The sequence below is a fragment of the Dromiciops gliroides genome, chromosome 2, assembly GCF_019393635.1.
Source record: "Dromiciops gliroides isolate mDroGli1 chromosome 2, mDroGli1.pri, whole genome shotgun sequence".
NCBI lineage: Eukaryota > Metazoa > Chordata > Mammalia > Microbiotheria > Microbiotheriidae > Dromiciops > Dromiciops gliroides.
The window spans coordinates 424,470,768-424,699,857 of NC_057862.1; the positions used below are offsets into that span (position 1 = coordinate 424,470,768).

Consider the following 229,090-nt stretch of genomic DNA (forward strand, 5'->3'; position numbering starts at 1 on the left):
AAACAGCAAGGCCAGGACTTGAGCTCTCCTGACTTCAAATACAGCATTCTTTTTAGTATATCATAGTGCCGTTGCAACAATGTGGGGGGACACCATTTTAACTCTGGATCTGTTTTAGGTGGCCTTTCCATTCTTTTTACATTGTTATCTGGCCAGTTTTTCTAGCAAGATACTACACTACACCTGGGCTTCACCTTACATCATGCTTCTAAATATTATTTTCCACAAAATATCCCTCTATCTGAGTAGTCATTCCCCCAGCCCTTCCTTGGCTCTAGGGCAGTCATAGATTTTAAGTAAGAATTTGTTAATATTTACTTCCATCAAAGTCTTCCTTTAAGGAAGGGATCTTGAGTCTCAAAGAATTCCATCCAGGTAACTACAGAGCACAAACTCTGGCATGTCCTGCCAAGTTGGGAATGCTCTTAGGACAATCCTGGTGACAAGACAGTCATTGGAGTCCCACTGAAGTTAAGTTATGGGGCAGCTAGGTGGCAAAGTGGATAAAGCACCGGCCCTGGATTCAGGATGACCTGAGTTCAAATCTGGCCTCAGACATTTGACACTTACTAGCTGTGTGACCTTAGGCAAGTCACTTAACCCCCATTGCGCCCCCCCCCACCACACACACAAAAGAAAAGAAAAAAAAAGAAAATTATGAGAGGCTCAGCACTGAAAGGCCAGGCATCAGGGTTTCAGTAACTAATTAGCTCTGGTAACCAATGAAGCTAAAGCACAGAATGGTTTTGATCTTTGTCTGTTGGGGAGTACCCCTATCAATGAAGTCAAAAATCCTAAAAGAAATGAAGTGTTGTTATGATGGAGGGTACCAGGAAATCTCTTGAAAAAAAGAGAGACAAACTTAGGAAATAATAATAGCTAACATTTACATAGTGCACTATGCTAAGCACTTTACAATTATTATCTTATTTCATCCTTGCAACAACCCTAGGGGGTGATTAGTATTACCATTTTACATTTGAGGAAACTAGGCAAGTGACTTGCCCAGGATCACATAGAATAAGTATCTGAAGTGGGATTTGAATTCAGGTCCTTTTGACTTCAGGGCTAAATAGATATTAGAAACATGAGAGCTTCAAGTCTAATCAGGACCCTGTTCCTTAACTGACCATAGATACTCACAGATCTCAAACTTCTTGTCTAGCGAACTCTTTTCTTAATGATGTCCTAATAATAAAATGCTTTAAAACACAGAGATTAACATACCAGAATCTGATATGCACATTGTCTCTGCCTTATTGCCCCTGTATCTTTTCCTGCTTAGGTCCTGACTTCAACTGAATGTTTTCTATTCTATCACTTTTTTTTTTTTAGTGAGGCAATTGGAGTTAAGTGACTTGCCCAGGGTCACACAGCTAGTAAGTGTTCAGTGTCTGAGGCCGGATTTGAACTCAGGTACTCCTGACTCCAGGGCCGGTGCTTTATCCACTGCTCCACCTAGCCGCCCCTCTATCACCTTTTAATATGTGCTAGTCATCTCCTCCCTCTATACCTCCCCCCCCAACCCCCCACAAGTCACGTGGTGATGGACCAACAAATGGTCATCCATCAGAGAGAAGTAGATTTTGTGAGTTTACAGACTTCTCTGTGGTTCAATAATAATCATATTGAAATAATATTTACACCTTTTTAGATCACTAAATCACACTTATTAATAACTACCTTCTTTTTTCAAGGTATTGTACTCAGGTGATTGGACTACCATCCTGAATCATTCTCACAATTTCTTTGTGAATGAGCCTAATATTAAAAGGTGTGATTATTAGATAAGAAGTACAAAAAGTGAGGGGTTAATACATGACAGCCCATGTTTCTAAGCTTTTATTCTCTCAAATTAAAATGTCTACAGCATATTGGGTGGATACTTTGGGGGGGGTGCAGTGAGGCTTAAATGACTTCCCCAGGGTCACACAGTAAGTGTCAAGTGTCTGAGGCCAGATTTGAACTCAGGTCCTTCTGAATCCAGGGCTGGTGCTTTATCCACTGCATCACCTAGCTGCCCCCATCATTGGTTCCCTTTTGAAGAAGAAAGACATGAAAGAATTATAGGAGATGAGAAATATGTGATTCTTGAAGGCCAGACCAAATGTAGGACAACCTCTTTCAGGTCCTTCATACACTGGATTTGTGACTCTGAACAAATAAATCATTTAGCCTCTCAGCCTTGGGTTTCCTCATCTGTAAAATGGGGATAATAATAGCGCCTACTTCAAAGAGCTGTATGGATTTAAAGGGATAAGTGCTATATAAAACTAGCCATCCATGGAGGCCTAAGCAGAGAAGTTGCCTGTCAAGTGAAGTATTTTTGGGACACAGCAGCACATGATTGTTATATGGGGGGGAGGAGTACTTATACTGGGATTAAAGATTGAAGTTAGAGCATCTGTTATAGTGCCCACACTGATAACAATCATGAATCTTGGAAACATGGGAGAAGGATGGGCATGGTGCTCATTGTAGTTAACTCTGTAGTTTCAGACCAGTTGGTAGAAAACAGGTGAATGGTGGGGGATAGGAAGTGAGATGTGATTTGCTGAATTCACTTGGTATCATGACTTTTCTTATGCCTGAGTGGATGGGCATACCTAGGAAATGGGGTAATATTTTAAAACTCTCTGCAAAGAGAGAGACTTCCACTTTTCCCATGCTAAGGACTCCTGTGATACTTGCCCAGCTCAGGTCTTCAAAGTCCAATGCTATGTCACAGGTTCAGGCTAAGTTCATTTCTACAAGGAGCTTTCCTATTTGCCCGTCCAATTAGCATAAGCTGGGGACAAGGGCAGTCAAAGGTCAAGGGAAGTTCAAAACAGCATAACCTCTGTGTGCTCCTTTTACCAAACAACCCTGAATCCCACAGTGCTTTCTCCAAGCATTTCTGAACTACCATGTTTACTATACAGTTGTAAAACTCGGGAAGAACAAGGATGGGCTTGATCCAAGGGAAGTCGGAAATATAGCCATTAAGAATAGAACTCATTGTTGCTTAAAACAGGAGAAATAATTGATTTATGTTATGGTGCCCAATTAGGCTGTAAACTGGGGGGCACTAAAAGCCACCCTGGGGCTTCAGGACAACTTCTTGCTTGGGCTTCTGTTCAGCCAACGGGAAGCTCTCCAATAAAGGTCATCAGCTCTGGAAGCTAAATTATTAATTCCTTTCATGCCACCCAGGGATTGTAAACAGCACATAATACAAGACAACAATTGATACTGTTCACGTCCTGGCCAGAAGAAAGGTCAAAGGCTAAATAGTCGGACTAGCAACAGCTGTTCTTAAGAGTCAATCCAACTTTTGTCCTTTTCATCTTTTGGAGGGAAGCACTTACAAAATTTTTTGGCCACAGGTTTATTTTCAAGCAATTTTAGGAAGAACTGAAATGTTGACTTACCAGATAACTAGAGCCATTTGAGGGGAGCTTGGGTGGGTGATTCCCTGTAGGATATGCAGTAGATGAAATCCATGCTTGGGTAGGGGTTGGACTTAGGTCTGCCCTTCCAAATCTGCTGCTTCCTCCTATAGCACGGCCCCTCTACCCCCAGAGCAAAAACTCCAGTTTGAGGAGTTTTACTGCATTTTTTGCTGCATTGTTGACTGCATCTTATCTCACCAGGTTCTTAAGATGAAAACGTGTTATAATTAAGTGGTAAACATGAACCCAGGATGCTGGGGCTTAGATCCACTCCTGGAACTTACCAGCTATTTGATCACAGGAAAGCCAAATCATCTCCTTAAGTCTTCATTCTCTTCACTGTGAAATGGGGGAAGTAATGCTTGTGTTACCTTCTTTGAAGATTTCTTGTAAGGAAAGTGCTTTGTAAGCATTAAAGTACCACAGAAGTATGACTTAATAACTTCTCTGTCCATTCATTGAAAAGGGGCCAAAAAGTAAGGCTCTGGGAGACATAGGCTATGGAGAGTAAGTTGAAGAAACAACTGCAGTGTGGGAAAGGGTATGAGCGTTGTCTTCAGGTATTTGGAAGGCAAAAAAAGACGACTCCAGAGGGCAGCCAGTTAATAAACATTTATTAAGCACCTACTGTGTGCCAGGCACTGTGCTAAGCACTAGAGATACAAAGAAAGGTAAAAGCTAATCTCTGCCCTGGGAGAGTAACAATGTAACAGAGGAAGATGACACAGAAAAAGAAGCTGAAGGGGGGAGGGGGGAGGAAGGGAGAGAAAAAGAGGTGGGGATGATGACAGGCCACTGAAGTGCTGCAGCCTGGTGGGGAATGAGATGGCTGCCCTGGGCCCCTTCCTTAAATGGAGGCTCTGGGAGGAGCCTTCTGATGGCCACCCTCTACCCTCTCCAATCAGAAGGAAGGAGGGGCCCCAGGGCAGGGAGTGTGGAGGAGGTGTGAATTTCAGAGTTGATGTGATCTTGCAGGAAGATGAGATGACCAACCAGCAGGTTATTTGTAATAGTCCAGGTGTGAAGTGATGAGGCCTGTACCAGTGGTGGTAGTTTTAGAAGACAGAAGGGAACATATAGGAGAGGTGTTGGGAAGATAGAATCAACATGACTTTGAAATGGATTGGATATGGGGGGCAAGAATTAATAAGGAGTCAGGGATGACACCTGGGTGTGAACCTGGGTGCCAGAGATGATGTCGGTATCCTCAAAGCTAATAGGGAAATTAGGAAGATGGGAGGGTTTGGGGAAAAGATAATAAGCTCAGTTTGGGGCATGTTTAGTTTGAGATGCCTATGGGGAACATGCAGGGGGATATTGGAGAGGAGAATATGGAAGTCGGGAAAGAGGGTAGGGCTGGGTAAGTAGATTGGATAATGATATTCATAGAGATGATAATTCATATAGAAAGGTCTGATTTTAAGGCTAACCTAACTTCCAACAAGAAGATAGATTTGCTCTTCTTTGTTCATTTGATGTTGAACTGAATCTGTAAAGCTTTATCACTCTTTATGACTGCCCTCAGGCCTTTCTTGCCTCTGTGAGAGCTGCATCCCCAGGACCCTTCTCAGATGCCTCATTGTGGTATGGGCCTGACAAAGACTGAAGCTGAGACAGATACTCCTAACTGGGAAACACTTTGAATATGGGCCCAGTAATGGACTGTGCAGGCTATAAGGAGTCCAGCCCTGCTGAATTTAGAGAGGCTAGTCACTAGAGGGTTACTCACAAAGGATTCATTTTATTTTTGGCCTTAGATACTCCCAGAGATGCTCTTTTAAGGTAGAGAAGGGGTTGCACGAAGATAGGCCCACAATCTCCAGCTAATTAAGGAGTACTGACAATAATTACACCACAGATCTTTTGAAGTTTTGACCAAAAAATGACAAAGATCATTCTGAATTAAGATAGATATAGATATAGATATAGATATAGATATAGATATAGATATAGATATAGATATAGATATAGATAGATGGATACATACACATATATGTATATGTATGTATACACATATATCTTCAACATTGAATTCATGGGGGTATTTGAAAATTTTGGTCACTAGGTTAGTGAAGAATGTTTTATCCACTGACATTATTTCTTTAATTAGTCTTCAGAAATCGTTTCAGGTGAGTACTTTTGGTGAATAGTTAGGGTAGGAAAAAAACAACACTAGAATTAGACAATTTGGTTAGCATTTCAAGTCTGTTACTGGCTGTAGTGCTTATTATGTTACAGGAACTGTGCTAAGCACTTTACAATTATTATCTCATTTGAACTTCACAACAACCCCAGGAGGCAAGTGAATGTTATTATCCCCATTTTACAGATGGGAAAACTGAGGTCAAGTGACTTGCCCGAGGTCACACAGCTAGTGGGATCTGAGGCCTGTTTTGAAGTCAGGTCTTCCTGACTCCAGACACAGCGTTCTGTCCACTGTGTCACTGGTTGCATACCTGTAAAATGTGGTAGTTGTACTGTTTATAGTACTGGTAGCATGCTTTACGTAATCTCTAGCACCCTCCTCTTGTAGCCTAAATGATCAAGTCTGAACTTAAGTTTAGTCTTACTCTTTTTTTTTTTCCTGCAAATAAAATGTTTTATTTTCACTGCAGTTAGATTAAGTTAGCCTAAATTGCTGAATGACAAAAAGAAAAATCATTCCATTCCAGATGTTAGCAGGTGTAAGTTACCACTTGAAATGAATTGACCTGATGGTCAGAACTGAGATGCTTTCGGCCACTTTTGGTAACCATCTGGTTGACTTGGAGGGTGGATGTCCCCTTCCCCCACAGAACAGCAGGTAAACTACAATGACCATCTGCTGACCCCTGTCTTTAACCTCAGAGAAGGTCAAGGAAACTGATCTTATAGTTAATCAAAATAAATATTCAAAATCAAATTGTATACTTCCTCTTTGGGCAACATAATAGAGGTTTTTTTGTGCGTGTGGTTTTTTTTGTTTGTTTTTGGTGAGGCAATTGGGTTTAAGTGACTTGCTCAGGGTCACACAGCTAGTAAGTGTCAAGTGTCTGAGGCAGGATTTGAACTCAGGTCCTCCTGACTCCAGGGCCAGTGCTCTATCCATTGCACCAACTAGCTGCCCTACGTATAGAGTTTTATAAAGAAATTTTGAGAAAAACAACAATTTAGACCATCTTCAGAGTTGATTGTACAACATTATTTTGAAAAGTTATTCCATCTTTGGAGGTTAAGGTAGACTTAAGTAAAAAGTATAAAAATGAAAAAAAAAATTTAAAGTACCAGGAACTAGAAAGACGTGAATGTCTTTTTTTAAAAATAAAGAAATTAAATGACTTAAGTACTCCCTTGGTGGAACACCTTATTCATCTTGAAAATCTTACAGCTTTTTTTTTGGCAGGGCAATGAGGGTTAAGTGACTTGCCCAGGGTCACACAGCTAGTAAGTATTAAGTGTCTGAGGCCGAATTTGAACTCAGGTCCTCCTGAATCCAGGGCCAGTGCTCTATCCACTGTGCCACCTAGCTGCCTCCTGATAGCTTATTTAATTATTAGATAGCAGTGTGACAGGAATGGATAAATAAAATTAAGACTAGCTGCAAGGGGGCAGCTAGGTGGCACAGTGGATAAAGTACCAGCCCTGGATTCAGGAAGACCTGACTTCAAATCCAGCCTCAGAGAGTTGAGACTTACTAGTTGTGTGACGCCGGGTAAGTCACTTAACCCTCATTGCCTGGCTGCCCCCTGACTATGGTATATATACAGCCATAAGACCACAAGACGGAAACCAGAAGGGACCTTAGAACATAGATTGGGCTGGAAGAGGCCTTTATAATATATAGAACATTAACAATTAAAAGAACTAAAGTGATCATTTAATTCACCCCTCTCTGAGATTTCCTTATTTATGAGGACTGATTTATCTAAGGCCATACAGTTAGTGGCAGAATGGGGACTTAAAACCCTGTCCCCTCAGATTCAATAATACTTGTTGAGTGCTTAGCACAGTGCCTGGCACATATAAGCCACTACCAATGCTCCTTCCCTTCCTCTTCCCTTTCCCCCTCAGTTTAGTCCAGCTGAAATAGTGAGGTTCTTATGGCTCTGTGGAATAAATCCTACATCAGCTGTGATTCCAAGGAAACTTTTCATCTCCTTAAACTGTGTAGGGCCTAGTTCCATAGTGAGGTGCATCAGAGTCTCATACTTGGGTCTACAAAGAAAGATTCTGCTTTAGGTTGATGGTGGTGGTTGTGATCGTCAAAGCTTGCTTTATAATTGCTATTGTGCCATTTATTAGCTATTTGAGGTTGGGTGAGTCACTTCCACGTCTGAGGGAGTTGGAGTGACCCCTAAAGTTTCTCCCAGCTTTTTTTACTACTTGTGTGACCTTGTCTTAACTTTCTCCATATCTTAGTTTCCTCTTCATGAGGGAATTGGCAAAGATTCTGGCCGTTGGGGTAAGGATTCACTATTGGGCAAAAACTGGAAAGCAGTCTGGAAGAAATTAGGTATTGATCAATATCCCACACCATATTAACAAGATAAGCTCCAATGCACATATAACTTAGACATAAAAGGTGGCATCATAAACAAATTAGAGAAGCAAAGAAGGAAATTCCTGCTGGATCTTGGGAGAAGGGAAGAAGTGAGGACCAAACAAGGGATAGAGAGACTCACAGAAGATAAAATAGACAATTTTGATTACATAAAATTTAAAAGATTTTTGAACCAACAAAACCAATGCAGCTAAAATTTGAAAAAAAACAATTAACCGGGGGAAAGAAATTTTTGGCACAAGATTCTCTGATAAAGGTCTCATTTCTATATATATATGTATAGAATTTATTTTTTTAAATGATCCCCCGCCCAATTACATTGTAAAACAATTTTTTTTTAACATTTGGGTTTTGTTTTGTCTTTTTCAAGTTTTGAGTTCCAAATTCTATTCTTCCCTCTCCCACCCCCAGCATGGTAAGTGATCCAATATAGGTTATACATACGCAATCATGTATAACATTTCCATACTAGTCATTTTGTACAAGAAGACTTGAACGAAAAAGAATGAAAAAAAAAGAGAGAGAAAAATAGCACTCTTCAGTTTGTATTCAAACAATATTAGTTAAAAGAAATGATTTTTAAGAATAAGAACCATAGCTCGATATGTAAATTGGTCCAAGATCTGAACAGGCAGTTTTCAAAGGAAGAAGTCCATGCTATCAATAACTATATGAAAAAATGCACCAAATCACTAGCAATTAGAGAAATGCAAATCAAATCAACCTTGAGCTTTCTCACATTCAGCAGATTGGCAAAGATGACAAAGAAGAAAAACGACAACTGTTGGAGGGGCTACAGGAAAAGAGGCCCAAGAACTATGAAGTTGGTTCAACCATTCTGAGAATCGGTTTGAAACTTGTGCCCTACTCACTAAACTGAGCATATGCTTTACCAGAAATACCACTAGAAGACCTATGTCTAAAAGAGACTCAAGAAAGAAGAAAAGATCCAATAGGGATAACAGTTGTTTATAAGCATATCTTTTACAGTTGCAAAGAAATGGAAACTACAGGGATGTCCATTAATCAGGCAACCAGCATTTATTAAGCACTTTATTATGTGCTGGAAAGGCCAAGAAAAGGTGATGGAAACAACTTTGTACAAACAAGTTATATGCAGGATAAATTGGCAATAGCCTCAGAGTGTAAGAAGCCTGGGAAAGGCTTCTTACAGGACATAAGAAATTTAGCTAAGACTTTCAGGAAGCCAGGGAAACTGGGAGGCAGAAATAAGGGTAGAGATCGTTCCTGGCATAGAGAACCACCAGTGAAAACTCTTGGAGTCAGGAGCTGGAATGTCTTGTTTGAGGAACTGAAAAGAGGCTACAGTCTCTGGATCCCAGATTCAGTGGTAAATGAATATAATAGAATGCTATCTAGCTGTGACCATGGACAAGTCATTCAACCTCTGTCTGCCTCAGTTTCTTCATCTGTAAGACAGGGATAATAATAGCACCTACCTCCCAGGGTGATTATGAGGATCAAATGAGCTAATTGTAGAGTGCTTACCTCAGTGCTTGGCATATAGTGAATTCTATATAATTGTTAGTTGTTGCTGTTATTAAATGCTGAGACAGTTTTGGGGGAAACCTGGGAAGACTTGTATGAAGTGAGCAGAACCAGAAGAATGATTTATACAGACGGCATTATAAAGACAAACAGCAAGACTTAAGAAACTGATTGATGCAATGATTAACCACAATTCTAAAGAACTGATAATGCAGGTATCCCCCAGACAGAGAGGTGATTGACTCAAGATACAAAATGAGACATAAATTTTTAGGCATGTCCAATTTGGGAATTCGTTTTGACTGCATATTTGTTAAATTCCTCCCCTCCCCCCAATCCCTTATGGGTGGGAGAGGGAGAGGGATATTGTAGTGAAAAAAGTAAAAAAGGTCATTGAGGCAGCTCTGCAACTTTGAAATCAATAAGTTGAATTTATTAGACATTTAAAAAGAAAAGCAAACTATATACATAAGATATCCACAGTTTCCTGTCTCAAAAAAGGTTACAGTCCATTGCCAAACCTGTCCGTAAAACCTTTCCAGATCTGTAGGACCAGCTAGAACTTGCACTTTGTTGATATAGCTTTTGAGAACCCAAGTCACGTGGAGGAATTAGAGGAGGACTTTGCTAGGGGCAAGGAAAAAGGTGGAAGCAAAGGAAGTAAAGTCTGCCTTCCTTTGCCTTCTGACCCTCCCATAACCCTGCTGGTGATTCCAGAGTATTTGTGTTAGAGGCCCCAGGTAGTCCCTTTGCTAAGAAGGATCTGCTTCCAAAGCTAGGGATCAGTACTCTAACTCCTAGTGATTCTGGCTTTTTGAAAGAAGCTCCCTTCTGAGAAGTATTTTTGGGAAGGGTGGGGCTTAGCCTTCCTGCTTGGATTCCTTCCCCTCCTTGACAGCACTGACCCATTTCAGAGTGTTGACACTGAAGCAGCTCTCTTTACCAACCAGAGTTGAGGACTGTTGATAATCTGTCAAAAAGATATATCCTAAGGCAGGCAGCCCCAATCCTTGCGTTAATTTAGAGATTCTTGGTATCTTGGGGGCAGCGACTGTTTCTGCCTTGAAATTCTTCTGTTTAGCATAGGGTCTGTGTATAGTAGAAACTTGGTAAACATTTGTTGGATTGCTGGGGGAGGAGGATAAGGCAAGGAAGTTTAGTAATGAGGATTAGATTTGGAGTCAGGCTTTGTATTTAAATCATCTGCAGAATTTGGAGTATAGATTTGGACTAGATATTGGATACCCTTTGGCAGTCTGGTAAAGCCTGTGGATTTTCTCAGAATAATGTTGCTTTTATGTTTGTTTTTGCAGGGCAATGGAGGTTAAGTGACTTGCCCAGGGTCACACAGCTAGTAAGTGTCAAGTGTCTGAGGCCGGATTTGAACTCAGATACTCCTGAACCCAGGGCCGATGCTTTATCCACTGCACCACCTAGCCGCCCCATAATGTTGCTTTAAAAAAAAAAATCATAATTGAAGGAGATACTAAATTTCAGTTAGAGGTTAGTGAAAATAAAGATGTAGCTTTTTTCCATCCAAGTTCAAGAACTCCGTGAAATCTATCCACAACCTTCTGAGTGTCTTTAGATTCCTGGTGGACTAGATCTGAGGTGTCAGTCACACTTCCTATACAACACATTTGGATTAAAGCCTAAACCAGATTAAAATGTAATTTGGGGGACAGCTAGGCAGCGAAGTGAATAAAGCACTGGCCCTGGATTCAGGAGGACCTGAGTTCAAATGTGGCCTCAGACACTTGACACTTACTAGCTGTGTGACCCATGGCAAGTCACTTAACCATCACTGCCCCGCAAAAAACAAAAACAAAAACAAACAAAAAAGTAGTTGGGAAGTATTTCACAAAATAAAGAAAAATACAATAAAACATAGATAATGTTAATATGTGGTTTTCTAAGTCAATATGGGGTCTACAGGGATCCTATGTGCACTTTAGAGGTCCCCATTTCTATTTTAGTTTGACATTATTAGAGTATATCAATTGAGAAGGTCTTTCCCATTATACCAAGTTATCTGGTGTTTTGGTATCTCTATTACCAACTTCATAGGCTTTCTGTGAAGAAAATGCTTTATCAATCTTAAAGTTTTATAAAATTCAAGCTGTTATTGTTAACCTTTCAAATTTAATTTTTAATTGGTTGCATGTTTTATTAACTTCATATGATATCTCCTGAGCATGTACTACAGATATTTTTTCCTTCTACCTACCCTGTGACCTCACAGAGACAAAAAAAGTGGCAGGCAAGTTGGTTAATGCTTTGAAGAAAACACTAAATTGAAGCCAGCCTCTTTAGTTGATGGTACAGTGGTACAACTTTCTTGATTCTGAAAGATGCAACAGGAAACTGTATGGTATTATGGTGAAAGAGGTCTCTGGAGGTGGAAGACCAAGCTTTCAATCCAGGATCCTGCTGCTTCTTAGCTGTGCGGTTTAGCTTCCTTTTCTGTAAAACAAGAGTTTTTGTAGTTCCAGATTCTAGGATCCTATGACCAACCTGCCTCTCAAATGTAGCTAGCCTTGTCTTTCACTTTATATTTTAAGTCTCCATCTTGTGGATTCGCCTGAGCAGTGCAGCCCTGGTCTTACATTCTTCTGGGTTAGATCCTCCTTAATCCACTAGGTGGCAACAAGTCCTAACTAGAGAGTTGGAGAAAGACTGTTGAACTCAACATATTTAAAGTACAGTCAGTCCCTCTGCAATGATGAAATGAAATTAAAGCAGAATCAAAGCAGAAAGGGACCTTAGAGGTCCTCTGGCTCAACCCCTCATTTTCTTGAACTTAAGTGATATCAGATGACTTGTTCAAGATCACATGGGTAGAAAAGTAGGAGAAAATGATGCAATTACAATATTTTTTGTCTTTGTATCCCCAGCACCTATCCAGTGCTTTAATGCTGTTGTCCTTGGTTAATAATTAAACAGTCAGACAGTCCACTGACTCTGTGAGATGTAGTGAAAATTTGCCAGTTCCATTCAGTCATTCTCCAACAGTTAATCCCAGCACTACCATTTAGTCTATGTATGATCGTATGGCAAGTCATTCTTTTTTGTATAAACAGTTCTGCTATGACTTGGCATTTGCACTGGACAAAATTCACACAATAAAAAATCCACAGAGCCTGTGGTGGAAATAGAACTAGGGAAACAACCTCAAAAACTTCTTCAGTGACAGGTTTGTTCTCCCCCCCTCCCCCCCAGGACAGTGAGGGTTAAGTGACTTGCCCAGGGTCATACAGCTAGTAAGTGTCAAGTATCTGAGGCCGGATTTGAACTCAGGTCCTCCTGAATCCAGGGCTGGTGCTTTTTCTACTGCATCACCAAGCTGCCCCCAACATGTTTTTTTTTTAAAAAAAAGATAGGAACTTGATGAAGAAAGGTAATCCAATTTTTAAAAATGTTAAATGGTTTAAAAATATATTAATACTACAGTTAAAAAAAATCACTGTGTTGGGGCCTGGGGCTGCTCCTTAGGCTGTTACTTAGTCTGCTTGTGTGTGGCTACAACTCCTACTAGAATGCTAAAATGTTTGTATGGAGGGCTCTTAGAACATAGCATGTTGTACAAAAAAAGAGGTTTCAGAGATCATCCAGTCTAACCCTATCATTTTGTAGATGGGAAAATTTGGAATCAGGGAGAAGTGATTTTTGTCCATAGATTCAGAGATGGCAAAATAATTAAGCCAAGGCTGCTGCTATTACTACTACTAGCTAATGCTTATATTTTGTTGCTGAGTTGTGTCCGACTCTTCTTGACCCCATTTAGTATTTCCTTTGCAAAGATACTAGAGTGGTTGCCATTTCCTTCTGGAGCTCATTTTACAGATGAGGAATTGAGGAAAAACATGGTTAGGTGACTTGCCCAGGGTCACTCAGCTAGTAAGTGTCCGAGGCCAGATTTAAACTCAGGAAGATGAGTCTTTCTGATTCCAAGATGCCACAATGCTTATATAGTGATTTCTAAGTTACAGCTACATGACTCAGTGGCTAGAGTGCTGGGCCTGGAGTTGTGTGACTCTGGGCAAGTCACTTGACCTCTGTTGCCTTAATCTACTGGAGAAGGAGATGGCAAAACAGTCCAGCATCTTTGCCTAGAAAACCCTAGAAAATTATGGTCCACATTGAATCCACGAAGAGTCTCACATGACTGAACAACAAAACTTCAAAACACTTTAAGCCTTGTCTCATTTGATCCTCACTACATCCCTGTGACTTAGACCTAGGTACTATAGGTGATATCCCTTCCCATCTTAGAAGTAGGGAAACTGAGACTCAAGAGAGGTTGTGTTTCATTAATTAATGGTTGCAAAGCTAGTAAGTAACAAGATACAGGGTTTGAACCCAAGTTCCTGCTGGTTCCGAGTCCAGAGCCACCCCTGGGAAGGGTGCACCTGTGGATTTTGGTAGAACTAGGATGGCAGGGGCTTTGGCGGAAGCCGGAGGTCTCAGGAGTAGGAGAGAAAAGGAGTTTGTGACTGTCTGGTAAGTTTCTTGTTAGAGGATGGGCACGAGAAAGTGTTTGAATCTTAACTCTGCTGCTTACTAGCACTTCCTTCTCTGATCTACAGTGATGTTAAAGGTTTCCTGCGAAGATCCAGAGAATCATTTTAAAGGGATTCCTCAGGCAGCTAGGTGGCTCAGTGGATAAAGCACCGGCCCTGGATTCAGGAGGACCTGAGTTCAAATCTGGCCTCAGACACTTGACACTTACTAGCTGTGTGACTGTGGGCAAGTCACTTAACCCTCATTGCCCTACGAAAAAAAATTGGGAAGGGAGCAGGGAGATCATCTAGCCTAACTCTTTTCCTGAGGATTGAGGCCTTTTTTGCAAAAAGATAGGGGGAGCTAGGTGGCACAGTGGATAAAACACTGGCCCTGGATTCAGGAGGACCTGAGTTCAAATATGGCCTCATTGTGTGTGTGTGTGTGTGTGTGTGTGTGTGTGTGTAGCTTTAGAATGTCTGTATGTTTTCCTGAGACAACATATGTATGGTATGCAACCTAAGTACATATATGAGTATATACAGAATAAATATAAAGAGAACAACTACAAAATAATAAATTAGAAGTTGTTTTGAAAGGGAGGGCACTAGCAGTTGGCAGGGATCAGGAAAGGTGGTGGTTCTTGCATTGTATCATGAAGGAAGAGAGGAATTCTGTAAGGCAGAGGGAGGAGGTAGTGCATACTAGTTACGAAGGGTTGCCAGTGTTAAGGCTCTGAGGCAGGATTGTACCATCTTGGGAGAGAAGGCCAGCTTGGTTGGATCTCAGAGTTTGGAGAGGAGTAAGGGTAGAGAGTGGGACTAGAAATGTACAGTGAGGCTAGAAATATTGGTTGAGGGTAGGTTGTAAATGACTTTAAAAACTAAACGGGGGGGTGGCTAGGTGGTGCAGTGGATAAAGCACCGGCCCTGGATTCAGGAGTACCTGAGTTCAAATCTGGCTTCAGACACTTGACACTTACTAGCTGTGTGACCCTGGGCAAGTCACGTAACTCCCATTGCCCTGCAAAAAAACAACAAAAAACTAAAAACTAAACAGAAGAGATTAAATTTTATCCTATAGGTAATTGAACCACTTGGGTTATTGAATGGGAAAATAATAGGATCAAACCTATACTTTAGGAAAATCAACTGGAATAGGAAGAGATATTTCCCTAATTTCTTAAACCATCTTAGAGTCCTTTGACCATGCAGGTTGATCTCCTCTGAATGTACTCCAGCTTCTTGATACCTAGCATTTAACTTGGGAATCATTCTTGTTACCATGTATATCATAGCAGCTCCAAAGTAAAGGACATGTTCTTTATTTTTTTCTATATTTCTTCATCCTACTCCATGTAGGAGCAGAGTCAAGACAGATTAGCACAGAGGGGCATCCACTCTCATTGATATCATGGGGAGGAAACCCAGAAAACTGAAGAAGTACCAGAAGTCCTTGGCAGGAGATACCTAGAAATTCAAGAACCACCTGAATGATGCCTTTCCTGAGTCTTCCCACCTGCTAGTGCCCTTCCCTTCAAATTTCCTTGTAAAATGTTTCACCTTGTCCATGAAAGCACCTCTGATTCTGCCTGGCCCCATGGAGAAGTGATCTTTCCATGACCATTCTCTAATACTATACTGTGTGCATATGTCTCATCAGATTTTGAGATGCACTGACGTTAACTTTTTCAGTTCACTTTGATCTTGCTTCCAAAGAGGTAGTGTGATAGACTGGAAGTAGCACTGGCTTGGGGTCCAGAGGATTTTGGTTCAAATTCCAGCCCTGCCCCTTGATATCTTGGTGAACTGGGAGAAATGACTTGCCATAGTCAGTCTCAGCTTCCATATCTATAAGTGAAAAGGCTGGACCTAGGTCAGGGTCATAGTTATAGAGTTAGAAGGGTCAGCAGTTGCCACACTACCTGACACATAGTAAGTACTTACTTATTAAATGTTTGTTGACTGACTAACTTAGAAGTCACCTAGTTCAGCCCTCTCATTTCATAAAGGAAGAAGCTGGGACCAGGGAATAAAAGGACATGTCCAATGTCATTCAGGTCACAAGTGTCAAAGCTAGGATTTGAACCCAGGCCTTCTGATTGCAGATCTAGTGTTCTCTCTGTTGTGCCAGCCTGCCTTCACAAGATGATCTCTAAGCTATTTAGTTATATCTAGATAACTTGTTATAAATCCGGTTCTCTCGGTCCTTAGTGGTCACTTGACATCCTCTTCTGCTTTAATTTAGCTCTAGAGTCTTTCTGGTCTCCCTTTGTCTGCTCTCATGTCTCTCTCCTTCTTTCTCTCCCTCCCAAACTCCCAGAGTAAGTGCCAACTGATAATGGCCAAGTTAGTGAAAGTCATCTTATTAGTAGCCTACTGCATATGAGTTTTGCAGTGGGAGTCTGTGTCTCTAATCTAAAGCTTAAGTATATAATAAATTATTCACGACCAGAGCCCTTGTTTTCCATTACCATGAAAGATTTAGTGGATGCATAATGGTCTTATGTAATCCTAAAAGCCATTATGACATTTTAATTTTGGCTAAGAAAAAAGTTGTGGTGCATATTTTCTTGGCCCTTCTACCTCCTCCATTGCTATAAACTTCTTATCTAGGGAATCAAATCCACAAAAACCATATTGAATGTGCCCTCTTAGGTTTGGGTGGAAATACTGGCTAACCATGCAGAATAACTTTTAACTGGTTCCACCAAAACGTTAGGGTAAAATAATATTCCAGAGGCCAATTAGTGCCATAGCAGCCCAGTACTGAGCAACCTTGAAGCATAGGAGACAATGTTACTGAGGCTCAGGCACGGGGTTAGATTTTTATTCACTATTCAGTGAATGTTTTGGGTCATTGACTGAAGGATTTCACATAGTATGTTGAGGTGTTTTTGGTTTTTCGTTTCTATGTTTGCCATTAATGTGTTTTGTTCAGTACTGCAGAAGATCTATGATTTTTGCCACTGTAAGAATTCCCTCTATGTAGATCACAACCCCTCTTAGTAGAGTTTGAGTTTCTGTGGCCATTGATGTTGATAGCCTCACTGATGAGCCTCTCTGTACTTAGCTAGGCTGGTCCTTTAATAGTAGACACCAGTCTGTCATCAGTGGTTCCCTTAGTGAAGCCTTTCGTATTTGGTGTAGGTCTTGTCAGAGCATGTTCCTTGCTTCAAGAACACAGGTTCTCCTCTGTGCTAGAGTGAAAAAACAAGGACTTCTCTGTGTGTGTAGGAGGAGGGTCATGGTGGGATGGGGAGGGCAACAGTGGAGGGGACCTTTGGTTATAATGTGCTAGTGATATTATGAAATCACATTGTTCAGGGTAATGTCCCATTGACCATGACTGGATTTAGGAAACTGTAAGAGATTTGAGAAACAAGAACTTGGAATTTAGTAAGCTCCTCCAAAGATAGATAATCCCATGTCTTGTTTAAGGTTTGGGGGAGATATCCCCTCCAGAAAGGCTTCCTTGTTTTGATTGATCCTTATTCCAGCTGACCATAGAACTTCAACCATGGCACTTAGTTTTCACCTCTCTTATGTAGTTATAACTTGTGTAATTGGTATAAATCATACAAATTTATGTTGTGTAATCTCAACTTGATCCTCACTGTTGCCAGGCAGTACTTTTCCACCTCTCTGATTGATTTATCATCCCTTCCACTCACCACAGCAGCGTTTCCAAACCTTTTTATCCCTCTTCAGACTTCCCATAGCTACTCTCTCTCCGCCCTCCTAGCTGAGAGTTGTATCTCATATTTCTGTGAAATGAGACAATTTTATTAGAACTCCCTCTTCATTCATCTCACATCATTCAGCTGCCTTCTTTCATGATCTTCTCCTTCATTCCTGTCTCACATGAAGAAGTAGCCCTTCTTGTCAAGGCAAACCCCTCTACATGCACAGATGATTCGATGCTATCTCATTGTCCCCTCTCTCACTAATCTTCAGTCTTTCCCTGTTTAGTTGCTGCTTCTTACTGCCTCTAAACACACCGATGTCAACCCCATCCTTTACAACCCCTCACTTGAACTCTCCAACCTACCATCCTATCATCCTTTACATCTCTGCTTTCTGCCCTCTTAATGAGGCCATTAGGCGATAGTCACCTCCAGCTTCTGTCTCCTCATTCTCTTAATTCTGCATTCTGACTCCAGCCTCTTCATTCAACCGAACCTGCTCTCTCAAAATTACCAGTGAGCTCTTAAATGTCAAATCCAATGGCCTTTTCTCAATTAATCATCCTTCTTGACCTCTCTGCAGCCTTTGGCACTATCAACCACACTCTAGGTGATACTCTTTTCTCTAAGTTTTAGTGACACTGCTTTATCCTGATTGTCCTGTCTGACCACTCCTTCTCATAAGGTCTTCTTTGCTGGATCTTCATCCAGATCACATCCATTAACTGTCAGTGTCTGTTCCCTCTGTATTTTATTACAGCTCCCATGGATCCAGTTATTTCTATGTAGATGATTTTCAGATCTATTTATCCAGCTTTAACTTCACATGATCTTTAGTCAGACATCTCCAAATGCCTTTGGCATCATTGGATGTCCTGTAGACACCTTTCATTCTACATGCCCCAAACTGAGCGCATTATCTTTCCCTACACCCTCTCTTCTTCCTAATTTCTCTGTTATTATATAGGATACCTATTATCCCCCTACTCACTCAAGGTCATAACCTAGATGTCATCGACTCCTTACTTTTTCACTCCCAATATCCATTTTTCTTATGAAGTCTTATTCATTTTACCTTTCTGACATCTCATATATTACACTTTTCTTCTTTGAAACCACCACAACCTTTGTGCAGGCCCCCCTCCTCTCACACTAGCCTGCTGTGGTTAGTCCCTTCGCCCTAATCTTCTCTCCAGATAGACTCCAGCTTGTCTTTTACTCAGCTGTCAAAATGACCTTCCTAAAACACAGAACTGACCATGTCACTCCTTTAAGCCTCTCAAAATCTACAGCAGGACCAAATAAGAAACCTTGTATTTGGCTTTTAAAGTCCTCTGTAATCCAGCTCCTTCCTGACTTCCTGGTTTTCAGATACACTCTTTCCCTCCAAGTAATCCAGAATCGAGTGATGCTAGCCTCCTTGCTTGTCTTTGGAAAGGACGCACCATCTAATGACTTCACGCATTTTCACTTGCTGTCCTCCATGTCTGGGATGCGCTTTCTCATCTCTGCTTCCTGGATTCCTTCAAGTCTCTGCTAGAATCCACCTTCTGTAAGAAGCCTCTCCCAGGTCCCCTTGATGCTGGCTGGTACTTTCTCTCTAAGATGATCTCCAACTTATCCTGTATATGTTGTTTCTGCAGAGTTGTTTACATGTTGCCTCCCCCTTGGAACAGGAGCCCCTGGAGGTCAAGGACTATATTTGGCTTTCTTGGTATCCTTCTTGTCAGCACCAAGCCTGGCCCCTAGGAGCTCCTTAATGAGTGTCTGTTCACCCTCTGACCATCTGTTTGGTACTATGATCATTCATGTTTGTGTTAATCAGTGTATTTCAGTAAGTAGTAATGGGAGAGACAATCAGGAAGGGCTTCCTGTAAGATGTCATCTGAGCATGTGAGCCTTGAAGGTATGCCAAGGACTCCAAAAGGTGGAGGTGAGGGAAGAAATTATTCCAGATGTGGAAAAACACTACAAAGACATGGAGGTGGTGAGGTGGAAGGTGGGATACCAAATTTGAGGAACAAGACATAGTCCATCTTGGCTAGAATTTAGATGCAGGGAAGTGGTGTTAAATTGGTCTAGAAAAAGGGTAGGCCAAATTCAGACTACACAGGATTTAAAAAATGCCAATATGGAGAATTTTTATTTTATTTGGGAGACAGTAGGGGGTTGCTGAAACCGATAGAGTAGGTTAGTGTGCAGCTCAGACTTGTGTTTTAGGAATATTCTTTTGGTAGCTCTATGTTGTGGGCCAGGAGAGTAATTTGGAGAGGGAACCTGGGAATATGTGCCCCTCCAAGATTGAAGGCAAATATGGTAGGTAGCTTTTTCATCTTTATATCTTCCCCAATGCTATGCACAGGGCTCTGTACAGAGTAAGTGCTTAAAAAGTGACTGTTGAGCTTAAAGCTGAAATTGAAGACATTAGTAAATAGCAATCAACTTGAGAACAACTTTAAAACATAAGTCAGGTACCAGTGCTTCCTCCTTTAGGTATTTGATCCGCAGTTTGCATTCATTGATCAGTGAGCTGATTGAGATTAAAACCCACCGACAGCAATGAATGTTTATTGCAGACATTATATTTTCCAGAATTAGGACTTTTATGGGGCATCTCCTCCTGAATGTTCTTGGCTTTTCTTCCCAAATGGAAATGCTGTCTGAGAATTGCTTCTGATCAATGCTAGCCTTCTTTCACTAGCATCTGTATGGTGGTTAATTTACTTAATAGAATAGGAATATATTAGGGTAGGATTCAATGCCATCATTTTTTAGACAATGAAACTGAAGCCCAGAGAACAGAAGGGAATTGCCCAAGTTCGTAGAATGTTGGAGCTTTGAGGACCTTAGTGATAATCTGTTCCAACTTCCTCATTTTGTAATGGAAGGAACTGAGGTCCAGGCAGGGGAATGACTTGTTCAAGGTTACCTGATGAGTTATTGGGAAAGCCATTCATTTCCTTCCATTCCTTTGTTTTTGCCGGCGTGACCTTTTCCTCATTCTATTTCTGTCCTCTTAACAATGATTAAGTGACTTTTCTAGGCCACTGGACTTGTAAGTAGTAATATATGGATTAAAATAAGCTGATACTTAAGTAGAATGTTTAAATGATTTAATCAAGGTTACAAAGGTAGTAAGTGGAATTTAAAAATCAATTAATTTGTCTCTCTGGTGCTTTCTTCATAATATTAATAACTAGCATTTATATAGCATTTAATGTTTTCAGTGTACTTTGCAAATATGTAATTTTATCCTCCTAACAATGAGAGGTAGTTGCTATTATCCCTATTTTATTGATGAGGAAACTGAGTTGGACAGAGGTAAAAAGTGATTTGCCCAAGGTTTAGGGTCATACAGGTTGTAAATTTTTGAGGATGTATTTGAACTCTGGTCTTCCTGGCTCTAGGTTCAGATTTCTATCTACTGTACCACTTAACTGCCCCTATAGTTACTTGGAAAGTTTACATTCTTCTATTCCTATTACTGAGTTTGCCTCTCATGTTGAAACACTGGTTCTTATATATAGAAATGAGTCAAGAACAGTTTTTATACTTCAAACTGAAGAAAATTCTTTGAAAAACTCCCAATAATGTCTTTTCAGGAACAGCTACGTAATCAGTAACTTTCTACAGTAGCAATTTTTACCATTGCCTATAAATCATACCCTGTTAACTTTATTGAGCAGTGAGTCTATGATAAACCTCAAGGTACAGTCAACGGTCGATGGTTTCTTTTAAATCTCAAAACTCACCGACAGCGTTGAATGTTCACTGAAGTTATCTGTAGGTTGCTCTCCATATGCCCTGTGTGTGTGTATTTTTTTTCCTTGCATCTCTTTTCCATTTGAAAGGCTGCTGATGGCTGTACATTCAGGAACTTACATCACAAGTATTTTAATTTAAAAATGGAACTGTATTAGAAAAGAGCTAATAAGTTGCAGGAATGTAAAACTCTAGTTAAACAGTCACACTTGAAGAGAAGACTTTGAAAGCTGCTTTGCATGTTGCAGATTGGTAACTATGAAAATGTCATTTTCATTTTTATCTTGGCAGTATTAAAATCTGTCTTCAATTAAGTAATCATTTGATAGCTCATTTCAAATATGAAGGTGATTCTGGGTTCTTGTAGGTTTATGCCATAAATACTGTAAACTCTGATTAGTTCTACCAAACTAGAAGTCTTTAAGGATGGGCCTGGAAATGGACTGGATATGTCCAGGAAACATCCTACTCAGAAGTTCATCACTGGAGGATTGATCCCTAAGGAATTAATTTTTCTTTGGGTTGTTGCAGCTCATGAATACTGTCTATTCGGGTGTAACCATGTTATAATGTTAGTTGGTAATAGGAGTGTTCATATTCATAGGATGTAAGACTAGAACAGATGATAGAGATCACTCTCTTATTTTAGAGATGAAGAAACTGAGGCTGAGGGGAAATGACTAGTTCACTTTATAAATAATAGATATGGGTTTCAGACTTGGATCTTTTGACTACAAATTCAGAGCTCTTTCCTATGCTCTTTCCTATTTGATGTGTTTGTCCATATCAAAGAAATCATAGATCTTTTGGCGGGGGGCAGTGCAATGAGGGTTCAGTGACTTGTCCAGGGTTACACAGCTAGTAAGTGTCAAGTGTCTGAGGCCAGATTTGAGCTCAAGTCCTCCTGAATCCAGGGCCAATGCTTTATCCACTGTGCCACCTACCTGCTCCCCATAGATCTTTTTAAGTATTTAAATATTCTTTTTGACCAGAAGTATTTGTGTATATTTTGCTAGAGCTCCTACCACACACTACGCTCATAAGTCACAACTTATTTTTTTTCTTTATGCTTAACAAGGGGGATAAGAGCTTCTCATAACCCACATAAAATTTTTCTTTTGAAGCTTTTTTATATCTCTGTCATTTCTCCATCTCTTCTCTCCCCTCCAATAGAACACGCTCTCATAATGTCAGTACAGTTAAGCCAAACAAATCAACATTTGGCCATGACTGAAATATGTCACCCATTCTTCACCTATTGTCTCTACTGTCTCTGCTGAGAGGCACCTTAACTCATTTAAAAAAAATTCTATCCTGTAGAGCTATGGTAACTCACAGAAGTATCGCCCTTTTAAAATGCATAATATTCTTTGGACAATAAACTTGGAAGCTTACAAGTAGTACTGTATTATTATCTTTCCCATTTTAGAAATGTAGCATCCTGTAGGGGAAAGGACATTAGATTTGGAGTCAGGAGGGACATGAGTTTTAATTTAATGTCTGCTCTTAAACTAGCTGGACAAATCATGTACTGTCATGAACTTCATTTTTTTTCCATCTATACAATGGGTATAAATAATACTTGTATCATCTATCTCTATGGGTTGTTATAAAGTAACTGTATGTCTTTAAGGCCTATATGAGCTACCAGTGCTACTCTGGATGATGTGCCTGAACTTTTTTTTTTTAGTGAGGCAATTGGGGTTAAGTGACTTGCCCAGGGTCACACAGCTAGTAAGTGTTAAGTGTCTGAGGCCGGATTTGAACTCAGGTACTCCTGACTCCAGGGCCGGTGCTCTATCCACTGCGCCATCTAGCTGCCCCATGTGCCTGAACTTTTGAGAAGGAAAGTGAGGTATCTATAGTTGTGTTTAGTAAGTGAAATAGCTAAGATTCACACTTAAGCTGGCTAACTCCCAATTCTAATATTTTCTCTTACATCAACCTGTCTCCCACTGGGCTAAATAGAGTACTTACTTCCTTAGCAGAATGCCTCTTCTACTTCAACTATGGGAGTGGTAGCCAGCCAGCAGATGACCTGAGTTCCTGAGACAAGAGGTAAAAGGTATTCAGTAATTTGTCTTAGAACGTATTCAGGGAATTACTTAAATTTGGTAGAGTTAACTAACACACCGAATAAGACAATCATGATCCAAAAAGTTTTTTTCCAGTTAAAAATGTATTTTTTTAAAAATTACTGATTTAATATGATGTCTATTTTTTTTTAATGTAAAGTCTTCCATTTAGGTTTTTAAAAAATCAACAGCACCCAGTACAAGATGGAGGGAAGGCATGACTGGCAGCAACTGGATAGTTCTACTGACCTGCAAACTCAGCATGGCTCCAGAGTGTGATATGACATCCAGAAGATAAAACACGATCTTAGAGTTCAGAATAAGAGTCTCTTTGCCCTGGTCAGACCCTGTCTGGAATATTGTGTTCAGCTCTGGGGAGTTGGTTTTAAAAAGGGTCATGAGACAAGCTGAAGTACATCCAAAGGGCCTTGAGATTACTCATCCTTGTCATTTGAGGAAGGGTTGAGGAAGTGAGGTGTTTAGCCTAGAAAAGAGGAGATTTGGGGGGGGGTGACAAGCTGTCTTCAGATATTGGAAGGATTTGCATGGAAGAGGGATTAGATTTATTCTGCTTGGCCTCAGAGGGCAGAATGAAGAGATTGCAGTGAAACAGTTCCACAGATTTAGGCCCAATAAAAGAAAACAAATCCTCAGCCTTCATAGGTATCTAGAAGTAGATTAGGCTGTCCTAAGAACTTAAATTGACCATCAGTGTCAGTCTTCAAGAGGGGTGAATAACTACTCTTCCAGGATGTTGTGGAGAGGATTTCTTACTGGTTTGTGTTTGATTGGATAAGTCTTTTGAGGTTCTTTCCTTCCTTTGAGATTTTGTGATTTTTATTTGGTGGTATCCTTAGTCTTTCCTTCAAGTTGGAAATTAGATGTTGCGGGAACCATTCAAGCCATACACATTTCAAACACAACCAAAAAAATGAGGTAAAGAAAAAACTCACCAAATATTTGGTTTGAATGTAAATTGTTTGTATTACATCATCAGATCAATTCTTTTTTCCTCTGTCAAAACAGTGAAGGAAGCTGGCTTTGCCTTGGACCCTCAGTGTTATGAGTGTAAATTACATATAGGGAAAAAAACCAAACTACTATTATTCTGAAGTTGAAGAACTTGTTAAATGGGAAAGGTGATAGAATTGTTACCTCAGCTAACAATTAATGGGTCTCACAAAAATTGGTTATTACTTGAAAAAACATTGGTACTCATTTTCATGGTATAGTATTACAAATTGAACAGTAGAGAGGACCAACTGATCAAGAGAGCTGAAACCACTGGAGTTTCAGCATTAACATGGATTGTTTTTGTTTTGCATCTCAGGCAGTTGGCCAAAAGGATTTCAGCATGTTATGATAGGGCTTGCTTTAAATTTTAATAGTTTCAAATTTCACTAACACATTTGGAACACCCCATATTAGTGGGTAGAGTGACAGAATGACATTGGTCAAGGGAATATTATGTAGGTATGCCTATGGTTTTTTCCCTATTCCCCCTGTGAAATTATAACAAAGACTTGGATTTGAAGTGGAAAGACCTACAGTTTGGATTTCAGTTTCAGCCATTTAATTGCTATGTCAGTCTGGGTAAATCATCTCACTTTTCTGAGTCTCAGTTCTGGCTTCATTTTGTTTCTAGCTTTTCACTTTCTTTTCTTTTCCTTTTTTGGAGCAGTGAGGTTAGTTAAGTGACTTGCCCAGGGTCACAGGGTAAGTGTCAAGTGTCTGAGGCTGGATTTGAACTCAGGTCCTCCTGAATCCAGAGCCGGTGCTTTATCCACTGCGCCACCTAGCTGCTCCTAGCTTTTCATTTTCAAATTCATTTTTATTGATCAAGCAGGTCTTATTATAATTAGGCAGAGAAATCTTAATTTCATTTGTAACATGTGTAAATCACAAAAAAACAATGGTTTTGTTGCATATTTCATCTCAAGCAAAGATACTGTACATTGAAAGCATATTATACGTGTGTGACGGCATCCTTGAGAGCTCCAGGGAAGTAAAAGACCATCGGAGTTTATTCTCCAAAATGTCATACTCATGTGGGAATATGTGATGTTACAGATGTGGAGCGTAATAACACTTTTCAAATGATTTTAAATGATTCTTAGGAGTCATAGCATCATTGGACTTAGAAGTGGAGGGAACTTAGACCCTAGAATCTTAGAGCTATAACAAACCTTAGAGATAAATCAGTTCAGTCCATTATTTTAAATAATTATTAAACTGAGGCTCAGAGGCGTAAAAGTAGCTTGCTCAAGGTCACATAACTAGCAAGAAAACTAGGATTTGAGCCCAGGTCCTTTGACACCAAATCCAGTATTTCTTTCCACTCCACACTACACATGACCTCTCCTAGATCTTGATCAAGGACAAAGGCATTCTTGGATGAGGTCAACTGAGGTAAAACTCAGCAAAATTAGTCTTGATTGGCTTTATTAATTTTTTCTAGTTTTGCACATATCCAAATATAACAAGCCATTGTGTTCCTCACTGTCCAAAATTTGTACTTTAAGGACTTAAATTGGGTCTCTATGGAACTTTGGACGTACAGATGGGTTATCTGAGTTGAGTTTTATATAGGTGGTGGAATAAAGAGTCCTGGTTTGGTTTGCTTTTGGATAATTGGTTAAATGAGGTTATATTAAAGTTCTGGTACATTATAACAGGATTTGATTGCAAATGGAGAGGCTGTACAGTATAAGGGAAAGGGAATCTTGGTTCTGCTAATTGGGCAAGTCATTTATCCTCTCTGAGCTTCAGTTGTTCAGTGGTGACAATAATACTTGGATTACAACATTTAATAATCTGTGAAATGTTATATAAATGTAAACTTGTAATTAATATTTTAATGGAATTATTAGCAAATAGGTCATATCATCAATGACACATTTTACAAGAAAGGGGGGGGGGGTCAGTCAAGTATTGAGAGTGAGGTGTGATAGGTGGCTAAGAGGAGTTGTTAATCAGTACCCATGAAGCATTTTCTTTTAAAGGCCAAGCAAAAAAACCAGTAAATTCTCCAGTGTACATGTGTTGGGAAGATCTTCAGTTGATAACTAGCTTTGAAAAACTTGAATAAGAATGGCATAGGATGAGAAGGCATGGGTGGGTTGTGTTCTTTACAGGTAGAAGCAGTAACCACAGCAGTAATATCACAGATACATTAATGTACTGTGAAATGGAGTTTTTTGGGGTGCCATTATTCTGGTTATTCCTATATGTTTCATCTCATTCAGATGGTTCCAGAATAGTTAAAGTTCACATTGCTTCATCTGAGTAATGGGAATGTTGTTGTTAGGAACACCTTAAACTTCTGATGTCTACCCTTTGCTCTTTGATACCTAGAGGAAACAAAGCAAAAATACAATAAAATGATCCATCAGCACTAATGGTATATAATGAAAAAGAGTTTATAACATTAAAATGCACTTGCTCACTCTTCTCTCTCTCTGTCTCTGTGTATGTGTGTCTCTCTCCCTCGTGTTCTCCCTCTCTCTCTCCCCCCTCCCCCTTTCTCTCTGATATCCCAACATTATAACTTGGTTTAAGGCTTACAAAACTATTTCTTTACAAGACCATTGTGTCCTTGGATAGGTGTAAATATTATCATCCCCATTGAAGAAATTAAGACTCAGAAAAGTAATTTGAGTATAGATCTTTCCTTGTTATATTAGATCATGTTGTGTTTCAGTTTTTGAGGGCACTCTATAATGAACCAGAGTCCTCCGTTATGTCTTAGAAGAAGTCACATACCCTGAAGACAAGCTCTAATCCCTGAGTCAATATAGTGGCTCAGTGTTAAATCAGTGCTCCTCATAGAGCATTAAACTATTGTCACATTAATTTTATTCAAAGTACTAGGAATAGTAACTTGTTACATGTATCTAGTTACATCTATCTTCTTAGTTGTAAAATCATAGAGATGGAGTGGTATGCACTGGATGTGGTATTTAGGAGATTTGGGTTCAATCCCAGCTGTCATCAGTTTGCTTTGTAAATCACTTCTTTCTGGATCTTAGTTTTCCCATCTGTAAAAGAGGGAGTTGGAGTAAATCTGAGGTGGCTTCCAGCTTTAAAATTCTAGATTTTCTAGTGACTTCCAGCTCTAAAATAGTATGCTATACTTGTCTCTACTTTATTTCACCTGATCTTATGAGGTTAGAAGAGTACAGAGTAATATCCTCATTTTAGAGATGAGGAAACAAGCCCAGAGACTGGCTGAGTGACAACACCAGGGATTGAACCCACATTTCATGACTTAGTAGTTTCTTTATTATACCCCATTGTATCTCCAGTTTTACCACAGGTCTCAGGTTTTATAGGATAAATACATTTAGCAGATAATCTTGCAATTTGTTTTCTACTTGCAGTCACTGATGAGGAAAATATGAACTTTAAATTTAAAGTTTTTTGTTGTATATCAGAGTATAGTCACAATGGGATTTACCTTATAGGGATGTATTAAATGCTTACTTTGCACCAATCTCAATGCTAGTTTAGCTCAATAATATAATTTCTATATAACACTCTTCCAAAACTGAAACAGACCCCCCCCAAAAAAAAAACCCAAACACCCAACAACAACAAACAAACACACTGGCTAGATCATTAACAATATGGGAGTGACCCAAGGACGCCATCATTAAGTGGGGGGGACATATAATCCAAAATATTTATAATAATAACACTTCATGATAGTTAAGAATAGGAAACAAATTAGATGCCCATCAGCTGAGTCATGGCAAAAGAAATTGTGCTACATGAATGTAATGGAATATTACTGTGCTGTAAGAAATGATGTATGTGATGAATACAGGGAAGGATGGAAAGATTTATGTGAACTGATGCAGAGTAAAGTAAGCAGAATGAAGAAGACAATATTCACAGTAACTAGTAATGGAAATGGAAAGAAAAATGACACCAAAAATTCAAACTTAAATGTAACAAGATCATAAAGATCAAACAGGACTTGAATGAAGAGATCTGAGAAAATGTACCCCCCAGCCTCCTAATTCATGAAAGTGGGAGGTTCATAAGAGTTATACATTGCACATGTACTCAAACTTTTTCAATGTATTGATTAGTTGTGCTGATGTTTTTTCCCTCTCTAAAAATACTGTGTCATATAGGATGGCTTCCAGAGGGGAGGGAGAGGGGACCGGTTACTTGGCATAACTTATAGTGATATAAGAAACAGAAAATATCAATAAAATCTTTTGGGGGGGGCAGTGAGGGTTAAGTGACTTGCTCAGGGTCACACAGCTAGTAAGTGTCTAGTGTCTGAGGCTGGATTTGAACTCGGGTCCTCCTGAATCCAGGCCCAGTGCTTTATCCGCTGTGCCACCTAGCTACCCCAAAAATCTTATTTTTAAAAAAAGAATTTGAGGGTGATGATAAAAGCAATCCAGTGTCTGCTCTAATAAGATCTAATTTGGATAGCCTGATTTGATTGTCCATTTCGGGGTTCCTCTAGTTGATGTGGAAAAAGACCTAAGGGTTTTAGTTGGAGTCAAGTATCAGCCCCGCAAAAGTTACTACTTAGGTTAGTAGTGCCCTTAAGGATCTAAACCACAGGAAGACAGCAGAGTCCTACACACTGGCCTCGTTAGATCACATCTAGAATATAGTGTTTAGGGCATCTTGTGTTGTGAGAACATGAACAAGCTGCAGAAGACCACAGAGAGGCATAACTAGGAGGGTTATTACCTTTAGGCCTTGACACATGAGAATCCATTTGAAGAAATTAGGGATAGTTTAGCTTGGAGAAGAGAAGATTTGGGGAGATGTTAGCTGTCTTTAAGCGTATGATGGGTTATCTTGTGAAAGAGAGATGAAATTTGTTCTGCTTGTTGTTGCATAGGGCAGAACTAGGAAGAGGGAGGGGGCGGGGAGGGGGTGTTAGGCTGAATGTAGGGGAAAATTTCCTAACAATTAGAGCTATTCAAGAGTAGAATGGATTGCTTTGGGAGGTCATGGATTTCTTTTCATTTGAGGCTTATAAGTAAAGGCTATGATCAATCACTTGCTGGAGATGTTGAGGGAACTTCAACAGGAGTGGATTTGACTAAAGGCTGGCTCTATTCCCTTCTGATTCTTGAGATTCTGGGATTTTGTGAACAGAAGCACCCAATTGAAATCATTTGACTATTTTGCACCCCCCCCCCCATAAGTTTACTGCCCTTTCATTTCGTCTTCTGTGCTCAAATATTCTATGTTCTATGTTTGTTTTATTCTTGGGCACTCAGATGATGAAGGCCTCTTTTCAGTTAATCCCTTTTTGAAACCAGCATCCCTCAGCTGATATGATTGCCATTTATAGTAATTATTTGGTTGGCTAGCACATTAGCGAGATTTGTAGTCAAACTTTGTCTAAGTTATTTTGAAAACAAACATTTCCAGTTTGTTTGAGTGCATGTAGACAGTAGACATCTGCTAGATAGTAGGACACATCTATCATGTGATCCAGAATGTAAGGGCTAGAAGGAACCTTAGAATACAGACTATTATTAATACAGACCCTTAGAGTTGGAAGATACCTTAAAAAAGCATTTAGTTCTATTCCTTCATTTCACAGATGAACAGTCACTCCCAGGTTGGTAATGGGCTTTGCCCAAGTCACAAAGAAAGTAGGTGAACAACTCAACACTAATACCAGGTCAATGTTCTATAGATACCTCATAGTTCAGGATACTCCTCATAGCCATAGCTCTTATTTAGGCTAGTGATTTAGATTTTGTAGTTATGCGTTGATAAAAGACACCATCAATCACTAACCCTGAATTTATTCAACTGCGGTTTCTAAAAGGAGTTACCAGATTAGAAGTTACACAGGGATATCTGAATGAATTTACCTTATTATTTGCTGTGAGATTTTTTTTGCTTATTTGGTAGGAGAGCGGACTATGACTAATGCTGGCTTGGCACTAAACCTGCCTCTTAGACTACTAAATCTGGCTTTAATTTGAACTGGGGGGGAAAAAAGTTTAATAGAAATACTTGTAAATAGGGTGAACTTTAACCAAATTTTTTGCTTTTACAGTATGAACAGAGAAAATGAGAGCACCCAATAAAGAGCCCTAAAGTTGATATTCTTAAATAAAAATTGCGTGCATAATTGTACCAAGAACTTAAGAAGCTTAGATATGTGAACTCACTAGTTGAGCATTTTTTGTTTTATTTAATGAATACCTTGGCATCATGTTACTCACTTTATTTATTTGTCTATTTATTTATTCATTCATTTATTCAGTGAGGCAATTGGGGTTAAGTGACTTGCCCAGGGTCACACAGCTAGTAAGTGTTAAGTGTCTGAGGCCAGATTTGAACTCAGGTACTCCTGACTCCAGGGCCGGTGCTCTATCCACTGCGCCACCTAGCTGCCCCCCTCACTTTATTTATTTTTAAAAATTAATAAAGCATTTTATTTTTTCCCCGTTGCATGTAAAGATAGTTCTCAACTTTTGTTTATACAAGTTTTCCAATTTCAGATTTTTCTCCCTCCCTCCCCCCTCCCCTAGACAGCAGGTAATCTGATGTAGGTTATATCTATATCTATATCTATATCTATATCTACATAATAACATTAATCCTATTTCTGCATTAGTCATGTTATAAGAGAATAATCAGAGCAATGATGAAAAACCTCAAAATAGAAAAAACAACAGCACCAAAAACATTCAGCACCTATACTCCACAGTTCTTTTTTTTTCTCTTGGATTTGGAGATCCTCTTCTATCATGAGTTCCCTGGAACTCTTCTGTACCATTGTGTTGGCGAGAAGAATATAGTCCATCACAGTAGATCAACACTCAATGTTGATGATACTGTGTACAATGTTCTTCTGGTTCTGCTCATCTCACTCATCATCAGCCCACGCAAGACCCTCCAGGTTTCTCTGAACTCCTCCTGCTCATAGTTTCTTACAGCACAATAGTATTCCATTGTATTCATATACCACAACTTGTCCAGCCATTCCCCAATTGATGGGCATCCCCTCAACTTCCAATTCCTTGCCACCACATAAAGAGCAGCTATAAATATTTTTGTACATGTGGGTCCCTTTCCCCTTTCCATGATTTCTTTGGGAAAAAGACCCAAAAGTGGTATCGCTGGGTCAAAGGGTATGGACAGCTTTATTGCCCTTTGGGCATAATTCCAAATTGCTCTCCAGAATGGTTGGATCAGCTCACAGCTCCACCAACAATGGATTAGTGTTCCAATTTTCCCACAGCTTCTCCAACATTTATTATTTTACTTTTTTGTCATTTTAGCCAATCTGATAGGTGTCAGGTGGTACTTCAGAGTTGTTTTAATTTGCATCTCTCTAATCATTAGAGATTTAGAGCATTTTTTCATATGGGAATAGATAGCTTTGGTTTCTTCATCAGAAAACTGCCTATTCATATCCTTTGACCATTTCTCAATTGGGGAATGACTTGGATTCTTATAAATTTGATTTAGTTCCCTATATATTTTAGAGATGAGGCCTTTATCAGAAGCACTGGCCTCAAAAATTGTTTCCCAGCTTTCTGCCTCCCTTCCAATTTTGGATGCATTGCTTCTGTTTGTACAAAAATTTTTTAATTTAATGTAATCAAAATCATCCATTTTGCATTTTATAATATACTCTATCTCTTGTTTGGTCATAAACTGTTTTCCTTTCCAAAGATCTGCTAGGTGGACTATTCCTTTCTCTCCTAATTTACCTATGGTATCACCTCTTATGTCTAAATCGTGTATCCATTTTAAACTTATTTTAGTATAAGGTATAAGATATTGGTCTATGCCTAATTTCTGCCATACTATCTTCCAGTTTTCCTAGCAGTTTTTGTCAAATACTGAGTTCCTATCCCAGAAGCTGGAGTCTTTGGGTTTATCAAACACTACATTACTAGTGTCATTTACTACTGCATTTCCTGAGCCTAGCCTATTCCATTGATCTACCACTCTATTTTTTAGCCAGTACCAGATAGTTTTGATGACTGCCGCTTTATATTAAAGCTCCAGGTTTGGTACCGCTAACCCACCTTCCTGTGAATTTTTTTTCATTATTTCCCTTGATATTCTTGATTTTTTGTTTTTCCAGATGAATTTTGTTATTATTTTTTCTAGCTCTATAAAATAATTTTTAGGTAGTCTGATTGGTATGGCACTGAATAAGTAAATTAATTTAGGCAGTATTGTCATTTTTACTATATTAGCTCTGCCTATCCATGAGCAATTGATATCTTTCCAATTATTTAGATCTGATTTGATTTGTGTGAAGAGTGTTTGGTAGTTGTGTTCATAGAGTTCCTGGGTTTGTCTTGGCAAGTAGACTCCCAAGTATTTTATATGATCTACTGTTACTTTAAATGGAATTTCTCTTTCTATCTCTTGCTGCTGGACTTTGTTGGTCATGTATAGAAATGCTGATGATTTATGTCAATTGCCTCACTTAAAAAAAAAAGTTAATTGCTGAGTACCTTATACTTACTAAACTTGATCATTGCTCTTGAGAAGTTTGCTTTTGCTTGTGTAAATTATAGCTTTGTGTTTAAAACAGTCATCATGGATGGCTAAGTGGAAATATTGATCCCAAACTATTTTTAGTTATTTATAATATTTTAAAAATCTTTATGAAAAATAGCTTTCCCCATCTCCATTACAAAATGCAAAAAGAAAAAAAAAGGACAAATTGGTACAATCTAGAATGTTTTACTATAGTGTTTGTGGAAAGATAATTGGAGTTGTGACTTTTATTTTGCCACTGACCAACTGTGATTCTGAACAAGTCACTTCTCTCTGGCTTAGTTTTACCTCATCATTGTCTTTAGCAATAGGATGTTTGCACTGTGTATGAAGGGGTGGTTTTTGTGGGGAGGGTAGAGGTGATCTATGTTTTGATCAATGTGAAAGAAGTCCACTGATACAGATGAGCAACTAACTTGTCAGCCACTTGTATCTTTCTCTACAGACTTATTTGACTGGGGCACTGAGGGAGCTAGTCTATGTCCACTGAGGTCACATATGCATATACATAAGGTGCTTTGTGATTGAAAAGCTGCACAACTAACTAAGCTATCTTAATGGTTTAAATATTCTGCATTCTGAGCCCTCAGTTATTATGTTCTTTGTTCTGAGGACCCTTTCAGCATCAACATGCTTTATTCTAATGTTTATGGCAATTTTTCTCCTTTCTCTCCTTTTTTTCTCCATCCCATGAAGGCAAACCCTTAGTAGCATCCACTTGGACTTGAAGTATTCAATGAATACTGACTATTGCCTTAAAAATACCTTTAATGGGAGATGTCCAGTGTCATGGAGTGATAGCCTCAAGGCTGTGACTTTTATTAGGTGAAGTCACATTTGAAATGCTTTCTAATCATGGGTGAATACCAGGGGATATAAGAGATTTGAGAAACATTGGACTGTCTTCTGGAGGGATTTATTTTAATTGCTAGTTCGACTGGGGAAATAATTATAATGCCTATTAGGAGCATCCAAATACCACTTCATCTTAGGCTTCCTGCCAAGTGTCTAGCCAGGAGTTGATGTCAATAGTTAAATGCTTAAAGGCATTTCTGACAAGGCTGAAAGAATTGAGAAAGGCCTTCAAGTGTTGACATACAGGAAAGGCACAAGGGATCAAAGATTGACACATGTTTTAAAACTTGAAAGAATAGAATTTGGACACTAATGGTTACTATTGTCAGGAAGGATAATGACAGTGACATAGGACAGTCAGCTGGTGGGTTAGTTTGCATGGAGCAAAAGGTACTAACAAGAAAAGATCAACCTTTCACAGCTGAATTTGGGTGTCAGCGATTAAGCCAATTTCCTCAACTTCTATTTTTCCCTCCAGTAGCACAGAATCATATGAATTTTAGACCCAGAAGGAACCTTGTAGGCCATTTCATTCAACCTCCTAATTTTTCAGATTAAGTTCAGAGAAAGGAAGTTATTTGCCTATGGTCAGTAGAGGAATGGCCTTCTGATTTCAAGTTAAATATTATAGAATATGGTACTTCTCCAGTATTAACGGGAGTCACATGACTTGTTTACTATTTGGATTGAATCACTTTTATATAATAACCACATATCATTAACTGTCAGTAACTTTGTTAAATTTTTAAAAATCTAATACTATATTGTTTTATATGTTTATGTGTTGGATCACATAGGATGATTTTGTACCTAAAACGTGAAAGATTTAAAAATTGTCTTGTCCATGAATAAATTCTAGGGGGGATCTTGTTAGCATAAAACTGGTTCCAACTCATACATTTAAACAACTTACATTTCTAAGGCACTTCAAGGTTTATACAAAGTACTGAGCCTGTAAAGTAGGTAATTAATTGCCTTCTAAAGTCCTTTTCAACTTTCCGATTCTACATGCTAACATTTTGTGTTCTAGCTCTTCAGTTATATAAAACCGTATGGTAGAGGTCCTGTATTATCATCAGATGTATACTCATACAAGATGGAGATTTTTTTTATTCCCATTTTGCAAAATATACCAAGGCCAGCAGGAAAGTAACTTGACCTTTGCCTTCAGACTATATATAGTACAGCACTGCCACAGGAATCCAGCTCTCTTGAAAAAGGCCAGGGCTTTTCCCACTGTATTGTTTATCTCTTTTGGCTAAGAAAGTTATATGAAAGGATTTGGATTTGGAACTTGGCCTTGAACTCAGGTCCCTGGATTTCAACATTTGTTAGCTTGTCATCTTAGGTAAATCACATCTCCTGGGAATTTCATTTCCCCCTTTGTGAAAAAAGGAAACAATAAGACAACAGAGTGGATCTGAGGCAGGCACTTTGTAAAAGGTAAAAGGAGAACTTAGCAGCGATATCATAGGCACATCATTTTTCCTCCCTCAGTTTCAGTGTCCACATCCGTAAAATGAGGAAAATAACCATCGACCTCACAGGGTTGTCGTGAGGGTCAGAGAAGAACCTATACGAAGCACTCTACAAACCTTAAACTTCTATAGAAGTCTGGCTGTTATTAAAATCCATTGCTTTTGATGCGACCTTGAGCAAATGATTTATCCTCTCTCATTCTGCTTCCTCATCTAAAAGTGGGGGAAATAGTTCTACTGTCCATCTCAAAATGGTCATGAGGAAAGTTCTTTGTAAACTTGGAGGACATTATTAAAATGTTTATTTTTACCTCCAGCATATTAGACACCGGCATCTTTTCTGTTTAAGGCCCATTCAGAAGTGATACAGCTGAATTGTAGATGCATTAAAGGGCTTTCCAAATACAGTGGCCTATATGTTGACAAGCAGCCAAAATCAACATAGTAGCAAGGTCTTAAATTAGCATTTTCTTTGGGAAAAAATGGTTTTGATATGTGGTTATTGACAAACTTGGTTACTTATACAGACTTACAAATTTTCTCCTGGACTTAGGCCAAATTGAATTCCAGTTTTTCATGTTTTTTATTTTGTTTTGTTTTGTCAGCAAGTTTCCTTTGTGGCTGTCCTAAACTAAGTTAGTTAAGTTAAATGTTCTATGTGGTTTAGAGACTAAGTGGTAGCTAAGGTCTTTGTCAAGCTCATAAAATGGCTCATCCACAATACTAACTAGCTTATAGAATTATAAAATTTAGAACTTTAGGGATGATCTAATTTCCACATTTTACAGATGGGGAAACTGAGGCCCATTGGCTTACTCAAGGTTTCATAGCTAATATGTAGCAGAGATAGAATTTGAACTTTCCTAACTCCAAACTCACTGTTCTTGCCTCTCTGCCTTGTAAATAGCCTGAATTCAAAATCCTGAGAGTAAAGGGAAAAGGAGGAGAAAATTTTTCTTCTTTTCTTTCTTTTTTTCTCTTTTTTTTCTTTTTTTCGGGGGGGGGGGGGGCTTCTTCCATCTTCCTTTTCTTATCCCTCTCCCACCTCCTTGTATCTTGCTCCTGGGCCTCCAAGAACAAGTATCCTTTTTTAAATTTTTATTTTTTAAAGAACAAGTATTCAGGGGCAGCTAGGTGGTGCAGTGGATAGAGCACCGGCCCTGGAGTCAGGAGTACCTGAGTTCAAATCCAGCCTCAGACACTTAACACTTACTAGCTGTGTGACCCTGGGCAAGTCACTTAACCCCAATTGTCTCACTTAAAAAAAAAAAAAGAACAAGTATTCTTACTGCTGTGTGGCAAACTATATTGAATTTTGCTTCTGAGTTAAATTTTAGTAACTTAGACATAAAGTACTAAAAATATTTGAAGGAAGATTGAACTTTGATCATGCTTCCTTGTAAGAGGTCTTATCTACTAAGATTTGTTGTCTAATTGATGTGTTAAGCTTTATTACTACTAGTGCACACGGATTTGGTCTTTGATGCCAAAGGTTTCTCATAGGAGAAAAATCCTCTTAATGACAGCAGGGTTAGTATAGAAAGAATACTGAAATGGGAATCAGAAGATCTGGGTTCTCATCCTATCTTTGCTACAGTTTACTATTTGTGTTACCCTGAAGACGGTAACTTTTCTGGGCCTTCATTTCCTCAAATATAAAAAAAATATATAAAAATGAGGGTGGACATTGGAGTTTGTTTCCAAAATAGAAATTGTTAAAAATCATTATAAAGTCAGAATGGAAAAGTCCCTTCAGAGAGTCTCTAGTCAAACCCTTGTCTTTCTCCTTAAAAAAAAAAAAAAAAGGGAAACTGAGGCCTAGAGAAGTTATGTATTCTAGAGATACACACATATTAAGATGCAAGGCTGAGATTTGAGCTCAGATTCTGTGACTCCAAATCGAGAGTTTTCTTCACTACACCATGAATTCACCTCCCACCCCCACCCCAGTTTTCCATGGGTTTTTTTTGGAGGAAAGACTTTGGGCAAATAAGCTTTTAAATCCCTGTACTTCTTGAACTGTTAATAGTAATCAATCCTTTTCTTTCTTAAAAACAAAAATTGGGCTGGGAGAAGGTGTTTTCTGGTGGTATGGAGGAGGACAGTTGCTTGTAGGTCACCTTCTAAAATCGAGAAAATCCCTCAGCAAACCACCCTGAGGACAAATGCCAACTCTGAACAGGGCTCTCAGCAGAGAGTAATGATGTGAGAATTTGTCAGAGTGCAGCTGCCAAGGCTCAGTGTTTAATTTCAACACCATCTGTCTGCCAGCATCTACAATTCAATGGGTTTTTTCTTCTTTAAGAAACAAATTACAACCACATATTCTTATTGTAGAGGGTTGGGGAGAGGAAAAGGAGAAAAAAATGGGAGTTATTGTCCAAGGAACTTATTGCCTCTTTAAAAGTGAATGCATGGTAACTGCCTTGCCTTTTTTAGCCTTTGTCATAATCAGTAATAGGAAGGGACCTCAGGGCACCTGTATCTGAACAAGAATGTTCCTATAACATCCCCGACTAGTGGCTATCCAGCTTCTGCTTAAAGACCTCCAGTGACTTGAAACTCACTACTTAAAGCATCCTATTCCACTTCTAGACTGCTTGAAAGTTGGGAGGTTTTTCTCTGCCACTCTGTTACTCTTTCCTTCATCTCTGCCACTCTCCCTTTTAAACTCTTCATTCTGCTCAATGGGTCCAAGTACACCTGCTTAGCTTGTCAGTGTCCCTCCAAAAATGTGGTTCCTAGAACTGGGAACAGCATTTCACACATGGTCTGAACAAGGCAGAGTAGGAACATAATCTCCTTTATTTTCAATATTAGTCCTGCAGCCTTAAGTTATTAACTCTCTTCATAGCAACATCCCACTGAACCAACAATGTCTTTTAAAGGAACAAATTCTGGTAGTAATAATAATAATTCACATGTTCCTATAGTGCTTTACCAGTTTTGTTTCCATTAAAATTTTCTAAGCACACTATTTCAACATTTTCCAAGTCTGTATCTTTGGATGTCAAATCTCCTCAATGTAAGGGGTAGCCAGTTTCCTTGCTTTACATCTCAGCCGATTTATTTTCCATATGAAGTCCATTTTTACTTTTTTTTTGTTTACTATTTACAATTTCACTTATCTTAACAGTTTTCTTGGTCTGTATGCCAGTATGGATACACTTAGATCCCCTGAGACTCCAGGAACCAAGATCCTGAACACCCTTCTCAAACTAGCCAGTGGGACCAGCAAAGTTTGATATTCTCTCTGATTTCTAGAAGTAATAATAATGACCCCTAATTTCTATGTCACTTTAAGTTTATAAAGTGTTTTTCCTAACAAAAGTTGTTTTAAGTAAGTTGTATACTTATTTTGCAGTTGAATAAACTGAAGCTGAGTTAGGTAAAGTGATATGGCTCAAGATCCTATAGCTAGTTAGGGTCTCATGTCTATAAATCCAGGATTCCTTCCATATGGCTATGCTGCATCCCAGAACTGTCCCAGAGAAGAAGAGGAAATGTGTATTTGGCTACTCTTCTCCATCATTTCCTTCCTAGGTTCAGAATCCATGAACACAAAATTTTCCTAGTGTAGCATCATACAGCAATTTGATATCTCTTTAATGTAGATAGGTAGACAAATAAATATACACACAAAAATAATCATATCATGATGGAGTAGAGAGAATGAGATACTGTTTAAGAAATGTGGATAGTTAATTATGCTTATTATTACTAACTTAGTCGAAACCTTCATTACCATTCACCTACACTATTATAATCGACTTCTAACAGGCTTTCCATCTTCTACTCTTGTCCCCTTCCAACTCATCCTTCCACTTGCTGCCAGACATATTCTCCTTAAACCTGGATTTGGCTATGTCATTCCTCTGCTCAAAACTCTCCAATGGCTCCCTATCTCTTTCTAAGTAAAGTAAAAATTCATCTGATACTCAAGGCCCTCCAGAATTTTGGATCTCTTGTCTTTCTAGCTTCATTTTCTGGGATTATAGAATTAGAGCTAGAAGGGGCCTTAGAGGTCATTTATTCCAATCTTCTTGTTTTATAGACGAAGAGGCTGAGGCCCCTAAGAGGACGTGACTCGTTTGAGGGCACACAGGTAGTAGCAAGTCTGGGATTCAAGCCCAGGTCCTGTTACTCTTGAGTTCAGTGCTTCCGCATTGTACCACACTGTCTCCCAAGTCTCTGCATCCTGGAAATGCCCTCTACTCTTCTATAATCTACCATGGCACTTTTGTTTATGTTGTTCCCTGTGCCTAAAATAGCTTCCTCCTCTTTGCCTGTTGAATTCCTTCCCCACCCTTTAAAGTCCATGAGAGTTGCTTATCTTCAAGAAACTACTCTGTCCTCCCTTGAGTAAAGACTAACACTTTCTACCTAGATATGGTTTACCATGTAATATTGTGTGCTCGTTATAACTTTGTATGTGTATTACTCCCCTTTACTAGACTCTTTAAGCTCATGAGCAGGAGATTTCACCTTAACCTTTGTATCTCCTCCAGTATGAACTTCAGGGCACGTAGCTAATGTTTGTTGAAGGAAATTGATTTGTCCTGTTATTTTTTCCCCTACGAATATTGCTGAAGGGCCAGGTCTCTGTTTCCCCTCCTGACTCCAAGGAATTTCAATATGTGATTATCCCTCTTCCCATGTTGCTGGGGTACTGTGCAGTGGCTAATGAGAGAGCTGCCCCTCTGTTCCCTAAGCTTCTATCTTAGGACCACTTTGCCACAAAAGGGGACATTTTTTCCTTGAATGGGTTGGAGACCTGTTAACTTTGGAGGGTTTTGAGGAGCAGCATCAATGCACCTATTAGATAATGTGAGACTATGCATATCTCATGACTGCCCTACAAATGATAGAACTGAATTCATTGGCAGAGTTTTTTCAGTGGCACTAGCCAAAGTGTTTTCCGGACAACTAGAGAAAAGCCAGTGATTATATTTTTTAACTAGTTGTCTTCTGGAGCTACCTGAAAGAGGATCAAATTCAGGCATAAGGGCAAACTTAGGTACCCTGGGCTCCGTTTTAGAAATGCATGAAACCTGTTAAATGCACATGTCCTACTTTCACAGCCAAATATGGCCCAAGATCAACTGAAGTCATGTTCTGATGCCTCAACTTGATGTGTAAGTGACCCTGTATTTGTAGGATCTTAGGATTTGGAGCTGAAGGGAACCTTAGAGAGCTCTATTCCCAACCCATTTCTTTTTAGGTCTTCGTAGGTTAAGTGACTTTTTCAAGGTCACAAAATAGAGCCAAAATTTGAACCCAGGTATTTTCTAAATCCATCGTTCTTTTCACTGCACCAGCCAATCTCAGAGGCTATGCCAACAGAGGCTCTACTTACTGACTGTTAAAAAGTTGGAAAGGCTTCAAGGATATGGGCTGCAAAACACTTGTCCAGGGAACAGCCCAGCTAAATGCAGAGAACCTCATCACAGCAAGGGCTGGCCTCCAAGCTACAAACTTTTTTGACCAAAATAACTCATGAAATAGTTTCAGTTTGAAGCATGGAAGGGTTGAGGGCCAATTGTGGGAGAACTTTGAAATAATCAATCTTGGGAGGTGTTGAAGTATGGTATAAAATACAGATATGTATTATTTTATTGGCTGTAATGAATACAAGGCTAGCCAAAGGGAGAGAATGAAAAATGGTTCCCATAGCTATTTTTGCCTTTCCAGTGCTTTGAGACATACATTTAATACATTAGAGCAAATGTACAGGAGGGTTTTCTGGAATTTAAATAGGACCTTTGGAGCAGACACCACATGCTCAGAACTAGATTTTGCTTATGATTTTTGGTTCAGTTCTCAACATACCTTGTGGAATGCTTACCTACTGTGGCTTGTGTTGTGGGAAGGACAAAGATACTGAAAATACAATTATACCTATTTGTCCTTAAGGAGGCTACTAGTGGGGAAGAATAGAGACTATGGCATTGGTTGGTTGGTTGGTTGGTTGGTTGGTTGGTTGGTAGGTAGGTAGGTAGGTAGGTAGGTAGGTAGGTAGGTAGGTAGATAGATAGATAGATAGATAGATAGATAGATAGCATGGTGTATTGTAAAGGTACTAAATTGAGTCAGAAGGTAGCATTATATAGTGGAAAGAGGGCTTGGAGTCAGGAAGACCTTAAGACACTTGATTAGCTTGTCTCTGGGCAAGTCACTTAACTTTTCAGGGTCTCAGTTTCCTTATCTATAAAACAAAAGGGATTGGAGTAGATGACCTCTGAGGACCCTTACAGCTTTAAATCTATTATTTTATAACTGAACTGCAGAGCCAAGTTTCGAGGCTTTATTAAGTAAGCCTCAGTTTTCTTATTCTTTAAATTGAGGGGGTTTGAGTAAATGACCTAAGGGTCTTTTCAACTCTTAACATCACATGGTCTTGATTCAAACAAACTTTTGGGCTAAAACTGGTAAGCTACTAAGTATAATATTTAAATTCTATAATTAGACAAAATACATGATTATTCAAAAAGACCTGGTCCTATATATCAATTTTTTGCATCATCCTCATATTATATTGGAAGCTGAGATAATACATGGATGTTTGTCTCATGGTCTAGAGATCTCACAACAAAGACCAGCTCTTACAACTGCAAAGGAAGTGACTTGCAGCAATTTTTCCTGACAGGATTTGTGTGTGTGTGTGTGTGTGTGTGTGTGTGTGTGTGTGTGTGTGTGTGTGTAAAACAAATAGTAATGCTATATTGGGAAATAATATAGAAAAATAGTGCATCTTAGAGCCCAGTGGGACCTTAGAGATCATATAGTCCATCCCTTTCAGTTTAAAAAAGCTATTAGCCCAGATTTGGCAAGTGACTTGCCCAAAGTCACACAGGTTAGTGGTAGAATTGTAACTAAAATGTATATTTCTAACCTGTCATTCTAATGCTTTTTACTACACTCTGTTACATGTGTAGAATAAATGCAGTATGCCAATGTTAAACATTGCTATCTTCTATATGCATCTGACCAACAGTTGTCAAGAACAGTCTTGTATGTAAATAGCAGATATAAAATGAAAATCCAACAGTAAAGGTTGAGAAAAAGATGCTGTAAATGCTTTGATAACACTGCCATGGACTTCATTTTCATTCCTATTCTCTAAGAGTGTAATATACCAAAGAAAGGGAGAAAAGGAATTCATTATTGGGCAAACATTTCTGATAGTCCTTTTTAGTTAAAAGATGTCCAGGGGAGGTGTTTAATATACCATTCATATACTTTAATACCTTAAAGGATCAGTGATATTATTGTGGTAATCAATTCCTCCAGAGACACAAATCACTCCTCCATGTCTTTAGCACATGATGCTGTTGGGCTGCTGTGGCAAAACAAACAGAACTCGATATCACCAGATAGCCATTCCTGGGGTAATGTGGTAACAGAATTTTATTAACTTCTCTGCACTTAGCTAGAACTTGGGGGACAGACAATATTATCATGGATTCCACCCCCCCCTGCCCTTTTTGGGGGGGTGGGGCAGAGCAGTGAGGGTTAAATGACTTGCCTAAGGTCACACAGCTAGTAAGCGTCAATTGTCTGAGGCCAGATTTGAACTCAGGTCCTCCTGACTCTAGGTCCAGTGCTCTCTATCCATTGCATTACTAGGGTGGGAGTCAAGGAAGGGAGTATCTTAATATATGCAAGAAAAGGTTGAAGGCAATACTGAGTGATTTAATGTGAGAATTGTTCTTGCACCAAGTGGGTGTGATATTTTGATGTCTTTTATTTCTGTGGGTATTGTGTAAAAAGACGACTGCCCTTTCAAGTTTTATCCTAATAGAGGCACTATTCATGTAAAAACTTAAGTATTTCACATAGAACACTTCAGGCAAGGCTTCCTCCAAAAACAAATATTTATACTCAGTCAGAAAAGGTTCCTTTTCTGATGTGGATTGCTAAATAAAAATGGAAGAAAAACAAATACCAAGATGATGATGTGTAGTTGATAGGCCAATTCAGTGAGTTTTTCTCTCAGCATATATATCTTGAACAAATAGTGCAGAGAGAGACAGTGACCTCAGCCCAGAATTCTTTATCTGAATCACTTTTGGGAAATTGCATGGCATTTAAATGATCTCAAGCTGCTTGTTACCAAAGCGCATTTTAACACCGGTATCATGGAAAGAGGTGTGGTGGGTTGCAGTTTATTACCGATGATGACTTGTATATGAGAAATACTATAGAAGACATTGAGGATGTGTATGACTCAAAAAAGAGATGGCTCTTTCATGTATCTAGAGAGAGCCTCACTGATGCCCTGGTATCTGTAAAATATGAAAAAGAACCAGAGGAATACCTCTAGGACATGGGGTAAATCTTCTATGAAGGATATTTTGAAGGATATGCATAAGAATTGCAGAGTTTGAGAGGGTCACACTTTGTAGTGGTGGAAGGGATGGGTATCCTAGGATGGACAGATTCTACTTCTCTTGTGGGCTAACAGATAAAGATTAGAAAAGAAGGGTTAAATCCAAACATGTTCTTTACAGAGTAACAGTCTCATAAGACTCAAAAGTTGGAGGGAACCTGCAAGAACATCTCCACTGCCCTTCCCAGTACACAAATCTCCTTAACATCCTGAGAAATTTTCTTTAGCTACAGTGATTACTTAGGTTATCCCAGGCTCCACTGCTTAATTCTGGAAGCAAATCCAAAGACTGGAGTCCTAAAGAAACAACCTAGAGACTCTGCTACTAGTAGTTTTGTGGCCTGGGACAAGTCACTTCCTGTCTTTGGGCCCCAGCTTACTCTTCTGTAATGATAATGAAGGTCCCTTCTAATTCTAATATGGACCACTCCAGAGTCAGCTAGGTACCACAGTGGACCAGCACTGTACCTGGAGTCAAGGAGTCCTGAATTTAAATCTAGCCCTAGACACTTAGTACCTGTGTGATCCTAGATAAATCATTGAACCTGTTATCCTCAGTTTCTTCAATTGTAAAATAGGGATAACAACAATCCCTTTTCTTCCTTTCCCTTCCCTGCTATTACACACTCTTTTTTTTTTTTAATAATGATTTGTGTGTGTTTAATATGTACCTTAAAAAACCTCATCAAGGACTCTTTTTTTTTTTTTTTTGGTGAGGCATTGGGGGTTAAATGACTTGCCCAGGGTCACACAGCTAGTAAGTGTCAAGTGTCTGAGGTTGGATTTGAACTCGGGTACTCCTGAATCCAGGGCCGGTGCTTTACCACTGCTCCATCTAGCTGCCTCTCTATTACACACTCTTAATGTTCTACTATCCAAGAATTCTTCTAGCTTTGTTTGATATTTTGTGTTCTTTCCATATTGTAACATCTCAGATTTTAAGGTACCTTCTAGTACTATTATTTTATATTTTAAGGTCCCTTCCACCCTTAAGATTTTGTTACTCAGGGCAGCTAGTTGGTGCAGTGGATAGAGCACCGGCCCTGGATTCAGGAGTACCTGAGTTCAAATTCGGCCTCAGACACGTAACACTTACTAGCCTTGTGACCCTGGGCAAGTCACTTAACCCCAATTGCCTCACCAAAAAAGAAAAAAGATTTTGTTACTCATGCTTTACTCTTTTCTACTGTAATTTGAGTAGTTGAATGCTTATTATTTTTTAACCACTGTGACTCAACAAAGTGAAAGCTTACAAGTCTTCAGACTTTAAATATCATGTTCTGGGGGCAGCTAGGTGGTGCAGTGGATAAAGCACCAGCCCTGGATTCAGGAGGACCTGAGTTCAAATATGGCCTCAGACACTAGCCGTGTGACCCTGGGCGAGTCACTTAATCCTCATTGTGTCCCCCCCCCCCCCAATCATAATCCTGATTAATGACTTTTAGTTCCTTTTCTGTTTTCCAAGCAGCAACTTCTCTTAATGTTTAAGTGGATAGTGTGTCTCTTCTGGAGTGTGTACATCTATTATAAAAACAAGGTCTGACTTTCTGGCACAGAAAGGTTAAATAACTTGCCCAGGATCACATGTCTAATTCATAGAGTGAGGACTTGACCAACTCTTAGTTAAATATGCTTTCCACTATAATATACTGTTCTCTTTATGGTAAATTTTACTATATATTAGGAAACCTTGGCATTCTGATTTTTCATCTGTGTTTAAAGAGCATATTCATTGGAAGAAACATCAGGCTTGATAAATAAATGATTGGTAGCTATTTTCAGAAGATGCTTTAATAATTTACACTAGCTATACTTGCTGAGTCCAGAAATCCTTTTTTGTTGTGTCTAAAAGGGTATATTTCAATTCAGAATTCCGAGTTATCAGAGGACCAAATTACATGCCTAGACTAAAGCATAGTTTCTTAAATCGTGGGTTGTGACCTCATATGGGGTCGAGTAACTGAATGTGGGGGTTGCAAAAAAATTGGTAACAGTAAAAGGTTATATATACCTATATACCTGGGGTCACACAAAAGTTTCTTAGGCAAAACAGGGTCTTGAGTAGAAAAATTTTAAGAAGTTCTGGGCTAGAGCACTAGCTTGCCTTCTATACTAACTAGCTGTGTGACCCTGGGCAAGTCACCTAACCCTATTTGCTTCAGTTTCCTCATCTGTAAAATGAGCTGGAAAAGGAAATGGCAAACCACTCCAGAATCTTTGTCAAGAATACCCCAGGGGGCAGCTAGTTGGTGCAGTGGATAGAGCACTGGCCCTGGAGTCCAGAGGACCTGAGTTCAAATTCGGCCTCAGACACTTAACACTTACTAGCAGTGTGACCCTGGGCAATTTACTTAACTCCAATTACCTCACAAAAAACAAAAAAAGAATACCTCAGGGGCAGCTAGGTGGGCAATGGATAGAGCACTGGCCATGGAGTCAGGAGGACCTGAGTTCAAATCCGGCCTCAGACACTTGACACTTACTAGCTGTGTGACCCTGGGTAAGTCACTTAACACCTATTGCCTCACAAAAAAATTTTAAAAAAGAATACTCCAAATGGGGTCATGAAGAGTCAGACACAACTGAACATATGAACAATTACATGCCTAATGGGTAAGATGAGTTAGATAAGCTGCTAAAACAAGTTAGAAGGAAGGGGAAAAGCTCAGTTGTATAATTATAGTCTCTGGTAGCCAAGAAAATTATGGTAGTTCTTAAGGTTTAAAGTCAGTCAGTCAACAAGCAGTGACTGTGTTAGGCACTATTTTAAGCACTTGGGATCTAAAAAAAGATAAAAATTGTCCCTGTCCTCAAAGATCTCATTGTAAAAGGAGGGAGATAATATGCATATACTTATTTATAAACCAGATATATAAGGATATTTTGGAGATAATCAATGAAGGGAAGACACTATCATTAAGGGGAATTGAGAAAGGCTTCTTGTAGATGAGATTTTAATGAAAGCTGTACTTTAGGAAAATCACTTTGACAGCTGGGGGAAGGATAGACTGAATTGGGGAGAGACATCAGGCAGGGGAGACCAAGAAGGAAGTGCCTGCAATGGTTCAAGAATGAGGCAGTGAGAGCTTGCCACCAGGGTAGTGGAAATGTCAAAGGACAGAAGGGGGAGTATATGAGAGCTATAGCGAAGAATCATGGGACTTGGCAATAAATTGGATATGAAGGGGTAAGAGAGACTAAGGAACTGAGTGACACCTAAGTTGTGAACCTGGATGACTGAGAAGATGTTGATGCCCTCCAGAGTAATAGAAAAGTTAGGAAGAGAGGAACCCTTGGGAGGAAATATAATGATTTCAGTTTTTGACATGTTGAATTTATTATGTCTATGGGATATCCAGTTCAAAATGTCCAAGATATGTTTGTGAATGTGAATCTAGGGGTTAGGAGAGAGATGGGGGCTGAATAAATAGATCTGAGATTAAACTCTATAGAGGCAATAATTGAATTCATGGGATTAAAGATCAAGAGAAATAGTATAGAGGGAGAAGAGGATAAGGCCAAGCCTCAGAAGTTTACAAAGCAGTTTCCTCATAATTCTTTAAAATAAATAGTATGAAGATAATATTCCCCTTTTACAGATCATCGTCTGATCTAGTAACTTATTTTACACACAAGGAAACTGAGGCCCAGAGAAGCAACTTGCTTAAGGTCATGGAGCTTGGTAGTAGTGGTAGAGCTAGGACCAAATTTAGGTGTTCTGACCCAGATCTCAGTTTCTCTTCTGCTATACCACATTGCCTTTCTGCAAACCTTACTTCTGTAATACGGTGAGGGTACTGAGATGGTTTGCCAGTAATCTGGGCTCTATCATTTTGAATTACTAATCCCATCAGAGTTTCTTGGTAGAATACAAGGTCATTGTGGAAATGTCTTTACTGTGCTGTACTGTGTTGTGTAACAGATTTGTAGAAAACCTGCGATGTTCTTTTTTGAAAAGGAGGAATCCATTTTGTCAGCTCAGATTTAAGTAGGATTTAAGAAAAAGCCTTGAAGACAGGACAGACTATGGTGGTCTGGTGAGTTATTCTGTGAGAAATAAAAGATGCTTTCTCCTAGTCAGTAACTTTTAAGTAGATGCTATTGTACATATTGTGACATGCTGGGATGAATCCCCTGGAGAGCAGCAGGGCATTTGCTCTTTTGGATTGTACCCAAAGAGGCAGCTAGATGAAAAGAACATTAGACTTAAAGCGAAAGGAACTAGGTTCAAATTCTGTCTCTGACATTATCTGTGGGACCTTGGGCAAGTCACTTCACCTCTCTAAACCTCATTTTTTTCATATGTAAAGCAAGGGGGTTGGAGTAAATTACCTCTAATTTCTTTTCCATTTCCAACCCTAAGTCTGTGGTCCTTTTAAGAAGTCTTGGCTTTGAAATCAGAACATTTGGGGGTTCAAATCTTGTCTTTGATGCCCACTACCTATAGGACCATGGAGAAGTTACATAATGTCTTTGGTTCTCAGTTTCCTCACTTCCCCATACAGTGTATACACACAAAGTTTTCTGGCCCTGCACTTCACATATTTGAAGACAGCTTAAGTTTCCTCTTTCTCCAGGTTAAACATTCTCGAGTCCTCTAACCAATCTTCATATATATCCAGCTCCTTCACTACCCTGGTTGCCTTCCTTTGGATGTGTCCTAACTTGTTAATATCCCTTTAAGAATGTGTCTACAACTGGGATAGAGCACCGGCCCTGGAGCCAGGAGTACCTGAGTTCAAATCCGGCCTCAGACACATAACACTTACTAGCTGTGTGACCCTGGGCAAGTCACTTAACCCCAATTGCCTCACTTAAAAAAAAAAAAAAAAGAATGTGTCTACAACTGGACACAATATTCCAGAAGTGGTCAAACTTCAGTTTCTTCTTCTGTTAAATTAGGGGATTGGACTAAAGGATTTTTAAGGCCCTTCCCAATTCTAACAGACTTTTATTCTGTAGTCATTCTGCATAGCAATGGACATATAGTTTTTTGTTTTTTTGTTTTTTTTTTGCGGGGCAATGGGGGTTAAGTGACTTGCCCAGGGTCACACAGCTAGTAAGTGTTAAGTGTCTGAGGTCGGATTTGAACTCAGGTACTCCTGAATCTAGGGCCAGTGCTTTACCACTGCGCCACCTAGCCGCCCCCTAGTTTATTTTTTAAATTAATTTTGTTGTATTTTCAGATATTCATTCTTTCCCTTCCCCTCACCATGAGAAAGCAAGAAAAAGCAAAATCCATTACAAACATGTATAGTCTAGAAAATATTCCCACGCTGGCTATGTTTTAAAAAACAAAGAAAGAAAGGCCTCAGTCATCATTTTGATTCACCTCTTTATCTGGAGGTGAGTAGCATGCTTCCTTGTCAGTCCTGTGGAATTGTGCTTGGTCATTGTGTTTATTATAGATATAATTTAGAGATTTTAGATAACATTTAAGCTTTTGACACTGATAAATATTTTAATGGATGATTTAGGTAGGAAGTTATCAACCAAAGAAAAATGCTCCCCCCACCCTTTTGTTATAATAATAAGGGACTGTGTAGGGACGCTAAACTGATAAAATTAAGCAAATTCTAGGTCACAAATTTAGGTTACAGTAACAAATGACCTAAGCAGAATTCTGGTTTTTGATATGACTTCCTGATCTGCTCTGAGTACCCTAGCCAGACATCATTCCTGATTGACCTTGATAATCAGGAAAGAGAAAGCAAATCCCACATCACCATTGAACTTTTACCCAAAAATAAAATTTAAATTTAAAACTCAATAACTTAATTTGTATTATAATTATTTTTGAGTATGTATCCTCTGTCCTACTAGACTATAAGATCCTTGAGGGCAGGGCCCAGGCTTTATTTATCCAGGCATTTAGATTAAGTGCAGTTCCTTGGACATTATAGTATACATAAACATTTGTCTTAAAAAGGCAGCTAGGTGGTGCAGTGGAGAGTATTGGGCCTGGAGTTAGGAAAACCCAAGTTCAAATTTGGACTCAGACATTTACTAGCTATGTGACCCTGGGCAAGTCACTTCACCCTGTTTGCCTCAGTTTCCTTATCTGTAAAATTAACCGAAGAAGGAAATGGCAAACCACTCCAATATCTTTGCCAGGAAAACCCCAAATGGGCGTCACAGAGAGTGGGACGTGACTGAAACAACTGAACAACAAAAACAAACATTTGTTGTGAAACATTGGTAAATGATAGAACACTAGATACAGTCAGAAAGCCTGGATTTTGCACGATCTCTGGACCTGAATTTCCTTATATGTAAAATGAAAGCAGTTGGACTAGATACTGTAGGTTTCTTCCTACTTTGTCAAGTTTATGATCCTGTATGAACTTGAATATAGAGCCCAGAGTTGCCTTGCTCTTGTCCTTCTTTCTTTTGCTCCTCACCAGTCTCTTATTCTTGTGCAAAGGACACAGGATTTGGAGTCTGGAGATACATTCTAAAGTCAGCATTACCACTTATGGACTAGCCTTAGGCAAGTCCTTTAACCTGGTTGGACTGTTCTCTCACTTGTAAAATGAGGAGGCTAGATCAATCTCTTAAGATCCCTTTCCCAATCCAAAATATACTAAAGTTTATACGATATGTCTTGATGATCCTTCCAACTGGAACATTTAGCCAACCTGATATTACTAAAAGCCAGTTTTAGGCCTTCTTCCCCTTAGTGGTACTGATCTTGTCACACATCTTAGTCTTTGTCATTAAAGAGCATGACTGTTTTTGTTGTTGTTGTCTAATTGTGTCAGTCATATCTCACTCTTCCTGATGCCATGTGGGGTTTTCTTGGCAGAGATACTGGAGTGGTTTGCCATTTCCTTTTCTCCAGCTCACTTTTACAGATGAGGAACTGAAGCAAACAGGGTTAAGTGACTTGCCCAGGGTCACACAGCTAGGAAGTGTCAGGCCATATTTGAACTCAGGAAGATGAGCCTTCTTGACTTCAGGTCTGGTACTATATCCACTTAGACACCTAGCTACCCATACTTAAAAACTAGTCATTTAGGGGGTCAGCTAGGTAGTGCAGTGGATAAAGCACCGTCCCTGGATTCAGGAGGACCTGAGTTCAAATCCAGCCTCAGACACTTGACACTTACTAGCTGTGTGACCCTGGGCAAATCACTTAACCCTCATTGGGCCCCCTCCCCCCCTCCAAAAAAACCCCAACTAGTTATTTACTTATGGTAGTGGGAAGGATCTCACCCCCCCCTTGTTAATTAATGTATTGAAGCAACAAATAAAGAGGCATGCTTATCCATGCCTATTCTCTTTGAATCATACCTCTGCTGAACATTCTGTTATTCTTAATCACTTCTTGGCATCTACTACTAAATAGAGCTTGGAGTTTGTATATGAAATGTTTGTTAACTTTAGATCTGAGTAATGGGCCATTGTGAAACCACTCCATATACAATTTAAAGGCACCTTATTTCTTTAATGGTAGGATGGCTCCACTGCAAATCTATTAAGATTCCATAAGTTAGTACATTTCTCTGCTCCAATTGATTTGAGCTGAAAATGGTCATATATACTTGATTTGTTCAGCTCCAGTAGAGTTTGTCAAAGCTGCCATTTCACATAGCAGATATTAATTCTGTGTAAGCTCTTGAAATAAATTGAGATTGCTCTTTCTTTTTTTTTTTTGGTGAGGCAATTGGGGTTAAGTGACTTGCCCAAGGTCACACAGCTAGTAAGTGTTAAGTGTCTGAGGCAGGACCTGAACCCAGGTCCTCCTGACTTCAGGGCCAGTGCTTTATCCACTGCGCCACCTAGCTGCCCCAAGATTGCTCTTTCAACACAGTAATTCATAACTTTGTTTACATATTAATGGCTTATGGCCATGCTCTTGACCCCATTAATTATATAAAAATTGGAGGATGGTCTATAGAAATTTGCATTACATTGATATTAGTGACTGAACAGTAAAATTGGCTAAGGCTGGAGCAGCAATGACATAGAAAGAATACTGAATTGGGTGTAGAGATATAGGTTTGAATTCTAGCTCTAACTTTCACCTTCCCCCAACTCCTTTCTTACTAGCTATAGGACTTTGGGCAAGTTACCTGTAAAATCAAAAAGTTGGACTTGATCTTCTTTTAGGACTCTCAACTGTAATGTTTTATATTCTACTTTCTTCCCCATCTGTACTACCTCACTTGGTAATCTCAATAGCTCTCATGGATTTAACTACTCGCTCTATGCTGATGATTCTCAAATCTACTTCTCTTGCTCTCTTCTTTACTGACCTCCAGTCTTACAGCTCTAATTGCCTTTCAGATATCTCCAGGTAAATGTCCAGTAGTCATCTTGGTTTCCTTACTATCTCTCTCACCCCTCATATCCAATCAGGTGGCAAGGCCTGTTGATTTTTACCTTTGTTACATCTCTCAACTCCACTCTCTTAGATCCTCTGCCACTACCTCTGATTAATGCCTTCATCATCCCATGTTTGCACTATTGTAATAGTCTGCTGATGGGTCTGCCTATCTCAAGTCTCTTCCTACTTCAGTCCATCCTCTATTCAGCCACTAAAGTGATTTTCCTAAAATACACATCTGATGACCATGTCACTCCCCTGCTCAATAAACTCCTGTGGTTCCCTGTCACCACTAGGATCAAATACAAAATCCTCTATCATTCAAAGCCCTTGACCCCTCCTTCTTTCCCGGTCTTCTTATACTTACACTTATACTCCTTGTCATGATGTACTCTTTCCTCTAGTGACACCAGCCTTCTGGCTGTTGCTTGAAGAAGATACTCCATATCTCCACCCTGTGCATTTTCTCTGCCTAGAATACCCTCCCTCCTTATCACTGTCTACTTGTTTCTGTGGCTTCCTTTAAGTCCCAACTAAAATCCTATCTTCTACAGGAAGCCTTTCCCAGTCCCACTTAATTCTAGTGCCTCTCTTACTTATTTCCTAATTATTCTGCACATACATATGTACATATTCTGTTTTTACATATTTATATGGTTGTCTTCCCCATTAGATTGAGAGCTCTTTGTGGGTAAACACTGTCTTTTGCTTCTTTTTGCATCCCATGGGGTTACTTAGCAGTTCCTCACTTAATAGATGTTTATTGCCTACTTCTAACATTCTATCTTTTAACCTTCTATTAAAAAACCCATGTAGTATATACACCAGCAGGAAGTGGTAGTAAACTTGCTTGAGTGGGTCTTTACAGATCTGTAAGATCTTTGTCCCATTCTGGATTTGAGAAGGAGACTGACTAATATCAGAGATAGAACTCCTCTATCTTGAGACTACTTTAAGCAACCCAGCAGTTGCTTTTAAAATGTGTTAAATTCCTTAAGGCTAGATTCATTTTCTTTGCACTCTCAATTAAACTTTTTATGCTTGCTAAACTTTAGTAATGTTAAATGTTTATTGCCGTTGCTACTTACTTACTCATTTTAGATTTTGAATAGGCCTTAGAAATCATTTTGTCAAATTTGCAAGTTTCATAAAGTTGAAACTAAATCCTATAGACTGAAGTGACCCACCTAAGGCCAGAGAGGGAATAAGCAACAGAACTGAAATTTGAATACAAGTCCCATCCAGGGCCTCTCTCAAATGCTCTGTTTTGCTATGCTACAACTGCTCACTTCTGCAAACGCAGAAAATGCTTTTCTTAAAAAATGCTGGTAAGGAAGGTACTACAAATAGCATTTTCAGTTGTACCAATGGAGAAACTATTGAAGGTCAAAGAAGTTGTGATTTATTCATGGCTATATAGCTTGGAAGTGTTAGACTTGGGAACTGAAGGGAAGTCTCCTCTTTCCAAGTTTAGCCTCCTTCCCAGTGGACTATATGCCATCTCATGAAACTAACAATGTTAATTTAGAAGTGTGCCCATCATTTTTGTATTTCAGCCTTGTATCCTGTAGGCGTCCCACAAATAAGAATGGCTGACTTTTGTGTAGCTCTTTACACATCTCATCTGATCATTCCACCTCTTCTTAGGCTTTAGTTAGTACAGATCTTCTTATTCCCACTTTACAGAGGAGAAAATTAAAAGTTCAGAGGTTTGAAGCGACTAAGATCATTAGCTATTTAAGTATCAAAGCCAAGATTTGATCCCAGATTTTCTGACTACAAATTCGATGCTTTGTCTTTTGTTCTGTACTATTTCAGCTGCTTGTTGAATTGGTTATTTATTTCTGCCAGATACTCTAGGTAATTACAAGCTGAACACCCAAACTGGAAAACAGTGTTCTGGTTACACATATTAGTGTAGAACAAAAATTAAGCTGAGAAAGGAAACTCCTGCTTATAAAATAAGGGCCCTAACAGAAATGCAATGGAAAGTTTTCCCTTACTTGAGTTCTTCCTGAAGTTTAAAATAATCTAGAAGATTATATAAGGATTGGTTTTAAAGATAGAATATTTTTAATATGTAGGTTCTTTTAAGTTACTGTAAGACATCACAAGATATGGTACTAAAATGATGTTGAGGGATGAACCTCCTTTTTCAAGAGAAATGCAGGGTCTGTTTTTCTATACTAATATATGTAATTAGGACCATTATTTCCAAATGTTGATATTCAAGTACTCAGTTACCCTAGAGTGTCTAGGAGAAATTTCTATGCCAAAATGAAGTCTTTAAGTGAATACTCTCCTCAGTTTAAATAGCTAGTTAGCTTATTTTAATCCCTAGCAGTATTAAAATAAGATTGACTCATATACTCAAAGAGATCTTAGGACGTAACGTTAAAAGAGAGTGTTATAGCTGTGTGACCCTGGGCAAGTCACTTAACCCCAATTGCCTCACTAAAAAAAAAAAAAAGAGAGTGTTAGAGTTGAAATGAACCTTATTCATTATATAGTCCAACTTCTTCACATATAGATGAGGTTACATAGATAAGAAAATGGCAGAGTTGGGATTCTACCCTAATTCTATACGACTTCAAATTCACTGCTCTACTGTACTGTGCTGCTTTTACTTATTTGTGTTCAAGATGGTTGTACTCTTTGGACAAGATGAACGTTGCTTGAGGGGTTGTTTTTCTGTTTGTTTATTTGGGGTTTTTGATAATTGCACATTTTATAGAAAGATTAAGTGAATTACAATCTTTCCCATAAAATAGGCATCAAATAGGGCAATATTTTACAACTAATGTTGGTGTTATATATGATTAATTTAAAGGATCTTTCAGGTATTATCTGGCATTTGCATAGTATCTTTCCTTAAAGAATTCACATTGTCAAGATTTTTTTAACCTGTCTATAACAAGGGGTCTCATTTCACTTTACAATTTAAAGAGTGCTGGGCAGCTAGATGGCGCAGTGGATAGAGCACCGGCCCTGGAGTCAGGAGTACCTGAGTTCAAATTCAGCCTCAGACACTTAACACTTACTAGCTGTGTGACCCTGGGCAAGTCACTTAACCCCAATTGCCTCACTAAAAAACAAAACAATTTAAAGAGTGCTTTCCTCACAACAGTCTTCTGAGATAGGTAATTTAATTAACATATTATTTCTGAAGAACTTTGGAATAGATTGTGAGACATGGGAGACGCCCATCATGGCATGCCTGTATCAAAGAAGGCAGTGGGCTCTATGAGCAAAGAAGAATTGCAGCAGCAAAAGAAAGAAAGGTGAGATGCGCAAATTTAGAGAGAGCTCTGCTCCCATTGTCCATACGGACTATTTGTGTCTGACCTGTGGGAGAGCCTTTGGGACCCATAGGGTCTGATCAGCCGGTCAGACATGCTGTATCTTGACCTGACATAATTAGGCCGTTTTGGTCATCTTTGAGTATGAAGGACAACAACCAAGTAGCATAAACCCATGTTACAGAGAAGGAAATTGAACCTTAAAGTAACAAATATTTATAGTGCTTAGTGTGATTTGTTTGATTTGTCTAAGATTACATGGTTAATAGCAGAACTATGGACCGGGGTGCACATCAACAATAAAACTTTTCATATCTGTAGACCCCTATTCTACCAGGAACAAAAGGTGGTTTTCAGACTTGTCTCTCGTTAGGTATATCTGTCATCAAGTAGGTAGAAACAGTTATGTTCATGTTTAAAGTATCCTATTGGTCTTCAGATTCTCTGAGATTTGACTTCCTCTATTATGTACTTGCCTCTGAGTATTTTTATTTCATATTAGGTAAATGTCTCAATGGTGGAGCCTTCAAACTAGTAAGCTTAACATCAATTTCTGGCAAAATTCTACAATGGGTTACTTAAAGAAATAGTTTATGAACATTTAGAAAGGGATGTGGTGCTCTTCAAGAACCAGCTTGAGTTCATCAAGAACAAGTCATGAGCAATTAACATAATTTGCCTTTTTTTTTTTGACAGTGTTATTTTGTTGATAAGGTAAAATATAAATGATCCAGGATACCTGAATTTTAGCAAAACATTTGACAGCTTACCCAGAACAGTGCTTATCACATAGTAGACAATAAATGACTGGTTTTTTCCTTCCTTTCTCCCTTCCTCCCTCCCTTCTTCCATCCTTGAAGTCTTTGGGGAATGATATGGAGAAATATGGTTAGGTAAATTTGGAGCTAGTTGAATGATTCGACCCAAAGTGATTGACTACTTTTTCTTTTCTTTTCTTTTCTTTTCTTTTTTCGGGGCAGTGAGGGTTAAGTGACTTGCCCAGAGTCGCACAGCTAGCAAGTATCAAGTGTCTGAACTGAGGTCAGATTTGAACTTGAGTCCTCCTGAATCCAAGGACAGTGCTTTATGCACTGTGTCACCTAGCTGCCCCTCTAAAGTGACTGACTGCTTTTAATGAATCTATGTCATTATGGAGGAAGAGCTCTAGTGGATCAGTTGAGGGCTCTTCCCTTGGCCCTGTGCTGTTCAATATTTTTTTTTTTTTAGTGAGGCAATTGGGGTTAAGTGACTTGCCCAGGGTCACACAGCTAGTGTTAAGTGTCTGAGGCTGGATTTGAACTCAGGTACTCCTCATTCCAGGGCCGGTGCTCTATCCACTGCGCCACCTAGCCACCCCTCAATATTTTTTTGATCAATTACCTAGATGAAGGCATCCTTCTTAAATTTGTGAAAAACATGCATTTGCGAGGGATTGGTAATAATATTAAATGACATAATTAAGATGAATGAATGAAAAGGATTCAAAAATATTTCAACAGGTTAAAAGGGGACTAAATATAATAAAATCAAATTTAATCGATAACTTCTAAGTCAGAATGAGGGAGGTATGTGGCTATAATACTTGTCATTAGAGTTGGAGGAGAGAAAGAGCCTGGGTTTTCAGTGATCTGTAGGCTCCATGAAAGTCAGTGATGTGACATAGCAGCCAGAAGAGCTTGGGTTTCATGTAAAGAAGCAGGGCTCCTGAGGTGGGTTGGTCTATGTCCTCTAGCTTAGCTAGACCCTTCTGGAATGTTGTGTCCAGTACTGGGGACTGCATTTTAGGAAAGATAGTCACAAACTGGATCACATCTGGAGAAGAGGGGGCAGTGTAATTTAAAACTATGTATACACTGGGAGCTTTTAGCATGGAGAAGAGAAGACTAGAATGATTATTGTCTTCAAATATTTGAAGAGCTTTCCTTGCCAAGCAAGAGTCAATGTTTACTGGCCTCAAAGTACAGTCCTAGGAGCAGTGTGTGGAAGTTACAGAAAGGCAAATTTCATTTCAGCTTAAGGAAGAATTTCCTAACAGAGCTGCCTTACCCTGAGAGGGTCCCATCATTGGAATCCAAGCAGATTCTGGATAACATTTGGGCAGGTTGTTGAGGAAATTCCTGCTTCTAATATGAATTGGCTTATATCACTCTTCCCTTCCCCCTGTGGGAATCTATAATTTTGTGTTGGTATTTTCATCAATTTTAGGTTTCTATTGCATTCTCGTTTACAAAGGTATGTAATATGGTGTAGTGGTTAGAACAATGGACTTGAAGTCAGACCCATCTGACAATCAGTTTTGTTTTGATTTGTTTTGTTTTGGCTTTGGCAGGGCAATGAGGGTTAAGTGATTTGCCTAGGGTCACATAGCTAGTAAGCATCAAGTGTCTGAGGCCGAATTTGAACTCAGGCCCTCCTGAATCCAGGGCTGGTGCTTTATCCATTGCTCCACCTAGCTGCCCCCTGACAGTCAGCTTTGACTGCTGTGTGTTCCTAGGAAATTCATTTCATCCATCATGGATTAAGAACTGGCAGAGATCATCTAGTCCAACTCTGTCCTTTTGCAGATGTCAACTGAGGACTAGAGATTAACTTGGTCAAGGTCATGAATCTTTGATTTAAAATCTGGCACTCACAGGATCAAAGATCTTAGATCTAGAAAGTACCTTAAAGGTCACCTTGTCTAACCATCTCATTTTACAGATAAAGAAACTGAGGCAATCAGAGATTGCTTTGAGTTTTATAAAACGTTTCCATAATGATGGCCTTTTTAGGTAGTAATTGGTATAAATAATTGTTCTCTCCATTTTTCAGAGGAAATTGAGAATGAGAGATATTTTTTGCTCACCTAACTAGGCAGTGTCAGAACAGGAATTCATTCTTTTTTTTTTTTTTTTTTTGCGGAGCATTGAGGGTTAAGTGACTCCAGGGTCACACAGCTAGTAAGTGTCAAGTGTCTGAAGTTGGATTTGAACTCAAGTCCTCCTGAATCCAAGGCCAGTGCTTTATCCACTGTGCCACCTAGCTGCCCCACAAGAATTCATTCTTTTTTTTTTTTTTTTTTTTTTTTTTTTTAGTGAGGCAACTGGGGTTAAGTGACTTGCCCAGGGTCACACAGCTAGAAAGTGTTAAGTGTCTGAGGCCGGATTTGAACTCAGGTACTCCTGACTCCAGGGCTGGTGCTCTATCCACTGCGCCACCTAGCTGCCCCAAGAATTCATTCTTTATACTATAGCACACAATTTCTCTGAGCCTTAGTTTCCTTCTTTCTGTAATGAGGATAATGATACTTGCCTTACCTGCCTCAGAGTTCACAAGATTATAGATTAAATTTTAGAGTTCTAAAGATCCTTACATGTGCTATAGAATGGGTGTTATTATTGACTTCTTTGGGCCTCAGTTTCCTTATTTGTAAAAATGGACCAATAAAATACATTGGAATGTTAAGATGGCATAAGATAATGGATATAAAGGTCTTTGTAGCCATGAAGTGCTAAAAAAAAATACAAGCTGCTACTGTGTCAGGGATGATGACATTTATAGTCCTGAGATGTTTTGGCAACTTATTATTGATCTAGAAATTATTTCCCCTTTCTTGTCTATATAGGCAGGGCACTTAGATGACAAGGAAACCATTCTAGATTATAGTTGGACTCTCATAACTGAAGCTCTTGTTTAATTATACACTTGGGGAAACTAAGTAATTGGCACTATGCACACCACTAACTTTAAAGATCATCCACTGAATCCTTCTCTGATCTCTGATCTCTGATTGTGACTCTGAGTTCTGGAAGCCACCACCAGTGGAACCAAATTCCAAAAGGTTCTTAAAAGCTGGAAAGCCCCAAGGATGGACTTTGTAATGGACAAGGTTTCAATCATCTTAGGACCAATCTAGCTATATGCAGAGATGCATATCACTAGAAGATTGGCCATTGGGTAATAGATGGTTTGGACTATATATAGCAAGTCCTAGCTCTCTACCATGTCAATGAGTCATTTGATTTCTTTAGACTTCAGTTTCCTTATCTATAAAAGGAATGGGTTGAAGTCAATATCCAGGGCCCTCTTGGCCCATTCTATGATCCTATGTTTTTTAAGGCATAGTAAGTTTGTAATCTATATTAGGAAAAGCAAAAACCATACCAATAAAATTATGAATTCTTGAAGTATTGAAAGTACATGAAACTGCTATGCCCTTTCTATTGGATGCCTGACTAAAGGTGGGAAAAACAAAAATGATTTCCTTTATCAAGGGATCCTGGCTTTCCCTTCCAAAATTAAAGAGCCCAGACTGAGAAGAGTGAATTGTCAGTGCTGGCTTCCTCTTAAACTTTTTACTGTTTATTGGGCCCCAGGGCTTTTCACTTTGCCTGGTGGTAAAGATTAGATCATTTGTTTCCCAAGCCCCTTTAACTACTTCTATACTTGAGAAGATTGGTGATTTCACCAGTGTGGGCACTCCCTTCGCCCACACAGATCCTACCCTCTCCACACCCTTGATCTTCAGAATTTGCCATGGCCAAAAAACTTAATCATTTAGCCTCTGGTGAAGAGCCTCCCAGAGCTGGTTTTCAGATTATTCTTTGTATGTGTATGTGCATGTGGGTGTTCATGTGGATGTGGATGTCTGTCTGCCTCTGTCTGTGTGTTTTTGGATCCTTGAAACACTTTGGAGCTTCTGGGTTACAACTTTCCAGAGCCTAGGTTCCCCTCCATGCCAAGAAGAGACATCAGTTTAATCTTTTAGTATTTGAAGGATCAAGGGAGCAGTTCTCAGCCAGATAAGTCTAATTCATTTCATAAGGGGACTATGGAATCATCTTTATCCTCAAGAAAATAAAACAATATGTCAAATGAGGCTCCCGGGGCCATAATTTTAGCTCTGTTTATGAAAAACCTAATAAAAATAAAAATTAAAAATTCAGAAATTTCCTCGTTAAGAAGATGGCATTTGAGGAAAAAGAACTTATTCAGATTTTTTAAATCAGAAGACATTTTTATTCTAAAATTAGTTGTTTTAAATTCTTGGATCTACATGTCTTGTAAGCATTTTTTCCCCCAGAGTCTTACCATATATATTAAATTTGGTCACTCTCTGAGTAATGATCTTTCCCCAAAATTTTACCTATTTTCAAATTCATATATACCATATTCATGAACAGCAGTATCATAGTGCAAAGAGCCCTGTCTTTGGAACTAAGAGAGTTAGGTTTGAATGTCAGATTTGTCACTTTTTACCTATGTAATCTTGGGCAAGTCACTTTCCCTTCTTGGCTCCTAGTTTTCTCATTCATAAAAAGAGAGATGGGATTAGATGAGATGGTCTCTTGTACCCTTCTATATGTTCCATGGTCTCTTTCAGCTCTAACTTAACACTACTGGCCTCATAGAGTTATGACAAATGGTTATAATGGTTTATAACTTAATGGTTATAAATATTTTGTAAACCTTATAATCAAATAGGAATAGAAGTTGTTGTCACTATTATACTATTTCATAGAAGGCATTCTCAATGCATATCTGGGATGGATCTAAAGGTTTCTAAGATCCCTTCCATCTCTAAAATTTGATTACCTTATTATGGCCCTGGCTGTACCAATCAATGTTCTAGGAAATCCCCTGCAGTGAAATGGGAGCATGCAGAATTGCTGACTTTATATACTTTCACAATAAGGCATTTGTGGCATTTAAGACCATTTTTGCAAAAATTGTGGAAGTCACTCTTCAAGATGACATAGTGATATCGTTTCTCCTTTTTTCTTTTTTTTTTGGTATCCCTGGTCCTACCCGGAGTGTCTCCAACCCTGTAATTTCCTGTTCACTGAAGCTCTCTATCTCTGGTACTAAGCTTTGTATCCCAGAGGCTGTGACTGTGTGCTAACAAATCTCCATTGTCCCGTGGGTGGAATAGTGGCTGGAGCTGAAGAATTGGTGTCTGGTTTCTATTCAAATCCAGGTAGTGAGATATATGAATGGACTTTTCCGAGTAGCCATGTGAACAACGTCTACTCGGCACGAAGGCTGAAGACCGCACTGGGGCAGATTGAGCTACTCAGTGGCCCACAGTTAGAAAGCCTTTGCCAGCAGTGGGTCGTGGAGACACTAGTAAGTGTAATTTGATTGAGGGCTTAATATTTCCATTTTGCTTCCCAAATAGAAGGTTGTATATTAAACCCACATCTCTCTTAAGTTTCTAAGCATTCAATGGTTTCTGCTGTTATCTTTGAAGTTGGACAAAGTAGAACCTTTCCAGGGCTCTAAGTCCAGTTATCTGATTGTTTTCTCAAAAGTTTTCTAAATCTTGTAGGTCGACAACATAAAAGTATTACTTGACTGGCTGCAAGCAGGCACGTCACAAGGACAGAGGATAGCTTTTCTCTTTAATCACCACCCTGAAGGGGGAGATGGGAGGGGGGACCCTCTCTTAATTCTGGTGCCCAGTACTTATATGGGCCTACTCGGGCCCCAACTCTCATTTAGGAAGGCAATTCAAACAACTTCAAGGGCACTTCACAACTCAGCAAAACAAGCCCTGACCAAAGAACCGACTTTAACCTTTGTGTACCTGGCAAAGCTGGGGGCCATGGAAGCAGGACTTTTCGTGGTCTTAACTTGCCTTGAACAAAGATAGATTATATTGTCCATAATCATCACCATGGGATAACTAATGTATCTTTCTCCCACGTACCAAAAAGTCCCCATTCCCCCGTGGCGCCCCCCCCCCCCAGCTGCCATATATACCCTTTTTATCTCCACCGGCTAGAACTGTTTACATTCCTGCTATATCACAGGTACTGCTGGAAAAGAAGGGGGTGTGTGGTGCCTTTTATGTTACTTTTTGTCTTAAACTCAGACAGCTTTGTAAGCAGGAGTGTGTGGATTACCAGAGTTAGACAAAAGCAGTCTCGCCTGGATAGGGTGGAGGGGAGGCTTGGGGCACTTCCTGTCACTCAACACATTCCAGCTCACTAAAAATTTCCACACCCTTTCCCCCACCCCTTACAACATCCCCCTTCAACACACTTTAAAAATTTATCCATTAAGGGATATTTGATTCCCCTCCCCCCTTCCCCATTTTCCCACTGGACACAGCAAAGACTGCCTTGAACACATACATTCCATCAGATTGCACAAAGCCTGGCTGGGGAAAATGGCTGGCAGTTTTTAGAATCTAGTCACGAACACACACATGAGCACCTCACACGTCCTTTCCCCACCCCCCACTCCCCCCTTGCACAGCAGCTGGCTGACCTGTCTCACCCACTGTTGGCCTATGGAGCGACCTGGACTGTCTGGTTTTGGCTCATGCCTTTGTCCATGTCTGGCTTAGTTCCTCCCTGTCTATATTTGCCTCCCTGAGCCCTCCAGGCATCGAGTGTTTGGTTACATAAAACTCCGGCATTTTCAAAGGAGGTCCCAAACTTTCAACTTTATGGGGAATCCTTTCCATACTTTGGTCTTTTGTGAATTTCTCTCATTTCCCAACATTTCCCCTTTCAAAAAGAAAGAAATCATTATCAAAAGGCCAAGAGGCGCTTGAGACAACCTTTGTGTCCCTCTCGCAATAACTGATTCATAACTCTCTCCAGCTGCCTTATTAGATGAGTCTAAAAAGCTTCTGTTCCAAGAACAAAGGAACACGTGCAGAAATGAGACTAAAAATCTACTGACAATTTCACTGCCCAAGCTACTCACAAGATCTTAGTAAAGCCTCACGCCCCCAGATTCTGTTTTTAAAATCTTTTCTGTTTCCCTCCCCAACAATTTGTGGAAAAAAAAATAAAAAATGAAAAAAATAAAGTGCTTACCTAGGCAAAGAATCGAAGTAGTCCCGAACTGTTATGTAAGACTTTTTTTTTTTAAAGAACAGTTGGATCTCTGTCAAAATAGGGAGGAAAAAAAAAGCAGCCACATACAACACACACAAAAAAGGGCAAACAAACTTCAAGCTGGCATAGAATGAGAACAACTTCTCTGAATCTCTTCTTAGTGACTGGGAACTCCTGGCCAGTCTGGGATGCTATGTAGAGAAAGATGGAGCTGTGAGTTTGTCCAGAAAGAAGAAGGGAAAAAAAACCCCAAAAAACAGGTAGTCAGACGTAGGCTAGACGAGGGTATTGAACTGCCCCAGAGAGCTTTGCAGCCCTGTCTGTCTGCTCCACTTGAATTGAACTACATATGACCTAGATGATGGACAGAAGCAAATTGAGTCATGTGCATGGCTGGGACACAGCCTATTTGCTGATCCCTGGCAGTACATGGAGTTTGTTTGCTGATTGGACCATACCCCTGATCATTGAAATATGAAGCCCTTACCATTCAGAGGCAGTAATTCAGGGCTGCCTGTTTGGGTGTCTGCTTGTTTCTCTTTCTAGGGAGAGACTTTCTAAGGTATTGTTTGATTTAATAGGACTGTGGCCACCCCGTACTGTGAGCTAGAACAACTCTGTACAGGTTTCACATGAAATGGAGCCTAGGTTCTACAACATAATTAATAAATACACCTCGGATTAGTAAAAGTTTACAAAGTGCTCCCCTCACAACAAACCAGAGAGGTGCAAAAGATAACACCCCCATTTTACCTATGAGTAAGTAGATTCTTTGAGGGGTAAGTGACTTGTCTAACATCCAATATCTCGGCGGGACTTGGATCCAGATGACCTCTCTGCAGATCTAGTATTCTTTCAACTGCTACTAGGCCCTGGAAATACAAAGACAAAACTTTTTAAAATGGGCCTTGCCTTCAAGGATTTTACATTCTAGTGACAGGACAGGATGTAACATGTAAAGGGCTGTTTGCACATATTTTTAAGGGAAAAACTATTGTTGCCTTTTATTTTATTTTTTTTTACTACAGTTGCCTCTTCTTAATCTTCTCTCCCAGGCCCCTCCAGCTAAACTCTCCTTTGTAACAAAAGCATTCAAGCAAAAGAAATGACATAGCAGCCTAACTATATACCACATTGCACATTTATAGTTTTTCCTTCTCTCTACAGAGATTTATTTCTTCATCAGTTGTATGAGGTAGAGATTTATTATCATAATTAATGAGTGCCATTTTCTTTTATATTATTATGGTTGAATGTTTAATTTTGGTTTTGTTTATTTCATTCTCCATTGAGGCAGCTGGTGGCACAGTTGAGAAGAGTGCTAGTCTGGAAGCCCTGAGTTCTAATTTCACCCAAGTCGCCTTATTAGCTGTAAAACTCTGGGCAACTCATTGAATTTCAGTTTCCTCAATTATAAAATAATAGTACCTACCTCCCACGGTTGTTGTGAGGATCAAATGAGATAATATTTTTGTAAAAACTGTGTAGCACACTGCCTGGCCTATCTCTCCCCTCCCTCTCTATAACTCATCCCATTATACATGAGAATTGGAGGAAGAAGAAAGCAATAATAGTTGGATGAGGAAAGCCTTCCTGTAGGACAGGAATTCCTTTGCCTTTTTTGTGTGTGTCAGGGACATCTTTGGCAGTCTGGTAAAGCCTCTGGACCCCTTATGGAATGTTTTTAAATGCATAAAATAAAATACTTAGGATTACAAAGGAAACCAATTTTATTGAATTTAAATACAGTTATCAAAATAGTTTTTTGTTTTGTTTTATTTTGTTTTTTTAATTTCATGGTTTCAAGGTTAAGATCTTCTTCTGCAGCATGTAGCACAGCAACTGAGCCTTGAATATATAAAGTGGGAGTGAGGAGGGGAAAGAAATCTATTTTGGGGCTAGGGACTAAGGACAGTTCTAGCAAGTTCCCAGAAGTGGGAGATGGAATGCCCCATTTATGAGGGGTTTTAAAATGCACAAGGCATAAAGGCCAGAAGAACTCGAATGTATTTGTTATGCTTTTGATGACCACAACAATAATAAATCTCATTTCTATAGGACTTTCCTCACAATACCTTAGATACTAGAGGATTTTAGCCCTTTTTATAGATAAGGAAACCAAGGCTCAGAGAGGTATAATGGCTTTTAAATTTTCACGACTTGAACATAGTAAGAAAAACACCTTTTGAACTTTGTCTAACTCCTATTTCTAGAGCATTTGGTAGTTTAGATTCCTAGAATCCTAGAACTTCCTAATTGGAAGATATCTGAGGCCATCTCCTGACTCTTTAACTGGAACAAGTGTTCCTGACAAGTGCTCAACTAACTTCTTCTTGGCCTGAAGCCAAAAAAAAAATCTCCTTTGCAACTTAGTTACTTATGTTGTTAAAGTGCTTCAAGATTTATACAGTATTTTCCCTACAACAACAGCCAGGTTGGGTAGGTTGTGAAAATACTGTCTATTGCTCCACCTGCCACAGGAAGCTCCCAGTTCTGGCCTCTGTGGACAAGTGAAATTAGGGTCATCTCTTTTCCAACATGATTGTCCTTTGAAAATTTTAATATTGGGGCAGCTAGATGGCACAGTGGATAGAGCACCTGCCCTGGAGTCAAGAGGATCTGAGTTCAAATGCGGCCTCGGACACTTAACACTCACTAGCTGTGTGACCCTGGGCAAGTCATTTAACCCTAATTGCCTCACCAAAAAAAAAAAGAAAGAAAAAAGAAAATTTTAATATCGTGATTCCATTTCTTAAGTCTTTTTCTAGATTAAGCATCCCTCCTTCTTTCAATCTAAGGAATTTAATAATAATAGCTAGCATTTATATAGCACTCTAAGGATTGTAAAGTGATTTATGAGTATTATCTCATTTAATCCTCAACAAGGAAGGGATCATCATTGTCATCATCTTATTTTATTGATGAGAAGGAGAGGTTCTGAATAGCCCAGGGCAATTGCAGCTACTAAGTGTCCGAGGCAAGATTTGAGCTCAAGACTTACAAACTACAAGTCTAGTCCACAAACTACAAGTCTAGTCTATCCAAGAATGCCCTTTGAAGTTGTTTTCCCAGAGTTTAACACCTGTTTTGCACATAGTGAGCGCTTAATAATTGCTTATTCATTCATTTAGCTGATAGTCTTTTGGCACCACTTCTGAAAGACTTCCCGTTTTCAAGGTCTGTCTTCAGCATAGAGTCTAGTTCATCAATACACTTATCTTTTTGAATGAGTGAAAAAACATTACTATGTACCTGGATACTTTGATATGGGCTGAGAATAGAAATTACAAAACAAACATTCCTTTCCTTCAAGGAGTTTAGACTCTAATATGGGAATGGTAGATGGGGAGGAGGGGTATTTCAGTCTGGGAAGGTGAATGTAGTCATAGGGCACTTGACTAATGTGTTCTTTTCAGGACTGGTGTGGTGATTTGGTTACTGTTCCCAGAACAAAAATGTGGAAAGCAATGGGGGAGAGAGCATGGATGCCCTGATAATGTGGCAGGGAGATGATTAGAGTACTGCACAATGTGTCTGGGCCTAGCTAGATATGGTGAATTTACATCAGTCCAGAGTGTAGGGGCCTAGGGCTTGAGTCTGAAGAAAGGTCAGAGACAAAGGATGGCGCAAGACCACATGATTAGAAGATGGTTGAAGTCTCAGTGGATTTTATCTCAGTCACCTTTTGTGGGGAAATGAGGGTTAAGTGACTTGCCCAGGGTCACACAGCTAGTAAGTGTCAAGTGTCTGAGGCCAGATTTGAACTCAGGTCCTCCTAAATTCAGGACTGGTGCTTTATCCACTACGCCACCTAGCTTCTCCTCTTCAGTCACCTTTTGAATGAAGTAATTTTACTGTGGTCAAAAACATCACTTGGAAGTTTATCTTTTAATAGCAAAAGCCTGTGTACTTAATATAGCTACTGCTGAAATGATTGGCTCTAGTTTTGACTTTAAACCTTTTAAAATGGGAGGACCTGTTAGCTGGTGTTGCCTTCAAGAATTCAAGGTCACCCATCATAAACAAATAAGAGTAGTAGGGGAGGGGGATGCCCTTCACAAAGTGGAGGAACTCAATTTAAAAAAAAAAGGATAGAGAGGATTACAGTTATAAAATGTGTAATTTTGATCATATAAAATTGAAAAGGCTTCTACACAAAGGAAATGGAAATGAATAAAATTAGAAGGGAAATAGTTACCTAGTTACCTGGGGGAGAAGGGGGGTATCTTTGCAGCAAGTTTGTTGGATAAAGCCCTAATATCCAAGAGATAAGGAACTAATTCAAATATATTTAAAAAACTATTTATTTCCCAATTGATAAATGATCATACTATAAACAGGCATTTCTCAAGGAAAGAAACCTATGCTATCAATAACCATATGAAAAAAGATTCATATTGATAATAAGAGAAATGCAAATTAGTACAGCCTTGTATCCATCAGATTGGCAAAAAGGTAAAATAACACATATTGGAGAGAATGTGGGAGGTCATCTACACTAATACACTGTTAGAGGAATGTGGGAAGTCACCTAGCCTTTCTGAAGAACAATTTAGGACTATACCCCCAAAGCCACTTACACTGTGCATACTCTTTGACCCAAGGAGACTACAACTAGATTCATACATCAAAAATGAGAAGAAAAAAGGAAACTACCTATATGTCAAAAAATATTTTAATAGCACCTTTGTTGCAGGAAAAAAAACTGGAAAATAATGTATTTCCCATCACTTGGAGAATGGCTGAACAAGTTGTGCCATATAAATATAATGGAGTATTATTGTGCCATATGAAATGACAAAAAGAATGGATTGAGAGAAACATGGGAAGATTTGTATGAACTGATGCAAATTGAAATGAAAAGAACCAGGAGAACAATATATACAGTGACTTCATCAGAAGAAAATTCTTTGAAAACTAAGCAACTTTGATCAATGTGGTGAATAAGCACAATTTCAGAAAATTGGTGATGAAGTAATAATCCATCTCCTAACGAGTGCTAGATGTAAGATTCATAATGTGATATGCATACATTTTTGGATATGGACCATATGTGGATTTGTTTTGTTTGACTATGTTTATTTTTCACAAGGAAGGCTTCCTTTCCCTTAATTTTAGGGGGGATTTTAGAGGGGAGTAATAAGGATGCCCAAAAAGTATAAGAAGAGTCAATGAAAATTTAAAAAACAATAACACATTGAAGAGAATAGGGGAGGTTCAGAGGGAAACCCAGATAAGCATGACAACTCTAAAAGAAATATATTGAATCTATTGAACACCAAACTGTTTATTATTTTTATTATTATTAGGTTTTTTTGGTGAGGCAATTGGGGTTAAGCGACTTGCCCAGGTTTACACAGCTAGTAAGTGTCAAGTGCCTGAGGCTGGATTTGAACTCAGGTCCTCCTGAATTCAGGGCCAGTGCTCTATCCACTGCGCCACTTAGCTGCCCCCTGATGGCTTATTTAATTTTTAGATACCAGTGTGACAGGAATGGATAAATAATATTAAGACTAGCTGCAAGGGGGCAGCTAGGTGGCATTAAAAAATGTTCTTTGCACATGGAAATGCTAATATTCATTGGTACTTGTCAAATACAAAATAACAAAAGATAAAAATTATTTTCAAAAAACTCAGGATTACTTCCAAACCATAGTGAGGTACTGTAGGAAGATCTTAATAGGAGGTACAACATATACCCTTATCCCCATTTTATAGATGAGGAATCTAAGCTCCAGAAAGTTAACATGATTTTTCCCAAGTTCATATAGCTGAGAAATGTCAGTGCCTGGACTAGAGTCCAGATTCTCGATCCATTCTTCCCCTCTCTGGATGGAGCACTGGGACTGGAGTCAAGAAAACTTGAGTTCATGTCCAATCTCAGACACTTACTAGCTGTGTAACAACCTGGGCAAAGCACTTAATTTCTGTTTGCCTCAGTTTCTTCAACTATAAAATGGGGATGATAATAGTACTTACCTCTCAAGGTATTCTCAAATGAGATAGTATTTGTAAAAAAAACAACAACAAAAAAAAAACCACTTAGCAACATTGCCTAGCACATAGTAGCGTCAATAATATAATCAATAAACATGTTTATTAAGTTCCTACTATGTGTACCAGGGATACAAAGAAAGGAACAAGAGGGTCCTTAGTTTCAAGGAGCTCACAATCTGATCAAACCCCACATAAGAAGTTGGAAAGGGTAAGAGGGGGAGGTTACCTGGTAAGAGGCATGATGAGGTCCTACAGCCAGCAAGGGAGATTATCTCAGGAGGTATGTTTCCCATTTGAATTCATCTTGTAGAATAATGAGTTTCTGGAAAAGATGAAGTCCAGGAAAGTAACGTGGTGGAAAATGATGAGGAGAATTCCTTGAGTGTCATCCTTAAATGGAAGAGGAGGATCAGGGAGGAGTTCCCAAGTGTCCACCTCCTACCTTCTCCAACCAGAGGAATGGAAGGGCTCCAGGGACAGGGTATGCTGGGGAGGTGTAAGTTTCTGGGTTGATTTCATTTTGTAGAATGATGAATATCTGGAGATAATGAAGTCCAGGAAAGTAATGAGAGTGCTACGTGAATAAGTGCTTAGTTTAGTCCCCTTCCCTTCATCGCCCAACTCAAACTGCTTTCTCCAAGGTTACCAGTGGTATATTAATTAATTAATTGCCAATTCTCAGTCCTTACCCTTCTTGACTTTTATGCAGCATTTGATGCCTATTAACCATCCTTTCCTAGATACCTTCTCCTTCCTGAATTTCATGACACTGCTTTCTTCTGGCTCTCCTAGCTGTCTGGATTACTTCCTTTGCTGGATCATTATCTTTGTCCCACCCTCTTTTCAGGGGTATACAACAGGGCTAATCAATCAGCTCTTCTAGATTCAACTATCACTTCAGTTCAGACAACTACTGGATCTCTATATACTGTCCCATATCACCATCCCTAACTGGATATCCCATCAGCATCTCAATTCAACAAACCCCAAACCAGAATTGATTTTCTTTTCCCCAAATACTCTCCTCTTCCAAATTTCCTGATTCATTTTGAGGGACCACTGAGTGTCCTTCCAGGCATTCAGGTTTGAAACTTCAGAGTTATCCTTTACTCTTCCTCTCTCTCACCCCTAGCATTCACTTTGTTGCCACTCGGCCTTAGAGCACCCTTCCAGCTCTCTATGATGTTTCTTCCTAATAGAATACAAGCTCTTTGAAGTGGGCAACTTTTTGTTTCTGTTTCAGTTTTTTTTAGTAAATCTAGCACCTACCATGTAGAAGATGCTTAATAAATGTTTGTTAAATTGAATTCAACCCTAGTGCAATGTTCTTTTCACTCTTCCATGCTTATAAGAATGGAAATTTATTCTCATTGCAAGTTCAGTCAGTAAATCAGCAAATCTGTTTCAAATTTAGCATTGTAGAAGACTGAATTCTTTGAATAGGAAGGAGATATCTCTAATATTAGAGATAGATATCTCTAATATTTCCCCTTTGGTTGGGTTTTTACCCTTATCTGATCTCTAGGCACGTAGAAAACTGCCAAGAGGTTGGTTGGAGAAGCCTGGTCCCCAATGAACTGTGACACAGCCTTTAATCATGCACAACAGTCAGGGTCTTTCTTATCAACCTGTCTGAGCATGTGGATCCTGGGATTTATTTCCAGTCTTCTTGGACTACTGGGAAACTAGGTCATTACCCAGCACTGTCACTTGTGACATTTTTGTTTAATGTTTGAAAGTGGCTTTCATTTCTTTAATGCAAGTTGACTTCATATTTTGAATTTAATCCAACCACGTGTAATAAGGCCTCAGCCCTGATATGTTATATTCCATACCTTGCTGTTAGGGGTTTTTCCTCTTAACAACTACCTCTCTTAGTCCCAGACTCGAGACAGCATGGTTTAATGAAAAGAGATTTGCATCTTGGCTCTGCTCTATCCCTAACTGTGTGATCATTCTTTGAAAGTCTTTGAATCTTTGTTTTCTCATTTGTAAAATGAGATGTAAATTGTAAAATTAGATGAGATTAATCATAGTAGCTTGAGCATGTAAATAGTTCTTTAAAGTTTGCAAAGATCTCATTGGATCCTCAAAGACCCCATCTAGTTGCAACATTCTATGTTTTCACAACTGTCTTGCTTTTGTACTGCCTAATTTCACTCCTTTACATTTACATTTCCTCCTTTACAATCCCTCCTCTGCAGCATCATCCCCTCCCCACCCTTTCAGAGCTAGAATCATAAGCCATAATCAAATCAACTCTGCCACTGTTCCTTCATTGTTGTTCAGTCTTTTTTCCAGTTCTTTCCAATTTGTCACAACCTCATTTGGGTTTGGTTTTTTGGTTTTGATTTTGTTTTATTTTGTTTTTTTGGCAAAGATACTGGAGTGGTTTGCTATTTCCTTCCTGGGCAAATAAGGTTAAGTGACTTGCACAGGGTCACACAGCTAAGCAAGTTTCTGAGGCCAGATTTGAACTCAGGAAACAAGTCTTCCTTACTCCAGACTTGGCTCCCTCTCCACTGAGCTACCTAGCTCCCCTTATTCCTGCATGAGATGTATCAGTTACTTTCCCTAGGGCCCTCTGTTCACCTCTCAGTAACATTCTGGACCACAGTGCCCTTCCTAGACACCTCTCTCCAGTGTTTGTTGTTTCCACCACCTTTCAGTAGGTAAGAACTGTCTTCTTTTATATTGGTAACCAACCCTTGCATTTAGCCCTGTGCTTGGCACACAGCACCTAAAAATGCCTTTTTGGTCACTTTCCTTCATTTCTGAAATTCTTTCTAGTTCTTATAGAATCATCAGATTTTAAATGACAGGGAAATTAAAATATCTATTCCAACCGCTCATTTTCCAGATGAGGAAACTGAGGCTCACACCAGAGAAGTTACTGTTCCAGTGACACAGCTCATGAGTAGCCAAGCCAGGATTCAAACCCTGCTCTTATATGTGCAAATCTTTAGTTCTTTCCATTATAATATGCTGCCACCTCAATGTATATGTCCTAAAATGTCTTTCAGATGTGACATCTGTGTTTCCAGGTTAATATTTTGACACAAACTACTTTGGTTAAATTGTTGTGGTTTTTAATAGAAGTACCAACTGGAAACAAAAGGAAATTATTTTGCTGCAACATAGAGGTAGGTAACTAATATTAATTAGCTTTTGGTAATGAAGAAGATATAAAGAGAGGTATGACATGGTCTCTGGCTCCAAAGAATTTACAGTCTAATAACTATTTTTCAGTATCTCAGAGATCTGTGATTTCATTGTCAGCTAAGTGACACAGTGGATAGAACTCTGGGCCTAGAGTCAGGAAGACCTGAGTTCAAATCTAGTCTCAGGTGTGACCCTGGGTATGTTCCTTAACCTCTGTTTGCCTTAGTTTCCTCAACTATAAAATGGGGATAATATTAACACCTACTTCCCAGGATTGTTATGAGATTCAAAGGAGATAATATTTGTAAAATGCTTAGCACAGTGCCTGGCACACCCTTCCTCTCTCCCTCCCTTCTTTGCTTCCTTCCTTCTCTCCCCTTTTCCTTCCCTCTTTCCTTTCTTTCTCCTTCCCTCCCCCTTCTTTCCTGCTTTTTTTGTTGTTGACAGAGTCATTACCTGGTAACTTGCCTTTTCACGACGAACCCCTCTTCACTTAAATAGGCCAATCCTTGGTCAACAAGACAGTATTTGGATGAACCTGTCCTTGAAGCCTTTCAAGCTTTAGTGGAATGGACAGAATTTGTCTGTTATAATCTTTGAGACCTTTGCCTGATTGAGTCAGTAAAGGGGAATTTTAGAAAAGCATACAAATCAATATAATATAAGAAATCTATAAGAGAAATGGAAAGGGTGTATTCATTCAAGGTCTTGTTAATCCTAGTATGTATACTGAGATGCTTTTCAGTTCTAACATTTATTCAACACCTACTATATGTAAGATGCTGTACTCCACATTGGGGATACAAAGATAAAAAAATGACACTAATGTAATTGTTGTTGTTCAGTTGTTTCAGTCGTGCCTGACCCTTCGTGACCATATAGGGCTTTTTCTTGGCAGAGATTTTGCAATGATTGTCCATTTTCCTCTCCAGTTTATTTTACAGATGAGGAAACTGAGGCAAACAGGCTTAAGAGACTTGCCCAAGGTCACACAGCTAGGAAGTGTCTGAGGCCAAATTTGAACTCAGGAAGATGAGTCTCCCTGATTGCAGGCCTGGCATTCTATACACTGCACCACTGCCCCTCACTAATGTAATAGCTGGCATTTAAATATTGCTTTAAGGTTATCAAAACACTTTACATATGTTAACTCATTGATCCTTACAACAACTCTATGAGAACATGCAGTTATTATCATCTCATTTTAAAGATGAGCAAACTGAGGTTAAGTGACTTGCCTAGGGACACGCAGCTCGTATCATATTCTGAGACAAGAACCACCTATAAGCACAACTTTATTTTAGACAAGATTGAATTGCTAGGGGTAAAGGAGAAACCATTTTAATCATGGAGGATCAGGAAAGGCTTCATAGAATAGGTAGCACCTAAGCTTAGTTCTTGAATGAATGGAAACATTTCAACAGGAAGAAATGAGGAAGGCATTAGTGAACATGTGGAAGATGGAGAGGGCAGAATGAGATCAGATGAGTGAGACCTCTTCTAGCTGGAGAGAGAGCTCTCTGGAGATTAAGAGAACAAAATGGACCACATCATTATCATTACCTAAACAAGACTATTTAAATTAAGGATAGTTGGTGGTCAGCAGAGACACAGCATGAAGCTCTTTCTAACTCTCTAGTGCTATAATTCTTTAACTTCCATATTGCTCCTTTGGCATCAGCTGAATATTTCTTGATTTCACGTTTTGTGTGAACAGGATTAATACTTAACACAGGATCTTTGTGGCCATAAGATGGGTTATGGGCTAGCATCATTTCCTTTTCCAGGTGATTGAACAGAAAATATGTTTCCTTTCATTCATATGTATTAGAGCTAGAAAGAATGTTAGTGTATAGAATGTTAGAAGTGAGCATCTGTGTTCCACATGAACTTACTACCCACCCCATGAAACAACCTGCTTTAAAATAACTCTAGTTGTTAGGAAGCTTATCTTTCTGCTGAACAAATATTCTGCCTCCACATAATTTCTAGCTGTTAGTTTTACTTCTGCCTTTTCAGAATAATAAAAACTCTAACTCATCTTTTTTTTTTTTTTTGGGTGAGGCAATTGGGGTTAAGTGACTTGCCCAGGGTCACACAGCTAGTTAAGTGTCAAGTGTCTGAGGCCGGATTTGAACTCAGGTCCTCCTGAATCCAAGGCCTGTGCTCTATCCACTGTGCCACCTAGCTGCCCCTAACTCATCTTTTAACATTACAGCTTTTTGAATACTTGATGGAATCATGTTACTTTTTTTTTTTTTTTTGGTGGGGCAGTGAGGGTTAAGTGACCTGTCCTGGGTCACACAGCTAGTAAGTGTCAAGTATCTGAGGCCGGATTTTAACTCAGGTCCTCCTGAATCCAGGGCTGGTGCCTTATCCACTGCATCACCTAGCTGCCCCTCATGTTACTCTTAATTTTTTAGACTATGCATTCCTCCCTCCCTCGACTGTTATGGGACTTTTGTGTCCAGTTCCTATCCTATTTGCACTTCCCAATATTTTCCAATTTATGTTCTTCTAAGACGTGGTACCTAGAACTGTACATAATATACCCAATTCCTACTATGACCATGATTGGATAAAAAGTTTGGATTGGGTTTGTTTGGTTTTGTACTGGATATTTCGTGGATAATAGTGTAATGATTGGAATGATGCCACCTGCTGGAGACTTACTGTAGAAAAGCTCTACCATGAGGTGAAGGTCTCTGAGGGCAAGACCATGCGTCTTTTCTTTGGCGTCAGGAAGTGACATTTGCTTGTGGGAGGAAGAAGGGGGAGCCTGGCGCTCTGACTCACTCTCTCTTTCGTGTGGACTCTGGCGGAGAGCGGAGCTAGGAATGCTCTCTCCCTTTAATAGATAGATGAATCTAGGCCTTTCCCAATAGACTATTATAGTGTGTATTTCTTGTGATACACACAAGGAGCAAGAGATGTGATGAGAGAGAGAAGACAATGATAGGAGATGGAGAATGTGTATTTCCTTCCCTGGGCAGACTCTAGGATATTCTCAATGGCCATCAATGCCATCTGGTGTGCTTGGCTTCCTTGTTATAGTTATCATTAGGGGCTTGAAAGCTTCAACCTACTGAAGAGACATTGAGGTTTTCTTATTTCTTCCTAGAATGACCAGACACCTATAAGTCAGGAAGCTTTTTTGTGGTGTGTATCTAAGGAGCTCTTTTAATATGGGCAAGTGACTTAAATTCTCTGGGCCTGGGGGCAGCTAGATGGCACAGTGGTTAAAGCACCGGCCCTGGATTCAGGAGTACCTGAGTTCAAATCCGGCCTCAGACACTTAACACTTAATAGCTGTGTGACCCTGGGCAAGTCACTTAACCCCCATTGCCCTGCAAAAAAAAAAATTCTTTGGGCCTTACTTTTCTTCTTTCTAAAACACAGAAGTTACACTGAGCAATCTGGCAGATCCTGTTTAGCTCTAGCAGATTATTTTTTAAGGGTCCTTAGAGTGCTAAATCTTATTCTATTCAGAGACATCTACAACATGCTATTAACAGGACTAACCTGGAATTTAGACCTGGGTTTGAATAATGACAATCACTGACTCACTATAGACCTATAGATTCATTATAGGAAAAATCACTTCACATTCCTGGGCCTTAGTTTCTTCATCTATAAAGTGAAATGGCTGGACAAGGTGACCTCTAAAGCCCTTTACAACTCCACATTTTATGTTCTGTAGTCCCTTCCACTAGAAATTACTACATTCCAATATTTCTTCAAACTCAGTCATTCTATGATTATGATTTGAGACAACTCAGTTAACATCAAGTTTGCTTTAAAGGGGGCAAAACCTTTACTTGGGCTTCCAAGATGAGAAATCCCAGTAAAAGGAGAACATTTCATAATATCTGACTGAACTTGGCATTGTTTTTTTCTCTGAGATGTTAATCTCAATTTTTTTGTTTTTGTTTTTAAATTTTACTTTTCTCAATTACATGTAAATAAACATTTTGAACTTTAAAAAAAAATTAGTTCCATATTCTTTTCTTTCCTCTGCCCTGCTTGAGAAGGCAAGCAAAATGATGCAGATTATACATGTTCAATCATGCAAAACATTTCCATTTTAGCCATGTTGCAAAAGAAAACCAGATTTTTAAAAAAGAATAATAAAGTTTTAAAAATATGCTTCGATCTGTATTTAAGCTCCCATTAGTTCTGGTTTTGGAGGTGGATAGCATACTAAGCTCAATTTCAAGAAGAGTTAGCCCATTGATCAGCGATCTCTGCTTTGTTTCACATACTGATGGGCATACAGTTCAGGAATCACTTCAGTTGTGATTAGCGCTCAGAAGAGAGTTATGGACACCACAATCCTTCATCCCTCTTCCATGGTCTGTAGAGCCCAATTGTAGAGGCCCCAGTTACAACACACTTCTCAAAATCCACAACTTGTAAATTCTATTTCTCATACAATTTGTTTTTTGAAAACACAATTACAAGCTTAATATTTTCAAAATGAAGACTCACTTAGAACTGTTATGTTTTGATTAAATAATTCTAGTAAACATTTGTTCACTGAAATATATGTTCATTGTTTTATAGGTAAAAATGTAGTCCCAGTCTTCTACCCATTGCAAATGCCCATTATGGGTTATTCTTCTTCATTCCTCAGTGAGTTCAGGGCCTGACATGGGGATTTCAGCTACATGTTGATATTCTCTTAAATACTCTAATCTCCTAATTTATCACTTTACTTATTTCCCATACCTACTCCCCTAAACTACCTCAGCTATACACAGAAGTGATCGTATCCCTGATCTTGTCATCTCCTACTATGATATGGTCATCACTTCTTAATACTATATCAAAGCCATGATCATGAACTCTGAATTTCCTTTATCAGATCATAATCTGCTGCCATTCCACTTTCCCTCTTCCTTGAAACTCCAGATCCTATTCTTCATCTTCACTGTATCTTCCAAACCCTCTACCTTTTACTTTTTTCCCCAGGCTATCATCCTTATGCTGGCTACACTCTTCCTAGTCTCTTTTTTTTTTTACCCCCATCTCGACCACCTGAAAAACCAGTTCAACTTTACAGTGTCATCTTCTCTCTTGATTTGCTTGCCCTTTTATCCTATGGAATATCTTGTCCTTCAATACCCTAGTCTTGGATTATTCCTACTATTCACTATTTCCACTCCTACTTGTATGCTGCTGATCAAAGCTAGAGGAAAGGGGCAGCTAGATGGCACAGTGGATAGAGCACCGGCCCTGGAGTCAGGAGGACCTGAGTTCAAATCCGGCCTCAGACAGTTAACACTAGCTGTGTGACCCTGGGCAAGTCACTTAACCCCAATTGCCTCACTAAACAAAACAAAACAAAACAAAAAAAAGCTAGAGGAAATCATGAAATTATGCTGACTGAGTATATATAACCTCAACTGGGTCCTCACTGCAGCAAGATAATCCTTTTATACCTCCTTAATCTATTCACTCTGCCACTCACCAAAGCAACTACAGCCTTTGATACTGTTAATCATTATCTTCTTGATACTCTTCTTTAGGTTTCCATGACACTGATCTCTCTCTTTCTCTCTCTTGGTTCTCCTACCTGTTTGCATGTTCCTCATTTTCCTTTGTTAGATCTTCATGTTGGTCACACTTACTCACCTTGGATGTCTCATAAAGCTCTGTCTTGGCCCCTCTTATCCCTCTATACTATTTCTCTTGGGAATCTCAATAGCTCCCATGGATTCAATTTTCATTTCTATTCAGATGACTCTCAGATCTATTTGTCCGGCACTAACTCATCTCATCCTCCAACTGCCTGTTAGACATCTAGAATTAGATGTTCCATAGACACCGTACACTCAGCATGTCCAAAACTAAACTTATTCATCTACCCCCCACCCCACCATTCCTAACTTCCCTAATTATTACTATAGAAAACTTCAATCCTCCATGTCACCCATGCTTACAACCTAGGTGTCATCTCTAACTTCTCTCTCTCTCATTCTCCCATATCAAATCTGTTGCCAAGACTTTTCAATTCTACCTTGATAACATCTCTCATATTCCTCCTTCTCTCCTTTGATACTGCCACACACCTGGTACAGGCTCTTATCATCTTATGTGTAGAATATTGCAATCGTGTGCTGGTTGGTCCCACTCCAATCCATCCTCTCCTCACCTGTCAAAGTAATCTTCCTTTGTCTGACTACATCACCCCCCCAACTCAGTAAACTCCAGGGGCTCCCTATCACCTCTGGTATTCATAGCCCTTTTAACTTGGCCCTTTCTTGCTTTTCTGTGTGCTCAGTGATCCTGTGACATTGGCTTCCTTGCTATACCTCAAACACAATACTCCATCTCCCAATTCTGAGCATTTTCCCTGATTATCCTCTGTGTCTGGAATTCTCTCCCTCCCCATCTCTGCCTCCTAACTCCCTTGGCTTCCTTCAAATTTCAGCTGAAGTCCCACCTCCTGAAAGAAGACTTTTCCAGCCCTCCTTAATCTTAGTCTGTCCCCTCTGAACCTAACCCCAGTCTGTCTTGTATATATTTTGTTTTTATGTAGTTGTTGGTTTGTCGTTTCTCACATGAAACTGAGCTCCTTGAGTGCAATACGAGACACTTTTTTTTGCCTTTCTTTGTAACTCCATTACTTAGCACATTGCCTGGTACATGATAGGCATTTAATAAATGCTGGTTAACGAATTAGAGAAGATTTAATATAAACATTCTCTTTGTTTTTTTAAATTATATTTGTTTTTCATTGTAATATCTCTTGTAATTCCCACTATATCCCTCTCAATCTTCCAATGAGAGCCATCTCTTACAACAGAGTTAAAAATAAAATGGAAGGGGGCAGCTAGGTGGCGCAGTGGATAGAGCACTGGCCCTGGAGTCAGGAGGACCTGAGTTCAAACCTGACCTCAGACACTTAATACTTACTAGCTGTGTGACCCTGGGCAAGTCACTTAACCTCAATTGCCTCACCAAAAAAATTTAAAAAAAGATGAGAGGGATCAGTTGAACAAATTAAGATATCAACTGAATCCAGTAGTATTAAGCATATATTCATATCCTTAGTTACCTAACTCTGCAAAAAAAGGGGGGATGCATTCTTCTATCTTTTCTTCTGGCCCATGCAGTCTTTCTATTTCAGTTGGGGGGGGGGCAATGAGGGTTAAGTGACTTACCCAGGGTCACACAGCTAGTGTCAAGTGTCTGAGGCTGGTTTTGAATTCAGATCCTCCTGAATCCAGGGCCAGTGTTTTATCCACTTCACCACCTAGCTGCCCCCTCTATTTCAATTTTTATTATTCTTTTTCTGGTTCAGCTTTATTTTGGATTAGTTCACATAAGTGTTCTAATATGTCTGCATTCTTCATTTTCTTAATTGTGCCCATTTCTTGTATTCTATCACTTTTTAGTTCTCCAGTTTATTTACCTCTGTTCCCCTCTAATATGTGTACTTCTTTGCTACTACCAAAAAAAAAATACTGCTATGAGTATTTTTGTGTATATAAGTCTTTTATTTCTGTCTTTGACCTCCATACCCTTTCACTCAGAGATCTCACTTCTAAGCATATCCCTTCATTTTTTAAAGAGTTAATGAGGGGGACAGCTGGGTGGCACAGTGGATAGAACACCAGCCCTGGAGTCAGGAGGACCTGAGTTCAAATCCAGCCTCAGACTGTGATGAAATAATGGGATTTAGCCGATACTCAAAGACCCACCTGGAGATTAATCTATACTGATTGAATCAAGTGAGAGTGATTGACTGCTGATTAAGCCTACTTCAAGTTAATTGGATTATAATCACACCTGGCTATCCCTTAAGAAGGTATTGTTCTCAAAAACTAGACTGTGAACTCAACTTGAGAACACCTTCAAAGACAATGGATTTGGATGACACCAACCAATCACCTTGAAGCAGTGTTTAAGGACCGCCTCTGTTCCAGATGTATAAAAAAGCTTCCACAAACAGCTTGCAAAAAAAAGGGGTTCCTGATTAAAGCAGACTCATGGAGGAGGACTTCAGGAAGAACCCAACCAGGCTGGAACTCTAGGCTAGACTGGAGCTGAAGCTTCTGATTTAAGGCGACCACAATTTAGATTTTAAACATCACAAGACACTTAACAATTACTAGCTGTGTGACCCCAGGCAAATCACTTAACTTCAATTGCCTCAAAAAAAAAAAGTTAATGAGGAAGAAAAGTGATATACATTATAGGGAAAATAGAGAAGAGGAAAGAAAAAGACCATAGGGTTTGAAGCAGGAAGGGTTTACTTTAGGTATTACATAATCATAGAGTGAGGCAGATGCCCAGATATTTTAAGACTTAAAATGTCACACAGATTCTCACAACTAGTATTTGAGGCAGTACTCAAAATTAAAATTTCTGATTTCAAGTTCAGTGTTCTTTCTGCCACAGCATATTATATACCCATATAAATGAAAATATCATAGGATACTAGAATCTAAGTTAGATTGGCACCTTGAGACACCAGAATGGTAAGTAGCCTAGATACCGTTCCTTTCAAGAATTACTTGAAGGAACTGAAGATGCCTGCCTACTTTGGATTTTAAAAAAAACAAAACAAACCACTTAGAGAGGCCTGGTGGGCTGTTTTGTAATATTTAAAGGGTTATCTTGTGGAAAAAGAATTAGACTTGTTTTGCTTGGCTCCAGAAAGTAGAACTTGAATCAGTAGAGGGAGTTGCAAAGTGGTAAATTTAGGTTTAACATCAGGAAAAACTAACAAAGAATTATTGCTATCTCAAAGAACGGATGGCTTTGGAGGTATTGAGGTTTCCTTTCCCTAAAAGTCTTCAAGTGAAGATTGAATGATCACATTGGGGGCAGCTAGGTGGTGCAGTGGATAAAGCACTGGCCCTGGATTCAGGAGGACCTGAGTTCAAATCTGGCCTTAGACACTTGACACTTACTAGCTGTGTGACCCTGGGCAAGTCACATAACCCTCACTGCCCTGCAAAAAAACAAACAAAAAAACAAAGATTGAATGATCACTAATAGGGGTGTTGTAAAGGGGTTTCCTGTATAGTACCAGTTAGACTAGAAGACAATTAGGGTCTCTTCCATTTCAAAGGTACCTCAATTCTGTGTCATTTATGATAGTTGAAATAAGACTTTGTCTCAGACTCCTAAAAATGCATCTCTTGCAACTGATCAAATTTGGCATAATGGAAATATCACTGCTTTTAGGAGTTATATCACCAACATTCCCCCCATATCCCTTTCCCTCTCCTCTCCAAGAGAGCCATCCCTTATAACAAAGAACTTGAAAAAATCAAAAGAAGAGAAAAAGATTTCAGTAAAAGCCAATCAGTACAAAGAAAAATGTACATGTGTAATATTCCACACCTGGGAGGAGTCCCACCCCATCCCCTACCCCCTCACTTATGCAAAGGACCAGGGAAGGTATCTTCTCTTATCTCTCCTTTGGAACCAAGCTTTTTCTTTGTAATTTGGGGGCAATAAATGTGGACTATGTAACTCACAGATTTGTTAATGACAAAAGCACTTTGTAAAACCTTTGCCACGGTAGTTTAACTTAACTAATGCCTAGGAATTTTGTATATCTATATTATATAAATACCCAGTAAGAGAGGATGTTTTCCACAGTGGTATGGCTACTTCAAATATAACGACAGTTGAACATGGTATCCTGCTGAGATCCCAGAATAGCAATGCCTTAAAAGGCAATAATGTAGAGATCACAAGGGTAAGAATTAGGACACAGCTGTGGAGTTTTGTAGGCTAAAACATAGACTCAATATGTCATAGAAAATTAAATCTCTTTCATGACTTCAGTGCACACAAGGCTGATTCCATACCTAGACTGGGCCATTTGGTTCCTTTTCCTGAACCCACACACATCCCTGTGAGTTTAGAAGAATGGGATATTCTGTGATGAGTTCAATTTATGGAATTTATCATCGCCTTTCTGAGTGGAATCCTCCGAAACTTAAACCATCCCTAAGCAAAAAGGAATACCAGCTGCTAGACCTGCTTTGGAAACAAAATGAGAGGATTAGATGAAGCAAATAGCTGATTTTCCTGGTCAGTAAAAATTAATCTTCTCATTTATGGGCTTTAATATTCGGTTTTCTAATACTCCATTTTCCTAATAGTCTGTAGTTTAAGTTCCCTTCATCTCCAAATTCTTTGTTCTAAGTTCCCTTCCAACCGTGTTATTCTGATTCTTGTAGTGCTAAAGACATGAAAGCTTTCAGCACCTTAGCTATAGTGTCCTCCGTTAACATAATCTCAATTGAATTGCATGGAGAAAATCGAATATAAATCTACCTTTGGATTATTCACATATAAAATTCAAATCAGAAAGAAAACCTCATCAAAGGCTCTGCTTCTAATAACCTCCTTGAACACATGCAGATTTCAACTTAGCAGTCCATTGAGCAGGTGGATAGATGCAGAAGAGAGGTAATTTCTATCCTGTTTAGAGTGATCTCATTGCTAGCCTACATTATTAGATCAACAGCAGTGGTCTGGTAAGACATAAATGTTTTCTGGGAACCTCCAACTGAATAACTTTGCTACTAGCTATTTCCCAGTTATGTTGGTGAATGCTTTGCCAGTTATCTACTGAGAAGCCCCAGTCTCATTTTCCCACAGATGCTAATCAATAGTCTTTACCCATCCCTAAAACTTTCCTTCCTCCTTACTACTCTTTCTGTTTACAGTGCTGACTTCCATGGGGTGTGCACACACTTCCATGGAATGTGTGCACACATAAACACAGATATACACACATAAGTGTGTGTGTGTGTGTGTGTGTGTGTGTGTGTACACACACACATACACATTGTATATAATGTACATACTTGTTTGCATTTTGTCTCCCTCATTGGAATGTGAGCTTTTTAAAGAAAGGGACCATAATCTTTTGTATTTTTTCATATCCCCTTCAATTGGCACAGTGCTTGGGTACACAGTAGGTTTAGTAAATGCTTATTGACTCACTGTATGCATATACCTTTTAATGAAGAGACTTGAAAGATATCATCCCTAAGCATTGTAGGAAGATAGGAAAGAGATGATAGAATTAATCATGTACATATGTAGACTCAGAAAATTTTCAAACTAAATGAAACTTTAAAACACCTAATGTTAGAAGTTCGACAGAATGTTGGGGCAGCTAGGTGGCACAGTGGATAGAGCACTGGCCCTGGATTCAGGAGGACCTGAGTTCAAATCCTGCCTCAGACACTAGCTGTGTGACCCTGGGCAAGTCACTTAACCCCAATTGCCTCACTCCCCCCCCCCAAAAAAAAAGCAAAAGAAAACAGAATGTTACATTTCAAAGAGATTTCTGTGGTACTTGATTTATGTTGAATTAAATATTATAAGAGAGAGCAGAAATGGGTCCTAGAACATGATGTTAAAACCAGAAAGGATCGTATATTACACATTTTAACAAAACCATTTCACAAATTAGTAAACTGAGCTTCAGGGGCAACTAGGTGGTATAGTAGATAGAGCACTGGTCCTGAAGTTGGGAGGACCTGAATTCAAATCTCACATCACACACTTATTAGCTGTGTGATCCTGGGCAAGTCACTGAACACCAATTGCCTTAAGCATCCAGGGCCATCTCTAATTATCCTGATATATATCTTGCCACTGGACCCAGATGACTCTGAAGGAGCCTGGTGACTGCACAGCTATCCTTCACTTAAATCTGATTCACTGCAAGTCATGACGTCACCCCAATGTTATGGTCCTCTTCGAGAATGAAGGAGAAACTGTATACAAAATACAAAAAAAAACCCCTGAGCTCAAAGAAGGTTACAACATGCTTAGAGTTACACAAGTACTAAGTGGTAAAGCCCAGGGCTCCTGGCTTCAAAGTTTCTTTCTACTGTGATCAATATATAGCTCTCTTGATAGCAATTTTCAGTTCTCTTCAATTGTCCAAAAACTTTTTTTTCCCTGTTATGCTTTTAGAATCATCACTAGGAATTCTTATGACTGGGGAAAAAATAGTTGGTTTTGGGGAGGGAAGGAAGAACAAAGAATATAGTTTGGCCACAGGTACAGTTGCACCACCAGGAGAGGGCAACCTGCATCCCAGAGAATCTGGGCCCTGTGAAGTAAGGCTAGGAGAGCTGAGCCAGCTGGCCTCTGAGATGAGCTGATTGCTTCCTGTGGGTGCTGGGCCAGAGGTGGTTCCATGTGGTATTGTGCTTCAATGGATGGACAAAAGGAGGTGAGATTTGGCCATGGTTACCTCTCCCCTGTCCTCTACTGTATTGGCAGCCCCCTGGGACCAAAAACTCCATCATGGGCATGTTAAAGAACTGACGCTTTGACTGTCTTGATTGCTCAGAATATAGTATTGAATTCAGTGACCTACTTTCCTGTTGGATTTCTTCATTGTGACAGAGCCCCAGCAGCTCAAGTCTTGGGTTTGCACAAAACATGATTTTCCTTTTCCCACCTTACTCACTTTGCATATACTTGAGCAAACGAATCAGGAAAATTAGAGGCACACAGATGTACACACAGGAATAGACATACTGCTGGTACTGGGACACTGCCAGGTAGAAGTGTTCTCTGCAAATGTCCAGTCACTGCAGTCCCACAAGTTCTACCAATTGAGGCTGTAGTTGCAGGTCAAGAGATGAGATTTTATCCTGAGATCTAGATGGAAAAGGACCCTCCATTAGTAGCTTAGCAATAGTTTAGCCTTCTACTCAGGGTGCAGATAGAGAATAACCCTTGACTTGAAGGGAGTTGGGGAATTTGTAGGGATGAATTGGTTCAGTTCTAACTGAATGGCATGAGGAAGCCACTTATACCTTCATCAACACAAATTAGAGCAGTAAGAAACCTTCAGGATAATCTAATCTAACACTTTCATTTTGCAGACCAGGAAACTGAGGTTCAGAAAAATGTAGTGACTTTTCCAGGGTCATAGCTAATACATGCCAGAAAATAAAACCTAAACCCAGGTCTTGTGGTTAGATATCCAGTGCCCTTTCTTTTTTTACCTCTATAGACATGGTACCTATTTTATTTATAATTTGTACTAAAATTCCCTTGACCTCTCATGAAATCTTTTGTGCACTAGAACTGACAATGTCTGATAGCAAGTTAAGCCAATAAGCATTATTAAGTGTATGCTCTATACTGGGCAAAGTGCTAAGCAGTGGGGTTCAAAGAAAGGTAAAACCAGTGCCTGCCCTCAAAAAGCTCTCATTCTAATGGAGAAGATATATTGCAATGGAGATTGTGAGCTATGTTGCAAGAGAAGCTGTTTTTATAGTGCTTTCCTCTCGTCAACCCAGGGTTTTAGGTAGAGCTGGTATTGGCTCCACTTTATAAATGAGGAGACAGAGACTCAGAGAGAGGAAGTGCTTTTCAGAAAGTTACCCAGCTGGTAAGAGCTGGATCTTTGATTTTAAGAGCCAAAGTTCTTTTTACTGCACAGCCTTTCATCAGAGCTTCCAGGAACCCTAGAGATGATTGAATAATAATAATAATAAATCATAACTGACATTTATATAGCACTTGGAAGGTGGAAAGGCCTTTTATACATACATTCTCATTTCATCTTTCCCACAACTCTAAGGAATTATGATGAATATCACCCCCATTTCACAGATCAGGAGACAGTGAAGAACAGAAATGAAGTGTGATTTGCCTGTTAGCACCAGGGCCAGCACTCAAAACCAGACTCCTGGGACCTTGTCCAGTACTTTGTACATTTTACCTTCTTCTTCTTTTTTTTTTTTTCAGGGAGGGTTAAGTGACTTGCCCAGGGTCACACAGCTAGTAAGTTTCAAATGTCTGAGGCTGGATTTGAACTGAGTTCCTGCTGAATCTAGGGCTGGTGCTTTATCTACTGTGCCACCTAACTGCCCCCTAGGCTACTGCCTTCTAACAGAACTAAGTGATTTCAAACATTTAGAAAAAAAAAAGTATCACAAAAATAATGCATTCTTCTTTTGTTTGTTGGCATTCTGTTGATGGGAAAGTATTATTTCTCATCAGATCTCTTTAATTTGAACAGGCCCTTTGCTTTTCTGCCTCCTGCACTTTTTCCCCACTGTTCCTCTCTCAGAAAGGTCAGCCTTCTCTTTCTTCATCTATTGACTTTCTCAATTGACATCTCAATTGCTACTTCCTCTGAGAATCTTTAGTTCCTCCCAAGTCAGTAAAAACCTTTTCCCCTTGGACTTAACATTTGTTGTTCAGTCATTTCAGCCATGTCCAACTGCTTGTGACTCCATTTGGGGTTTTCTTGGCAAAGATACTGGAGTGGTTTACCAATTCCTTCTCCAATTCATTTTACAGACGAGACAAACAGGGTTAAGTGACTTGCCCAGGGCCACACACCTAGTATCTGAGCCCAGATTTGAACTCAGAGAAAGGAGTCTTCCTGACTTGAGGTCCTGCATTCTGTCCACTGTGCCGAGGCATCTAGGTGACGCAGTGGATAGAACACTGGCCCTCAAGTCAGGAGTACCTGAGTTCAAATATGGCCTCAGATACTTTACACACTTACTGGCTGTGTGACCCTGGGCAAGTCCCTTAACCCCAGTTGTCTCACCAAAAAAAAAATGCAGATTATCTACTGTGCCACCTAGCTGCTCTTGGACTTAAAATAGTACTTTAATAATGCAATAGTAATATCTATCTGTCTGTCTATATCTATATCTAAAATAATATAATAGTAATAATAGTATGTTAATATCTTATAATATGGTGCTCTGGAAAGGATGCTGGATATGGAATCAGATCACCTTCGTTCAAATCTCAGCAGTAAGTCTCCTACTTAACAGGATATTTGGTTGAAGGCTAAAATAAATCCTGGGCTTCATTCCATTCAGTTAAATTTACCCAACATTAAGTGGCTATGATGTGAAAGACTCTGTTTTCAACAGAGTAGAGGAAGAAATATGAAGCAGGGCATATTTTCTGCCCTCAAGAGGTTGTAGTCTAATAGGAAGATGAGACAAATAGACAAACAACTTTAAAATGATCCAAATTCAATTAAATGAATATTTATTAAATATCTAATATACACAAGGCATTGTACTGGGTACTGTAGGTATAAGGAAAAAAACATTGGGGGTCTCTGCCCTCTACTGTAGGAGTGGTGGTGGTAGTAACAAGTAAATAAAAGGGGTTCGGGAAGGAGAGAATAACAATATAGGGATTGGATGGGGAGGGTAGAAGAATTTGGAAGAATCAATAAAGGTTTCTCATAGTTGACATCAGAGGTAAATCTCAAAAGGAGCTAAGAATTCTAAAACAAATGAGGGAAGAGAGTTCTGCTCTAGGCTGTTTGCATGTTGATGAAAGGTGGAATATTCAGCTCAGGTCTGTTTGGCTGGAGTAGAAAGTACTGGAAAATGTAATATGTAGAAGTCTGAAAAGGTAGGTTGGAGTCATACTGTAAATGGTTTTAAGAGCCATGTTGTGGATTTTTTATTTTATCCTAAAGGCAATAGGGAGCAGCTGAAGTTTATTGAGCAGGAAAGTCACTGTCAGACTTCTTTGTTTAGGAAGAGTACTTTAGTAGCTATTTAAAAGATGAATCTGATAGGTGAGAGATTAATTGGGAAGCTTTTTACTGTAGTCCTGGGGAGAGAAGATATGCGTCTAGACTACGGTAGTGGCTGCTTGAGTGGAGATAAGGAGAAAAAAATAAAAGATGTTATGAAAGTAGAATTAGTAAAACTTAGCACCCCTTTGGATATGGAGGATATAGAGAGGGAAAAGTTTCGGAAGGCTGGGGTTGCAAATGGTGAATTAAAGGATGGTAGGGTTCAACATCAATCGGAATTCTGGAGGAGAGGGATAGGATTAAGAGAGTTGTGTGTTTGGATTTACCAGTAGGATTAATTTCCAAGCAGTTTATAATATAAGACTGGATTTCAGAAAAGAGATTGAATTAGATTATATAGATTTGGGAGGCATCTGCACAGGGAACCCAGGAAGAGTGGATGAAAACTTCAGAGGATAGAATGTTAAGAAAGAAGATGACCCAGGACCAAGCCTCAGAACAACTTTATGCTCACCCAGTAAAGAGGCTGTGAGGAATTTTTAAACAAGTCTGAGGACAACCAGGAGAGAGCAGGGTCACAGTGGTAAAGGGAGGGGAGTGGGGCAGCTAGGTGGCACAGTGGATTAAGCACTAGCCCTGGATTCAGGGGTACCTGAGTTCAAATCTGGCCTCAGACACTTGACACTAGCTGTGTGATCCTGGGCAAGTAACTTAACCCCCATTGCCGCCCCCCCCCCCCAAAAAAAAAAGGGGGGAGGGGAGTGTTTCTTAGCACAGGCTAATAACCCCTATGCCTGGAATGTTCTCACTAACCTTCATCTCTTTAAATCCTTAGTGGGATACTTACTTAGGGCAGCCTTTCATGATTCCTTTAGTTATTAGGACTCTTTCCTTCTTCCTCATATGGTCATGTAGATCACAGGGTGTCAAAGTCGAGCTGCAAAACTCCTGAGTAAGGCAGGAACTGAACTGAAATGAAATTTGGAAATGTTTAACACAATAAATGAAAATGCAGCAAAACAGATAATATTAATTTATGGTTTTCTAAGTATGTGGCTTTCAGGGATCCATTTCTATTTGAGCTTGGCACCCTGATGTATATACAGGGCTGTGAGCACACCACCAGCAGCCTTTTGGGGAGAGGGGTTGGCATCCAGGACTGCTAGGACTAGCTAATCTCTTCTTTTCCAGGCTCCTAGAAGGGTATTAGGTTAGAATTATATCTGCCATCCCTCAAGTATCTATAGTCTAGGGGTAGGATTCTAAGGGGTTCAGAAAAAAGCTGCTTCCCTGATCACATTGTAGCCCTTAGCTTGCACCTGCCAGCTTAGCTTTTTCCCACCAAACACTGTAGATGTAAACCATTTATCCAAGCAAAATAGTAAACAGAAGTTGGAGAAGTTATACAGATTAAAATTGGCCAGAGAAACACAAAAGCAAAAGAGCTTTGTAGCTGGGAAAGAGACAAAACTTCTCTGTTCAAACCAAGAGAGAGAGAATAGTTCAGCACTGAGAGGGCCACTGTGAGCAGGGTCCAGAGAATTTTAGAGGACAGGGGACAGTAATAGGGTTTGGGAGGTAGACGATCATCATGTTACCTGTATGCAGCTCCAGGCCACCATTCAACACTTCCTGCCTTTCAGACACCTCCTACAGGGTTCTCTGAAATGTCTTTGCAACCAACTAAAGTCCTTCCCACATCTTACCATTCTTTCATGTAACCTAAGCAAAGAGTCTGTCTTTTTCCTACCTCACCTGCATAGGAGTGGGAGATACTTATATCTCTGCCCTTCCCTTGACAACAGTTTTACTTTGGTTTTGTATCCTTAGCACTTAGTACAGTGCCTTAGTGAAGGCTTATTAGATTAGATCTGAGGTGGTTTATAACATCAAAAGATGCAGAGAAGATATCTTCATGGAAAAGGCAGTTTCAGTTGATCAGTGGGGTTAGAAGGTTAAAAATGATTGGAAAGGGGCAGCTAGGTGGTGCAGTGGATAGAGCACTGGCCATGGAGTCAGGAGGACCTGAGTTCAAATCCATCCTCAGACATTTGACACTTATTAGCTGTATGACCCTGGGCAAGTCACTTAACCCCAATTGCCTCACCCCCCCCCCCAAATGATTGGAAAGTGAGGAAGTAGGTTAAACTCATTTAACTGATTTTTTCTGTAGAATGATGCCTTAAGGGGAGTAACCCCTGACCCAAGTGAAATGAGTTTTGGGGGGGGGTTGTTTGCTTGTTTGTTTTAAGATGGGGAGATTGGGGGTTAATTTTAGGCTGCTAGGAAGGTGCCAATGAGAGAATGAAAATAAGAATATGAAGGAAAGATCCAAGGGGAAAGCTTGCAGAGGAGACTAGAAGTAATGGGCCTTTGTGGCAGTCAGAAAATCTCTGGTTTGGAGCATCTCCTTGAGATCTCTTAAATTTGTCTCTGATGTATACCTGTTCCCTCCCTTTTTCTGACGTCCCTCTCACCCTTATTGGAACCCTACATGGAAATTTCCATGCCTGATGCTCCACAGCATGTTCTTACCTTTGATAGTGGTAAATCAGTCAAATATGCCTGAGACACCCTACCTTTAAAACCGATGTCCCTGATGTGTTTTGGTTTTTACCCTAGTATATGGGCTGCCTTAAATTTTCCTAGTATGTAGGTTGTGACAGTATGTATCCAGAGCCACGGTATCTCCTTGTGCCCTTAGAAGAAGCCTGGAAGCCTAGAAGATGGAACTTAGGCCAGACTGACAACTTGATGTAACCTAGATTGTCAAGTTCAGAGAGCATCATTGGCATCCCCTTCACCTTTCCCATTTCTCTTTTGGATATGTTTCAGAAATTATCATTTAGATAGGCTACATAACCTGCAGTACCTACTTCATGTACCACAGTGTGTGCCAGCCCAACTCCTAGGCCTGAACTCAAAGCCCACTTGCCCTTCTAGTTCCTCTCTTCTCCAGCAACTAAGATCCAGTTGTATCCTTGTCTCTCCAGTGACTAAGAATGAGATAAATTACTTGACTATGCATATTTTTTTCTTACCTTACTTCTACCTCATTCCTTCCCTATATATCCCAAGTTAGATATCAAGCAAACCTACCTTTGTATGAGTTACATTCCCATTGTAAATATTGTTTGCTTTTAGCATTATTGTCTTGTTTGCCTCTTCTATACCAAAACAGCTGCAGTTGACAAGAACTTCCATTATGTCCCAGGAGTTTGTCTCATTCTGGTTTGTGATGAATGGGAAGCCACTAAAGATTTTAAGTAGGAGGTGATGGCATTAGACCTATTCTTTTAGAAAAATATTTGAGCTACAAATAAAGTATAGATTGGAAAGAAAATAAAGGTAGAGAGAAAGGGTAGGTTATTAGAGTAGTCTAGGTGCTTGGCAAATCAGGCTGATTGCAAAAGAAGTGGAGAAGAGGGAACAGATGTGGAATATTGGAGTCAGGGAAAGGAAAGAGTTCTTTCTGACCCTTTTTGAACACTAGGGGTTATACATTTAGGTCTTGGCATTTGATCAGGATAAGGGAAAGTCCACAGGAAAGCAATGTGCTTCAAGATTGCCAACTCTGCTCTAGGTGTGAGTCTTAGGCTGCCAAAACAGAACAGCTTTCAATTTCTTATCTTAGAGCCAGAAACAAAGTACATCTAGTGCTTTGGAGAGATGAGTTTTTCAATTCCTTCTATCCTTCAATGGCTTTCTAATCATGTTTCATCATTTCTTTTTATAGACAAAACTTACAGGATTCCACTGTGGTCTTAGATGAAGGGTTTTTGTTGTTGTTTTTCTGTTTTTTAGCATTGCAGAAATGAAAACTAGAAATTGCCTTTCCTTCTAAAAATATTTGGAGATAATATTCATCTTGTTATTGTAAAAAGAAATAATGGCATAGATTCAGAACTCTTCAACAGCATGCCAGTGGAGGGGGTAGTGAAAAATATGATGGAAAAATTGTTTTGGCTTAAGAAGCCAAAGGCTTATAGGCTATTAAAAAGCCAGCATGTATGTGTGTGCACATATACATATATATACACACATAAATACTTAAAGGAAATTTAGAAGGTACTATATACAAAAATCCAGCAACAGTACCAAAAGTGAAATTTTATTTATATCTTGAGCAGAAGTAACTAGTCATTTTTACTCAGTTAAGGTCATAAGATTAATTTGTCAGAACAGAGGTCAAAATGAACTCTAAACTAATAGAAAAAATTAAGATATAACATCCAGTTACAACAGATTTAACCCAATAAATTTAAGAGAGAGAGAGAGAAAGAGAGATTAATAGAAATTTAACATATAAAGGTATCACTAAAACAAGGAGGCCAAAAGAGTCCAGAAACCACCATCAGCAGGAAAAAATTTTTCCCTTTGCCAGGCAGAGAAACATGATAGTGAAGGGCAACATTGGTTTAGATTATAAGCTATTTTCAAAATCTTCTGGAGGTGGGTGGTTAAAGATTATAAGCAGTATTGCCTCATAAAACATCAAAGAATAAAAAAGTATGCAGAAAACTTAATATGAGACCCATCTAAGCCAGATCATTTTAAGACCATTTAAAAATAAAACTGGAAGGACAACAGACAAAAATTTTTTTTTTCTCAGCATTTTCCTGACAAGCTATTTTCACTACACTGCTAGTGGAGTCACCATATTTGAACTCTAATAGCACACACAGACCCTGATGTGCCTCATGAGGAAGTAGAAATAGAACCAAATCAGATAAGAAAGGAAGAGCAGCTAGACTAAAAAAGAGGGCATGGAAGTTTATTCTAGAGATGACACAATATTTGAAAGTACTGACAGTATCAGTTCTCAAGCTATATGAAATGATTCCACTGAAGGTTCTACAGGTAGTCACACTGTAGGTTTGATTTGAACTTAGGTACTCTGACCCCTGAGTCCCAGACCCAGCACTCATTTCACTGTACTGTGATTCTCTATAGATGGCGAAGTCTTTGAGATATTCCTACTACATTTGGTGATTGTGTCAAGCTTCAGAACACTACAAAGCTTCCTTAATGAGATCCATTACCATTCAAGAGTTTGGTTAAGAATCCAAACTAGGAAAACCAAGTGGATGAAGAATGTCTATTGTCTAGATAATGAAATGTAGTTAGACAGAGAACCTGTTAAGTAGGCCATATTTTTTGGACAAATATTTTTGGACAGATACTGGCAAGTAGTACAGGTTGGAGCTATTGTAACTGCCATAATTTTTTATCTTCATCCTTCTAGTTGAATATTGACTTTGACTTTTGTCCAGAGAAATCTGTCATTAGACTATGAGGTCTTTCCAGTGAGTCTGGTCCTTCAAAATCAGTAGTCTCCAAAGCAAATAGTAGGATGAGAACAGGCTGGATTTAATTTGAGTTGTACATTCAGTGATTCTAAATGATGCTGTACATAACTACAAATATTAGAACACTGTGCTACAAAGAATAAAAACTGACAGTGAACAAAATGGCAATGGATAGACATGTTGTGTATAAATACACTGCCATCCCATTACCAATAATGACACGTACAAAAAGTCAAGTAAAAGAATATTCAGAAAATAAAGGGATAACAACCTGTGTGCTTCATTAACATCCAAATGGTGTATAAATATATGGGAGAAAGGTCTCCAGTGTTTTGGCTGAATCCTTTGTGGAAGTTCTATGGAAAGATATGGATGCAAATTACATAGAATGAGATCATATAGAGGGGTTATGTTCCACATCATGGGAAGGAGAATATTCATATCAAGGAGATCATGAAGCTTTTGAAATATTGTTAGCTATTGTTTCATTACTAATTGTTCTACATGTAATTTTAATTGATAAGTATTGAAATATGTTATTTGAAAAATACATGGGTTCAAGTTTTTATTACTCAGTGGTATCACCTTTGGTGATCTTTAAGTAATATTTTATACTACTTAAAAACCAAACCTGCTAATTTCTCAGTTTGGATGCTCGTTTCACCTGCACAAGATTCCTTCAGATAAAGTTCTTTGCCAGTTATTTTGACCAAAAAATTTCATAAACCCAAAAGCCAATCTTCTAGGAATGAGCCTTTTCTATACTTAATTAGAAGCTTTCCAGTTTGGTCAGACTTAATAGAGTTTGGGCTCTCCTGGCAGAACTATGAACAATATAATTAGGCTGTAACTATACATACTATACTATATCTATAGCATGTATACTGTATATACTGTATAATTATACTGTAACTATTATAAATTATATAATTATACTGTAACTGCACAGAGTTTCATCTGTGTGGGTCCTCTTTCCACCAATATAGAGCCCAGTTCCTCTATAACTTAGTCTTCATGAGTAGCTATAACCAAAAAAGCTGATTTGGTGGCCAACTATGTGCTAATAATAAAAGCAACTCAAATTTATCAATTACTTTAAGGTTTGCATAATGCCTTCCTCCCAACAACTCTGTAAGGTAGATAGTATACTTTCCATTTTATATATGACAAAACTAGGTTATGAGAAGTTAAGGGACTGTCTGTGATTTAACAGGATTTGAACTTGGATCTCCTGATTTCAGAGTTCCATACTCATTGAATACACTGTGCTGAACCTCTCTACGCTTAACTAGGCTGATATCCAGATGATAGATACAGAATCTGTTGCCAAACCCATCTTCAGAGATGTTCTTGCATGGGTTAGACTTCCCAGAGACTGTTTCTCAGAAGCCAGCACCTGACTTCACACCATGAAGTAGAAGAAGAATTTGGTGGATAAACTAAATACATCTCATAATGTAAAGCTTTAGTTCTGACAACGTGTGGAAGTTATAAAATGACCAGGCTTTTGCCAAAGAGAACACATCAGAGAATAACTGGAGCAAGACAAATGAATGATACAGGCCCATTGAAGACTGTTCTTTCCATTGGCAGCAGTGAAAAGGAGATGTGCTAATGTAATGTGACAGATCTGGAGCAACTCATCGCCACTGACCAATGATGAGGCTCAAACTAGGAGCTCCAATGTAACATCCTTTAATTACTTGTGAAGGAAACATTTTGTGTGTTTTTGAAAAGCAAATTGTCTTAAAGATAGTGCCCTTTAGGTTTGCAATTTCAGGATGGTAAATCTTCTAGATTTTGAGGGCAGCCTGGATTTGCCAATATGCTAGCTCTTGGTTTCCACACACAAAACGAAGGAGTTGAATTAGCAGCACTTTATAATGGAGGGAGCCTCAGATTAGAATCAGATCTGTATTCAAATCCTAGCTCAGCCATTTATTAGCTGTGTGACCTTGAGCAAGTGAGTTCACCCCTCTGGGCCTCAGTTTCCTTAATTTGTCTAATGCTTCTCATTTTACTGGGGTAAATAGGTAGCACAGTAGATAGGGCCTAGGGTTAGAAACACCTGAGTTCAAATCTGGTTTTAGACACTAGCTCTGTGATCCTGGGCAAATCACTTAACCCTGTTTGTCTCACCTTCCTCATCTATAAAATGAGCTGGAGAAAGAAATGGCAAACCACTCCAGTATCTTTGCCAAGAAAACTCCAAATGGGGCCATGAAGAGTCAGACACAACTGAAATGAATGAAAAACAATGACAACTCTCTTTATAGGTGATATGCCATCTCTTCCAGCACTAAAACGTAATGATGTAGAAGTGAATCTGGATTCTCAAAAGCTATAGCAATATAGTACAAAATCTCAGGTTTTACCAAGCTGTAAAGCTTTAAGGACTTGGTGAAGAACTGAAGTCTGTCTTGCAAGGGCAGCCTTTATAACTATGATGAGGCTCATCACCAAATCGTTGGCTTTGAATGGTCAATTTTTTGGTTACAGTAACTCATGAAGAATTATCTATAGAGGTAATTTTTTATTGATTTAAAAAATATATATCACCTGTATTTCTCCAGTGTATTCTTCTTTCCTTTTCCTCCTCCCAAAGAACCATCTCTTATACCAAAGTACAAAAAGGAAAAAAAAAATCAGCAAAACATTATTTGCAATGGTAATACCCATAACTGTCTGCTTCTGAAATGAAGGGAGAGAATTGTATTCTCAGATCTCTTCTTTGGGACCAACTTTATTCATTATAATTTCCACATTGTTTAATTTCCATTATTTTGTTGCCACTTTCTTCTCATTTTCATTCCATTATTGCTTTACTGCTTCTGGTTACTTAGCATGATTTCATATAAATCTTGCAATGTCTCTCTGTATTCATCAAACTCATCATGTAATGTAATATTACATTACATTCATATACCACAACTTATTTAAGCCATTCTCCAATCACTGAGCATCTATTTTGTTTCCTATTCTTTGTAATCATTGACCTGCTCTAGGTAGATAATGTAGTAGGACAAGCTATTCTGGTAGTTCAGATTAGAACAAAATGACACACTTATGAAACACTTAGCAGTTAGCAAAAGGAGTTAGTCATAGCATGGAATAATGGATACTCAACAAGGATACATCACATAGCACTTTGGGTAGATGGAGATGGAGGGAGTGTTAGAGTGTTGTCTCAACACAGAAATGTGTCTGGTCAGCAGGACAAGAAGGTGTGGTAACTCAAACAGTTTGGACATCCATTCACCAAGCCTGAAAGGTGCTGACTTCATGCTGAAAAGACTTTTTTATGCTATTAGGTGACCAGCAAGCTGGATGTTGCTTGAGCCTTAACCTCTGGGGCAGTCTAGTCTAGGAGGCAGCTTCTTTACCTTTTAGAGAAAGAAACTTAGCTTGCTTGATAATATATAAAAAGCACTTTGCAAACCTTAATGTTCTCTATACATATTGTATGTCAGTCAATATTACTAATGCTAAATAAAGGTTTACAAAATAATTTCTCTGCAGTAGGTTGGGAGTTGAGACAGTGAAAATCTACCTAAACTCATTAATGGTTAACAAACTTTTGCCCTCTCCATCCCTGTGATTCTGAACCTTCAGAGATCTTTATTCAAATCCTGTGGCTGTTCCCCCATTGCCCAGTCCCTTATTCCCATGTCCTTCTCTAAAGTTGCCAACCCTTTCTATTGTGCTCTATGGAACACCTTCTGCATAAGCAACAAACTGGCTTTCATCTTCAATCTTTACCTTTCCTACCCCTTCTATATTCTGACTCACTGAGACCTGGCTCTCTCCTGATGACACAGCCTCCCTGGCCTCCCTTTCCAGTACTGACTGCATTTTCATTCATTTGCTCTGACTCACTGGTGGAAGTGGGGGAATTGGCATATTTCTTGCTCCCCACAGTCACTTCCAGATTCTCCCTTTACCACCTTTACTCAATAACCTCTTTTTTTGATGTTTACTTATCACATATACTACCCAAACAGAATTATGATAGCTTTTGTCTATTTTCCTCCAGGACACTAACCCTTCTTCAATCATTTCATCATCTGGCTCATTGTCCCTCCTCCCCAATTCCTCCCCTTATGCTATTGAGTGTCCTTCAAACACCCTAACCTCACAGTCTCTCATTTTACTCGTTTCACATGACCTACTCCTCCACATCTCAGCTACACAGATATCATTATTCCCTTGATCTTCCCATCACTCACAGATGCACTGCTTCCATGTTCATGAACTCTAAAATTTTCTAATCTGATCATAATATATTTGTCATTCTATCTCTCCCTCTGTCTTACAAGGCTATCAACCTTGCACTAGCTACACATTCCTCTCTTCTCCATCTTGATCCCTTGGTGAACCAATTCGGCTCTATACTGTCCTCATCTCTTGAGTCTATTGCCCCCTTATATTATCACAGAACTTGCCCTGACAAGCCTCAACCTTGGATCCCCCTCACTGTCTGATGGCATGCTTACATTATATAACCTCAACTGGACCCTCACTGCAGCAAGGTGATCTTTTTTCCACCCTGACTGACTCACTATCCCACTTATCCTGCAGCTCTTCTAAACTTCTTCATCCCTCCTCAAACTCCCACAGTTTCAGCTGAAAACCTTGCCTCATATTTCACTGAAAAAAAAATTGAGGTTGTTTAACTTGTACTTCCTTTTCTACACTCCACCTCACATCACCCAGATGCCACTATCTGTTTCGTCACCCTTGTTTCACTTGATGAGGTGGCCCTTCTACATGCACAAGTGATCCCATTTTAGCCTGTTTTCTCCAGAAGAGTCTTCCTTCTATCATCCTTTCTCTCTCACTAAAACATGCCCCAATCTCCCCTCTTGTCAGAAAGTCCTCACTTACTTCAACCATCCCCTCTATCTATCATCCCATATGCCTCTTCCCTTTTGTGGCTAAACTTCTTGAGAAGGCCATCTAAAATTAGTGCTTCTACTTCCTTTCACTGTCTTCTTAACTCTTTGTAGTCTGATTTCTAGACCATTCAACTGAAACTGTTCTCTCCAAAGTTACTAATTATTTCTTTTCTTTTCTTTTTCTTTTTTTTTTTTAGTGAGGCAATTGGGGTTAAATGACTTGCCCAGGGTCACACAGCTAGTGTTAAGTGTCTGAGGCCAGATTTGAACTCAGGTACTCCTGACTCCAGGGCCGGTGCTCTATCCACTGCGCCACCTATCTGCCCCTATTAATTAATTCTTTTTTTTTTTTAAATATTTATTTATTTATTTATGCAAGGCAATGAGGGTTAAGTGACTTGCCCAGGGTCACACAGCTAGTAAGTGTTAAGTGTCTGAGGCCAGATTTGAACTCAAGTACTCCTGAATCCAGGGCCTTTGTTTTATCCACTGTGCCACCTAGCTGCCCCCCTAATTATTTCTTAATTGTCAAATCTAATGTCCTTTTCTCAGTCTTCATCCTTCTTGACCTCTCTGCAGCCTTTGGACACTGTTGATCATTCTCTCTTTTTTGATACTATCTTCTCTCTAGATTTCATAACATTGTATCCTCTCCTGTTTGTTCTCCTACTTATCTGAACTGTCTTCTATCTCCACTGGATCTTCATGCAGGTCATGTCTACTAACTGCGCGTATCTTATGAGACTCTGTCCTGAGTTGTCTTTTCTTCTTCCTCTACATTATTTCATTTTGTGATCTCATCAGCTTCCATAGATTTAATTATCATCTCTATGATGATTATGATATCTTATCCAGTCTCTCTAGGCTCACATTTCCAACTGCCTCTTAGACTTCTTGAATTGGATGGCCTATAGATATTTTAAATTCAACATGTCAAAAACTGAACTCAAAGTCTTTCTCCCCAAACCCTCCTCCTTAATATGTCCACTGCTGTTGAGGGTACACCAGTCCCTTAGGCTCAACACTTGGGTATCAACTCCTTATTTTCTCTCATTCTGCCATATACAATGTGTTACCAAGGCCTTTTGATTTGACCTTTATAACATCTCTAATATGCTGTCTTCTCTCCTTTGGTACTGCCATAGACCCTCATTATCCCATGCCTATACTATTGTAATGGCCTGCTGGTTGATATGCTTGCCACAAAGCCCTTTCTACTCCAGGTGATCTTCTATCCAACTGCCCAAGTGATCTTCCCAAAGTTGCAGGTCCGATCCTATCACCCCTCTACTCAATAAACTCAAGTGTCTTCCTGTCACCTCCAAGATCAAATATTTTATCCTCTGGTATTCAGAGCCTTTCATTATCTGTCCCACTGTCACCAGTTTTATCCCTTAGCATTGTTCTCCTGCCCCACCCCACCCCACCCCCAAAAAGTATTCTGCCATCAAACTGCACTGTCTTTCTTGCTATTCCTTCAAGTCCCAGTTAAAATCCCACCTTCTACAGGAAACGTTTCCCAATCCCCCTGAATTCTAGTATTTTCTCTCTGTTGATTATCTCCAATTTATCCTGTATAGAGTTTGTTTCTACATAGTTGTTTGTGAGCTTCTTGAGAGCAGGTATTATCTTTTTGTTTTTGTCCATTCATTTCAGTCCTTTCTGACTTTTCATGACTCCATTTGGGGTTTTCTTGGCAAAGATACTAGAGTGGTTTGCCATTTCCTTCTCCAGGTCATTTTACAAGTGAGGGAACTGAGGAAAACAGGGTTTAAATGACTTGCCTAGGATCGCAGAGCACTAGTAGGTGTCTGAGGTCAGATTTGAAATCTCGAAGATGTCTTCCTGACTCCAGGCCCAGCATTCTATCAACTGTGCCACCTAGCTGCCCTCGGATTATTTTTCACCACTTTTCTTTTCTTATCCCCAGTTTAGGATAGTTCCTGGAATGTAGAAAGTACTTACTTGATAAATGTTTACTGACTGTTACAGATTATTCCTCATTTACATTTGAGGAACTGAGGCTTAGAGTAATAGCTAGTATGTGTAAAAACAGTAACTGGCACATAGTACTTTAAGGTTTACAAAGCATTTTACATACATTCTTTTTTGATCCTCTTACCAAATATGTGGGTATACATACATATGTACATAAATGTCACTGCTACTCAGAATGAATGAACAATCACAAATTGGTAGAAAGCCCTCTCCAGTTTTTGTAACTTGCTGGTGTGTCATCTTTTGTCCATTCACCACATCTGTTTTCCTAAAGGAGCCAGACAACAATAAAAGTTAACTTAGGTTTTCAAATTGAGATCAAAAGCACTTTAATCAAGATTTTGATCTAATGAAAAATAATAAACAAAATGACAAGGAATCTCTGTCTGTGGAACATGGAAAAGACAAGGAAATGGTTTAAAATACCATTATTACATTTGTCCCCCTGTTATATTCTATACTAATTGAGTAAATGGTATTGTGGAATGTCAGGAGGAATCCTTGATTAGGAGTTATAACTTACTTTGGTAACGTCTTTGCAACACTAGAGGCCATTGTAGGGTTTTTAATTGGCCTAATTTCAATATTGTGGTTACTCAGGGAATAGGGAGGCCAGAGGAGAAGGGGATCAGGCAGTCAGTGGAGCAATCTGAACACCCACATTTATCAATTAAGTATGGGCTCTGTTCATGGTGCCCCCTAAAATACTTGTAGTAGTAATATCAAAGATCACAGATCACCATCATAGACATAATCATAATGAAAAAGTTTTAAATATCGTGAGAATTACCAAAATGTGACACAGAGACATGATGGGACCACATGCTCTTGGAAAAATGGTGCCAGTAGACTTGCTTGATGCAAGTTTCCCAGAAAACCTTCAATTTGTAAGAAATGAAATGTCTGCAAAGTGCAATAAAGTAAAGCTCAATAAAATGAGGTATGCCTGTAAATGAGGAGGTTGTGCTTGAGGATTTCTAAACCCCCATCCAGCTCTGACATTCTTTGTTTAACTTCATCTCCCCAAGTCTCTTTTCTCCTGCTCAAATTTTTTTTAAGTGGTGCTGTTGGGGGTGATGGGGGACTGTTACTAATCTTCTCCCTACAGACCCTTAGAAGTATTTTTTTTCCATTGCATTTTTTGTTTTTGTTTTTTTGCAGGGCAATGGGGGTTAAGTGACTTGCCCAGGGTCACACAGCTAGTAAGTGTCAAGTGTCTGAGATCGGATTTGAACTCAGGTCCTCCTGAATCCAGGGCCAATGCTCTATCCACTTCGCCACCTAGCTGCCCCCCCATTGCATTTTTTAAACAACAAAAATCTGTCCCCTCATACCCCTCTCCTGTGAGGAAAAAAAAAACAAAAACAAAAACAAAATTCCTGTTACAAACATAGATAGTAAAGCAAAACTAATTACTGCATTGGCCATGTTCAAACAAAAAAGTCTTAATTTCTAATTCCTTGCCCCTGCAAAGAGCTGCTATGAATATTTTTGTATATTCTTATATACAGTCTGTTTTACTCTAATTTCTCCTTTAATCTCTTTCCTCTTATTCTCATTTCCCTTTATTCTCTTTCCCCTATTTCCTCACTGAATGAAATCAATTTCTGTACCTTACTTTGTTTTTTTTTTTTTTTTTTTAGTGAGGCAATGGGGGTTAAGTGACTTGCCCAGGGTCACACAGCTAGTAAGTGTCAAGTGTCTGAGGCCGGATTTGAACTCAGGTACTCCTGACTCCAGGGCTGGTGCTCTATCCACTGCGCCACCTAGCTGCCCCCTGTACCTTACTTTGTAAATGTGCATATTCTCTACTTTTCACCAGTTCAAATGAAAGTAAGGTTAAAATGTTACCTGCTCTTCACACTCCTTTCCTCTTTGCATAAACTTTTACTTGTGCCCACTGATTGTGAGATAATTTTGCCCATTCTCTCTCTCCCTTTTGCCCCTCTAGTGTCTTTTTTATGCTCTCCTCCCTTTCCATTCTTCTTTTAAGATCATCTAAATATAACAAAACCACTCCCAGGCTTTCTGTCTAATTAGATTTACTCTACATCCCCTCATGATGATAGTGTTCTGAGGAAACACAATGTCATCTCCCCATATTAGAATGGAAGCAGTTTATCCTTGTTTAGTCCCTTGTGATTTTTTTTTCATGTTTACCTTTTTATGCTTCTTATGACTCCTATGTTTCTACAGGGTGGGCCAAAAGTCATGAAGGGATTTCAATATTTAATAATTCCCTTAATTTTTGTTTTTAACTTATAATACCATAGCATCATATACAAGTGTATATATAGGAAATGAATTCATATTATGTGTGAAAAAACAAATCTCATAAATGACAAAAAATAAAAATAGTTTTCAAAAAGTTATTAAAATATCAAGACTTTTGACTCACCCTGTACTTCAGAGTTTCTGATCTTTTCATCAGGGATGCTTGGAAGTATTCTATTTCACTAAAGGTTCATTTCCCACTCTTATTTCTCCCCTGCCCCTGGTAGCATTGTACTCAGTTTTGCTGGGGAAGTCATTCTTGACTCCAAGCCTCTATTTTGCCTTTTGGAATATTTTATTTCAAGATCTTCTTTCATTTATTACAGAAACCAGATCTTGTATGATTATGACTCTAGTTCCCTGGTCCTTGATCTCCTTTCTGGATGTTTGTATGATTTGGGGGGGGGGCAGGATGTGGAAGCTCTGAATTTTGGCTATAATGTTGCAAGGAGTTTTCATTTGGAAATTTTTTTACTCTTTCTATCTGTCCTTTGATTCTAAGAGATCTGAGTAATTTTCTTTTATGGCTTCTTGAAATAAAATGTCTAGACTTAAAAAAAATTGTCATGGCTTCCTGTAGTTTGGAAATTCTTAATTTTTTTCTCCTTGATCTGTTTTCTAGGCCAGTTGTTTTTGCTATGTGATACCTTACATTTTCAGTCTTTGGAATTTAAAAAATATATACTGTCATCTCATGTAGTAATTAGCTTCAAAGTGGTACATTCTAATTTTCAGGGAGTTTTTTTCTATGGTGGTATTGTTACTTAGACAAGGTTTTGTACCTCTTTTGCCAAGTTGTTAATTTTCTTTCTAATTCTTTCCTACCTCTCCTTCCCTCCCACCCTCACATTTTCCCCTCTAGCACCATAATTTCATTTAGAAAACTTTTTTAAACTTTTTTTTTTTAAAGAAATTCTGGTTGGACCTATGCCCAAGCTGTTTTTCTTTGAGGCTTAGCTTGTAGACGTTTTGAAGTCAATCTTTATTTCTGGTTTATATCTTAAGCACTATCTGTCGCTATGAAAGCTTTTTATGGTAGGGTTCCTTTTTTTGTTTATTTGCTCATTATTCCAGTACTTCCTGACTTTGGACTTTATATTAGGACCAGATTCAGTGTATTTAAGGAGGAAATTACTCCACTAGTCATATCTGCTTTCTTGGGGTACTGTCATGTTTTCCAAGTTCAGGCTGAGTATCGATCTGCAAGCTTCAGTGTTCCCAGAGTGGGCTTATCCTGGAAAAAAGTTTGATTACTACCCTTCCTTCACCCAGCTCCTAACCACAGTTTGGGTATGAGCAACAAGCCCATGGCATTGCCCTGTTTAGGGTTCCAGTAGACTCTGCTGGACTCAACCACTATCAGCCATCTGAAAAGCTGTGCTGGTTTAAAATGACAGAATGGCAGGCTTCCCCTGGGATTCTTGCCATGGTTATCTGCTATTCAGACTGGCAATAGGGCTGAAACTGTAACTAGATCCTCACCCCTAGGTACTCATTTATTCAGTCCACCCTGGTTTGTGACCCAGAAATGAGTAGTGAGACAGTGATACCTGTTCCTCCTACAACCAACCTAAGGTAGAAGTCCCCTGCTCCGTTGGTCTGGGATCTTTTCTTTCCTACAAGTTTTATTGCTTCTGCACATTTTGTCCTAGCTAAACCCTGTCCCTAGCGTCCACAGATCTTTCTGTCTCTCTATGCAAACCTGGGCTAAAAAAACTGCTGATTGTTTTTCTTGGAGTTTCTGATTAGGACTCAGTCTGATATGTTTCTTAGATCTATTTAGAGGTGTTGTGGGTATGAACTTGCCTGTACTTTCCCTGCTATTCTGACATCTTGACTGTGGTAGTATGTTCTTCCCAAAAATACCTTGTATCTATTTTTTCTAGACCTGTCTAGGTACATGTTAATGTCCTACACCTAGAGTTGTAAACTCCTTATGGATTAGAATAATTTCACTTTTGTCTTTGTATCCCTAGCATCTACCACAGTACTATGCACATAGTAGGTCTACCGATTGATAATTAACCAATTCGCAACTCCATCAATACGATGTTAGTGTAACTGCCTTATAACTTACTTTAGTGGAAAAGGTATAAATCAGTTTATCTGTTCTGTACTCTCCCTTATAAATCTTGCTAATCTTTCTATAATTTTCCTGTCACTTCCACTCTTTTAATCTCATTTTAACATAGATTGATAACATATAAAGTGTTATAAATCTCAGCTAGCCTTGCACTGCCACAGTTTGCTCTATGACCTTGGACAAGTCACTTCTCCTTCTGCACTTAGCTAACTCCTCTGAAAAATAAAGGGCTTGGAATAGATGATCTTTCAGATTACTTCCCTTCCAGCTTTTATCATTTTGTGTGATTTAGCCTCTCAGACCAGTTTATTTGTAGATTCATGTATATACCTCTAGGCTTCTGGTTTTCTGCCTACGAACAGAACCACAGTAAGAGTCCCTGAATCTTTAATGTAATGCATTTGTATTCCTTCTGCAACCAAGGGTTCTCAGGCAGCTCAGATCCTGTGAATTCCTTTTTTATCTTCTGCAGATATTACCTCATTTTTCTTTTTAGCTTTTCTTGCCCATCCCTTTTCTTGTCAGTTTGTAGAATGCTGCCCTCTACTGTTAAACATGGAAACTACTTAATAAATGGTCCCCCTGGAGTTTAGTGGAGGGGACTCTAGCTAGTGTGAGCTTCGACTTTTGTCCTGCTCCTGTAGTACTAAGTCACTTTGTGTTCTTAAGCAAATTGCTTCCCTCCTCTTTGGATTTTAGTGTCCTCCTGTGTAAACTGAGAGGGTAGGGTGATTTCCAAAGTCTCATCTAGCTCTAACAATCCATGATTTAAAGTCTGGTCCACTTTTTAAAAATTTTTTTTAAATTTATTCTTTTTTCAATCTGCCTTTAACATTGTATGTATACAATGAGGCAAGAAGCAGGAGGTTATTTTTTGGCTGGAATGTAAAAATCTTTGGGGATTTTTAATTCTATCAACTAATATATTGGCTGTTTATCTTGGCTTCATGTCATCTGCAAATTTGATTGTCATGTCATTTGTGCCTGTAGTGAAATCATTGGTAAATTGCATAGAAAACTGTCCCCCATCCCTTTTTAATCCAGAGATGATTGGAGAAGGATGGTGCTTGTTCTTGAAATAACACATAGTCTGCCTTTTCCTACATTTCAGATACCTTAGAGGCAATGTGGTATAATAGAAAAAGCATTGGATTTTGGAGTCAGAATAACTGGGTTCAGCTGTCAGCTTTTTTTTTTAACTTACTTACTATTTGATCAAGTCACAACCTTCTGAATGTCAAATTTCTTATCTATAAAATTTCACAAGTTTTTCCATGAGTTGCTACATCCTACTGTGTGCTACTCCCACCCCCCAATCAACTACTGGTGACATTCTCTGGTGGTGAGCCACTCATCAATTTTTTTTCCAATTATAATTAAATTTTTTTTAACTAAAAAAATTTCTCAATTTCCAAATTCTCTTCCTCCCTCTCTCCCCTCCCCCATCTATTGAGAAGACAAACAATATGACATCAGTTATACTTATGAGGTCATGCAAAACATTTCCATATTGGCCATGCTGTGCGGCCCCCCCCCCAACAAAAAACAAAAAAAAAAAGCAGAAAAGAAATAAAGTGAAAAAAGTGTGCTTCGGTCTATATTCAAAGTTCCTCAGCTCTCTCTAGAGGTGGATATCCTTATTAACTAGGCTCGTTAAATGAAAAACAGTTTGTAACAGGGCCTAAGCTCATCTTGATGTACAACCTGCTAGAGCCTAGGCTTCTCTGATATAGCTTGTGAGAGGCCATTGTCACTCCATACTGTGGTGAGACATTGAAAGATTTTAGTGGGAGAGCGAGGATATGCACAAGAGTGTAAAATTATACAGTGGCCTCCTCTAGGAAAGATGTCAGTCAGACTTGAAGCACGTCTGGAGAAGACAGGAAATTGTGCCAAACACGGGCTGGTTGATGAGGCTAGGGCTATTCAGCTTAGATAAGAAAAGACTTGGCAGAGTTTCGTGATAGCCGTCTTCTCTTATCTGAAGTGTTGTGATGTGGCAGAGGAGGAAATAGACCCTCTTGGCCCAGCAGGGAAAGTTTGTGACAATAGGATAAAAACAGATTTTTGCCTGACGAGTAAAACAAGATTAATAAAGAAGGGAATTTCCCATCATTAGGATGCTCAAGTCTAGGCTAGAGACTACTTACAGTTGTTGAGGGTATTCATGTTTTAGGCATAGTTTTGACTACATAAAATAAGTATTGTGGGCTTCATTGTTCAGGAATCACTTACAAGAGTAATCAATATCTTTTTTTTAAAAGATGTTACAGATTAACAGCAATCAACAAAACAGGCCCACAGATTCATAGAGTAGAATACTTGAATTCAACTGGTATTTTTTTATTAGTTTTAAATTAATTTTTTTTTCAATTAAAAATCTATTTCTCCCCCCCCACACACACTTTCCATTGAATTAAAAGAAAAGAAAATGGGGTGGCTAGGTGGCGCAGTGGATAAAGCACCAACCTTGGATTCAGGAGTACCTGAGTTCAAATCTGGCTTCAGACACTTGACACTTACTAGCTGTGTGACCCTGGGCAAGTCACTTAACCCCCACTGCCCTGCAAAAAAAAAAAAAAAAAAGATAAGCATGGTCACAAAAGAAAAGAAAACCCTTATAATAAAAAGGATAGTAAAGCAAAATGACTTCCCCCATTGGTTACATCCAAAAAACCAAAAAATAGATGGCTTATTATGCACCTTGAATCTATCACTTCTCTGTCAGGAGGTAGGTGGGGAAGTGGGTAGGTGGTATGTTTCATCATTGGTCCTCTGGAATCATGGCTGGTCATTTCATTGACCAGAATTCTTGAGCGTTTCAAAGTTGCTTCTCTGAGTAATGTTATTATATACATTGTTTTTCTGGTTCTGCTTACTTCTGTCTGCATCACTTCATACAGTTCTTCCCATTTTTTAAAAAAACCATTCCTTTCATTTTTTTTTCTTATAGCACAATTGTATTCTATAACATTCGTGAACCATAATTTGAAATTTCTTCAGTCATTCCCCAATTGATGGACACCACCTTAGTTTCCAGTTCTTTACCACTAAAAAAAAACACCCTAATATAAATATTTTTGTACATATGGGCCCCTTTCTTCCCCCTTTGATCTCTTTGGATATTGCTGGATAAAAGGGTATGGACATTTTAGTAACTTTGAGGGTATAATTTCAGATTGCTTTCCAGAATAGCTACACCATTTCACAGCTCCACTAATAGTGAATTAATGTTCCTGTTTTCCAGAAACCCTTCCAACATTAAACACCCCCCCCCTTTGGGGGGGGGCAGCTTTGCCAATCTGATGGCTCTCTGGTGTCACTTGAATTCCTTTAATTTGTATTTCTCTCATCATTATTGATTTGGCTCTTATTCTTATAAATTTAAATATGTTATGCATTTTAGAAGTGAAACTTATAAGAGAAACTTATAGCATATGTTTCCCCGCTTACCTTTTTCCCTTCTAGTTTTAGCTGCATTGGTTTTGTTTGGGCAAACCCTTTTTAGTTTCGTCTAGTCAAAATTGTCCATTTTATCCTTAAGAGCATACAATGTTTAACTTATATCTGATTGCTTAATAAAATAAAAGGTTAAAAAAAAAGAACATACAATGTTAAAGCATATACTGTTAGAGCTGAAAGAGAGCTCAACACATAAAAAGTTTAAACACAAAGCATAGAATAGTAAATCTTCACAAGAAAACAGTTCAGTAATTTCTCATTTTGCTATAGTGAAGTTTCCTTGTGACTATGATGGGCAAGTTAAGGGCTTATAATTAACCTGTAATACCTAAACTTGAAAACCAGGTTGCATTATTTGTATCTGTAAGAGGAATGACAAGCAGCCACAGATTTGCTTGGATATCAGCTGAAACTGCAAACAAATCAGGTTTGGATTCTTTCTAGAAGGGGCAGCTAGGTGGCACAGTGGCACTGGCCCTGGATTCAGGAGGTCCTGAGTGCAAATACGGCCTCAGACATTTGCTACTAGCTGTGTGACCTTGGACAAGTCACTTAGCCCCCATTGCCCTGCCCAAAAAAAGAAATGAAGGGGGGAATTTAGATAAATAATATAATAACAAGAGCCATTCCCCAGTAGGAGCATAATTCATAAGGGAGTGGAAGGGAATAAGCATTTATATTGTACCTGGCTTGGAGGTTACCCCCCACACACACACACACCCCTGTCCCTGGGTCCCACCTCCCCTCCGTGTGGGCCAGCCCCCTCCCTCTGTGGGCTTGGCCCCCTTCCTGCCTCTCTCCTTCCTCCCCTCTCCACATCTGTGGACAAATTCAGATTATGTAAAAATCACTTTATGTAGAGATATGTGGCAGGTCATAAAGGGAAAACTGTCTGTACTTTGCACTAGATGGCAAGACCAGGAAGTCATTTTAACCCCTTGTTCAACCCCCACATTTTATAGATGAGTTAACTGAGGCACAGAAAGGGCAAGCAACCTGCTCAAGTGACACGGGTTAGCAGAGATGAGATTTGAAACAAGATTCTGACTCTTTTTATCCTGAAAACAATATTTCTGAGTTTTTCAACTATCTTGAGTTTGGGCTGCTTCCCTTGCAATCTGTATATCAGTTAAGCCAGATAGACTCTATTTTATGATCTTGTAGGTATGTATGATGCAACTACAAAGCCACATTAACTTTTCTCTAAACATTGTATGCTGAATTTATTTATCAGTTGGTGATTAGATGGGTGTTATCTGGTGAAGTTTCAGGAACAACCTAGGGAAAGTTCTGGTTTCTCAGCATACTCTTCTAAGCTAACCATTACTCTTCTTCCATACTCTTCAACCCAACCAAACTTCTTTCTTTTCTTCCCTCCATGATATACTGTCGTGGCCTGCCTTACCCCCAAGCCCTTTTGCACCAGCTTTTCCCCTTCTTACCTCCATCTCTTGGATTCCCTCCAATCCCTTTAGGTGCCGCCCAAATTCTATCTCCTTCAAAAGACCTTTTCTGATTCCCCTGGTCCAGAGGTTTTGAACCTTCTTTTGTGTCATGGACACCTTTGGGGAAATGTAGAGAGCCTTTCTCAGAGCAATTTTTAAAAATGCATGAAGAAAATATATAGTATTATAAAGGAAACTAAGTAAATTGAAATACAATGATCAAAATACTTTTTAAAAATTAAAGGATCCCAGGAATCTCACATTTTCATCACTATTTTGTATGTCCTTCTCTGTGGGCATGATGACTAGGAAACTCCCTTTTGTATTTGCATCCCTAGAATTTAGCTTAGTTTCTGTAAGATAGTAGGTGATTAACAATATTGGATGGTTTTCATTTGAATGATTAAATAACCCATAGATGTTTAGACTAGTAGTATGACCATATTTAGTAGAAGGCAGCCAAGGGTATGGGAGAAAGAACTAAAGCCTAAAAGTCAGGAGTTCTAGCTTCTAGTTTTGTCCACACAAGGCCTCTGACTTGCTTTGTGACATTGTGCAAGTCATTTCCTTCTCTTAATTTTTGTTTTTCTTTCTAGCTCCAAAACCTTGACTTCCATTGTATACCCAGTGCTTGCAGGGCACAAAGCAAAGTTCTAACAGAGGCTTGTTTGCTTGCTTGACAGAAATCCGGTGATGTTGTAGCCCTGGATTTGATCCCTAATTGTGACACTTTGGGATGTGTGACCTTGGACATTTCATTTACCTTTTATGAGCCACTGTCTAATCTTCTGCAAAAGTGAAATGATAGTTGATTTTATCACCTTATTTATAGGGACTTAGACTAGAGGGTTTGAAGGAACCTTAGAAAAATGGCCTAGTCAGTGCTTCCTGAGCACAAGGCAACAAAGGCTTATTTAATAATATGATCAATTATCATTATTAAGCCATATTCCACAATAAGCTCAAAATGGATATGTGATCTAAATATAATAAATATAAATGGTCATACCATAAAACAATTAGAGTAGAAAAACATACCTTTTATAGCTATGGTTGGGGAGAGGACCCTTAAGGAATAGAGGAGCTTATTAAAGATAAAATAGAAAAATTTTACTTCAGTCAGCAAACATCTTTAAACATTTACAACATGTAATTGTGCCTAAGCACTAGGGATACAAATCATAGTTTCTGCCCTTTACCAAAAAATTAAAAGTTTTTGCATGAATAAAATTAACGAATAGAAACAGGAAAAATATTTGCTTCAAGTATCAATTAAAATCTGATATCTAGGATATATAGGGAATTTAGATAAATAATATAATAACAAGAGCCATTCCCCAGTAGGTACATGTTCAAAAGGATGTGAACATAATTCATAAGGGAGGGGAAGGGAATAAGCATTTATATTGTACCTACTATATACCAGGCACTGTGCTAAGTTCTTTTACGAATTTGCCTCATTTGAGCCTCACTACATCCCAGTGAGATAGGTACTATTTTTATCTCCATTTTAAAGTTGAGGAAACTGAGGCAAACAGAGGTTAAGTGACTTGCCCAGGGTCATATTGTAAGTGTCTAAAACTAGATTTGAATTCAGATCTTCCTGAACTCAGGCCCAGCACTCTAGCTGTTCCCCCCTCCAAAAAAATTTGCAAATTAAAAGTGCCCATATGCTCTCAAACACTAAAAGAAACTGACTAAAAGTTAAAAAAACAGAAGACAAAAAACTTCTGAGATTTCACCTCTCTCAACATTATATGTTTGAAACCAGAACTTTATAAGTGGCAAAATGACAGAAGGAATAGTTGATGTTAAGGGCTACTTTGGGAAGGGAGCACTTTAATTACACTGTCGGTAGAATTGTGAATTGTTTCCAACAGCTTGGTTTTATATTTGATATTATACAAGATCAGATTATATTAGATAAAGCATTTATTAAGCACCTGCTGTGTGCCAGGCACTATGCTAGGTGTTGAAAATATAGATGTGAGTAAAATGAAAGATGATCCCCACCCTCAAGGAGCTTACATTCTGTAGGGGAAAGACAACACACAAAAGGGAGCTGAAAAGGAAGAAAGAGGGGAGATAAAACTCTGTGGAAGGGTCCACGGGGCTGGGGGCATCTCCACTGTCAGGTGACAGCTGGAATGGAGATGGAATCTCTAGAAGTCAGGATGGGAGCCAGGTTAAAGTGAGTATGAATGGCTTGGGCACTTCCTCAAATGCCTCACAGAGCAGGAATATGCCACTCAAGGGAGAGAGATACAGGGATGTGGATGTTTCCTGAACTCGTTCTCTCTCACCACACATAGCCAATCTGTTTCCAAATCTTGTCATTTCTCTAGCCATGAAGCTCTCACATCAGGACCCTTTCTCTTTACTCACAATTACTACCTTAGTTTAGACCTTTATCACCTCTCAGCCAGATTATTGCAACTGCTTCCTAATTGGTCTCCCTGCTTTCAATTGCTCCCCACTCCAGTCCATCTGACACACTGTGCTTTCAAAGTGATTTTCCTCAAGTGCAGATCTGACTACGTCCCTCCCCAGCTTTGTCAGTTCTAGTGCCTCCCTGTTACCTCTAAGATCAGATACAAACTCCTCCTTATCTTTTAAAGCGCTTTACAACCGGGGCCCAACCTATCTTTCCAGCATTATTGTATGTTGGTCTCTCTCTTGCATTCTGAGATGCAGGCCAACTAGTCCTCTCCTCTTCCCTCCGCCCCCCCACCCCCTTACCCAGACACATTATATGTCCTATCTCCAACCCTTGGCACTGGCTATCCCCACCCCCTGGAATGCAATTTCTCTTCACCTCCCCCATCATAGAACCCTGTTCTTCCTTCAAAATAGAATAAATGCCACCTTCTCCATGAACTCTTTGCTGATGCCTTCCCTCTCAAACTACCAAATATATATTTAACTTTATATTGATGTTTATTCTTCAAATAAACTTCTTGAAAGTCGTGATTATTTCATTCTATTTTAGCACTTAGCACAGTGCCTGACACATAGTAGGCATTTTATACGTGCTTGTTGATGGATTAGGTCTGTCAAACAAGGGCACTTATTGTCTACTTCAAGTCTTCCTACCTCTGTACGGACTTTCAGGACACTCCTTTTAAATTCAGTCCTCTCAGACTCCATTTCATCCTTTAAAGCTCAGCTGAAGCACCAACTCATACAGGAAGTCTTTCCTGATTCTGTACCAGCAAGTTCTTCCTCCTCCAAAATAATTACCTTGAATTTCCTTTGTATTTATTTCATATGTATTTATAGGAAATAGAAATCTAGCTATAGGAGTATTTGTTTTCTCCCACAAAACATAAGCTCCTTGAGGTTAGAAATTGGTGGTTGTTGTTTTGTCTTTGTATCCCCAGTGCTTACATAAAATAAGTACTTAATAAATGTCTATTGTTTAATTGATCACATGGCTAGCATATTTGATGTGATGATGTGGTCATTCGGCTAAACTAATATGATGCAGTGGGGAAAGAATTTTAGTAGTGTTCAAAGGAACCTTAGATGAGAGAACTCCAGAAAATAAACCATAGTGGGGAAAAATAGACCATAGGATGTTGGAACTGGAAGAGCCTTCAGATATTATCTAATTCTACCTCATCATCATACAGAGGAGAAAAGCAAGGCTCAGTAAAGGGAAATTAATTGTTCGTGGTCCATTGGGGCTAACAAGTGGCAGATTCAGGACTTGAACTCCAGGCTCGAGTCCATTCTGTAGAGTGAATCAGCTTGACCTGCCTGGTACTGGTACCTCTTACTACCTCCTGCCATCCAATAGAAATACACCTGGGTTTCATGCCTAGGATCTGAAAGCAGCTGATATGATCATTTAATCAGTATGAATAAAGCTAACAAATATGCTACAACTGAAGGTCCAGCTAGCTAGTGTATTTGTATTACTGGGACCTTTAGGAGATTATTCCTAAAAGGCAGCTAGGTGGCGCAGTAGATAAAGGACTGGCCCTGGATTAAGGAGGAATTGAGTTCAAATCTGGCCTAAGACACTTGACATTTACTAGCTGTGTGACCCTGGGCAAGTTACTTAACCCACAAAAAAAAAAAAATCCTGGGGAGAAGGAGATCATTCCTAACTTTACCAAAAGGGATTTTAGGCCAATGGTGGGGAGAAGGGATCTGGAGAGAAGCTTTGCTCCAATCCGTATGTGACTTAAAAAAAATGTTTAAGATAGAATGTTTCATGAATTTATTTGCATATCATCCTTGCACAGGGGCTATGCTAATCTTGTCTGTGTGGTTCCAATTTAGTATATGGGACTGAAGCAAATACCCCAGATGACTTTTTAAAGAAATTGCTTCTGCTGTGTTATTTACTTTACCTTTTTTCCAAAATATCTCCTCTCTCCAGTAAGCCATAGTAACAAAGACTAAAAAGGAAAGAAGGGGAAAAGCAGTTCAGCATAACTAACCAGCATATCAACCAATAATTAACAGTATATACAGTGTTCTCTACATCTGTACTTCCACATTTCTGCAAAGAATGAAGGAAAATGAATTTTCTCATCTTTTACTGTGGCCAGGATTGGTCATTATAGTTATAAAGTATTTTTTTCTTTTAATTCAAATTGTTGTTATTGTGTACATTTGGTTTTTTTGGTTCAACTTACTTTGTATCAATTCATATAAAACTTTCTGAAAAACATGACTTCTCAGCGATCCCCCATCACTCAACCAGTCCTTACTCTATTCTCACTACTACTGATGGTCATATATTTATTTATTTATTTTGTGAGGCAATGAGGGTTGAGTGACTTGCCCAAGGTCACACAGCTAGTAAGTGTCAAGTGTCTGAGGCAGGATTTGAACTCAGGTCCTCCTGAATTCAGGACCAGTGTTTTATCCACTGTGCCATCTAGCTTCCCCTGATGGTCATATATTAAAAACCGTCAAGGGCAGGCAGCTAGGTACACAATGGATAGAGTTCTGGGCCTGGAGTCAGGAAGACTCATCTTTCTGAGTTCAAATCTTGTCTCAGACACTTTTACTAGCTGTGTGACCCTGGGCAAGTCACTTAACCCTGTTTGCCTCATCTGCAAAAGGAGCTGAAGAAGGAAATGGCAAACCACTCCAATTTCTTTGCCAATAAAACCCTAAACGAGATGACACAGAGTCAGACACGACTAAACAACAAAATGAATCCTGGATAGTACCTTGGAGATCAGGTAGTCCAAAGCCTCCCCTTTTAGAGATAAGGAAATTTAGGGCCCTATAGAGATAAAATAACTTACTTAAGATTACACAGTTATCCACAGTGGCCCAGGTTTTCCAAACTTATAATACTGGGCTGTTTTTGCTGGATCAGACTTGTCCTTCCATCCTCTAATATAATTATCTATTGGAGAAGATAGAGAAATCTTGAGAGTATCGATTGTAGTATTGAATAAGTTGATATAGTTCATAAAATGGTATGACTTGGTGCTGACTCATCTGCCAATGTTGTTAAATAGTTTTATTTAACTGTCCAAAGGATTGAGGAGAGCTGTCTGTAAGGATAGAGAAATCATCCACTTACAAGTCAGGTCAGTAGTAAATCGTACTACAATTCTCTTATGTTGTTCTCAAATTATTACTTGATTACAAGACACTTGGAGTTACTCTTGTTTTCTACTCATAATTTCTAAAATCCCTTTCAACTGTGACCTGATAGCCCTATCTCAGTGTTCCAAGATCCCTTCCAGTTCTGACATTCTGCATTTTCTCTTTAGCATTTTTATTTCAAAGCAAAAGCAAAATAACAAGATTCACAAGCCCCCCAACCATTTAAACCCACTTATTCCCACTGCTTGCTAACTGGCTATGTTCTGAGTTTGCTTTTCAATGTGATTTCTCTTGTGGAGTAGAATCCAGGATATGATACATTGAGAGTCCGACTGGCTCTCTCATCTTCTATAGATTTTGGCTTGGAATGCCAGTTTTTACCTGGAAAATTTGTTTTAGTCAAGAGTCTGGGTAGGTAGGAATCATCCTTAAACCAAAACAAGCTCTCCTTCCATATCTACCCCCAATCCAAATAATAATTATTTTTATTTATGCTGCACTTCTCAAGTTATATGGGGTTTTCACATTCATCTCCTTTGGTTGTCATAGCAGGCCTGAGAAGTAGGTGGTGGGCATATTATTATACCCATTTTATTGGTAAAGAAACTGAAGGGAATTAGTGTTGCTTTTGCTCACACAATAAGACACAAGTCTTCAGTCCAGGCCTTCTGATTCTCTTTCCTGTGTTGTTTCTGTCCTACCACCCTACCTGCAAATTCTGGTTCATAGGCTCGTAGAATTTTAGAGCAGGAAGGGACCCACTCCTCATTTTATCTCTTTTTTTCCTCAACCTTATCTAGAGTCAAACAAAATAAAGTTTCTCACCAGCATGCACCTCTCCTCCTACCCTGGTCCTCCCACTAGGCCTGACAATCACCTTGGGCTATTCTTAGAATTGCTGAAAACAGTAATTGCCTGCCCCTGGCAGGAAGACCAAGGTAACTGGACCTTCCTGGAAGTGTTGTTGCGATGTCTGGTCACTTACTGACATGGGTCAGGTCAGTAGCATTGCCCCCAAAGTGACAGCTGTGATTGATGAAGCAGAAGCACCTGCTGAGTTGGGGGCAGGGACTCTTATCTAGGAAGAGATTCCCCTTTTTAACAGAAAAGTTTTATGGAAAGTGGTTTGACCACTGTGGTTGGTGGTAGAAGGCAGAACATGTGTATAGGCAATGATGGCTAAGCTAGGAGCAGGGTAGAGACTGTAAACTCGTCCTTAGAATCATAAAGCATTTGAAGAAACCCTGAAGCAGAATGTTAGACCAGAAAAGGGCCTGAGACATCTGTTTTCTTGCAGGTCAGGAAACAGGCTCAGAAATGGGGAGTAACATGTCCAATGCCACAGCTAGGACTAGAATCTAGTCTGTTGTTCTTTCTACTATACTATTCTGCCTTTCCCTGCTTACCTCCCAAGTCTTCAGGTATGCAGCCCAGTCTGAAAAAAAAAGTTAGGGGGCGCAGCTAGGTGGCACAGTGGATAAAGCACCAGCCCTGGATTCAGGAGGACCTGAGTTCAAATTTGGCCTCAGACACTTGATACTTAACTAGCTGTGTGACCCTGGGCAAGTCACTTAACCCTCATTGCCCTAACCCCCCCCCCCAAAAAAAAAGTTAGGAAAGGCTGCTTTATGATATTCTCTACTTGGTAGAATAATATCCCTGTGCAATAAAGAGAACCCTGGTCTTGGAGTCACATAATCTGGATTTAACTCTTAGAAAAGCTTGGCTACTTTACTATATATGTGCCATGGTAAAGCCATTTCCTGTCTCTAGGCCTCTGAAGAAACATGACTCCCAGGATTAAAGTCAACTAAACCTATTTTCTTTTCCCCATCTCTAGATTGAATTTTCTAGCCTCACTATTTCTGTCTGTGGCCCTGTCATTCACTTGGGTCTTCCATGTTCTCAAGGTCTTCCCTCCTTCACTTTCTTGGTTTTTATTAAAGGATTTATTGATGCCTTTTGATTTTATATCACTAACATTTCTGGGTAGAGCTCTCCTCCTACCCACCTCTCCTTTAAACCCCTCTTTGTAACAGAAAAATAAACAAAACGAACCAGCACAATGATTTTGTCTAACAGTGTATGCAGCATTCCACACCCAAAGTCCCCCTACTCTACCAATAAGAGGACGTCTTTCATTTCCTTTTTTTTAATAAAATTTTTTTTGAAGGGCAATGGGGGTTATAAAAGACTTGCCCAGGGTCATACAGCTAGTAAGTGTCAAGTATATAAAGCTGGATTTGAATCCAGGGCTGGTGCTCTATCCACTGTACCACCTAGCTGCCCCTTTCATTTCTAATAGTTAATGTTACCAGCTCCTATTAACCTCACCTGTACCACATCTCTGGCCCCTGATCTTTTCTTTCTACTCTGTCACTTTCACACTACTTTCATACAGCCTGGAATTCCAGGTGATCCTCTTAACTTTATGGTACTTTCACTCTAATCTCCTCAGTGTACTGTATCCTAGCCAAACTTTACTCAAACACCTCCTTGCAATTTCTTGTCTGTATGCCTTTGCTAACCTGTTTCCCACCCCCTTGCAGGCTGGCCTTCTCCACTTTCCCTCTTCACTTGTTGATTTGTTAGCCCTCCTATAAAGCCCAAATCAAATGCCACCTCTTTCATGAAACCTTCTCTGAACCACTAGATCATTGTGATGCTTGAAGACTTCCAAGAATGAAAGTTTCCTTGGACCAAGCCAAAATTTCCCCCTCTGCAGTAGTTTTCAAATGGTAGTTTTACTTACGTTCTCTGGGTCAAACAGAATAAGTCCAATTCTTTCTTTTTTTTAAAGTGAGGCAATTGGGGTTAAGTGACTTGCCCAGGGTCACACAGCTAGTAAGTGTCAAGTGTCTGAGGTCGGATTTGAACTCAGGTCCTTCTGACTCCAGGGCTGGTGCTCTATCCACTGCGCCACCTAGCTGCCTCTTTCTGGCCCTTTTTTATAAAGGAGCTACTTTCCAGTAGCATCTTCCTCATTTTTGCCACCTCTAAATAATTAATCCAGCTTGGTTATTCCTTGTCTTTTGTCCTCTCCGTACAGTTTATTGTAGCAGTCTGAACTTTAACCCCTGTTTGAAAATCCCTACATTGCTTTGTAGAAATGGCTTTTGTCATATTCCAGGTCTGTATTTCTCTTTTAGTTGTGTCCTGATGACATAGGCAACTCATCTATAGAGAGGGATTAGGAAGCCCTGGTATGACCAGGCAAAGTAAGGAGGAGAGAACAGGCAAGCTTTATTGATTCATACTTGGACATGAAATGAATGGCCTTTTGCCCCACCCCACCCCCAAAGCCTGTGAAACAGTGATATATTGGGGGTTTGGCTAGGAGGAAGAATAATAATTTATGTAAAGCCCCACAAAAATGTAAACTACCATCATCTGATCCTCACAACCATCCTATCAGGGTAACTGGACATAGGCATTGTTGTCACATGGAAGTGTGAAGTTACTTGTCCAAGTTCACACAGGAATCAAACCCAAGTCCTCTGAAAGCTAAATGCAGTCTTTTCTGATATACCATACCTTGGAAGAAATGGCCTGCTGTTTTAGACAATTAAAACTACCAAAGCTTCTATTAAACTTCAAAGTTTATAAATCTCTCTCCTCAATACTTTGAGAAGGTAGTACGTTTAAAAAAAAATTTTTAACAGCTGAGAAAACTGAAGTTCTGAGAGGTTTAACTTTGTTCACATTGATGAAACTAGGAATTGAACCCAGATCTTTTCACTCCAGATTTTGTACTTTTTTCACTATACCATACAGCCTCACATTCCTGGTGAGAGACCTCCTCTCTTCTGCAGCTGCTATTTAGAGAGCTAAACTTGAATGAGATAGGCCTCTGCATGGGGGGGCAAGTAGGCACAGATTGAAAGGCTATTTATTCACATGACTTTAGTCTTTCCTTGACATCCCTTGAGGGATTTAAGCAGTATCTTTGCTTAAAAATAAAGTAGATTCTTTGCAGTCACAGCCAAGGTATGCCAGATAGGGGGAAATTGTAAACTCATTATTTTTCCTTGTCTCTGTGTAGATAAACAGGTTAAGCCTCTAGCCTCCTCTGCAGGGAGGGAGGGTCTGCTGCTATCAGGATTGCCACTGGGCTAGTTTGCAACTAGCTCAGCCGGTTTGCAAACTTTTTAAAGTCCAAACCGTCAATTAGAAATGAGATCTTTGTTCTTGGGTGGGATTTGTTGAATTTGGAATTGGGGCTGGGCCAACCAGTAGAGGCACCCAAGGAATGACCTCAAGTCAGACCTTTCCCCTATTTAAGATATACTTTAGCTAAAGGATTTTCTTTTCCTCGGTAAACCTTTTCTTCCCTCCACACGCCCCCCCCCCCCCAAACAAACAAACAAACAAAAAAAACCTTTTCAGCCTTTCAGTGTTATCTCCTCACAATTCTCCTTTGCTATCTCAATTCTAAGGCCTACATTAAATACTACTTAGATCTTGTAATATAAGAACTAAGAGCATATAATGATGGGATCTCAAATATTAAGACTGGTCAGTATCTTAGCATGTAGAATATTGAATATTGGAGTGGAGAGGATATTAGAACTGGAAGGAACTGCAAAACCAATTATTAGAGATGGGTGGGACCTACCCTACAATATAGACTATTAGTGTAGGAAGGTACCCTAGGACACAGAATTTCAAAATTCTAAAAAGGAGACCTCAACTTAATACTGAGTCATTTTATTCCCGGGTTCTCCACCAAAGTGTTTTAGTTACTGTCAGAGGAAAACTTAACATCTTTCTCCTGGAAGAAAATAGTCAGAGAATGTGAAAACAAAGTAGAAAATGACTTCATCAACCAGTCACTTTTCTCAGCTGTTGTTTTGGATGCTTTCCAATTCTCCACACACCCACTCATCCATTGACCTCCTCTGGAGAAACTAAGTAGTCTGTTGTTGTGAAAACCAGTATCTGTGGGGCTTTTAAAGCTTTTCCCCCCACAATAACTGATTTGCTTGGTGTCACCTGTGAAAGGATTCATTTCTAGAAATACTTAACCTAAAGCATAAATTGAAAGAGTGGATGAGTTTCAGCCTGATTAATCTCAGAATTGGAAGAAAATCTTAGAATTAAAAGAGAGGTTCTATGATTTTGAGTTGGAAAGAGACCTGAGACATCTAGTCTGTCATGTTTGATCTTTATAATTTTGTAACTTTCACTCTTAATTTTTGTGTGCGATGCTTCTTTCCTTTTACATTGTTGTCGTCATTATGTGTATATTTTTTTTCATGGCTCTGCTTACTTTACTCTACATCATTTGGTATGATTGTCTATTCATCATACTCCTCATCCATACTTTTAAATAGCACCAGTACATTCATTTTATGCAGACAAAAAAGTCCATAGAGGTTAAATGATTTTCCAAAATCACATACATAATAGTAGTTTGATAGTTTGTAAAACCCCCTGCCTGATGTGAAGAATCCTTTTTTTTGCAGTAACTCCAGCAAACATCTAACTTTTACTTGAATGCCTCCAGTATGTGATTTTGGGGGATTTTTTTTGGGGGGGGGGGAAGACTTATGAAAAGTGAGAACAAATCTAGTCAACAAAGAACACATAATAGTGTTATGTGGCAGTGTGGATTTGTAAATCAGAGAATCTGTATTTAAATCCTAGCTCTGCTTCTTATGAGTTATCTGAGGTTGGGCAAGTCCCTTTATAACTATTTGACCTTCAGTTTCTTCCTGTATAAAATGAGGATAATAATACTGCCTAATTACAGCATGGGGGTTTTTATCAGTAGTTAATGAGATAATAATATAACTTAGTAGATCTCTTTGCTGTAGCTGCTTTCTCCATTGGTACAAATTGGAGTCCATATATGCCCTTCCATCTTAATATCATGGACCGTGTAGTTCAGCTGCTTCATTTTATAGATGAGAAAATTGAAGCCCAGGAACGTTGATACATAGGTAGTAATCATCAAAGACTGTATTTGAACCCTGTTTCTCTGACTCCACACTCAGCATTCTTTTCACTCTATTGCCATAATATTTTCATCTGATTTTTTTTCCTCTTTTTTTAAATCACAAAAATATTTTATTATTTTCCAGTTACATCTAAAGATAGTTTTCAACATTTGTTTTCCTAAGATTTTTAGTTCCAAATTTTTCTCCCTCCCTCCCTTCTCTCCCTTCTCTCCCCAAGACAGAAAACAATCTGATATAGGTTATATATGTACAATTACATTAAACATATTTCTGCATTAGTCATGTTGGGAAAGAAGAATCAAGGGGCAGCTAGGTGGCACAGTGAATAAAGCACCGGCCCTGGATTCAGGAGTACCTGAGTTTAAATCTGGCCTCAGGCACTTGACACCTACTAGCTATGTGACCCTGGGCAAGTCACTTAACCCTCATTGCCCCACCAAAAAAAAAGAAGAAGAAGAATCAGAACACAAAAAACCATTAAAAAAAAAAAGTAGAAACAGTGTGGTTCAATCTGCTTTCAGAATCTACAATTCTTTTTTCTGGATGTGGAGAACATTTTCCATCATGAGTCCTTTGGAGTTGAGTTGTCTTGGATCATTCTATTGCTGAGAAGAGTTAAGTCTGTCACAATTGATCATCACACAGTGTTTCTGTTACTGTGTATAAGGTTCTCCTGGTTCTGTTCACTTTACTCAGCATCAGTCCACTTAAGTCTTTCCAGGTTTTTCTGAAATCTGCCTGTTCATCATTTCTTACAGCACAATAGTATTCCATTACATTCATATACCGCAACTTGTTCAGCCATTTCCCAATTGATGGGCATTCCCTTGGATTTCCAATTCTTTGCCACCACAAAGAGAGCTGCTGTGAATATTCTTGTACATGTCTGTCCTTTTCCTTTGTTTATGATCTCTTTGGGATACAGACCTAGTAGTGGTATTACTGGGTGAAAGGGTATGCACCCTTTCATAGCCCTGACTTTTTCCTCTTCATTCAAACACCCTATTTCAGACCCTTGCCTCTTCTCTACTAGACTACTACAAATAGCATCCAGTACCCATCAGCTGGGGAGCAGCTAAACAAATTGTAGTACAGAACATAATAGAATATATTACTGTGCCATAAGAGATGGTGAGCATAATGGAAAGACTTCCATGAAATAATGCAAAGTAAAATAAGCAGAGTCAGGAAAATAATATACACATTGACTACAACAATGAAAAAGGAAAGGATACCACAAAACATTTGAAAATGAATTTTGCAAAATTATAAAGAATAAGCTTAACTCCAAAGAAGAAATATGAGAAGACACTCCCCCTGACTTTTCTGCAGAGGTTGAGGTCCATAGGACCTTTGGAACATTGCATATAATGTACTAGTGTACATTAGACAAAATCATCTGTTTAGATTAAGTTAGGACTTAGTTTAGCGATTCAACAAACACTTATTAAACAACTATATAGCAAGACTTTTTCAATATGTTGATCAATTTTATTGAATTGTTTTCTTTTCCTCTTTTTTCAAAAAAATCTTTTGTTTAAAGCAGAGGTGCCAAACTTGTGGCAAGCCCCTTGCAAAATTCCCAGGGAACCAGATTAAAATGTGATTGGGGGGGGGCAGCTAGGTGGCACAGTGGATAAAGCACTGGCCCTGGATTCAGGAGTTCCTGAGTTCAAATCTGGCCTCAGACACTTGACACTTACTAGCTGTGTGACCTGGGCAAGTCACTTAACCCCAATTGCCTCACAAAAACAAAACAAAAAAATGTGATTGGGAAATGTTTAACAAAGAAAAAATACTATATAACATAGATAATGTCAATTTTGGTTTTGTAAGCCAATATGCTGCCAGCAGAGATCTGTTTGTATTTGAGTTTGGCACTACTGGTTTATGGGATGGCTCACTCATAAGGGGGGGGGGGGGAGATACCAGTCTGAGTCTAGTCAATGAAGATTAAAAAGAATCCTAACCTTGTCATTTCTCCAATTCATTCTCTACACTGTTGCCCAAATAATCTTCTTAACAAACTCTGTGACCATGCCACTATTCTCCAAAATCCACTGTCGCTCTCCATGGCCTACATAGCATATTGTTGGCACCTTTTATTGTATTTGTCATTAATCATAATTTATTTTAGCTATTTGTGGTGATATTTTTATCATCCTACTAGATCGTAAGGCAGGGACTGTATTCTAAGAACATATCATGAGGCCTTGCTACATAGATGTTTAATGAATGTTTGATAAATTTGATAAGCTCCCTGAGCACACAAGTATTTTTGTAAAATACACATCTGTTTACTTTTTTAAATCTAAGGGAGACATTAATTTACATCATAATATGATAGTCTTAAACAAAACTTTAAAAAAACAGAAATTTACCATTTTGTTTCCTTTCTTTGGTTATTATACTTCATTTGGAAGAATTGCTTTCATATCCAAGACGCTAGTGTGGACTTTGGGATTGTAACTCATATCCATCTTTGTTGAATTCAGCTCTTTCCCTTGTTATAGAGAATGTTCCCTGATAGGGACCTGAAAGACAAGCAGAGAGCTTGTTTTTTTCTGGATTAGAAAGGAATTCAAAATATTTTCAGCATTTTATTTTGCTTTTCTTAAAATTAATAATGGTTCTATGAACTTAAAGATCTCATCATCTCTAACCTATGTTCCAAAGTTCCTGAGATCTGAAGCTGAAAGAGACCTCGGAAGTCTAGTTCAGTCCCTTCATTTTATAGATGAGGTAACTGAGGCCCAGGGAGACTGTGACTTGTCCAAAGTCACACATAGTCTCAGAGGCAAATTTATTCACATAACTTCAGAAACACAAACAGGGGCTTCTCTGAGAAGTCCAACTGGAGATGTTCAAGAAAAGGTTGTATAATCACATTTCAGGAATGTTGAAGAAGGGATTCTGCTGCAGGTGTTATTTGGACAAGGTGACCTTTGAGGTCTATGAGTTTGAAAACATTTAACCATAAGATAAACTGAATTTAAATTGCATCTTTATTCTGATTAATATGAGCGAACTATGTATCAGAGAACCCTTAAGTTGAAAGGTTATTAAGATCTCATCTAGTTAAATTTCTACATGAAACAGGATTCTGGACTACAGAATCTCAGCAAATAGTTATCCAGCCTCTACTTTTAGGATTTCCAGTGGTGGGGAGAAGGCAAAACCTCCTGAGGCAGGCCGGTCCACTTTTGTACAATTAGGAAGTTTTTCATCATATTGAGTTGAAATCTGACTTTCTGCAACTTGAATCCACTGGTCTTTATTCTGCCTTCTGGGGCCAAGCAAAACAAATCTAATCATCCTTCCTCATCAAATCTGATCAAATACTTGAAAACTGTGATCATATCTGTTCTTCGACCTCAAAATCTTCTCTCCCCAGGCTAAACATCCTGAATTCCCTTACCTGATGTTTCCATGTCTTGCATTCCAGGCCCCTCCCCATCCTGGATGGTCTCCTTGGGATGTGCTCTAGCTTTTCAGTGTCCCACTTAGCTGTAACCAGAACTGAATAATACTCTCAATGTGGTCTGAGCAGTGCAGAGGACAACTAGATTGTCATCTTCCTTTTTGTGGATATGACTTCTAGATCAGGCAAAAAATCCGACTGGCTTTTTCTAACGCCTCCTTGGTTGTGTTTTTTAGAACAAGACAAATCAGTAGTTTGATCTTCTCCCTTAAAACATTGCACCTCTTTGGGCTGAGGTGGCCTGATTTGTGAAGTAATCCTTAGTGCTTTGTCCTCCTTGTTAGAGAAGACCACTAGTACTGGCTATAGCAATTGTTTGCCACTTAATCTCATCAGAACAAAGTGAAGAATTACTACCTTTCCCTTTAAAAGGAATGCTTTCTTTAGGGAATGCTGCAGGAGGTATCTTGTGTTGAGACCAAGGACCAGAAGGAAAAATTTCAGAAAACAAAAGTGTTTTTGAAAACTGGAAAGCTGTGTGTGTGTGTGTGTGTGTGTGTGTGTGTGTGGCCTTGTTGGGCCATGATGGCTTCCTAATTAAAAAAAAAAAACATTCAAAATTTTAGAGTAAATAGAACACAGAATATTAGAACTTGAATTAAGAACACATTGGACTTCCGAAACTGCCTCTTCCAATCCCCTCAATTGTTACAGATAAGAAAACTATGGAAGTTTGGATATAAAGCCTTTGTTCTCTTTATAGTATTAGGTTTCTAGCTTTGGTTTTGATTTTCCATATCCGGAATTATTATCCGTATATGCTTTGTGGCATTTGTCGGTGAGAATAAGAAATCGTAAACCTGAGTTAAAATTATTTATAAGAACATTAGGCAGTTTGGCATAGGGGAGTGAGGGCTATTCTTGGAGTCTTGAGAGACTTGGGTTCGAATTTGCTTTCTGGCACTTGCCTAGTTGATGTAAGTCCTTTTTATTTCTATGAGCCTGTTTCCTTATCTGTATTTTGGGGAAAATAACACTTGCAACTTAGTTGTTTCGAGGAAAGTTTTTCAAAGGACTTTCTATAAATGTGAATTTTTATTACTAGCTGTTTGACCTTGGGCAAATTCTCTTTCTCCTCCCCCCCCCCTTCCATTTTAGCTTCAGTTTCCTCTTTGCTAAATGGGGAGGGGGGGGGTTGGACTTTTAAAACTCTAGCTTTGTCTGTTCTCCAGTCCCTGTCACCTCTAATGTGTTTTTTTTTTTACATTGCATATTTTAACATTCAATCTTCCCAGTTGCTTGTCAGCTCCAACAATATGATTCTAGGGTCTGACATGTCTTCGTTTTTTATTGCGACAGCCCTCACCTAAACAACAACAAAAACCCTCCACGTTTTCTCTTTATTGATAACAAAAATTGTACATCCAGGTCCTGAGACAACAGCCTAGACCCTTTCTGAAATGTCTTAAAACATTTTTTTAAAGTTGTAAACTAACCAGATGGGGGTAGGTAGGGAGGAGAGGAATTCCCCCAATACCGCCTTTTGCATACAGCTTAATCCTGTGCATTTATATTCCCCATCTCTGCAGTGCCCATCCTGGGCGGGAGGGTGGTTGCTGTAAGAGTGTGCTGCAGTAGGTGCCAGGCATCATTGTTAGCTGAGGAAAATAAGTCTATCAGTTCCACTTAGATAACCTTTGGTAGTCCACGGCCTCCTTACACGTTGTGACCTCAGGGCTTGAACTTTGTAATCACATGACCAGCTTGTAAACTGACCTGTGAGGATGACTGTTGTAAGCCAAAGCTGGGAGAGAGAAATTGGCACTAAGTATGGTGAGGTCTCTCTTCAGGCCGGGGCTTGTTTTGTGATCTCTCCTTCTTCATGGCTGCTCCAGAACTTCTCAGCAAACTCGGAGAAGCATGAAATGGATACATGGGAAGGTAAAGGGAAAAGACTGATTAATAATGCAGTGCCGGCAAGGAGAGGTTGAGAGAATTTCTTGGAGGGTTCATAGCAAACAGTAGCCTAGCCTATGGGGGGCTGGGGGGAGGAGAATTCTGGGGCAACTGCTTTCTACGTATGGGCAAGAATTCAGCCCTTAATTTTGAGTTTGTGTTTTAGAGCTGAAAGACAGGAGGAGAAAGGGAAAAGTTCTTCCCTCTACAAAAATGTTAATGTGACTTGTGTGTTTGAATAATCTGTAGTCACTTGCCTATAGCTTCCAAATACAATTTGCTGCCCCCCCTCCTTTTAACTTACTCTGTTTATCCCAGAGCTTAATGTGTTTAGATTTTAAATTCCTTAATCCAAGTTACCATCTGGAAAAAGCTTCATTTATTATTGTTAATTATTGATAGTATCAGGAGCTTGTGGGGCTCTTGATAAGGTAGCTTGGGGTCTCTGGAGACTGATACTGGGGTCACAGATATTTTCTAGCTATATGGAGGTAGTGAAGTCCTTGATAATCTATAAAATGAGAGGCCTAGAACATATTCTAACATTATATAATGCTCGTTTCTGTTTCAAGTCCTCTTTCAGATCTAAAGCCTGTGTACTATTATAGTAGTTTACTTATTCATTTTGTTCTTCTGGGGAAATTGTTTAAGTTCTTTCTTTTTCTTTTAAGTTTTCTAAGAACAACTTTAGTTTGTGCAGTGGTGGGTTTATTTTACTGGTAAACGCTTAACTTCAGAGCAGCTTTTGAATCCTTGAATTCTTTGGGGATTTTTTATATCCCCAACAACCTTGTATGAGGTGATACAAAACTTAGGATCATACTTCTAAAATTCTGAGAATATTGCCTTTTAGCTTGGAAACTCTCCTCCTTCCTCAGAAAAGGGGGATAGGGGAGGGAAAAGTTGGTTTTAAGGATGGATAATAAATAAAAACTAATTTATGTAGTGCTTTATTCCTTTCCAATAACAATAACTGTGATGTATGTAATGCAGAATTTTTATCCCCATTTACTGGGGGAGGGAGGGGTGGTGAGGTTAACTACCTGCCCAGAATCACAAAGTTGGTAAAATTTGGATTTTTGAAGGCACATTGAAGATCATTTCATTCAAAACTCACTTTATAGTGTTGTGCTGAAACCCTGATTTTTCTTCCCCAAAGCTAAGACTAGTTAATGCTAGGATACTCTAGGTCTGGACCTATGTAACCTTTTAAACATCTGCCAGAACATCTGCGAAATTCTTGGGTAATTTGTGGGTACCAGGATTAATGAAACCTTACTGTAGTATTGATTCGAAACCAGTAACACATATATTGCATAGTGAGGGGGGTATCTATGTCCGGGGCTGCGGGTTGGGGAGGGGAGGAGTGTTGCCAAGAGCTTTCTTTGTGATAATTTGACTTCTATAATGTGTACCTCCTCCTTCCCCCATACTAGTAGCTTCCCCCTTACTTGTAACATGGTGTCAGTTTTGGTTGTACATGAATTGCAATGGAGTCCTGGCCCCTTCCCCTGGAATTCTTTGCAAATTACTAGCCTCATTCCTTCCCAGACATGCTAGTTGTGAACAATCCAAAATTTTCGAGGAAAAGTTTAGAACATAAAATTTGGCTTGATTCTTTGACAGGTCTAATTCATTTGTCCCAGTAATTGGGTTCCTAAGAGCAAATTCTCTGAAGTTGTTGAAGCCAAGGGAATGATATTGGAGATTACAGACTGCCAGATTTAGGGGCCAAATATGTGCTACATTTATGCTTTTTCTGTTTTTCTAATTTGTAAGCTTCCTTGAAGGGAAGTAGTGCTTGTTCAGGATTTAATCTGTGTATCCCCAGTGCCAATACCAAGATGTTGCACATAGCTATTAATTCAATTAAAAAAAACCAAAACACTTTAACTGTCAGGCCTGAGTTTCTGTTTAGGGATGTTTCCTTAGTAGTGTAACAGTAACTCAGCAGTATTCAGATAGTCAATACCGTTGTGATGCATAATTACTTTAAAATATATGTTGTCCCCAGATAAGAGATGAATAAAATGCACCCTTCTTCCTTTCCTTGCTGGGGATGGGGACGAAGGGATATGTTTAGGGTCGGACCAACCCTAAGTAATATTGTATACACTGACCAATTTGGTCACTTGTCAGTGTATTTGCTTATTCTTTTTCTGTTATGTAGTGAAAGACTCATGCGTGGACAGAGGACAGGATATATAGAAAAGGCTGGTGTAAAAGCAAAAGACATCAAAACATTTGAAATACATATTGTTCCCTTTAAACGACAAATCCAGTTAAAATACATTTACATCTATTAACAGTTTCAAATGGATTGCTAGGGAAAATAATGTTCAGTTTAATTATTCTCTCCTATTCCAATCATTTCTCTTTGTCCATCATCTCAGTTATTTTGTAGATATTTTTCCTTTTGTGTCATCTATCAGTGTATATGCTGTTCTTTTGGCTATCCTTTTTAGTAGCATTTGTATTATTCCATTCCATTGATATTCCAGCGTTTATTCAGCCATTCACCAACTGTTGAACATTTGCTTCCAAACCCAATAATCTCATTGTTGCGAATAAAAAACTAAGTGATTTTTTTTTCTTCATAATATGTTAGGATTGGAAGGGGGCCCTAGAGCAAAATCTCACCAAACTTAGGTTATGCTTAGGTTAGACCTGGAAGGGACCTTAGAGCTTAAGTATTCCTTTCCCCCCTTACATACACTTTTTAAAAATTAGATGAAGTTTAGAAAAAATTCTGTGAAGTTATAATTTTTATTTTCACCTGGATTCTTCACATTAAAAAAAAAGAACAGTTAAAGCAATCTATTTTACTGTATCAAAAACATTGTTCTGGAATTAAAGGGGAAAATTCAACTAATACAACCGCAGCAAAGTGGGTTGTGTTGGATTCAGATGAACAGCTACTGTAAAAAAAAAAAAAAAAGTGGTCGATTCAGAGTTGCTGCAACCCTGATTCTTCCATATTTGAGGCCTTGTCCATTTAAATTAACCTTTGTCACAGCTGGGCGGACAAATGTTTTTGTTTTAGTTCACAGAGGGCTAATTCTATTCAGGCTTTCCGAGGGGCCGCACAATCTGCTCTTTCAGCCTTGTCAGTCGCTAGGCAGGAAGTCTTACTTCTTTAAGCTATCTTTCAGAATGGGGGGTTGGGACTTAGAGAAAGGTGGGGGAAGGGACTCTAAGCATCTCTTAAAGATCAATAACTAGGGGAAGGGAATGGGGGAAGGAGAGAGCCATTGTGTGAACTGAGAGATGGACACAACTCTTACCCAGTAGTTTCTTTCTGGGAAGGCAGTATATAACCAAAATCCAATCTCTGAAGCACACCCCTTACTTCCTTCACTCTTGAAGGAACAGCTTTTTTTAAATAGCTCAAAAATTAGCCCATCCAAAGTTTTAAGTTTGCTTTGAATATCATAGTTTCCAACAGACAAATGATAACTCACAGAAAGAAGTATGGTTTAGTGGAATTCTTTGTCATTGACGAGTTGTGGGATCTTGGCCACTTTGTCTTCTCCAGGCCTGTTTCTTGGAGGACTTTTTTACCTCTAACATTCTATGATCTAAATTTCCTTCCAGCCGTAACAATTCTCAAATTCCAGCTTCAGATATGGGTCAGACTGGATGACCTCTGAAGTCCTTTCCAAATGAGCTTATATGATCTGTCCTATGTTCCAGCCTCCTGCTTTTTAAGGCCCTCTTTCTGCTGTAATTTAGGATCATAGTAAGATTCCAAACTAGAGAGATCACCTAGTCCCTTCCCCTCAATTTATAAATGAAGAAACTTGGAGTCCTGAGAGGTGAAGTGATTTCTTTGCCTAAGGTCACAGAAGGAAATAAATAGTCAAATCTGAATTCAAACCTGGGTTCTTTGCTTGCAAATACTTACAATACTATCACTCCTTATCTTCAGTGCTCTAACATTCAGTGTTGTTATATCTTTCCAACTAAAACATTTCTGGATTTTGAGGTACACGTTTAATATTCTGTGATTTTATATTTCAGTTTTACAAAGCACTTTTCTCAGAGCTGCCCTCTAAGTGTGGGGAGTACAAGTTCTTTCTTATTTTACATTCATTTGAACTATGAGTTGCTCACTTTTTCTCCCCCATAATAATATTTAGCAGGAAAAGGTAATTTTGGATCTTGGTAACATGATTGAGAAGAGATTCAAATAAAGTAGTCTTTTTAAGGAACAAATATTTCTGTCACTCCATACTGGTAGCCAGGCATCATTAAGAGCATTGAAAAGACCCAGATTCGTTTAGAGTTTCAGTAACACATGTGTGAAATCCCTCCCCTTAAACAGCTGGTATTGGCCCTTGAAACTCCAGCCTGGCTCAACAAATGCTCAATGTGTGTTATTTTGAGATTAGCCTAGATCAGAGTGATAACTAACAAACTGGCCAGAAGGAAGGGCCACTTTTTAATCCATTTTAAAAAGCAATGTTTATCAATGTCACTTTGGTAGATCTCTGTAAAATGGACATTTGGAGGTGGTGTAGAATATAGTCAGCATGATGAGGGAAAAAACCCACTGTCGATAGTTTTGTTTTTATGCAAGGCAGCTAGAGCCCTGTGGAATTGAGCATTGTACCATCTATACAATCCCCACTTACCTCTTTGCTTTTTCTAGATGTGGTTCTTTTGGAAAAGACCCTAACAATCGGCAGAATAGCTCACATTTTTATAGCTGTTTGTGAGGGCTAACAGCCCTGTGAGGGAAGCAACTGGAAGTTGGATTCATTTTACAGATGAAGAGACCTGTGTTTAGAGAGTTGAAATAACTCACTTATTGTCAGAGGACAAATATGTAGTAAGACTTTTTTATTTTTACAGATGAGGAAACGAGAGCAGGACAGTGCTTGTCTGAGCAGGGACTAGGACGACAATATTTTGACTAAGCCTCAGGAGAGCTCTTTGCACTAGACCCTGCTGCTGCAGGCCTACTGTACCCCCCTCTCCTAGAGGTGCCTGAAGATAATTGCTGCAAGTACCCTTTGTGATGCAAAGACTTTATGGCCTATAGAGAAAGTTCACTCCTAGGGAGGAATGAATTCACTGCCTCCTTCCTCTCGGTGTGAGTGCTAAGGTGTCAGCTGATGGTAACAGCTGAGGTAGATGGATTCTAAAATAGCATCGAGGTCCTCTCCCAGAATGCCTAGGCTTCATCTCAGAGAACCAATTCAGCCAACCAGATTCCTCAAATATGCTCTTCCAGAACACATTTAGTTGCTCATAAGGCCAAGGACAAGGTCTGTTTCTTTTAAGCCGAATATATTTTCCTCACTTTCACCAGTGTTAGGCAGGTGATCTGGCACTTCACAGGTGAAGTGACTTGTGTGACTTAGTGGTGTTTTTTTTAGTACATTTCAATTCAATTTGATTCTCTAAGCACTTATTAAGTGTCCAAATCGTACCATTATGGTCAGTGGGGATTCAAAAAGAAAAAAAAAACCATGGTGTCTGCCCACAAAAAATTTATGGGGAGAAGCTGTGTGTATATATTTTATTTTATTCTGGAGTATAAAATTTATTTTTCTATATACTGTAAACGTGTGCATCATATGTGGACCTTGGAGGCAACTTAGAGGCCATCTAATTCAACTCCATTTTACCAAAAAGGAAACTGAGGCCTAGTGAGGTTGTGACTTGCCCAAAGTCACATAGGTAATAAGTGTGGGATTTGAACACAAGTCTTCTGACTCCAGAGTTAGGGCTTTTCTCACTGTATCCTCTTCAAAGACATAGCATGTTAGAGTTTCAGGCTGTTTTAGGACTGGGAATACATTTAGGGAATTGATAGAAAATTTAATAATTACATATCTTTAGTCCTAACGTGGTTTTACCAAGTCATGTAGAGCTCAGACATGTTAGACTGTTAGAGCCTTCTTTTTGGTCCCCATTAATCAGATCTTTTTGTATACTTTAAGCGTTCACTTTAGGATTTTTAAACTTAGAAAGGGCCTTCTGAGAAAACAAACAAACATCTGGATTGTTTTAAGGCTTGTGGGATTGAGTTTTCCCTTTTGGAGTGGGGTTGAGGGGGAGTAAGGCTAGAGAGTAGTTTATAAGAAGGTAGCCTCATTATAATCAAAACCAGGGCCCTCTGATATGACTGCATTAGTGCTTCAAACTTTTTTGTGAATTGCAGCTAAATTTCCCAAAGGAATTGGTCTGAGAGATTCTAATATTACTAGCAAAACTTTTTAGAATCTCTTTTACATTATATTAAAATACATTTGAAACCTGCCCAAGCATTTGCACGGGTTCACCCTTTAAGTATGCCTGAGGGAGGTAGGGGGAAGAGTGCAGGAGGGGCCTAAAAAGTCTTCTGGGTTCAAGACGAGGTTGGAACTTTTTTGCAAGGGGCAGTTTAGCATTTTCACACTGGGGCCAGCCCTAGGCTGGCGTTTGAAGCTGCAACTGTGTTTGATTTAGCGCCCCACTTACAATGGGTTTGGAGAACAAAGCTGAGGCCCAGAGGCATGAGTATGGAAACGGGCTGTTATCCAGAAATCTAAGCCATTTCTTTTCTTCTGTTTGTGGGATTATTTATTTAATTTGAAATCGAGGGAGTCATTAACCAGTGTTTCCTTTAAACATGCTCTAAAAATTGTGCTGAAGCACTTAAAAAAAGCAATGAGGATATCTATTAGCAATGTAGAATCATTTATTTATAGCATATTAGAGCTGAGAGAGGTATTAGAAAATAATGTGAAATTGTAAACTGTTAGAGCTTGAAGGGGGTCCAAAGAGTCAGAACTGTAATACCGATGGGGCAACACCAACAGGGTTTTTGCTTCGGGTGCTACTTAATTTAGGATTGTGCTGCCTCCCCCCCACCCCAACACCTCACACTATATATAAGCCTAAGTCTTCCACACCCTATACCCCCACCCTCTCACCTGAAGTTGGAACTAGGTATCCTTTTTATGTGGCTCTATTACTCTAGGTTGCTCTCATGGGAAATGGGAACTGCATGAAACCTCTTAATCACGAGTAAGAGGCTGGAGAGATGAGTGTAGATCAGGAGGATTGAGGGCCTTGATCCCAACCTCACTCCCAACCCTATCCCTAACTTACCCCATGGTGTAGAAGGGAAGTTTTGATTTGGGTAAGAGCCAGGCCAGAGGTCTGAGAAGAGTGTTGAATGTCCCCATGCTCACCACCCCTTGGGCATTAGCACTTATAGCTAGATTCCCAACTTTGTCCCCCTCACTCCTACCTTCTTCCAGCTTTTACTGTTTCTGGCCTCAGGTGCAAACATTTCTACTTATGTCTCTGCTTAGAAATTTGGATTTATTCCCTCATTTTAAAGATGTGAACTGAGACCTAGAAAAATGTGACTGGAAAGAGAGTGACAGAACTGGGACAGCTGTAGCCCAACTCTTCCCAATCTAGTGCTCTTGATTTGTTCTTCAAGGCATGTTTGGTATGTTAAATATAAAGTAGGCTTTATATTGAGTAAAATGGGTATAAATTTACTAATTCAGTTAACTTTTGTGTATTTTGAAATTTTCTATCTAAACGAAGCTACAATATCCTGAGATGTAAGAATTCTGCAGTGTAAGATGATGCTCCAAGTAAGAAAAATGCTGTTTGTGCTCAAATTTCAAAGCTGATAGAATGTTTGACATTTCCAATACTGAAATACACTAAAGAGCTCAGGTTGATCTAGAAGTCATTACTAACTCTTTCTGATACACTATAAACCAAAGAATTTGCAGCGATTAGGAAAGAAATCTGAAAGGGCAGGAGTCAACAAGCTGTAGGGGCTTTCCTGGTTTGTCCTTGGGACCAAACAGAATTCCTGGAGAATTTTTTTCAATTGTGTAAACACTAGTCTAATCTTTCTGCAGGTTCTAAATGACCATTTTAAAGGTCAATTAGGCATCAGAGTTAAGGGCTCCATTTCAACACTCGGTTTGACCAGTATTGCCCAATCTTCTTCAAGGTTTCTTCCCAAAGAACATCTGCTACAAAGAGGATTATGGGGCTTTAGAGTTGGGGAACCTTAGAACATAGAACATTAGAGATGAAAGTGACCTTAAGAGGAACAATTCCATTCTGTGGAATGTTCAAGATGCTAAGGGATCCTAACTATCTGGTCCAGAGCTGCTTAACTTGTGATGCCTTTTTCCCTGAGAAATTTTTACATGACCCTGGGTATATAGGTGTATAAAATAGGTATACATGACCTTTTACTGTTGCCAAATTTTTCACAACTTCCACATTGTTACAAGAACCCGTATGGGGTGAGACCCACAGTTTAATAAGCTTTGCTCTAGTCCAAACCATCATGCTACAGATGAGAAAACTGGGCCAGAAAGGGAGAGGTCGTGCCCATCTTGTCAATTGTGCCCACAGCTTAGGACAGTGGTTAACATGTGGGAATGCAAAGGTGGCACACTTGGACAGAGTATTCAGAAGAAGGGGTTGCCTTTTAGGAAACTTACTACAGCAGTTTCTGTTGGAGAAATTCTTGATTTCTTACTACTAAGCTGACTCCTTAAATTTTTACCTCTGATGATGGCCAGAGTTCTTTTCATTATAAGGAGTGCTAAAATAGACAGTGGATCAATATCATGGAAACACTTTACAGTTAAGAAAATAAGAAGACCTACGGCCAGACTTTCTAAGAATGCTAGCTTCTGGTTCTCAGGATGTGCCTACATAGATGGCTTTATAGAGCCTTGATTGCCTCCTTATTACTGGTGCTGCCTAGTGACATGCTCCACCCAGAAAGATCTGAAGAGTGTTATTAAGCCTTTTAACCCTGGGATCTTAGATTTTGCTAAAGGATTTATGGTACTGTTGATGGGGGAAACTACAGGAGGATTGGGGGGGGGGGCGGTGTTGCAGAAAAGGAGGTGAGCTAAATTTTACCTGGAGAGGTTATGTTAATCTTCCTTAAATTTGAATCAGATAAAAGGATGCCTGGGTGATTGTAATGATCATGTTTAATGGGATTGCTAATGTGTATTTTTCTTTTGGCAATCTCAACAAAGATACCTTCATTTTTCATACCTAAGAACTATCTCAAGCTATAAAACCAGAAATGTGATCATCAGACAAGCAGTATTCTTCCTCTCTCTACCCTTGCCCCTCTGGTTTTAATAACTCATAATTTGTGAAGTTAGAATGGTAGACTCATAGAATGTTGGAGGCACCCTGGGACACAGAGCATGTTGGTCGAATCACTCTTATGCATCATTTATTCATAACTACTTCACTTTAAAGAGCTGATGACCAATAAAGAAAGCTGTATCACAAATAACAGTGGCAGTGTTTATGTTTCTCTCTCTGGCATTTGGTTTTGTGTTTTGTTTTTGCTTTAGCTAAGAAATTCCTTCTCGTGAAAAGTTTTTCCCTCTTTACCAATGTGCTATTCTTTCCATGGGCCTCTTTTACCACTAGAAAAGGAAAGCCATGGAAGACTGAGACTGCCTTTACAAAATTAAAAATTGACAGGACTATTCTTTGTAAATGTCATTGATAACTAACTATTATTATTCTTTGGCTAAATCACTCGTCTTTCTAAGGTTCCCCCCCCCCCCCCGCAGTTATATAATAAAGTCTGTAATGCTCCTTACCTCACTGCATGGTTGCAAGGGAAGTAGTTTGTAAACCCTATAAATGTGAGCTGCTGTTATTGGACACTTGATAAATAATCCTGGAGAGAGGTCATATACATTTATATGTGGTCAGTGTAATGAAATTGATGGTTATGACCTCCCGTATTGAAGAGGGATACATTACATGAACTTTCTACTAGGCTGTATGAAGTTTAATGCTCTGGCCTTCCAACTCTTTTTATTGCCTTGGGTTTTGGAAGATCATTCATCCTCTTTGGTCTTTGGTTTCCCCACCTGTAAAATGACAAGTTTGAACTAAATGATCTAGAAGATCGGTTAGAAAGGCAAACCCTGCCTCAAATATTTTGAGTCGTGTAGGCAACATGCTTATCTGACTCTGGCTCTCAATTTCCTAATCTAGAAAATGAAGGGTTTGGACTCGATGATCTCTTAAGGTCCTTTTAAGCTCTAAATAAATCTTCAATGCCTTTTTATGTTCTATAGTCTCTTCCAGTTTAATATTCTCTCTTTTTCTTTTTTTTTTCTGGCTTATCTTCTATGGATAATTTCCTTTGGAATCTTTACCTAAAGTGAGAAAAGTTTATAGATTTAAGAATAGATTTTTCAGAGAAGGCTCTGAAGATATGGATCAATAAACTGTTATTCATAACTATAGCTATGACAAGTGAACAGAGATGATGGAGTTCATTTGAATGGTAGTATATGACATAGGAGCAGATAAATGGCTCAGTGGATATAGAGTGCTGGACCTGAAGACCACAATTCAAATATAGCCCCAGACATAAACTAGCTTTGTGACCCTGGGCAAGTCACTTAACCTCTGTTTGCCTTAATCCACTAGAGAAGGAAATGGCAAACCACTCTTTGTTAAGAAAACCCCATGGACAGTATGGTCTATGAAGTCACAAAGTCAGACATGACTGAAAACTGAACAACACCAACAAAGTACATGACACGCCTTAACCACAATTTGCTGTGAATGAAAATGAACATGTTCATGCTATAGATCTGAAACACAAATACTCTGTAGGAACCAGTTTCCACATATACTTTCCAGCTATATTCTAGATTTTCCTAATTCATAGGGCTTTACTCTCACAATGCCAAGTAGCCTCATTTCCATTAAGGCCCTAGAGATTGACAACAGTTTACTATCATGTCACAGAGAAGCATATTCTTAGGCATAAGCATGTTGGAGTGGGAGAAAGACAACTTTTTTTAGTACAAAAATTTCATAAAGTGGAGAATGTTATATTGCTTTAGCCCTACGAACTCTCTCCCTGCAACCCCCATCTTCAAATAAGAACCTTCTGTTTCTTCTGTCTTTCTAAGTAGACTTATAGAATTTTCTATAAAACTAGTACACAAAATTTTACAGCTTGAAGTGACTTGGGAAATCACCTACCTAATTCTTTTATCCTACTCATTTTATGGAAAAGGAAATTGAGGCCCAGTAAAATGTAGTGTGCCTATAGTTTCAAAAAATTCCGACCAAAGCCCTGGACTCAGCTAAGTCTCCTGTCTCAAGGTTCCATTTCGTTATTGCTTCTTCCATGTGGATGTTCTCAACAGTTAGAAAAAATCAAATATACTCTGAAAATAACCCAGATGCCAAAAAAACCCCAAAAACAAAAACGGAAAGGGGGCAGCTAGGTGGCTCAGTGGATAAAGCACCTGCCCTGGATCCAGGAGGACCTGAGTTAAAATCCTGCCTCAGACACTTGACACTTACTAGCTGTGTGACTCTGGGCAAGTCACTTAACCTTCATTGCCCTGCCAAAAAAAAAGAAAAAAAGAAAAGAACCCAGAAAAAAACCCAAACAAACAAAACCCTCAGAAAACTGGACACAAAGTATGTCTATTGCCAAATCCCCTTCTGATTAAAAGCTGAAGAAAAAAAGAGAAAACCCTTATAACAAATAAGCAAAGTTGAACAAAATGAAAAATTTTGGCCATTTCTAAAATCTATTTATCCCAGTACCACCTTCACTATGTGAGGATGTAGGTAACATATATATGCCCTTTGGAATTGTGACCATTCATGGGCACTGATTGGTTTTCAAAGTTGGTTTGTTTTGAGTTATATATAAAATATGGCTTATTCTTTTTTTATAAATTAATCTCCTGGGTCTGCTTTCTTTACTCTGTGTTCAAGTCATACTACCCAGTATTTTCTGTAATGGTCTTTTTCATCATTTCTTCTGGTGCAATGATATTCCATTACACTACATAACAAAATTTATTCATCCATTCCCCAGTTGTAGCATAAGGTATCCCTTTAGATTTTCATTCTTTTCTTATTATTTCCCCTTTAATCCCCCTTTTAGGATCAAGAAGTTTGTTTTGGTTCTGACAGTTCCCTCCCTGCTCTCTCCTACTTCTTGTCCCACCTCCCACCACTATCTCTACTTGTTTTCCTGGCTAGTTAGATGTATTTCTGCACCACACTTGGTTTTCAACCCTCCTTTGTCCATTTCAGATAATGAGGTTCCTCTGATGCTCACTTTCCATACCTCTTTCTCTAGGTTTTTATCCTCTTTTTCATTCACACCAATTATGAGAAATCATACAGTTCCTCCTAATTTCTCAAATAAATTGACTTCTCTCACTTTCTTTGAACTCTTCAGAATTTCTATTCAGCTCTAGTCTTGAACTGTTCCATTAAAAGTTCAGGTTTTTCCCTTCCTTCCTGCAGGATTATATACTCTTCTTTTCAGAGTACATTATTTTTGGTTGTAAGCATTTCCTTTTTGGAATGCTCTGTTCAAAGTTCTCTCATATTTAGTCGGCAGTGCCAGGGGTCCTATGTGAACCTAACTGTAGTTCCTTGGTATTTCAACTTATTCTTTGTATATATTCATAGTATTTTTTCCCTTGATGCGGGAGCTTGGATTTTGGTTATTAAATTCTAGGACTTTTGCTTTGAGGGTTCCTTTCACTAAGTAATTGGTGTCAGGTATGTTTTTGTTTTTTTTAATCTTTGCCCTCTGGTTTTAAAAAATCTGAGAATTTTTCATTTATAATTTTTTGAAGTATAGTGTATGGGTGTGGTGTGTTTTTTTAATCATGATTTTCAGAGAGACCAATAATTCTTCTATTTTCCAGGTCAGTTGCTTTTGATATCAGATTTCTCATATTTTCTTCTCCTTTTTCCTTTTTTTTTTCTTTTTTCTCTTTTTTCCAATCTTTTGATTTTGTCCTAATATTTATGCTGACTCATGGAGTCATTGAATTTTTTGGTCCCTTACTTGGGTAAAATTTATTACCACTATAAGATGTTAATCTTCCAATTATTTCCTCCAAAAGTTTTTACTTAGTTTCTTTTTCTCCTGCTTTATTTCTTCTAGGTATGCTTGTAGTCTTTGTGGAAAATAAATTTTCTCCCTTTGAATCTCTATTTGCCTGTATTGTGGTGGTGTTCTCTTTTGGGAGATCTCTGGATTTGGAAAAAATTGGTATTGTTTGATACTCAACTCTCTAAAACTTTATGGGAGCTTAATGCCAATGACCAGGTTCTACCCTCTGCTACCCTTTTGAGTGGAGTGGTTGGTCCTGCTTGATCTGGCCCTAGGTCTCCTGGGTTTTGGGGGCTGACTTCCATCTCCTGGAGTTAAGCTCCCCTTGATCTTTGGGCTTTGGAGTGCTGTATCTTTAGGGTCCTCATTGGAATCTCAGGCAGAGTGTTAGGGACCCCAGAGACCTTGAGCCTGGACTATCCTGGTCTGAACCCTCAGTCTGAGCAGTGCTGCCCAGGCTTCCAAAGCCCCCACTCTTAGGCACTTTCTCAGAGGAGCCCTCAGCTCTGGACAAAGAGCCTGTTAGGGGACACATAACCTCTTCAGTCATGCTAGCCCTCTCTTTGGTGGAGGAACTCCCTTTCCTAGTGACAATGGATTTCTGGCTGACTTTGTTGATTTATGGTATGTAAAATCATTTACTATGCTTTCTCCTTGGATTTCTTGACAATTTTTTCAGTTTCTAAGGCAGTTTAGTGCCCCTGCAGGTTTTTGCTGGAGTAAAGAGCTATATGGGATCTTGGCAGCCTGTTTCCATTCAGGCAGTCGTCTTGGGAGAAGTCTTATTAGATAGCTAACTCTCTTAATTCAAACTAAGATTTTATGTAGGTGATTACCTGAGAAATGGAAATTATTTCATTTAACAGAAAATAAGTTTTTTTCAACTTTGTACAAACTTTTATCAATAATCTATTCTAGTAAATGCCACACACTGTCAGGTATATGCCAAGGATACAAGGATGAAAGCCCCTGCCCTCAAGGGTTTGCATGCCCATGTTGGGAGCAAACATGCCCAGATCAGCATGCTGCAGAGTAGAATGTGATAGTGTGCTTAGTCATTTTGAGGAAGAAAGAATCCCTTTCAGCTGGGAGGAATCATCTGGAAATTGATTTTATTCAGTGACTCCTCTGTGCATGGCCATAATCTCGCTCCTTTGGGTAATTCAGAGATAAAAAATGCCATGATCCCATGCTCTTGAAGAGCTTACATTTTGCAAAAAGGTATGAGACAAAATGGAAAGTATAATTAGAGACAAAAGCAAAATATGGAAGAGTGTAAGGAAAACTGGTGGGGCAGAGATGACTTTTAACTTTAGAGCATCATGGAATATTTCTTACAGAACAAAACACCTAAGCTGGGCCTTGAAGACAGAGTATGATTTCAACAATTGGAAATGAGGTAAGGGTGTATGCTCCAAGCAGGATAGATAGCCTATATAGAGGTGGGAAAGTGTGGGACAGTACTAGAGACAACTAGTGTATATAAGTTTCTGTACTTCTAATAAATTTTTTGAAAAAAATGGAATGACCAATTATAGTTACTGTAGATCAGAGGTGTCAGACTGGAGGCCCCCAGCAAGCTTGCCCAACCTCCTGAATGTGCTCTGAACCAGGTTAAAATGTAATGGGAGGGGCAGCTAGGTGGTGCAGTGGATAGAGCACCAGCCTCGGATTCAGGAGGACATGAGTTCAAATCCAGCCTCAGACACAACACTTACTAGCTGTGTGACCCTGGGCAAGTCACTTAACCCTCATTGCCCTGCAAAAGAAACAAAAACAAAAACAATGTAATGGGAAATTCTAAGAAAATAAAAATACAACACAACTTAGTTCATGTCAGTTTGTGATTTTCTAAGTCATTATGTGCCTGGTAGCAAAAATCTGTTTCTCTTTGAATTTGACGCCACTATCATAGATCACTTCAGAGCTACTCTCTCCCAAGGTGCAACTACCAGCCCATCTATGTGCTTTTATCCAGTGTGATTCTTGTCTGTGTATTTCCATAAATCCTCCATAGAAAAGGAACCTAGAATGCTCGGTCTATAAGTCAAAACATTTAATAAATACTAGTGCAGTATTCAATCTATGCATCTTTTATCTTTAACTCCATAACCAACTCGATTCCCTTTTTAAAAATCATATTTATCCTTGATGATAAATAACGTTACTTTATACTTTCCCCCATGTACATCATCACTGGCAACATTCTGCAGCCTGCTTACACCCACCATATATCATTGCTTTTTGCAGCATCCAGTGTTTTGATTCTTAAAACATCATGATATTCTATTGATTGTAGTCATATTTCACCCAGTAGGGAAAGGGAGATAAAGACGGGACCTATGATTTCATTGGCATAGGGAAATTCCATATGGTCAAGCTTACTTTCTCAATTCAAGTTAACACCTTCTCTGCCACTTAGTTTTAGAGTTAGAGAAAGCACTAGAAGATGTAACAGAGGAGCTTTTGTGACAGGTAGCAGCTTAGGATGGTTGAAAACACTATGCAGTTTGCCAAATGTGATCTTATCCAAATGTGGTCACTACCTCCTATTTAATTATGGTTCAGTTCATTGTCCACAGTGCCTGTCCAAGATATATGTATTGATGGGCTAATACAACCCATCCAATAATGAAGTCAATCTGTAATTATTGATTTAACAACAACTACCACCTATTCAGGAAAGAATAGTGCCTGGATTGGGGAGGTTTCAAAATTCCTGTTGGTTCATATTTCTAGGTGATTTCAATCAGACATCATCAGAATCACTACACCATCACACTAGCTGATATTTATATGTAGCTCTTTGAGTTTTTAAAAGTGCTTTGTGTACATCTTCTCATTTATCCCAGCAGAGCTGAGGAAGCTAATATTATTCCTATTTGAACAGATACAGAAACTTGGTTGGAGTTGTAGGACCTTCCCTATGGTCACATGTCTATTCTGAAAGGAAGTTCAGTATTCTTTCCACTATATCACACTGCCACTATACTGCCTTATCGAGCACATACACAGATGCCATTTAATGGTTTATAAGGTGCTTTCCTAACAAGAACCCCCTAATTCTTGTTTGTGTTATGATCCGTGTTTTACAGTTGGGAAATCAGGCTTAGAGAGGAAGTGACTTACCCAAGGGCAAATTAAAAGTGTGGGATCTGAGACTTGCATTTCAGACATTATTTACTACAGCCCTCAAAGTTCTCTTATTTGCTCTTTTTTTTTTGGTGAGACAATTGGGGTTAAGTGACTTGCCCAGGGTCACACAGCTAGTAAGTGTTAAGTGTCTGAGGCCGGATTTGAACTCAGGTCCTCCAGAATCCAGGGCCGGTGCTCTATCCACTGCGCCACCTAGCTGCCCCTCATTTAACTTTTCTAAGTGGCTTCATTTGTAGGTTCTTTACTAGGCCGTTTTTAAAGTCTCTTCCAGGTTTGAATACTATAATCCCATGGTTTTTTGTGATCTGTGTGCCTGTGACTTCAAGTAGAGTCTAGTACAGCCTGAGGCATAAGATTTTCCCCTAGAGATACAGAAAATATAGGAGAGCAAAGACACTTAGAGAAAAAGGAAAAGTAACCCAAGTAATGAGACTTTCCCATATAGAATTTTCACCTGCTTTCTTGATTTTTTTCCTCTGTGGTTCACTCAGCACCACAGCCTAGACTATAATGACCACTTCCATCATCAACCCAAAGGCCTACACTCTCTGATTTTATATATAGGTCGCCTAAGAGTGAGAAGCAGGCTGATGGCCTTATTAGGGATATTGGTAGCAGCTGTTGCCTTCCTGACCCCCATAGCTCAACTGCCTTGCTTTCCTTATTCTGCTATTTCTTTTATTTCTGTTATGTGAGCTACTGTCCTCTCTGAGGAGGTTACTCAGAATTTTTTAATGCTGCCAGAGCAAGCTTTTCAAACCTACTTTTTACCTGAGAAAAAGGTAAAACTGATTAACCAGAAAAATCATAAGAGGATCTAGACCTGGATGATTGTAGAAATCATCTAATCGAATACTCTTGTTTTACAGTATTTCAAGGATCTAAGATATTGCCAATATAACTACTCCTACCAATACAGATTGCTCCCGTTTCCTATCTATTGTTTGTGAGCTGCTGTGGTTTTTGGTTTTTTGTTTTTAATGCTTTTCTTCCAACCCCCCACTCCACCATTCCTCTAGTAATGAACCTCTCCATACTTAGACTGATCACCCTCTATTGATGCTCTTCCTGACTTTGAAGCCTTTCCTTTGTGGTAGGATCTGTTGAAGCAGATTACCTCTACTCTGGGAAGTCTCTAAGGATGACTTTTCGTTGATCCTTTTGAAAATATATATATCACAAACCATTTTCAGGTTTTGACTTGAAAAAATCACATTTTGAGTTTGTGATATGGTTGCTATTTAAATGTGAAGTTGACACCCTAGAAGTACAAGAAGTTAGAATCAGTTGCTTTAGAGGACCTTGAAGGAATGAATAAGAGCCTCAGAAAAATCAGTTTTCTTATAAAAGATTGCCTAACATTCCCCTCTCCCACTGATCTTGTGATGCAGATTTTTCATTGCCCAGTCCCTTTAGAGTGTTATCTGTCTATTCACATTTCAATTTACAGTACTTTTTAAAATTTTAATAGATTTTAATTGATCTTTTGTTTTTACATTGACTAGATTTCCCCCCTCATATCCTTCCTCATTCTCCCTACTTGAGAGCTCTCCCTTTTAACAATGAATTAAAAAAGAAAAAGGGGAAGATGGTTAGAAAAAAACTGATTTATACATAAAGGATATTATATAAAATATTCCACACCTATGAACCCTCTGCAAATGGGTGGGGGAGGTCTCTCCTCTCCTCTCCTCTCCTCTCCTCTCCTCTCCTCTCCTCTCCTCTCCTCTCCTCTCCTCTCCTCTCCTCTCCTCTCCTCTCCTCTCCTCTCCTCTCCTCTCCTCTCCTCTCCTCTCCTCTCCTCTCCTCTCCTCTCCTCTCCTCTCCTCTCCTCTCCTCTCCTCTCCTCTCCTCTCCTCTCCTCTCCTCTCCTCTCCTCTCCTCTCCTCTCCTCTCCTCTCCTCTCCTCTCCTCTCCTCTCCTCTCCTCTCCTCTCCTCTCCTCTCCTCTCCTCTCCTCTCCTCTCCTCTCCTCTCCTCTCCTCTCCTCTCCTCTCCTCTCCTCTCCTCTCCTCTCCTCTCCTCTCCTCTCCTCTCCTCTCCTCTCCTCTCCTCTCCTCTCCTCTCCTCTCCTCTCCTCTCCTCTCCTCTCCTCTCCTCTCCTCTCCTCTCCTCTCCTCTCCTCTCCTCTCCTCTCCTCTCCTCTCCTCTCCTCTCCTCTCCTCTCCTCTCCTCTCCTCTCCTCTCCTCTCCTCTCCTCTCCTCTCCTCTCCTCTCCTCTCCTCTCCTCTCCTCTCCTCTCCTCTCCTCTCCTCTCCTCTCCTCTCCTCTCCTCTCCTCTCCTCTCCTCTCCTCTCCTCTCCTCTCCTCTCCTCTCCTCTCCTCTCCTCTCCTCTCCTCTCCTCTCCTCTCCTCTCCTCTCCTCTCCTCTCCTCTCCTCTCCTCTCCTCTCCTCTCCTCTCCTCTCCTCTCCTCTCCTCTCCTCTCCTCTCCTCTCCTCTCCTCTCCTCTCCTCTCCTCTCCTCTCCTCTCCTCTCCTCTCCTCTCCTCTCCTCTCCTCTCCTCTCCTGCCAAGCTTGTTCTTTATAATTTCACATTTGCCTTTTTAGGTTGTTTTGTGATGGTCATTCCTTACGTTAATATAATCATAATTGCTTCCCTGACTCTGTTTTCTTTACTTCATCTTAGTTTGTGTATGTTTTTCCCTGTTTCTCTGTATTCATCGTGCTTCTTGTTTCTTACAGCACAGTAATATTCCATTACGTGATTGTACAACAATTTGTCTAGCCATTCCTCTGATGAAGTGACCCTCTTTCTTTAGCTTTCCTATCAAGTTCCAGAAATTAGATGCAGAACCAGAAAGGGGTTCTGAGATATCCCTGCAGGTACAATTTGAAGATTCAATTCCAGTTCTGTGCTAATAGCCACTATCAGAACAAAAATTACAGTGAAGTTTATCAAAGAATCTTAAGAGTTAGAAAGACCATTAGAGGTCATCTCTAGCTTGAAGCAGGAATTCTGTCTGCAGCATCTCTGACAGGTGGTCATCCAGCTTCTTGAAGATCTTTAATGACGTATTACCTCAAGGCAGCCAATTCGGCTCTGAGATAATTCTGATTGTTAGAAAATTCCTCTTTATGTTGAACCAAAAACTACTTCCCTATAACCTCTACCCATTTTTTCCTATTCCTTCCCATTAGGAACAATCAGAATCGGTCCAATCCTTCCCTGTGATAGCCCCTTCAGATATCCAAAAACACAGCTTATGTCATCCTCTAAGTCTTGTTTTACCTGGGCTTAATTTTAGGAAAATTATGCAATGTGATCTCCATCATCGTTCTGAAGATAAGACCATGCGTTAATCCACATAATTCACTGAACCATAGGCTCTCAGACATGGATGGAATGTTAGAGAGTTTCTTGTCCAACCTCTACCTGATTGTGAATCCCTTCTTTGGCATTCCAAATGTAAAATATAAATGTTGACATCAATTTTTTAAAAACTTTGTGTTCCAAATTCTCTTCCTCCCTCCCTCCCCAACCCCCAACCCCTGAACTCAATCAATTCAATATAAGCTATATATGAGCAGTCATGTAAAACATTTCCACATTAGCCAGGTTGTGAAAGAAAACAGACAAAAACAAAACTTCAGATAAAGGTACTAACATGAACAAAAAATCTTGCTTCAATCTGTATTCTGATACCATCAGTTTTCTCTCTGTAGATGGATTACATTTTTCATAAGACCTTCAGAGTTGTCTTGGATCATTGCATTGCTGAGAATAACCAAGTCATTCACAGCAGATCATCTCACAATATTGCTGTTATTTTGTATACAGTACATTTCACTTTGCATCCTCTCATGCAGGTCAGAAAGGTACATATAGTTGAGTTGATGATTTGGAAGAGATTGTATGAGGATAAATTATGTATATGATAATAGGCAGCAGCAGCAGCAAAGAAACATACCCTCTTGAAGCACTAATGTCTCTTAGCAAAAAGTAAATAAGACAGTAAGAAGGTCTGAGGTGGTTTTACTGTTTTACTTATCTTGGTCATAACTCTTTCCACTACACCCAGCTGCCTCTTTTGGACTTTTGTTATAACTCTTTGGCCTAGATAGAGCGAGAAATATGGAAGATTTTTCAATACATTTTGGCCTCAGAAACACAGAATATTAGAGCTAAAAGAGACCTTAGAGATCATGTCATCTAAATTCCTCATTTTATAGATGAGGAAACTAAAGCCCAAAGAAGTGAGCAAAACTATAACATGAAACCAAGTCCTCTGGCTATCAAATCTTTTCACTGGATCACAGCTGGCTCCATTTGGAAGAATTATTTAAAATACAATATAAGGCAAGTGTTACTGTGGTGGTAGGTAGCAAGGTTTCATCTAGATTAACTTTTACCCATCATTTAGCTTTCTCTTCCTTTCTTTGATACCTGTTACCAACAATTACTATATATGACCACTGAAGCTTCCGCTCAGGTCTGCATCAGCCTAATTCTGTCTAAATGGGAATATTTAAGTTTTAAGAACATGATAATTCGAGTGTTCCTGTTGTCTTAGAGTGATACAATTTACATTTTTTAATATCCTCAAAGATTTAGAAAAGAGACCATTTTATCTGTTCTTTGTTGAGACTATAAGACTAATCACTGTCTCAGTAGGTATTTGAATTTTTATCTTGGCTGCTGTTCCATATTTATATACAATTGTACAGCTTTTTCACATAGTAGCTTAACCCTGGGGAAGTCGGTTGACCTTTAGAGGCACTAAACTAGGGGGCAAGCTAGGTGGCATAGTAGATAAAGCACTGACCCTGGATTCAGGAGGATCTTAGTTCAAATCCAGACTCAGACAGCTTGACACTTACTAGCTGTGTGACCTTGGGCAAGTCACTTAACTTTTACTGCCCCATAAAATAAAATAAAATAAAATAAAATAAAATAAAATAAAATAAAGGCACTAAACTAAAGGTATCAAACACTGTCTGAGGAACCAGATTAAGTTTTTTGTTTTTTGTTTTTGCGGGGCACTGGGGGTTAAGTGACTTGCCCAGGGTCACACAGCTAGTATCAAGTGTCTGAGGTCGGATTTGAACTCAGGTACTCCTGAATCCAGGGCCAGTGCTTTACCCACTGCGCCACCTAGCTGCCCCCAGATTAAGATTTAATTGGGATATATTTAACAAGATAAGTAAAAAATATAATAAATCATAGATAATACTAAAAATTTTTAAACTAAGCCAATGTTTGGCTAGCAGGATTGTGTTGTACAAATTACTAGTCTATTTGAGTTCAAGGCCACTATTCTAGACAATAAAATAATAGGTTCTATTATGGTCCAAGTTCAGGTTAACCTGCTAATATGTCTGTGGGCATTTGTGTGTGTTTCATTCTGGTGTGTCAGATAATTTGTAAACCTGTTCCAGGTGACTATTTAAAGGATGAAGTTCTTTTTTTTTTTTTTTTAAATGTGGCAATATGGGTTAAGTGACTTGCCTAGGGCCAGTGCTTTATCCACTGTGCCACCTAGTTGCCCCCAGATGAAGTTCTTTTTTATTTAAAACCTGGGCAAATCAATTCTATCTGTGCCTCAGTTTCCTTATAGGAATTATTTATCATATGTACTTCAATTAGTAAATGAGTATTTATTAAGCATTTGCTGTGTTCTAGATGCTGCAGATAAAAGTATACAAAGAATGAAACATTGCCTATTCTCAAAGAGCTTTCGTGTTAATGGGGAGACAATAAATATGTACAAAAATATATGCAATGTGAATAAATACAAATATATGAAAAATAATGAAATACTAGGTCGTATAGGAGGAAGAGCACTAACAGCTGGGAGAATTTGGGAAAGTTTCATGCAGAAGACTGTGCTTAAGCTTAATTAAGCTTCTTAGGGGAAGAGAGGGACTCCTAGGGTGTGTAGGTAAGGAGGAAGTGCATTCCAGTCATGTGCATGGCCAGGGTTAAGGCACTGGGAGAAGAGGCAGATTTGGCCAGATGGGGAATGAGAATAATTTGCAATGGGAATGAAAAGATAGGCTGGGAACAGGTTTTTTCAAAAGCCAAACAGTTTATCCTATAGACAATTAGGAAGCTACTGGATTCAAATGGTCAGATCTGTTTAAGATAGCTTTCAAATAATACCCTTGGGCTTTATTTATAGGAACATGGGAATTACTGTTGAAGGGGAACCTTTGAGATCTCCTACTCTGATTCATTCGTTTTACAAATAAGAAAAAAATGAGGCCCAGAGAAGAAGTGGCTGGTTAGTGTCTTTCCTAAAGTCTGACAAAAATTGGGCTTTCAGAATTGGTCCGATTATTGGGCTCTGCCCAGTGGTTTTGAATCACTCTTGTATTTTCTAATCTACTACTTTGTGTTTCCTAGTCTGCTAAGACATAATGACTTTTATTGATGCCAGATATGAAACATAATGTTTGAGGTAAAAGGGAGAAAACAGGAGTCTTAGAGGTAATACAATATCCACATACCACATAAAAAGAAGTTTGTCTGTCTGGTCTTTGATCTTAGTTCTGTTCTTCATTAACTACATTTAAAAGAAACCCATGAAGCAGTCATGGGAAACTGTGCAGGCACTTAATAGGTCTGCACTAAATGATGTTTACTCTGAATGGAGCCTTTACTTGATGCTAACTAATATTGTATGGAGAATGAGGGGAAAATCATATCTATGAAAAGTCTGGGGAGCAACAAGAGCAAGAAGATAGGCTGGTGGGTGGCAGGGAGGGCTAAGCCCACAACTTTTATTTGGCATCTAACGGACATTTGAGGAGTTTTGCACCATTCTAATTTCCTTAACTAATGGCTATGGTTATGCCATATTACCATATGAAGATAAGGATGATGTTTTATCTAATCCAAGTGTATACTCCAGTGTCCCACGTGAAATTTTTCACACCGTGGTTGCTTAATAAATGTTTGAACTGAATGTGGTCAGAATACTTGATTTGATTTCTGGGGCTCTGAGCCTAAATCCTTAGATGTCAATTCAACCAGCTCAGTTTTATAGAAGAAACTGAGACCTAGAGAAATTGTGACTTGACCAAGGTCACACAAGTGATAAATGGCACAGCCAGGACTTAAGTCCAAATACTCTGAATCCAGATCCAGCACTCTTTCCATAGTAACACATTTTCACCTAAGATTTTGCTTTGTCGAAGATCACATCGTCTCTTCTCTCCCCCCCCCACCCCCCCCCATCTTGGATAAAGCAAAATTAAGGAGTTGTACTGGATGATCCCTAAGGATTCTTCCAACTCTAAATTCTGTGAGCCTATGAAATAAGTTGAATTAAGCGAAAATAAATCTCCAACATTCAAAAAATTAGTGACTTAATGAGTGTAGGTTTACTCTCTACTGATATAGTGGCTTGCCCATGCTTCTATAGATGGTTTGACTGGGTTTTGGTGAGAAAAAATACCATTACTTAGTGACTAGCCCTTTGGTGGTATGGATTAGGAAGGCAACACTGTAGAGAGGAAAGGACCTAGATTCAGATCTTGACTGTGACTTCCTATCTGCATGACCTTGGTCATATTCTCTCTTGGCCTCAATTTCCTCATCTGTAAAATTAGGCTTTTCAGACTAGATGACCTTTGAGGTCGCTTCTAGTCACAAAACTATTATTGTATGATTCTATGAAGAGACTGGATTTGTCCTCAAAGCCTTCTTTGGTTTGCCAGGTCTTTGGCTCTTTTGGTTTAGCCTTTGAAGACTCAAAGCTATTTTCATACTATTTAATATGAGTCATTAAAAAAGATTGGAGGTTGTTCTTCCACATGTTCATTACCATTATAGTAGTACATGGAGACTACATCTTCCACAACCCTAGAGCCCCCCTCTCATAAGATTATTTTCCTCCAAGGCTTTGATAAGTGACAAGGTGTGCCTTCTTTCTCAAATACTAGGTCTTTATAAGAGTGCAGACAGGGGCAGCTAGGTGGCACAGTGGACAGAGCCCTGGCTCTGGAGTCAGGAGTACCTGAATTCAAATCCGACCTCAGACCCTTGATACTTACTAGCTGTGTGACCCTGGGCAAGTCACTTAACCCCAATTGCCTCACCAAAAAAAAAAAAAAAAGAGTACAGACAGTTGAAGCCACTGAACTTCTCTGACAGTTTCATGAGTCATCTGGGACCCAACTTCATAATCACTTACTACTAGTCCTAGTAAGGTGATCACATCATAATTCCCTGGAATACACAGTCCCAGTTCTCTAGGCTGTGCTTAAATGGACTGGTTCTGAAGAAGCACAGAAATTCACAAATAATATTAACATAGGACTGGGCGCCATCACATTTTAAAACAGGTTTTTGTCTTTTTATCCCAGTATCACAGCATCTACTCAGCCTCTCAGGTGCTGATTGTAATAGACAGTGGTAAATGCTTTCAGTGGGAACATTACATCTCATAAGAACATGCCTTAAATAGGACCACCTATATGATTCCTATCATGTGCCATCTATGCATTTGAGAGCACTTTTTTCTGCTTCCTATTGCTTGGTGAACAATGGCTTTCATGAAGTTCAGGTGGACTTATTTATCGGTTGTAAATCAGTCAATAAACATGTATTAAGTGCCATGTGCCAGTCACTGTACTAAGCATTTAGGCTACAAAGAAAGACAAACACATGCACAGTCCTTGTCCTTAGAGGTCTCAGAGGTTAACATAAGAGACAACATGCAAACAACTATGTGCTTATGGGATAGATAGAGAGTAGATTGAAGGTCAAAGGAAACCTTGGGGGAAATCCCTCAAGATTCTTAAAGGAAAATCACAAGCTTGTGGAGAGAATAGGGAAAGACCTGCAGAAGGTGGGATTTGAACTATCTTAAAGGAGTCCAGGGAAGCAAATAGGCAGGGGTGAGAGCATTCTAGGAGTGAGGGGGAGCCAGTGAAAAGACATAGAAGATGAATGTAGTCTGTGAAAAGAACCTAGAAGGCAGGTGTTATTGAATCAAAATATGTGATGAAGAGTAATGTGTAAGAAGACCAGAAAAGCAGTAAAGGGTCAGATTGTGAAGAGCTTTAAACATCAAACAACATATTATATTTGATCCTGGATGTAAATAGGGAACCACTGGAGTTGGGGGTGTGGGAGAGAATGATATGGTCAGAACTTGTACTTTAGGAAAAATACTGGCAGCCTAATGGAGAATGGATTGGAGTGGGGGAGGGATTCAAGACAAGGAGACCAATCAAAAGGCCATTTCAATAGTCTAGCTATGAGATGATGAGAGCCTGAACTAGGGTAGTGGTTGAGTGAGTGGCAAGAAGTGGAGAAACGACAAGACTTGGCTACAGATTTGAAAAGTGGAATGAGTTTGAGCCTGGTTGACTGGGAAGGTGGTGGTGGTACCTTTGAAAGTAGTAAGAAAGTTTGATAGAGTTGTACCCCAAATAGATTAGTCATGTGTAATTTAAGATTCTAAATGTGGATTCTAATGTGTTCCCCCAGTCTGGGGGAAACTGACTAAAAATCACTGATAAAACGAGTTTAGGTTTTTAAGGGTTTATTGGAAAATAGAAAGAAAAAGATTGAGAACAGAATTCTAACAGCCTGGCATTCCTATCTTTCCTCAAATTTCCTGTGAAGTCCTCTGCCACCACCACCATCAAGTCCGGAAGCCAAAAGGGTCAGCGCTCTCTGCGCAGGCTTCCTTTCCTCCTTCCTGTCTCCTCCCAGACCATAGGAGGCTCCTCCAGTTGATTGGCTGGTAGACTTGATAGACAGCACCCATGAGCAAACGTCATTTCCTGACGCCAAGGAAAAGCCACAATGCCTCTGAGGCATTTTCCTCATGGTGGAGCTCTCCACAGCAAGTCTCCAGTAGGTGGCGTCATTCCAATCATTACAGTCAAGGGATATGAACAGACATTTTTCAGAGAACAAAATCAAAGCTATCAGTAGCCATATGAAAAGTGCTTTAAATCACTACTAATTAGAAAAATGTACATTAAAACAACTCTGAGGTACCACTTCATACCCATCAGATTGACCAAGATGATAAAAAAGGAAAATGACAAATGCTGGAAGGGATGTAGGAAAATGGGTAGACTGATAAACTCTTTTTTTTTTTTTTTTTTTTTTTTTTTTTTTTTTTAGTGAGGCAATTGGGGTTAAGTGACTTGCCCACGGTCACACAGCTAGTAAGTGTCAAGTGTCTGAGGCCGGATTTGAACTCAGGTACTCCTGAATCCAGGGCCGGTGCTTTAACCACTGCGCCATCTAGCTGCCCCGACTGATAAACTCTTGGTAGAGCTGTGAACTAGTCCAACCATTCTGGAAAGCAATTTGGAACTATACCCAAAAAGCTATTAAACTTGGTCCAGCAATGCTGCTATTAGAGCTATATCCCAAAGAGATCAAAGAAAGAGAAAAAGGGTCCATATGTACAAACATTTATAGCAGCTCTTTTTATGGTAGAAAATATTGGAAAATGAAAGAATACCAGTTAATTGGGGAATGGCTGAACAAGTTATGATGTATGAATGTAGAATACTGTTGTGTTGTATGAATGGTACAGTGAATAGTTTCAGAGAAATCCGGGAAGATTTGTATGAACCAATGCTGATTGAAGTGAGCAGAACCAGAAGAGCAATTTTTATAGTAACAGCAATATTATAAAGATAATCAGCTTTGAAAGAATTCATAATTGATCAATACAATGAGCAACCACAATTCCAAAAGACTCATGATGATACATGCTAGCCACCTCTAGATAAAGAAGTGATGATGGAATCAGAGTACTGATCTAAGTGTAAATTGGAGAGGTGTGAACTAGTCCAACCATTCTGGAATTTATCCAAAAAGCTGTTAAACTGTACATATTCGTTGATCCAGCTTTACTTCTCTTTCCTTTTTCTGCTTCCTGCCCCTCACCCCCAATGGCTAATATGGACATCTATTTTGCATGTTTTTATATATTTATAATGGCCTTTATTTTTATTTTTATGCTTCCTTAATGGATGAGGGAAGTGGAAGGTGGGAAGGAAAGTTTGGAACTGAAAATAAAATTGAATTTTTAAAAAGAAGAAAAAAGAAATAGGAAAGAAAGGAAAATTGGGAAAGGTGAATATGAGTAAGATTTTTTGGTGTGTTTCTTAAAAAGCCTTTAGGGCATCTGTGAGGGAAAATTCATCCTCTTCTCAATTCTCAGGAACTCAGCAGCGAGGTGACAAAGGCTTTATTTTCTTCTCATGAGAAGGAGGTACCCTGGTGTGCAGCTAGTGGGTGCCCCGAAAAGGGGGCTCGCGGGCCCTGTTTTATACCCTAGTCCCTAACGCAAATGGACCTTCCCCTTTTTCATCACTGGTCGGGGTTACAATCTATGCACAAAAACTAGCTAATCTGAATGCAGTATTCCCACCCCTCTTCCTCGTATAGGCATAATTCAGGAGTGGATCTTATACTTCCTTATATGGACAGAATTCTGCAGAGGACCTAATTGAGACCAGGGCTCCTTGAACCATGTGACCTTGCTAACCTGAGAGGGAGGAGGGGATCTGAGACCTTTGTCCTACAAACAGGTCAGGGAAATATGACGGACTGTTACATCCACATTGAGAGGAGACAATTACCCATTTCTCACAGCATCCAATTTGAGATGTCCAAAAGGCGGTTGGTAATTTGAAACTGGAACTCAGTGAAGTTAGGACTGGATATATAGAATGGGAATTTTCTGTAGAGGTGATGATTGAGATCAACGAACAAGGTAGTATAGAGGGAGAATAGAAGATAGCTCAGGACAGAGCTTTGGGGGACGACCCACAGTTAATGGGTGTGACCTAAGGTTGCAGAGAGGGCAAGAAGAATGATTATTTTTTAAGGGAGAAAACCATTAGATTTTTTTTTTTAAGTGAGGCAATTGGCGTTAAGTGACTTGCCCAGGGTGACACACCTAGTAAGTGTTAAGTGTCTGAGGCTGGATTTGAACTCAGGTCCTCCTGACTCCAGGTCCTTCTGACTCCGGGGTCAGTGCTCTATCCACTGTGCCATCTAGCTGCCTTGAAAACCATACTGCAAAGGATTTAGATTCGAGTGAGAGGAGAAATGGAGGTAGCAACTCCTTTTGTTAAAGGCATTTAGCAGAGATGGGGAAGATAGAGATACAGGACAGAAACTAGCTGTGCTGGTAGAATCAAGTGTAAGTTTTTAAGAATGGAAGACATGGAAGTGTTTGTAGGTAGCTGGGAAGGAACCAGTAGGTAGGGAGAGATTGATGACTTTTTGTTGTTGTTGTTGTTGTTGTTGTTGTTGTTGTTGTGGGGTTTTTTGCGGGGCAGTGAGGGTTAAGTGACTTGCCCAGGGTCACACAGCTAATAAGTGTCAAGTGTCTGAGGTCTGATTTGAACTCAGGTCCTCCTGAATCCAGGGCCGGTGCTTTATCCACTGCTCCACCTAGCTGCCCCAATGACTGTTTTTTAAAGTTTAGACTAAAACTGCATTTTACAAATAGCTATTGCATCAGTTTGGGCAGTAAGCATATTACTATTTTATTAATATATCGGTAAAGGGGGGCAGCTAGGTGGCGCAGTGGATAAAGCACCGGCCCTGGATTCAGGAGGACCTGAGTTCAAATGCGACCTCAGACACTTAACACTTACTAGCTGTGTGACCCTGGGCAAGTCACTTAACCCCAACTGCCTCACTAAAAAAAATATATATATATATCAGTAAAGGATTGAACGTATGTCTCCATAACTTCTCATGGTCTCAGGCCATCAGACTACACTGTCTTAAGAAAGAGGGCAAAGCCAAGAGCGCAACCAAGCACCAGCCAAGAGAGAGCAAGCTTTGGTTAGAGGCAAGTCCTTATACATTAATCAAAGCTAATTGGTTAGCTTCATTCAATTCCATTGGTTGACAGGACTTGAGGGTTGTCTAAATTAAAATGAACTCTATGGATGGCGTCCTGGAGAAGACCCTCACTTTGCCTAAGGCAAAATCTGTTATCTAGGTGTGGTTCTTCACTGAGGTAGACAAAAGAGTCCATCTCCATTTCTTTTGTTTCCTTGGGTTTGTCGAGATCTGAACTTTTTGGAGGGGTGTGGGAGGACTGAGGAACTGATTGCTGGATCTCCCTCATAAATCCATTATTAATAATTATTTTCTCACATGATGACTACGGGGAGGAGGAGAATTAAAGAAAGAGACAGATTAGATGGGGGTGGGGGGGGGGAGCAGTCTCCTACCGGAGAGGATGGGATAGGATCAAGGATGCATATCTACATGTTCCCCTCTAGGAGTTTGCCCTGGCTAGGAAAAAGGCCATCTCTTTGTGAGATAGAAGGGGTAAAGGAGGAAATAGTGGGGGAGGGGAAGTCTACTGTTGGGAAGGCTTCCTGTGTCAGATGGGATTTTAATTGGAACTTGAAGAAAGAAGCATTCCAGGCCTAGGGAACAGCCAGAGAAAATACCTAGAGTCAAGAGAGTATTTTGTTCATAAAACTGCAAGGGGGGCAGCTAGATGGCGCAGTGGCTAGAGTACTGGCCTTGGAGTCAGGAGTACCTGAGTTCAAATCCGGCCTCAGACACTTAACACACACTTACTAGCTGTGTGACCCTGGGCAAGTCACTTAACCCCAACTGCCTCACTAAAAAAACAAAACAAAAAAAACCTGCAAGGAGGCCATTGTTATTGGATTGAAGAATATGTGGGGAGCTGCAAAGTGGAAGAAGACTGGAGAGGTGGGAAGCAACTAGGGCTTTGAATGCCAAACAGGAGGTATAGAGAGCCACTGGAGTTTATGTATGAGAGTGACATGGTTGGACCTATGGCTTTAGTTAATCACTTTGTGGCTGAATGGAGGATGGAAGTGGGAAGACTTGTGGCAGGCTGACCCACCAGCACACTATTGCAATAGTTTAGGAAAAAGCATAGGTCCAGTCATGGCATTCCTCTACAGAATAAACTCCAATGTCTCCAGGAATCTGTTTTCTCTTAGATCAAATCTAAAATGTTCTGCTTGGCATTCAAAGCCCTCCAAGATCTAGCCCCCTCTTACGTTTGCAGTCTTCTTACACCTTACTCCCTGAAATGTACTCTTTGATCCAGTCACATGCCTTCTTGCTGTTTCATCTTTTAGCTCCAGGCTGTGTGTGTGTGTGTGTGTGTGTGTGTGTGTGTGTGTGTGTGGCAATTGGGGTTAAGTGACTTGTCCAAGGTCACACAGCTAGTAAATTGTCAGGTGTCTGAGATCAGATTTGAACTCAGGTCTTCTTTACTCCAGGGCTGGTGCTCTATCCACTGCGCCACCTAGCTGCCCTAGCTCCAGGCATTTCCTCTAGTTGTCCCCCATTTCTGAAGCACTCTCCCTCTTCTGTCCTCTCCCCTTACTCTTGCTTCTTTTAAGTCCCAATTAAAATGCTACCTTCTACAGAAAGCCTTCCCCAACCTCTTTTAATTCCAGGGCCTCCTCTCTGTTAATTATCTCCTATATGTCATTCTTATATGTATACACACATGCACACACATGCATATGTATATATACATACATGTGTATGCATATATGACATATAGCATGCATTGTTTCTATTTGCTTGCATATTGTCTCCCCCATAAGATTTTAAGCTCCTTGAAGTAAGGAACTATCTTTTGCCTCTTTTTATATCCCCAGTGCTTAGCAGAGTGTCTGGGATAGGCTCTTAAATGTTTATTGAGTGATTGATCAACAGTATCATAGACTGCAGAGTAGTCAAGAAGACTGAAGACTGAGAAAAGGTCATTGGATTTGGCAATTAAGAGATCGTTAGTGTGGCACAGTGGATAGAGTGCCGGCCCTGGATTCAGGAGAACCTGAGTTCAAATCCGGTCTCAGACCCTTGATGTGTGACCCTGGGCAAGCCACTTAACCCCAATTGCCTCACAAAAAAAAAAGAGAGAGAGAGATCATTAGTAACTTTGGGAACAGTTTCAATTGAATGACAAGGTTGGAAGCTGAATTGTAGGGAATTAGGAAGAGTCATAATTTTGTCACAGAACACAGTAGAGGTATAAGGACAGTAGCTGGGATAAATGAATCAAGTGAGGGGTTTTTTGAGAATGGGAGACACTGACATGTTTTTAGGCAGTAGGGAAGGAGCCAATAGACAGGAAGAGATTGAAAATAAGTGATAGTGGGGATGACAGAAGGAGCAATGTATTGGAGGAGACAGGATAGATCAGATTGACATGTACAAATAGGAGTTTGTCTTATTTAGAAATAGGACCGCCTCTTTGTCTGACGCAACGGTGAAGAAGAAGATAATGACAGAAGCTATATAAATGATATGACTTGAGGACGAGGGAACTCTCAGTGAATGGCCTCAAGTTTTTTCTGTAAAATAAGAGGCAAAGTTCTCAGCTGTGAGGGAGAGTGTGAGGAGAGGGAGCCCTAGAAGGTGTGATGTGGAATGAAAAGGTTTGGAAGAGACACTGTGAAGAGTGAGATGGTGAGTTTATAAGGGAAGTGTAGGATTGCCTTGCAGGAGGAAGGGCCCAGTTAAAGTTGTGTAACATACTAATTACCACTTCTCTAAGGATGATTCTCTTAGAGATGAACTGCTAACCTTTCTTTCGAATCTCAGTCCTATATTTCCAGCTCTTTGCTGGATAGTTCTTCCTACATGTCTAGAGGTACCTCAAACTCAAGAAAATGTCAAAAATAAATTCCTCTTCTAGTTTAATCCCATCTCTCCTCCTAATTTAATTTCTTTTAAGGGTACATCCTGTAATAAAGTCATCTTTAGGGGGCAGCTAGATGGCGCAGTGGATAGAGCACCGGCCCTGGAGTCAGGAGTACCTGAGTTCAAATCCAGCCTCAGACACTTAACACTTACTAGCTGTGTGACCCTGGGCAATCCAGCCTCAGTCACTTAACCCCAATTGCCTCACTAAAAAACCAAAAAATAAAAAAAAATAAAGTCATCTTTAAATTCCTCCTCCCTCAACCCTCTAATTGGATCCTTTGTATTCTGACTACAAAATGTATCCTCTCTGTCCCACTGGTATTGTACTAGTTCAAATCCTTATTGCATGGAATAGAATTATAACTTTCCTAAATGATCTTTCTCTCTCAGCTTTAACTCTCCTACCATAAAACACAGTTTTTTGAATATAATGTCTTCACAGAAGCACCTGTTGAATATTAATTTTATCAGTATGTTCAGGCACCAAGGTACTATATCCCAGAGAAACAATGCACTAGGGAAACAGCACTGGATTTTGATCAACTTTACCCCCTGGGTTTCCTGATGTAGCTTTTTAATTTGCCTCTTGGCCATTTTTTTTTTTTTTTAACTTTGGCTTCAACTGCTTGTGGACACTTTGAGAGGAAGAGAAGAGGGAAGCGTGGCTCTTAAGCTATTGTGTCTTTTGAACAAAAAGAACGGGTTGTACTGGGTTCTAGGAAAACCTGCCTTCTCATCTCAGTGCTACTTCTCATTCTGTGACTGCGGGCAAATCCCTTCGTTTCTCCATTTCTTCCTCTCCAAAATGAGAAGGCTGAGCTAAATGAGAGCTAAGATCCTTTCCAGCTTTACTTTCAGGAGTCTGTCTTTTAGCATCCTGTGTTCTGAGAGACCTTGTAGTGCTCATGTTATGTAACTTGGAATAGGTCCTGACTGCACTTTCCCATAGGGTTTCTGAGTTTGCCAGAGTACATACTAGACTCTGGCATTTCTTAAATTCAAGTTGGGATTCATGGGGGAAGATACCTAAAGCAATACCCCAGTCTTTAAATCTTTGTTTTAGCTCATAGGCCATTTTTAACATGAACTTTCTTTTTAGTTTCTGTTCCAGATGATCGAGCTGAACAACGAACCTGCCTTATCTGTGGAGACCGAGCTACAGGGTTGCACTATGGTATCATTTCCTGTGAAGGCTGCAAAGGGTTTTTCAAGCGGAGCATTTGTAACAAGCGGGTATATAGATGCAGTCGTGACAAGAATTGTGTCATGTCCCGGAAACAGCGGAATCGGTGTCAATATTGCCGCCTGCTCAAGTGCCTGCAGATGGGGATGAACAGGAAAGGTAAGAAACTGTGGACACACAGCTACCCCCTCCACTGTTAGATTCTTTCTGATACACAGTGTCCTATGTTCTCATGATCCATGTGCTAATTATGGAATTTAAGAACAGGATAAAACTTTAGAGGTATCTAGTACAAATCTTGTCCTTGACCAAGAATCTTTGACAATATCTCCAACAAACAGTTTTATAGTCTTTGCTCAAAGACCTATTGCCTCCTGGCAAAGCTCATTCCAATTTTGGTATTGCTTTCATCGTTAAGATTTTCCCACCACCCACTACAATGTACATCTTTGCAACTTTTAACCCATTCTCAGTTCTGACCTTTAGAACCAAGCAGACCAAGTATAATCTCTCTTCCATGTGATGAGCCTTCATATACTTAAAGGCAGCACCTGTGTTGTCTTTCTGGGGTTTCTTGTCAGATTCTTCAACTGATCTTCATTGTGCATGCATGTTTTCTAATCCTCTTATCATTTTGGCCATGCCCCATTTTGTATCTTTTCTAAAATTTGATTCTCAGAACATTGTATTCTCTGTGTGGTCTGACCAGAGCCGAGTACACTGACACTATTGTTATTCTCTCTTTTAATGCAGCTTGGGATGATATTGGCTTTTTTGGCCACCATGTCGTACTGTTGATTCACACTGAGCTTGTATTCCACTAAAACCTCTGATCTGTCATATGACCTGCTCTCTAGCTATACCTTCTCCATCCTGCATTTGTAATATCCATTGTTGAACCTGTCACACTTTTTATATTTATCCCTATTAAACCTCATTGATTTGTCCCATCATTCTACCTATCAAAATCTTTTAGAATTCTGACTTATTCAACTTGCTAGCTAACCCTTCAAGCTTTATATCATCTGAAAATTTGACAGTTATGCCATCTATGCCTTCACACGTCACTGATTAAAACATTGATTGTATAAGGACAAACTTAGATCTTTACGATACCCACAACTCCTTCCAGGTTGACATCATGTCATTCATTACTATATTTTGTATCTAGTTCTCTCCTTCTCCCTCTGCCTGATTTCATTGGCAGTGAGGAATCTGCCTTTACTAATGCAAATCAGCAACTATTATGCAACATATAGTCTTGGAGAGCTAATTGGGCTTGGACAGTATCACACAGCTGGCATATGTCAAAGTAGGGCTTTCCTCACTACACAAAGTAGGGTTTTCCTCACTCACTACTCATTAACCACCACACCATGCTACCTCTCCTATTTTAAACACAAGAACAGCATACAAAATCTTACCATATGCATTGCTAAGTTACCAGTAAGCTATGTCTATTGCATCCATTTGCTATACCAATCTACCTCCTGTGAGAAAAAGAAATGAAATTAATCTGGCATGACCTGGCTTTTAATGATCACTTTTCCCTTTTTAAGTGTTCAGAAATCACCTTCTTAATAATATATTCCGGAATTTTGCCAGGAAATAGAATTCTACTCACTTGCCTGTATTTTGCGAATTCTATCCTTTTCCCTTTTTAAAAATTGGGATATTTTCCTTTTCTCTAGCTTTCAGAGACTGATAATAGCAGCTCAGAAATTACATCTTCTCTAATGTAATTTTTACAAGACCTGGTGACTTGAAAGTCATTGAGAGCTACTAGACACTGCTGAACCATTTCCTCAACTTATCTTGACTTTTTACTCCCTGTGAATAATTTTTGATCTGTCCTTCCCAGTCCAAAGATCATTCTTCTTGGAAGGGAAGATAAAAGCAGAATAAAAAGTTGAGTAGTGTCTCCTTCTTAGCTTTCTCTTATCAGCTTTGTCTGCCCTAGGCAGTGGCATTATCCTTTTCTAGTCTTTCCTTCCAAATTTCCTTCCATTGTTCTTAGTGTTCCTTGCCAGCCTCAGCTTATTCTGCATATTAACATGGTATGTACACTCTTTCTAGGATCATGCTTTTCCCTTGTGTCCATCCTCGGTTATTTGTACTCACTTCCATATTCTGTGCAAGCCTTTTTAGAATCTGAATTTGATGAGCTGCCTGTGTAGCCACACTTTTGAGTCTTTTGGGGGCAGTACCTGCTTTTCCTCTTCACTGGAAGAATTTCTCTTTGTTCCTTAGAACTTTGTTCTTAAGAGCTTCTCAACTCTCTTGAGCCAGCTTCCTTTGCCTTTGCTTCTACTTCTGAATCTTTGAAATCTTCTCCAACAACTTAGGATGTATGTGCACTGCTCTCTTCTTCCCTAAGCACAGACTTTAATAAAATGGTCATGTGCTTCCAAGGTTCCTTTTTGTTCTACTAATATTACTAATATTGTTCTATATTAGAATTAGGTATTGAATAAGCATTTCCATTGTTTATTCTTTGTCCTCTTGAAGAATAAAGTTTTCACTAAAGAAGTTCACACATTTATCAGCTACTCCATTTAGTATGGAGTGAGAGAAAGAAAATATGCCCAGATACCTAGATAGTAGAAGTTCCTAAACTACTCATCTAATTCATGTCCAAGAGATCTGTAGTCAACTCCTAGAGCTTCACTTCTTTTTCTATATCTGTTGCTCCTCACCCAAAAGCTCTCTGAAGTCCCTTCTGTATACATTAGTTCATGTATTAACAAGTCGTTTTAGTTTGTTTTTAATTCTTTTCTTTTCTTTTTTGCTGGGCAGTGATGGTTAAGTCACTTTCCCAGAGTCACACAGCTAGTAAGTGTCAAGTGTCAAGCCAGATTTGAACTCAGGTCCTCCTGAATCCAGGGTCGGTGCTTTATCCACTGTACCACCTAGCTGCCCCCCCTTTTAGTTAGTTTTTAATGGTCTGTACTCCGAAGTCCTTTTCAGCTCTAATATTTGTCTGTTATGAATTTCCTTCAGGGTCTATATGTCCTCTGTTCTAATATTCTGTGTGCTCTAAGGTTCCTTACAGGGAAACTCATTAGCCAGCCAACAATTACCTCAACAAACATTTTAAGTGCCCTCTATCTGCAAGGGACATTGCTTGGAAAATACAAATCAACACATCAATAAGAGACATAATCCTTCTTTCCAGGGCCTCCTATAAGTAGGGGGATACAGGCAGCTGCGGTATGGTAGAAAGAATACCCAATTTAGAGCCCAAAGACTTTTGTTCAAATCTTGCCTCAGCTACATGCTGCCTAAGAGACTTTGGGCAAATCACTTACTCTCTCTGGGCCTCAGTTTTCTCTTTCCCCATCTCCAGTTGGTTGCCAAATCTTATTAATCCTACCTCTACAATATCATTCAAATCCTTCCCTTCTTTTCATTCCTATATTTACTACCCAAGTCCTAGCCTTAATCATCTCTCCCCTGAAGTATTGTAATTGCTTCCTAGTTGATATCCCTCTACATTTTCTCCCTTTTCTTCACAGATTGCCCTCCCCCAAATCTAAGGAATAGGTCTCATCATATTATCACCTTGCTCAAAAATCTTCTCTGGCTTCCTATTGCCTTTAGGATGTTGCAGACCCCTTGTCCTGGTTTTTTAAAGGCCTTCCCAATCTGACTCAGTCCCAGTTTTCCATTCTTCTTTTGTCTTTTCCCCCTAATTTGACTTTCTGTTTTCTGTCTCTGTACAGGCTGTCCCCCCGTACCTAGAATATAATTCTTCTTCCTTTGTGCTAGCCTCACCTTTCTTTAAGGCTTCTTTCAGATTTTTCTTTTTCTGTGGAAACTTCAGTGATTTTTTCAGTTGTTAAATGGAGAAATGTAGGCTAAATTCTTTGGTTGGATCGGTCAACTTAATAGTACTGTCATTTAGCCTACATTTCTCCATCATATCCACAAAAATAATATGAGAGATTATGTCAAAAGCCTTGATGAAATCTAGAAATATTATGTCCAAGGATTTATTAATCAAGTAGCCTTTGTTTTTTAAATGAGCATGTCACATAAGTGTCAGAACTAGGTCTCCCATCCCTAACTCCAAAACTCTAGTACATTATGTGTCTACCTCATTAAGATGTCATGTTATAGACAAAGGTACTGAGAGGGAGGGATGATTACATTAGCAGCATGGCTTCTATTAAAATCTCCTGCATGTGTCCGTTTCTTGGCTTCTCTAGAGAATTCAGGGGGTCTTAGATTTCAGGGGCAGTAACAGATTCCTCAGGCTTGTTCCCTGTCACATACAAAAGTTCACCATTGTTTGGATGCTTGACAACAAGAGTTTTTTTTCTTTCTTGGTAGTATTTTTTTATTTTCTAATTACATGTAAAGATTGTTTTCAATATTCATTTCTGTAAGATTTTGAGTTTCAAATTTTTCTCCATTCCTTCCCTCTCCCCTCCCCAAAACAGCAAACAGATATAAGTTTTACATACATGCAGAAAGACAGACACATACACACATACATGTTGTAAAAGAAGAATCAGAACAGAAGGGAAAAGCCACAAGAAAGAAAAAATAACAACAAATAAAGTGAAAATAGTATACTTTGATCTGCATTCAGACTCCATAGTTCTTTTTCTGGATGTGGAGAGCATTTTCCATCATAAGTCTTTTGGAATTACCTGACAACAAAAGTTCTTCATGGGATGCTTTTTTGGTTCAGTAATGATAATAGTAATTGACATTTATACACTGGTTAAAGTTTGTAAAATATTTTGCATATACTATGTTATTTCAAGCCTCCTAACTCTGTGAGATAGGTACTATAGCTATTATTCCCATTTTACTCATTAGAAAACCAAGGTTTGGGGCAGCTAGGTGGTGCAGTGGATAGAGCACCGGCCCTGGAGTCAAGAGGACCTGATTTCAAATCTGGCCTCAGACACTTAACACTTACTAACTGTGTGACCCTGGACAAATCACTTAACCCTAATTGCCTCACCAAAAAGAAAGAAAGAAAACCAAGATTTAAAGAGATTGAGTGATGACTGGTGAATGTTAAAGTCAAGTTTTGAACCCAAGTCATCCCAATTTCAGATTCAACACTCAATGAATTTCACCCACAGGGAAAGTTAGAACATTGGAACTTAAAAGATCTTTGGCAATGCATTGTTCTTGTTCAGGGTCACTGATTTATCCAAAGAGACTGACATCAAGTCTTAGAAGTCATAAAGATGAGTTCTGTCTCCTATCTCTTCTGATAAGACTGCCTAGTGACTGAAAAGGGGACTTTGGATTTGTTTTGATAACCAGTGCATTGGAATGGAATTAGCAGTGGACTTTAAGAACCATAGGATTTGAAGCCATAAAAATTGTTATATTTTGAATCCTCTCTCCTCCTTTTACAAGGAAACTAAGGCCTGGAGGGAGATGGGACAGAAAACTGATAGATCCCCAGAGCTCTATATAGATACTTCTCTAGTGCCCTTCACTATCTTTGTATCAGACCATTCAGTCAGTTCCAAACCTAGCTCCTTTAACTGTAGCTCTTTCAGCTACATCACATTGCCTTGGGATCTGAAAATTTGGGTGGACATATGTGTCAGCTCTCCCACTGATCAGGGAATCAAGGAGTTTAAGATCTTACAGATCATTTCTTTCAACCTTCTCATTTACAAAGGAGGAAACTGAGACCCAGAGAGGTTAAATAACTTGACTGTTTTCAAAGGGAGTAAGCAGTAGAATGTCTCTTTTGGCAATACGCTTGCCCTTTCTGGACGTTAGTTTCTTCATCTGTAGGTTGGGATAGTGATATTGGCATTTCCTGTTTTGTAAGGTTGTTGTGAATAAAGGGCTTTGTCTAGATGAGGCCCAGAAAGGGAGAAGAACTCACCCACAGTCATGCCACTGGTGTGTGGCCTAGCTGGGTCTCCTGTTTCCAAGTCTAGTATTCTTGCTATAACAGGATGCCTCTCCAAAGCCTCTATTATCTTCTAACATTTTGCTAACTGTGTAACTGATTCATGCTCCCCTTCACCCTCATTTAGTTTCTATTGAGTTTTCTCACTTCCATTTCCTGTCTTTACTGCCTGGCTCCTTCCTAAAGATACATCATTTCCACCTCAGAAATTGGCAAATGCTACAAATCAGGGTGTGATCTATTGTTTTGTTGATTGTTTAGACTTAGAAAAGTTTAGGAGAAAATGTTAATTATGCAAATTAAACTTTTTAAAAAGTATCTTGCAAACACCCCACCACTACCACCAAGAGCCAATTGGTTTTTTTTTTTTTAAAAGAGCCGATTGTTAAACATTTACCAGCACACCCTGCTATTAGGTTTTAGTGGCTGCTATACAGTCTTGCCTAGTTTCAGAGAGAGTTTGGGAATTGTTTTGTTTTGTTTTTTTCTTTTTGTGCTAATTTGATTTGGGAGTTTTTTGGGGGGCGGGCGGGTATGTTAATTTTTCTTCCCCTTGTTTTAAAGAGGGGAGCAGAGGGAGTGGTGGGAAGTGGCCCCCATTTTGGTATGGGATGCCAGTATTTGCCTTTTCACAGCTTTAGTTGCCCCAACTGAGAGAGAAACACTGACATCTCCTGGTCATTGCCAAGAAGGCAAGACTGAAAATGTAATAAGCATCTTAGCAGCACCAAACCATTTAACATTAGAGCTGGTAAAGACCAAGACTACGCAATGTTAGAGGCAGAAAGGACTTTGAAACATACGTCAAATGCTAAAGTTGAAAGTAATCTTGAACCTTAGTGTATTAGAACAGAGAACAAAGAATGTTAATACTGGAAGAAACCTTAGAGCACACAATTTTAGAACTGGCAAAACTCTCTTAGAACACAGAATGCTAGAGTTCTAAGGTATCGGAATAGTCTAATCCCATAATTTTGCTGTGAAGGAAATTGAGGCTCTTGGTAGCAGAGACAGTACTAGAATACAGGTCCTCTGATTCCTAGTTAGGAATTTTTCCACTGTATCATGCTGCCTCCAAAATTAAAAAATAAAATAAAATAAAGCCAACCTTTTTTCTAATCCTTTTGAGAGCTCTTTCACATAATGAAGGTTCTTAGTAATTGAGTTGTTAACTAGCTACTTAGGTAGTTAGCAAAGGAAAAGGTTTCTAATAAGAGAAGAGGTTAAAGTTGGGGTTCTCTACCTATCAGGGTACCTATGATGCTGTTAGGTTGTTTATGAATTGAAGGAACTGTTGGGGGGGTGGTATGTGCGTGTGTGTGTGTGTGTGTGTGTGTGTGTGTGTGTGTGTGGTCTAGAGAAGCAGAATTATTGAGCCAGACAGGAGTTCATTTCATTTATTGGTTAAACAGCTAAGAAATAAGTTAAAATTCAATTCAACGTTTCCTAGTCAATAAGGATATGAATAAACAACTCTCAAAAGAATTTCAAACTATTAACATATGAAAGAATGTTCCAAATCACTTAAATAAAAGAAATATAAATCAAGCCAATTGTAAGATTTGATGTCACACTCAGCAAATTGGCAAAGATGACAAAAGATAGGAATGGTCTCCCAAAAATGGGTACATGGAAGAACTATGAATTGAGGGAGCTATGAATTGATCCAGTGACTCTAGAAAACAATGATTTGCCCAGGCAGGGTCACATGGCTAGTAAATGTCTGATGCGGGATCTCTCTGAACTTGAGCTTTTCCTCACTCCAGGTCCAACTCTGTCCACTGCATCCCTGTCTGTAAATTGTGCACACATTTCCATATACTTGGTTATATTGTTGTTACTTGGTTATGATGTTGTTGGTGTTCAGTCGTTTCAGTCTCATCTAACTTTCTGTGATCCCATTTGGGGGTTTCTTGGCAAAAATAGTGGAGTGATTTGCCGTGTCCATCTCTAAATATACAGTTATACCCAAGTGGCTAATCCTACTTCTACAAGAATTGAATTTCAGCCAAGGAGCTACTGTGTTCAAGGAATAGTTCAAGTTGGTTTCAAAAGTTAAAGAGTTGGAGAGAAGTTCATTTCCGCTCCATAGAAGGAACTTAAAATGAGTTTCCTAAATAGAAGAATGGGGCCATTGGTCTCAGGAGCCAGTAGTGGGCACCTGCTTGTTCATGTTGAAACAAAAGCCATGAGCACAAGAGAGTTCAGTGTTGGGTATTGTACAGTTTGAGCACCAGTGGGCTCAGGATCAAAAAACCTGGGTTTCAGTCTTAACTGCCCACTTACTCTAGTGCTCTGTGACCTTGGGAAAATCACTTAACCCTTTGTGTCCGTATCATAAATAAAACCAAGGGGTTGGATTAGCACTAAAGGTCTGATTCTGAGATTTAAAAATTACTTTTATTGACCTTAAAACCTCTAGTTCTCCTGGTTGGAAGGAAGGCTTAGCAGTTTTTAGCCTGGAAAAGAGGTTTAGGGAGAGAGGATAGCTGTCTATAAATGTCTAAAGAGCTGTACTAGTAATAATAGATCGATTTTCTTTTGGTACTTCATAGTTTACCACGTGCTTTTCCCACAAAAACTTCAAGGAAATTGTTCTTCCCATTTTTCTAATGAAATTGAGGTCTCCAATGGTGACACATATTTAGTAAACGACAGAGCAGGGATTCAGACATGTCTGCCTCTTCCAAGTTCAGTAGCCTTTTTACTACACTCTTCTGCTACTTTTGTTATATGGAAAAGGATTCAGGCTGTTTTCCTTGGAACCTGAAATCTGAAGTAGCACAAAGTTACTGGTGCTTAGATTTTGACTTGAAAGAAGGAAAAATTTCATAACAGTCAGAGCAAGTCAAACATATAATCATGGGCTGCCTTAAGAGGTGGTAGTAAGTTTGTTAGAGCAGAAATTCCTGCTCAGATACAAGTTAGATTTTTTTTTTAATTTGCTGGGCAATGAGGGTTAAGTGACTTGCCCAGGGTCACACAGCTAGTAAGTGTCAAGTGTCTGAGGTCGGATTTGAACTCAGGTCCTCCTGAATCCAGGGCGGGCGCTTTATCTACTGCACCACCTAGCTGCCCCCTTAAAGGTTAGATTAGTTATTATCAACAAAGTCCTTGGCACTATCAAATGGCTTAAGATCAGAAATGGATATGATTTTTATCAATGGAATTGACTTTTTTTGGGGGGGTGAGGCATTTGGGGTCAAGTGACTTGCCCAGGGCCACATAGCCAGCAAGTGCCAAGTGTCTGAGGCCGGATCCGAACTCAGATCCTCCTGAATCCAGGGCAGCTGCTCTGGAATTGACATTTAAGAGAATGCTTTACCATCTATTTTGCCACTGTACCCCAAGGATCAAGGGACCTTTCCATCTAACTTGGAACTGAAACTTCCTATGGATATGTTGTCTTCCCCGTTACAGTGTACAAAGTGTCTCTAGCACTTAGCATAATTCCTGGCACGTAGTAGACATTTAATAACTGTTTATTGATATTGACTAGAGATCAAATCGATATTGATTGGTGGATATCCCAATGAATTTGATGAATATGGGAAGAGATTGAAAGAATAATGTCTGGGCAAGAATTTGAGGAAGAGGCAAAAGAATGTTGTTTATTCATTTATTGAGCATCTGTTTTTATGTTGGACATTAAAATGTATAAGGTCTAGTCTTCAAGAAGATTCTAGTTTTATAGACTGGAAATAAAAAGTAGCTCTAAAGCACTTTCCTAACAACCATGTTAAGTATATAATTAAACTGTTTCCCCCATTTTGTTGAAGAGGAAACCAGAACTTGGCTGAAATTAAGTGACTTGCCCAAGATCATACAGATAGCAGGAGGCAGTTCCAGAATCCAGATACAGATCTCCTGATTCTAGTACTATGTACAGTAATGTCTGCCTTTCTTACCAACCTCACTTGCTGCCTCCCCCCCCCCCCAAAAAAAAACCAAACCAAAACTGTTCATTAACTATTATATAAAGATAATACTGAAGACTTCAACCCCTAATTCAATTAAAAATCACTGAGGTGGTGGGGTTTTTAGTTTTTTTAAACAAACCTGTTTTTCTGTGTTTTTATCTTTCTTATTCCTCCCTTTGCTTCACTTTCATGTATTTCTCTATGGATCTCTGTTCTCTTTTTTTGTTTCCTCTTTTTTAATATAAAGGAATTTAAATGGGAAATCTGCTCCTGGCTCTCCATGGCACTGTGCCCAAACTCTGCCTCCCTCAAGAGGCCTTTCCTAGCTCCTCTGTTACATGTTCTGTGTTCTAACATTATATGTTCTAAAGTCCTTCCCAGCTTCTTGAACTATTGGCCTCACAAGGTTGTTGTGAGGAAAATGCTTTATAAGTGTAAAGTGCTATAGAAAGAAATGTGAGCTATTGTTATTATTCCAGATTTCTAGAGATGTGTTTCTAACTGTTCTGGCATCTGTTTCTTTTCAGCAATCAGAGAAGATGGCATGCCAGGGGGCAGAAACAAAAGCATCGGGCCTGTCCAGGTTGGTACTATGCCCCATCTACTAGGCATCCTAAGGGCAATATATGTCTTTCCCATCTGTTCACTCCCAGGCCTCGTGACTACATCTGTGCCAGGGCCAGAGTTTTCCCTCATGCCAGGGTATGTGAAATAATTGCCTCTGCCCTCCAAAAACATCCTTAAGATTTTTAACAGATAATGTGTCTTGTTACAAAGCTTTTTTTTCTAGCACCTTTTGAGGCCCTCTTAAGAATTTATCTTCTGATTTGTGCGTGATCTGCTTCAGCCTTGCCCTTCAGAAATGAGCAGAACTGCTCCTCAAATCATTCCAGGATATATAATAGCATTGATTGCAAACATAAATAGAAAACCACCTTGCTCTGGTATATTTTACCATCTCCTCAGGTTATAATGAATTCCAGGAGTATAAAGTTTATGCATGAGGAGAATTCTTAAATGTCCCCACACCCCCAGTAAACAGCCATCACCATCAAGTGCTTTTTGTGTGAGTCAGATTGTGTTAGGATTTTCCTGAGTATAGATCATAGGGTTTAGAAGTGGAAAGGGACTCAAGATCAACTAATTCAACCTCCTCATTTTACAGATGAGAAATTAGAGGCTAAGAAAGGTTCAGTGATTTGGTCACGGTCGTACAGGTAATAAGAAGCAAAACCAGGATTCCAGCCCAAGTCTTCTGTAGACAAATCCATAGTTCTTGTTGCTATGCCATACTGCTTCTTGAGACAATTAAGGACTCTAGCCTTTCCACATAATAACATATCAGGGGCTCTTACCTGTGTTTAATGTATAGTTTCTAAATCATATGTTGATATGAGCATGGAACTGGGAACTAAAACCTAGGTTTGAATACTAGGTCTGTCAGTGACCTACTTGCCTATGTGACATGTACAGACCATTTTCCTACTCTAGGCTTTCATTTCCTCATTTGTAACATGATGGGGCTAGATCAGATCATAGCTCTAATATTGCATGTTTTATGGTCCATCCCAGCTCTAGCACTTTATGGTCTTTAAATTATGTATTTCCTTTTCTCTTCTTTCCTTTTCCTTTGTCAGGTTTTCTTTAAAGACTGGGTCTCCTTATCTCACCTAGGTTAGAAGTTCAGTGGCTACTCACAGGCCTGATACCACTCTGATTAGCACAGGAGTTTTGACCTGTTTCGTTTCCAGCCTAGACCAGTTCACCCCTCCTAATGCAACGTAGCAACCACCTGCTACTGGGTGATTTCCATACTGATGCTAAATTTAGTATAGACACCTGATCAGCATAGCCCTCTGCAGCTCAGAATGACTGAGCTTAGGTCTGCCAGCCTCATCCTCCCTAGTAACAGGGATTTATTGGTAGGTGCCACCACATGCAAGTACATTCAGTGTTCTAAGGCTTCTTCTGTTCCTGCCATTCTGCAGTGTCCATACAATTCTAATGTTCCATGTTCTAAGGACCCTCCTAGTGTTAACAGTATATGATCAGAGGAGTGTGCTCTGTTATGCCCTATGAAAGCAGTTTCTTTCAAATAGGGCTCCACTAGATCCGGGGCGTCTGTTATCTCAGCACATAAACATACTAACAACCTTTTCACCCCCCAGAGATACTGACAACTCTCTTCACCACCTGATTGACAGGGCTTGGCTGTCCCTTCTGAAACAGAACATATCCTTCTATCCCCGAAAAGCCTCCAATAAATCCTGTCATCACCTCGTCTTAAGTTGTTGCAAGTGGGGGACCTAGTAAATGTCCTGCTGATTGATGATACCATTTGTCTGGATGGGGCTTATAAAATGCTTCGTAATTTGTTCCCATAGCTTCTGGGCCCCCTAAGAAAAATTATTTGCTTTTTCTCTACATGTGACCAGAAAATAAAAGAAGAAACTGTGTAAATAAATAGTGAGGTGTTTTTTTTTTTCAATGTCAAAAACCCCAGGAGCCAACCATACAACTGGCACCGGGACAAGATCTCCACTCATGTCAGCCAATTCTGTGGTGTAGTAGATAGAGCCCTGCACTGGGACTTGGGAGACTTGGATTCTAGTGCCCATTCTTCTATTAACTAACTTTGTGACCCTGAACAAGTTATGTCACATCATCTGTGAAGCGATGACAGTGTTGGCTATCTGATGGTCTGTGTTCAGAAGTTCCTTCCCATTCTAACACTGGATGTTCTCTTTTACCTCTAGGTGTTCTGTATTGAGTGTTCCAGTCCTACCATTCCATGGGGTGACCCTTGAAACCTCTTCTACCTCTGACATCTTATGTTTCCATAATTATAAGCTGCATCTGCATAATGACATGTGATTCTTATTTCCTACCAAAGATTTCAGAGGAAGAGATTGAAAGAATTATGTCTGGGCAAGAATTTGAGGAAGAGGCAAACCACTGGAGCACCAATGGAGACAGTGACCACAGCTCCCCTGGCAATGGAGTTTCTGAGAGCAACCAGCCTTCACCAGTGTCTACACTGTCCTCCAGGTGGGCTCTTCCAAGAGAGTGTGCTTTCCTGTTATCTTCCCAATGACTGTCATGTTGGACCAATAGCTCTTTAGGAATGGGTCTCTAAAATGAGAAGCTCTTTTGCCTCCCTCATTTTGAGGCGAAATGTCCTTCAGAAAAATGTTTAGCTAACATTTTTCAATACCCTGAAAGAGTCTATAAAATAATAACTCACAGCGTCTTAACCTTAGGAATATTTGGTTCTCTCTTGTCATCCATGGTAGTGAGGAACATATTTAAGAGGTTTTGTCAAGAAGTATATATCTATCAATTAATCATGAAGTAACATTTATGTGTGTTTATGTACTTCCTTTTGACCTGATTTAGTGTAAGGGACATACTGGATGATGAATCAGATTGGTCGAAGTAGGTTCTGTCTCTTGTAGTTTTGAATCTACTGACTCTCAGGTTCGTTGATGATCAGTAAAGTAAATACACTGAAATAAATAATATTCTCTGTACTAACAGTTTTTGTTCTAAGCTCACTTCCAACTTGAATAGTCTCTGTCCTCACAGTATTATTTTTCAACTCCTGTCTCCTTTTAACATTGTGTGTTTGGCAGACATCTCCAAGATCCTCTATCTTTTTACTTGTTATCTATAGTTACGGATTTGTAGTTCTTTAGAAATTTTTATTTTAAAAGAATTACTTTTCTGCGTTGAAAATTTATAATTTCTTATTAGAGATGATATGGTCCATTTTGTAGTTCACAGGAGGCTAGAAACTGGTTTCTCCTGTGGACTTTTTCTATGACCTTAGACAAAACATCTAATTGCTCTGTAGGGCTTTCCTTTATCATTGTTAGAGTTACTCTGCTATAGTGGAAATAGCACTGGACTTGGAGTCAGGGACCTTCAGCTGGATTTCAAACTCTGCCCCTGAATAGCTCCATGGCCTTTTCTGAGCCTCGGTTTCTCTCTAGTATTGGCCCTACTTAACTCAGAGCTAGCACTTTGTCAATTTGAAAGCACTTGATAAATGTAAACTTTTATTACTATTCAAACCATTTAATAACGAGCACCTAATCTGAGCAAGGGTATTGCCCTAAGAGTCAGCGTGATTGACACAAAGTTGAATAAGACCATCGTTCCTGCTTTTAAGCCATTTATGGTCTAGTTACGGAGATAAGGTAGAAACATAGATAGAATGACACTTAGAAGGTGATGAGTGCAAAGGAGAGGTCCAAACATCTGCCTGTAAGAAATGTGAGTTGGGTGGGTAATGATCCCTGCCAGCCAGCTTTGGGGGTTGAGAGGTATCAAGAAGGCAGCCTTGCTTTTCACAAGGGATATCACTTGTACAGAACCTTGGAGGAAAGAAATTCTTTTAATATGTGGAAGTAGAACTGACGGAGATAAGCAAGAGTAAGAACAAAGCCCATTCCAGGTGTGGGGAGTAGCATAGAAAAGGGAGACCTCAGATTAAGAGGGTGAGGGGGGAATATAACCTCATTCATCCAGGAAGCGCTTGCCATTTCTGTAACACTTTTCTTTGATTTGTTGGTTTTTTTTTGGGGGGGGGTGAGGCAATTGGGGCTAAGTGACTTGCCCAGGGTCACACAGCTAGTATCAAATGTCTGAGGCTAGATTTGAATGCAGGTCCCTCTGACTCCAGGGCCTGTGTTCTATCCACTGTGCCATTAGCTGCCCCCATTTCTGTAACACTTTTAACATTTCCCCCAACAACAGAAGGGGAAGAGGATAGGAAAAAGCATTTCTGTAGCTCCTTCTATGTGCCAGCCCTTAGCTCTGCTAAACCCTTTTTACAAATATTTCATTTGATTCTCATAACAACCTTGGGAGGTAGGTGCTATCATTATTCCCAATGTACAGTGGAAGAAACTGAGGCAGGCTGAGGTAAAAGTGACTTGCGCACGGTCACACAGCTAGTATATGTCTGAGGCCATATTTTAATTCAGGTCTTCCTGACTCTAGGCTCTATCTACTGTTCTACCAGCTGCCTAATGAGGTCTATATGGGGAGCAGAAGTATCATCACCCCTGTTGTACAGAATGGAGTTCCCAAGAGGTTAACTTGCTCATGTCACAATTCAGACTCAGGTGTCGCGACCCCCAAATACTGTTTTTCCATGTGTCTGTCAGTGTTTATTAACTTCCTACTGTGTTCAGTGGAATCTACTCAAAGATTAAAAATGATGGTCTGGTGGGGAGGAATAAAGTATATATAGCTAGTTCAGTTTGTCTTGAGAGTAATGTGACATACAAGTTGGAATCTGGTTGTGGGCAGCCTTTAATGCCAAGCCAGTGAATATAAACATGACTTATTAGGCAATAGGGAATCATTAAAGAAAAATACTTGTATGCTTTCTAGGAGACTTTATGATCTGCAGGGCACTTGACTTATCCCAATCCTATGAGTCAATGTGAATATTTCCCCCTCAGTTTTAACTCCGAAAAAAATAGAACTTTAGAGGGGAGAAGTAGCCTGACAAAATATTGGTGCAAATAATAGTCCTCCTAAATAGAGGCAGTGCGCACCTCCCCTCCCCACCATGATAGTTTTGTGGTTTTTTTTTTTTTTTTGGTTTTGTTTTGTTGTTTTGCAGGGCAATGAAGGTTAAGTGACTTGCCCAGGGTCACACAGCTAGTAAGTATCAAGTGTCTGAGGCCGTATTTGAACTCAGGTCCTCCTGAATCCAAGGCCAGTTGCTCTATCCACTGTGCCACCTAGCTGCCCGCAATGATAGCTTTTTGAAAGAGAAAAGGCTATAGAGACATTCCTTTAAAAAAAAAAAAAAAAGAAAACCAAAAAACTCTTATACAAGCCAAATGTGGGTGTGGGGAGTTGTGCTTTGTGATCAGTGTTAGATCTGAGTTCTCATCTGACCATGGTTACGCCTTTATTTTAAGGATGATGGAATAGAGCATTTCCTAGGTCCTTTCCAGTTATCTACTCTGATCTAGAAAGCGTTTAGCCTGAGAGCGGTTTGGAGGAAAAGGTTGTGGAGCTGACCAGCCTTTTACCAACTCATACAAGTGAGGAAACCAAATCCCAAAGAGGTTTAGGATATGTGAGCTAAAATAACCTTGTAATGAATTACAGCTTTGCAGCAGAACACTAGAGTGAAGGCTTCCATTTGGTGGGGAAAGAAACTCAAACACATTTTACACTACTAGGAGATTTCTTTTCTCCTGAAAACAATAAACTGGTTTCTTATAGAATGTGACAGAATTGACCAGTGATGTGCTGGTTTTCAGGGATACAAAGAAGGAAGTAGGCTCTGCCTACAGGAACCTTATGTTCTAAGGTAGAAGACAAAAGGGCATAAATAATCATGTAAAGATAATAAAAACAGAGTGGCTGGGGAGGAAGGGCGCGCCTGCTGTAGCTGCGGACCAGGAAAGGCTTCGTGGAGAAGGCAGTGCTTGAGCTGCATTTTGAAGGGAGAGAGACTCTGAGGCCAAGCTGAGGAGGGCCTGCAGCGCAGGCACATTGGCCGGCCAGTGCAAAAGCAGAGTGGCTGGACGTGGAGTGTCATCTGGAGCCAAGAGAAGGCCGCTCTGCCTGGATCACAGAGGGCAGGGTGAAGGCTATTGTCTACTGAAAGAGAGGTTTGGGCCAAATTGTGAAGAGGAGTTTCTGTTTCTCCTAGAAGGAAAGGGAGCAGTGGAGTTGATGGCATCGGGGAGTGGCATGGTCAGATCTGCACTTAAGGAAAGCTACTTTGGTAGCTGTGTATAGAAACGACTATAGTGAAGAGGGACCTGAGACAGGAAGAAATAGTTAACAGGATTATAGTGAACAAAATGCTTTGTAAACTTTAAAACCCTCTAACAATAATATTTCATTGCATCATGGGGAAGCTCACTGAATTTGGAGCTTGAAGATGTGCTCCCTTCCCAGTTCTGCTGCTCACTAGCCATGACTTTGGGGAAGTCATTTCCCCTCTTTGGGTCTCCATTTCCTCATTTTCCCCTTTGCTCTCTAAAGCCTAAGAATTGGACCTCCTGATTCTTATTTGAAACCTCTTCTCACCATACATGGCTGCTTGTATCCTTCCTGGGCAGGTGCCAAGGACAAGTGTACTGGTGTGATGATGTGTGCTTCATTCTTTCAAGTAGTGTAAGATGAATGTAAGATGGTCAAGCCCATAGCTGCTTTGATTAAGATGACATTTTTCTCTTCTAGTCGGTCTGTGGAGCTGAATGGATTCACTGCCTTCAGGGAGCAGTACATGGGCACCCCAGTGCCCCCACACTATCAGTATATACCGCACCTTTTTAGCTATTCAGCCCACTCGCCTCTGCTGCCCCCCCAAGCCCGGAGCCTGGACCCCCAGTCCCACAGCCTGATCCATCAGCTGGTGCTTGCTGAGGACCTGGAGCCCCTGGGCACACCCATGTTGATCGAAGACGGGTGAGTGATTCATGACGTGAGACACCGAGAGAGGTTGCCTTTTTTTGGCCTGAAACTCAGCACAAAACCACAGGTTCCTTCTTCCCAGCAGCTATCAGGCATTTCTCTCCATACACTCCAGGAACAGGAATGTGATGCTGGGGAACAGGGAAGGCAGAGACCTGAGGTTAAAATGTTTGTTATTTGAACAGTTTACATTAAAGCCCATTTTTTAATGTCTGGGCCTTAAGAGATGTTTGCAGATACCAAATAGCATCATGGAAAGAGCACATAACTTGAAATCAGGACACTTGAGCTTAAATTACCCCTGGCACACACTCAGCGCCACCATGGCACCTCAGTGAAACAGTATATAGAGCACTGGGTCTGGAGACAGGAAGGTCCGAGTTCAAGTCCAGTATCAGACACTTAGCAGTTCTACCTGCCTCAGTTTCCTGAGCTATAAAATGGAGATCATAATAGCACCTATCTCCCAGGGTTGTGATGAGGATCAAATGTAGAATACTTAGCACAGTAACTGGCACTTTACTGAGTTTTTGTTTAGTTTTTCATTCGTGTCCAACTCTTTTGTGACCCCTTTTGGGGTTTCTTGGCAAAGATACCATAGTGGTTTGCCATCTCCTTCTCCAGCACATTTTACAGATGAGGAAACTGAGGCATACAGGGTAAAGTGACTTGCCCAGGGTCATAGAACCAGTGTCTGAGGTCACATTTGAATTCGAGCCTTCCTGCCTCCAAGTCTATGCCACCTAGCTGACTGGCAATAGTAAGCATTTAATAAATGCTTTTTCCCTACCCCTTCCCCATGGTCAACTTACTCAATATCTTTGAGTCTGCTTCATCAGCTGTAAGAGGAGGTTAATTATGTGTGCACTGACATTGGTTTGGCCTTTCTCAGGAGCCATAAATCCAGCTGGGCTGGAGTTGTTATTTCCAAAAGAAAAGATCACAGCACTTCCAGAATGAAACGACACTGCATGTGTCTGCATGCGCATGGATGTGGTGCCAGCCAAAGAACATAGCAGTGGAGCCAGTGGTAGTTAAGATGTCTAGGGTTTAGACCTGTTTTTGTCCCCATCCATTTGCATGATCTCAGACAAAAACTGTTTGAATTCCCTGGCCTTCAGTTTCCTCATCAGTAAAATGTGTTCATGTTCTTAGCGTGCTGTCTGTTCTTAGGGCCTTTCCCCCACTCTGACATATCATACACTACATTCCCTTCTAGCTCTAACGAACTGTGTTCCAAAGGCCTTTCCAGCTTTAGTAGTCTACCTGGGGCTTCCTCTAGTGAGCTTCTGGCAAGGACTAGTACTAAGCAGGCTGCTTGCTGCTGCCGCCTGAGGCCTCCAAGACTGAGTCCTCGCCACTAGAGGACACTGTGGGCAGCAGGATAAAATCACTACTTGGAGCAATCAATTAATGCCACCCTAAGTTGTTTTTTTCTTTCTTTTTTTTTTAAAGGAACTTTTTTCCTTTTAAAATTTAATCTGTCCCTCCCATTCCTCCCCCCAACCTCCCCCCATAAGCAAATTAAAAAAAAAAATTTCCTCAGTACATAGTCTGGCGAAGCAAATTCACACATTAGCCATGTCTGGAAAACATATGTTTTTGCTTTTTGAGTTTACCATCTCCCTCTCTCTCTCAGGGAGGGAAGTGCCATACTTCATTCTTCATACTTCTAAAGTATTTCAGAATTGTTTTACTCTATCTTATTATCATTGTATAAATTTGTCTCCTAGTTCTGCTGATTTTGCTCTACACATCTTCCCTGTTTCCTCTGAAATTGTCCGTTTCATCAAACATTTATAGCAGCTCTTTTCATGGCAGTCAAAAATTAGAAACTGAAAGGTGTCATCTTGTTGGAGACTGTCTAAATGAATTGTGCTATAAGTATGTTTGTATATATAGATTATTTTCCTTTCTTTGATGTCTTTGGGTTATGAAATCAGTAGCTGGGTCAAAGAACATGACTATTTATTTGGTCATCATTCCAAGTTGCCTTCCAGAATGACTAAACCAGTTTCAGAGCTCCACCAACAATGCATCAGCATACTTGTTTTTCCCATAGCCCCCTGTTTTCTTCTTTTGTCAGCTTTGCCAGTCTGATAGATGTGAAGTAGAGTCTCAATGTTGCTTTATTATTTACTTTTTTTTATTTCTCTAATTATTAGTGATTTAGAACAAGTGTCAAATGTGGCCCGAAACACTCTTGAGTGTGACCCAAACCATATTAAAAGGCAATTGGGAAATATTTAGCAAGTTTAAAAAACAATAAAACATAGATAATATTACATTTTAAAACCAAGTTAACACGTGGCCTACAAGGATCTTATATACAATTTAGTAACTTCTCTTTCTTTTTGAGTTTGACACCTCTGTTGTAGAGAAATTTTAATAAAATTGTTGATAGCTTAGACTTCTTCCCTTGAAAACTGCCAGGTCACATCATACCCTTTGACCATTTATCTATTTGAGAATGGCTCTTAGTCTTACAAATTTAAAAATTGGTTCTATACATACATGTGTTTGCATAAAAAATCTTGAAATGAATTTGTTACAAAGCTTTTTCTCAGTTACTTGTTTCCATTTTTATTTTTTTATTTTTATTTTTGTGTGTGTGTGAGGCAATTAGGGTTAAGTGACTTGCCCAGGGTCACACAGCTAGTAAGTGTTAAGTGTCTGAGGCTGGATTTGAACTCAGGTCCTCCTGGATCCAGGGCCGGTGCTCTATCTACTGCGCCACCTAGCTGCCCCTCCATTTTTATTTTTACTATATTAGATTTGTTTATAATAAAACTTTTTATGTAATTGAAATTGCCCATTTTATCTTGTGTGATCCTCTCTTGCTTGTTTTGTCATGAGCTCTTCCCAGTCCACAGATTTGAATAATGGAATTGTAGATAGAATGCTGGGAGAGCAGAGTTCAGATCCATTCTCTGACTTCTGTGCTGCATGACCTTGGGCAAGTCACTTAATCTCTTTGCTTCAGTTTCCTCATCTGTAAAATGAGGATAATAATACACCTACCTTGCAGAGTTGTTGGGAGGATAGCATAATTATAGGATAGGGGAGGATAGATAATTATAAAGCATTTAGCACAGTGCCTAGCCCATAGTAAGCTCTGTGTAAATGACAGCTATCATTATAGTGCTTGCTTCTGTCATTTATGGTGTGATTTTTTCACATTGAGGTTTGGGTATCTATTTGGAGCTTATCTTGGTGTATGCATCCCAAGTCTTGCCTCAGAGAGATTTAGGTGAAGGTCCCCTCCCTCACACCCTTTGAAAAGGAGCCTCTTAATCTGGTCAATTCTCAGTTCATCCTGCTTTTGCCCCCAGGTACACCGTAACTCAGGCTGAGCTGTTTGCGCTGCTGTGTCGCCTGGCAGATGAGCTGCTGTTCAGGCAGATTGCTTGGATCAAGAAGCTGCCATTCTTCTGCGAGCTCTCAATCAAGGACTATACCTGCCTCCTGAGCTCCACGTGGCAGGAGCTCATTCTGCTGTCGTCCCTCACCGTGTACAGCAAACACATCTTTGGGGAGCTGGCGGATGTGACCTCCAAGTACTCGCCCTCTGATGAGGAGCTGCACAGGTGAGGGAGGGGATGGGCAGACCTTTCCAAGCCTCCATTACACAGCTCTCACACAGCCACCTTTTGTAGGCCTCACAGAGGGAAGGTGACAGAGGTGAAGATGATTTATACGATGGGCTCTGAGCTGTAGGCTGAAGTGATGATGATTGACACATGATTTATTTAGCACTAAGGTTTGCAAAATGTTTTAGGTACCCCATCTCATTTGAGCCCCATGATGACTCAGTGAGGTATAGGAGGTACAGGGCTTAGACTCAATATTGGAGCTATCTGGGTCTAATCATCTAAACTGAGAACACTAGAAGGAACTGTACCAATCACACACTTGGGTGATCTCTTCCATATGGGAACTCCCTCCAGTGGTGCAGATTACAATCTAGCTATATCCTCCTATGCAGTTCTTGTTAGCATTCTCCTGTAAAGCCTCTGGACTTTACCCTAGCTTTACCCTAGATCTTTCAACATTTCTTAGGTAAGGCACTCAAAGCATCCATCATACCATGCCTTGATTACCTTTATTACCTGTTCATACCTTTCCTGCTTGTACATATTCATTCCTTAAGTCACTTCCTGCATTCAGGTTATCATAAATAATAGGCCACAGTGTACCAAAACCCACATTACCCTTTATGTCATCCCTATTTCACAGTTCACAGCCATATAGCATTATTGGGAGAATGTTGCTGTTAGAAAAATGAGTTGCGTATCATGGAAAAGCTTGGTATCGTTGAAAATGTTAGCAGTTTCCCAGATGATATCCAGCTTCCTTTTTTTCCCCTTATCCAGGTCTATGCCCAGCTTGTCCACCTGCAGTGCCTGTCCAAGATACATGTATGATGGGCTAATTCAGATATCAAATGAGAGTGTATGTTAAGACAGTATGCAGATAAGTGTCAGCTGTCACGATTAACTAAAGTGATTGCACACCCTGCTGCGTGCCATACCTTCTCTAGGAGGCCTTTCCAAGTCCTAAATCATCTCTCTTCCCCCTCACCCCTTCCACAGGCCTGAAGAGTCTTCCCTCTGGGCCTTTGTACCTTCCATCTTTCTTGTGGATATCTTGTATGCATGTTGTTTCTTTCATTTGCCTGTGAACTTCTTGAGGGTAGGGATGGTATTTTTGCCTTTCTCTGTATCCCTGGTACTTTGCAGAGTCCCCAGAAGATTGTGAGTACATAATAAATACTCTTGATTGGTTGGGCAATGGGCATTCCTCATATATTTTGCTTTTCCTATTTGGGTTGCTAGACTAGTGTCTTGAGTAACTGTGCATCTCATTGAGGAGTATTCTTAGACTCGATAGCCTTGTTGGAAGAGAAGAGAACCTTTTCCCTTCTCCTTGGATCTCACATTACATAATCCATAGGTAATTCCCACCCCCTCCAAGTACCCTTAGGTGACCTTACCCTGTGCCTTCGTCTTGTGTGCTAGTTAGCTGTTGGCTGGAGAGGATAGAAACTGTTTGATAGGGAGGTAAAGAAGCAAGGAGACAAATAGGGAAATCCTGGAGACAGGAAGGGTCAAGAAAGGAAAAGTACCAGGATGGTAGAATTTAGACTTTAAATGGATCTTAGAGATCATGTTAGTCTAGATTTCCCAGCCGCCTTATTCATGAAAAACAGACCAAGAGGGGGCTGCTAGGTGGCACAGTAGATAAAGCATCAGCCCTGGATTCAGGAGGACCTGAGTTCAAATTTGGCCTCAGACACTTAACACTTACTAGCTGTGTGACTCTGGACAAGTCACTTAACACTCGCTGCCCTGCAAAAATAAAAAATTTAAATTAAAAAAAAAAATTAAAACAGACCAAGAGGGGCAGCTAGGCGGTGCAGTGGATAGAGCACTGGCCCTGGATTCAGGAGAACCTGAGTTCAAATCCAGCCTCAGACACTTGATACTTACTAGCTGTGTGACCCTGGGCAAATCACTTAACCCCAATTGCCTCACCAAAAAACCCAAAACAAAACAAAACAAAAAACCACACAGACCAAGAGAGATTATGTGATTTGCCCAGAGTAGCAAAAATAAAAGCAGCACAGCCTAGGTCTGTTGCTGCTGATGCCAAACTCCAGTTTTTTCTATATGAATATTAAAGAACAGAGTATTCTCTCAAAACATAGCTTCTTCCCAAAAAGGAACCTAGAATAAAGCTTGTAAAACCAATAGGAAATTGTATCAGGATGCCCAGTCAAATCAGCAAGTGCTCATCAGGGCTTCCCATGTTGAGGACACTGTTCTAGGCTCAGGGGAGACAAAGACAGAATTAAAACAATCCTTGCTGTTGGAGAGCTTAGCAGAGGAGCCAGGTGATACAGAGGGTAGAGTGCTGAGCCTGGAATTGGGAAGATCTGAGTTCAAATCCAGCCTCAGGCACTAATTAGTTATGTGACCCTGGGCAACTCACTTAACCTCTGTTTGCCTCAGTTTCCCCAACTGTAAAATGGGAATAATAATGCTACCTACCTCCCAGGGTTGTTGTGAAGATCAAATTAGATAGTAATTGTAAAGCACTGAGTACAGTGCCTGGAACATAGTAAGTGCTATATAAATATTAGCTGTCACCACCATCATCATCATTATTACCAGGAGATATACATAGATTAGTGTACATGGAACAAGGACAAAATAAATAAAAGGCAGTCATGGAGGGCACTAGTAGCCCTAGAGTGGATCACAAAAGGCTTATTGTACAAGATCGTACTGAAGCCACTCTTTTTTTGTTTTTGTTTTTGTTTTTTTAGTGAGGCAATTGGGGTTAAGTGACTTGCCCAGGGTCACACAGCTAGTAAGTGTTAAGTGTCTGAGGCTGGATTTGAACTCAGGTACTCCTGACTCCAGGGCTGGTGCTCTATCCACTGCGCCACCTAGCTGCCACTCTTAAAGGGAATGTGGGATTTTAGGAGTTGGAGATAAGGAGGGAGGGCGTGCATTCCACAAAGAGGAACGACCTCTGCAAAGGCCATTGAAACAAGAGCTGGAGCTTGCACGTGAGGAAAAGCAAAAAGACCACTTTGGCCAGACCATGGCATGCAGGAAGGGAAGTAGCAGACAGACCGAAAGATTGGTAGGGCCAGGTTATTAAGGGCCTTATGTGCCAATCCAGAGTTGGTTTTATCCCAGAAGCAATAAGGAGCCACTCGAATTTGAGTGAAAGGGTGTGAGGGCTGCCAGGCCCTTTTCAAGGCTTCTCATCCACCCTTGGTGTCTGCCTGATTCATCCAACTCTCACCTGTGGCTCCAAGAAGCTGTAGCATGCACAGTGGCTTCACCCGCTTTGGGCAGATAGGCTAAACCAAGGTTGAGGATTCAAATCTGTCAGTGAGTTAGGGGGATGTCTGTCCCCAAGAATGTGTGGTGGAGAACAGTTTGTTCCAGTGACCATGAAGGTGGCTGAAGCACTTAGAACTTGGTCAGGCAACAGATACCAAGGGTCATCCACAGCATCCCAGACCATCACCAGTCATCTTGACTTTTGTCTTGCCACTGGACTTTGATTACTCAGAAAAGGACAGTGAGGCTGACAACTTTGTACATTCTACCTCACCTAAATTCAATTTAGCAGCAAGTAAAGACTGTGATGTCATTGGTCCCCTTCAAAAATGGGAGGATCAGCAAGAACAACATGGTCATGTCTGTGCATAGGGAAAATCACTTCGGCAGCTTTGTGGATTGACAAATTGGAGTAAGGAGAAGTTTGAGACAGGGAGACCAGTTGGGTAGCCATTGCAGTGGTCTAGGTGAGAATTAATACAGGTCTGAACTAAGGTGTGGTGGGTTTTGAGAGTGGAGTTAAGGTATCAGTTGTGAGAGATGCTGTCAAAGTAGAAATGGTGAATTTCTCACCTGATTGGATCTATGGTAGGAGGGAAAGTGAGGAGTTAGCGATGATGCCAGAATTACAAAATCAAGTGACTGGAAGAATGGTGGCATCCTTGACAAAAATAGGGACCTTTGGAAAAGGGATAGGTTTGAAGGGTGAGAGTAAGTTCTGGTTTGGACATGTTGAGTTTGAGGTGTCTCTGGAACAGCCAGTTTGGAACGTCCAGTTGGCAGTTGACAGTGTGGCACTAGAGCTCAGGAGACTGGGCTGGATATATGGCACTGAGTCATCTTCATAGAGCTAATAATTCAACCAAGGAGAGAGTGTAGAGAAAGAGAAGAGAAGGAGGCCCACAACAGAGACTTGGATCTTCAAGCTCTTGCATCTCTTCTGGGAGGCTAATGAAAGGAGAAGGTTGGGTCTTCCTGACCTTGTTATAATATTCCATTATAAATGATCCTTAAAGGCTGGGTTGGGGGTTGGGGAGCAGATATAAATGACAGTATTTTTAACCAAGTTGACACTCTGTCTAGTAAACAAAGCTATCTGATGTTCTGAGTGACCTAACAAGTGCCAGAGATGCTAATTCATTATTTTCATCCCTTTTTTGGGTCTTCTTCAGACATCGAATTGGGCAGCCAAGTGTTTGGATAGCAGGCAGCTTAGCCTAATATTGTCAGGGTCTGCTTAGATGGCTGCCAGCCCTCCTTGTTTGCATTTGGCATGCCTGGAGTTCTCTGCAGGGTCAGCTGCTGGGCGCTGTTCATTCCAGGGTGATGAATTTTTGGAGTCACTTCACAGGTCAGGGGATATCATAGAGCTGTTGGCAGAGTGTGTTCTCTAGGGATGTGAGCTTAGTGAGGCCCAGCACTCCCTCTGGCCCCAGTGTTATTCTGGAATTAGGGGGAACAAGAACATAATGAGAGACAGTGAGACCAGATAGCAAGAGTTTTTTTTCCTTAGAGGAATCAACCTGTTTTAAAGGAATTAACAAGTTTATTCCAGTCCTGCATCTGATTTAAGGATTGTGAAAATGTCTTTCAGAATCATAGAACTTTAGCACTAGCAGAATCTTTCAAACATAGGATGTTAGAGACATCATACCAAAATAATCAGAAATGTGCTTTGCAAATTATTTCACATACATCTTATTTGGTTGTCAGCAGTCCTGTGAGGTAGGGACTACAGATTTTTCCATCCCTATTTTTGAGATGAAGAAACTGAGCCTTAAAGAGGATAAGTCATTTGACCATGGTCACACAGGTAATGTCAAAGCTGGGATTTGAATCTCTTGCTCTCTTCATCCGAAGTCTAGGTTTCTAGAATGTTAGAACAAAGGAATGTAAAAGTAAAAGAGACTTCAAATCATGGAATGATGAAACCTAGAATCTTAGCTCTATAAGGGACCTTGAGATACAGATATTTGAGCTAGATACAATCTTAGAGATATACCCGTGCTCATTTTACAGGTGAGACCAAGTGATTTCCCAAAGATCACACAACATAGAGTTCTTCATCAATGGAAATAAAGATAAATTTGAGGAACTTTAGAGAGCAGTGGGCTGAGAAAGGTACCCGGTTGTTTCACTGTGTAAAAAATGCACTATTGTGCTGGGTAGTATATGTGCCTAGGATTAAAGTATGAACCTGTATACAATGAATAGGCAATGGCTCTTTCTTTATTTTCCTGCTCTATCTCCTTCCCACCCCCTTCCCAGATATATCTTTACCTTTTAACAATTTTAGAGTGAAAAAGAGTTTCAACTGTATGAGCAGTTCGTTGGTTTTTTTCACTGCTAATATTAGATCAAATTTATGGTTCCTTTTTCCCTTAATCAGCCTCTTATCAGAGAGTGAGACTTAGTGAGTTTGATTTAAAGCAGATTATAGCACCAGCCTGAGACTGCTCCTGGCCCTAATGAGCTTTTCTGAACTTGGCTGCTAACACTCTGCTAGCTCTCTTTTAATGGCTCCTGTGCTTTTACTCCTAAAATGCCAAATCCAGGCCACAGTGGTCTTCATCATTATCGTCATCATCGACATCACCACAACCCTATGGGGTGGGTAGTTACAAGCATGTTTTTTCTTATTTTATAGATGAGGAAACTGAGGCACAGAGGGGTGGAATGACCTGCCTTTAACCATGCAGCATTTAGTAAGAACCTGATTCAGAGACTTGTTTTTTCTGATTTTCTGACAAGTTATTTAGCCCTCATCAGAGGGATAGGCCCAGTTTTTCTGCCTACTCCTGAGAAAGGAAGGGACTAAGAAGTAGTATTTAGGATAGGGGAATAGATAATACTAACTTTTCATTTTTCTACTAAGATTTATAAATAGCATTTCCACAATAACCCTTAGGTAGAGTAGTATAAGGATCATCTGCCCCATTTTTCAGAAAAGGAAACTTCAAGCTGGAAAGGGGGAGTGACTTGCCCACAGTCACACAGGCCAAGCAGAGCCTTAAGCCTATGCCCTTAAAATATAGTGCTCTTTTCCCATAGTATCCTGCTACCTCTCTCAAGGTATCATTGACTATCCTCAGGGAACACCCATATAAATTTTCCTTTTCCTTTTCCCTGGTGTCACTTGTGGGAATAAGTTATGGAGCCATGGAAAACTTTTCAGTCTTGGCTCCATTCGATTCACTTGACATCTCCTCTTGGCAATGACCACACACAAATAGTTGTAAAGGAATAAAGTATCATAGAATCATGGATTATTAGAGCTAGAAGAGACCTTAGAATGGCAGAACCCCTCTTGCTAGGGACCTTCGAACTTAGAAGGCCAAGGCTGGAAGGAACTTTGGAGACCATCTAGTCTAAGCCCTTTCTTTTACAGAGGAGAAAGCTGAAGCATGACTACATCTGGAATACTGTGTCCAGTCCTGGGTACTATATTTCCAAAGGGAATTGGTCTCCCAACACCCTCAATGAGACATAATTTATTCAATGTCAGTTTCAATTGTTGATGAAATGGTCCAGTGGTTTTTGGAGAACCTGCTGAGAATGTTTTCCTTGTCCTGTTATACTTGTGGATAGGAATGGGGAAAAGAAGAAAGACCTTGTTTGTCTTAACTTTTTTTTTTTTTTGCTTTGAATCCTGATAATTTGTAGCCAGAGGCTGTATGGATGTCAGAACCCTTAGGCGAGGGCGGCCTGTGGAGGAGGGAAAACCAAAGCTGGGGAAGAGTCGGTGCCCCACAGAACAGAGAGCAGCTTTGTTTGGAAGGGGGGGGGGTGTGGAAACACAACAGTCCAGTTTGTACAGAGATGAGGCAGAGCTCACTGGGGCAAACAGCCAATAGTCAGTGGCCATTTTCAGCTCCAAGGGAGGTTGGAAGAGAGGGTGGTATGCATCGTTGATGGGCTAGAGAAAGGAAGCTTCAGTCATTGTAATAATGTTTCCCATTTCTGTAGCACTTGATGGTTTACAAGCACTTTAGCATCTATAACCATGTTCAAAAGAGTAAGGATCTTAATCCTCTCCCCTACTCTGAAGCCCTCTGTGACTGCCTGTTGCCTAGAAGATAACAAGCCATTGAGAAAGCCTCACTGTGCAATAGAATGGGTATTCTCTCATCAGCCCAGAAGCATTAAGGCATACTGGGTAGAGCTTCCACATTTGGAATCAGAAGATCTTGATTTAAGCTGCTGTATGACTTACTAGCTGTGTGACCCGGGACAAGTCACTTCATGGCTTTGTGTTGGATTTTAATTCTCTCTCTCTCTCTTTTTTTTTTTTTTTTTTTGCGAGGCAATGGGGGGTTAAGTGACTTGCCCAGGGTCACACAGCTAGTAAGTGTCTGAGGCTGGGTTTGAACCCAGGTCCTCCTGAATCCAGGGCCGGCGCTTTATCCACTGCGCCACCTAGCTGCCCCCTAATTCTCTTTTAAATGAGAAGATTAGATTACATGGTTTCTTCTTATAGGTATCCCTTCCAATTTTGACATTCTCTGTTCTAAGGTCCCTTCCAGCTCTAAAATTTTGTGTTAAAAGGACCTTGAACAGCTCTAAATCCTAGAATCCTATATATGTAAGAAAATTCCATTGCTTGGGGGCCTTTTCAATTAACAGCCTCCTCTTCCAAGCAACTTCATTCTTTCGGGTTTTTGTTTGTTTTGTTTTGTTTTGTTTGAACTCAGGTCCTCCTGAATCCAGGGCTGGTGCTTTATCCACTGCACCACTTAGCTGCCCTATTCATTCTTTTTTCTGTGATGAGTGTCTCCAGATTTACCTAGATGACCAAAACACAAGCTGTCTCTTAGCGGGTCTCTCCACCTACCAGAACTTAGACACTTGTTGACAAGGCCTCTGGGGGAGTCCAGGATTACCTCCATCCACAATGAGAAAGACATCAGTTCTAGTCTACAATTAAATGGTACCCAAGAATCATGTAAAGTACCATATGTTAAAAATCAACGCTGACCACAATAACATGTATTGTGCTTTAAGTTTGCAAAACACTTTTCCTAATCTGATGGTGATGGTGATAAGAAGGTTCATAGTATTTGTAACAAGAAGGGACCATAGAGATCCTTACGTTCAATCCCTGAATTTAACTTGGGAGGAAACTGAGGGCTATAGATGGTAAGTGACTTGCCCCAAGGCATAAAGGTATTAATTGGTAGCACTGGGATTTGAACATGGATTTTCCAACTCCAAACTCAGTGTTGATAATGATGCAGTCCTTGTCTCCAAGGGTTATTTGTTTTGGGGTTTTTTTGCGGGGCAATGGGGGTTAAGTGACTTGCCCAGGGTCACACAGCTAGTAAGTGTCAAGCATCTGAGGCTGAATTTGAACTCAGGTCCTCCTGAATCCAGGGCCAGTGCTTTATCCACTGCGCCCCCTAGCTGCCCCGCCAAGGGTTATTTGTAACTTGCCTTAACCCACCTCTCCATGCTCTGCTATTCTCTTTCATTTGAAAACATTTGGCTTCCTGCACGTGTGCCTACAGTTGCAGCTCTTCTCCTCCTCCTCCCTGCCTTCCAAGTTCTCTCCTCACCCAGGGAAGGATTTGCCTCCCCCATTTGGCTGTAATCTCTCTCCTGGTTCTCAAAAGCTCCCACCTGTGACCCTGACTATTGTTTCCACCTGGCAAAGCAGTTGGCCTGGGATGACAGATCAGAAGCAGAAATGGACTGTTCTTACTTAGGGCACTCTTGTGGGCCCTGAGACAGACACAGATGTAGAGTTGTTTTCTTAATTCAAGCTCTGACTTTTCCAATAATCACAGAAGGGAAAAGACACAGTGAGGTATATGGTAAGCTTTGGACTGACTTCTGATTCATCCACTGTAACCCATCAGAATGTCAGGTGCACATTTTTACTCCTATTACTACACTGCATGTAAGGAGACCTGGATTTTCAAGTCCCAGCTCTAACATTTACTAGTTGTATTACCTTGGTTGGACAAATCATTTCACACCTTTTAGACCTGCATGTCTACATCTATGAAATCAAGGGATTGGACAAGATTATGCCAAAGGGCCTTTCCGACCCCAAACAGTAACATTCTACGGGAAGTTCCACCTCTAAAATTCAGCTTAGCAGGAGCAAGAGCTGATTAATGTTTATATAGTGCTTTCAACTTACATCATTTCACTTGATCTTCACAACATTGTGTGAGGTAGGTAAGTAGGTATTACAAGTGATATCCCCATTTTACAGAATGAAAAACAGCCTCAGAAGTAGCTTAGAAATAACAGATTTGGGGGGAGCCAGGTGGCACAGTGGATAAAGCATCAGCCCTAGATTCAGGAGGACCTGAGCTCAAATCTGGCCTCAGACACTCGACACTAGCTGTGTGACCCTGGGCAAGTCACTTAACCCTCATTGCCCTGCAAAAAAAAAAAAAAAGAGAGAGAGAAAGAAATAACAGATTTAGGACCATAAGGTACCCTAGCAGTCATCCAGTCCTTTCCTTCCTCCTCTCCAACACCCCCCCCCCCCAGTTTTCCAGATGAGGCACTTGAGTGAGGGAGTGATTTGCCCAGGTATATACAGGTAAGTATAGCAAAACCAAGGTTCTACCTTGGGTGTCTCCCAGATCCAAACTCAATAGTCTTCCAGTGTACCACAGCAAGACTGTGAGTATTGGAAATAAAGGAAAAGTTAAATAATGAATCAACACATAGTGTTTGGAAATGGTTTGAACAAGAGATAGTGTAGTACAATGTAAAGAGCCCAATTTTTGACTTTGAATCCTGAAGCCACTGTTCAAATCCCAATTCTGCCAATAACTAGCAATGTAACTCATTACCTTCTAACAGGATTCAGGGGATTCAACTCTGTTGCTCACTACATTTAAACTAATATCCGTTATTGGGCTCTTGTTATAAAGTACTTTGTAAACCAAAAAGTGCTTGTGGAAATGTAACTTTAAGTTAACCCAACACACAGCTATTTGACATTTCCTTAAAATGCAGTGCAAGGCCATTCACTCAGGTACAGGGAGAGATACAAAATATAGCTAAGTTGCAGATTTGAACTCAGGTCCTCCTGAATCCAGGGCTGGTGCTTTGTCTACTGCGCCACCTAGCTGCCCCTGTGCCACCCAGCTGCCCCAATAAACATTTATTAAGTACCTACTCGGCCAGCCACTATGCTAAACACTGGGGAAACCAAAAGAGTTTAAAAGGCAGTCCCTTCCCTCAAGGAGTTCACAATCTAATGGGAAGAAAAGAAATATGTACAAACAAGCTGTGTTAAAGAGGAAATTATTAAAAGAGGGAAGGTACTACAATTAAGAAGAATTTATACTTGGACCTTGGATTCTAGGCATGGGGGACAGATGGAGAAAATGTCCAGAGCTAGGATGCAAGTGTCACCAGATCAAAGAGTGCATGGTGGAGAGCAAGAGTGAGAAAACTGGAACCAACAAGGGGATAAGACACAAACTTATGAATATAATATGTAATGGAACAAGAGGTCTTGTAGTATAGTGGAAAGAGTTTAGGACTTGGAGTCAGAAAACCCAGGCTAGCATTGTCATTTACTGTCTGGGAATTTCATCAAGTCATATTAGTCATTATTAATTTACTCTTTGGGTAAAGTTTTTACATCTATAAAATGAGAAGCTGGGACTAGATGATCTTTTAAAGTTCCTTCTGTTCTAACATTACATGTTGCCAGATCCCATCTTTTGCTATTGATCCGAGTTCTTAAGTTGTCCTCCTGATTCTGTTCATTTCACTCTGTATCAGTTCACCCTAACTAGGTTTCCCTAAATTCATCTTTCCGTTATATTCACATGCCACAATTCATTCAGCCATTCTCCAGCTGACACCCTGCCCCCACACCTGTCTAGTTTCTAGTTCTGCACTTTTTTCCTAATCTTTTAGTTCCCCCACTTCAGGATCAGGAAGTTTTGTTTGTTTGTCTGTGATTATTCCTTCCGTCTTATCCTTATCCCTCTCCTTGTTTGCCTGTTGAGTTTCATGTATTTCTAATCGTGTACATGTGTGTACATGTGTGTGTGTTTTCAACCCTCATAGTCTGTTCCAGTTAGGAATAAGGTTCACCTAATAAATGTATCTCCCACCTCTTTCTCCAAGTATCACACCCATTATGAGAAATAGTTAAGTTGGACCCATTCTTTTTCCTTTCTATAACAGTGTATTTTTTTTACTCTCCATTCTCTTTGCCCTCTTAAAACTCTCTGAACACCCCCCCACCCCCTGCCCCATCTCCTCTGTTTTTCATGAACTCCCTCAATACTCTGAAGATATTAAGGTTCTAAAGAGAAACTCATTTCTTCTTCCTTCTTAGAATGTTAGCCCTCCATCATCACTCAACCCCTTCCAATTTACCTTTCTAGATTTATCTTGGCTCTTGCATTTGTATTTCAAAGTTCCTACTCAGCTCTGATGCAAAGACCAGAGCTAAGTAAGAGCTCAGTAAGAGCTCTGGTCTTTTCTTCAGAAGTGCTTGAAGGTCCTGTCTTCTATGAAAGGTCCACTTTTTCTCCCTGGAGGATTATGTTCAGCTTTGCAAAGTAAGTTACTCTTGTTTGTGAGCATTTATCTTATGCCTTTTGGAATATAACTATTCCACGACTTCCTTTTTATAGTAGAAATTGCCCTATCTCATGTAACTGTGGTACTAGAACTCCTTTATGGTGCTTGTAATTTTTTTTTTCTTTCATGTGGAAGCTCTGGATTTTGGCTGTGAAATTCCTGGGATATTTTTCTTTTGGGGTTCCTTTCAGGTGAATTCTGTCCCAACTTTGCCCTCTGGTTCTAACAAATCTGTGTGGTTTTCCTTTATTATTTCTTGAAATCATGTGTCTAGGCTTTTATTTTTTTAAATCATGGTTTTCAGAGAGTCCATGATTCTTAAATTTATGTCCTATTTTCCAGGTCAATAATTGCTGTTGTCCAGTACTTTGCATTTCTTTTTTTTTTTCCCCAATTTTTTGATTTTCTTTTAAGGGTTTTTTTAAATTTTGGTTTGGATTTTGGTTTTTGCTGTCTAGAAGAGTACCACTTTTCTAAGCAATTTGTTCTCATTTCAGTTCTTTCCTCAAGAGCCTTTATTTCATTTTGTATTTCTTCTTTCTTTGCTTCTATGTTGGCATATAATCCTTGTGGAAAAATCTTTTTTTCCTTTGAGTCTGCTTACATTGTTACTGAGTTACTTTCTACTTTTAGGATGGATTTTTGGGCATCCCTCTATCTATAGTAAATTTTTTTTAATGCTGGTCACAGTTTTTCTCCAGCTTTAGTTCCTGAATCAACACTTTGTGCCAGGACCAGGCTATACTCCATGCTGTACTTTTGGGTGAGGTAGTTGGTCTTGGTTGATCTTGCCCAGAGTTCTTGTGCTTACTACCCCCTTCTGCAGTTAGGCCCCCTCTGGATCTTTGAAATTCAGGGTGTTAGAGCCCCTCTGGGCTATCCTGGTCCGAGCACTGTTATGCTGCCCTGATTACTCTCATTCCCTGGTACTTCCAAGGTCCCTCAATGGGATTCTGACCACCACCCTGGAGATTTCTCAGGGGAGCCCTCCAATCTTGCTGCCTTTAGACCCCAGAGCCTGGCAGGCCAAACTTCTCTCTGATCTGTCTCTGCCAACACTGGGAGGGTGTTTACATACACTGGCCCTGGCTTTGCTGTTGCCCCAGGCTTTTGGCTGACTTTTGTTGCAGTTCTAGTGAAGCTGGTCATTTAGTTTCTTCATTGAATTTCTTGATCTTTTTTTGTTTTGTTTTGTTCTGGTGGTGATGTCAGATTTTGAGTGGAGTGAGTATGTGCGAACTAGACCAATCTGCTTCTGTTCAGGCAGTCTTCTTGGCTCGAAGCTGTCCCTTTCTCTTTATGTTCTATGGGCTAAGATTGATCCCTTCTGGTTCAGACATTCTGTCTTCCAAAATCCTAAGTATAAGGAAAGGGATTGTATATCATCCAGCTTGGCTGAAGCATGTTGTATGTGGTTGGAAAGTATTATGAGATAAGCCTTATAAGATTTGGAAGTAGCTTGGTTGTGGAGGACCTCAAACATCATAGTCTAGCCCTCAGACCTTATTTAGTTGGCCACTGGGAAATCCATTTATGGATTTTGAGGACTGGAGTGACAGGAACAAATTTGTGCATTAGAAAAATTAATCAGGAAACAATATGAAGGATGGATGGGTACGAGGTTTATTGGTGCTAGAAGGAGTGGGTAGGGGTTTGGCCTCAAGAGGAGGCATTGCAGTAGGGTTTAAAAATCACTGGATTTACAACCATTCTGGAGAACAATTCGGAACTATGCCCAAAGGGCTATGGGACTGTGCATACCCTTTGACGCAGTAATACCACTACTAGTTCTGTATCCCAAAGAGGTAATAGAAAAGGGGAAAAGACCCACATGTACAAAAATATTTATAGTAGCTCTCTTTGTGGTGGCAAAGAATTGGAAAAATCGAGTGAATCCCCATCAATTGGTGAATGGCTAAACAAGTTGTGGTATATGAATGTAATGGAATACTATTGTGCTGTAAGAAATGATGAACAGGAGGATTTCAGAGAAACCTGGAAGGACTTACATGAACTGATGCTGAGTGAGATGAAAAGAACCAGGAAAACATTGTACACAGTAACAGCAACATTGTGTGATAATCAACTGTGATAGATTTGGCTCTTCTCAGCAGTGCAATGATCCAAAATAATTTCAAAGAACTTATGTTAGAAAATGTTCTCCACGTCCAGAAAAAAGAACTGTGGGTTCTGAAATCAGATTGATCCATACTGTTTCTACTTTTTGGCTGTTTGGTTTTTTTTTTTTTTTTTGAGGTTTTCCCCTTGTGTTCTGCTTCTTCTTTCACACTATAACTAATACAGAAATATGTTTAATGTGATTGTACATATATAACCTATATCAGATTGCTTTCTGTCTTGGGGGGGAGGGAAGGGAGAGTGGGAGAAAAAATTAAAACTATAAATCCTATGAAAACAAATGTTGAAAACTATCTTTACATGTAACTGGAAAATAATTAAATACTTTTATGATAAAAATAAATTTAAAATAAAATCACTGGATTTAGAATTAGAGAAGAATTAGACTATAATCTCCATTATTCTGCTCAGTTAACTGTGTGGTCTTGGGCAGGTTACTTAAATTTCTTTTAGTCATAGTCTCCTTATTTGTAAAATAAAGAGCTTGGATTATATGATATCTGCTTCCTTTTTGCTTCTTCCATATCTTGTTCTAAGGGCTCTTCTAGTTCCGTATTTTAATAACACTGTATATTCTAATGTACATTACATCTCTGAATCTAACATTTGTGTCCCCCAACTTTCCTTGGTGCCTTGGCCCATGCATCACCTGAAGTATATGTCCTTATCTTTCCTACAGATTTAGTGAAGAAGGGATGGAAGTGATGGAGCGCCTGATCTACCTGTATCGCAAGTTTCACCAGCTGAAGGTCAGCAATGAGGAGTATGCTTGCATGAAAGCTATCAACTTCCTCAATCAAGGTGAGTGTAAGGAAAAGACCTTTTTCAGAGTTAACTGCTAGCTTGATAACAAACCTGCCCCTACTTTACTAGCTCCACAAGTGGGACCAGCATCCTTAAATTAGTTCTAAAGGGGTGAAATTCAAAAGGGAAAACTATCAAGTCCCACACTTGGGTTCAACAAAATCAGCTGCAGAAGCTTGGATTGAGGCAAACAGTTGAGTCACTTTGGGAGATTTAGTGACCTTCAGCCTCAAGGTAAATTACCAATGTGACAGTAGCCAAAGTCAACTTAGACTGAGTGGATAAGAGTGTAGTGTCCAGATAGATCAAGTGAGGTGCCTGACTGTTATCTAGCCTGTTCAGACTCCATCTGGACAAGTGTATTCAGAAGAGGCAGCCACGAGAATGAGGCTGTGTATCCCATGCCAGAAGTGGAGTGATCAAAGCAACTAGGGACATTTTAACTTGAAGCAAAAATTGGGAAGGGAAGATGAGGTGGAACATCATCATTATATTAAAATATCTGAAGAGTTTTCAGGTAAAAGAGGGATTAGACTTTTTCTGGGTTGACCCTGAGAACAAAAGCAGGGCAAGCTATAGAGAGACAGGTTCTAGCTCAAGGTAAAGATAAACTCGTTGATGGTGAGAGCTGACACTGCAACAGGTGGCCCTGGGAGACAGTCACATTTCCTATGCTCATTCCTTATCCTTGGAGGTCTTCCATCCTCACTTTTCAGAGGTATTGAAGAGGCATTTCTGCTCTAGGCCATGATTGTAGTCATGGTATTACGGTAAGAGCACTGAACTTGGGAGTCCCCAGTTTTGGGTTGGAGTAGATGGCCTCTAATGCCCCTTTCGGCTCTTGCTCCCTTCTGCTTCAAGTACGCCCACATTCCAGGACACAGGGATTCATGTTCCCTTTAGTACAGGGAAAGTCATCTAGTATTTCCAGAAAATTGAAATGCAGCGATCCTATAACTCATGGAGGAAGGAAGAGACTCCACTTTGTTTAGTCCATTTTAATGCATTTAAACATAGACACCAAGGCCAGTACATGCGTCATGTAAAATACGTCCCGAGTTTGCTAGCAGTTGAGGAAGAACAGTGACTGATGGAGCCGGCCTAGATAAGACTGATGTGACAGATTGCCAGTTGTTCTGTAAGCCCAATCATGGCATGGCAGTATTGCACAAAAATGCTGTTTGCAGATGAATGAAGCATTAGGTAAGGTGCATACTTTAGTTGTTAACTCTAAAATACTCCTTTCTAGGCTCTGAGCTATGTGCTCTAGGAGTAAATTTCTGCTTTACAATTTATTACATAGGCATTGTGATATAAAGAAGCAGCAACACAGGACTTAGAAGATTTATTTTCAAGCCCAACCCCACTTCTTACTAGCTGTGACCTTGGACAAGTCAATGTACCTCTTAGATCCTCAATTTCCCAATCTGTCAAATGAAGAGAATAATGTTTGTACTCCCAACCTCATGGGGGTCTTGTGAGCTTGAGTCTACCGCTATTAGCCATAGGACCTTGGGCAGACTACTTAAGTTTCCCCATTTATGAGACAGGAATTGTAATGTTTCTGTCTCCTTTTCCACAGAGCTGTTGTTAGTCTTCTCCTGGTGTGACCTTGGGAAAGTCTCTTTGCCTCTCTGTGGAAAATGTGGCAAATGCTGTACACTTGAAAACTGGGGAATGATATACCCTTATATGGTGCTGTCACTATTAATTCTCAGTAACACCTCTAAGAAGGCAACTTCTGTTCTTGATGAGCCTTTTTGTTTTTTGTTTTTTGGGGGGGATGAGGCAATTGGGGTTAATTGACTTGCCCAGAGTCACACGACTAGATGAGCCTTTCTTTAAATTTTTTTCATTCACTCTTACACTATTTAACTTCCCATGGGCGAAGCCCAGTCCTTCTCAGAAAGAAAGAAAATTGTCCATTATTTTCAGACTAATAAGAGTAGCTCCCATTTCTTTAGAACTATTGAGGTTACAAGGAGCCTTCATCACAGTGTCCCTATGAGACAGGTTAGGGGACATACACATACATGTCCAGTGTCTGTTTATTAAGAAGGTTGTAGCATTTTTCTAAAGTGCTGAAGAAAACAGAAGGAGGCTCAGAAGGAGACAAACAGGTCAGCTTTGAGGCTAACATTTTGAGTTTTTAATATCCGGATCAACATAATAGAGATTAATGGCTTCCTATACAGTCATCAGTCCTTTTTCCTTTCTTCTGTGAATATGGAAATGAACTTGTTTAGTGATGTTTGTCAAATACAGAATAACAAAAAAAAATTTCAGAAATAACCCCATGAGATAAGTTATGTGGGTTTTATCATTCCCAGTTTACAGATGGGGTATAGTAAGACTCAGAGAGACTTGCCCAAGGTTTCTCACATAATAAATGGCAGAGCTGAGCCTCGAACCCAGCTTTCTTAAGTAAGCCACACAAGGCTACCCCCTCAAAATGTATTTAAATAATTCTAAACTAAAATAAGTCAAAGCTAAAAGCAACCACAGAGGGCAGTGTAGTCCAACCCCTCCCTTAAGCAGGAAATTCCTTTACAATATTCCCAATAAGGGATCACTCAAATTTTACTTGAATACTTTCAGTGATAAGAAGCTCACCATCACTCACAGCAGTCCATTTCAGTTTTGGTCATCTTTAACTATTAGGAAGTTTTTTCTATATTGAGCCAAAATCTTTTTCTTGGCAATTTTCACCCATTGTTCCTAGTTCTGCCCCATGAGACCAAGAAGAATAAATGTAGTCACTTTTCCAAACCATCTCCCTGATGTTTCGCTCATAACCTCTGTGTATGTGTTTGTTCTGTGCATGTGTGTGTGTGCACGCACCTGTGTGTGTGTTTACTTTATTAACCTAAAAATCCTTTCCTAACCATTTTGTCACATATCCTCAGATATCAGGGGCCTGACAAATGCCTCCCAGCTGGAGCAATTGAACAAGCGGTATTGGTATATTTGCCAGGATTTCACTGAGTATAAGTACCCTCATCAGCCAAATCGTTTTCCTGATCTAATGATGTGTTTACCAGAGATCCGCTATATTGCAGGTAACTCTCTCCTTTCTCTTTCCCCACCATCAAGGACTTAATCTTCTAGGCATTTTCTTTTTGTTGTTGTTGTTTTGGTTTTTTGGGTGAGGCAATTGGGGTTAAGTGACTTGCCTAGGGTCACACAGCTAGTAAGTGTCAAGTGTCTGAGGCCAGATTTGAAGTCAGGTACTCCTGAATCAAGGGCCAGTGCTCTATCCTCTGAGCCACCTAGCTGCCCCTCTTCTAGGCATTTTCTTTTTTCTTTTCTTTTTTTCTTTTTTTTCTGTGAGGCAATTGGGGTTAAGTGACTTGCCCAGGGTCACACAGCTAGTAAATGTAAAGTGTCTGAGGCCGGATTTGAACTCAGATACTCCTGAATCCAGGGCCGGTGCTTTACCACTGCACCAACTAGCTGCCCCCTCTTCTAGCCATTTTCAAAGAAAGCTCTTAGTTCCCTTTCTGTTCCTTCACCTCTCTTTTGACATGTGACTAGAAGCCAGGAGACTTGCCCCCCAGCTTTGCCATTATGAGACTTTGATTAAATCACCTGCTTTTTCCCAGGCCTCCCCCCACCCCAACCTGTAAAATATGGGCAATTGATGAGATGATTTCTAAGGTCCCTTTGACCCCTAACATTCAGGCTTCCAAGGTCTCTTCTATCAATAACGTTCTGTGTTCTAGCATTCTCTAGTCAGAGATCTCTTAACACTGTGTGAACACACATTCTATGTCCAAAGGTCCCCTCCCATCCTAACAGTCCCAAATTTAGAGACCCTTTTCTCTAAAATTCTGTGTATATTCCAACAGCAGATCTATTATCTCTGTGTCGTCCTGTATCGTAAGGGCATGTCCAGCTCTGACAAAACGACCCAGAGAAATGAAGGCAAGGCTTCAGAGAGCCACTAACAGACTCAAGGCTCTTCCACTAGACTTGCCAGAGCTTTGGGGCATCCCCTGGTGTTTCTATGGCCTGGAGAAGGGAGACTATGTGGGTTTTGCATTAACTCATTCTCTCCTCCCCTCCCCACCCCCAGGAAAGATGGTGAATGTGCCGCTGGAGCAGCTGCCACTACTTTTTAAAGCTGTTCTGCACTCCTGCAAGACGAGTGGGAGCAAGGAATAAGCCCCCCACCCAGCTCCCTGCTTTGCCTCCTGCCAGGGGGAGCAGGGGGCTCACTGGGAGAAAACAGGAGAGTCGAGACCAGGATGGAGGCAGCCGAGCACTGCCCCTCTAGCGAGAATCTTTTTTGTTTGTTTGTTGTTTTTTTAAAAACTCATTTTCTATATATTTATTTCACGACAGAGTTGAATGTATGACCTTCAACACAATGCACATACTTCTGTATGAATTTAAAGATGCATTTCCTTGCAGTTTACAGAATGTGAGAATGTTTAATGTTACAGTGTTGTCATTAATTAGGTCTTGTTCTTCTTTATATTTGAAGGGTGGGGGGTGGGGGGAGCTAACTATTTCGATAGTGTTGACTAAGACTACCTCAAGGAAAAGGTGGTATTCAAGTACTGGCTTTTCCATTATTTCTCAGCAGACCTCACAGTTTGAGCTAGAGAGCAAACTGCCCTTTTCTACCAGCAAACGCTAAGCAAACATATGCCTGCCCTCAGTCTTGGGGAGGTGGGTTGGGGCTTTTTTGTTGGTTCCTTTTTGAAGTTGATGCATTAAGCTAGAGAATCAGGGTGGGCAGAGCACAATTTAGCCAGCTGACCAGCTAGCTAAGTTCATCTCTGGGGAGGAAGGCCTTTGGAAAGATCTCATCATAAGATCAGCAGATTTCGAGCCAGAAGGGAGCTTGGTGACCTTCTAGTCACAGAATATTAGTGTTGGAAGGGACCTGAGAGATCATGTAGCCCAGTCAGGTCTCTCCACAGTGTTCTCAACAAATGGCCATCCAACTGACACTTGTCCAACTCCTAGATTTTAAAGAGGAGGAGATTAATGTCCAGAGAAGGGAAGGAGCTTGTCGAGGGTGACACAGGTAGCAGGTGTTAGACCCCGGAGCCTCTTGACTCCATATTTAGCATTCTTGTCACTACGGCCTGTTGGATCTCAAACTTCTCCCCAACTCCAAACTCCTTTCTCTTCATTGAGGAGGAAGCAGACAGGGGAATTAATCTGTACAGATACTCCAGGTTCAAGAGTGCCAGGATCTTCTCTTGACATCTTTGTTCAGATGACCATTTTAAGGAGTCCACCTTTTCCAGGAGAAGGGAAAGAAAACCTTCCAAAGTCACTCCTCAGATTGGCGATCTCTGGAAGAGAGAGCCACTCCTTCTTTGGCCTTGCAATATTCCATTGCTTTCATGGGAGCCTTGGTAGTGATCAGCAAATTCCATTACAATACAACACAACAAACATTTAAGTGCCTCCTTTTCAGAACTCATGGGTTTGGGGAAAGGCATCTTTAAATCAGACACCACACCTGCCCCTCATGGAATTCATAGTCTAGAAACCAAATGAGAGAGAAGAACAGGATGTTTTGCTGGTATTATCCTGGTCACCCAACAAACATTGGCTAAATGTCTTCCAAGGCCTCCTGCCAGATACCAGGGGTACTCAGCATGATAGGACACCAGCCCTGCTCTGGCACAGATAAGGATTCTCCCGGGTAACTGTCAGCCTGTTTCACCCCTGGACTGGTGTGGAATGGCTAACCAGCTTGTCACCAAAACTCTTCTGACCCTTTCCCTTCCTCTTCCTTTTCATCTCTCCAAACCTACACATTTTTTTTCCTCTCTCTGGAAATGTCAGAGTTGTAGTGGGCAATTAAAAAGACCAGCTGATCAGAGACACTGAGACCAAGGTTTGGGTACTCTTGAATCTTGAAACTGATTTCCCTTTTTTTCATGGTCACTTCCTCTACTTTCGTCTGGTATGAAATGTTAGAAGACTAAAGGGTACTTTTCTTCCACTTCCGGCCTGTATTTAAAGTGGGAGGGGAGCAATAGAATAGGCTTACCTATACTGTCTGTTACTGCTCTAAGTGTAGCTTTAGTAAGGACTTTTCTCTAAATTCCAGAGCTATCTGCACCATCCAGGAGGCCTGCCTCATTTCCTAATGAGGTTGAAAAGATACACAAAGATGGAGCCAGGTTCCCTTCAAGCACTAGGACTTGAGATGAGAAAATGTTTCCAACAGGAAATGTTCTGCCTTGATAGAGGTAGTGAATTGTCGATTCACTTGTCAATTATGTATACAGAGATTGGATGCCTATTTGGAGGTGCCATGGAGAGGATTCCCACTTCTTATAGCGATTGGATTAGATACACTCAGAGATCCCTTCCAACTCTACAGTTCTGTGAATTGGGCCATTTAGCCCTAACCAGCCTTTCCCATGCTACTGTCCTGCTAAATGTCCTGGCCAGGGAGGTGTGACTCTCTAAACTACCTCACATTTTTTTCAGCAAAGGTCACACCCTCCATGAGCTGGGACTAATAGCTTTTGGAGCTCCCCAAGCTGCCTGCAGGTTCTGGGGTGATGATTTGTCCCAGGCCCTAAACTAGCCCAGTTCTCATGCATACCCAGTCTAGGCCTTCTCCTGTGTGAATATGGGCTTACAGAAACCTACCTGTTCAGTAGAAGGCAATGTTTGCTCTCTTGCTCAGTCTTGCAAATCTTCCCAGGTGACCTGTTCCTCTTTTCTGGGTAGTCTGTTCTGGCCTTTAATCCTTTGTAATGGAATGAGATGTTACGGGTATATAACCGCTGCTGGGACCAGCAGAGCTATATAATGTTATATTTCTCCCTGGATTGGAAAATTAGAGTTTCCCCAATAGCATGTGTTCCCCAAATCCAGTAAGCACAAATAATTCAATATCACCTCTAATGTGTGTGTATGTATACAAATATGTGTGTGTGAATATACATAATATATTTGTATATCTTTATCCCTGTATATGTTTATCTCTACGTGTGTATATCCACACACACACTCCCATGCTCATCAGGATGAATCCTGCCTCCACAGCATCATTAGTGGCAATGGCCAAATGTGTTTATCCCTTGGTAGCCCACCTTCTGGCCCCTTGGCCTGGTGCTCCAATGATGAACAAAGTTTGTTTCTGGGCCCATCCCTGAAGCCTTTTCCACACAGGCCAACCAGAGCTTGAGCGCTGCTGGCAGCCTTTGAGGGCCCAGGGTCCCCTCCATCCCACACGTGGGTATCAGAGCTGGACATTAGTAGAAAACACAAATGTATATGTGTATATATATATAATGTGTACATGCACACACCTGATTATCCATGGGAAGATTTCTGTTTGGTTTGTTTATTCCTAAGCTCGAAATGCTTTCCCCGTTTCTTGACTTGAATTTTGCGACTGTGATCTCCTTGCAGGCAGGTTAGCACTCTGCTCTTTTCCTCTCTGGAGCAGGAGGAGGCGGGCATTCATTAGCAATTCTGATCATTACTCCTGGTGAATGGGCTCTGGCAGCTTCAGTTGGATCTCTGCTGATCCTTCTGCCAGATTCCCCACCTCATCTCCCTCCCATTCCCAGCTGCTTTTTTTTGTAAAACTGAGCTTTTGCTCTGTCTGCTTGCAATTTCAAAGGAAATTATTCTCTAATCAGTAAGAACCCACTGGCCCAAATAAGACAATATGTAACAGAACATTGTTAATTTTTGAAGGGAGGAGAAAGGTTCTGTGAGTTGCTTTTGTGCAAATCCATTTTTGCCAAAGCTTTTGTACAGCAAATTCCTTGAACAAAAGGCCCCTTCATTCCCAAAAGGAGAAGAGTGGAGCGAATTGTGTAAGCGAATGACAAGGGTACCAAGCTGGAGCCTAACCTGTGGACAGCCGCTAATGTCTTCTGCACCAAGTCCTTTGAAGACTTGTGTTTTTAAACAGGGTAAAGTGAATGTGTTGCATTGCAAACTCAGGTATTATGATGAGAAGGTAGGAGTGTAGCTAGCGATGTAGAGACATTAGGTCAGCCACTAGATGTATTTGTGAATTTGGTTTTGAAGGACACGGTAGAAAGGTTGGAGGGTTGTGTATGGTTTTTTGTGTGCATGTGTGTGTATGTGTGTGTTGCCATTCTTCCCATAATGTAGGAAGCCTTTTCGCCAGTGGAAGAAAAAATCTGTGAGCGTCTCAGATCCCTCTCTCTTCTATAACCTCTTAGACCTTTTGCACCCCACCAGCCGTCATTTTCAACAAAAATTTCCTGCATGGAAATATGGCTTTGAAAGCCTCAGGAGAAGAAAGCCAGTCTCCTCGAGTCGTGCTGGTTTTTTCCTTTAATTTCCTTTGTCCTGAACAAAGGTTTGGAACTTCATTGCTCATGCTTCGTGTCTGGTTTTGAGCCACTTTAGCTAGGATCAAACTGTGGCTATTAGATACCCTACTGATGCCGTCTCCTAGGATGATACTTAGGTATACCTTCCACACTCAGACCAGGGGTCTGATGCTCGAGTGATCAGCACAGCAGTACCTAGTTTTCCCTGCCCAAAACACTCCACTGAGAAACTTGTATCTAACTTGACCATGATTCGGCACCAAGGTGACTCCATTTCTGAAGTACTTTAAGGCCTGAGTGATAGGGCTTATAATTTATAAATGAAGAAACTGAGGCCCAGAGAGATCATAGGGCAATAGAATAAGATCTGGGATGGACCTTGGAGGGGTCGTCTAATCCACTCCTTCATTTACAGTTGTGGAAACAGGTCCAAAGAGGAAATAGTAATTTGCTGTAATCAAGAGAGCCTGAATGTGAACCCAGATTTTAATTACAAATTCAGTGTTCTTTTCACTGAACTCAGGCCACTCCTTAAGATCATATAAAAAATGGAAAAACTAGCTAGGATTTGAATCTGTGGCTCATGATTCCTAAACCCATTGCTGCTCCTCCTTTATTCTCTCTGCCCACTTACTATCTTCAGCCATTTTACAACTGCATTCCTGATAATCTTCTAACTGGCTCTTGTCCTCAATCCTCCCTGATAATAACAGAGATTGATTTTGGGAGAAGGGGTACCCAAGTCACTTCCAAAGCACTCCTGGAGTACTGTTGTGGGGTTGACACTCCCAGATAACAAAGCCCTTGTTGTCTGATGCCTTGCATTCACTCTCTTGGGTGTGCCCTTGGCCAGGAGGGCATTCCTCTTTTCTCCCACCCCCTCATAATTTGACAAATAAAGTTTGAGAACCAACCAATAGTAATGCCACGATCCTGGGCAAGGACTTTAAAACCCCAGGAAATAGAGAGCTGCCTTACAAAACCTCATATTTCCTGGCTTTATGTTTTTAATTTCCTCGGGGGATGGGTGGGTTTGAACAATCAAGGGATTAAAAAAAAAAAATAGTCTACCCCATCTGCTTCTCAGGTATCAGTGTACCTAACCTGTTAGGACTCTTACCCCAGCCCCCTTCTCCAATTGGCCAGTATCACTTGTCCAAGCCTCACAGGGGCCATATACCATAGCTTACTCTTGTAGGCCTGCTCTGTGTTCCAAGGGCCCTTCTAATCCTAATCTAATATTCTATGGTTCTGAGATAAAATTCTACCATTACAGATCATTCCCACCATCTCCTGGTATCAATTGCCCTTTTTGTGAAGATAGACTAGATAATCTCCTAAAGTCTCTTCTATCCCTAAAAATCTATCATCAGAGGCTATACCAAGGTGAATTCCTATAACCTATGAATTAAACCATATTATATGTAGGGAAATTTGTCAACACCTTGGGGCGTTTTGCAGATCTCAGTAAAGTCATAATGTCACACAGAGGCTTTTCCTCCCTTAAATGCATCAAGACGTCGTTGCTGCTTTCTAGTGGAACTTGAACCTTAGTTCAAGAAGATGAGCGGTGGTTCCAAGCCTTTAGCTCAGTCACTGTGGGTCTTCAGGCCCACTTGGCCAAACCTCTGGGCCTATTAACCCAAGGCTCCAGAGACACTTTCTACCTACTTCCTAGAGTGGGCCTATAGCAAAGGATGTGGGTAGCCATCTTTCCACTTTCATTTCTATTTTATTAAATCTTGTGTTAAGAAACCTAGTCCTTCCCACTAACTTTTTTCTTAAAGTTTTTCTGTCCCTGTTACCTTTTTTGATGCCCCCCCCCGAAGAAAAAAACATTGAAGTTAAACTCCCCCCCCTCCTCCTCTCCCCCCCCCCCCAGCATGCTCTTCATCATTGTTCATCCTTTTCTCATTTTTATTTGGGCTGGAGGTTTCACTGCCAACCATCTGTGAAGACGTTTCTGTATCTGAGGAAAAGTGGCTTCTTGCTCTGGGAGAGGCGAGAGGCTAGAGGAATGAGGGACTCAGGGATAGAAACTAAAGGCCAGTGCTGACATTTCAGACACCTCACGTTGCAGGGTTTCTGGGGGTGCCCTGTGTCACGTGTGGCACAGGCAGAAGCTCAGGGATATATGTATTTAAGTACAAGACCCACAGAAACCCTCACCTTGATGTGACTGCAGTGGATGGCTTCTTTCTAAGGCTTTTCAGGTGTTTCAGGACCAGGACAGGCTCCCAAACCTTTTCCAAGCAAGAGCCCTGAGTTATGCCATATCCTCTGTTTGTCTTCCAGGTGGGTTGGCTCAGGTTTATGGGAAGATTTGAAATTTCTCTAGTTGGTTTTTGGAACCTTCAAAGACCTTTCAGGCTAGGTAGGAAGTTGAACCTATGCTTGGTCAAAGATGTGGGAATGTTGGGGAAAATCCTTGGTGGCAGGTATGGAAATAGATAATGAACAAATTTTTGAACTCAACTTTTATACTCTTTCCCTGGAGCCGGGACTCTCAAGAAAACCTTTGTTAGGAAAGCTGCCAGCACTGGGTTAGCCATCTTTCCATGGCCAGTCTGTTCTAGCCAAGCACAGTGGGGTCTCCAAACCAGTGCAGGTGGAAGATGTACCTATATCCAACAGCATCAGAAGGTCAGGCCCAACATTACCCATAATCCCAAAGCCTAATTTAAGAGAGGCTAGGGTCATTCCAAGATCCCTCTGGAAAGCCTTATGACAATTAGAATGGCCTTCAGACTTAAGTCCATCCTCTTGGGTTTAACCTTAGTAAACTTGTAAAAAGAAAACCCCTTCTCATTTTTGCCTCTTCCCTACAGGGCTCTCCTCCCTGAGTTTTTAGCTTGTGGGACAAATATTAAATAGTATTCATTTGCTGTGCCCTTTGAAATGACTAAATACAAGATAACTATATCAGCTAAGTGACTTACCCAGGGTCATATAGCTAACTAGTATTATTAGAGCAGATTTAGACCAAAGTATTCTGACTCTAAGCTGAGAACTCTTTATATTACAACATATACTGCCTCGAAGTCTAAGGTATGGGAAACAGCCTTTGTGCTTGGGAGGGGGTTGAGTTTCTGTGGGAATTTTCTTCTCCCCCCCCCCCCCGCCTTGATCTCTTGCTTGTTTGCTCGCTTGTGTGCGCACACAGACAACCACCCCCCCAATCAACACTAGGCCAAAGACCACTAAGCTTGGGGGGAGTACCCCCCTCTTTCCTAGTCCAAGACAGTCCTTCAAAATCTGTGAAAAAGCACCATATCAGCATCACCCTTGGTTCCAAGCTGGTCGTGATAGTCAGCTTTAGCCATGCCAAGTCCTTTTGTGATTGTTTTCTTTCTGTAAAATGTCTTGTAATAGTTGATAACATTATTGACTCAAATTTCCATATAAAACAAACTACCTCTTATGTCTAAGGATATGTGAAGAAAGAATACTGTGATTTTGGTTTTGTTTACATGTTTCTTTGTGGGGAAAAAGGGAGATATGAAATCCATTGTGGGGGGGTAGAAATGTGTTTTTTTTTTTCCCTGTGCTGCTGCTCTGAAGGTGATATGTTGTGATGCCTGCTGATTATTAGCCCCAAAACAGGGCTCCCTCACCTACCTAGACTACCTTCTTCCCCAGGAGTTCCTGTAACTTCAGGGTCCAGAGCAACTGGACCCAACTCCTTTCTGGGAGAGAAAATCTAGGTGGTAGGGGAAGGTATCCGACCCTTTATGCCCTAGGACTTCCATCCCCACCCCCTCCTACCCCAGGGGCACAGAAGCCATCCTCAACAACCCTATTAGCAGTGCTGGGCACTAGCGGTGCTTTTGTGAATCCCATCCTGTAGAAAATGTACCAGTGACCCTACTTCTCATGTCTTTACTTGGGCCCTTCCACTGTGTACCTGTGACAGATATGGGGAGAAATTCCTGGACTGGCCCCTGCCCCTGCCCCCATTGGTCTCTAGCCCTAAATCTTGCTTTTACCTTCACCTTGCTTGGCCCGTGGCCAGGCAGCCCACCCCTGGGGATGGATCTTGGCTCTCTGGATCACCAGCTTTGGGTTGGCCATCTCTCCTTGGAAGCTGCACTGTGTTCCTCTCTCCTAGGGTGGTCCCTTGTATAAAAATCAGGCTTCTGGGTCATCACCTCCCCAGAACCTATGCCTGTCACAGTGATGTGTCGTGGTGCAGAGCTCCCCATCCCTGCCCCCACCTTCAGGAACTTGTCCAATTTCACTTAGACTATGACCAAGCGATTGTTTAGCATTGCAGGCTGTAAGGCAAGGGGCCACTTTGGCCCCCTCCCTTTCCATCCCTGCTCTGTGAATTGACTACCTGTGGAAATGTGACCAATTAGTGTTTAGCAAGTGTTAGATATTTTAACTAATAAATGTGAATCATTCTGCACACAGACTGGTCTGAGCTGTTTTCTTTTCTTTGGGGGGCTGGAGGGAGATGGGGAAGGTTGTGGGGAAGGGAAGATTGGATAGCTGTATGTAGCAGGTGACAGCCCTGCACCTTGGTGATAAGTGTTCGAGCTAGAAAGGACCTCAGAGGTCATCCAATAAGTCCAAGCCACATTTCACAGATGAGAAGTCTAAAGCCTAGAGAGGCAAAGGACTTTTCTTAGGTCACACAGTGTGGCAGAGCTCAGATTGGAACCCAGATTTCCTATCTCCTAACCCAGTGCTCTTTCTCTTCTAGCTGCCCCCCATCCAGTGCTCTTTCTATAAAACTGCAGTGGGATCTTTGTTGAATTGGACTAAATTTCATGTTTTTATATTCAGGATTATAAAGGCAGCATGTAGTAGTGAAAAGAATCGGGGAGCCTTGGATCCAGCTACACCCCAAACTGGGTGATCTCCTGAGGCAAGGCACAGAACCTTCTCAGCCTCATTTTCTGTAAAGCGATGGAATTGAATTCAATGGCCTCTACATTTCTTTCCACCTCTAATGTTTTTTGTTGTTGTTGTTGTTTTGGTGAGGCAATTGGGGTTAAGTGACTTGCCCAGGGTCACACAGCTAGTAAGTGTCAGGTGTCTGAGGCTGGATTTGAACTCAGGTCCTCCTGAATCCAGGGCTGGTGCTTTATCCACTGCGCCACCTAGCTGCCCCTTTAATGTTTTTTGTTCTAAGGGTCCTTCCAATTTTAATATTCTGTCCTGGCATCCTGCATTGTTACAAACTAGTAAACATGGAGTTCATGTTTACTAGTATCTACTTTGTGTGATACCTCTTGCCCACAGTTGTCAGCTGCTGAAATTCAGCCCAGGGTCCCATTGCAGAGAACCTGACAGGTGAACTCTGACCTCTCACAATCCACAGCTGAAACACTGAGACTGAAACAATTTGACAACTTTAACAGGCCCCCCACACACACACACACACAGCTACAGTAGACAGAGTTTTATAGAGAAAACTTGAAAAGACCTTAGAGGTCATCTAGTCCAACCCAGTCACTTTTTGGAGGAGGAAATTTAGGTACCGACTGACTTGCCCAAGGTCACACAGGTACCACAGAACAGAGACTGAAACCCTGTTCCTCTGATTCTTCAAATCTAGTAAACCACACTGATCCAGCTTCAGGCCCTCCCTGAATCTGAGTATACTCATACACCACTTTGGCAAGCATTGTACTATATGGAAGTTTTCATACAAGAATGAATGTTAACCCATTGGGACCCACATAGGAGCAGGGGAGGCCTCTTTTTTTCCTCTTGGGAGAAAAAAATAGATCCACACATCAGCCTATAAAGAAGTCTGCTTTTAGGTTTCTCCAACTCTTGTCCCTGCACCAAGCAGATGTCATTATAGCTCCCATTCTCTGAGCTCTCCAAGTTACAAAGCTTTTCCTTATGACAACCCTGTGAAGTAGGTAATTAAAGGTATAAATACCCATGATTTGTGATTCTACCTCTGACCCCCCTCCTCCCACCTTCCCCCCACCCCCCATTGTATAACCAAGGAGGCTAAAGTCCAGAGGTAGTGAGGAAGGAACTCGTTCATGGCTGCAGCCAGTACTCCCAAGCGCCCCACTATTTTCATTCTACTATTGCTTTGGTTTGGGGAAAACAGAACTAGAATTACTCCCCTGACTTTCTGTTGAACATTCTTCAGCATAAGTGATTTGGTATATACATATGTACTATGTAGTATATATTATACTATATATGTATGTAGTATGTCTATACATGTGTGCATGTTGAGGTGAGTTTCCCTTCAGGACAGTCACAACTATGTCCGTGACACTGTGCATCACAAGATCATAGATTTATTTAGAACTGGATAGAAGGCACTTCAGAGAACAACCCTTTTGTTTCGGTATTAAGTAACTTGCCCTGAGCCCTATCACTAGTAAACTTCAGAGGCAGGATTTGAATCTAGATCTTCCTGATTCCAATCTTGGCACTCTGTTCACTCCATCTTGACTACCGTCTCAGGGAAGTGGTGAACTCCCAATAACCTGAGGTCTTCAAAAGGAGACTTGATAGTCATGTGTGTCTCAGAGGGAATTCCTCCCAATTGCTAAGCCTTTCAGGTCAAAATCTACCTTGCAACATAAGGTCCTGTTCCAGGCTAGATTTGGCACAGCAAACTCAGCTTATGCCATGCCACTGCTTAACAGTCCCAACAGAGACAAAACGTGTTGACCCTGTGGACTAATTGGAGATTCTCATGCCCACATTTTCCTCATAACCTCTAATGATAGAAGAATTCCTCTGGCAGTTTCCCACAAACTGTCATAAAATTCTGGGATTTCAAGCTAGAAGGAACCTTTTGAGATAGAATATGGAGCAAAGGTGATAAAATAGTGAGACTAGAATGTTAGAACAAAGAATGTCAGCTTTAAAAAGGACTTTAGAATATAGAATGTTCTAACAATTCTTACCATTTTGCAGATGACTCCCAGATCTATAAATCCAGCTTTAATGTTTCAAAATCTAGTTCTACAACACCAACTGCCTATTAGACATTTCCAACTGGATGGCCCATGGGTATCTCAAACTCAATATGTCCAAAAATAACTCATGCTTCCTCAAAAAACCTATGACTCATCCCTAATACCCCTATTTCTGGGTGTGCACCACTCTCGTTCCATTCACGCAGGTTTGTAACCGTGGAGTCATCCTTGTCTTTATTCTCTCTCACCTCTCATATCCAATTAATTGGTACACCTCCTGGGGCAGCTAGGTGGCGCAGTGGATAGAGCACCAGCCCTGGAGTCAGGAGTCCCTGAGTTCAAATCTGGCTTCAGACACTTAACACTTACTAGCTGTGTGACCCTGGGCAAGTCACTTAACCTCAATTGCCTCACTAAAAATAAAAAAAATTAAAAAATAAAAATTGATGCACCTCCATAACATCTCTTGTTTGTCTCTTCCCCACTCAGTCACCAACCTACTCAGTCACTTCTTGCTTAGACTATTGCCATAACCTAGTTGTTTTCCCTACTTCAAATCTCTCCCCTCTCTAATTCATCTCCTACATGACTGCAAATACTCCTAAAAAACCACTCTGACCCAGTCAATACCCTTCTCAAAAAGCTCCAGTGGATAACCCCAATTGCCTCACACACACACAAAAAAAGCTCCAGTGGTGGGGCAGTTGGGTGGTGCTGTGGATAAAGCAACTGGCCCTGGAGTCGGGAGGACCTGTGTTCAATTCTGACCTCAGACACTTGACACTTACTAGCTGTGTGACCCTGGGCAAGTCACTTAACCCTCATTGCCCCGCCCAAAATAAAAACAAAATTCCAGTAGCTCCTTAGTGCCTCTAAGACAAAATAAACATTTCCTTTACTTGGCATTTAAGGCCCTTAATAATCTGACTCTACTTAATACTGTCTACAATCCAGCTAAACTGGACTTACTATTCCTTATACTTAACATTTCCATTTCCCATCTCCATACCTTTGCCCAGACTGTCTCACTTAGATCATTCTATACTTTTAATGTACTTCTTCCTTCTGGCTCTTAGAATCACTGGTTTCCTTCAAAGGTTGACTCAAATTTCACCTACGCATGGCTCTGTTATTTCCTGAGATGCTCTAGTCTCTCAAAAAAATCCTCGTAACATACATATGTATTTGCATACATGCATACATACATGTGTATATGTTTCTTATGTTTGCGTGTTCTTTGCCCTGTAGATTGTAAACTTCTTGAAGGCAAGGATTGTTTGGTTTTTGTCTTTACATTCTTAGGCCTTGGTACCGGTGACTGGCAGATAGTGAGCGCTTAATAAATACTTGTCATTAGAACAAAGAAGATCAGAACTGGAACATAAAATCATATGTTCTAAGATCAGATCTTAGAACATAAAATAATAGAATAAACAATATACAGTGTCAGTACTATGAAAGAAAGTCAGGGCTGGAAGAGACCTTAGAACACAACATTAGGACGTTCTGTTCTTGTTCTAGTCTAGGTCTTACTCAACTCCTCCTTTACAGAAGAAACAGGCCCCAAATGACTTGCCCATGGTGGTTCAGGTATTTCAGTGCCTAATGTGGAGCCCTCAAGAAACACCGTCTCCAGGGTAGAGGACGCCACTTCGAGGAGGTGTCTGGGAGCCTGGCTGGGCTCTCATGTGGAACAAGATAGTAAAGGTAGAGATGACTCATGTCCACTTTGAGCTGAATTAGAAGAGTTTTAGGAATAGAAACAGCTGTGTCAATACGACAAGTTTAAGATTGAGAGTGGGGGAGGCTGAGGGAGTGAGAATGATGGGAAGACAGGCTAGGATCAAAATATCTCTAAAGAAGGAATGAGGCATCACCTTCATAAGGATTCAAAGAATGTTAAAACTAGATGGAATTTAAGAAGAACAATGCTAGATCTAGGAGAGACCTTAGACCAGAGTTTTCAAGCACATGGCCCAAAACATCCCCAAAATGTAACTGGGAAATATTTAACAAAATAAATAAAAATATAATAAAATGAGGGAAGGGGGGATAAAAATTGGAACCCAAAGCTATAAATAAAAATGTTTATTACATTAAAAAATACAATAAAACATTGTTGCTCAGCAGTTTCTGATTCTTTGTGATCCCATTTGAAGTTTTCTTGGCAAAGATACTAGAGTGGCTTGCCATTTTACAGATGAGGAAACTGAGGCAAACAGAGTTAAGTGACTTGCCCAGAGTCACACAGCAAGGAAGTGTCTGAGGCCAGATTTGAACTCGGGAAAATGCGTCTTCCTGACTACAGACCCAGTGCTCTATCCACTGCAACACCTAACTGCCCCTACATACATGGTTTTTCTAAGTCTGATGCACCATTTCCTGGTACACTTTCTTTTTAAGGTTGACCCCACTGCCTTCAACTATAGAATGTTGAAAGTAAAAGGGAGGCCAGAAGCGCAGGGAAGGGGAGTCGCTGCGGTTTCCTGCTTCAACAGTGCTTGAACGGAACCCGCTGCTCGATTCCCGGCCGGAGCCGCCCTTAGCCACCTCTCCACCTTCACCTCCACTAACCAACACTTCTCCGTCCTACCGTTCAAGCAGCAGCCGTCCGCCGCCGCCGCCCCAGCCTCAGCCGCAGCCGCTGCGCAGCCGCCTCCTCCCTCTGCCTCCTCGTCTAAGCCTCCTCCACCATCTCCGCCGCCATGACGACCTCGTCTCCCTCTCAGGTGCGACAGAACTACCACCAGGACTCTGAGGCCGCCATCAACCGGCAGATCAACCTGGAACTCTACACCTCCTACGTCTACCTGTCTACATCTTACTACTTCGACCGAGATGATGTGGCCCTGAAGAACTTTGCCAAGTATTTCCTGCACCAGTCCCACGAGGAGCGGGAGCACGCTGAGAAGCTGATGAAGCTGCAGAACCAGCGCGGTGGCCGCATCTTCCTGCAGGACATCAAGAAACCAGACCCCGATGACTGGGAGAGCGGACTGAACGCAATGGAGTGTGCTCTGCACTTGGAAAAAAATGTCAATCAGTCTTTACTGGAATTGCACAAACTGGCAACTGACAAAAATGACCCCCATTTATGTGATTTCATCGAAACCCACTACCTGGACGAACAGGTAAAGTCCATCAAACAACTGGGTGATCACGTAACCAACCTGCGCAAAATGGGGGCCCCCGATTCTGGCATGGCGGAATATCTTTTTGACAAGCACACCCTTGGAGACAGTGACAACGAGAGCTAAGCCACACACCTGGCTTCCCCCACACCTGGGAACTGTGGGTGCCACTCCTCCTGTCTTTCAGTGCATGCATATTTTGGTTATCTGACCTTTTCATAATCTGTACCAAAAAACTACCACCATTCACATCCCAATAAAGTGACTTGGTACTGATGAAAAAAAAAAAAGAAAGTAAAAGGGAACATGACAACAGAAAACATTAGTGCTGGAAAACCTTTGGATTGGAAGGGTTTATAAAGTACAACTGGTTGATTTAGTGCTTTCAAGTTTAAAAGGCACTTTACTTAAATTGTCTCTTTTAAGCTTTAAAGCAACCCTGTGAGGGAAATATTCCCATTTTACAGAGGAGGAACCTTAGGCTCAGAAGGATTAGGTGCTAATCCATGTCCACACAGCTAGTGTCAGAAGTAGGATTTGAACTCTGGTCTTCCTCATGTCTGGCAAGACCCTTCTCCCTCTGCCCCCACCCCAGCACCCTGACCACTATATCAGTCTGCCTCTCGACATGGACTCTTAGAAACCAAAGGCACTTTAAAAGGGTCCTCTAGTCCGTCCCTTCTCATTTTCCAGAAGCCCTGAAGCTTCAAGAGGAAAGATGCTTAGAATTCCGGGCCCCCCTCTTCACAGGCTCCTAAAACTAGGCTCTGGCCTAAATCTCCCCTAGTCTACATTCCCTGTCCCGGTCATCTATTCCCGGCCTTGTCCACGCAGTGCTGTTGGTCAGCAGTGGCACCTGGCTCACTCACGAGGACCGACCTGTGAGGAGGAGGTGGTGAGAGCCCCGTGGCTGAGCCTAGGGGCTCCTGGAGAAATGTTTCCTTGGCAACCAGGCCCATGTGGAAGGCCTCACCATGGCTACTACTGCACCCTCCATCCTTCTACAGCTCCTTCTGCCAGCTCCAGGCCCCTTTGATAGATACCAGAACTACCATCAGGTGGAAAGTCTCTCCTTTCCACCCCCAAATACCTGGTCCCTAGGCCCTTGCTTATGGGGTAAGTTCCTGGACTTCTGAAGCTCCTTATGGTTAGCCATAAAGATGTACTTTCTCCCAGCAAATCGAGGCCATGAGGTGATAAAAACTGTCCTAGCCAGGAGAGAGGACACTGGGATCTCCTGTCATTGTTTGCACCTGTGTCTTCCTCTGTAAAATGTATGAGACAGCGCATGTCTGTGTGTGAACATGATTCCTAAAGGCTTTTCTCTCTTCTAATGTCTGTGTTCCAAGGGCCCTCCCACTGCTAACCATCCATAGACTATGGTTTTAAAAACCCATTTGGTTCTGAAATACCTCTCACTTCTGTGAGATGGCGACTTGCTACGGGACCCCTATGATTAATGCCATTGGCACCTACTACCCATGAACTCATTTTCCTCTTCTGTAAAAACGATGAGGTTGCTCTAGATGGTTCCTGACATCTCTTCAAGCTCTAAGCCCAGGATTCTAGGAAGACATGAGTCACACGTACCCGCCAGGAGTTGGGCCTGCCCTTGCCTCTGCGACTGGTTTAGAGACAGGCCCTGCTGGAATCAGAGGCATGGCTGGAATGATTTTTGTGGCTCCTGCCAGCAGGGGCCCTGGCTCAGTAAAATTAGACATGCCATCCCCTCTCCCACTCCATCAGCCCCCATCCCACCCTGCTCTTTTCTCTGCAGAGACTCGGGTGGCTGGGGGACCCTAGCATTTACCCTACTGTTGGAAGGGGGAGAGAACTAGTGCTGCCTCCTGCTTCCTCTCACAATTTCCCCCTGAAGACTTTGTGTCCTCAGCTGCCTGGATCAGCCCCAGCCCTGTCCCTGAGGGACGAGGCCGTACAGGAAGTTTCCACTGGCCACTTCAGTGCTGGCCATTTCGAGCAGGGCAACAGAAATGCAGCTATTTTTAAGAGCAGGGGAGGGTCCAGGGGGCACTTGGCGGCATTTCCCGGAAGGTCCGGGTGCTGCCATCATCCTCTTGGCTCAGGCTTGCTGCTTCCCGGGCCTCCAAAGAGGGCCAGCTTCCGGCAAACAGGAAGCCCCACCACAGGCTGAGCCTTCGTAGGCCAAGCCAGGAGAGAGGGGGGAAGGCCTTGCTCCTTTCTCCTCCTCCTCCTCCTCCTCTGCCCCCCTCCTCCTCTCCTCCCCCCTTCCTCCCCCTCCTCCTCTCCTACCCCCTCCTCCTCTCCTCTCCCTCCTCTCCTCCTGCTCCTCCCCCTCCTCCTCTCCTCCCCCTCCTCCTCTCCCTCCTCTCCTCCTCCTCCCCTCCTCCCCCTTCCTCCCCCTCCTCCTCTCCTCCCCCCTTCCTCCTCTCCTCCTCCTCCCCCTCCTCCTCCTCTCCTCTCCCTCCTCTCCTCCTGCTCCTCCTCTCCTCCCCTTCCTCCTCCTCTCCTCCCCCTCCTCCTCCTCTCCTCTCCCTCCTCTCCTCCTGCTCCTCCTCTCTTCCCCCTCCTCCTCCCCTTCCTCCCCCTCCTCCTCCTCTGCCCCCCTCCTCCTCTCCCTCCTCTCCTCCTCTTCCTCTCCTCCCCCTTCCTCCTCTCCTCCCCCTCCTCCCCCTCCTCCTCTCCCTCCTCTCCTCCTCCTCCCCTCCTCCCCCTTCCTCCCCCTCCTCCTCTCCTCCCCCCTTCCTCCTCTCCTCCTCCTCCCCCTCCTCCTCCTCTCCTCTCCCTCCTCTCCTCCTGCTCCTCCTCTCCTCCCCTTCCTCCTCCTCTCCTCCCCCTCCTCCTCCTCTCCTCTCCCTCCTCTCCTCCTGCTCCTCCTCTCTTCCCCCTCCTCCTCCCCTTCCTCCCCCTCCTCCTCCTCTGCCCCCCTCCTCCTCTCCCTCCTCTCCTCCTCTTCCTCTCCTCCCCCCTTCCTCCCCCTCCTCCTCTCCTACCCCCTCCTCCTCTCCTCTCCCTCCTCTCCTCCTGCTCCTCCCCCTCCTCCTCTCCTCCCCCTCCTCCTCTCCCTCCTCTCCTCCTCCTCCCCTCCTCCCCCTTCCTCCCCCCTCCTCCTCTCCTCCCCCCTTCCTCCTCTCCTCCTCCTCCCCCTCCTCCTCCTCTCCTCTCCCTCCTCTCCTCCTGCTCCTCCTCTCCTCCCCTTCCTCCTCCTCTCCTCCCCCTCCTCCTCCTCTCCTCTCCCTCCTCTCCTCCTGCTCCTCCTCTCTTCCCCCTCCTCCTCCCCTTCCTCCCCCTCCTCCTCCTCTGCCCCCCCTCCTCCTCTCCCTCCTCTCCTCCTCTTCCTCTCCTCCCCCTTCCTCCTCTCCTCCCCCCTACTCTCCTCTCCTCCTCTCCCTCCTCTCCTCCCCCCTCCTCTCCTCCCCCCTTCCTCCTCTGCCCCCCTCCTCCTCTCCCTTCTCCCCCTCCTCTCCTCCTTGGGAAGGGGTGGGGAGATGGTTGGAGCTCCCAGAACTTATTGCCTGGCTTCCTGGTCACACTCGGGAGGTTGATGCTGCAGTCTCACCTGGCTCTGCCCACCTGTCTTGAGGCCCTGTGGAGGGGCATGCCCAGGGAGCCTTTGTGGAGGATCAGGGTGTGGGGGGCTACAAACAGTAGGGACTCCTCCCATTGCCTGGCCACCTAGCAGCGGATTTAACCTGGCTTGGCCTACAGGATGACAGGCTCCCTAAGGATCCAAGGGAGCAGCTGTTGTTGATAAGGACCCTGGATATGCAGTCCAGGAGCCCTGAATTCAAATTCATGTGACTGGACAAATCACCTTTCTGGGCTTCAGGTTCCTCATCTGTAAAAGGAGGGGGTTGGGGAAGATTATTTCTAAAGTACTGCCCCTCCCAGCTTCTAGGGCCTATGATCCTCTTACCTTCTGTGTTCGTGGGTGCGAGCTCAAGAGTACACTCTGTGTTCCCCTCACTCACTCCTGTCCCAGCTCCGCAGCTGCCAGTGCCTTTTCCATGGTTACCATGGCACTGGATTTGAACTTGTCTTCTCTATGCCTGAATATGTATGAGTTGACACCCCCTTTAGAATGTATGCTCCTGGGGCAGCTAGATGGCACAGTGGATAGAGCACCAGCCCTGGAGTCAGGAGTACCTGAGTTCAAATCCAGCCTCAGACACTTGACACTTACTAGCTGTGTGACCCTGGGCAAGTCACTTAACCCTCATTGCCCGGCAAAAAAAAAAAAAAAAAGAATGTAAGTTCCTTGAGGGAAGGCCTTTCATTTTTGTCCTTTAATCTCCAGCACACAGCACAGTGCCTGGCACATAGGTATGTGATAGATACTCATGGATTGATCAATTAATTTTTTTTTCCCGTACTAGATTTCCTCTCTCTCATTCTCTCCCTCCCCCCTCCTCTCTCTCTCTCTCTCTCTCTCTCTCTCTCTCTCTCTCTCTCTCTCTCTCTCTCTCTCTTTCTCTTTCTCTCCCTCCCCCTCTTCTCTCTCTCTGTCACTCTTTCCCCTCATACTTCCCTGACTGACTGCACATCTCTTGTTGTGCCTCTTTCTGTCTCTGTAGCCCCTGATGGGGGTTCAGTGTCTGCCCTTCTTTGGGGCCCTCTGGGACACTCACCTGCTATGTCCCTCAGAGGGTGAAATTCTTTCTCCAAAGCTGAAGTGGGCTGGACCATGTCAGGCCGAGTCTCCCACGTCAGCCGGCTAGGCACTCATCTTCGTGGCTCCTGGTGTCATCGGGGCCAGAACATCCATTACCCACCCAAGGCCCTTGCCTGTCCGGGCGACAGCAGTTGTTCCATCATTGCTAGTTCCCTGGCCTTCACCCCAGGCCTCAAGGGCACACACAGCTCAGCCTCCTCCAGGATCCCCCTCCCTGGGAAGTCTGGGGTGCCTGGACCCCCTGGAATCTGGGAAAGAGGGCTACTTGCCTAAAGCCTGTATTTCTCCTAACTGGAAAATAAAATAGGAGAAAAGAGACAAAGGGATAAGTAATCCACAGACTCCCATCATTGGGGAGGATTTTACCCTCGGACCCGTGTTCAAGACACCGTGAGGCCCTTGGACTGGAGTAGAAAACCAGAAGACAAAGAATGTCACACAGAGACAGAAAAACAGAGTTTGTCAGACGGACAGACACGGAGAGGCGGAGACCTAGAACAGCATAGAGAAGCAGACGCAGAAGCACTGAGCTACCCAGGGAGAGACAAAAACAGAGTTGGAGAGAGAGGGAGAAGGAAACAAAGACAGAAACAGAGATGTACCGAAAGGGTAACAGGCCTAAAGAGGAAGAGAAAGAGCCAGACTGGAAGATGGGTGCAGGAGTCCTCAGAGGGAGGATGGGATTAGAGACGAGACAAAAAAAGACCTTTGGGGGGGGGTACTGCCTCGGTGGGGAAGGAATTCGTGAGGCAAGGCTGGGTCACCCCAAGTGAGTCCTATCCCCGGGGGTGCGGGGCAGGACTGGGGTGGGGAAGGAGATGAGATAAGCCGCCCACGGTAGTGGGCCCACAGCTGGGGCCGGCACGCTCCAGAAACGTGCCTCAGGGAAGAGAAGGGCCCGACCCCGCCCGATAATGGGGGATGAAGATAAGGGCCCTGAGGGAGGTTCAGCTGGCCTTCAAGGCTGCACCTCACTGCTCCCCCCATCCCAAGTGGCTGAGCTGGACCTGCCCCACCCCCCACATGGTGGGAACTCCAGGGCCTGGCTCTGGGGATGGGGGGGAGGGGGAGGGGGAGGGAGGCAGGAAGGGGAGCAACACTCCCCAGGGACTGGCGGACCTGTGATGCTTCGACCACCCGCAGGAGCAGGAAGGAGAACAGGTCCCGGTACCTCCAGTACCTCCCTGCCTCCAGGTCCAGCCTTGTCTGGACCCCCATCACCAGGGGCCTGCTGGCCTTGGGGTGGGTGGCAGGTGGGTGGCTCACCGTTCAGTTAGAGCAGTCACACAGACTGGGGGTGGGTTGGGGGAGGGGGGGTAAGAAAATAGGAGCTCCCCCAAAGCATGGACTGATCAAGGAACTGAAAGCTGGTCAGGAGGTCTGGGCATGGGGGTGGGGGAGGAGGAGGGGAGACGCTCCCGAGGAGCTCCCGGTCTAATGGGAGAGAGAGAGAGACAACATGAAAACTACCATGTGTGAACAAGACATTCACGGGCTAATTTGGAGGGGAGCCCTTCTCAGAGGGAAGACACTAGGATTAAAGAGAGCCTAAGACATAGGCATGGAGAAGGCAGGAAGAGCCAGGAGCCGAGAGTGACAGTGGCTCTGTGTCTGACCATGTGTCTGCATGGTCATCGGCTTTTGTGGTCACGTGGGAGGATTTGTGTATGCACAAGTCTGTCCACAAGTCTGCGTGTAGCCTTTGTCCATGCCACTGGATGTATATATGGATGGATGTTCGCGTGTTATGTCTGTTTCTGTATTTGCTTCTTTCTCTGTCCCTTTGTCGGTGCCTGTGTTTGTGTCTCTTCTGTGTGTTCATGTTTATCCTCATTGGACCAGATGGAATTAGAGGTCCCCTTCCAGTTCTCAAGGTGTACGTCTGCTCGTGACTGTGATCACAAATCTTTCTCTGTGTGTGTATACATGTATGTGTACATGTGTGCACACATATTTGTCTGTAATCATGGAGTCCATGGTTCTGTCTATGCATTCACGCCCGTATTTACCTGTCCACAATGATGCAATTCTCAGTACAGTTTTTGTGGATGCATTTCTATCAATGTCCATGTATCTGTCGCCTTTCTATGAATCTATGTGCATACACATACATGGGCATCTTTCTGTGTGTCTCTGAATGAGTATCTCTATTTGTGTTTCAATGTCCTTGTGTCCATTTCATGTCTATATATGTGTGTGCATAACTATCTCTGAGCCTATACTTATCATTTTGTTTATGTAAGTCTGCTCATATGCATGTCTGTGAGGATGTATGTTTTTTCCATGTGTCTGTCTTTGTGTGCACATCTGCCCATGTGTCTGTGTCTATATATCTGCATGTCCCTGTCATGTGTGTACATGTCTATGCTAGTATCTGTCCATGTGGACAGATCTGTGTGTATCTGGCTCTGTGTGTGTGTGTAGCTCTTTCTGTGTATACCTACCTAGGAATGTGTCTAGCTGTATGTCTGCTTGTGTTCACGGCTGTCCATTTCCATTTTTGTGTGAGAGGGAAAACAATCTCCCCTCTCCTTCCTGAATCTGGGCTTTTGAGAGGAGTGGGGAGCCCTGCATCAGGCGATGGGGTCTGCTTTCTGCCCTGACTCCCCTCTTCCCACTCTCTCACTGGACAGTGCCTGTCTCTCTACAGAGGTGTGAGCTCCCTACTTCTTCCATCTCCCCTGGGGTCCCCTTTCCCTGGGTGGTCAGGCCAGGAGGAGCCATGGAGGCAGGGGGCCTTGGGGAGAAAATTCTCAAGGCCACAGAGAAGGCGGTGGGGCATGGGAGTCCCCAGAACCTGAAGTAGCCCCCCAGGATTAATGACTCGGGAGGGGGGGCAGCGGAGAGAGGGAAGTGGCCGCTTAGAACCTCCTGCACCCCCCTTCCCGGGCCAGCAGCTGAGGCTCCCTCGGCCCTCCAGCCTTGACCCCACTCGGCATTTACTTCCCTGACATTGGCATCGGATCTGAACATCTGGCAGGCGGCTGATAACGGCCATGCAGCGGAAACAGCAGCAACCAAGCTGGCCAGCTCCACCCCCCCCCACACACACACACTCACACTCACAACCCTCACCTCCCCCCAGTGTTCCCTCATGCTGCCTCTGGGTTTCTGTCTCTCCTTGTCTCTGTGCCTATGTCTTTATCTCTCTAAATCTCTATCTTCATGTCTTTCCCCACGTCTCTATCTCTGTAGATCTCTCCATATCTTTGTGTATCCAGCTTTGTCTATCTGGATTTCTCTCTGGCTCTGTCTATGTCTCTCGGTATCTCCATGTCTCTCTTTATAGTTTTTTGTCTCCACATCTCCTTCCCTTTCTATATATGCTCCATGTTTCTCTGTGTCTATTTTCATTTCTTTCTCTGTATTTCTGTGTATCTCTGTACTTTTGTGTGTCTGTCTTTACTTCTATGACTCCCGGCCTCCATCACTATCTCTGTCACTCTGGAGCTCTGTCTCCATTTTTCTCTGTATGTATCTCAATTTTTGCTTCCATCTCTGTGTCTTATTCTATGTCTCTCTGTCTCTTCCCTTGTTTGTTCCTTGTTCCAGCTTCCAGGAAACAGGTTTGAGCTTTTTGGGAAAGTCCCCACTTAAGAGACCCTGGGCTTTTGTTCCCACAGTTGCAGGGAAAGGGAAGAGGAAGAAAGTAGGGTCTGGGATCAGCAGCTAAGGGTCCCTCCCCATTCCCTCCTTACCCACTGGGAGCATGGTAGTTAAATTCAGGAAACTGGTCTGAGATCTGGGATCTGGCTGCAATGCCCCACTTCATCAAAGCCTGTGACCTTCCATCTTTTTCCCCATCAAAGTGAATAGACCTGCCTCAGATTGACCAAAGGAGCAGATGAATAGATAGACTGCCTGGTTCACCCAGAATATTCAGATTTGAGCTCTTAGCACATAATAAACACTTAACAAATGCTTGTTGATTAATTGATTGACAAAACCCAAACAAGCATCCAACACCCAATGATTTGGGAAGGCTTCATTCCCTGAAGGCAAGGACCTGAAGAGGCCATCTTGATAATTTTCCTGTCTCACCTGCACTTAAAGACCTACAGAATAGAAGCTTTCACTCTGACCCTGCATTCCTCCTTCCTCATTACCATGACTACCCCTCAGCTGTGGCTACTATAAGGTCTTTTGGACAGCTTCCTTCACTCTTTGGGGGGTGCTCAAGACTAGATCATTTTTTTCCCTAGGTGTAAAAGAAAAACATTCACCTCTTAACCTAAATCTGATGCTCCAGCAATGGAATCACAGAATGTTGGAGCTAGAAAGGTCTTGAAGACACCTAACACCATCCCCTCATTTCACAGAAAAAAACAACCCCAAAACAGATGTAGAAAAAGGAAGTTAGAAGAGAACATAAAGGCCATAAAGAATCACAAACAAATAAGAAAACTTTGAAAATTACATTCTGAGTTTATTATATGTTTAAAAAGAAAAGTAAGCTCTAGTCAGATTTCAGGAAAACCTGGAAAGACTTACATGAACTGATGCTGAGTGAAATGAGCAGAACCAAAAAGAAAGAAAGAAAAAAAGAAAAAGAAATGAGCAGAACCAAGAGAACATTGTACACAGTAACAGCAACTTTGTGAGATGATCAATGGTGATAGACTTAGCTCTTTTCAGCAGTGCAATGATCTAAGACAATTCCAAAGGACTCATAATGGAAAATGTTCTCCACATTCAGAAAAAAGAACTGTGGATTCTGAATGCAAATTGAACCATACTGTTTCTACTTTTTGTTTGTTCTTTTTTTTTTGAAGTTTTCCCCTTTTGCTTTGATTCTTAACTAATGCAGAAATATGCTTAATGTGATTGTACATATATAACCTATATCAGATTGCTTGCTGTCTTGGGGAGGAGGGAGGGAAGGGGGGTGGGAATTTGGAACTAGAAGTCTTATAAAAACAAATGTTGAAAACTATCTCTACATGTTACTAGAAAATAATAAAATACTTTTATGATAAAAATAGCAAATTTTTTTTAAAAAAGTAAGCTCTATATAATACAGATTCTTTTTCTGTTCTACTGTGTATTTGGAAGTGCTCATTTTAGTTGTTTGTTAAATTCAGAATAATGTTTTTAAGAGGAAGGGAAGTGGCAGCAGCTAGGTGGTGCAGTGGATAAAGCACTGGCCCTGGATTCAGGAGGACCTGAGTTCAAATCCAGCCTCAGACACTTGACACTTACTAGCTGTGTGACCTTGGGCAAGTCATTTAACCCTCATTGCCCCACCAAAAAAAAAGGAGGAAGGGAAGTGACTTATACAAGGTCACACAGCTAGTTTTTTTGGAATATCAGGGATTCCAACATAACTCTTATATTCTTATGATTCCAAGTCACCCTGTTACCTGAGCTCAATGTTCTCTGCCATTAATTTGCTATGGCAGGTCATTTCCCTTTTCTGAGCTTTGGGTGCCCCATCTTAAAAATAAAAAAAGAACAATAGTATGTGTTCTATTCATCCTACAGGATTCTGAGAAGCAGTTGAAATAACGTCATTTTGTGGCCATCAAATGCAATAAATGTGAGGAGTTACTCTTATTTTTTTCTTAAATGCTTAAAGGTATCAAGCATCCATGGGCACTTTCCCTATGGATACAGGTTCTATGATGCTATAATTCCTCAAACATCAACCTATAGATAAATTGACAACCATATAAACATCTACCATAGGCCAGATGCTGTGCTAAGCTCTGGGGGCCCAGTGACAGAAGATGAAACAGTCCCTGCCCTCATGGAGTTTACACTCTGTAAGAGGAAAGAACAGGTACAATCTCAATCTGTAGACATTTATTAATGCCAGCTTGGGATCAGACACTGCGCTGGGTGATAGGGTTTACACACACACACACACACATACACACACACACACACACGCACGCGCGCACACACACACGGAAATAAAATAGCATCTCCCCACAAGGAGCTCACATCCTACCATGCACACATTTAAGTACATGAAAAGTCAATATAAAGGATTTGGGTTTTAGTGGGAGGGAGGACTACACCAGCATCGAGTGGGGCCAAAGCTTTGAAAAGAAGTAAGGGCTGTAAGAAACAGAGGCAAGGAGGGAATGTCTTCCACGCACAGGGGACAGCCATGGCAGAGGTAAGGTGCTAAGGGAGAGATTGTTGCTGGCAGGAAGTCCAATTTAACTAGACTGTGCATTAAAAGGAAAAATGTACCTGTATAGGAAGGTTGGCCCTGGGTTGTGAAGGGTTTTGTTTTTTTTTTAAGTGAGGCAATTGGGGTTAAGTGACTTGCCTAGGGTCACACAGCTAGTGTTAAGTGTCTGAGGCTGACTCCAGGGCCGGTGCTCTAACCACTGCGCCACCTAGCTGTCCCACGGTTGCGAAGGGTTTTAAATGTCAAATGGAGACGTTTGTATTTGATTCGAGAGATAATAGGGATCTGTTAGGATTTCTTGAGCAGAATGGTGATATAGGCAGACCTGTACTTCAGGACTATCACTTTAGTAGCTATGGAGAGGATCGATTAGAAAGGGAGAAACCATGAAGGAGGGAGGGCAATTGGGAGTGTGATGCAATAGTTTGGAAAAGTGGTAATGAGAGTCTGTATTAGAATGGATGCTGTGGGAAGGAGGAGGCAGATGAAAGAGACATTGTGGGAATACAGTGACAACATTTAGCAACCATTTGGGTGTGTGAGAGGAGAAGGGAGTGATTCCAAACTGGAAGGACAGTGGTGTGCTCAACAGTAGCAGGAAAGTATGGAAGAGAGATAGATTTGAAGAGAAAGATAATGAATTGTTTTGGACATGTTGAGTTTGAGATACCTAAAAAACATGCAGTGCAAAATTCCAATGGGCAGTTGCTGAGGCAAGACCAACACTTAGGAGAGGTTGTATGGAGATGCTGACTGATCCCATGGTAACTGAAAAGGGTTGACAATAGAATAGAGAAAAGAATTCCAACTGAATCTTGGGGGACACCCACAGTCAAGGCTGGGATATGGGTGATAATTAGCCAAGCAGGGCAGAAGCCTCATGGCAAAGAGTTGAAAAGTGAGTAAGAGAAGAGGAAGTGAAGGCAAGATGTGTAGACAGCTTTTCCCAGAGCTTTGTTGTGAAAAGGAAGAGAAGCAGAGGATAAGAGGGGATAATATTGTCAAGTGAGGTATTTTGTACAAGGACGGGAGTGACATGTGTGTGTTTGTAGGCAGCAGGGAATGAGGCAATAGATAGAGAGAGATTGAAGATCAGACAGACAGATACAGGGAGACAGATACAGAGACAAACAGAGACAGAGAGTGAAAGGATAATAGTGGGGGGCAATCTACCTTCAGGAGACAAAAGGAGATGTGATCAAGGTTACAAGTAGATAGGTTAGCCTTGGTGATAAGGGCCATCCATCTCTTCTCAAGAGGCTAGAGTAAAGGCACTTCCTGTCGGTCTCCATCTTTGGGCACTTAATCACTGTTTTGTTTTTGTTTTAAAGTCAAGGGACCCCGGTTGTATCCTTTCTACATATTTTTTTTTTCTGTTCAATTTTTACTGTTTTTTTTTCCCCATTCAATTTGTATGAGTCTCTTCTCCCCCAACCAACTTCTAAACTCCTTGAAGGCATACTGGATGCATGATTCTGTGACTATGATTCCTTTTTGTTTTTTGGGGTTTTTTTTGTTGTTTTGTTGTTTTTTTTTTTAGTGAGGCAATTGGGGTTAAGTGACTTGCCCAGGGTCACACAGCTACTAAGTGTTAAGTGTCTGAGGTCGGATTTGAACTCAGGTACTCCTGACTCCAGGGCCGGTGCTCTATCCACTGAGGCATCTAGCTGCCCCTATGATTCCTTTTTGATAGGGTGCAAGGACTGTATCTTTTCTCCTTATCACTTCTCCCTTAGTTCCTTACTTGGGGATCAGTGAATAGTGATTGTTTAATTAAAAGCATGGAATAGAATTCCCCTGAGTACATTTTCCCTGAATATGTGCTTCTCCCATCACAACTCTTGTTGAGGTCAGGTAATATAAGGAAATACATGGAAGGAATGGAGGAAGGAAGGAAAGAGGGAGAGAGGGAGAGAAGAAGGGAGAAAGGAAGGGAGGGAGGAAGGAAGGAAGGAAAGAAGGGAATAAAGAGAGAAAGAGAGAGAAAGGAGGAAGGAAGAAAGAGAAAGGAAGAAAGGAAGAAAGAGAAAGGAGGGAGGGAGGAAGGAAAGAAGGGAATAAAGAAAGAGAGAAAGGAGGAAGGAAGAAAGAAAGAGAAAAGAGGAAGGGAGGGAGGGAGGAAGGAAGGAAGGAAGGAAGAACACATTTAAGTGCTTACTATGTTCTAAGCACTGTGCCAAGCACTGGAGATTAACATATTAGCAAGAAGCCATTCCCTGCCCTCAAAGAGCTGACGTTCTAATGGGAGAAGACAACACACAAAGGAGCTTGAAGGGGGAAGTACTGGATGAGGGAGCACAGTTCTGAAACCTGGAAAACAGGCTGTGGCCCAGGAGGGCAGTGAGAGCTGGGCTGCCCCTCCACCAAAGGAAGGCTCTGGAGGAACTCACTGAAGTGACAGAGGAGTGGCTCTCACAGAAGGATGTTCCGGCTTGAGAAGGCTGCAGGGGTGGTTGGAGAGAAGCCCCAGGTGCTGAGAGTAGTTCCAAGATGAGACAATATGGTTCGGATGCTCTCCGTGCATTGGCTTCCATAGGCCGTGGCCTGATGTTTCTGCAAAACTAGATTCCACGTCTTTGGGTGTCTGGTGGTAGCCTCCAACAATCTTCCCCCTCCCCAGCCAACTTTCATTCAGACCAGAAGTCAGTGTTATGAGGAAGCCTTGAGTTTGAGTCCCATCTCTGCTCTAATTGAATGTATGCCTATGTGCTTAATGCGGGCCTTTCGATGCAGTCATGCCTAATGCATTCATTCCCCTTGGATAAGTTTTTTCACCTATCCTGATCCTCAGTTTCTCCGCCTGTAAAATAGGATTAATTAGGCCTGCCCTGCCTACTTCTCTGGGCTGCTGTGAGGATCAAATGAGATTCAGAAAAAGCACTTTGTGCAATATTATCAACAGTGGCTATTATTTTTACTATAAATAATAATAATTGTTGTCATTCTAAAGAGTTGCAGGCCTAGGAGACCTGAGTTCAAGTTCTCTCTCTAAAAAATAACTGGCTTTGTGACCCTGTGCAAATCACATATCCTCAGCATCCCATACATCTCTTTAAGATCATGAACTGCAGAGAAAGTGCTAATTGATCATTAGAAACTGGCTGAAGAGAGGTACTGCAATAGAGTTGATAGAGAGTTGCCTTTAGAGTTAGGAAGACTTGGATAATAATATAGCAAGCATTTCTATAGTACTTCTTATGAACCAGGCACTATGCTAAATACTTTACAAATTTTATATCATTTGATCATCACAAAAGCCACAGGAAGTAGGTGTTATTGTTAGCCACATTTTACACTTGGGGAAACTGAGGCAGAGGTTTGGTTTTTTTTTTTTAAGTGTCTTGCCCAGGTGACAGACAGTGTTTGAAGATAGATTTGAACTCAGGTCTTCTTGACTATGGGTCCAGGGCTCTATACACTGTGTCACCTGGAGTCCCATCCTGACTCAGAAAGATGGGATGTATGACTGGGCAAGTCACTTAACCTCTCAGTGTCCCCAGGTAACTCTCTTATCCTATAAATTAGAGAAATAGGTGAGGTAATTTCCTAACTTAAATTCCCTCCATCAACAAAAAGCACAGGTCTGATCAAAATAATAAATCAGCATCCTTTTGGATACATGACTGCAACAAACTGTATGAAGAAAACCACTATCCTTTTTCTATGATGGTTGAGATCATCTTTTGTTATTAATATGTGTTTACAGCATTCATATTATAAAATATCCATGGATTCTAGAGTTGGGGGGGAAAAGGGCCAAACACCTGTCGTGGTGGGTGGTCCTGGCAATTTGAGCTAGAAAACTCATTGGGTTGTTTTTATGTCAGTCATCCAATGAGCTGAGAGATAGAGCTGTACCTCAACTGAGAAAAGGCAACTTTGGGGAAGAATGTAAAGGGTCCTTTGGAGCAGGCTTTGAAACAGGAGTATGTAGCACAGTGGATAGAGCACTGGCCCTAGAGTCATGAGGACCCGAGTTCAAATCTCACCCCAGGCACTTACTAGCTGTGTGACCCTAGGCAAGTCACTTAACCCCCGTTGCCTCAAAACAAAAAGAAGAAGGAAGGAAGAAAAGAAACAGGAATATGTGAGTTTATTGCTGCCTTTGGGGAGAATTAATGAGAGGCAGCAGGTGTTGTAGAAAGGACAATGGATTTCTGAATAGACTTATGTAGACATATTTCTGAATAGAGCTGCTAGGTGGTGCTGTGGATAGAGTTCAGGGCCTGGAGTCAGGAAGACTTATCTTTCTGAGTTCAAATCTGGCCTCAGACACTTATTGGTTGTGGAACCCTGGGAAAGTCATTTAATCCTGTTTCCTCATCTGTAAAATGGTAAAGAACTCCAGAATCTTTACCAAGAAATCCCCAGATAGTGTCACCAAGAGTTGGACATGACTGAAGAACAACAACATATTTCTGAATATATGTATTTATTTGTTTTGTTTTGGTTTTGGTTTTTTTTTGGGGGGGGGGTAGGGAAATGAGGGTTAAGTGACTTGCCCAGGGTCACACAGCTAGTAAGTGTCAAGTGTCTGAGACCGAACTTGAACTCAGATCCTCCTGAATCCAGGGCCAGCGCTTTATCCACTGCACCACCTAGCTGCCCCCCTGAATATATGTATTTAGACAGAATATGAATATACTGTCTCCTCTGATAGAATGAGAACTTGAGAATGGGAACTTCTTTTTTTTTTCTTTCTTTGTGACAGTGTTTGGCACCACACCTATTACATGCTAGATGCACAGTAAATGCTTGTTGATTGGTTGATTTGGAGTCAAAAAGACCTGTGTTCGTCTTCCCTTTGCTGATTAAGACTTAGGCCTCAGTTTCTTCATTTGTAAAGTAGAGGGTTTGAACTAGATGGGCTCTAAGGGCCCTTTCCACTCTATATGGATGATACTACGATGAGAAAAGGCCCTGAGGGAAGATGGTGCCTGTAATAGATGCCATATGTCCACTAGAATAAGCTTCACACAAGGAAAGAGACCCTCAAGACAAGGTTAAGGACGGAGCAGCTAGGTGGCACAATGGATAAAGCACCAGCCCTGGATTCAGGAGGACCTGAGTTCAAATCCGGACTCAGACACTTGATACTTACTAGCTGTGTGATACTGGACAAGTCACTTAACCCTCATTGCCCTGAAAAAAAAAAAAAGAAAGAAAGAAAAGA

General features: G+C 40.6%; 2 protein-coding genes and 1 non-coding gene across 3 annotated transcripts; 2 read left to right on the forward strand and 1 right to left on the reverse strand.

Moving 5' to 3' along the window:
* Nucleotides 1–113,558: 113,558 nt before the first annotated feature.
* On the reverse strand, nt 113,559–113,666 carry LOC122744995. The gene has a single exon (XR_006355311.1). It is a non-coding gene; the product is annotated as a U6 spliceosomal RNA (small nuclear RNA).
* Nucleotides 113,667–126,175: 12,509 nt separating this feature from the next.
* On the forward strand, nt 126,176–199,211 carry NR6A1 (nuclear receptor subfamily 6 group A member 1). Its single transcript, XM_043981541.1, has 9 exons — nt 126,176–126,253; nt 159,084–159,326; nt 169,508–169,563; nt 171,874–172,028; nt 176,199–176,426; nt 179,765–180,019; nt 194,673–194,794; nt 197,704–197,856; nt 198,873–199,211. The coding sequence occupies exons 1-9, from the start codon at nt 126,238–126,240 to the stop codon at nt 198,959–198,961; spliced, it is 1,317 nt and encodes a 438-aa protein (XP_043837476.1). The 5' UTR covers nt 126,176–126,237; the 3' UTR covers nt 198,962–199,211.
* Nucleotides 199,212–212,674: 13,463 nt separating this feature from the next.
* Nucleotides 212,675–213,417, forward strand: LOC122742687 (ferritin heavy chain-like). Its single transcript, XM_043987104.1, has one exon. It carries the CDS (start codon nt 212,702–212,704, stop codon nt 213,251–213,253), a length of 552 nt encoding a protein of 183 aa, XP_043843039.1. The 5' UTR covers nt 212,675–212,701; the 3' UTR covers nt 213,254–213,417.
* Nucleotides 213,418–229,090: the final 15,673 nt, after the last annotated feature.

Excerpts from the sequence above, each read along its gene's own strand:
- NR6A1 (XM_043981541.1), top strand. Across the intron at positions 159,327-169,507 it reads GATGGGGATGAACAGGAAAG|CAATCAGAGAAGATGGCATG; the intron begins GTAAGAAACTGT and ends GTTTCTTTTCAG. Across the intron at positions 169,564-171,873 it reads AAAGCATCGGGCCTGTCCAG|ATTTCAGAGGAAGAGATTGA; the intron begins GTTGGTACTATG and ends TTCCTACCAAAG.
- LOC122742687 (XM_043987104.1), top strand. The coding sequence starts at position 212,702 with ATGACGACCTCGTCTCCCTCTCAGGTGCGACAGAACTACCACCAGGAC.